The sequence below is a fragment of the Diabrotica virgifera genome, chromosome 5 (assembly GCF_917563875.1).
Source record: "Diabrotica virgifera virgifera chromosome 5, PGI_DIABVI_V3a".
NCBI lineage: Eukaryota > Metazoa > Arthropoda > Insecta > Coleoptera > Chrysomelidae > Diabrotica > Diabrotica virgifera.
The window spans coordinates 81,784,135-82,072,492 of record NC_065447.1 but is presented as its reverse complement, the minus strand read 5'-3'; the positions used below and the strand labels follow the sequence as shown (position 1 = coordinate 82,072,492).

At 33.6% G+C, this 288,358-nt stretch overlaps 3 protein-coding genes, 4 long non-coding RNA genes and 1 other non-coding gene across 9 annotated transcripts; 3 read left to right on the top strand and 5 right to left on the bottom strand.

The window, feature by feature from the left end:
• Positions 1-64,245: 64,245 nt before the first annotated feature.
• LOC126884263 (uncharacterized) lies at positions 64,246-67,157 on the bottom strand. Its single transcript, XM_050650194.1, has one exon. It carries the CDS (start codon positions 67,075-67,077, stop codon positions 66,364-66,366), a length of 714 nt encoding a protein of 237 aa, XP_050506151.1. The 5' UTR covers positions 67,078-67,157; the 3' UTR covers positions 64,246-66,363.
• Positions 67,158-67,702: 545 nt separating this feature from the next.
• LOC126884265 (uncharacterized) lies at positions 67,703-72,371 on the bottom strand. The gene is made up of 2 exons (XR_007697914.1): positions 69,440-72,371; positions 67,703-68,878 (listed from the first exon to the last, which is right to left on the bottom strand). It is a non-coding gene; the product is annotated as an uncharacterized LOC126884265 (long non-coding RNA).
• An 8-nt stretch (positions 72,372-72,379) lies between these two features.
• On the top strand, positions 72,380-72,452 carry Trnak-cuu (transfer RNA lysine (anticodon CUU)). Its single transcript has one exon. It is a non-coding gene; the product is annotated as a tRNA-Lys (tRNA).
• Positions 72,453-73,061: 609 nt separating this feature from the next.
• On the bottom strand, positions 73,062-229,728 carry LOC126885387 (ankyrin repeat and KH domain-containing protein mask-like). The gene is made up of 5 exons (XM_050651950.1): positions 229,588-229,728; positions 172,193-174,280; positions 167,068-167,271; positions 135,239-135,293; positions 73,062-76,234 (listed from the first exon to the last, which is right to left on the bottom strand). Exons 2-5 carry the CDS (start codon positions 174,254-174,256, stop codon positions 75,210-75,212), a joined length of 3,348 nt encoding a protein of 1,115 aa, XP_050507907.1. The 5' UTR covers positions 174,257-174,280; positions 229,588-229,728; the 3' UTR covers positions 73,062-75,209.
• Positions 101,566-103,779, top strand: LOC114324203 (uncharacterized). Its single transcript, XR_003651505.2, has 2 exons — positions 101,566-101,968; positions 102,601-103,779. It is a non-coding gene; the product is annotated as an uncharacterized LOC114324203 (long non-coding RNA).
• LOC126884264 (uncharacterized) lies at positions 130,796-132,036 on the bottom strand. The gene is made up of 2 exons (XR_007697913.1): positions 131,685-132,036; positions 130,796-131,051 (listed from the first exon to the last, which is right to left on the bottom strand). It is a non-coding gene; the product is annotated as an uncharacterized LOC126884264 (long non-coding RNA).
• Positions 229,729-232,537: 2,809 nt separating the features above from the next.
• Positions 232,538-234,355, bottom strand: LOC126884262 (uncharacterized). Its single transcript, XR_007697912.1, has 3 exons — positions 233,895-234,355; positions 233,643-233,834; positions 232,538-233,580 (listed from the first exon to the last, which is right to left on the bottom strand). It is a non-coding gene; the product is annotated as an uncharacterized LOC126884262 (long non-coding RNA).
• A 7,674-nt stretch (positions 234,356-242,029) lies between these two features.
• Positions 242,030-287,310, top strand: LOC126884251 (zinc finger protein 235-like). 2 transcript variants are annotated; one of them, XM_050650184.1, is made up of 2 exons: positions 242,030-242,656; positions 286,899-287,310. In XM_050650184.1, exons 1-2 carry the CDS (start codon positions 242,131-242,133, stop codon positions 287,213-287,215), a joined length of 843 nt encoding a protein of 280 aa, XP_050506141.1. In that variant the 5' UTR covers positions 242,030-242,130; the 3' UTR covers positions 287,216-287,310. The 2 variants fall into 2 exon arrangements, with proteins under 2 accessions (XP_050506141.1, XP_050506140.1); XM_050650183.1 differs by lacking the exon at positions 286,899-287,310 and adding an exon at positions 271,897-273,100.
• The last annotated feature ends 1,048 nt before the right edge of the window (positions 287,311-288,358 follow it).

The window sequence follows — 288,358 nt, the reverse complement described above, 5'->3', positions numbered from 1 at the left end:
ACGGAAACATTTCTTTTTCGTTAAAGCATAAAAGTCACGAATGCCCACAATAAAATACTACGAAAAAAATACAGTAGGATTACGACACTAATAGATACTGCCCTCAAGGACGTTTTTTTAAATAATTATTTATTTAAAATATCAGAAATGCGCGAGGGATTAAATTTTATACCCTTCGTTGTTAACGATTACAATGTTATATCAGACTGAAACTATAATCAATAAAAATTAATTACATTAAAAAATAAAAAAATAATATTCACAATTTTGCAGTTTTCGAATCAGGTCGGTTATAGTCCAAATGCTGACTCATCGGGTTGAGGTTATTGTCGCATGGAGGTCAACGACTTTAAATCGCACAACCAATTAAAAAGAAAATCATAAATTTCTTCACTTTGGTGTAATCAGGTAAAGCAAACTGAGTGCTTGCATTTATTATCAAAAAGTCACGATATTGTATCTTCGTTGCTATTGGTCCGATTTTAACTTAGAAGAAAACCACTGACGTAGACGATACACATTTCATCGGTACATGAAAATAGTTCAATGGCATGACAGGCACTTGTAGCAGGATCAACGTTACCCGCAGTAAAAGGCGTACCATCAAACTTACAAACCATCAAAAATAAAGGGAAAAAACTCAAAAAATGTGACATTTTGTGCTTAAAATTTTTGCTTTTTTATTTTCCTCTAACGTAGATGTAGACATGATAAACAAGTATACTTAAAAAAATACAGGGCGCAAATGGAAACTGCTAGAAGAGAAAAATCATTTAAATTTAAGAGTAAATTATACTTAAAAACAAAAAGCTGAACTCTCAAAGATGTGCCACGAGACTAAACGAGTCCTTACGAATTGGTTAAATTTATCTACCAATACAGTTATCTACACTAATTGATTATTTCACGCATGCGGCATTAACACGGTCAAAGTTCAAAATCTTGTTGTCTAGACTTGCAACTAACCAAGCTAATACAAAAATTTCGACCTTCTACTTACAAGATACGGTAAATATTGATACAACAAACAAGAATTGACAGACCGCAAAGAAGAAGAAATTGACGTGACAAACGAAAAGAAGAATTGACAATAGCTCAAAACAATGAAGAAGAATTGACAAACCGTAAAGAAGAAGAAGAAGTTGACGTTACAAACGAAAAGAAGAAGAATTGACAGCAACATGACAAACGAAAGGAAGAAGAAGTGACAATGGCTCAACACAATGAAGAAGTGACAAACCGGAAAGAAGAAGAAGAATTGACAGAAACATGACAAACGAAAAGAAGAAGAAGAATTGACAGCAGCATGACAAACAAAAAGAAGAAGTGACAGTGGCTAAACACAATGAAGAAGAATTGATAAATCGAAAAGAAAAAGAGGAAGAAGAATTGACAGCAACAAGACAAACGAAAAGAAGAACAATTGACACACGAAAAGAAGAAGTGACAATGACTCAACACAATGAAGAAGAATTGACAGCAACATTACAAACGTAAAGAAGAAGAAGAAGAATTGATAGACCAAAAAGAAGAAGAATTGACAGATGGCTCGACACAAAGAAGAAGACATTAAATACGATTTCATTATTCATAAAAAGCTACATTTCACATCTAATACTGGTATTAAATACAATAATTTCATTAGTCACACAAAACGAATGTGTCAGCAAAGCAAGGCACATTCTTCATCTAATATTACACCTGTAACATGATATTGCAATAGTAAGAATATAGGGCAATGACCGCAAAAAAGCAACGATTATATTTTTAGCAACATCGACAAAAACACCTTACAAATTTTACGTGACTCGTTAAAACGGAAATTTAAACTGCAACTTCTAGAAATAATATTCACATGTCGTTTAATATTGCATTTTAACCTGATATTGCAATAATAAGAATGTAGGGCAATAACCGCAAAAAAAGCATCGATTTTATTTTTTAGTATACGATTTCATTATTATGACACAACACATTCCACAATACATGTTAATAACGGAAATTAAAACCAAAAGTTCTAGAAATAATATGCACATGCCGTTTCAATGAATCCTGCAAGTACATGTAAATTATAATGCGTCATCTAATTAACCTACTATATAAATAGAAATCGGAGGATAGTCAGTTCAGTGATTTTCTGACAAGCATAAAATAATAATTGTGTATAACCAATTATGTCCGAGCTATAGTTAGCATCTGAACGTTTCGCTAGTAAGTTCGCAGTGCAGTGATAAATATTGAATCAAGGTAAGCGACTTTTGTTGTTCATTTGTTAAACATTCTTTATATGTATTTATTGTGTACTGGTGTTTCATATTTTAAATATTTTTGAAATAAGTTCTTGTGTTATGTACTTGTGGTTGTTTTATGTATTTTTAAAATAATTACGTGCAAAAAAATTCACGTCTACTCTGCTTTAATAATTTTGACTTCTATTTCTCTCTCCCCATTTTTTTGTGCAGGCCTTCTATGTACTTGTGTTTGTCGTCTGTATGTCTCTGTGGTCGTCTGTGCCTTCTGTTAGCGTGTCTCTGATGACGTATGTATGTCTCCGTGGTCGTCTGTGCCTTCTGTTAGCGTATCTCTGATGACGTCTGTATGTCTCTGTGGTCGTCTATGCCTTCTGTTAGCGTGTCTCTGATTACGTCTGTATGTCTCTGTGGTCGTCTATGCCTTCTGTTAGCGTGTCTCTGATGACGTCTGTATGTCTCTGTGGTCGTCTGTACCTTCTGTTAGCGTATCTCTGATGACGTCTGTATGTCTCTGTGGTCGTATGTGCCTTCTGCTAGCGTGTCTCTGATGACGTCTGTACGTCTCTGTGGTCGTCTGTGCCTTCTGTTAGCGTGTCTCTGATGACGTCTGTATGTCTCTGTGGTCGTCTGTACCTTCTGTTAGCGTGTCTCTGATGGCGTCTGTACGTCTCTGCTACCCTCTGGTACCCTCTGCTATCCTCTGTTAGCCTCTGCTATCCTCTGCTAGCGTGTCTCTGATGACGTCTGTACGTCTCTGTGGTCGTCTGTGCCTTCTGTTAGTGTGTCTCTGATGACGTTTGTATGTCTCTGTGGTCGTCTGTACCTTCTGTTAGCGTGTCTCTGATGGCGTCTGTACGTCTCTGTTACCCTCTGCTATCCTCTGTTAGCCTCTGCTAGCGTGTCTCTGATGACGTCTGTATGTCTCTGTAGTCATCTGTACCTTCTGTTAGCGTGTCTCTGATGACGTTTGTATGTCTCTGTGGTCGTCTGTGCCTTCTGCTAGCGTGTCTCTGATGACGTCTGTACGTCTCTGTGGTCGTCTGTGCCTTCTGTTAGCGTGTCTCTGATGGTGTCTGTACGTCTCTGCTAGCGTAGATGCTTGATATCTCACACGTAGTAACTGTGGTCATCTGTGCCTTCTGTAAGCGTGTCTCTGATGACGTCTGTACGTCTCTGGTAGCCTCTGTGGTCGTATCTGCCTTCTCTTGGCGTATCTGTGATGACGTCTGTACGTCTCAGATACCCCTTTGTGGTCGTTTCTGCCTGCTGTTAGCATGCCTCTGATGGCGTCTGTACGTCTGAGGTACCCCCTCTGTACTTACGAAGTTCAGCAATTAGTAATGAAAGTGGTGTGGGGTATTCCAGATTTTTAGATGTTTATATCTAATAATGCGCGCATTTTTAGATATAAACATCTAAAAATCTGGAATACTCCACACGACTTTCATTACTAATTGCTGAACCTCGTAAGTACAGAGGGGGTACCTCAGACGTACAGACGCCATCAGAGACACGCTAACAGAAGGTACAGACGACCACAGAGACATACAGACGTCATCAGAGACACGCTAACAGAAGGCACAGACGACCACAGAGACGTACAGACGTCATCAGAGACACGCTAGCAGAAGGCACATACGACCACAGAGACATACAGACGTCATCAGAGATACGCTAACAGAAGGTACAGACGACCACAGAGACATACAGACGTCATCAGAGACACGCTAACAGAAGGCATAGACGACCACAGAGACATACAGACGTAATCAGAGACACGCTAACAGAAGGCATAGACGACCACAGAGACATACAGACGTCATCAGAGATACGCTAACAGAAGGCACAGACGACCACGGAGACATACATACGTCATCAGAGACACGCTAACAGAAGGCACAGACGACCACAGAGACATACAGACGACAAACACAAGTACATAGAAGGCCTGCACAAAAAAATTGGGAGAGAGAAATAGAAGTCAAAATTATTAAAGCAGAGTAGACGTGAATTTTTTTGCACGTAATTATTTTAAAAATACATAAAACAACCACAAGTACATAACACAAGAACTTATTTCAAAAATATTTAAAATATGAAACACCAATACACAATAAATACATATAAAGAATGTTTAACAAATGAACAACAAAAGTCGCTTACCTTGATTCAATATTTATCACTACACTGCGAACTTACTAGCGAAACGTTCAGATGCTAACTATAGCTCGGACATAATTGGTTATACACAATTATTATTTTATGCTTGTCAGAAAATCACTGAACTGACTATCCTCCGATTTCTATTTATATAGTAGGTTAATTAGATGACGCATTATAATTTACATGTACTTGCAGGATTTATTGAAACGGCATGTGCATATTATTTCTAGAACTTTTGGTTTTAATTTCCGTTATTAACATGTCTTGTGTTGTGTTGTGTTGTGTCATAATAATGAAATCGTATACTAAAAAATAAAATCGATGCTTTTTTTGCGGTCATTGCCCTACATTCTTATTATTGCAATATCAGGTTAAAATGCAATATTAAACGACATGTGAATATTATTTCTAGAAGTTGCAGTTTTAATTTCCGTTTTAACGAGTCACGTAAAATTTGTAAGGTGTTTTTGTCGATGTTGCTAAAAATATAATCGTTGCTTTTTTGCGGTCATTGCCCTATATTCTTACTATTGCAGTATCATGTTACAGGTGTAATATTAGATGAAGAATGTGCCTTGCTTTCCTGACACATTCGTTTTGTGTGACTAATGAAATTATTGTATTTAATACCAGTATTAGATGTGAAATGTAGCTTTTTATGAATAATGAAATCGTATTTAATGTCTTCTTCTTTGTGTCGAGCCATCTGTCAATTCTTCTTCTTTTTGGTCTATCAATTCTTCTTCTTCTTCTTTACGTTTGTAATGTTGCTGTCAATTCTTCTTCATTGTGTTGAGCCATTGTCACTTCTTCTTTTCGTGTGTCAATTGTTCTTCTTTTCGTTTGTCTTGTTGCTGTCCATTCTTCTTCCTCTTCTTCTTTTCGATTTATCAATTCTTCTTCATTGTGTTTAGCCACTGTCACTTCTTCTTTTTGTTTGTCATGCTGCTGTCAATTCTTCTTCTTCTTTTCGTTTGTCATGTTTCTGTCAATTCTTCTTCTTCTTTCCGATTTGTCACTTCTTCATTGTGTTGAGCCATTGTCACTTCTTCCTTTCGTTTGTCATGTTGCTGTAAATTCTTCTTCTTTTCGTTTGTAACGTCAACTTCTTCTTCTTCTTTACGGTTTGTCAATTCTTCTTCATTGTTTTGAGCTATTGTCAATTCTTCTTTTCGTTTGTCACGTCAATTTCTTCTTCTTTGCGGTCTGTCAATTCTTGTTTGTTGTATCAATATTTACCGTATCTTGTAAGTAGAAGGTCGAAATTTTTGTATTAGCTTGGTTAGTTGCAAGTCTAGACAACAAGATTTTGAACTTTGACCGTGTTAATGCCGCATGCGTGAAATAATCAATTAGTGTAGATAACTGTATTGGTAGATAAATTTAACCAATTCGTAAGGACTCGTTTAGTCTCGTGGCACATCTTTGAGAGTTCAGCTTTTTGTTTTTAAGTATAATTTACTCTTAAATTTAAATGATTTTTCTCTTCTAGCAGTTTCCATTTGCGCCCTGTATTTTTTTAAGTATACTTGTTTATCATGTCTACATCTACGTTAGAGGAAAATAAAAAAGCAAAATTTTTAAGCACAAAATGTCACATTTTTTGAGTTTTTTCCCTTTATTTTTGATGGTTTGTAAGTTTGATGGTACGCCTTTTACTGCGGGTAACGTTGATCCTGCTACAAATGCCTGTCATGCCATTGAACTATTTTCATGTACCGATGAAATGTGTATCGTCTACGTCAGTGGTTTTCTTCTAAGTTAAAATCGGGCCAATAGCAACGAAGATACAATATCGTGACTTTTTGATAATAAATGCAAGCACTCAGTTTGCTTTACCTGATTACACCAAAGTGAAGAAATTTATGATTTTCTTTTTAATTGGTTGTGCGATTTAAAGTCGTTGACCTCCATGCGACAATAACCTCAACCCGATGAGTCAGCATTTGGACTATAACCGACCTGATTCGAAAACTGCAAAATTGTGAATATTATTTTTTTATTTTTTAATGTAATTAATTTTTATTGATTATACTTTCAGTCTGATATAACATTGTAATCGTTAACAACGAAGGGTATAAAATTTAATCCCTCGCGCATTTCTGATATTTTAAATAAATAATTATTTAAAAAAACGTCCTTGAGGGCAGTATCTATTAGTGTCGTAGTCCTACTGTATTTTTTTCGTAGTATTTTATTGTGGGCATTCGTGACTTTTATGCTTTAACGAAAAAGAAATGTTTCCGTTTTCCATTGTTTCGAACTGTCGGCGATTTTGGAATGTTAGTGTAGTTAATTGTTTATTATTAAGGTAAGTTTTTAAGTTTTTTTTTTGGTTAAAAAGCTTACTTTTTTAAAATGTGAGTGATATAATGCTTTTTACTTAAGTATCTTTGGTACACCATCAACAATATTTTTTCTTATTTCCGGTGGAAACGTCTCCTAAAATATGCTGTCGTCGATTTGCTTTTCTTAAATCATGATAAATATCCAAAATTTTTATGTCTTCACCGCTTTTCGGTGTCCGATATTCTTTCTTTCTTTCATCATCGTAAATTTATGCTTGGTAGCACATTTCACCTATTTTAATTGAAATGTATTAAAAATATTACTACTTGTATATACGAGGTTGATCAAAAATTAATCGTGAAATAAACATTATAAAATAATAGAATTTTAGAAGTATAGATTAGAGTTTTCGTGTGAATTATTGTAATGTATAAAAATATTAGTGATTGTACAGATATACGGGGTTGATCAAAAATTACTTATAGACGAAAGAATGAAAGATCTTTGTAGAAAAGTGGACATTTGACTGGTTTATTTGAAAGAAAAATAATGGGTAGCCACATGTCGAGCAGTGGACGGTGGGTTTGTGTATTTGGCGCCTTTTACGTCTAAATCGAACCGATAATAGCGAAGATCCGATGTAATAGCCTTTTGGCTATCACAGTAGAGTGTAACAGCAATGTTTGATATACTGTTATTTCGTAATCTGTTGAGCATATAGTCTCAGTATGTGGCCTGGGTAGAAGAAGAATTAATATCAACATGACAAACGAAAAAGAAGAAGAAGAAGGCTCGACACAATGAAGAAGAATTGACGGCTGCGAAATGCGAAAATATTTATTCAGCAATTTTCATAAAAATGATATGCATATTCAGAATAATAGTGCAGACTGAAGGAGTGTTTTTTTACGGTGACAGATAGGTGCTGGATGGATTGGACATAGTTAAAGAATATAATGTGTGTTTGCTTTGATGGTCGGTTTTTTAGATGTACCTGATGGCGTTCGATCGTCATGAAAAGGTTGTAGCCGGCAAGGGATATGAGAAGGCGATTTGATCTAATTGTTAGATGGAGAAGTGTGTGCGCTTGTGTGTGTGAGCGCGCGCGTGTGTGTGTGCATGTAAACGAATTCGAATGTTTGTTTTGTTGCAATACCGTTGCAATGTATTTGATAAAATTCATGAGAGAGGGATGGTTTGGACATATCAAAAGAATGATTCTATTATGTCGTGTACGTTATCAGCGATCAGTCGTGCGTCTCTCTACGTTAAGTCGTTGAGTCGTTACATACCTAATGTCCCCTTGACATTGCATCCATGTTTGAAGTGACAGATAACATTTTGGCAGATAAGAACGAATTGTGAACGCCGATTTAACAAACAACTAGAATAACCACTGTGACAGCTGAGAAGAAGAAGAATTGGTTTGACTTTCTGACTACACCCTGTACAATTTGCGATAGACGGAAAGAAGAAGAAGAATTGATAGTTAATATTGAACGTTGACAGAAGAAGAATTGACAGTTGGCTTCTGTGTCGCCACCGCTTTCATTTGACACCCCATACGTCAAAATCGGACCAATAGCAACGAAGAATGCCGTTTTGGCAATGCCGCCATCTTTGTTTTTTGTGTTAACGTATTTGCTACCCCCTCCGCTTTCCAACGAGCCTTATTACGTCACGATCCTACGAGCCTTCGCGCCTCCACCACAAAAAGCGTCAAAAATGACCAGAATGGACCTTAGCGATTTCTTATGGGATTTTACATGGAGAAATGGCCAGAACTGTTGCTGCCCCTTTACTATTTTCTCCTGTTGCACATCTCCGGAGCCTGATTACAGGTTTTTAACATACCTGTGAGCAGTTAAAGTTGACTGGATGAAAATTAAAGGAGTATTTTTACGGATCATAATTCCTCTCCAGAACATTACACTTCTCCTTGTATATTTGTGAACAGATCTGACAGTTTTCGTTTTTGCTTGTCTTCCTCGACCTCTAAGTATACGATTTCATGGGTCATCTGATTTTACACAAATTCTGACTTTTTTTGAAAATAGCACATTTTGTTAATTCCCAATGTTCCAGTTTTGGTGGTGAAGACACCAATTTTGGCGATTAATCTTGTGCTGCCTGGATAACTCGGAAACCCATAACTGTCTCCTGCTGTATACTTCTTGGTACGAACTCTTCTTCTTATCGTTTCAACTGAAACAGTTAGGTACACCTGTAGCTTCCAAAAGCTGCCTTTGGAGCAGCAGGTGAGAAATGGTTGGGTGTCTTCCAGCTGACTGGACACTTAAACGATCTTGGAGAGCCGTTATTACTTTTGGCGATTTTCCCATGCTTTATTTTTGATCTTTCCTAGTTCCTGTTATCTAGCATAGGTCTTGGACAGAACGCCCTGTATTACGCCTAGCTCTACAGCTATGTCCCTCTGAGAACATTACTTTCTCCACAAGACCAATAATCTTTCCTCGTTGTAAGTTCTATAACCCCACATCAGACATATTTTCGTTTTTGGACGCAAAAGTTAGTTTATTTATTTTCGTTCAATTTGCAACTCAAGCAAATAACTTATACCGTACCGAGCTGTATTTACTATCCGATTGTCTTATATATTTGTTTATTTTCAATAAAAACCTTTATTCTTCGCAACAATAACAAGTTTTTTCAAAAGAAATAAATATTATGTACTTTGAAATACGTGGTGATTCCATATAAGTTTGGGTGTGTCAGGGCCGCCGTAACCGGGCGTGCAACGCGTGCGGCGCACGCGGGCGTAACCCCAAAGGGGCGCCAAACCGAAGGTTTGGTAAATAAGAAATATTTATTTTAAATGAGATAATCATTTTTTATATACAATTTTAATTATTTCATGAACAGCTAGAGAAATCTCAAAAATCAAACATTGTGTTATTACTGAAAAAATAATTATTCCCCTCCTGAAATGTTGAACTTACTCCGTCAAAAATATATTACATTTTGTTGTTCCTTGCTAATTTTTTTTCTTTGAAGTAGATTGAATTATGCTTGGCATACCATCCAATCGATTTTATGTTGTAAACTAAAGGGACACTCAAAATCAAAATAGTGAAATAAACATAAAATCACACTCCTTGACGAGTAGAAACATAAATTAACACCCATAAAACGCAACTTAGCAGTTTTACTCCGACAAAAACACAACTTGCTGGCTTGCTGGATCAAGCAGTTTTACTCTTATAAAGTGAATCTTACTCGAAATTATGATAATTACCCTTAAGTAAACAAATACTCTATGAATTATTTGCATTTATTTTGCACAATTTACAATTTATTTTGAAAAAATAAGAAAATAATTAAGACATGTGTCTGCGTAACTTGGAACCATATGGGAAATTTTTTATTATCAATTTTACAGAAAAAATTTATTCTTCATAAAATGCTTTGCACAGTCTAAAAACTAAAATGCAACCAAATATAAAATTGAGTCAATCTTATGAGTATCAAAAATAGTCCAGGAACCGAAGCTTTTCACCTCGCAATTTTTACAGAATGGATCGATTTGCTTGAAAATTTGGGAATAAGTAGCGAATAGTCCAACGATCAAAATCTATATGATGCCGAAAGGCGCTTTTACCATAGGGGTGGTTGCCACCCCATCTCGAGGGTGGAAATTTTTTATTATATTTTATTATAAGCAAAAAATGTTCTATACATTCTTTGATAAAATTAACAGTTTTCGATTTATTCGTTGTTGAAAATGTTAGTTCTATATCGAAAAAATCATTGTTTTTTGATATTATTCTCATTTATGATTCACTCAATTTTTGACGTAGAAAATTTTTTTTCAAACCAAGTTCTTGGGAATTAAATAACCTACAATTTCATATTTAAACATTTTTTAGTATCTCTGATGCTAATCTTTCTATTCTGAAGAAAATGGCATTTTTTACCAAACTACAAAAATTCGTTATTCGCTTAACTTCAGCTTTATTTAAAAACTAATTATTCTTAGCCAGTCAAACTGCTGAAATCTATTAATAATACATAAAAAAAGAAGAATGAATAAGGCCAATGACTAAAAACATCGCTAACTTACATTACTATGCTTTCAATTGGATATCTCCTTTTTTTTTTCAAAAAAATATATTGATTTTTTAACCGTAACTTTTTTATTTTTTATTTAAGAAAGTTTCGTATAAATTTTGTAGGCTTTTATAATATCTATAGGGCTATTAATATTAAATCCTTTTAAAATTCACAGTTGCAAAAAGAGGTGACTTTGAAAGGGTTGGTAAAGGTGGTTTTTGCGTGTTATTACAAGTTTTAATTGTCAATAGCTCACCCAAATTTTGCTATAGAATAAAATTTTTGCAAACCATATTCTTGGGAATTCAATAAGCTACAATTTTATATTTAAATATTTTTTCGTATTTCTGATGCTAATCGTTCTATTCTGAAGAAAAGGTCATTTTTTACCAAACTACAATAATTCGTTATTCGCTTTTAACTACATTTTTTTAAAAACTAATAATTCTAAGCCGGTCAAACTTCTAGAACCTATTAATAATATACAAATAAAGAAGACTGAATAAGATCAATTACTAATTTTAATTAGGGTGGTGAGTAGGGTAGGGTAGAGTAAAGTTTCCGGTCACCTTTTCGCTGAAAAAATAGAAACTGACATTCTTTTTATTATACGTCACTACTATCGGTCTTTAAGAAAATAAAAAAAAACGGTTCTGTTTATTTTTTTACAAGGTACATTTTTGTTAAGCAAAGTTGTTTTGATAAAACGAAAACTTTTTGAGTTATTAGCTTAAAACTTATTAAAAACATTGATTTTTTCGATATAAAACTAACACTTTCAATAGCCAATAAGTCGAGAACTATTAATTTTATCAAAAAAATGTATAGAACGTTTTTTGCTTAGAATGAATGTTTTTACCAACTTTTGCGGTCAAAATAAAATAAAAAATTTTCACCCCCGAGATGGGGTGGCAACCACTCCCATGGTAAAAGCGCCTTTCGGCCTCTTATAGATTTTGATCCTTGGACTATCCACTACTTATTCCCAAATTTTCAAGCAAATCTATCCATTCTGTAAAAATTGCGAGGTTTTGTCCTATTTTAAGATTCATTACTTGGACTAAAATATGAATTTCGATCAAGAGTACCTTATACTTCACAATATCGAAAATTATTATTAGGAAAAGTTATTTGGAATTAATTAAAACCTATGTTTTAATATGCAATTAGATCCTTTTAATTGAATTTTTTCTCAAATTACAGATACCCAACGCCCTTTTCATTTATTACGAATAATGCGACAACTCTGTTATTGTTATTGATTAATTAATTAATAATAATAACAAAAGAGTTACCACATTATTTGTAATAACTGAAAAGGGATAATCATTAATAATAAAAGACTTATCACATTATTTCTAATAAATGAAAAGGGCGTTGTTGAAAAGTACAATTAATGTACGATAAAAAGTTCTTTCTAAAAAGCTTTGCATGGTCTAAAATCTAAGATGCAACCATCAAATCCTATCAATTTTTTTATCAATTTTTTTATATAAGATATATTTAAAAAAATATGAGTTTCGATTAAAAGTAAAGTGCCTTTCTAGATCACTATATATTTCAATTAGAAGGATGTAATTGCAAGTTAAGAAACCAGAACTGCTAAATCACCAATAATAAAAGGACAGCGTCAGCAAGCTTCACCTCGACCACACCTCGGCGTCACCGAGCTTATAAATAAACTTTTGCATTGTATAGCGTCACTCTTATTTTGCATTTAAGGTGGTATGACACAATGTTAAAATTTATATAGTTTTTAGGTACAGTTACCGTCACTATTTCAAAACCAATCTTCAACTTAGGGGTATGTACGTGAACTGTAGACTTTCTATTTTAATAGTATCTAGTTAAAATTTCCAAAGAAAGCAGTATATTTTTTATAACTGTACATAAAGGAGTCCATGTCATAACTTACTTAGTAACTTGCTATAAAAATTCGTTTTGCATAATAATTTTTGAACTTGGGTGGAAAATAACTACCAGAAACGATTAACTATGCAAAAAGCTTTATTTTAAACAAAATTTCATTGTCCATACTGCCATAATTTTTAAATTAACTGTACCTAAAAGTAAAAATTTTAGTTAAAAGCTGCAATCTGGGGATTTTGTTGAAATTACAGCAATAAGTTGGCATTTTTCTAGTGATAAATTAGTTCCGCTGTCACTTAATAGATGAGAAGATGAGTTCACGTGTCATTTAGTAGATGGCAGCAGTGATGTATTAAATGGAGACAGATGCGCGTTTGCCGGATTTTAAGAAAATCTACAAACAATTGAAAACGAGTTTTGTAACCATGGAAATACGATGAATCACGCGGTTTTGTTTAGAAAAGTGGCCCCACCCCCTCCCAGTACGCATTTTGGACCTTGTTTGACTTTCACTTTCAATCATGATTGTATAACGTCACAGTGTCTTAACAATACAAATATACATTTTTTATGCTTGAAACCGTGACGTTATACGAATGGTTGAAAGTTTTTTTTTTTTTTTTTTTTTTTTTTTTTTCGTGGAATTTATGGCTTTGGTGAGGACCAATTAGCCAGACTATGTTAGATTGTATAAATAGTTTGTGTAAATTGTTTCATAGTATCAAACTTGAGCATGATGTATTCATTTGTTTTGTTAGTAATATGTAGCATTAGTAAGGTGTAAGGTGTTTAATTTTTTTTTTTCCTTCCGCGCTAGAGCATCAACCCGGTTCAACGCCGCGGAGGTTTTAGCCCTCTTTGTGTGTGTTTTTATTTTTTTTGTTTTCTTTTTTTTGTTTTCTTTTTTTTTGTTTTTTTTTTTTGTTTTTTTTTGTTTTTTTTTGTTTTTTTTTGTTTTTTTTTGTTTTTTTTTGGTTTTTTTTTTAATTGGTTCATTTTTTTTACTTGGTTTATTTTTTTTATTATTTTTTTTTTATTTTTTTTTTTTGTATTCACCTTTTTTTTCCTTTAATGCTTTACATTTAGTTTGTTTTGCAGAATTGCTTACAAAATTGGTTAGTAATTTTACAATTTTAGTTTACAGTTTATGATGTGTTGATGAAGTACATAAAGTATATTATTATTTCCTGAAAAAATAATACAATTTAGGTCTATTGGAAGGTTTATCTTGTAGTGAATTAAGTTTTTATATAGATTATTAATGTTTACAATATTTATTGGACATTCAAGTAAAACATGTACCAATGTACCCATTTTACCACAACTACACAGTGGATCGTCTGTAATTTTTATTTTGTGCTTATAATAAGGTGTTAGTGCATGGTTTGCACGTATTCGATTTATTGTGGCGACAAAGTTTCTGTTTGGTATTTTGTGAAACCATGGTTTTCTGGGGATCCTTGGCTGGTGTTTACAAAAGTTTGTTCCAGTTGTTGATGCACTGTATAGGTTTTGCCACATCTCATTTATTTTGTTCCTTTGATTTAAGAATAAATCGGACGGGGGTAGTTTAAGATTTAGTTCTTCTCCTGATGTTGGAGCTGTTTTTGCTAAGGCATCCACCATTTCATTACCTGTTATGCCTGCGTGTCCCTTTACCCATAGATATATGACGACTTTATTCTTGATGTGTATCTCATTATGTAAATACAGGATTTTTGCTTCAATATGATTAACTGATCTATTTATTTTAACATTTTTAAGTTTATCTACTGCACTTTTGCTGTCCGTACATATTATAAATTTGTCGTGGTTAGAGCCGAGTACGTATTTCATAGCTTGCACTATTGCTGTTAGTTCTGCAGTGTATATGGAAGCTTCCTTTGGTAAAATAAATTTTTTGTCAGTATTTTCCTCAAAATGGTAAAAGGCACAACTGGTATATTCTTTTGACTTTGATCCATCAGTGAATATAGAATCATAGTTTGGCCAGTATTTGTTTTTTGTTTCGTTGAACTTTGTTTGATTGATACTTGCTACTTCTTTACTTTCAAAATAGTAGGTTCTAATTTCACGTGAAAAAATTTGTTCAGGTGAGTAAATTAAAACTGGAGGGAGTTGGTTGGAATAGAGTATATCTGTAATGTCAGCTATTTCTGAGAAAGATTCTACTATGAGGGGGGTTTTCTTGAAGTGCCAGTATCTATGGGTCAAAACTTGAACTGTTAGTGACTGTACACTATTGAGGTAAGAAGTTTTTTTTGAAATGGTTTTTATTATGAATTTTCTGCTCAATAGTTGTCTTCTTAGTTTAAGAGGAGGTTCCACGGCTTCAGCTTGTATAATGTTTATGGGCGTTGACTTAAGATATCCCAGGCAAACTCTTAAGCATTTATTTTGTTGTATCTCGATTTTATTTAGATGTGTATCTGCTGCTGTTCCATAGAGTTGACTTCCATAATCCATTATTGATCGTACCATTGTTTTGTAGAATAGTAAAGCCGTATTTGGGTCTGCTCCCCACTTTGCTCTACAAAACGCTCTTAGGATATTTATAGAATTACTTTTTTTTTGATAATTTGGTGGATACAGTCCTTCCATAATAGTTTTCTATCTAGATGCAGACCAAGATATTTTACAGAGTTACTAATACAGAGTTTATATTTTCCTATTGTTAATTGTCTTTGATAGTTGTTTCTGTTTCTAGAGAAAATACATATATTGGTTTTGGACTCGGATATGGAAAGTCCCATGTTGTCTAGGTATTTTTGGATTTTTATAAATTCAGTGTTGATATTTTCTATACATTTGTCCTCTGATTTGCTACTAGTGTAAATAACAACATCATCAGCGTATTGAATGATTTTAGACTTTTGTGATATAACATTTTCTATATCCATTGTGTACAGGCTGTAGAGGATTGGGCTCAGGATACTACCTTGTGGTAATCCAGATCTACATATTCTTGATTCCGAAATTTCTTGATTTATCTTTAAGGAAACTGATCGATTAGAGTAAGCTGATTTTATGAAGTTGGCAAAGGAGGTTGGTAGACCAATATTGATGAGCTTCTCTTCTAGTATATTTATTTGAACATTATCATATGCTGAAGTTATATCCAAAAATGTGGCCAAAGTGCTGTATTTGTGTGTGAATCCTAGATAGATGTCATTTACTAGTATCGTTAGGGGTTCCAAGGAAGATCTTCCCTTTCTAAAAGCATATTGTGAGTCAGGTAATATTTTTTCATTTTCTAGCCAATATTCAAGCCTGTTCTTTATCATTCTTTCCATGGTTTTAAATATACACGATGATAAAGCTATGGGTCTATATGAATCTGCATTTCCATTCTGTTTTCCAGGTTTTTTGATAGGTACTATGATGTATTCTTTCCACATCGGTGGAAAAGGAATCCTATTTATCCAAATCGAATTGAACAATTCCAACAGGGCTTTCTTATGGTCTAAGGGTATTTTATGCAACATATTATATGAAATGTTATCCGCCCCGGGAGATTTATTATTTGTTGATTTAATGCAATGATCGAGTTCCCATAATTGAAATAACGATTGTAGGAAAGAAGTGTTCCTATTTACAGTAGCTATTTGTTGAGTAATGTTGTTTTCGACCCATGGAGGTGAGATTTTTGTGTGGAATTCGCTTATCCAGTCTTCTTTGGGGTCCATTAGGGGTTTATTCGCTTGTTTTCGGTTTTTATATCGGTTTACTTTGTTCCACACTTCTTTAATTGGTGTATTTTGATTTAGATTTTGGCAGTAATTTATCCAACTTTTTTTCTTAGTTTCTTTAAAAGTTTTTTTAGCTACTGCATCAAGTCTTTTATATTCTGTTAGATTATTAAGATTTGGAGCCTGTGTGTAGGTTAAGAAAGCTTGTTTTCTTGCTTTAGCAGCTATGTTACAGGTTTCGTTCCACCAGTCCTTTGAGCAATGATTTCTATTTTGTGCGTTTGATTTTCGTAACGGAATTGCTTTGTCGGCAGCTTTGTTAATATTGTCGATAATGCCCATTAGTGATGATTTTGGTTCTGTTGCTTCAAGGGTAGCGGTGTATACATCCCAATTAGCAGCCTTGAGTCTCCATATATTATGTTTTGTCTGTTTAATTTGCGCAGGTGGGATACTCCTTCCAAATTGTATGTGTATTGGTAAGTGATTAGAGCCATAAGGTTCTTCTAAAGTACACCACGTAATTAGTTGTGTCAGATCCTGTGTACAGAGGGTCAAGTCTACAGCTGACTTCTTATTGTTTGCTAATGTAGGTGATCCGTCGTTTATAATTACTAGGTTGCATTGTTCGATAGCTTCCAAAATAATCTTGCCATAGATATCGTCATATCCATCGTTCCATGCCAAACTATGTGCGTTAAAGTCGCCCCCAATTATGAATGGTTTTGGAATTTGTTCCAAAAAGTTAATCCACTGTTGTAATGATATTCTAGTTCTCGGTTTAATGTATACTGAAACAAAGTAAATTTTTTTATGTATATATGGAAAATTTACCGAGATACAAGTATGCTCAAAGTTGATTGTAGTTGGAATTGAGACTTCTTGGTACATTAAGTCTGATTTTAATAAAATGGCAGAGCCGCCGTACCCGTCGTCCCGGTCACAGCGAATATTGTTGAAGCCTTTAAAATTATAGTATTTTTCTACTTTAAACCATGTTTCCGATAGAAGTGCAACGGAGTAGTTGCCCCTATCTAGTAGATATTCTAAGTTATTTTTATTAGAAACTGCCGAACGGCAGTTCCATTGAAGGATATTTATTGCATGGTTGAGGTCTGAGAATGTGATGACGTGTTTCCATTTATAGTTAATTTGACTAAGTTTTCGAGTTCTTCCTTATTTATGTTTATACTTTTTGTTACTAAAACTTTTGTGACAATTTCTATAACTAATTCTAATATTGAATTTATCATGCTCAAGTCTGAAGGAGATGCAACTGGATTATTATTAATATTTCCCTTATAGTTAATGCTGTCTAATATTCCTCCCGTAGGTAATTGAGATCTAGGGGAAGATATAATTTCATTATGCAAAATTAATGTTGGATCTGGACTATTTGGTCTCTGTCTTTTGAATGTTCGAGAATTTGTACTATTTGAATTATTATTGTAGAATATATTATTAGTTGACATTTTGTTAATTGGATTTGATGGGAATTGGGTGGGTGTATAATTATTGGGATTTAATGGAGGGAAAGTTTTGAGGCAGGAGAGGTTTGTAGTTTGTTCCGTATTTATGGATGTTACTTTTGCATAGGAGTTTCTGGGGAACTGTTTGTTTGCGTCTTGATAACTAATATTATTGGAAGACATAGCGTCTTTAATAAGTTTTTGACGCTGAAATTCTTGACACGCGCTTAAATTTGTAGTAAAATGATCCCCCGAACAGTTAAAACATTTTGGAGTGAGATCGGTCTTTTTACAATCTTTTGAGTTGTGGGATTCTTGACATTTATCGCACCTAGCCTTGCTCTTACACTGCCCACCTGTATGTCCAAATCGAAGACAATTAAAGCATAATAGCACCTTTTGTTTGTATGGTTCGACTTCCTTTAGTACCTTGTTGATTGTTATATATTTTGGTAGCACTTGTGACTTAACTAACTACGCATGTTTTTGTTGGAATGTATTGAGTACCGTTTTCATCTACTTGTCTTCGATTTAATCTTGTGACTTGAAGGACTTCAAATTTACAGTGTAAATCGTACATTTTTATTCTGTTTTTAACATACTCTACTGAAAATTCTGTGGAAATATCTTTTATTACGCCGTGTCTAACTAAAAGAAACTTAGGAATGTATATGTCTAGATTATTTTTTATAAATATTGCTTCATTTTTTTTAGATATGATATAGTTAGCCGATTTATAATCTTTAAATTTTATACGTATTTTATTTCTTCCTACTGCGTCAATGCTTACAATTTTTTCATCAATTTCTTTAAAATTTGTGATAATAATGTCACCTATCCTTAACGCGTTTAATCTGCCTTTAAAATCGGGTGAATTATTTTCTAAATACGCGTAAAAAGGTCCTAGGTCGTTTTGTCGGTAAAGAAATTCCTCCCTTTTTGTTACTACTTCTTTGTTAATGTTATTTGTTATTGAAGTGTGTACATTAGCAAAGTCATTATCGATAATGGGTTTATTATTAACAAGTTTTGTGGTACTTATCTGTGTAACTGGAACAAGATTTTGGAATCCTAATAGCTCCTCCTTTGAAGATGTTGCATGTTCTGTATCCATTTGGGTTTCTAAAACATTTTTATCGGGGGCGTCGCCCCCGCTAACTGCACTCATAACTTTTTAATGTTTTTATTCCGATTTCGCTTTTTATTTGGTGTAATTAATTTACTTTTAAAATTCACAAAATATTTATTTAAATATCTAATTTATAGACACCGGTTTTAAAAAACAAGCTTCTTTCCTACGCACGTCTGACTACCACGACGAATGGAAGCTAAGTGTGGTTGAAAGTTAAACGAGGTTCAAAATGACTCAAAGTGTTTACTGGGGGATTATACTAGTTTTGACATAATACATAAATAACATAAGTAAGCTCTAGTATGTTATGTGGGGCGGATCTAAAAACAATTTCAGTTTTATTCACTTTCTGGCAAATTTAATTTTTATAGGGCCGCAAATAATGCATTGTTCGGATACAATTAGCGTCTCTTTGTAAAGACGATGACGTCGACATTTTTACACATATTACACATGCCAATGGCCATTAGTATTTGTTGAGGCATTATCCTAATAAAAAAATTGTAGACAAAACAATATTGTATAATCATTGATTAATTTATGTCAAATATTTCCGTAAGTGAAAAAAAATATTGAAATTTACTGGAGTAATAATTAGATAAACCGATATGCAGACGATACAGTTGTGGTTGCTAGCAGTATCGACACGCCTGTCATACCCGGGTACCTACAAAGAGCGAGTGAAAAAAGAGATTTTAACCATCAACATAAATAAAACAAAAATGGACACTGGTGAGCAAAACTCAAAAACCTGCCAGACAATTGAAAATAAAAAACCAATTCAACACGTAGAAGTATATGTATACCTTGGAACAGTCGTCAACTAGAAATGGGATCAAACAACCGAAATACGATGTAGAATTGAAAAGGCCAGAGCTACATTTAACATGAGAAATATATTCAATCATTGCGACATATCTGTCCCACTAAAAATACGGCTGCTAAAATGCTATGTATTTCCAGTCTTGTTGTATGGAGCAGAGACCTGGACAATAACGGAAACATTATCGAAAAGGTTAGAGGTATTCGAAATGTGGGTGTACCGACTTATCCTCAAAATGTCCTGGACGACTCACACTACCAACGTAGAGGTATTGCGCTGAGGAGAAAACAAAAAAGAGAAATCTGTTTCACAATAGAAACGGAAACCTGAATACCTCGATCATATTATGAGACATGATAAATATCGTATACTGCCACTGACAATACAGAGTAAAATAGAGAGCAAACGTGGACCCAGAAGAAGAAGACACTCATGACTTCAAAACTTACGCCAATGGTTTGGACTAACGTGCCAATGTCCGCAACGGACGAGGCACATGAAGAAGAAGAAGAAGAATTTAAAATGAGATATTCTTCTTCTCACGGTGCTTATTCGTTCTGAATGTTGGCGATCAGCATGGCTATCCTAACTTTGCATGCTGCTATTCGGAATAGTCTGTTTGTCGATGTAGGTATTGAACCAGTTTCTCAGATATATTCTTCTTCTCCCTGGTCCTCTCTTCCCAATACCTTGCCCTGAAGAATGAGTAGCGGCAATCTCTATTCATTCCTCATAACATGGCCAAGATATTCTACTTTGCGCTCTTTGATAATAATGTGTGTTAATAATCTCGCATTCCTTGCCCATTCTACGTAAGACCTCAACATTAGTCACACGACCCATCCACGAAATTCTTAAAATGCGACTGTAATACCACATCTTGAATGCCTTGAGTTTTCTTAAAGAAGTTTCGGAAAGAGTCCAGGCTTCTACTCAGTATAATAATCTAGAAAATACATAGGATCTGATAATAGAAATTTTGTTAACAAGTGGTAAATGTGACTTCTGAAACGAGACTTCACCATTATGAACGCTGATCTCGCTTTTCCTATGCGTTGTTTTATTTCACTAGAGTGGTCTCATTGACTGTTTATGTAGGTACCAAGGTATGTGTAGCTGTCCACTCTGTCAATTGGTTGTTGGTTAACCAAAAGCCGTGTATGTAATATATTTCGCTCTTAATGACTACCATTACTTTCTTTTTTTTTTCGTATTGAAATTCCATGTTCACTACTTATGTCTTATATGCGCGACATTATTCTTTGCAAATCATCTAGGCTATCTGCAAAAACTACTGCGTCGTCGGCATATCTAATGTTGTTTAGATCTATCATCTAATCCAGTTTCCTCCAAGATAATTTATGAGTATGTGCAGCTTATCATGTTGTACTCTATCAAATGCCTTTTTGTAGTCGATAAAACAAATATATAGCACTTAGACAGTCAATAGAGCCTCTCGGGTGCCTAAGGGCAAGGCATTGCGGAATCAAATCTTTGTCCGTGATACTTGTTCTTCGCATTTTTTATATAGGTATTCTGCAGTATATTACTTTTAAAAATGTTTTAAGTAAGTGGTTCATTAGGCTAATTATTATTCTGCCTCGCATGTTGAAATGAGAAATGAAATGAAAATGTGAAATTTTCCGAGGAAAAAACTTTCCCTGTTGAAAAAACATTCAATATGAAAAAAGTTATTGAAGTGACTCTGTTTTTCAATTGACTTACGTATTTTACATTTATTAAAAATACTAATTTTATACTCGATCTTCATTCTGAGAATTAGCATAATTCTTTTTTGGTCATTTAGATAGGCACTTACTTGTATTTCAAATAATTGCAAATTTCTTTAGTTTGAAATAAATCCTTTTGAGCAGGTAAAGAATTACGAATTGCCGTATAATACAATATTAAATAATAAACTATATCCAAATGAATGAACGTTTAGTATCTATTAATGAGAATTTACCCTAGGCAGGTAAAGAAAGGATTAACAACTGTCGTCTGTAAATACAAAGTACGATTAAGATCGAGATGTGCCGAGCCTAAGTTGCAATACATGGCATCAATGCGGTGTCGTTCAGAGAACTAAATTTAATAATAAAATATATGTACGTGCTGCCATCTATTCAAAGAACTGTTAAACGTTAGTTTAAAAATTGGCCACCTATTTTGACCATAGCGTACTAATACCCCCTTAACTGTAGTGTATAGTCCCTTGTCAATAAAGTTCTTTTTAAAAACGTTGTTCTTGGACTTAGAAACTTCACTGGCGCAGTCAGTAGGATTTTTCGGGAATTACGTCGCAAAATTACGTTACAAAAATCGAACGATTTCGCGAGTAGTTTTTCGTTTTAACGATTTACCGGAAAACCGAACTTTTTGTGAAAGTGTCCAAGATCAGCTTTAGACAAGGTATCACCAAGACCTGGGGAGAGAACAAGAATCGTCGAACCCTAGAGGCAGTAGATTTAAGCAGTAGTTCAACGAGACCTGGGAGAAGAACAAAATCGTCGAATCCTATAGGCAGAAATGTTGAAATTCTACATTTTAATGTAAGTGTTTCCTATTTTTTCCATTTTATTATTCCATTTTATATTTTCCTATACATATTTGAGAATACTTATAGTCAGAGAGCTAACGACAGTAAATGATTTTTTTAAGATTTTATGATTTTACAAGATTTTATTTGAAATAAGAAAAATATTATTATTGCTATATTATATTATTATATTTTTGAAAATATTTGATTATATTGAAGTTTGATTATATTTAATATTTTATTATAACCTGATATATTATTTGAATAAAAAGAATAAATATTTAATGAGTGAAACTGATAGTAAATTAGATTTAAGTAGCCTTGTAGCAGAATTAAATTCAATTTTAGAACCAAATAGTAATAAAGATAACGAAATGGCTCAAACAAACTACCAACTGTTAAAATTATACTTAGATTCTATCCCAGCATATGATGGTAATCCACATACTTTAACCATATTTATTGAAAATTGTGAAAATTTAATAACTAATTTTGCTAGCCAAACAGATGGCACTTTGAATACATTTTTACTTCGAGCTATATTAGGTAAATTAAATGGAAGAGCTCAAATGTTAATAGGCTCTAGGACAGAATTAAATACATGGCAACTTGTAAAGAATGCCCTAAATCTTAGTTTTGGAGATCAGAGAGATCTCGATTGCCTTATCCAAGACCTGATAACGTTGAGGCCTTTCAAAAATGAAACCCCTTATAATTTCGGCATGCGATGCCAAGAAACACGTAGTTTAGTAGCACAAAAATTAAATACCCTTAATATTAAAGCACCAGAAAAATTAATTAGAATACAAAGTTACGATGACTTATGTTTAAAAACTTACATTAGAGGCTTACCCTTATCGTTACAAACAAATATTAGATTGAGAAACCCAGACAGTTTAGAGAAAGCTATGTGCTTCGTTATCGAAGAAGAGAATTTTCTATATTCGTTACAACGCGGAAATAATTTAAACTCACAAAATTCTTTTAGACCCTCATCGAGACATACTCCTACGAGAAACAATAATTCTAATCAAACTTTTATTCCTAGAAATAATTTTCAACAAAATCGCCCTAATATGAGATTTCCACCTTACCAATATCAAAATATCAGACCGCAATACCAAAATAATAATTTTAATCCTAACAATACTTTTCAACCACACCAAAATCATTTCCGAAATTTCAATAATAATTATAATTCTAACTTTAATCCAAGAAATTTCGACAATAATAATTCTAATTTCCGACCAAGGAACTTCCATAATAATAATCCTAATTTTCAACAAAGATATGTTAATAATCGACCCCAAAATCAAAATCAATACCAGCCAGAACCGATGGATACAAATTCACGAAATACTTCTTTAAGATCTAAACCACATTTTACCTCCACGCAATTATTTAATCAACAAATTAATAACGATCAAATACAATTCGAAAATCCCTTTGAAAATAATAATATTCCCACTGATTACGAACACCCGACTCAAAGTTCATTACCCTATTCATTACCGCCTTACGAGAACAATTATGAAACTCAATCCAGTCCTTATCAAACTCAAGACAACACAAATGAAAGATCATATCACAGTCCAACTCAAAATGTTGAAAACGTAAATTTTTGCATGACCCAAGAAAATTACAATCCGACATAATATACTTAAATACAACGATAGCAGATTTACCACATATTATTATACCAGAACTCAATGCCAGATTTTTATTAGATACAGGGTCTTCCAAAAGTTTAATCTCTCCACAGTTAGCGCATAAATATTATAAAAATTTTATTTCTTATGAAAATTTTAATATACAGACGGCTCACGGAATTTCCATGCACAATGAAATAATTAATATTCCAGCTTTTAACATTTTTAAAGTAAACCAATATAATAAGTTTTATGTTTTTAAATTTAGCGAAAATTTTGATGGATTAATTGGTATAGATTTATTACAAAAATTAAAAGCTTCAATTAATGTCAACACGAGACAAATGAAAACGCCTTATGTAACTATACCCATAATTTTTGAACCCAGTAAAAAGAATATATTATATCCCAAAGCAACTTTTAATCATACAATAATTATTCCCCCTAGAACTAAGCAAATAGTCAAAATACCGGTAAAATTAAATGAAGGATTAGGCATACTAGAATATAAAAATTTCGGTAAAGGAATCGAAATGCCTAAAGCAGTAGTTAACGTAAAAAATAATTTTGCTATAACCACTATTACGAATATGAGCGAATATAAGACAACGTTAAGTAATATTGAACCCTTAGATATAGAACCATTAGATATAGTAAATACTAATTTTATAAGAAAGATGGAAACTGACGAAGAAACGTCTATTAATGATGATAATATGTTAAAAAGGAATTTAAAAAATATAAGGATAAATCATTGCAACAAAGAAGAAAAAGAATTACTAAGAAATCTTTGTTTCCAATATAGAGACATATTTTATTGTGAAGGCATACCCTTAAGTTTTACTAATAGTATTAAACATAAAATTAAAGTTACTGATGATTCTGCAATATATACAAAATCATATCGTTTCCCGGAAGTTCACCGAGAAGAAGTTAAATCCCAAATAAATAAGATGTTAGCAGAAGGTATAATAGAAGATAGCAATTCAGCGTTTTCGAGTCCCATTTGGGTGGTCCCGAAAAAACAAGATGCTACAGGAAAAAGAAAATGGCGTCTAGTAATAGATTACAGAAAGTTAAACGAGAGAACCGTAGATGATAAATACCCATTACCAAACATAACAGAAATTTTAGATAAATTAGGAAGAGCAAATTATTTTTCGACACTAGATCTTGCACGTGGCTTCCACCAAATAGAAGTAGACCCACAAGATGTTGAAAAAACAGCCTTTAGTACCCCACAAGGTCACTTTCAATTTAAAAGAATGCCTTTTGGTTTGAAAAATGCACCCTCAACTTTTCAGAGAGTAATAGACAATGTTTTAAGAGGACTAACAGACGAAACATGTATAGTATATTTAGACGATATTTTAATTTATAGCACATCTTTACAAGAGCACCTTGAAAAATTAAAAATAGTTTTCGAAAGACTTAGAAAAAGTAATTTAAAGGTACAATTAGACAAGTCAGAATTTTTACAAAAAACAGTTATGTATTTAGGACATGTAATTACCCCTCAAGGCGTAAAACCAAACCCTGATAAAATCGCAGCTATAAAAAGATTTCCCATTCCAAAAACCCAAACTGAAATAAAAAGCTTTTTAGGATTACTAGGTTACTATAGACGATTTATAAAAGATTTTGCAAAAATTACTAAACCAATGACCAAATGTTTGAAAAAAGGTTCTAAAGTAAACCACGATAAAGATTTTATTGACTGTTTTGAAACTTGTAAACAAATATTAACAAATGATCCTATTTTACAATACCCAAATTTTAGCGAACCATTTATATTAACGACAGATGCTAGCAATTATGCAATTGGAGCCGTATTATCACAAGGAAATGTACCAAATGATCGACCCATCGCATACGCCTCAAGAACACTAAATAAATCAGAGACAAATTATTCAACTATAGAAAAGGAGCTATTAGCAATTGTATGGGCCTGTAAACATTTTAGACCATACCTTTACGGAAGAAAATTTTTCATTTACACGGATCACAAACCATTATCTTGGCTTTTTAGTCTAAGGGAGCCAAACTCAAAATTAATACGTTGGCGTCTAAAACTAGAAGAATACGATTATAAAATTATTTATAAAAAAGGAAAACATAATACAAACGCAGACTGTTTATCTCGAATTACAATTAACGCATTAGAAGATGAATCAATAGTAAATAATCCTGGAGACGTAGACGAAGATATTTTAAAGTACCTCCAAAATTTTGCAGAGAATCCATTAGACCAACAACCTTCAACAAGTAACAATAACGACTCAAGAAAAATTAACATTATTTCTGATATAAGAATACCTCCAGACAAAATAAATACACAAGACGAAAGCTCAGACGAATCTACACAACATACAACCGCAAACGAAACAACGAATCAAGGAATACCCATTTTAGACGAAATAATAAATAACAAAGTTCACCAAATCTTAGTATACCCTAACGTTTACCCAAAAACCGATATAACTCATGAAACTTATCAAAACCATAAAATAATTAAAGTAAAAATCCCTGAAACTGAAATGAAAAAGATATTTTTGAATTTCTTATGGCATACACAGACCTTAACACTAAATTTTATTTGTACTTCAGTAAAGACAACCTGTATAATGATTTTAATAGATATTACCTAAAACATTTTTCTGAAAATGGTCCGAAACTAATTAAATGCACTAGATTAATTAATACAGTAGCAAACGAAGAGGAACAAATAATTTTATTAAAAAACTACCACGAAGGAAAAACTAACCATAGAGGAATTAACGAAACATTTGAAAAATTACGTCAAAATTATTACTGGAAAAATATGAAGACAACTATTACTAATTACATTAACGAATGTTCTATTTGCCAAAAAAATAAATATGGTAGACACACCCCTTATGTCCCACTAATGCTTACGGAAACCGCCAGCAAACCTTTTCAAATTATTCATATAGATATTTTTACATATGACGGTAACAAATATTTGACCCTCACAGACGCATTTACTAAATTTGCTCAAGCTTATTCTATTCCAGGTAAAAACGCAATTCACATTACGAAATCCTTAATAAAATACTTCACTTCTTTCGGCATTCCCCAATTAATAGTAGCAGACAAAGGTAGAGAATTTAATAATGAAGTAATAAAAGATTTATTAGCAATTCACAAAATCAAAGTTCATTTTACTACTCCTGGCCACCATGAATCGAATTCAATAGCTGAACGAATACACTCTACACTAATCGAACATTTAAGACTTCTAAAACAAACGTATCCTAACGAAGATGACCTAATGGACTATGCTCTTATAGCTTACAATAATTCTATTCATAGTTCCACAAAATTTACCCCATTTGAACTAACTTTCGGACATACAGACTCTAGAAACCCCAACGAACTATTTCTTTCTCAAAATTTCTATTCAGAATATATAAATAATCATAAAGATAAATTAAAACACGTTTACCAAAATGTACATGAAAATCTAACACAAAATAAAACTAAAGTAATTGATAAACGAAACGATCAAGGAGAAATAAATTCAGAATTTAAAATTGGACAAGTAGTTTATAAAGTTAATACCCAGAAACGTAACAAAAAACATCAACCATACTTAGGTCCCTACAAAATAACCAAAATTCTTGACAGAAACCGAGTAGAACTTGTACGACAAAGACTTAAATATAAAAAAGACATTAACCAGACAGAAATTATACATATTAAAGAACTAAAGAAATCTCCCGTTGCAGGTTCACCCTCTGGACAACAAACGTCGACGCAAGACGAGACACATCCAAATTCCATAACTTAAACGACAATCCCGGACTTTTACCCCTTCATTTAGGCACAGCCCGAATTCAGACAGATGTTTGGACTTTTATACATATCTATGACATTACAAACATTACTACAAATTTCCTTACTCTATAAAATCAATATAATTCCATGATAAATACCCTTTCAAATACTTCTCAAATTCTAAGCTTTAATAAAGAATTTCAAGACTCCTATCATTTAATCCAAATTTTAGAAAACAAAATTTATCTCGAATTAAGACAATTAAATCCCTTTTGGAATACCAGATCTAAAAGATCTCTATTTGATGGTGTAGGTTCCGCAATAAAATTTATAACCGGAAACCTAGACCAAAACGATGCAAAACGCTACGACGACGCTATATCAACTTTAACAAATAATCAGAATAATATTAAAACTATAGTTAAAAACCAAATCACCTTATTAAGATCTTCAATAAAGAATTTTGAAAATAATACAAAAATCTTAGCCCATAACCAGTTAATTTTAAGTTCACGAATAACAGAAGTTCAAAACTTAATTAAAGATATAAAGATAGAAAAAGTTGAGACATTTCATTATTTTGCACTAGAAAGACTTGTATCGCAATTTTACACTAGTTTCCAAATTATTTATGATCTTCTAGAAAAAATCGAAGTTGCTATCAGCTTTTCAAAACTAAATACATTTCATAATTCGATAGCCGACCCAGATGAACTATTTCTCGAAATTTTAAACGTTAGTAAATTCCTTAAAAATAACAAATTCCCTTTTGAATTATCTTTGCAAAATATTTTGTTGTTCGAAAAAATAATAAAGATAAAAAGTTATAGTAAAGCAAATAAAATAATTTTTGTACTTGAATTACCCATTGTTGAGATCAATGACTATGATTATTATCATCTTTATTCCTTTCCGACCCGATACCAAACTCATTTTAGAATAATTATTCCAAAATCCAAGTTTTTACTTTCCAATCGATACCAATATGCACTTGCCAACGTTCAATGTCAAAAATTGTTGGAAGAAGAATATTTATGCCACGATGTCCAGTCCATTGAAGTAACACCAACAGCCCCTTGCGAAGTTCAACTAATACAGTACTCAAAATTTGTAAATCAATGTCAATCAGTGCCAACAGAAATTAACAATATAAAAATTCAAAAACTTGAAAACAATAAGTGGATCGTAATAACTCTAAACAAAGTGATTAGTATTCAAAAATGCGACAAAAATTCGGACAATATTCCATTAAACGGTAGTTATTTAATCGAACTCAATAGTGCGTGCGAAATTTATATAGACAATTACGTTTTAAAATCATTTGAACTAAAAACTCCAAACTTTGTTAAAATGGAACTGCCAAATTTAGAAGTGTTACTAAAAACCCCGGTCAGTGATCTAAACTTTAAAACAATAAAAATAGACTCAATAAAATTAGACGAATTAAATAATGTTCAAAGTGCTTTAGCAGATCAAGAAAACAAAATAGACAATCTAGACACAGTTCCCATTCATTTTCAACATGTCAGTTTTTATACCATAATTTTATATGTCATACCAATCATCTTCCTTGTCTACACCATTTGGCAAATATACAGAAAAAATACGAATCCAGAATCACCAAAGGAATCCACAGAACAAGAAAAGAAGGTACCAGAAAATTTTCCATTTCTTCGAACTATGCTACCCCATAGTTCTCATCTAGCCCCGGAGGAGTTAAGAAACCAGAACTGCTAAATCACCAATAATAAAAGGACAGCGTCAGCAAGCTTCACCTCGACCACACCTCGGCGTCACCGAGCTTATAAATAAACTTTTGCATTGTATAGCGTCACTCTTATTTTGCATTTAACTGTAGTAAGTAGTCCCTTGTCAATAAAGTTCTTTTTAAAAACGTTGTTCTTGGACTTAGAAACTTCACTTGCATATAGAAACATAGTTTTTAATGCTGTACAACTTTTCATAATAACTTTTCAATATTGTGAAAACTAATGGTACTTTGCTCTAGACCGAAATTCATATTTTTTGGCATATCTCGTATAAGATTCATAAAATTTGATATTTGATGGTTGCATTCTGAGTTCTAGACAATGCAGAACTTTTTATGAAGAATAACTTTTTCTCGTAAAATTAATAATAAAATAGTTTCCCACATGGTTCCAGTTACGTAGACACCCTGCATAAAATTTGTTTGAAAACTTTGAAATGACAAAATATTATTGTTTATTTACTTAAATGTATATTTTTAATTTAATATGCAGGGCTTCATTAATGTTGCAAAAAATTTAAGGGGAAAGGCGCAAAATGTCGCCCGTCAAAATTTTCAATGTGTTTTAAATTTAATAATTTTTTTCGAATCCTGAGAAAACTAATAAGTATTTTTAAAAAATAATTTAAACAGAATGGACGATAACGTTATTGCCGAGGGCCGACAGTCCCTTAAAATAAATAAAAAGTTTCTTTTGAATTAAATGTTTGCAATTATTAAAAATCGCACTAAATTTTCTCTTTTATTTTCACCCCTGTAACTTATTAAAATAAACATAGAAGTTTTCAAGAACTTTCGGATTCAGTAATAATGTAGTCTTTCATTCTGGGTTTAAAATTTTCAAAAATATTTATTAGTTTTATGCAGGGTGAGTGGGGAGGAACGCACCAAACTGTATAATATACGCAAAAATAATCAAAAATAACTCATGTTGTTATTCGCGCCAACATATGAGTTACGCGCGCCAATGGTGAATATAAAATTCTTAATTGTGTGTCAAAACATGTGCACCAACTATGTCTTAAAGCCCACCAAATCACCAAATTTCATTTCCACACCTCAACCGTTTTTAGAGCAATAAATAAATCGTTAGTTTGTAAAAAAAATTTTAACACCCTGTGTCTCGGAAACAACTGAAAATCGAATAACAACATAGTTATTTTTAATTATTTTTACGTATATTATACAGTCTTAAAGTTTGGTGTGTTCCTCCCCATTCACCCTGTATAGTAAATTTAAAGGGCGCTATAATATGTCCCGCACGCGGGCGCCAATCAGCCTTGCGGGGGCAAGGTGTGTGTGTATAATATATACTTGTACAATCCCAGCCTTGGAAATATGTGTGTTCTAATAAAACATTGGGACCCACATGTCTGAAGATCAAACTGGTCGTACTCCGTAATAGAGTGATATCTATCTGACCCCCCAAGCTATACAACCACTCCTCCCCATCACAGTACATAACGAGTGAGGAGGCTTTGTACTAAACGTTAACTTGGATCAGTGGCGGATCCAGAAATTTTGTTTGGGGGGGTCATGGGTCTTGAGGGTGATTTAATTACCTATCTCTGATGCAAGGTCACTTAGTCTTACCAACCCTAGGATACGTGGGTTTACAATTATGGGGGGGTCATGACCCCCCGTGACACCCCCCTGGATCCGCCAGTGACTTGGATACCCTGGATAATTGGACATCCTTTGTGTTACTTTACGTGGTTAAGCCACCTGATTTTAGGGATAGCTAGAACTTCTTTTCTCCCTATTAATGACTTGACTTTGGACTTGTGTCCTAAAAATGTGCGTTTCAGACTGTGTGTGTCTCGATGTCTGGACTGTGTGTGCTCGGTCACTCAACCGTCGAATTTCCAAAATAAATTTTGTTCTCCTCGACGGCTGAGCGCCCTAAATGGTGACCATCGAGCTCACGTCTATCGGTACGTCACCTTGATGCTCAACTTCTGCGAGTATGGTCCATTTGACCTACCTGAAGGGTATTTAGTGTCTAAAGGGCGACTTATCTTAGGGTGTTTACATCACCCTTTAGTGCCTAAAGGGTGATATAAATGGTTTAAAAAATTATTCTTCTTGTTTTAATCATCATCATTGGGCAAAACAACATCACTTTAACTTTTTTCAGAAATTGGCTAAGAGAACCAGATTGCTTTTTTGCAAGTTCTTTTTCGGCTTTTGTTTTTATATTTTGCTCCCCAGATAACTTTTTTTATTCCATTTTTATTTAGGTAACGAAATAAAAAAATTATTTAATTATTTTAAATTATTAAAAAAATATAAAAATAATTTCTCAAAATTACGCACCTGCAGTAATAATAGTATTGAGTACTTACCAAAAATAATTTTATAGATATTAACTGAATGCCAATGCAACATCAATTGAATGCCTGATCATGCTCATTTTACTGCACAGTAAATTGACAAACTATTATGTATTTCTGTTCACGTATAATACCTAATGTGAGGTCCACACTCTCGCCAAAGTTATATAATGGTATCCCTGAATCAACGAAAAAACTACCTATTAACTCATTCAAAAGAAAAATGAAATTACATCTTCTTGAGTCAACCCATAATACCCTATAAACATACTTTTCATGTCCTATCACCTGTATTGTTTCTTTTTTATTTTATTTCTATTATTTAAATTTAATTAACTGTAATATAACTGTTATATATTTGATTTATATATGCCAGCAGAAAATGTTATTTAATTGTTAAAAAGGGCCAGAGCTTTGATCAGCAGGCACAGCATTCGTGTTGTGCCATGTTGTTCTCTTGTCCCTTTTACAGAGATTTTTTTTTCCTATATTGTTATATTTGGTACTTGTACTTCTTTATTTTGTCTCTGTAATAAAGAGTTTATTATTATTATTATTAAAAGTCGATCGAGGTTCAACAAGTACGAGAGTGTAGACGGCCACCTTGTGCAACTTTGCCTCACTTCGTTCTACTTCCATTCTCTGTCGGTCTTGCGCGTCTGAGTCAAAGGTATCTTTGTCGGTATCGCACCGCTTGAATTTGTTCCTCGAGAAGTAGAACGAGTGTGTAGAGAGATATTTCGGACTTCGGTCGGCTTTGGCGAAGTAACTTCTAGTGATGTTGATTATAGTTACTTTCGAGTATTCGTTACAAATCGTTACTTTTATATAAAGTAATCATTTAAAGTATTCGTTACTTTGATTACTTTTGTATTTGAGTACCGGTAATCATATCGAGAATCGTATTTCTCAGTACATATTTTGTATTAGTATTAGTAGGATACTTTGATTACTATAATTACTCTTGTATTTAAGTATCGGTAATCATATCGAGAATCGCATTTCTCAGTATTTCGTATAAGTATAAGATCCGATATAACGACCTTCACCGATCTATTTAATGGATAGAAATTAAATGATATGTAATTGTTCTGTCATTGCTGCTTCACAATATCAGTAATCTCGAGTAATCTGTCTGCATCAATTAGGTGCCAAAGACAATCCCTCGAAACTCTAGATGACGTAACTTAGCAGTAACCCTGGTCACCCAGGTGCTTCGGAGGTCGGTTCTGATTGCAAATTCGTGTTCAGTGATCCCAAATACCCCGAAATAAGAAAATCTGGCCCTTAACATACTGATTTTAACATGTTTATGCATTTTTCGATGCGTTTTATACACTTTAAAATGTAATAATGCATTTCCACCTATTTTTTTATTGTAGACTTTTTCCAGACGTCGGCGTCGTCCGAATCCTAAATACAATGCAGAAACTTGCAAATCTCTATGTACCTACTATATTTAAAAATAGATTTATTCCTGTGTTTTTAGTGTTAATGCCCTGGTCTAATAAAAACAATGCCATACCTACATGTAAAATTAAAGTTGATGATCATAGTCTAGAAATATTATCATTTCTACATATTCTCCGGTCAATCTAAGCTATTTTTTTCTAGACCTGATAAGAACATTGTGTATTTATTATTAAAATCTAATGTGTTGCATTTTTATTTTCAATAGAACTAACATCTTGAAATTCTGTGAATTATCTCCTCGACAAATCGTATAGACATCTGTTTCTGGGTGCATGCTTTGTTAAATGATATACCTCCCTGTTTCAGCTATATATTAAATAATACATACCCTATTCCACGAACGTACGACTGTGTTAAATTATCTCGACAACGAATATTTTATTGTGCAAAATATGAAGAACGAAAGTAAATTGCAAATTACATTGTAGTTTATTGGAATAATTATTAGAGCCGTTTACTTTCGTACTTCTTATGTTGCACAGTAAAATATTCGTTGTGGCGATAATCCAAAACAGTCGTATATTCGTGGAATGAACGATACCTCCCTGTTTCAGCTACTTCTCAGCGTCCTGTAATCCTATAAAACTCTTCATAGCTTTCGCCCTTCATAGATAAAATTTTAGTTAACTGTACTGATACCGAACACTTGTGGTATACCAGTCCGACTCCGATATCAACCGAGTAGATACAATACTCAAAATCAAAATGGGTACTCGCTCTGATACGATTGGTACGAAGTAATCAGGGTAATTAAAGTAACGACTTACTTCTCTGTATAGTAATTAGACAAAATGGCGGGTTCGAAGGGAAAAATATTCCCATGAGATTTTTTTGCATAATCACATTCGTGAGATATCCCAGAATAAGGTTCAAGAAGTGGCCCCCGTGAAAAGTGGGCCAATTTTTTTAACATTTTTTTTTAATCAAATTGCAAGAATCAATATTTCTGGCCCGAACAATTTTTTCTTAATTTTTTGGACCATTCTGGACAAAAAAGGTCTCTTATAATTTTTCTCTAAAGTTAATCGTTTTCGACTTATAAGCAATTTAAAATTGAAAAAAAAACGAAAAATGGCGATTTTCAAGGCTTAATAACTCGGTTAAAAGTTATTATTATGAAAGTCAATAATGACTAAATCAAAGTTTAAAGCCCCCCCTACGAGATCCTGAAGAAATTTTTGTCATTATTTTATTACTAAGCTGTTATTTTTAAGTAATTATAACAAGCGCCATGCACGTGTGCGGCCGCTGTAAATTCTGAGAGAATTGCCTATAGAGGTTGCCTATATTTAAGGGGTCAAATTTTGATATAAATTTGAACTAGATTTTCTCAAAAATGGCTCCAAGGAATTTTTTTATTTTTTGATATATTTTTGATATCCTATCAGTAAATTGAATGACATTAGTCATATATCTTAACTCCCCTCCTATGGCGATAATTTTTATAAAAAAATATTCGAGTGCCCGTAACTTCCTTCTTAATAGAAACTAAAATTTGAAATTTTGCAGACATATATGGTACTTTATTATCTATTATCACAATAAATTTTACCAAAAATATGGCTTCCGGTTGAACCGGAAATGAATAAAAAATCTTAATTTTTTTAGATACGCCCTATATATTTTAACATATTTTGAAAGAATGCAAAATTACCTTTCTAATGACATAAAATGCATTGCTGTAGCTCAAAAACTCGAAAAGTTACGGTAAATAGAAATTTTGCTATAATCTTATGGTGCGTCCGCATTGGTAAATTTTTCGTGCGTACCAGCTGTTCGTCGCAAATATTTGCGTGCTCGAAGTGAATTGTGCTAGTGTGGACGTGTTCGTCGCATAAAACGAACGCAAGAACTTTCGACGCACACAACGCACACGATCCATCGGTTCTCAGTATTCGAGCGAAATCAAATGATTTGCGTCGCATTCGTTTTCCAGTGTGGACGCCGTTCTTGGTACAGTGTGTGTTTTTGTTTGTTTGTTTGTTTACAACATCGATTGAGTTAGTCATGTGGGCTTATTATACACGAGGGTATTTAGCACAAAATAAATAGATTTTTAAATACAGCACCTAGAGACTTGCAGTTTTTTGCATTATGTTCATAATGACGTCAGGAAAAAAGTCTACTATTCAAAAATGGGTGGAAATCCATAATTGCACTGTAATGTGCATAACATGCATCCAAAATTGCATAGGTAAATATAAAAATAAAAGTCAAAATCAGTATACTAAGGAACAAAATTTATTATTTGGGAGGTTTTTATGCAAATGGATTATTCACGGGTCTTAAGGGTCGCTAAATACGAATAGTTAATAGTTAAACACGAATATGCCATCAGAACAGACCTCTGGATAACCTGGTGCCCAAGGTCATTGCAAGGGACGTCATCTTCTGGGCCTTCGGTATTAAATAGGTGCAAACGGATTACTCGGGGGGTTTTTGGGGTCGCCAAACACGAATATGCCATCAGAATAGACCACCGGATTACCTGGTGCCCAAGGTCACTGCAAGAGACGTCATCTTCTGAAGTTCTGAGGGATTTCGGCATTAAATTGATGGAAACGGATTACTCGCGCGTTTTTAAAGTCGTTAAACAAGAACATGCGATCAAAACAGACCATCGTAGCACATGGTGCCCGCGAGGGCATCAGTGACGTCACTGCAAGGGGCGTCATCCTCTGGGCGAGGTTTTTCGGTACTATATTGACGCAAACCGATTACTTATAGGTTTTAGAGGTAGCGGAATAAGAATATGCCATCAGAACAGACCACCGGATTACCTGGTGTCCAAGGTCATTGCAAGGGACGTCATCTTCTGGACTTTCGAGGGCTTTCGGTATTAAATTGGTGCAAACGGATTACTCGGGGGCTTTTGAGGTCGCCAAACACGAATATGCCATTAGAATAGAATAAACAATAGGTATAATTTAATTTAATCCTAATATTAAAAATGGAAATACGAGTAGAACCATATACAGGGTGACCTCAGGAACAAAATGAGTAATAATGATAATGGAATACAACCAAACCAAATGGTTTACTATGATCAAAATGGACAAATGATAACAAACCAAGCCATGATGCCGCAACAGCAACAGCTTATGCCCACAAATATTTCACCAAACACAATGATAATGCCTGATCAACAACAAACAAATATCGTGCTACCAATGGATCAAACTACATCCCAAATCAATCCGTATCCTTCAATATCATCATCCGCAAGTGGATCCCAACAACAGTCTCATATAAACTACGAATGGCAAACAGTCAGCAGAAAAAGGTTATGCAGCCCTGAAGAAAACCCAAGAGTTAAAAGACAAACCTCTATTAAAGACTACTGGCTGAGCTCGAATAGAAAAGATGGAAATATATTTAATAATCTCGAAAACGAAGATGATGCCCCTCCCACAGAAGGTAATTTAGAAAAAACAAATGAGCCCAAGCCTCCTCCAATATTCATAGATAAGGTAGAAGATATCAATCCATTAACCGATCTATTAACAAAATTATGTCCCAATCAGTATGCATTAAAAGCCTTGGGAGAAAAACAAATAAAACTACAACCTAATACAGGAGAAGTGTATAGTAAAATCACAAAAGCACTACAAGAGAAGAAAACAGAATTTCATACATACAAACCAAAACAGGACAAAAGTTTTAGAGTGGTATTAAAGAACCTCCACCATTCAACAAACATTGAGCATATTAAAAACAACGTAGAAGACCTCGGCCATGAAGTTGTCCAGATATGGAATGTGAAACAAAACAAGACAAGAAAACCACTACCAATGTTCTTCGTCGACTTAAAGGTCAAAGAAAATAACAAAGATATATACAACACCAAACTGTTCATGAATACAAGCGTAATATTCGAACCGCCAATCTCTAGAAGAACAATACCACAATGTATGCGATGTCGAAGGTACGGACATACAAAAAACTTCTGTCAAAGAGAATACAGATGCGTCAAATGTACAGAATTTCACCAAACATCTGAATGTCCTAGAAATATAAAAGACAACACAGTCAAATGCGTAAACTGCCTGGAGAACCATCCAGCAAACTATAGAGGATGCATAATACACAAAGAATTACAACAAAAGTTATACCCCAGACTGCGACAGAAAAACACAGCGACCACAACTAATAGTGCACGCACAGTAACCGCTGATAATACATATGCACAAGTTGTTACAATGCAAAACGTAACAAATAATCCTAACGGAGCAACCAATATCCAACAATCACAATCAAATGATCTCACGGAACTAAAAAATATGATGAGAGATCTAATAACCCAAATGGGAACGATCATGAATCTAATCACAACGCTTGTTTCAAAACTTTCTTAATGGATACTCAATTGTTAAAGATAGTACAGTGGAACGCCAATGATCTGAGTCTACATGCTCATGAAATTAAAGCTTACATCATCGGCAATAACATTGATGTATTTCTAGTCTCAGAAACACATTTTACCAATAAAAACTATTTCAAAATACCTAAATATAACATCTACCACACAAACCATCCAGATAATACAGCTCATGGAGGAACAGCAGTTATAATTCGTAGCAGTATACAACATTATGAATTAGAAAGTTATCAAAAAGAATACCTACAAGCAACCAGTGTAGCAATAGAAAGTAGCACTGGTACTCTGGTTCTATCAGCAGCATATTGCCCACCTAAACACAACAACAAAAAAGAACAATATACTAACTACATAGGAACACTCGGAAACAAATTTATAAGTGGAGGTGATTACAATGCCAAGAATACACATTGGGGATCTCGACTTACAAACACTAAGGGCAGAGAATTATTGACCACAATCACAGGTAACAATTTAAGCATCAAAGCAACAGGAGAGCCCACCTACTGGCCGTCCGATCCTGCGAAAATACCAGACGCTATCGACTTCTTCATCGTAAAAGGTATTAACCCAAACTACCTAAAAATTGAAAGCAGCTATGATCTTTCATCAGATCATTCTCCTATAATATTGACGTTACATGCAAAAGTAATAAGAAAATACCAAGAACCTCAATTATGCAACCTAAAGACCAACTGGGAGCTATTCCGACAAAAACTTGATGAGAACATTGAACTAAACGTTCCACTCAAGACACCACAGAACATTGATGAAGCCGTTGCAAATCTAACAAAAGGAATTCAAACAGCAGCCTGGCACGCAACTCCCAATGTTGCCGATAATAAATCCAAAGGTGATAATCCAATTATTGTAAAAGAAAAAATCATAGAAAAACGAAGACTTCGTAAAAAGTGGCAAAACAATAGAACTGAAATCAATAAAAGGAATTATAACAGAGCAGCATCTGAATTAAAAAGACTACTACACACAATAAGGAATCAGAACGTACAAGAGTACCTCGAAAAACTAACACCTACGGAAGCAACAGATTATTCTCTATGGCGTGCTACACGAAAAATGAAAAGACCAATACAACAAATACCTCCGCTTAGAGACTCTGCGGGAACATGGGCCAGAAGTAATAATGAAAAAGCAAAGGCCTTTGCTGAACACCTAAGCAACGTCTTTAAACCTTACAACATGGACCAAAACGACGAAGATAATAATGAAATCTTAAATTTTCTTGATATACCTTTTCAAATGGATCTCCCAATAAAAAAATTTAAACCTAAAGAAATCCGAATGGTAATTATGGATGAAATTGATCCAAAAAAGGCTCCTGGATATGACCTCGTCACTGGAAAAATCCTGCAAAACGTAACTAAGAAAACAATCATGGCAATAACACATATATTTAATGCAATACTTACGTATGCACATTTTCCCAATCAGTGGAAAGTAGCAGAGATCATAATGTTACAAAAACCAGGAAAAGACCCCAAAGAACTGAACTCATATAGACCCATTAGTCTCTTACCAATATTATCTAAGCTATTTGAAAAAATGTTTCTACGTCGATTAGAACCAATAATAGAAGAAACAAGATTAATTCCAAAACACCAATTTGGTTTTCGTAGCAAACATGGAACAATAGAGCAAACACATCGTATAGTCAAACAAATCAGCAATGATCTAGAAAACAAGAGGTACTGTAGTGCAGCTTTTCTAGATATCAGCCAAGCATTCGACAAAGTGTGGCATACAGGACTCCTCCATAAGCTGAAGAAAAATCTTCCGTATCAATATTATTTAATTATAAAATCGTATCTGACAGATCGCTTTTCATTAGTAAAACAACAAGATGCTCGCTCAGAACTATTTAAAATAAAATCCGGCGTCCCACAAGGTAGTGTACTTGGTCCCTTACTATACCTGTTATTTACTGCTGACCTACCTACAACTAGATTGACAACAGTCGCAACATTCGCGGATGACACAGGTATTATCGCATCTCACACAGACCCCCAAAGAGCTTCGCATAACTTACAAGCCCACTTAAATAAAATAGAAAAATGGTTAAAAAAATGGAAACTAAGAGCTAATGAAACAAAATCGACCCACATGACATTTACCATGCGAAGAGAGAGCTGTCCACCAGTATACATAAACAACAAACAATTATTACAAGTAGATACAACCAAATACCTGGGCATACATCTAGATAAAAAACTAACATGGAGAAAACACATATTCACCAAAAGAAAGCAACTTGGACTCAAACTTCAACAAATGTACTGGATTCTGGGTAGACATTCAAGACTGTCAATTGAAAATAAATTAGTGGTATACAAAGCCATACTTAAACCCATATGGACCTATGGCATACAGCTATGGGGCTCAGCCAGTAACTCTAACTTGGAAATTATACAACGTTTTCAAAATAAGGCATTAAGAACCATAGTAAACGCTCCATGGTACGTCCCCAACGCAATAATAGAGAGAGACCTGAAAGTTCCCAGCATCAAAGAAGAAATCAGCAAATACAGTGAAAAGTATGAAGAAAGACTTAGTGCGCATCCAAATGATTTCGCGAGTGAATTATTAAACACGGAGGGTGAAGTTCGCAGACTTAAGCGTTATAAACCAACTGACTTACCAAATAGATTTTAGATAAATTAGAACTATTTTAAGTTTTACTTTATTTTACTAGTAGTACTATCTATACATTTGTTGATAATTTAGAAAGGAAAGTTTTCATTGGAATTCTTACCTACATGTCATAGCCTAAGAAAGTCATAACTTTAACTGATTGTTCCTAACGGAACAGATTGTTAAATAAATTGGAGTAATAAAAAAAAAAAAAAAAAAAGAATAGACCACCGGATTACCTGGTGTCCAAGGTCATTGCAAGGGACGTCATCTTCTGGACTTTCGAGGGCTTTCGGTATTAAATTGGTGCAAACGGCTTACTCGGGGGCTTTTGAGGTCGCCAAACACGAATATGCCATTAGAATAGACCACCGGATTACCTGGTGCCCAAGGTCACTGCAAGAGAAGTCATCTACTGAAGTTTTGAGGGATTTCGGCATTAAATTGATGGAAACGGATTACTCGGGCGTTTTTAAAGTCGTTAAACAAGAACGTGCGATCAATACAGACCATCGTAGCACATGGTGCCCGCGAGGGCGTCAGTGACGTCACTGCAAGGGGCGTCATCCTCTGGGCGAGGTTTTTCGGTACTATGTTGACGCAAACCGATTACTTATAGGTTTTTGAGGTAGCGGAATACGAATATGCCATCAGAACAGACCACCGGATTACCTGGTGCTCAAGGTCATGGCAAGGGACGTCATCTTCTGAACTTTCGAGGGCTTTCGGTATTAAATTGGTGCAAACGGATTACTCGGGGGTTTTTGAGGTCGCCAAACACGAATATGCTATTAGAATAGACCACTGGATTACCTGGTGCCCAAGGTCACTGCAAGGGATGTCATCTTCTGGACTTTCGAGGGCTTTCGGTATTAAATTGGTGGAAATGGATTACTCGGGGGTTTTTGGGGTCGCCAAACAGGAATATGCCATCAGAATAGACCACCAGATTACCTGGTGCCCAAGGTCACTCCAAGGGACGTCATCTTCTGGAGTTTCGAGTGCTTTCGGTATTAAATTGGTGCAAACGGATTACTCGGGGGTTTTTGGGGTCGCCAAACACGAATATGCCATCAGAATAGACCACTGGAATACCTGGTGCCCAAGGTCACTTCAAGGGACGTCATCTTCTGGAGTCTCGAGTGCTTTCGGTATTAAATTGATGCAAACGGATTACTTACAGATTTTTGGGGTCTCTAAACACGAATATGCCATCAGAATTGAAGTCCGGAGTACCTGGTGCCCAGGGTCACTATTAGGGCACGTCATCTTTTGGGGTTTTGAGGGTTTTCGGCATTTAATTGAGTCCAATGGATTATTGGAGGGTCTTTGAGGTCTCTAAACACGAATCGGCCATCAGACACGATCCGCTCTGCACCTGGAGCCCAAGGTAACTGCAATGGACGTCCTCTTCTAGAGTTTTGAGGGATTTCGGTACTAAATTGATAAAAATGAATTACTCGGGGGTTTTTGAGGTCGATAAACACGAATATACCATCAGAACAGACCACGAGATCACCTGGTGTCCAAGGTCACTGCAAGGGACGGCACCGTCTGGAGTGTCGAGGGCATTCGGTATTAAATTGATGCAAACGGATTACTTACGGGTTTTTGGGGTCGCTGAACACGAATATGCCATCAGAATTGAATTCCGGAGTACCTGGTGTCCAGGACCGCTACTAAGGCACGTTATCTTCTGGAGTTTTGAGTGTCTTCGGCATTAAATTGATGCAAATGTATTACTCAAGGGCTTAAAGTCGCTAAACATGAATACGCAATCAGAACCGAGCTCCAGAACACCTGGTGACTAAGATCACAGCAAGGGGCGTCTTTTTCTGGAGTTACGAACATATTTGGCATTTAAATAATACAAATGGATTACTGGAAGGTTTTTGAGGTCGCTAAATACGAATATGTCATCAGAACCGACTCCTGGTGCACCCTGTGCCAAGGGTCACTACAAGGGGCGTCATCTTCTGGAATTTTGAGTGTCTTAATACTACATTGATGCAAATGGCTTACTCATAGATTTTTGGGGTTGCTGAATACGAATACTCCATCACAACAGACACCGGTGTACAAGGTGCCAATGGCACGCCTTATCTGGAATTTATAGAGTTCTGGTACTAAATTGATGCAAACGGATTACTCTTATGTTTTTGGAGTTGATGATAACGAATATGACTTAGATAAAAGACTTTGGAGTATCTAGTGACCACGAGGGATCACACTATAAAAATAAAATATAGTAAATCGGTTTTGAAATAAATGAAGGAAATATGCTGTCAGATATATATTGAGTTTATATTTATAAACAATTAAAAAATTGTATAGCACAACGTAGTTATTTTAATAAACGGTCTAAGTAAAATAGCAAAAAAAAAGTTACCAATTTGAATGATTTCTTTGAACAGCAACTCAGAAAACCTCCGAATACTCGGTGTGTACCAATTTAGTGTCAGAATGCCTCAAAATTCTAAAACATGATGTGCATAGCAGCCACTCTGGCCACTAGGAACGCAGGGGGTCGGTTCTCATTTCATATTCGTGTTCAGCAAACCCAAAAACCTATAAGCAATTTGTTTGCATCAAAATTCTCGAAATTCTATAAGATAATATGCTTTAGCCACCAGGTGCTCTGGTGTCTGTTCTGATGGTGTATTCGTATTCAGCAACCCCAAAAACCCATTAGTACTTCGTTTGTATTAATTTAGTATTGTAAACTCTCGAAAATCCAGAAGATAACGTGCCTTAGGCTTAGGTGCTTCGATGTCTCTTCTGATGGCGTATTTGTGTTTAGCAATCCCAAGAACCCGTTAGTAACCCGTTTGCATCAACTTAGTACCAAAAACTCTCGAAACTTCAGAAGAAGACATGACCTAGGCGCCAAGCCCCTGGTGTCTGTTCTGATGGTGCATTCGTGTTTAACAACTCCAAAAACCCATGAGTAATCCGTTTGCATCAATTTAATTCCGACACCCCCCGAAACTCCAGAAGATGAGCCGCCTTAGACACTACGTACTCCGTGGGTCAGATCTGATGGCGCATTCGCGTTCAGTCATTCCAAAAACACTCCAGTAATCCATTTGCAACAATTTAATGCCGAAAACCCTCGAAACTCCAGAAGATGACGTCCCTTGCAGTGACCATGGTCACCAGATGCTCTGTGGGTCTACTCTAATGGTATATTCGTGTTTGGAGACCTCAAAAACCCCCCGAGTAATCCATTTGTATCTATTTTTATACCGAAAACCCTCGAAACTCCAGCAGATGACGTGCCATAGTAGCGATCCTGGGCAACAAGTGCTCCGTAATTAAATTATGATGAGATATTCGTGATTAGCGATCTCAAAAACCCGTAAGTGATCCGTTTGCATCAATCTGATACCGAAAGCCCTCGAAACTTTAGAAGATGACGTCCCTTACAGTGGCCTTGGGCACCAGGTGATCCTAAGGTCTGTATTGATGGCATCTTCGGGTTTAACCACCTGAAAAACCCCAGAGTAGTTCAATTACATCAATTTAGTGCCGAAATCCCTCGAAACTCCAGATGATGACGTGCCTTTGTAGCCACCCTGGGCACCAGGTAATCCGGAGGTCAATTCTGATGGCATATTCGTATTTAGCGACCTCAAAAATCCGCAAGTAATCCCTTTGCATCAATTTGTTACCGGAAGCCCTCGAAACTCCAGAAGATGACGTCTCTTGAAGTGACCCTGGGCACCAGGTGAACCAGAGGTCTATTATGATGACATATTCGTGTTTAACTCCTCAAAACCCCCCGAATCCAGTAACATCAATTTAGTGCCGAAATCCCTCGAAACTCCAGATGATGACGTGCCTTAGTAGCGACCCTGGGCACCAAGTACTCCGGAGGTCAATTCTGATGTCATATTCGTATTTAGCGACCCCTAAGACCCGTGAGTAATCCGTTAGCATCGATTTATTCTCGAAAACCATCGAAACTCCTGAAGATGACGTATCTTGCCGTGACCTTGGGCACCAGGTGATCCGGGGGTCAGTTCTGATGGCGTAATCGTATTCAGTGACCCCAAAATCCCCCAAATAATAAATTTTGTTCCTTAGTTTACTGATTTTGACTTTATTTTTATATTTATGTAATTATTGGATTCATTTTATGCACTTTACAGTGCAGGTATGCATTTCCACCCATTTTTGAATGGTAGACTTTTTTCCTGACATCATTCTAAACATAATGCAAAAAACTGTAAGTCTCTAGGTGCTGTATTTAAAAATCTATTTATTCGGGTGTTTTTAGTGCTAAATGCCCTGGTCTATTAATCATGAGTAACGATTTAATAATGAAAAGAAAAAGTGTGCAGTGTTTATGTGCGGCTTACTTATAGAGTCGAGGTTCGATCAGAAAAAAGGAAAATAAAAAGATACGGCTGTACCGGATCAAATATTTACATCAACAAAGAACTTTGGAAGATAGTTCCCCGATACTAAATAGGTAGATGTGTTGTCGGTTGATGAAAGCACCGGTTATTTCAAGAACTTGCTAAAAATGTCTCCGCAAAACTTTAAAATTTTGTTAAATAAAATTGGACGTAACATTCAAAAATAGGATACAAACTTAAGAAAAGCTATCTCTGCCAAGGAAAGGTTGGTTATAACTTTACGCTTCCTGGTAACCGGTGATTCCTATCCCAGTCTACAATATCTGTTCCAAGGTATCCAAACAGAAAATATCAGAAATAATTCCAGAAGTAGCTATGCAGTGCTTTAAGATGTATCCTCAGAATTCTTCGATTCTCTAGGTCTGTCCTTGTCACTAAGAAAAGCAATGCTTTTGAATGTAAGTATACCATTCTGATTTGTATACACTTCCTTAGCCCAATACAAATAAAGAATCATTAATAAGAATCCTCTTAAACTTAAGATAATATACACGAAATATTTCATGAAAACCATGTTATATATTTTATTTTCTATACAAAAATTCTTTACATCTCCCTGTTCCAACTGTTTCCTTGCCTTTGGCTTTTTCCCTTCTGTAAGAGCCTAATAAATTTAATATTTTTTGTTTTCCTTGTACACCCTCAACATCAAAAACTCTTCCAATTTCTTCCTAAGAATCAGCTGTTTTATTTTTGTTATAATGAAATTTATTCTTTGGATCCCATAGATTAGGATGCTTACTATATTCCTGGATTAATAGTAAAACATCTTCCCTGGATAAATCCACAATAATATTTTCTATCCGTCTACTTATTTAAACCGAAAACCAATTCTATGATTTACTCCACACAACCTGAGCAGGTACGCACAACGAACGATAAATAAATTTTCGCTGGTAGACCACCGCGTCCTCACTGGTAAAAATTTGCGACGCAAATTCTTGCGACGAGAATTCTTGCGACGAACCATTAGTTCAAAACGCACGAAAAATGTACCAATGCGGACGCGCCATTTGTGTGTCCTCTCTCACGCGTTCATAGCAGAGCATTATTGTAGGGCAGTCAATGAGGGTATTTGGCTCCTAATTCCATCCTACTACATTGATGTACTTAATATTTTCACAGTAAGTAGGGAATAGCTCAAGAAACAAAATCTACCCTATATACTATGGCGCTTTTTATCTTAGGGCGGTTCCCACTTCTTCAAGGGGCTGGAAAATTTGTTGGTCAAAATAAGCACGGAAGAGGCTAAAGAACGTATTTCTAAGCAAAAACTGGTCTATACTTTTTTTTGAGAACTCAATACTTTTTGAGTTATGCGTAGTTGAAAATTTGCCATTTTCATTGAAAAATGACACCTTTTCGGACGGATTTTTTGTGAATACCTTAAAAACTATGCATCGAACTAAAAACACTATATTATAAAACATTTTTTAGATTATAAACAATAAAGAGATTCGTTCCTTCGTAAATGTTCTATTTATAATACAAAAAGAGATATGGTAGGTGAAAATAGTTTGTTTTTTGGTGCATGCTCAAATTGGTGTATTCAACTTGAAATAACAGAGGAACGGTAGGTTTTAGGTGTATAATGCTACCAACACCTTTTGTAGTGTTTGAAAAGGCCTTTAAACCGAGCACCGTTAAATGTCGGTTACTTACAAACTAAGCGAGATATGGCGCAAAAAATATATGACTAATGTACTTTAAGGAAAAATGAAAAGTATATACATTTAACTCCCCATCCACCATAATTTAAATGCACTGTTTTCCTTCTACAATACCTTTTAATATATACAGTGTTACTTCTACTTTCAAAAAGTTGAACGGGTTTAAAATGAATGGTTTTTGTAAAAAATGTGATCAAATTATAGAATGAATTTTTAAATTTTCTTAAAAATCTTCCTTTTTCTCCATGTAATTCGAAAATAAAAATATTTCACCCCTGAGAAGTGGTGGTAACTTCCCCCATGATAAAAGCGCCATAGTATATAGGATAGACTTTGAATTAGGAGATTGGGCTACTCCCAAAATTTCATTAAAATCCATGCAGTAGGATAGAATTTGGAGATAATATCTTGTTCTTAATCTCGCGCATTGACTGGCGTAATCGAAATAGAATGAAATGCAAATATTGTAAACTATTAATTTCTCAGAAAAATGAACTAGTTTGAAATGAAATTATGACTATAATATTCTATTGATTTATGCACATCTATCGTGTGTCCCCGAAATATGGCATCGAACATTTTCTCAAATGCAGGAATTAATGATGCGTAGAACCATAAAATACTTTTAAGTACAGTAGGTGTTTCTAAAATATCAAAATAACGAGTAACTTTGTTATTTTTATAGAATGCCAGTATCTAGTACCATAACGAGAATAGATCGGTACGATAAAGTTCTCGGGCGGCCCTTCCGTCCAGTGTTTTTGTTAATAGGTTTGTAAAGACACTAAAACTTTTTTCGACAACAGTTGTCTCGCAATTTCCCGCAGCCCAGGATATTTTTCAAGTATTTCTGCCTGCAGCCAAAATGTTTAATACCCTTTTTTTAAATTACACCTTCAGCTCTTCATTGGTGCTGAGCTCGAGTAGTTCCTCTTGTAATACCACATCCGCCATTTGCGATTCAACAAATGGATTTATCATCCATGGTGGTATTTCCATCATCAAAATATCTTCAAATCTGTTTTTGAAGTCATCATGAAGCGCATTTAAATGTTGAACGTATGTCTTAATATCTTCATCAAGACATGCTGTATGTGACAAGTTTGAAAGCGGTAAGAATTCGCCCCGACTAATATTTTGCTTCATAAATTTAATTTTTTTAAGAAAAGCCGAAATTACACTGTTTGTTTTTATTAAATTTGGGCTATCCCCTTGTAACTGCAAGTAAATGTCATTAAATTTTTTCAAATTGAATATTTCAGGTAGTACGTATGCGGTAAAGGCGCGAGCATAAGACCTGATTGGTTTGATAGCAGTGGATTTTGTTCCATATCTCCGCCATTTTCAACTTTTCGACAAAAATAGTAGGAACTGAAACTGTTCCTAATAAATCGTGTTTACAATAATTATTAGAATTTCTTTTAACCATTTTTTTCGTACGGTTGATATTTTCCGAGTTAATTGTACTTACAGTAGACGCCTATATTTTTGACTACAATATTATTCCACGTATTTTTTGTATTGCAAACTACACAAATTCTTTCAACCACTTAATGTCCTGTGTTTTGGCTATCTGTTGGCAAACTTTCAGTCAAATCGAAGTATTTTGGGAATGAAGGAAAATGCAAAAACGGTATTTTAATGTATTTTACACTAACATTTGACCAAAAACTTGTTTTAATCAAAATAACTTGTTATAATGCATTATAATGACAAAATGCAAATTTGTTTAAATAAATACCAAATAAAAAATTTTCGTGGATCCCCACTTCCAACTTGTGAACCGCTATTTTATTTCACGCCAACGTAGACCCCTGTTGAGTCCCTCGTGGACCCCTGGTGGTCCACCTGGACCACTTAGGGAATCAGTGGTGTACACAGTCATTATTTGATGAATTTTTGGGGTTGCTGATCACGAGTATCATGAAGGCAGTGGTCTCAGAGTCACTTGGTGATCAGGACAGGCTATGTCTCCGGAGTTTTGTAAAAATGATATCTAAACAAAATCTGCTAACTCGTTACTCGGAGGTTTTTGGGATCTCTAAATACGAATATTATGTTGTCAACATCTCCGAGATACTTGGTGCTCTACAGGGGAGTCGTCTACACTAGTTTTATGCAAATTCCAAATCAGTGGGTCCTTCGCATCAGGTGGGTCGAAGACCATCACCGACATAATATTCGTGTTCAGCGATCCGAAAAACCTACGAGAAACGAGTGTGCACTGATTTTATATCGACTTTCTACAAAACTACAGAAGACGAGGCCTGTTCTTGTCACCAGGTGCGTCTGAGTCCATTGCCGTCATGATATCAGGGCCTATTTTATCACTAGGCCTGTGATGCACATGCCTCGGGCCCGCATTTATTAGGGCCCGGAAAATTCCCAAAATTTTTTTATTGCATCATCATCATCATCCAGCCTCAAAAGTCTACTGCTGAAACATAGGCCTCCTCCCCTCGTTTCCAACTCCATCTATCCTGCGCCGCTCTCATCCAGTTTTTATTTACCTTTCTTAAATCGTCAGTCCATCTTGTAGGCGATCGACCGATGCTTCTCTTGTCTTCTCTTGGCCTCCATTCCAATAACCTCTTCGTCCATCGCCCATCTGTCATTCTGGCTATGTGTCCTGCCCATCTCCACTTCAACCTGGCTATCCTCTCGATGACGTCAGTCACCTTTGTTCTTCTTCTGATTTCTTAATAATAATAATAATAATAAAGACTTTTTATTCATTTGGTATGTAAAACAAATAAGCATATACTTACAGCACATTGAAGAATATAGAACAAACGCAAAAAAGTTAAACCCTATTGGGATAACATCTGGCGAAGTCTAGCTAAAGCTACTCTTACTTAACCAAATGTTAATCCCCGACGCTTCTAATTAATCTAAAAATAAACCTAAACTAACTAATTAAAAAGGAACCTAACTTACAAAAAAAGGTGGGGAAAAAAACTAAATATTAACCAAGTACTCAAAAAAATATTTTTTTTTCAAACTCATCATTGGGAAAAAAATTCTTTCAAAACAGCCCAACCAAAAATATGTCCATGAAGCTCAATGCACAACACAATTGTTAAGCAATGTTATTGTTTATCAAAAAGATATAAACGAAATTTATACTTGAATTGATTAATTGAATATAGTCAGTGGTGTCATGGTGTGGGAACGCGTGGGAACGCCGTTCCCACACTGGTTAAGAAAAGAAAAAAAATAATAGAGAATTTAGGTTTTGTAAACGAAAATTAGCAATGCGTTCCGGCACTGCGTTCCCGCACTGCTAATTTTGCCATGACACCACTGAATATAGTTTAATATTATGAGGAATTGAATTATACAGCTTTACTGCGTTGTAGGTAAAACTCCTTTGGAACCAGGCTGATCTGTGTTGTGGCATTGTGAAAGTGTCTTTCAATCTCACGTCTCGCATATGGATTTCCTTTCTTCGGACGAGCTTTTGTTTAAGGATAGTGGAGGTGTTTGGCATCAGAAGTAACTTGTGAATAAAGTTACCCAGATGATATGTGCTTCTATTTTTCATATTAAGCCAACCGCATTCTTTTATTTTATGTGAAATGTGGTCATATTTTCTAATCCCGTAAATCAGTCTACAACAGGAGTTTTGCATTTTCTGTATCCTATTCTTCTCCGCCTCCAGTAGACATGGCATAAAAATAAAATCACCATAAGAGTAATGAGACAGGACAAGGCTCTCACAAAGAAGCTTTTTTAAGTCTTTACTTAAAATGTGACGATTCATAAAAATGAGTTTCAATGATGAAAAAGCTTTTTTGTTAATGTTTTTGACATGTTCCTGAAATCTTAGATTTTCGTCAAATATAATTCCAAGGTTTCTAGCTGAGGCTGTGAATGGTAAACTAACATGATCGATTTTTATGCTTGAATTGTTTTTTACAAGTTGACGTTGGACTTCATTTGCGATACATAATAGTTTTGATTTGGTGGAATTAAGTTTTAAGTTGTGTTCGTCAGAGAGTTCTTTTATTATTTCAAGATCAGAATTAATTTTATCCAAAGCATTAAATAAATCTTCTTTATCGAAACTAAGGTACAATTGAGTGTCGTCAGCGTAAGCAACTATGCTGCAGTATTGTAAAGAGTTAATAATATCAGTAGTGTAAATTAAAAACAATAATGGAGAAATAATTGACCCTTGGGGTACACCTGAAAGAATATTTATTGGGGTAGATTGTTTGTTATCTACAGATATTTTTTGTGTTCTATTTAATAAAAAAGATTGTATTAGGTTTACAGACTCTGCCTCAAACCCATAGTATCGCAATTTTGAACATAACAACTCATGGTCTACGGTATCGAACGCTTTGGAGAAATCTAAAAGAACGAGCAGACTTATTTGACCTTTATCAGATGCTCTTAGGATCTCATCCATAACCGTTACCAAAGCAGTAGCTGTGCTATAGTTTTTCCGGAATCCACATTGTTTATCAGACAGTATTTTATTGTTTGTAAAGTAAAGATATATTTGATCATATAGAATCCTTTCCAATACCTTGGAAAGGGCGGGAAGTATACTTATAATTCGTAAATCAGAGAAAGTCTGAGGATTGTTGTTTTTGCCTAATGGTTTACCAATAGCCATTTTCCATAAATAGGGAAAATATGTTTTTTCTATACAAGAGTTTACTATATATTATGGAGAATATAAATATCTATGAAGGGGCTACAAAGTTGAAGCATTTTCGCTGATATGTTATCTACTCCGCAAGAATTTGTTTTAATGGAATGCAATGCCAAGTTGATGCTATTCAGTGAGGTGAGCGAAAAAGCGAAATTTAGATTATTATTAAATTTGTTACTATTGTAAAATTGTACTTTATTTTTACCCTTATTAGAAACATTGGACAAATATTGTTCAAAATACTTATTAATAGCTTCGGGGTCAGCTAATTTAGGAGGAAGATCGTAGTTTTTATTAGTTCTAACATTTAAATTTTTTATTGCATTCCAAGTTTTATTTGAATTTTTTTCATAACATATATTTTCTAAGTAGTTCTTTTTGGCAGTTCTAGTTAAGTTTACAACTCTATTTCTTAGTAGTTTATAATTATTTCTATCTTCCTGATCCTTACTTTTTTTAAATTTTTGCAACGCCTTTGATCTCTGCTTCTGCAAAAGTCTAATATCATCCGTCAACCAAGGTGCTTTATTTTTTGTTACTCGACATCTTTTATAAGGGGCATGAACATCAAAAAGTTCAATTAATAGTGTGTTAAAGTATTCGATCTTTTTGTCAATATTTGATATTCTAAAAATGTTATTCCAGTTAAGTTCGATTAAATCATTATAAAATTGTTGATAATTAAGATTTTTGAAGCAGCGATATTCTATAAATTTAGGTGGTGGTTTATGTGATTTAAGATTAAGCGTTAGATACACAAGATTGTGATCAGAAATATTATCTGTAGGAAGAGTACCTTTGTTAACAACAACGTCCGGACAATTTACAAAAACAGGATCAATAAGTGTGCTCGTTGTCCTTGTTATGCGGGTGGGCTCATTAAGAATTTGCAGTAGACCATAAGACTCAAAACAGTTTAAAATAGGAGAGTTTAAATTGAAAAAATTTATGTTTAAATCTCCCAGAATAACGATTTGATCAAAGATAGGACAAATATATGAAAAAATATTATCAATATCAGATATAAAAGAGTTAGGATTTGAGTTAGGCGGTCTATAGAACGCACCAACCACAATTTGTTTCATATTAAGTGAAATTTGAAGAAACAAGTACTCCAAAATTGTGTGTGTGTGTGTGTGTGTGTGTGTGTGTGTGTGTGTGTGTGTGTGTGTGTGTGTGTGTGTGTGTGTGTGTGTGTGTGTGTGTGTGTGTGTGTGTGTGTGTGTGTGTGTGTGTGTGTGTGTGTGTGTGTGTGTGTGTGTGTGTGTGTGTGTGTGTGTGTGTGTGTGTGTGTGTGTGTGTGTGTGTGTGTGTGTGTGTGTGTGTGTGTGTGTGTGTGTGTGTGTGTGTGTGTGTGTGTGTGTGTGTGTGTGTGTGTGTGTGTGTGTGTGTGTGTGTGTGTGTGTGTGTGTGTGTGTGTGTGTGTGTGTGTGTGTGTGTGTGTGTGTGTGTGTGTGTGTGTGTGTGTGTGTGTGTGTGTGTGTGTGTGTGTGTGTGTGTGTGTGTGTGTGTGTGTGTGTGTGTGTGTGTGTGTGTGTGTGTGTGTGTGTGTGTGTGTGTGTGTGTGTGTGTGTGTGTGTGTGTGTGTGTGTGTGTGTGTGTGTGTGTGTGTGTGTGTGTGTGTGTGTGTGTGTGTGTGTGTGTGTGTGTGTGTGTGTGTGTGTGTGTGTGTGTGTGTGTGTGTGTGTGTGTGTGTGTGTGTGTGTGTGTGTGTGTGTGTGTGTGTGTGTGTGTGTGTGTGTGTGTGTGTGTGTGTGTGTGTGTGTGTGTGTGTGTGTGTGTGTGTGTGTGTGTGTGTGTGTGTGTGTGTGTGTGTGTGTGTGTGTGTGTGTGTGTGTGTGTGTGTGTGTGTGTGTGTGTGTGTGTGTGTGTGTGTGTGTGTGTGTGTGTGTGTGTGTGTGTGTGTGTGTGTGTGTGTGTGTGTGTGTGTGTGTGTGTGTGTGTGTGTGTGTGTGTGTGTGTGTGTGTGTGTGTGTGTGTGTGTGTGTGTGTGTGTGTGTGTGTGTGTGTGTGTGTGTGTGTGTGTGTGTGTGTGTGTGTGTGTGTGTGTGTGTGTGTGTGTGTGTGTGTGTGTGTGTGTGTGTGTGTGTGTGTGTGTGTGTGTGTGTGTGTGTGTGTGTGTGTGTGTGTGTGTGTGTGTGTGTGTGTGTGTGTGTGTGTGTGTGTGTGTGTGTGTGTGTGTGTGTGTGTGTGTGTGTGTGTGTGTGTGTGTGTGTGTGTGTGTGTGTGTGTGTGTGTGTGTGTGTGTGTGTGTGTGTGTGTGTGTGTGTGTGTGTGTGTGTGTGTGTGTGTGTGTGTGTGTGTGTGTGTGTGTGTGTGTGTGTGTGTGTGTGTGTGTGTGTGTGTGTGTGTGTGTGTGTGTGTGTGTGTGTGTGTGTGTGTGTGTGTGTGTGTGTGTGTGTGTGTGTGTGTGTGTGTGTGTGTGTGTGTGTGTGTGTGTGTGTGTGTGTGTGTGTGTGTGTGTGTGTGTGTGTGTGTGTGTGTGTGTGTGTGTGTGTGTGTGTGTGTGTGTGTGTGTGTGTGTGTGTGTGTGTGTGTGTGTGTGTGTGTGTGTGTGTGTGTGTGTGTGTGTGTGTGTGTGTGTGTGTGTGTGTGTGTGTGTGTGTGTGTGTGTGTGTGTGTGTGTGTGTGTGTGTGTGTGTGTGTGTGTGTGTGTGTGTGTGTGTGTGTGTGTGTGTGTGTGTGTGTGTGTGTGTGTGTGTGTGTGTGTGTGTGTGTGTGTGTGTGTGTGTGTGTGTGTGTGTGTGTGTGTGTGTGTGTGTGTGTGTGTGTGTGTGTGTGTGTGTGTGTGTGTGTGTGTGTGTGTGTGTGTGTGTGTGTGTGTGTGTGTGTGTGTGTGTGTGTGTGTGTGTGTGTGTGTGTGTGTGTGTGTGTGTGTGTGTGTGTGTGTGTGTGTGTGTGTGTGTGTGTGTGTGTGTGTGTGTGTGTGTGTGTGTGTGTGTGTGTGTGTGTGTGTGTGTGTGTGTGTGTGTGTGTGTGTGTGTGTGTGTGTGTGTGTGTGTGTGTGTGTGTGTGTGTGTGTGTGTGTGTGTGTGTGTGTGTGTGTGTGTGTGTGTGTGTGTGTGTGTGTGTGTGTGTGTGTGTGTGTGTGTGTGTGTGTGTGTGTGTGTGTGTGTGTGTGTGTGTGTGTGTGTGTGTGTGTGTGTGTGTGTGTGTGTGTGTGTGTGTGTGTGTGTGTGTGTGTGTGTGTGTGTGTGTGTGTGTGTGTGTGTGTGTGTGTGTGTGTGTGTGTGTGTGTGTGTGTGTGTGTGTGTGTGTGTGTGTGTGTGTGTGTGTGTGTGTGTGTGTGTGTGTGTGTGTGTGTGTGTGTGTGTGTGTGTGTGTGTGTGTGTGTGTGTGTGTGTGTGTGTGTGTGTGTGTGTGTGTGTGTGTGTGTGTGTGTGTGTGTGTGTGTGTGTGTGTGTGTGTGTGTGTGTGTGTGTGTGTGTGTGTGTGTGTGTGTGTGTGTGTGTGTGTGTGTGTGTGTGTGTGTGTGTGTGTGTGTGTGTGTGTGTGTGTGTGTGTGTGTGTGTGTGTGTGTGTGTGTGTGTGTGTGTGTGTGTGTGTGTGTGTGTGTGTGTGTGTGTGTGTGTGTGTGTGTGTGTGTGTGTGTGTGTGTGTGTGTGTGTGTGTGTGTGTGTGTGTGTGTGTGTGTGTGTGTGTGTGTGTGTGTGTGTGTGTGTGTGTGTGTGTGTGTGTGTGTGTGTGTGTGTGTGTGTGTGTGTGTGTGTGTGTGTGTGTGTGTGTGTGTGTGTGTGTGTGTGTGTGTGTGTGTGTGTGTGTGTGTGTGTGTGTGTGTGTGTGTGTGTGTGTGTGTGTGTGTGTGTGTGTGTGTGTGTGTGTGTGTGTGTGTGTGTGTGTGTGTGTGTGTGTGTGTGTGTGTGTGTGTGTGTGTGTGTGTGTGTGTGTGTGTGTGTGTGTGTGTGTGTGTGTGTGTGTGTGTGTGTGTGTGTGTGTGTGTGTGTGTGTGTGTGTGTGTGTGTGTGTGTGTGTGTGTGTGTGTGTGTGTGTGTGTGTGTGTGTGTGTGTGTGTGTGTGTGTGTGTGTGTGTGTGTGTGTGTGTGTGTGTGTGTGTGTGTGTGTGTGTGTGTGTGTGTGTGTGTGTGTGTGTGTGTGTGTGTGTGTGTGTGTGTGTGTGTGTGTGTGTGTAACACAAAATGGAAATAGATGATAATGGGAATATACCATAAGATCGGGGAAGGAAAGAAAGTCAGTATGAAAATATTAATAATAAAAATCAAAAAGGCAATAACAAGGTAAGCGAAATATCTATTGAAAAAAAATATTATACAATCATTATTCGTCAATATTGTTCTATTTCGCCGCTACGGACGCTGGTATAGTTTCGTGTATCCCCACCATGGTCTCGCACGGACCGAGTACGAGGGATGTCAAAAAATATGAATTTCTTTTAAGGATGAAGTACCAAATAACTACCTTTACATTTCACAATATTGAAAATTGATGTTATGAAAACTTATTTGGAATTAAAATAGACCTATTGGGTTGTAAAGAGTAGGTCCTAAAATCAAAAAAGTTTAGTTAAGTTTTCCATAAAGTAAGGAACTTTCCATATTTTAATTTAATTTTACATTTCCAACAATCGTTTTTTCCGATTATAGCGCCATCTATCTATAACTCGAAAAATTGTCGAATAAAAGTTACTTATTTTTACATAAGGAATCCAAATCTGAAATAAAAAATGGGGGCTCCTTTTTAAAATTTTAAACTAACTCCCCACCACACCTCCGTGGATAGGTCGTGTTTGGTGACATTCGACAGATTTTTCAAAAATATTGAATACACGTGTTTTTCAGTTTTTAGATCTGATGTTCATTTCGCGAAATATCGCGGGGTTCGTATTTAAAATTTTAAACTTACCCCTTTCTCTTAGTGAGGGGTCGTGTTTGGTATCATTCGATAGATTTTTACAAAGTATTGAGTACGTATTTTTTAGTTTTTCGATCTGACATTCACTTCGCGAAATATTCGCTTTAGTTCTGTGAAATGTTGTGACTCACCCATTTCCTTACGCCCCGCTCAAATCGTCAGATTTTTGAAATATACACTGTTTTGCATGTACTTAACTTACCTTATCTTAATCCGACGATTTCGAGTTTTTCTGAGGATATATTGTTTTTTCGGACCCCCTTAACGAACTCCCCTGTATTAAGAACCAATATATGGTAGAGATACATTTACAGGGTACAAGGTTTCTTCTCATGTGATAATCTGACGCGGTCGAGAAACTGCAAAAATCCCCGCTGGGCTCCCCGACCATAATGTTCTAAAACTTTTTTTGTTACCTAGTTTAGTAAAAATTTTCACTCACCGGTTTAGCCGCAAATCGTTTTTTAATTGTTTACAATTAAATCTGTTTTGTATAAATACTTTTAAAAATATCGGTGAATTCATAATTCACAACCCGAATCTAACATTACAATTTGAAAATTCAAAACAATTTTTTTTGAGCACTTATACTCCTGTCGCCAGGGGGGGTACAACGGCCTCCTTAATTCAGATGGACTTACCCAAGTTTTTTTTATTTATTTTGATCCGTAGAATACGAATTTTTTGGGTAACAGTTGATCCGGATGTCGATAAGATTGTTATAGGCAAAGAACTTGAGGAATTACATAACAGTGATTTCTCGCAAAACAAAACATCTTTTTGTATTTTTTGGGTCATTCTAGGCAAAAAATGCTGACAAGTTTTTTCGTAGGATGCATAGTTTTCGACATAACCGCGGTTGAACTTTCAAAAAATCGAAAAATTGCAATTTTTGAACACCAATAACTTTTGATTAAAAAATAAAGTAGCAATTCTCCTTACCGCATTTGAAAGTTTAAGTCAAATTATATCGGTTTTGATTATTTGCATTGCTAAAAATTTATTATTTTATTGGTAAACAAAGCTATAAACACCTAGTGCGTGGGTGATGTTTTCAACGATTTCTCATTTAAAATCTAACGAGTAGGTAGAGTAGCTACAAGTGCAAGCGGGGCAATTTCTACGTAGCATGCGTTAAAACGCATGTATTAGGCACGGGAAACACTATGTGTGTATAGCTTTGTTCAGCAGTAAAAAAATTAATTTTTAGCAATGCAAATAATCAAAACCGATATAATTTGACTTAAGCTTTCAAATGCGGTAAGCAGAATTGCTACTTTATTTTTTAATCAAAAGTTACTCGGGTTCAAAAATTGCAATTTTTCGATTTTTTGAAAGTTCAACCGCGGTTATCTCGAAAACTATGCATTCTACGAAAAAACTTGCAGGAATATTTTTTGCTTAAAATGATCCAAAAATACAAAAATATGTTTTGTTTTGCGAGAAATCGCTGTTATGTAATTCCTCAAGTTCTTTGTCTATAACAATCTTATCGACATCCGGATCAACTGTTACCCAAAAAATTCGTATTCTACGGGTCAAAATATATAAAAAAAACTTGGGTAAGTCCATCTGAATTAAGGAGGCCGTTGTACCCCCCCTGGCGACAGGACTATTAGGTATACACACTAAGGTCTGGCGTAACTTCTAACAATATATGAAACTTTTTTATTATCAATTTTACGAAAAAAAGTTATTCTTCATAAAATGCTCTGCATGGTCTAAAATCTAAGATACAGCCGTCCTATCCGATATCAAATTTTATTAATTTTGCTTAAGAGTAAAATACTTTTATATTTCACAATATCGCAAATTGTTATTATTAATACCTGTTTGGAATTAAAAAATATATTTTAATATGCAATTACATCCTTCTAATAAAAAAAAATTTTTTTGCAAACTTTTTCTCAAATTACGGATACCTAACATAATTTATACAAATGATGATAACTATTTTATTATTAATTTTACGTTACAAAAAACTAACTATAGACATATTATACACTGCTCTTCAGATAAAACTATCCACCAGCCTTTGAACCACTGATTTTTAGAAAAAACGCAAAAACACGTTAAATAATGCTTGAAGGGGGAGACATTATGCCATATTTATAGTCCAAGTAATGAAGCTTAAAATAGGACAAAACCTCGCAATTTTTACAGAATGGATCGATTTGCTTGAAAATTTGAGAATAAGTAGTGGATAGTCCAAGGATCAAAATCTATATGAGGCCGAAAGGCGCTTTTACCATAGGGGTGGTTGCCACCCCATCTCGGGGGTGGAAATTTTTTATTTTATTTTGACAGCAAAAGTTGGTAAACACATTAATTCTAAGCAAAAAACGTTCTATACATTTTTTTGATAAAAGTAACAGTTTTCGATTTATTCGCTATCGAAAGTGTTGATTAAAATCGAAAAAATCATTGTTTTTAATCAGTTTTCTGCTAACAACTCAAAAAGTTTTCGTTCTATCAAAACAAGTTTGCTTAACAAAAATGTACCTTTTGAAAAAATTAACAAAATCGTTTTTATAATTTGCTTTAAAACCAATAGTAATCGAGCTATACTTTATTATATGTTAGCTCTTCTTCGTAAAATGCTAAATATTGTAGTTTCAAAGTCAAAAGACGGGAAAACTATGCATTTTTCGAGGATAACTTGTTCAAGCTAATTTAAAGTATTTAAAAATATCTATCTCCAGAAATCAAAAAAATAGTCCCTAGCTCAAAAATTAAGTGACTTATAGTAAAAAGAATGTCAGTCCCTATTTCTTTTTCAGCGAAAAACTGATCGTAAACTTCCCCCTACTCTCCACCCTAATTAAAATTGGTCATCAACCTTATTTGGTCTTCTTAATTTATGTATTGTTAATAGGTTCCAGAGGTTTGACCGGCTTAGAATGATTAGTTTAAAAAAAAATGAGTTAAAAGCGAATAACGAATTTTTGTAGTTTGGTAAAAAATGCCCATTTCTTCAGAATAGAAAGATTAGCATCAGAGATACGAAAAAATATTTAAATATAAAATTGTAGCTTATTTAATTCCCAAGAACCTGGTTTACAAAAATTTTTTCTACGGCAAAAATTGAGTGAGCTATTGACAATTAAAACTTGTAATAACATGCAAAAACCATCTTTACCAACCCTTTCAAAGTCACCTCTTTTTGCGAATGAGGATTTTAAAATGATATAATATTAATAGCCCTGTAGGTCCTGTAAAAACCTACAAAATTCTTTTTTAACAAACTTTCTAGGATAAAAAATAAAAAAGTTACGGTTAAAAAATCAATATATTTTTTTGAAAAAAAAAAGGAGATATCCAATTGGAAGCATAATAATGTAAGTTAGCGGTGTTCTTAGTCATCGGCCTTATTCATTCTTCTTTATTTATGTATTATTCATAGATTCCAAAAGTTTGACTGGCTTAGAATGATTAGTTTTTTAAAAAATGTAGTTAAAAGCGAATAACGAATTTTTGTAGTTTGGTAAAAAATGCCTTTTGCTTCAGAATAGAAAGAGTAGCATCAGAGATACGAAAAAATATTTAAATATAAAATTGTAGCTTATTTAATTCCCAAGAAATTGGATTGCAAAACTTTTTTCTACGGCAAAAATTGAGTGAATAGTAAATGAGTATAATACCGAAAAACATTGATTTTTTCGATATAAAACTAACACTTTCGATAGCGAATAAATCGAACACTATTAATTTTATCAAAAAAATGTATATAGAATTTTTGCTTAAAATGAATGTTTTTATCAAGTTTTGCAGTTAAAATTATAATAAAAAATTTCCACCCCGAGATGGGGTGGCAACCACCCCCATGGTAAAAGCGCCTTTCGGCATTATATAGATTTTGATCCTTGGACTATCCACTACTTATTCTCAAATTTTCAAGCAAATCGATCCATTCTGTAAAAATTGCGAGGTGAAAAGCTATGGTTCCTGGACTATTAAGCTTGACGGAAAAGGCTCCCTCTCACCCCCGTATCATCCCTTAATTTTTTTAATTACTACCCCCTTTTTATTTTAGATTTGGATTCTCATCTTTGTACTGATTTGAAAAATATATATTATAACACTTGATGCTTAAAGTGATTAGTTTATGAGAAAAATAAATACAAAAGCAAGAAAGACAGAGCGTCATGTTCAGCGAAGTGGCGACACCATCAGTGGCGTAGCGATAAATCCGGGGGCCCTGGGGCAAGTCCACTCACGGGGCCCCTACTACAAAAAAAATTTCAGCTTGCTTTTGGGTGAATACAAATTTTTTAATTGATTTTTTTTTATTATTTTAAAATATCTAACTATTTTGCAGTTCTAGCTCTTTAATCTACTTTTAAATAAGCTAATCATGCTTAGCCTCAAAATGATTTTTTTATATAAACTTAACTTGAACTCTGCATATTCAGTTAAATATATTTTTTTTATATTTTTTATTAAATCTTTAGGAAATATAGATTAAAACTAAAACACCAGTTTAAAATATCATATCATTTAATAATTTGTTGAATATGTACAATGTTGACATGTCAGGTTGTATTTATTTAAAAAAGTCTTTCTTTCTAACTTTTGCTGAAGCAAAATCATCTGTAACACTATCAATGTCAATTTGTTTGGCACGATCATTTTCAATTGAAAGTATCGCCAGATTTGCGAGTCTTTCCTGGCCCATAGTACTTCTCAAATAGTTCTTCAACTTTGAGAATGAGCGCTCCGCTTTAGCGACGGTGACCGGGACTGTCAAGTACATGACGCACGCTGTACACACATCAGGATAAGTTGAAGACAAAGAGCTATGGTCAATGAGCAATAAATCTGCAAGCTCTTTGACAGTGGACATGGTTTTAAGCTCTGTTTTGAAAGTTTCTTTTACGGAGCAAATTTGTGATGGGAATGAAGGAGAGATGTCAATAGGAAACCTTTTCACAAATTCAACAGCACAGTTATGAATTTCACTTTCACTTGCTTTTGACAGGAATTCAGGAAAACTATCTAAAACAGATTTCATTCCTAGAAAACGTGCTCCCCACCCACTACCTGCCAGGTAGCCACTCGCCACAAATTAAAAATTCTGCAAGTTCTTATAAACAAAAAATAGTTTACAATTTCGCCGGTAAAGCTTTTTTACGACACAATCGACGATTAAAAATAAGATTTTTGCCGTTTTGTGCCATGTTTTTACGTTCTAAGCAGGCAAACAGTCACACTAATTGCGTACTTAATTACGTATTTGCGACGAAGTTGATGGGATCCTTGAAGGGCAATGGAAAAATCCCAGAAAATTTAGTAAGTAATACCGGGAAAATAGTAATAGATATTTTGTTTAAAAGAACATTCTGAACACGTACATATATTTAGTTTTTCAAAATTCGAGAAGTACATAAACTAGACAATGACCCTCCTTTTTTCCCAGGAGTCTCGCGGGGGCCCTTACCTCGGGGGGCCCCGGGGCACTGCCCCGGTGGCCCCGGTGGATTCCTACGCCACTGGACACCATCTTTTTGTTTTGGCTCAGTGCTGTTTCACTTTTGCGCATAGTAAAGCTGCGACAGTAGTCCTTCCCTTCCGTGCCCATACCTCCACTTAGTTTCATCTTAATTTCTCGATACAATGTGCTAGAAAGAGATACCGCCAACCTGTCCAAGAGACCATATCGTCAGGAAGCGCGGAGGGTAGGCTCAGACTATGTAGTCATACCATATACTATATGATGTGAGATTGATATTTGGAGAAGGCGATATATAATTTCGAATTGTCGAGTATTACCAGAGAACGGCAGTTCTCGCCAGTGGCGCACACCTACACGCGACACTATATTATATACACGAAATTTTCGAGTTTATAAATCTGACTGAATTGAAAATTGGGCTAACTTCCATCTTAAAGTTCAGGAAAAGACTCACCCATATGTCAACCATCCATTTTGGTCCAAGGGTGTGGATTTTACGGCCCTTCCTATTTAGGGTCTGTTTTTCGTTCTCGTCCCCAAAACTCCCAAAAACTTCGAACATTTAACTCCGACCTTTGCGGCATCTAATAGATGCGATCATTACCTTTCCAACGCATGTCTAATTTTGAAAATCGGTTATATCGTTCACAAGTTACCGAGCTCAGAAATATGAGTAAATTTTTATTTAAAAAAGGGAAAATGTTTGTCGATATGTATGTATGTATGTATGTATGTATGCATGTATGTATGTATGTATGTATGTATGTATGTATGTATGTGTATATGTATGTATGTGTGTGGAAAAGTTGAACCGATCTGAATTTTTTTTCTGTGTTTGAAGAGGGAGTGAGGGCCGATTCAGAACCGGTGTAGTTTGTGAGTTTTGACTACCCATAAGCCAGCTATAGGACTTGGTAGGTACAAAACGGCATATTTTTTGGCGGTATATATATCTTCGGTTCAAAAAGAGACAGGAAATACACCAAATCAATAGCGTTGAGTTAAGCTTTCAAATGGTGTCAGGATCAGACATACACACGGCTCAGTATAGCAGAAAAACTGAAAAACTAAACTTTGAAAATTTTGGTTTTTCGACAATTAGGTACTCAAAATTTCAACCTACGAATTACGCCAATAACTGAGCGTTTGTAGAAGTACTCTAGACGAATCTAACGGTGTAGGTATACCTTACATCCGGGAAAATTCGAATTTTTAAGTTATAGGCTTCATAAGTATGATCAAATCTATTTCGTATGGGAAAAACAGTTTTTCAAGCTCAATAATTCCTGTAATAGCTTCAGTTATCATACTTGACCTTAGATGCATAAGATACTACTTGTCAATACGTTTCAAACTCATGTTTAGTGAACAAAATCGGTTAAGCCGTTTAGAAGTTATTAAGCTACAAAAGTATAATCCAATTAACGATTATTCCCTAAATGGTTTATGTAGTTGTAGTGGTTACGACGCTAATTTGATCTGGCAGCAGGCAATCCGATTTCATTAACCGGCCATCCCAATATTTTTTCAATCTATTTCGAATAGAAAAAAATCTAGTGTACATTCGATGGACACTAGATCATTTGGGAGATAATGCGACAAAGGCGACCATTTATAAAGCTTAACATGTAATCGAGAAACATTGCATTCAACTTTATACATTTAATTTATAAATAACTTTGAAAAACTCCTGATACAAGAATAAAAAAAACCGCTAAACGCCGTAAAAATAAGTGGCGCATACAATATTCCAGTTACAAAAGATCTGATATGAATATTACGTGGCGCGAAAATGTATTTTCATTTTGATGCAAAATAAAATTTTAGTTTTATTTTAAAAGATTTTTTCATAATATTTGCTAAATTTGAAGTAAACGCGCCATAAAAGAGTTTCAAAATTCAAACTGTATCAAAGTTACTCTTTTGTGGCGCGTTTTACTTCAAATTGGGCAAATATTATGAAAAAATCTTTTAAAATAAAACTAGAATTTTGTTTTGCATAAAAATGAAAATACATTTTCGCGCCACGTAATATTCATATCAGATTTTTTGTAGCTGGAATATTGTATGCGCCACTCATTTTTACGGCGTTTAGCGGTTTTTTATTCTTGTAAAACATAGTAAAGATTGAGATGTAATATCTTTCATCAAAATGGGTAGTCTTAGATAGGTTGGACAAAATGAAAATTACCCACCAAAACGAACCCTATTAGTGGTACCAGTAGGAGATAGGATTAGAGGTAGACCAAGACTTTGATATAGGGACGCGGACGGTGTGAACGAGGAAGACCAGTATCCTTTTTGGTTGTTGGTAGCGGTTGGCGATGGACAGAAAAGACTGGCAAAATAGACTGAGGAATGATGATTTATGTTGTTATATTTACTCTTATTCTTACCCTTTTGTCGTTTTTCCATCACACTCAAAATTTCCTCAGTTATTGGTTCCTTTTTCTTCATTATTTGAGTAGGTACTTAAATATTTGCCGTGTATTTTGTATCTTATTCTGTATGGATCAACGTTTCTTCTTTTTTTCAAATATTTTTGTACCAACTTTTTCTTTTATTGTTAGATCTTCACTTTTTGTCTGAGAATGATGTGACAAGGAATTATCGTCAATTAGAAGAAAATCTCTGATTTGTTAAGAAAATGGCACAATAATGAGTAGAATAAACAAGTCCCCCCCAAATATAACAGTAATCCGCAACTTTAATTGTATATTCATTTTCATTATCATCATCATTCAACACAATAAGGACAACAAGGAAAAATTTATTAAAATATCAAGTCTTTAATACAAAATTTTATTATTGCTTATTAGTATAAAAACATTTTATAAAACATTTGAGCTTGATATAGTAATAGTAATTCAACAGTATTTGTATTTTTTTCGACATAACTAACGTATATTAAATTTTAAACCTTTAAGTAAAGAATTTGGTTTGCTGATCACTATCATATTATACCTAAAACTAGATCAGTTCTTTCCAGAATATATCCGATACGATATTCTTTTAAATATTATGTTTTTATCAGACTAAGCCACAATTATTAATTTATTGTAAGAAAAATTCATTTTCAACTAAATAACATTTGAAGTCTCGATTTCCACACCGGAAATTGTTCTCAATAAAAGCTTATTTTAAAAAATTCTGCGAAAACGTATAACCAGCCTTATTATTAGGTCATGTCTTTTGAAAATTGATATACTTAGCCTTAGCCTCGGTCTTATAGGCACTAGCATGCGCACAGTTAAAAAATCTGAGGCTGGTTTACCCTGGAAATATCAAATTTTGACTGTTTTGTATAATCTGTATCGTAGTTGTGATAGTTGTGATAGTTGTGTGTAAAATAGATTTCTATTTGTATATTGTGTGTTGTATATGTATTGTTGTTAGTCCGCTATTGTTGGTATATTATTGTTATTGACTTCTTCTTTTAGTATTGGCAACCAAAGCCTGCTGCATTGTGCTGATGGGTTTACTACACTTTTCCTTACTTAAGAAAGATGAGAGCTACTTCTTTGACTTTTTTCCCTTTCATGTCTGTTTTTTATTATTATTGATGCATATTTCCATTGTATTCTGTGCTGGTTCTCCCAAGCATGTTTGCATAGCTGGAATGTCTCGACGTCTCTGTTCTTGACGTATGTTTACTCTTGTTTATCCTGACATGTGGTTTTACAGTTTCTCCCACATAGAAATTGTTGCACTCACATGGTATTTTATAAATGCAGTTTTTTATCTTTGTTGTGTGTTGTTGGGTTTGGTTTTGGACAGAATAGATCTCAGTGTGTTGGTTGTTTTGAATGTTGTTGTGATGTTGTACTTGTTTCCTATCATTTTCAATTTTTCTGATAAGTCCTTTACATTATGGTATTGTCATCCTGGACTCATCCCTTCTTATATGAGTGTTTCTGGATTGCATGTGGTATTTTGTTGGTTCCTTTCTTCAATCTTGTGGAATTCCTTGTTTATAAATGACAATAGGTAGACATTTTTAGTTAAAACCTTTGTTTAATCCTGAAATGCATTTTCATTAAAGAGCAGGTGCTTGGGGCTCTATCATAATAAAATGATTTGATAATTCCTTTTTTGATATTTGAGTTGCGGTTAGGGTGGTATTATAAATATCTGTTGGTGTGGGTTGGTTTTCTGTAGACTTTGGTTGCATATCCGATGTCTTCTTTTGTGATTAGCCCATTCAGGAAAGGGAGTGAATTATTTTACTCAACGAAGAAAAATGTGTAGCAAACTTATCAGCAAAATGTGGTAAGCTTTGGTTGCTAATACAGTAAAAAGAAGTTAATAACAAGAATATACCAGCAATACGGGAGTAAGCAGCAAGTCGGAGAGTTACTATTCCTTGCACTTACAATATGCACAATCCATATGAAACACACAATGTAGAAATCTATGTAACAACAAAAACTACAAAATAGTTAGAATTTGATCTTATTATGCATATGCATGTTGTTGACTATAAGACCGAGGCAATGTATATGACTTATAAAAAGATTTAACCTTATAAATTTCCTCGATAAGTCGGATTAATCGGGACCGCGGCTGATCCGGGTTATCGAAAATCGGGCTTAGCCAGAGAATACGGTAAAAATTAATAAAATACAGTATACTTACAGATAAACTCCATTATAATTTAAAAACCTGATATACATATGCACAGTACATCTAAATTACGTGCAGTTGTATACAGTGTTGTTAATTTCTTGGTAAAAAAATCAGTCAAACTGAAAAAAATGTTTGTTTTGTCTGATGAAAATCTGTCCGGGTTAACTGGACTTTCGAGTTATCGGAGGCCGACTTATCGGGGTTCCACTGTAATATTTTTTGAGAATGATTTCCAGAGTGGACATTCGTAACTTAAAAATGTAATTTTTATTACAAGCAATAATTGTGGCTTAATCCCATACAAACATAATATTTAAATTAGACATGCTGGTCCCAACCAGTTAAATTTTCTAAGTCATCATTAGACAAATATTTATATATTATTCTCCGAACTTCTATTGGCAAAAACGGACTGATATGATTCATAACTTTATCAGCTTTGTAATACAGGCGTAGTGTAATCTCTCCTTCGATTATTTTTTCACTAATGTACTGATTGTATATAGGAAATTTGTTCTTATAATCTAGTGTGTCTAATTCACGAACTATGTTCTCATTGCAGCAGTAAGCTGCTAATTTACTTTTATTTCTTTCAAGCATTAATCGTCGGTAAGATAGACTGCTTTTGGCTATTTTACACATCTCCATTAGTTCTAATTCTGATTTGCACGAATCCCAGAATTTCAAAAAATCCACACTGTTGCGACGCTCGGGTTTAGAAGTGTTGATATTTGAGTACAAAGTAAGTTTGATTAATAATTTTAAGATATCATAGCGAAAAAACCACCCCGTAAAAACTAAATCTAAAACATCATATCCATCTGCATTTCTACTATTCACAGACGCTCCATTTTTATGTAATAATTCTATAAGCTTGATGTTATGGTGTTTAACACATAGATGTAATACTGTGTTTCTTGAGTTATCGGTGATGGTGACATCCGCCCCTCGATCTAATAATAATTTCAGAACATGGTAATGATCATAACAAGTAGCATAGTACAAAGGCGTACAGCCTGTTTCATTTTGCATATTGATATTTGCACCTGCATTGTAACAACTAGCTGATGATTTTCTGTTGGAGTGAATGAAAAGGGAGTGGTAAACTCCAACAGAAGTAGTAAAAAGAAGAAGATCTACTTAATGTAGCCAAAGGACAAAAATGTGTGGCTTCTCCGTTGAAGAAGCTGGAGTAACTAAAATACAACTTTGTAGTAGTATTTGTATGGAAGGATGCCAAGACAAAGAATATCGAATTGATACAGGACTAGAGATGAGAAATCATTAATAGATAGATATAACTTGAATGGCTAGCTAAATATGTATGAGAAGGGCCACTTGACACTCAAGGAAGGATTCGGCCAATTTGCACGGCTATTTTTGGCCAGACAATAGATTAAAGGAAGTGACAATGATGGCTCGAAAAGAAGATATGAAGATAATGTTCAGAAAATAGATAGAGTAAATATAATAATATACTGAAAATAGAATGAATTTTTGGGCGCCAGAAGAAGGATAACTAGGTTAACGCTCTTCCAGGTATTCTACGCTGCTATAGAGTATGTTAAATTTGTAGTACAAGTATGTGAAAAGTTATTAAAGATTATTAAATTATAAAATATACTACTAAAAATAAAGGAGTAATAAGAAAAAAAAATCACAATAAATGTATATTTATTGAATGTAACTACTAGATCTTTTTAACAATCTCTGAGTTAGGACAAGTAACTAGTGTGTAACTCTAACATGACAGGAAAAAGTGATACTAGTGAAAGTCAATTACAAAATCATCATACAACTATGATCTAAGAATACTCTTTATAAGGTTAGAAAAACTGACTACGGGTACCTCTAATACAGGAAGTACAACTTACAACTAGGTTAGTAGAACCCTCACCAAATAATAATTGTACGTTTATAATACGTACACCTTAATTAAATACTACCTGATACTATATATAACATATAAATACCTCACTGTGAGTGGGACAGGCACAAGCCTTATTGAATAAATAAACCTACGAGTGGATACACAGATCCTTTTCCTAACTCGTGGTTTATAATAGTAATAATAACAAGTGAAACCAAAAACTAATCTGAGGGATTAGAATCCAGAAGTTCATATGAATTTAATAAATTAAAGTTAAAGTTAAATAAAGTTAATAAGTTAAAGTTAAGTAAAGTTAATAAGTTCAAGTTAAATAAAGTTAATAATTACAATTTTGACTAATATGTGAAGTTAATTTTTAAAAATTTAATTAAACATATACTAAAATAATGGAATGAGTTTAAATAATTATACAAAAGTGGAACACAGCCTAAAAATAATCAAGATAAGAGTACCGACTACTATTATCAGGGAAAATATCTGAGCTCAGAAATTTATACCTTTATAGATTGCAGAGTGTTGGGGAACGCTATCAATTAAATATTATGTTGTAAAGAAAAAAAAACCTATAAAAAATATAAAGCAGGAAAAATGTGTGTGCAATTGAACTATAAAAAAAAATGTACTAAATATCACAAAACCAGTCTGTCTTTAATAAGAGCACAGTAAATGTTCCCAAACAAACCACTCTTTCCTAATCTTGAAGTTGATGTAATGAGCACCCAAGGGTGCTAACTCTCGCTAGCAGCTGTCCTGCTGGAGGTACAGGAGAGGAAGACTGGTAGAAAGCAGCTGAAGGTACTCAAAACTGTTGGAAAGCAGCTGGAGGTACTCAAAAAAAGAAAATGTGGAAATAATCCAGGCTGGTCGCCTATTGATTGTTTCTCTCTGTGTGGTCTGGCCTTGGTGTTGTTGTAGGGTGGCTTTAAGATTTCATGGTAGGTGCTAAAAAAAACACAGTGTGGTGTTACTACCAATCTACCAATGTCAAAAAAAAGAAGCAAGAGATACGAGGAGGTGTTTTTATTCCTATGGGAATAAGAAGAAATAGGTCATTAAGTCCAAAAACTTGAATGACTAGACAGCTTGACCTTTTATCAGGTTGCTATCAGATGACCTTGGTCAAATAACACAAGTAATTTCCAATTGAAATACAAAATATAATTACTGTGAAAGAATATTTTATTATAATATATACACCGGTATATAGATATATTATACAAGGATGAAATATAGTAAGACTAAGCGATGGATACTTATTTGATCATCGTTCAAAAGATAGGAGTTCTGTAGACTTGAAAGGAATATAAAAAATGGAGTTTAAATTAGCTCTATTTTCCAACTGGAAGCACAAATTAACAACGAATATTGAATTATCTCTAGATGAGTTTGATCCATGAAAATAAAACATAAAAACCATGAAAATAGACTATGTGAAACTTAGTTAGCAAATGTCAAGGACTTCCAAAATGGCTGAATAAAATACTTAATAAAATGTGTATTTACCGGGGTAGAACTCATTGGATATAGTATGCTCTAAAATTCTTCAAATCCACTGCTGCTGGATAACTTCACTATACTTTTATTGTAATATTTAATCAATTTGGAACTGAGAATTAGAGGTGAATAATTGAGTCTAATGACCCCGCACACTACGATTCAGACCGAACACTCGAGAAACAATCGCAATCCAAGGCTCACGTTCACAGCTGAATCCTTCGTACCCCTCTACTAAGCATTGGCTGTCAAAGTGGGGAAACCAATGTTGCCACGTTTTAAATGTGACGTCATCAAGCATTTAAAAATTCTGAGATGGGTTTAAGTTCTATTTGAATAAACATTGAAAGAAAATAATTCTGAAAATAATTAAATAATATTTTGGATAGTTAAATAATATCTTCCCATCAATAATCGATTCTATAAGGGGCGGAACGTCACATTCCCTTTCAACCACCAGAAAAAAAAATTTTATTTAAAAAAAATTTTTTTTTTTTTTTTTCAAAATATTAAACTAGAGTAGTAGTGCTTAGTGTATCATTCCCCGTTGATTCGCAAGATTACAAATAATCACCACTAATAATCAAGGGAAAGTAGGATGGTCACTGCAGCAAATAACGGAAATTGCAAAATATGACCCGAAGTCCTAGTAAAAGTGCTAAAGATGAGACATAATTTATAATGACAAATAAGTGTCGAATTGGCAGTAAATCCAAAGTTGAACTATCCATGGACATCAGATTTATAAGGAGTATATCCAAGGACGAACAACCAGGCAAAGGTGAGAGCCAATTCATACCATAACGCAAGTACATATACTAAAGTCACCAATGAAATCAATAACTATAATAAGTGAAGAATCAAACACTCAATCCTAAATTGGACTAGCAATGGACACCAGATTCGTAATAGCATATCCAGAGAAGAACAACTAGGAATATTTATAGAATAATTTTCACCAATACCAACTAATATAAATAGTGAACATACCAAAGGAATGCAAACACATTAACCAAAATAAATGTGGAATCAGACACTCAATCCAAAGTCAGACTATCAATGGACAACAGATTCACAAAAGCATATCCAATGAAGAACGACCAGGAAGATTTATGGACCAATTCACATCCATACTAAATCATATAAATAAATTAGGTCTACGTACACCCACATCCGGTAATACGAACCTATACAACCAAATAAACAAAATAAGTGAAGAATCGGACACTTAATCCAAAATCGGACTAGCAATGGACACCAGATTTATAGGAGCATATCCAAAGAAGAACGATCAGGAAGATTTATGGACCAATTCTCACTAATACTAAATAACTAACTAAATTAGCTCTAGATCTACCCTCATCCGGTAATATGAGCCTATCGAAACTAAATAGTAAAAATAAAGGATGAACTTATAAGTTCTATGACTCCATGGTAAATACAAAATATGACGGGAACGAGCTCCCAATCTTTCATAAGACTGTATATTCATGTGAACATACATAGGATTATCCAGGAGATATTCCTGAATCTAAGCAACAATTAATGCCTAAGGAAAGAAGAGGGAATCTACTAAAAAGAAAATCAATAATTTGTCCCAGTGGGTTAATCACTAACATTACGACTCTACGTCTATGGAAAGTCAAGCATCTATATACTATGAACTAAGAGACATAAAATAAGCAAACTAGACTTCCCTATTATCGTGTGAAAATGTGCCTGGAATATTTGGAACAATTGCACAAGAATGGTTAGGAAGTGTTGTACACCATTTCCCAACCAGAAATATTATCATGGATAAACATCTGCCTACTCTGACAAGAAAGACATGGATTACGAAATCGGATAGCAGTGATCAGTTGCTGAACTTCGAACCCACGTATTCACCAACTTTGAGCATTAACAGACTAGTTCATAAGAAGAAATATGAAGGACTCAAGAATTCATTTATAAATCAAAATTCCAAATTCATTCCAGAATCATCCTGTGGAGGAAGTAAGAATCCGAATTAATATAAAGTATTTAAGGTACCTGTGACAAATATCAATAAAGTAACCCAATAACAAATTAACAACCACAACTTCTTTCCAATATGGCAAATCCAATGACATGATATAAAAACAATAAAAAAAAATAATAGGTATGTAATCAAATATCCAAGATATAACACATAATCTAAGATATGGTAGTGTAACATAGCTCCATCTATATTAAGCAAGAATACTTGTATGAGCCCACACATCCAAATATCTTAATATATAATAATCAACAGCCCTTTTATTCTGAGAGGTTGAGTACAAAACTAAGAGTACAAGTGGAGGTTATTAACTTGGTAATACTACTGGCTGGATTAGTATTTGAGAATATTTGTCGATAATGACTCAAATGCAATCTATAATACAAAAAAATAATAATAAACTCATACAAGCGGTATTACACAAGAATTCGGTACCTAATAACTAATACGTGAGAAATCATCAAGCCATGCCGAAGGATAAAAATTGCTATGGTCAGGCATTATCTGGTGATTAACAATTTAAACTAAAATACTATACCATAATAAAACTAATTAAAGGCAAACACAGGAAGATATTAGCTTAAACAACCCTGTTAAGCTAATCTTCTTCCGATGAAGTTGAAGAATCCACATCGTCCATGGTGTTGTCAGGCAGTAAATCCTTTACATGAAATTGACCAATTCGCTTATTAGTCGAATTGTCCTTTAATTCATAAATCAAAGGAGATATTACCCTTGAGACAGTACATGGGACATATTTCTGGCAAAACTTTGCAGAAATGGCATCACCCTTATTGGATTTGACAAAATTGCGCTTTAAGACTCGATCACCAACAAAGAATCGCAGATCTCGTTTCCTCAAATTATAGTGCTGCTGGTTCCTTAGGTAAGAAGTTTTTAACTTCTTCCTAATGTCTGCGAAAATATAAGGAGCCCGGCTAGCTCAGTCGGTAGAGCATGAGACTCTTAATCTCAGGGTCGTGGGTTCGAGCCCCACGTTGGGCGCCAATGTAACAACTAGCTGATGATTTTCTGTTGGAGTGAATGAAAAGGGAGTGGTAAACTCCAACAGAAGTAGTAAAAAGAAGAAGATCTACTTAATGTAGCCAAAGGACAAAAATGTGTGGCTTCTCCGTTGAAGAAGCTGGAGTAACTAAAATACAACTTTGTAGTAGTATTTGTATGGAAGGATGCCAAGACAAAGAATATCGAATTGATACAGGACTAGAGATGAGAAATCATTAATAGATAGATATAACTTGAATGGCTAGCTAAATATGTATGAGAAGGGCCACTTGACACTCAAGGAAGGATTCGGCCAATTTGCACGGCTATTTTTGGCCAGACAATAGATTAAAGGAAGTGACAATGATGGCTCGAAAAGAAGATATGAAGATAATGTTCAGAAAATAGATAGAGTAAATATAATAATATACTGAAAATAGAATGAATTTTTGGGCGCCAGAAGAAGGATAACTAGGTTAACGCTCTTCCAGGTATTCTACGCTGCTATAGAGTATGTTAAATTTGTAGTACAAGTATGTGAAAAGTTATTAAAGATTATTAAATTATAAAATATACTACTAAAAATAAAGGAGTAATAAGAAAAAAAAATCACAATAAATGTATATTTATTGAATGTAACTACTAGATCTTTTTAACAATCTCTGAGTTAGGACAAGTAACTAGTGTGTAACTCTAACATGACAGGAAAAAGTGATACTAGTGAAAGTCAATTACAAAATCATCATACAACTATGATCTAAGAATACTCTTTATAAGGTTAGAAAAACTGACTACGGGTACCTCTAATACAGGAAGTACAACTTACAACTAGGTTAGTAGAACCCTCACCAAATAATAATTGTACGTTTATAATACGTACACCTTAATTAAATACTACCTGATACTATATATAACATATAAATACCTCACTGTGAGTGGGACAGGCACAAGCCTTATTGAATAAATAAACCTACGAGTGGATACACAGATCCTTTTCCTAACTCGTGGTTTATAATAGTAATAATAACAAGTGAAACCAAAAACTAATCTGAGGGATTAGAATCCAGAAGTTCATATGAATTTAATAAATTAAAGTTAAAGTTAAATAAAGTTAATAAGTTAAAGTTAAGTAAAGTTAATAAGTTCAAGTTAAATAAAGTTAATAATTACAATTTTGACTAATATGTGAAGTTAATTTTTAAAAATTTAATTAAACATATACTAAAATAATGGAATGAGTTTAAATAATTATACAAAAGTGGAACACAGCCTAAAAATAATCAAGATAAGAGTACCGACTACTATTATCAGGGAAAATATCTGAGCTCAGAAATTTATACCTTTATAGATTGCAGAGTGTTGGGGAACGCTATCAATTAAATATTATGTTGTAAAGAAAAAAAAACCTATAAAAAATATAAAGCAGGAAAAATGTGTGTGCAATTGAACTATAAAAAAAAATGTACTAAATATCACAAAACCAGTCTGTCTTTAATAAGAGCACAGTAAATGTTCCCAAACAAACCACTCTTTCCTAATCTTGAAGTTGATGTAATGAGCACCCAAGGGTGCTAACTCTCGCTAGCAGCTGTCCTGCTGGAGGTACAGGAGAGGAAGACTGGTAGAAAGCAGCTGAAGGTACTCAAAACTGTTGGAAAGCAGCTGGAGGTACTCAAAAAAAGAAAATGTGGAAATAATCCAGGCTGGTCGCCTATTGATTGTTTCTCTCTGTGTGGTCTGGCCTTGGTGTTGTTGTAGGGTGGCTTTAAGATTTCATGGTAGGTGCTAAAAAAAACACAGTGTGGTGTTACTACCAATCTACCAATGTCAAAAAAAAGAAGCAAGAGATACGAGGAGGTGTTTTTATTCCTATGGGAATAAGAAGAAATAGGTCATTAAGTCCAAAAACTTGAATGACTAGACAGCTTGACCTTTTATCAGGTTGCTATCAGATGACCTTGGTCAAATAACACAAGTAATTTCCAATTGAAATACAAAATATAATTACTGTGAAAGAATATTTTATTATAATATATACACCGGTATATAGATATATTATACAAGGATGAAATATAGTAAGACTAAGCGATGGATACTTATTTGATCATCGTTCAAAAGATAGGAGTTCTGTAGACTTGAAAGGAATATAAAAAATGGAGTTTAAATTAGCTCTATTTTCCAACTGGAAGCACAAATTAACAACGAATATTGAATTATCTCTAGATGAGTTTGATCCATGAAAATAAAACATAAAAACCATGAAAATAGACTATGTGAAACTTAGTTAGCAAATGTCAAGGACTTCCAAAATGGCTGAATAAAATACTTAATAAAATGTGTATTTACCGGGGTAGAACTCATTGGATATAGTATGCTCTAAAATTCTTCAAATCCACTGCTGCTGGATAACTTCACTATACTTTTATTGTAATATTTAATCAATTTGGAACTGAGAATTAGAGGTGAATAATTGAGTCTAATGACCCCGCACACTACGATTCAGACCGAACACTCGAGAAACAATCGCAATCCAAGGCTCACGTTCACAGCTGAATCCTTCGTACCCCTCTACTAAGCATTGGCTGTCAAAGTGGGGAAACCAATGTTGCCACGTTTTAAATGTGACGTCATCAAGCATTTAAAAATTCTGAGATGGGTTTAAGTTCTATTTGAATAAACATTGAAAGAAAATAATTCTGAAAATAATTAAATAATATTTTGGATAGTTAAATAATATCTTCCCATCAATAATCGATTCTATAAGGGGCGGAACGTCACAGCATCTGCATATAATAACAGTTTCACAGTACTCAAACAGCCTGTTTGACAAGCCAGATGAAGAGCAGTATTTTCATTATTATCCCGTGCATTTAGGTTTGCTCCTGCTTCTACCAAAATATTGACAATATTTTTATAGTTGTGTTTAACTGCAATTAGTAATGGCGTCTCTCCACTGTCGTTTCTTATTTCTTTGTCAGCTCCATTCTTAATTAATAGTAAAGTCATTTCTTTGGAATTATTTCTTACCGCTAGATGTAAACTAGTATCATGAAAATCGTCTGTTACTGAAGTATCTGCTCCCGCTTCTATCAAAATATCGACAATATCTTTATAGTTAGATTCAACTGCAATTAGTAATGGTGTCAATCCATCTAAATCTTCCATATCTTTGTTAACTCCATTGTTTACTAATAATAAACTTATTTCCTTGGAATTATTTCTGACAGCTAAATGTAAAAGAGTCTCTCGAAAATAATTTTTTACTGAAGTATCTGCTCCCGCTTCTATCAAAATATCGACAATATCTTTATAGTCAAAATGAACTGCAGTTACTAATGGAGTCACTCCACTGTCATCTCTTATTTCTTTGTTAGCTCCTTTGTTTAATAATTGTAAAGTTAATTCTTTTAAATTGTTTCCCACAGCTCGATGTAAAAGAGTCTGTGGAAAATTATTTAATAGTCCATTATATCCATTTATAGAATTAACATTTACCCCATGTTTTAATAGTAACTCAGCAACAGTAGTATGCCTATGCTCTATAGCTATATGTAACGAAGTGTTTAAGTCTTCCTTTTCTATTAATTTCTCATTTTTTAGTAATAAGTGGACAATAGAAACTTTACCATAATATGCAGCACAATTCAGGACAGACCAGTAATTTCCACATTGTTTAATATTAATTGCATTTACAAAAGCCAAGTCTACTTCATCAACGATTTCATTTCTAATTGCTAATAGCAAGGATTCAGCCTCTGCTCCGCTTACATTCATTGTCGCAGCTGTGTTTAATCAATCCTAGAACAAAATTAAATGATGTATAGAAGTAGTCTTGGCAGATTATCGGAGAATAGGCCATTTTTGGGAAAAGTTATTTACCAGCAATTTTATTGCTGGAATCGAATCTTATGATTCTATATATTAATAATATAGGTATGTAAAGTCCGCAGATAGTGTGCTACTTTTTTTTTAAACAAAATGGCGCCCGAAAATCGTTTTTTTTTTCAATTTTTGCTCTATAACACCAAATATTTTAACTTTACACCAAAAACACCCAAATAAAAATTCACCGTAATTAAATTCTGCATCGAGACATGTTTTCCCGATTCTCTTCGACGAAAAGTTTCCTGGAAAAATCCGGGTTTTTCCAACAAAATAATAGCTTGGTAATATAAAAGCTTTTTTCGTATAGATAGACTATAATTCCAGAAATCGATGGAAATTGAATGAACAGTTTAGCAACAATTAAATTGTTAATTGAAAATTTACGGACGCTATAATAACCACAATAATTATGATGCATAACTATGATATTTGTATAAAAAAGCACTACATCTATCTAATGTACTTTACAGAATTAAAATTGGAGTTAACCTTCCGCAACTAACATAGGTTTTCTGGACATTAAAGCTAACATCGGTGTCAGAGACCGACATAAAAAAATGTTTCCATTGACACACTTTCAAGCGTAAGGTTGTGTTTACTGCTTGAAGGAGTGAAATTAAACAACAATGATACCTATTTTTAATTTATAAGTCTCATAAACCGTATAACCGTAAAAACTCTAAGTGGTCCGTCTCACAGACCGAATGTTAGTCACGGAAGGTTAAGCAGCCTCAGAAATATTTTAAAATTATAAACAATTTTTTAGCTTATAAACAAATAATAGAATATCTCGAGAAATATTAAATTAAATTAAATCATGAAAACGGTATCTATTGGAAAGAATGCGGCAAGACGCTTCTTATAAAAAAAAACGTTTAATTGTGATAAGTGGTTCCTGAGATACAACCGGTCATAGTTGACCGGCATGTACGACAAAGTTATAAACAATAGGATCATAATTTTCGAACCATCGCCTTTTTATTTCGGTCCTCTTTCTCCACAGCAATTTTCATATCTTTAAAAAACCCATAACATATATTATAATAAAAACAATCGATATTACGAGTGAAAAATGCCAAAAATAGCAAAATTACAATCAAAAATTAGGTTGGAGAAAATGGAATCACAAAGTTCAAAATCGGTACACGTTAAAAAATGCATTTTCTCGGCTTCCCATGGAGCAATTTTCTTCATTTTTTTGTTCCCAAGTAACTCTAGCAGAGCCATCTAGCTAATGCATTATTAAATGTCAAAGTTGCATGAAGAAAATTGCTCCATGGGAAGCCGAGAAAATGCATTTTGTTAACGTGTACCGATTTTGAACTTTGAGATTCCATTTTCTCCAACCTAATTTTTGATCGGAATTTTGCTATTTTTGGCATTTTTCAGTCGTAATATCGATAGTTTTTATTATTATAATATATGTTATAAATATTTTAAAGATATAAAAATAATTATTTGTCTTGGTACTAATTGAGTAGTACCGTCGTTGTTGGTTATTTTTCTTTGCATTCTTTGAACATTCACCACCTGTTTCTCGGAAATTATGGCGTCTTTCAATAATTTCAACCATCCAAACTACGCTCTTTCTATGTGTATAAAATTTTGGAATATAAACTATTAGATCGTTTTTAATTATCAATTCATGATTTTTTTTTATTTAGCTAATGCCTCGACAACTAACGGCCATTGGCATGGTAGGTACGGTGAATTTTTGCAGTTAGTCACCTAGTGTCATGTGTAGTGTGTGTTGAGTAAGTGTCTTGTTACTTTGAAAAGTCGACGTCATTGTCTTTGCAAAGAGACACTAATTGTATCCGAACGTCTGTCTGCGGTCCCTCCGGTGAGTACCGATCCCACAAGGACAGAAACAATTTTCATTTATTAATTTATAATAAACGAAAAATTTCTGACCTTGGTGAGATTCGAACTCACGACCATTCGGACCTTTCGATCCAAAGGTAGGCGCTCTTACCACTGAGCCACAGAGGGGGTAATTCATGATTAATTAATTTATTTGCTGTAGATTTTTAACGATTTTTAAAAGTGCGAAAATAAAAATTTTAAACGTTTCTCTTTTGCCAGCCTTAGTAACCACCCCTCTATTTACCTATAGGGACTGTTCAAGAATTACGTGAGCATTATAGGAGAGGTCCAGTAAGTAAAACAAACAGTTGATGACTTGGTTTTGGATGATGGAGGACATTTTCTTAATGTAATATCAACAGATACCATTACAAATGATACCTCCACAGCAAAACTTATATGTATAGTACAATCATTCAAGTTTAAAATGGATCCAAACCTTGCAATTCTAATTGCCTTCATCGATCTTCTTTAAAATTTGGAATTAAGTTCATTTTACCCTCCTCTTCAAACCTGACTTGGTCGCAAAGTATGCTTATTATTTTTAAGGGGTGAAAACTACCCCTTACTTCAATAAATTGAAAGCTAATGAATTAAAGCGGTAAAGGGCTATAATTACATATGTTCAAATATGTTAAATGTTGATTGATTCGAGTCATGACTGACCTTAATATTTTAATATTTTACAGCTCACAACCCTTAAAAACAACCCCTCATACAAAGTTTATTTAAAAAATATGGCCAAGAAACATGAAATTTTTTTATTTTGGATCGTAATAGGAGAATTTCTTTCCTTCAAGTACAAGAAATCTGACACTTAATTTTTTTAATAATGCAACCACCAAAAACCACCTCTAAGAATGAAACTTAGGAAAGAATTGAAAATTAATAAATGGAAGCAGTTATACAGAATGCTTGGTAAAGAATGGACCATAGCTTAACTTTAGATTCCTGAGCTTAGAATAGGTCGATTTAAGCTAACTTATACTTCGTCTAATTTACTTACCGTTGCACGTGATCCGCGTAATAGCCTGTGACGTCACATGATACCAACACGAAATATTTAGGCGGTAACAGTGTTCTTTTTTAAAATCATTTTGCCTAGTACACTGGAATTACAGCCACTAGAGATATTTTATTATATACGCGTAAAAATAAAATTTGAAGATTTCTATTAATGTTAACCTAAAGAAATACACAATAATATGTTTCATTTAATTTATATAAATGGATTATAAAGCGTTTTTATGAAGCACATTTGCTCGGAACACACTGTAACTGTAATCGAACGAAGGTGGCATTTTAGAATAAATTGGTAACATTTATTTGACAGTTGCGGTGATGACACTTCATATTTGTTATATTCTTTACTGTAAGTATTTGTTTTATTATATTTACTGTTTTTATTATTTACTTTAACGTAAGATGATAACTAAATTCTTGTTTTCTATTTCTAAAGTTTTTATTTATCTACATTGAATATTAATTTGTTTTGTTGTATGATAGTATAATCCATGTTTACAATAATTATGTGATCTATTTGATTTAAAATGGATTTAGGATTTTTTTTATACTTTGGCAACTATGTTAACTTAGATCTCTGGCCTAGATAATGACGTGCAACGGTAAGTAAATTAGACGGACTGTACCTTAGTACAAAAGTTGATATTAACCGAAATACAGGGTGTCATAGTTAAACTTTTATTTCATTTATTCTTGAATGTTTCCTGACAGGCTTGGGATAACAACGCGAAATTTGGTAGGTGGGAGTTTTTTGGGACGAGAAATCAAAATTTGCCAAAAAAAATGATGTATTACCCAGAGGGCGCCACATACGTCTTTCAGCGCTCATTTAATACGTTCAATTTTTTTATCCCCCACTATGTATGCATTTTAAATCAAAAGTTTTATTCTATTAATATTTTTACTTAAAAAAGGTATTCGCGGTGTGCAAGTACTTGGAAGGGAATTGAGAAACGATTGTGAGCTAATAGCGGAGAAATATTGCAACTTTCTTAAATAATTCATATTGTCAATTGAAATTGTCAAATTGACGTACATTTCATATCTACTGTCATTGAAGAAGAAAAATTATATGTTGCTCCACAATATTGATATGATATGCAATTATTATATAAAAGTAAATTTAATTAATTGTATTTTGCTCGCAGTACTGCATTTTAATAACTAATTTTATTTACTACATACAATTGTTTACGTTTTAATAACATAACCTGAATCTTATTTTTTCTTCTTATTATTTTTTTGGACTATCGCCTTGACAATTATCCAGTAACGAGGACTAATATAATTGGCCAATATAATTAAAAGTGCGAATAAAGTTGCAGAGCGTAGAAATAGGTGTCGCTTTGCCTAACTTGCACGGTCCCAATACTACATTCATCTCGCTAAACTCAACTGTTTTCGAGATAAACGCATTTTAATTCTGCGGTGCAACATATTTTTTGCATAATATCATTATAGTTATACCCGAAAAATAAAGTTGAAACCATCATAATAATTGTGCAAGCTATCGTATTTATGTCATTGCATCGCAAATCCCATTTAAAGAAATTTGCGATACATTTTTGAAAATTATTGTAGTTTTAAGTTTATTTTTCGGGTGTGACTACAATGATATTATGCAAAAAGTTATGTTGCATCGCAGTTTAAACTGCGTTTATCTCGAAAACGGTTAAGTTTATTAACATGAATGTAGTATACCTTTTTTAAGTAAAAATATTAAGAGAATAAAAGTTTCGATTCAAAAAGTACGTAGAGTGGGGGATAAAAAAAATGAACGTATTAAATGAGCGCTGAAAGACGTAGGTGGCGCCCTCTGGGTAATACATAATTTTTGGTGGCGATGTGACCAGTTTAAATTAAATAAATACTGTAAATTTTCTTCTTTCATAAACTATCCAAAATATTACTGTAACTTCATCATTTTCTGACTTACAGTGTTGCAAAAAAAATTAATTTTGGATAAACAAATTAAATAACTTTTAAACTATTTGACCAATTGCTTTTAAATTTAGGGTATGATTTAAGCACCATAAGTCTCAGCATTCCGTCTAATAAGAAAGTTCTAAGTTAATTTTTACATAAGTTATGAATATTTATAAAAACTCAAAGTTTATGATTTATTTGGCAATTTTATAAGTAACCCATAAGGATAGACATATTCAGCGAACGCCATATTCAAGCTTTTTATACGGTTTATGAGTTTATTACTCTCAAATTTGTTTAAAATGCCCAATTTTTTAGTAATAGACGAAAAAAGCGAAAATTTACCATTTTTTGATCTTCATTTGTTTATAACTATGTATATCATCAAAATCGGCTGCAGGAAACATATAGGTTATTATTATAGATGACAATATTACTCGAAAAATTTGGTTTCGGCCTGGAGGGGGTTGTGTCACCAACACGATATTTTTTTTCCTTATTTCTCTGAACTATTACATGTGAAGATAGGTTTTGCACTTAATAAATGGTAATTAACATAACTAAAAAGTTAAAAATATTTCCTAAAAAATATTTTTACGCTCTTTTTAATGGCCGTATTAACTATTTGAAACATTAATACATACAGGGTGAAATAATTGAAAAAAAACAACATATTTTTACAAAAAAAAACAGGAAAAACACAACTTCTGGTAAACTGATTCTTCCGGTTCACGACCTCGATCTTATACATAAAAAAAAGAACTTATATACCAAATTTTGTTGAAATCTGGAAGTCTCGTTCAAAAGTTATCGTGCTATTAGTTGTTGAGATGTATAAAAAATAAGTATTTTAATACATGTAGCGCCATCGGCTGATAACCAATGTAAACATATTGTATTGTATTGTAAGTTGCCGGTGTGACATATTGAAATAAAATAGTCGTTAATATTGAACAGAACATGGCGTTTTGTCATTTTCAAGTACCCCAGAAAATCCTTCCTTCCACATTAATTTCAAGAGGTTTTGGGCCCAGTTAACGAGTGTTAAGGAAGTTTTAACCTAAAGGAATAAGTTGAAGGTTTTTCTGGTAACGTTGTCACGTCGGGTCAAGTGAAAAGTGAGTTAGCAGTTTGTTCGTTGTTCGTAGACAGAAAATGGCGGCGGCTAATTATTTAGCAAGTGCTCCAAAGTTAGTGGGTCGTGAGAATTACGATGACTGGTAGTTTGCAATCGAAAACGTGTTTGTGCTCGATGGACTATGTGATTGCCTGGTACAGGGCGGGGAAAAAGATGAAGACAAGCAAAAGAAAGCGAGAGCAAAACTTTGTTTGTGCATCGATCAATCCATTTATTTACATATTCGCGATGAAAAAACAGCGTTGGATGTGTGGACAGCACTAAAAAAACTGTATGGTGAGAAAACTTTTACGCGAAAGAATGATTTACTTAGGACTCTTATAAACATACGACTGGATAATTGTGATAGTATGGAACAGTATATAGGGCAGATGATTGAAACAGCCCAGAAATTAACTCGGAGTAGATTCGAAATTATTAGTGAATGGGTCGGTTCGTTGTTACTCGCGGGATTGCCGAATAAATTCACTCTAATGACAATGGCTTTGGAACCCAGCGGCATTAAAATAACAGCAGATTCAATAAAATCCAAGTTAATCGATATGCAGAAAGATTGTAACGGTAGGAACGCAGACAGTGAAAAATCTACTGGTAGTGCTTTCTTCTTCTTCTTGTAGTTTCATGGCCTCCACCTCTTAGGTACTTGGCCAGTCCTCGTATTTAGACTAACTGGAAGGGAATCCTCTTTTCAAAGGGTCTGGATTTTTCCATATTCCCTTCTTTAAATTCATTGTGATATGATTTTCAAATAACTATTTTTATTTTATATTTTAATTTGAAATATTGTTAAAAATTGATTGATCTTTCTTAAGGTTTGGTCATTAATATTATGTAAGAGATTTTGTATTGAAATAGGGGTTGGACTTCCTATATTAACTAGTTCCTGATACAGGTCAAATTGATTTGTTTTGTTAATTGGGCATTCAAGTAACATATGAGTTATACTTCCTATCTGTCCACATTCACAAAAAGGAGTATCACTACAATTAATTTTAAACAAATGGTCTGGTGTGTGACAATGGCCCGTTCGCATTCTAATAATAGATGTTAAGTGCCTTCGATCCACAAATGTGAATTTGTGGAACCAAGGGTTCATAGAAAAATCACTTTGGCATTGTTGATACCATTTCCCTTTAGTTTTAAACTGCTTTGTCCATTCAACTTTAAACTCGTTTACAATTTTTTGTTTAATAAAAGGCAAAAAGTCAAATTTATCTATTTTAATGTCTGCAGGAACATTTAAAGTCTTGCCTATATTTGCCAATTTATCAGCCTCTGTATTCCCCTTTACTCCAGTATGGCCTGGAATCCAAGCTAAGATTATATTAAATCCTGCTTCCATTGACTCAATAATAAGTCTTTTAGTTAGGTTTACAATATGGTTGTTTGTCCCCCAGGTGGTGTTATGTAATTTTTGGATAGCACTTTTAGCATCTGAAAAAATTATTGCTTCTTTAATATTTTTTTCAATACAAACAGATACTGCCTTGTTAATTGCAATAATTTCTGCAGTGCATATTTGAGTGTGCTCATGTAATCTGGATGCATAGTTATAATTGATTGAAGGTATGTGTACCCCAAAACCTACTGTCCTCGACTCGGGATCTAAAGAACCATCTGTAAATACCCATGTATAATTTCCATATGAAGCTGAAAATTCATTAAGAAATTCCTGATGAGTATAGATTTCCATTTTTTTGTGGGTTGAGAAAATTGTCTGAAATGTTCCCGTAAGATAATTCAGTTCGATCTGAAAGCAGGATTTAATATTCTCTTTATATAGATTAATGAGGTATTTGTCAAAATTATTTTTGATTTCAATCAAATATGGTGGCTCTTGTGATTTCCAAAATCCTATTTTATAATTTACTTTGGTTCCCAACTCTGACAGGATTTCGTTCAGTGGATTTTTCAGATCAGCTAGGATTTTCAGATAGAACTTAGCGCACAGTATTTTCCTTCTTGCATCTAATGAAATTTCTCCACTTTCTGCTAGCAAAGCATTAGTGGGGGTAGATCTCATACAGCCCGTGATGATTCGTAAAGCTTTAAACTGAATTTTATCTAATATTAAGAGTGGGGACTTACTACAGGGTTTTAATATTGCACATGAATAATCCAAATGGGGTCTTACGATTCCTTTATAAATTAATGAGACTGTATGGGGGTTTGCTCCCCACCAGGTTCCACATATTTCCCTCATTATATTCAAACCTTTTTGAGCTTGTGTTTCGATACGTTTAATATTTTCAATCCAGTTAAGTCGATTATTGAATATTGTCCCTAAATATTTAATTGATTCTCTAATAGGAATTATCTCTCCCTCTATTTTTAACGGAATATTATTGGTGATGTTTTTCTTTTTGTTAAAGATTACTGCAGAGGATTTACCATGGGACAAGGGTAGTTTATTTTCTGTTAATCATTGAGTTCTGTGAGTAAGACATATATTAGTTAATCTTATAAGATTATTTATATCTTCACCAACTGTTATGAGGGCTAGATCATCTGCATATTGAATTAGCCTGAAATTAGATGGAATAATGTCATGTAGCGCTTTGGTATATATGTTGAATAGTAGTGGGCTCAGGGGCGATCCCTGAGCCAGCCCTTTATCAGTGATGTTGGGTCCAATTATTTGGTATTCCCTATCTCGGATATAAATATTTCTGTTATTTAAGAATTCAAAAATTAGGTTATTATATGTATATGGTATTTTTAAATCCGCCATTTTTCTATATAAAAGGTAGATATCTATATTATCATAAGCAGCTTTTAGATCAAGGAAGACCGTTAAAACCGCTTTTCTCTCAGTAAAAGCATTAAGTACTATGTGGGAAAGCGCTACATGCGCATTACTACATCCACTTTCTTTGCGAAAGCCCAGCTGATAGCTGGGCAAAATACTATTATGCTCTACGAACCATTCTATTCTATTTTTAATTATGTTTTCTAGAATTTTACCTACACATGACGTTAAGGCGATTGGTCGGTAACTTTCTGGACTGTTTGGACATTTAGTAGGTTTTAGGAAAGGTAATATTAGTGTTTGTTTCCACTGCCATGGTATCTTACTTGTTTTTAATATATTATTGAAAATTTTTATCAAATGGGATTCTGCTATTGTGGGTATGTTTTTTAACATCGAATATGATACCTTATCCATACCAGTGGCCTTATCTTTTTTTGAGTATATTATATTAGTGTACTCAGTGTAGGTTATTTCCTCAACAGTTTCATTGCTAGGGCTCAGAAGTTTAAACCAGGGATCTACATTGCATGAAGTTAAATTATTTAGAATTTTTATCGAGGTTTCGTTATTGGGAAAAGTTACATGGCTATTAGAAAAATGAGTTTTAAATTTTTTAATTGTGCTCCAAATTTTTTTAACTGGAGTTTCCCTCGTAAGTGATCCACAAAATCGTCTAAAACTAGATTTTTTTTTAATTTGTAATTGTTTTTTAACGAAAGCTTTAATTCTATTACAGTTTATGTAATTTTCCACGGTTTGGTTATCTACATAGGTTTTGATTGCTTTTCGTCTATTCCCACATAACAATGATGTTCGCATCATGTTCTAAGCATATCCTGCCAACATTCGTCGAAGTATATCCTTTTTAGTATATGCGTAGTACAAGCATAGCATGTACCATAAAAAACATTCTAAATTTCATGTTCTTTGCATGTGCTTCGAAGAATATTCTTGCACCGAATATACTGAGCACATTCGTGTACGTAGTATCTCGGAATATTCGTAAAAGTTTATTCTTAGAATATACCTTAATCGAATATTCTTAGTATATGCGTAAGTATATGCAAAAGTATATGCTTAACACATACTTGTATATACTTTTAAAATATCTTAAAAAGAATATACTGTATGTACCTATAGGAAGAAGAATAATGTTAGCCTATAGATTATCAACTTCGCGTTAAGAATAATTAATCAAATTTAGGTATTTTGGTAGGTACTACTGAACTATCTAATTCATCATTTTTTTTAAACCGTTTTAATTGTATGGTAAAAAAGTTTAAAACTTAATTCTATTGAAGAAAAATGAGAAATTCTCGTTTCGTTTTCAATTGAAATGAATACACCATTTTGATTTGAGTTTATACCATAAAAATATTTTTACCTATAATTTTCGGGAATCCGGAAACGGCCATTCATTGTTATTCTGACCCTTGCATTGCATATTTTATACCTGCACAAGGGAAGGGGGTAGGTAACAAAAAGGCAAAATATGAAAATAGTTTCCAGTACAGTTAAGGCATTTATGTCTACGCTGTGAGGAAGAAGCGACTGTATTTCTAGCTACAAGGACTAAAACATTTTAAGAACATAAAAAGCAGCTTGAAAATAATAAATTCATATTGGTACTTCAATATTTCCTAAATACCTAGTAAGTAAAAGTATGTATAATGTATATACATAGATACCTATAAATTTTAGTAATTTACATACATATTATATTATATATTTGGCTATTATATAATTATATAAGCAGCATTTTTATTTTGATGTGCACATAATAACTAAATATATTACTTATATTTTATATATAGGCTACTTACTCATATAATATTTATTATACATAGGTACCTATATAACTAACTAAAGTTTATACATTTTATACTTACTTTTTACGTAATATTGTAGAATGCAATAACTATACATTCTCATATGCAATTAGAATATGTAAATATAATATATTAGTAGAACCTAGGATGAGATTGGGTGATGTTGAAAACATACTTCTGAGAAATATAGCACATCCTTGGAATATTCTTCCCATATACTAAAAATATGTGCGATAGTACATTCTAAGTATATACATAGAAGGTATATAGCACTACCTTGGAATATTCTTCCCATATACTAAAAATATGTGCCCTAGTACATTCTAAGTATGTAACTAGAAGGTATATAGCACTTCCTTGGAATATTCTTCCCATATACTAAAAATATGTGCGATAGTACATTCTAAGTATATAAATAGAAGGTTTATAGCACCTCCTTAGAATCTTCTAAAAAGTATGTTCTTGGTATATACTGAAAAGAAGTGCGGTAGTACATTCTAAGTATATACATAGAACGTTTAAGTACTGTAATGTAGTATATACTCAGTATATGCTCTGCACATTCGCAATGGTAATTACGCATATTCTAAGTATATACTTTTTCTGAAAAGTATGTTCTATGAATCTACTAAGAACATGAAATTGTTATGTGGGTTGTTTATTAACTCATCGCATTCGTTGTCCCACCATGGTGCCCCCTTAGTTTTATCTCTAACTGTTATGTAAGGGATATTATCTTCTGCACTAGAATTGACAATATTATGCCATTCATTATAATCCACGTCATGTCGATCAGACAGCTTAGTTTCTATAGTGCCCATGTATTTTGGCCAATTTGCTTTTTTGAAATTTCTTCTGGTACCTAATATGCTGCCTCCATTTGAGGATTGTGTTTGGATAATTTCACATATAGTTGGGAAATGGTCACTTTGTCCACTATCTGGGTGTACCCACCAATGACACTTAGATGCTAAATCTTGAGTTACTATGGTAAGATCAACTGCTGATGGATTCTGCCCTGGTTGTACCATTCTGGTGGAGGTACCATCATTCATTATAACTAATTGTTCTTCATCAACGAATTCCATTATTATTTTCCCATTATGGTTGTTACCAGCACATCCCCATACCTGATCATGTGCATTTAAGTCTCCCATGATTATATAAGGTTTGTGAAAATCTTTTTTAATATTATTCCATGTCGATTGTTTTATTTGCTGACCTGAAGGGTTGTAGATATTAATTATATTTAGGTCAAATTTTGGTAAGTTTATACCTATCACCTGCATATTTGATGTTCTGTCAGAGTTGCTCACTCGTATACTAGTGTGTTCAAAACTATCTTTAATTAGGATCATAATGCCACCATATCCATCATATCTATCTTCCCTGTATATGAAATAGTTTTTTATATTTAATATATACGTGTTATTTGTCCATGTTTCATTTAATAAGATTACATCTGGTTTAAGTTCTTTAATGAAGATTTTTAAATTATCATAATTTGGTTTAATACTTCTAATGTTCCACTGCATGAGAGTGAAACAGCCTTGCATTTGGATTTGTTTTTATTTTGATCCATAAAATGATGGGGGTGATGAGTTAATATCTAAATAGCCTGTGTCAAACGTAGGTGAGCCTATGCTTTTAAAATTACAAATTTGTGCAATAAAATTGAGAACATGTTCTCTGTCTGAATTATTTAATTTACTAGCCATATTCATAATATCTTGAAGGGACTGAGAGCTTTCTCTGAAAACGTTTTCAGAGGTTTGTTTATTGGTTTTATTAAAATTTGGTGAATTTGGGGTACTATATGCCATGGAGGAAGTGGATGGCAACCTACCATTGGGGTTTAATATATTCTCGTTGTGTAGATCTTTATCGTATGTCCCATTATCTTGTGCTCGCCTTTTATTTCCTTTAAGTGTGACACTATAAGTGCTGGATTTTTGTTGATTACTGACGTGTGTCGTTCGTCTAGAGTTTAATGGGATACTTTGTGGTTCCAGGTTTTTAGTGCCTTGAAAGGCAGGGAAATCACTCGGATGGTTAATGAAATTATTATTTTTTGTTTTTGGAATTTTTTCAGAAGCCTCAAAAAAAGATAGATTTTCTAAAGACATCATCTCTCTAATTTTTTTTTGTCTCATAAATTCGGGGCATTGATGGCTTGTGCTATTATGCTCAATACTGTTACAGTGAACACATTTCATAACACACGTTTCATTTGGTTCATGTATTTTAGTACAATTAATGCATTTACTATTTTTTGTTTTGCACAGATTTTTGGTGTGCCCGTAATTTAAGCAGTTATAACACTGTATCACTGGCATTATATATGGCAAGACTCTATGTTCTATACCGCAGATCAATACTCCCCTCGGTAAAGTAGTCCCTGTAAAGGTATAACAAACAGTTCCAGTTGGGAGAAGTGTAACCACCTCCTCACTTTGGCTGCCCTGTTGAGATATCTCATCCATTTTTTGCTTAATTCTTCTATTAAAACGTTTGACATGAATAATTTTACAATTTTTTGTATTGGGTTCTGAGTATTTCAACAGGGTATCCTCTGTGAAGTCTCTATTTATAAATTTTACAATACCTTTACAGGTTACATTCTTATTAGGGATGAACAAGTCATATCCTTTATCTTTTAACGTATTTGAATCCAAAAAATCATTTGCCGCTTTTCTGTTTTTAAATTCCACACTAATTCTATTTATCCCCTTTTTATGAGTTTTAAAGATTTCGTTTAATTTTAGATCATAGATTTCTCTAGCTATGGCCAAATAGTTATATTTCCCGATATTCAAATTTTCATTATTGGATTCTATATAGACTTCAAACGGACCTTTATCATAAATATCATATCTAGATGGGATGTTATTTAAATTTATACTTTCTTTTTTATCAGTAACAATTATTTGTTTTTTGTTATTTCTTAAATTATTATTATTACTTAGATTGCCTATATAACTCGTATTTGTAGTCATTGGAACATCAAAGTTATCATTTTTTTCGACTAAATTTAAATCTGAGGGCTTATCACCCCCAGACGTGTCCCCCATTTTTAAAACTAGTTTGCTTTATTTATTTAATTTTTTTTTTAATTATTCTATTAAAGTGTTTTAATTTAGGCTATTAGAATTATAATTTATAAAAGATTTTATTAAAATACCTGACTTTCAAAAGCCGACAGCAATTCAAATTTTGACACCACTACCTTGTCAAAAAATCAATCAAACTTTAAATTCCAAATTATTAGCTATTTTTATCCAAATTTTCTCAGAATTAACTTCGGAATATAGTTCTTGCAGCTACGTGACAAAAATTATTGCAGTATTACTTTTTCTGTCTCAACTAAACGGCTTTTTCAGAGAACTCTGATATAAGTATATCATTCAACTTTGACAGTTTCTATTATCCACAATTTCTTTTCATTCTCCTGGTAGTGCTTTTGTAAGTCAAAGTCAAGGCAAGTTCCGAAAACATCCCAAAGAGGTCGGTGGTAGTTCCAAAAACAATGACAGAAATGACAATCGGTCATTACAAAAACAAGTGCAAAATTTTGAAACGGGAGTTTGAGAATTTTCGAAAACAGCAGAGAAAACCGGAAGATAAAAGTGCCTTTAGAGCGGTCTTTTTAAATGGTGGATTTAATAATAGTGATTGGTACATTGACTCTGGAGCAAGTGTGCATCTAACGTCAAGAAATGACTGGATAAAGAATGCATCCCAGGATATGGAGCTCAAAGAAATTTTAGTAGCCAACAATGAAAATATGTCTGTGTTGTGTACCGAAAAAGTAGAGTTAACTACAGTAAGTAGCAACAAAAACTATGACATTGTATTTAAAAACGCTCATTGTGTACCAAATATTACAACCAATTTACTGTCAGTTAGCCAGTTGATTTTAAATGGTAACAAGGTTGTTTTTAACCAGAAAGGTTGTGAGATTTTTAATAGTAAAGGTACAAGTGTGGCTACAGCTGATTTAATAAATCAAGTTAATAGACTTCATTTTGTCAAGTCTCAGCCAGTGGCGTTCTCTACGTATGCTCAAGATGGTTGTGATTTTTGGCATAGACGTTTCGGTCATATCAACTTTAGAGACTTGGGTATAATAAGGGACGGGGCAGTTGCAGGCTTGGACTATAAAGGGCGGACAAGTTTGCATAATCTGTGTCAGGTGTGCTGTGAGGGAAAGCAGACTCGGTTACCGTTCAAGAGTAGTAGAAATAGTGCTACAGAACTACTCGAAGTTGTGCATGGTGATTTGTGTGGTCCCATGGAGGTGATGTCCATCGGAGGATCCAGATATTTTTTGGTTCTTGAAGATGACCTGAGTAAGATGGTTTTTGTTTATTTTTTAAAACACAAAAGTGAAGCTCTAGATAGGTTTAAGGAATTTAAATTGCTAGTTGAGAACCAAAAAGGGCACAAAATCAAATATTTTAGTCTGAACACGGAGGAGAATTTAGTAGTGCTGACTTTGAATCTTTTTTAAGTAAGAATGGTATAACACATCAAAGAACAAATCTTTACACCCCAGAGCAGAATGGTACTTAGGAGAGAATGAACCGTACGCTGGTGGAGAAGGCGAAGTGCTTGTTGTTCGATGCAGATTTTCCTAAACAGTTTTGGGCTGAAGCCATCAATACGGCTGCTTACTTAAGAAATAAGTCTGTGGGCAGAGGTCTTAAGGGTAGAACACCATATGAACTATTCTATAATAAAAAGCCAGATGTGAGTCATGTTAGAACCTTTGGTAGTGAGACAATAGTGCACGTACCCAAAGAAAAAAGACAGAAGTTTGACAAAAAGGCAGAGAAGATGTTTTTGGTTGGTTATGGTCAAAATATGAAGGGCTATAGGCTGTATGATCCCATTAGGATGAGTTTAATTACCAGTAGAGATGTGGTCATTAATGAAAAACCAAAGCTGTTTAAAAACTTTGATTTTTTAGAATCACCAAGCAATGAGATTGCGTTGATAGAGGTATTACCTCAAGTGGGGGATCCAGACCAAGGTAAATTTCCAGAGACTCTCAGATGACGAAGAAAACCATAATATTTTGGATGATGACCTCAGAGATGACTCAAATGACCCAGAGTATGTTCCAGATAAAGTGATCACACCAGAAATACCAAGTATCTCAAGACGATCAGATAGAACGAAGAAGCCCAAGGTCTTCAAGGACTATGTGACATTTCAATGTCATAAATAGCAGGAAGTAGATCTAGAAGATATTCCATCCAGTGTGTCAGAAGCTCTATCCAGACCAGATTCGGACAGATGGAAGAGGGCCATGGATGAAGAGATGCAGTCTTTTGCAGAAAGTGATGCATGGGAGTTGATCGAGACTCCAAAAAGTGGAACATTAGTTGTAGTATGGTATAGTTAGACCCAAACCCAGACATCCAAAGTGAAAGTTATCCTCCAACACCAAATTGTTCTATATGGTCCACATAATGTTCAGAAAAAAGTCACACCATTTGAGCGTCGGGTTTGGGGGGGGAGAGGGGGAGAAATCTGCAAATTCGTAGTTTTTTACGTTTTTCGTCAATATTTCTAAAACTAAGCGGTTTAGCACGAACAACCTTCTACACAAAATTGTTCTACATTAAATTTGAAATAAAAAAGGCCCTATGCACAACCCTTCTAAAATGAACGGTTCCAAAGTTACGGAGGTAGTATAGTATAATTGGTCCAAAAAAAGGCCTAACCCAGACATCCAAAGTAAAAGTTTTCCTTCAACACCAAATTGTTCTATATGGTCCACATATTGTTCAGTAAAAAGTTACACCATTTTGAGCGTCTCCGGTTTGGGGGGGAGATGGGGGAGAAGTCGGTAAATTAGTAGTTTTTTTTAAGTTTTTCGTCAATATTTTTAAAATTATGTTTAGCGTAAGGAATGTTCTATAGAAAAATGTTCTACATAAAATTTAAAACAACAAAGGTTCTATACATAATTGTAACAAAATTAACGGTACCAGAGTTACGGAGGGTGAAAAGTGGAGGTTTTCGACACTTTTTATATTTACCGAATTCTCCCCCCTCTCCCCCAAACCCGACGCTGAAAATGGTGTGACTTTTTTCTGAACATTATTTGGACCATATAGAACAATTTGTTGTTGGATGATAACTTTCACTTTGGATGACTGGTTTTTTGGTATAGTTATATCATAAATATTGCCCAAAAAATATAAAAAGTATCGAAAACCTCGAATTTTCACCCTTCGTAACTCTGGAACCGTTGATTTTATAACAATTATGTATAGAACATTTTTTGTTTTAAATTTCATGTAGAACATTTCTGTATATAACATGGTTTATGCTAAAGCATAGTTTTATAAATATTGACGAAAAACTTAAAAAAAAACTACTAATTTACCGGCTTCTCTCCCATCTCCCTCCCAAACCGGACGCTCAAAATGGTGTAACTTTATACTGAACAATATGTGTACCATATAGAATATAGAACATTTACGTGTTGGAGGAAAACTTTTACTTTGGATGTTTGGGTTAGGCCTTTTTTTGGACCAGTTATACTATACTACCTCCGTTACTTTGGAACCATTCATTTTAGAAATATTATGCATAGGGCCTTTTTTATTTCAAATTTAATGTAGAACAATTTTGTATAGAAGGTTCTTCAGGCTAAACCGCGTAGTTTTAGAAATATTGGCGAAAAACTTAAAAAACTACGAATTTACCGATTTCTCCCCCTCTCCCCCCAAACCAGACGCTCAAAATGGTGTGACTTTTTTCTGGACATTGTGTGGACCATATAGAACAATTTGGTGTTGAAGGATAACTTTCACTTTGGATGTCTGGGTCATGCCATCTTTTGGACCAACTATACTATACTATTGAGTGTAAGTGGGTTTTTAAAACCAAAGTTGATTGTGATGATCGGGTGTGTTATCGGGCTCGCTTAGTGGCTAAGGGGTACACTCAACGTGAAGGTGTGGATTATGAGGAGACGTTTTCTCATGTAATATGTAATAAGGTATTCAAGTTTACGATTGTTATTAGCCTTATCTGTAAAGTTAGATTTAGATATTATTCACTTGGATGTGAAGACAGCTTTTTTAAATGGTGACTTGCAAGAAACAGTATTCATGCGCTTAAAGCAGTCTTCTCGAGCCTGGTATCAAAAAGTGAATGAAATTTTGATTGGCCTAGCATTTAATATATCAGATTATGAATCATGTGTCTATATTAAGAAAATTGATGAGTTTAGTTGTAGTGGCTCTATATGTGGATGATTTTATTATTTTTAGTAATGGTAGGGTCCAAACTGATTTATTAAAGGCAGAATTATGTTAAAAATTTAAAATTAAAGACTTAGGTCAGTAAAAATTGTGTCTTGGTATGAAAATTCATAGGGATAAAGATACTATTAGATTAGACCAGAGTGCTTATATTGCAAACTTATTAAGAAAGTTTAATATGGACCAGTGCAATGTTGTGAGCTCACCGATAGATAGTTTTGATTTTGGAGAAAGTAGTTGCAAAGGAAAAATTGAAAATCCTTTATATCAAAAGTTAATAGGGATGTTCACAAAAAACTAAAAAGTCATTTCAAACATGTAAAACGATTAAGAAACACCCTAGGAATAATTGTCCAAAATTTCAACAAAATTGAAAAAACCCTTTCTATAAAAATCTTTATTAGAAATCTAGCATTATTTTAAATTTCAAGAACGCTTCTCTATTGGCCTGACGTCACTAGTTGCATACCCCAAGCGCGCGCCATTCTCATAGTGTTACTGTTTACCTGTTTGACGTTTCAGGTCATTTTATTTTGTTCTCTTCTTGTTTTATCAGGGTTAAAGTGGAGTTTTATAGTGAATTTGTTTAGTTTAAAGTGGATAGACTGTTTGTAAGGACATATTTTGGGTTTTACAAAAATAAACAAATAAAATGGAAGAAGGTTTTCAGAAAGCCGATTCGTATAAACTACCGACTGTAGTGTAGATGTAACAATGGTGTATGATTTATTGGCATCTTGTAAAAAAATAAATCTACCACAGCTTTACTGAGTGTATATTCCATATAATTTTCCATGTCTTCTTTAAGCTAAAAAAATAAATGCTTAATACTCCACAAAAAAAATAGAGAAAGTTGTATGCATGCATTGTACGCATGCATATTGTATACATACATTGGCTAGTTATTACTTTACCTTGGTTAGGTGTATTAAAAATATTGTTATTCTTTTTCATGTGCCTTGTCCGTTGTGGACGTTGGCTATCATCACGGCAATTTTAATTTCATTTGAGGCGTTTCTGAATAACTCGATCGATTTTTGTCCAAATCATTGGCGTAAGTTTTTAAGTCATGAGTGTCTTTTCTTCCGGGTCCGCGTTTGCTCTCTATTTTACCTTGCGTTATCAGTTGGAGTATACGATATTTATCATGCCTCATGATATGACCGAAATATTTAATATTTCGTTTCTTAATTGTAAAAGAGATTTCTTTTTGTTTTCCCATTCGACGCAATACCTGTACGTTGGTGTGGGTCGCCCAGGATATTTTGAGGATACGTGGGTACACCCACATCTCGAATGCCTCTAGCTTTTTCATTAATGTTTCCATTATTGTCCAGGCATCTGCGCCATATAGCAAGACCGGAAATAATAACATTTTAGCAGCCGCATTTTTAGTGGGAGAGATATTATGTCGCAATGGGTGAAAATATTTCTCATGCATGTTGTTAAATGTTGCTATGTCCTTTTCAACTCTAGATCTTATTTCGGTTGTTTCGTATTTCGAGTTGACAACTGTTTCAAGGTAAAAATATATTTTTTAACTTGGGTATTATACATTTTTATTTCAACCAATCTTTTCACTAAATTATTAATGATTTTAATATATATAAAGTCATACCTATATCCACATGTAGTTATTTCAAGGTTTACTTTTACTGTATGTATTATTAGAATCCCGTTTTTAGGAATATCCCAGTTTAAGAAATACAAATTTGAGGTCCCGAAGCTTTTTCATTTACTCTTTAAGGGGGTAGGTGCAAAATCTTGGTCCAATGCTATTTAAATTCATTCATTTTTTTCGAATCCTGAGAAAACTAATAAGTATTTTTGAAAAATGTAAATGCAGAAGGAACAATTACATTATTACCAAGGGCCGAAAGTCTCTGGAAAACTTCTATAATGTTTATTTTATTAAGTTAGTTCTTTAAGTTAGTTATTTTAAGTTCTAGCTGCAACAAACCATTTCTTTTTCTGTTTTAAATTGGCTGGAACGGTAATAAAAATCTTGTCAGAACTGTTTTTTTATGTATTTACACACCTAGGAACAAAACACCACTTATTTGGCTTTATTTTTAATAATTAAATACGTAAAAAACTGCGCACATTCAAATACACTGAGTAAATAAGTTTACAAAACTAGTCGTCGATCAAAGACGTTAAGACTGCTGACGTCACAGACCGTAGCCTCGCTGCAGGGTACCGTTTTTCTAGCCTCCAAGAAAATCAACATTATGAACTCATTTATCTTAAAAAATATACATTTTTAAACAGTTTTATGATTGTTACGTTTTTATATACCTTGTAATCTATTGAATTTAACTATATTTAAAAATTAGTGAAAATCCCTATTGGTAGTTTAATGTTTTTAGCAGTTTTGACAAGGCCAGACATTGCATATAGTGTAAGTTTTCTAAGTCAATTTAATAAAAGTCATAATGAGTATCATTGGAAATGTGCTAAAAAGATATTGAGGTACTTAAAGGGGACTAAAGATATTTGTTTGACATATAAAAGGGGTGATTTAGATTTAACAGGGTTTGTTGATGCTGATTGGGCCTCAAATAAATTAGATAGAATATCTTACACAGGTTTTGCTTTTAAACTTTCGTGTCGTGCAATTTCTTGGAAGAGTGTTAAACAGAAGTCAGTGGCTCTTTCTAGTACTGAAGCAGAGTATGTAGCTTTAGGGGAGACTCCTAAGGAAGCCATTTAATTGAGAAATTTGTTGTCGGAAATTCAGGGAACACTATGGAATCAGTTGTTTTGTATAATGACAATAAAGGGGCTCAGAAGTTATGTATGAATCCGGTATTCCACGAAAAAACAAAACATATTGACATCCGTCACCATTTTATCAGAGAGGCTGTTCAAAATAATGTTGTTGAATTAAAGTATTTATGTACTGATGAAATGTTGGCTGACATCCTTACTAAAGGGTTGAAGAATGTTAAAAAATTCTAAATTTAGACTAGGTTTGGGTTTGAAGGTTTAGATTTTTTGATTAGTGGGGTGTTGAGATGTATCAAAAAATAAGTATTTTAATACATGTAGCGCCATCGGTTGATAACCAATGTAAACCAGGGCCGGACTGGCACATAAAAAAGGCGCCAACCCAAATCCTAACAAAGGCGCCCGACCCCCTCCCCTCTTATTTACATCAAACATTTTTCAAATCCTAACGCATGTATTTTCAAGTAACGCTATAAATATTACAGAGGAATATATACAGAGGAATCTACTGGTTCAAAAACAATTAACAAAAATCATGATTGGTGTTCAATATAAGTCACTTTCTAAATTTTTTCAAATTTTTAGAGCGCTCTAACATTCCATATAATAGAAGAGTAAACCTAGATAAAATATCCGCAACCACACGGTGTCAGGCGATCCGTGCCTGAGTGGTGAATGACCTAGATCAGACAGCCGCAAACGGAGCCCTCGGAGAACTGACGAAACCCTTTGAAATTTGAAATTCAAGCCTTAACGTGGGGCTATCAGGACCAGGTCGATATATTTAATATAGACAGTGATGCCAAAAAGGAAGAAATCCTGAGACAGGTTCGCAGGTATACCGGCAGCAGAAAATCTAACACATCAAACTCGTCTCTATAAGGGAAAATAGAGAAGGCAACACAAACGTCACAGTCAGACTCACGCGCATCGCAGCCAAAAAAGCACTGGAAAAAGAACATATTGGCTATAACTCGTGCAAGATACGAAAGAGAGACTGCATGTCCAGCGATGCTTCAGATGCCTACAGTTCGGTCATGGTAAAACCGACTGCAAGGGAGAAAGCGGAGCGACCCCTGCTACAGATGTGGCCAGGGAGGCCATCAGGCATGAGAGTCTAGTAGTGAGGCGACTTTTTGCCTCACTTCAGTGCCCGGAGTATAAATGGGATGTAAATGATTAATGGCCATTAATGTTCCAATATCGGCAAGCTCTTATTTTTAAAAGATGCATATCGAATTTCTTAAACATTTATACCAAACATTAAAATGGCCACTTTTTGCGCATTCTGACAAAGTTGCGTTTCTACGACGCCCACGGGCTTCATTATGTAGGATTCTAGGCCCCAACAATCCTACATGTATAATGTAGTTATGGAGCACAGAAGAATGCACTCATATATTTTAGGCCGATTGTGAGATGTAACACTCTTATATTATAATAGAAAGAGCGGATATTGATACCTACGAAAGGTGCCTGAATCGTAAAATTGGTCTTTGAGGGCGCCGCGCGTCGTATCTGAGCCATTTGATTATCTAATACCTGATACAAGTTAAAAATTTGTATTTTGTTGTACCCAATGGCTTCATTATTTAGGATTCTGGGGCGCAACAATCTAATACCTGATAAAAGTTGACAAGTTGTATTTTGTTGTACCCAATGACTTCATTATTTAGGATTCAGGGGCGCAACAATCCTATATGTATAATGTAGTTATGGAGAGCAGAAAACTACACCTGTCTATTATAGGCCAATTGTGGGATGTAACACTGTTTGTATCAAGTATCAGATAATTAAATGGCTTAGCTGCAACGCGCAGCTTACTCGAAGACCATTTTTATAATAGAAACAGCGGAAATTGATACCCACGAAAGGCGCCCGAATCGTAAAAATTATCTTCGAGGGCGTCGCGCATCGTATCTAAGCTATTTACCTATTATAATAGAAACAGCGGATAATGATACTTACAAAAGGCGCCAAAATCTAAAAATGATCTTCGAGGGCGCCGCGCTTCGTGTCTAAGCTATTTATTATAATATAGACTAATATAAACAGCGGATATTGATACCTACAAAAGACAAAGGAATCTAAAAATGGTCTTCGAGGGCGCCGCGAGTCCTATCTAAGCTATTTAATTATAACAGAAACAGCGGAAACTGATACACACGAAAGGCGCCCGAATCGTAAAAATTATCTTTGAGGGCGCCGCACGTCGTATCTAAACTAATTATTATAATAGAGACAGCGGATATTGATACCTACAAAAGGCAAAGGGATCTAAAAATGGTCGTCAAGGGCGCCGCGAGTCCTATCTAAGCTATTTATTATAACAGAAATAGCGAAAATTATTGATACCTACGAAAGGCGCCCGAAACGTAAAAATTATCTTCGAGGGCGCTGCGCGTCGTATCTAAGCTATTTATTATAATAGATACAGCGGATATTGATACCTACAAAAGGCAAAGGAATCTAAAAATGGTCTTCATGTGCGCCGCGAGTCGTATCTAAGCTATTTATTATAACAGAAACAGCGAAAATTATTGATACCTACGAAAGGCGCCCGAATCGTAAAAATTGTCTTCGAGGGCGCCGCTCATGGAATCTAAGCTACCTATGTATTATAAAGTGTGACCAACTCCAAGTCACTCGAATCCGGGACAAGGCTGAAAAAAATACCTGAAATCCGGGACTTTTCAATAAAAATCGGGCCATTTTTTAAGAACACGATAATTAAAATACAAAAACGAAAAAAATCCACCATTTTAGCTTTTATAGAACTATCTTCTTCTTCTTGACGTGCCTATCCGTGACGAATAGTGGCAATCATCATGGCAATCTTCACTTTATCTGCAGCAACGCGAATAAGCTGCACATATGTTGTGTTAACCAGGTTCTGAGATTCTTTATCCAGGATGTTCTTCTTCATGGACCTCGCTTCTGAGATTCTTTATCCAGGATGTTCTTCTTCTTCATGGACCTCGCCTTCCAAATATTTTTCCTTGCAGAATGGCTTGTAGAAGGGCATATCTGGATTCATTTCGCATAATGTGTCCAAAGTATTCCAAATTTCGAGATCTGATGGTGGTTAGTACTTCTCGGTTCTTCCCCATTCTTCTAAGGACCTCCCTATTTGTGACCCGATCAGTCCTATATAGAACTATAGGAGTTCTATAGGATATCCTATAGTCCGCAGAACTATAATCTATAATACCTACCACGATATAAAATGCTTGGACGTGGTGTTAGTATAGTATTACACTCTAGAAATTGTCGACTTTTTTTCGTCCCACGAATTCAATTTGATGTGAATTCTTAGAAGAATAACGTATTCAAAATTTCAAAATATAATTTTACCAAAACTCTGAAAATTCGGATGGCCCGGAAGCCTTGTCCGGGACGCCGGGACACGACTTCGTAATTCGGGCCATGTCCCGGATTTTTCGGGCTAGTTGGTCACACTAAATAGAAACACCGGATATTGATACCTACGAAAGGCGCCCGAATCGTAAAAATTGTCTTCGAGGGCGCCGCGCGTCGTATCTGTGCTATTTGACTATTATCTGATACCTGGTAAAAGTTATACTTTGTTGTACCAACTGGCTTCATTATATAGGTTTCTATAGCAGTTTCTGTTTCTTCATTAAGTAAAAACAGTTTTTACGGGAATGGTTGCCACCTAGTCTTTGTGTAAAGGTTAAAAAAATTTTTTTCAACGTTTAATTTTTTTAATGGATATATACTAACGAAGTCAAAAGGCGCACCGGCCCGATGGCCGGTGGGCCGGCGGCCCAGTCCGGGCCTGATGTAAACATATTGTATTGTATTGTAAGTGGCCGGTGTGACATATTGAAATAAAATAGTCGTTAATATTGAACAGAACATGGCGTTTGTCATTTTCAAGTATCCCAGAAAATCCTTCCTTCCACATTAATTTCAAGATTAGTCACATATGTATAGTCGCCATTTTGAATCCCCGCCATTTTTGTAAAAGGCAAAATCTGAGATGGCCTCATATCCAAATTTGAACCTTTATATGTGTAGTATATGTGGTCCAAATTATATGATTCTATCATTAAATGCACAATTCTTATAATATTTGCACGAATCTGCCGCACTACAGGAAATCTAAACTAACCATTCAAAACAAAATACTTGTATATGTTACAGTTCAAGTTGATTCTCAGTTAGAGTTGACTCCAACTAGTTGGAGTCAACTCCAACTGAAACGAGCAGTAAAAGTTGATTTTAAAAATTTAAATCAACTTTTACTAGTTGGAGTTGACTCTTCCTGGATCGATTCAGTAAATGTTGATTATACGAGAATCTCAAGTGCATTTTTGATGAGTGTGTGTTTCTTTGTTTTGACCGTTTCAATTACTTATTAGTATAGTCTGTAACGTCGCCCCCGTAGGTAAATTATTCTGATTCGATTTTTTGCACAAACTTACTCAAAGAAATACATCCGTATAACAAATACACAGGGTGTCACGCGGTACCGCGGTCGAAAAATTGTTTAACCAATTTTTGTCAACCAAATTCACAAAAATAATTTTTATCTACTCTATCTCATATTATGTAAAGTGTAAAGGTTTTATTGTGTGAAAATTGTAAATATAGATAGCAGTACATGAAGGGTTTAAAGTGTGTGTGAAGTAACAATCTATTTTGTATTATAACAGTCCGTTAACTTTAATTATCTTTATAGTTATTTTATTTAAATTTTAATAACGGTTTGTCATTAAATTATACTTAAAAATAATAAGATCTAACTAAAATAAATCTTTGACTGACGTCATACTTAACTATTAGTTGGCACAAGTACTTCAGTTGGTATTAGACACCATTCGCTGTCATGTGAGTTTCGTTCTGTGGGGCTTCTCGTCTAACGACAGGAAATATTGGACACTTCGCTTGGTACGCTAGAACGGAAAAGTGGCGGATGGCTGATTGAAAAGGACGGAAATTTTAATACAATAGTTTCAAGCTTTTATAAGTGATATTTAGTGGCAAATTATTGGTGGTGTTTTGGAGAAGCTAGGAGACTAAGTTTTGGGAGATCCCGGAGGAATTGGAAGTCATGTCATCCGGTAAATTTTTTTACTCTTAAAAAAAGTTTGAGAAAAAGGAACGAATATGGCCGCTCTCATGTCATATTAAATTCCTATTGAATTTATTTCTGTAAATGTATGAATCGAAGTTGTTCTTTGAATTTAGTATCTTTAATTATATCCATAGTTCGAAAATATACACTCAGATGAAGATTATCTTGTCACATATCCTGTAAATTATATCATTTGATTTGTGTGGTTATGTCAACCTCATAATATTGAATTCAAATTTTACAGATTACATTCATTATTCTCTATTCTATTAGATTGTGTGTATTCTAGCCACCTTAAATTCGTTCCAAAAGCCAGTATTTTTCTTAAAATTTACAACACATTACATTATCCCATACCATTTTTAATAATAAAAAAAATACCCTTTATAGACATATTTTTCAGATAAAAATCATATTCTGTATTAAATATTGAATTTAAAGTTAAATCCCAAATTAATGTGTGTAATGTGAATCAAGGTCAAATCCATCATTGTTTTTGCTAATGATCTTTTTGTTGTTCATTCTGAAAAAAAAGATATCTCATTTCTTTTCCTTTGGCTCTTTGACCTTTCCTTAGATTCTGACATTGAAACTAAAACGGGACATGTTTGTTTTTAGCCACTTGGGGGAAATATTAAACTGTAACCAGTCCGTCAGCTCCCCTCACAACTGGGAGCAACCGTTCTACGCCAAGCCAGGTCATTTGGAGACCAGCCTGGAGAACCTCCCCCATACCTACTTTGTATCCTGCCCTCTGCACCCCAGAAGGGCATCGGTATATTAATTGGTACAAGCTAGCACCATCCCTGTGCTAATTCGCCTACCAGGGATTTTGGAATCCGTAGCAAGGACACTCTCGGGGACCATATAGGGTTTGTTTTGGGACACTTGGTATCTGCTAGTGATTGTCACTTCCACTATTACACCACATTCATTTTTTTGTATAAGACTCGGGACATTTATTTTGATGATTAAGTTTTATAGTTTATCGCACATATTTCGTTTCAATATTTAAGTTGCATATTGTTTTTATATATCTATAATAGTTGATAGTGTTCCCCAAACCAGTAAACTCTCTGGTCAAAGAGGTTTGAGCTCAGATCATCTTTTCCCCATATGAGATTCTCTTTACCTTTATATATTACCTGAAATTTACTTGTATCATTTATTTACTTAATTAACTTTATATTTTTAGTACTAACCTTGCTTGTCTCCACTTATCAATTTAAATTTATATACTTTTTCCTCTTAATTTGCTTAATTTATTAACTTATTCATATAACTTTAACGTACTTTAGCCAATCATTCTAATTAATTAAACTTATTTGCTTAACTTTTTACTTAACTTCATTTATTTAACTTTTTAATTATATCCCTGGACGCTATTCCCTTTGAATAGCTATCCATTTTACTTGTGATAAATTTTTAGTGACTACGCGTCGAAGCAACTGATTTTTATATATCAAGTAGACCGTAGATTCACATTAAGGAGGCTGGTGCCTATTTAACTCTTTGAGAGTTTATATTAATGTTCATTGGTTTGTAGTTTAGCGTTGCTGTACGTATTTTAATCGTACAATATTTGGTGAAGGTTGTTATTTAACCTAGTATATGTAAGTTGGGGGTATGCTTCCTAGAAAAGCTACTCCAATACTAATTTAATAGGTAATTATATTTATACTTAGATAGGTAATTATTTCCCATTGTCATTTTATAGTTACATAATTTGTATTTTCTAACTCAGAGGTTGTCAAAAATCTAAGTAGTTATATTTAATAAATATTTATTTGTTTTGTATACCAATTATTTTTTTTCCCATTTTTGAATTTAATAATTTAATATATTTAATATTTAACAGCAGTGTAAGATACCTGGAAGTTTGGTCTATCCAAACTTCTGGCGCCCATAATTCAGTCTATTGTATTTATCTCTTATATTCTTCTACTTTTATTATATTATTATATTTATTTAATCTATTTTCTGAGCATATATTCTTATCTTAATATTTCCCTTCTTAGTTATCATCACTCTCTACTTTGATCTACTGTTCTTCGACAGGCATGCAAACGAGCCGTATCCATCCTTGAGTGTCAAGTTGCTCTCTTGCATCTATAGCTAGCCAACTCTATTCAGTTTGCCTCTGTCTCTCCATACTTCCATTATCAGTTCATCACCCTTCCTTCATTCATTTCATCTTATCATTTTAGTTCAACAAATACTACTGCAAAGTAGTATTTTTGTTACATTGGCGCCCAACGTGGGCGCCACGTTGTGCGCCATAATAATTAATTTTTTTTTCCAATATTTAGGTACTATATTTACTTGATTATACCTTATTTACTTTATTTATTTGATACATATATTTTGCTGGCCATTTTTGATTTTGTTGGTGTGTTGCTAATATTTTCTCCGTACTTATATATTTTGCGTACAAACTTAAGTATATTTCATATTTCTGACCTTTGGATTGCTTGTCAATAATTTTTGCTTTCATCATGTGTGCTTTTAAAGTTGAACATCTTCTGGTGGACGAATTGGACTATGAGTTGAAAATTAGGGACGTAGTACCAGAGGAGTCGGCAACTGTCGATAGGAAACGCAATCTTCTGCGGGGTGCTTTGAAGCAAGAAGAAGGCAATAGGAGTTTCACCCAACTTTCGGCTGTACATATCCCTTTTGAGGACCAACGGAAAGGAATATCCGAAACGTTGGATAGCTTGTCGAAGAAAATAGAGAAGTTTAGGGGAACTGTACAGGACAATGAATATGTTAGATTAATATCTCGTCTAGCTCATATTTCTGGCCGAGTACACTTGTTACAGTGTACTACAGAAGAGCAGGAACCTTTTAAAAAGTCTGTTTCTCTTAAAATCCTTACCTTGGAGGGTGAGCTTGATTCTAAGGTTAACCCCATAGCCACATCTACTCCTAATGCTCCAGTCAGTGTCGTTCCTAGTTTCACATACTCCAAACCTGTGCAAGTACACAAATGGGGTGTTTCATTTTCCGGTGAAAAACAGCACAATGATGTGATTACATTTTTAGAAAAGGTCGAATGTCTTCGTGTATCTAGAGGTGTCTCTGAAGAAAATTTGTTTGCTGCTTCAGCTGAATTGTTTACCGGTCCTGCTTTTACCTGGTTCATGAATAATAGAGGAAATTTATCTTGTTGGTCTGATCTGGTTCGCAAGTTGAAGTCAGATTTTCTTCCTTACTCATACCAGGATGATCTCTTGGATGAAATCAAAAACCATAAGCAGAAACCAGGGGAGTCTGTCACTATGTTCATTAACACTATTTTAGGCATGTGTAGCCGTTTAGACACTCCTTTATCTGATTTGTCCAAAATAAAAATCATCTTAAAATGTTTACTGCCCTTTTATCATCAGCAGTTAGCTCTTATGGACATCCAGAGTATTGATGACCTCACTGTAAAGTGCAAACGTTTGGAGGAAACGTTATCCTGGTCTTCTCAGCCTCCATCCACATCTCGACCCTCTTCTAATTCTTCTTCTCAGCCAACTTCCTTTAGACAACGTTCTTGGCAAAATAAGGGCCCTGAACGTAATGTTTCTGTTTTTAGTTCCGTTGTTTGCTGGAATTGTCATCAGTCTAATCATAAGTTCAATAATTGTGGTATCCCACAAACTCGTATTTTCTGCCACGGTTGTGGTAGGGAAAATACCCTCAAAAGAAATTGTGTCAAGTGTTCGGGAAACGAAATGTCGGAGGTCCGTCCCCTGAGCGTTTCTCCGTCCAACACCCAATCAGGGAATCAAACCCCATCAGAAAACGAGACAGCTGGCCCAAGCACACCAAGCAACTCAAACCCATCTTCCAATCGGAAAGGGAAGAAGGCATCGTTCAGGAAACAAGCACACACCACAAATCAAAATCAGTCCAGAAATTAAGTTTTAGTCATGATACGTTGAACGCACATGATTCACAGGGTTGCAAAGCCACAAATTCTTCTTTAATTGGTAGTGTTAAGTATAATAATAATTTTGATGGTGAAGTAGTTCCATATAATGGTGGTATCCAACCAAATATTTTAGATTTAGGTATTAACTCTTTATTAGTTAGGAAACAAAATGATAATAGGCCATATCTACCTATTCAAATTTTAGGACAATCGTGTTTAGCTTTATTAGATAGTGGCTCTAATATTTCATTGATAGGAGCACATTCATTAAATTTATTGAAAAATGCTAATATTCCCATTATGCCCATTTCATCTTTGCAAGTATCTACTGCAGATGGTACAGTCCAATCTATTACAGGCAAACTCCAAATTGAAATCACAGTGGCAAATTTATGTAGGAAAATTACATTTTATGTTATTCCTTCTGTACAGAATTCTATAATTTTAGGTATGGACTTCTTCAATGCTTTTAATAGCACCTTAAGTTGTTCTGATTTTTCTTTTTCCATATCTGAATTTAATCTGTCTACCCTTAGTGCTATTCATGATTTTTCCAGTTTATCTAGTTCTGAACAAAGGCAATTGGAGAATATGATCTCTCAGTTTACTACTATTTCTTCAAATGACAAACTAGGTCGTACTTCATTAATATCTCACACTATTGAGGTGGGAAATCCTACTCCTTTCAGATTATATCAGTATCCCATACCTCAAGCCTGGCAGGCAGATTTAGAAAAAGAAGTAGATTCGATGCTTGCTTTAAATATCATAGAACATTCAACGTCGTCCTATTGTTCCCCACTCTGGTTAACAAAGAAGAAGGATGGATCCTTCAGGATCTGCTTTGATGGTCGAAAACTAAACAGTATCACCACTAACAGGGATGCTTATCCAATTCCCCGAATCGACGTGATTTTGAGCAAACTTCAGAATGCCAAATACATCTCTTCGATTGATTTGTCTAAGGCCTTTTTACAGATCCCACTGAGTGAAGAGAGCAAGAAATATACTGCTTTTGCTGTCAGTGGTAAAGGATTATTCCAGTTTGTCACCATGCCTTTCGGTCTTGTTTCTGCTCCTCAGACAATGTGTCGTCTGATGGATTTAGTCATTGGTCCACAGTTAGAGCCCTATGTTTTCTATTATTTGGACGATATTTTAGTAGTCACCCCTGATTTTTCCCTTCATATGGAAATTTTAGATAAATTGTTTTTACGTCTTAAGGAAGCTAATCTAACAATTAATCTGGATAAGTGTCAGTTTTGTCGTCCTAGTCTTAAGTTTTTGGGTTATGTTGTTGATAATCAGGGTCTAAGGACTGATCCTGAGAAAATAGTTGCTATTAAGAATTTTCCTATACCTAAGACCACCACCCAAGTCCGTAGGATATTGGGAATGTGTGGATATTATCGCCGGTTTGTACCTTCATACTCTACCTTGTTGTCACCTCTTACGGATCTTTTGAAGAACAGGAAAAAGGGGCAGACCATTACCTGGACTCCTGAGGCTGATGAAGCTTTTAGGCGCGTTAAAGAGGCTTTAACTAGCGCACCAGTCATGATGTCACCTAATTTTAATGAGCATTTTTATTTGATGACTGATTGCTCTAATACTGCTTCTGGTGGCGTATTGTTCCAGTTGAAAGATGGCTCGGAACATCCCATAGCTTACACGAGTAAGAAATTGAATAAGGCCCAGAAAAACTATTCCACCACTGAGAAAGAACTCTTAGCTATCATACATGGGTTGGAAGCATTTCGTTATTATTTAGAGGGCCGTAATTTCACCATAATTACGGACCACAGTTCCTTGGTATGGCTTCATAGTATGAAAAACCCATCTCAGAGACTTTCCCGATGGATATGCAAACTGGCTGCCTATTCATATAAGATTGTTCATCGAAAGGCCAACGGTGTAGTGGTTGCTGATGCTCTTTCCCGTGTCCATGATCTTAATGTCTTAGATTTGTCCACCTTAACTCCTGACGAGTGGTATCAGAATATGATTGATAGGGTTACTCAAGACCCACAAAATTATCCTGATTTTAAGGTAGAGAACAATATACTGTACAAACATATCTTAAGTCCTATAGAGGCCTTATCCAATATGTCAGATTGGAAAATAGTTGTACCTACGCCAAATAGGGAGAACATATTACGTATGTTTCATGATGAAGTTACTGCTGGACATTTTGGTTTTTATAAAACTTTTCATCGTATTGCCGAATTATATTATTGGCCTGGCATGCGCAAGTCTATCAAAAAGTATATTTCTAAGTGTTTAGTTTGTGCGACTTGTAAACCCAGTAATTTACCACAAGCTGGACTCATGGGTTCCTTTAGGAACATTAATTTTCCTTGGCAGATGATCTCGTTGGATCTCATTGGACCCTATCCTCGTAGTTATAAGGGTAATACTTACTGCTTGGTAGTTGTGGATTATTTCACCAAATTTCCTGTAGTTTGTCCTCTTCGTCAGGCCACAACTCCAGCCATTCTGAAATATTTAGAGGAACAAGTCTTTTTGTTGTTTGGTGTTCCCCAAATTGTGTCATGTGACAATGGTCCTCAGTTTGTGTCGAAGGCTTTTAAAGACCTTTTAGCTAAATATAAGGTCCAGAAGACCTTTTATAATGCTGCCTACCATCCTCAAGCCAATCATACTGAGAGAGTGAATCGCAGTATCGTCACCGCCCTAAGGTCCTATACATTCCCAGATCACAGAGCTTGGGATCAATATATCCATTCCATAGCTCAAGCCATAAGGACCTCTGTCCATGAGGTTACCCAATGTTCTCCTGCATATCTCAATTTTGGTAGAAATGTTGCTTTATCTGGTGACTATTTTGGTACAATTTCCGACACTTCCACAAATCTCCCTCAGATATCCGATAACCTTCATCGCTTAGAAGATCTCCAGACTCTACCTCAAATTTTTTCTGACATTCGGAAGAAGTTAAAAACTTCCTATCTAAGGAACCAGCAGCAGTATAACTTGAGGAAAAGAGATCTGCGATTCTTCGTTGGAGATAGAGTGTTGAAGCGAAACTTTGTAAAGTCTAAAAAGGGTGATGCTATTTCGGCAAAATTTTGCCAGAAATATATTCCCTGTACGGTTGTGAAGGTAATATCTCCTTTAGTGTATGAATTGAAGGACAATTCGACTAACAAACGAATTGGACAATTTCACATAAAGGATTTACTGCCTGATAACACCATGGATGAGGTTGATTCATCATCTTCGGAAGAAGATTAACTTTATAGGGTTGTTTGAGCTAACTTCTTCCTCTATTTGTCTTTAGCTCGATCCTTATTAAGATTCAGTATTTTAGTTTAATATTTTATACACCAGATAGAGCAGGTACATATCTCCATTTTTATCTTTTGGCATGGTTGTTAGATGACTTCCAATTTATGAATCATTAGGTTAATTATTTTTTTAGTACGCTTATGTATGAGCTTATCATTTTTTTTTCATTATTAATGTTGCACTTTAATTATTATGCATCAACATTATTAATTATTAATACTGTTAGTAGGATTACCCAGTTAATAAGAACCTACTTGTAATTTTTAGATTGTGCACCTACCCCCTTAGCATAGAAGGGTTGTGGATTATTGTATATTTATATATTTGAATATGTAAGCTCATGCAAGTACGTTGGTTTAATATTGATATTTGGTGTGGAACTATGGAACTAAGAATATTATACACTACTTATCTCAGGTTGTGTGTTGTATTTTTGATATTTGACTACATACTTTTTTTTTATATGTATCTTTTATTATCTTGTTATTAGATTTGCCATATTGGAAAGATGGGGTGGTTCTTACTTTGATATTGGTTTACTTTATCAACATTTGTCACAGATATCTTAAATACTTATTAATAATTCATATCCTTATGCCCTGAGTATGATTCTGGAATTAGTTTGGAATTCTGATGTATGTATGGATTTCTTCTTAAGAACTAGTCTGCCAATGCTCTGTAATTTGGGTTCCTAGGTAACCTAGTGAATGCGTGGGTTCGAAATTCAGCAACTGATCACTGCTATCTGATTTCGTAACCTATGTTTTCATAGCAGAGTACGCAGATGTTTATTCATCAAAATATTTCTGGTCAGGAAATGTTGGCCCCATGTCCTGACCATCCTTGTGTAATTATTCCAATCATTCCAGTTACATTTTTTAGCATTTGATAGGGAATATTTAGTTTACATTATGTCCCATACTTCATCGGTAGTAGGTTCCTTTTAGTATTTGAGGTGTTTGGACAAATGAATTGCTTATTTTAGTAGATTTCCTCTTCTTTCCTGAGGCATTAGTTTGTTGTTGAGATTCAGGAATATTTCCTGGATAATTCTATGTATGCGAGAACGTATGAATCTACAGTTTTATTCCAAATTGGTTGCTCGTTCTTGTCATATTTTTTTTCTATCATTTATCATGGTGTCATAGACCTTGTCAGTTCACCTTTTAGATTTTTTTTTATTACAATTGGTACGTTATCAGCTATAGCTATAGCTAGTGAACAACAGCACGGACCAATTTTAGTTAGTCAACGACTTACTTGAGTCGATGGACCTAATTTAGTTTATTTAGTATTAGTGAGAATTGGTACACAAATCTTCCTGATCGTTCTTCTTTGGATATGCTCCTATAAATCTGGTGTCCATTGATAGTCCGATTTTGGATAAAGCGTCCGAGTCCTCACTTATTTTGTTTATTTGGTTGTATAGGCTCGTATTACCGGTTGTGGTTGTACATAGGCCTAATTAATTTATGTGATTTAGTATTGGTGTGAATTGGTCCATAAATCTTCCTGGTCGTCCTTCTGTGGATATGCTTTATGAATCTGGTGTCCATTGATAGTCCGACTTTGGATTAAGTGTCCGATTCCACATTTATTCTGATTAATGAGTTTTTGGATAACTTTGATATGCTTACTATTTGTATTATTTGGCACTGGTGAGAATTGTTCCATAAATATTCCTGATTGTTCTTCTCTGGATATGCTATTACGAATCTGGTGTCCATTGGTAGTTCAATTTTGGATGAAGTGTTCGATTCTTCACTTATTTCAGTTGTTGATTTCTTTTGTCTTACTTTAGTATATTTACTTGTTTTATGGTGCGAATTGGCTCATACCTTTGCCTGGTTGTTCGTCCTTGGATATACTCTTTATAAATTTGATGTCCATGGATTGTTCAATTTTGCATTTAGTGCCAATTCGACATTTATTTGTCATTATGAACTTTAGTACATTATTTAGCTTATGTTTTGGTTTGCAGACAAAATGTCGATGACATTTTAATATGACTTCGAGTCATCTTTTCCGATTCATAGTTTTGGTGTAGTGATCATCCTTCTTTCCCTGATCCTTAATTTGTGGTTACTTGTAATCTTGCGGGTCAACGTAGAATGATAGATTATTACCACTTGGTTATTAATATTTTGAATTAAAAAAAAAATTTTTGCTTAAAATTTTTTTTTTCTCCGAGTAGAAGGGGAATATAACAGTCCGTTAACTTTAATTATCTTTATAGTTATTTTATTTAAATTTTAATAACGGTTTGTCATTAAATTATACTTAAAAATAATAAGATCTAACTAAAATAAATCTTTGACTGACGTCATACTTAACTATTAGTTGGCACAAGTACTTCAGTTGGTATTAGACACCATTCGCTGTCATGTGAGTTTCGTTCTGTGGGGCTTCTCGTCTAACGACAGGAAATATTGGACACTTCGCTTGGTACGCTAGAACGGAAAAGTGGCGGATGGCTGATTGAAAAGGACGGAAATTTTAATACAATAGTTTCAAGCTTTTATAAGTGATATTTAGTGGCAAATTATTGGTGGTGTTTTGGAGAAGCTAGGAGACTAAGTTTTGGGAGATCCCGGAGGAATTGGAAGTCATGTCATCCGGTAAATTTTTTTACTCTTAAAAAAAGTTTGAGAAAAAGGAACGAATATGGCCGCTCTCATGTCATATTAAATTCCTATTGAATTTATTTCTGTAAATGTATGAATCGAAGTTGTTCTTTGAATTTAGTATCTTTAATTATATCCATAGTTCGAAAATATACACTCAGATGAAGATTATCTTGTCACATATCCTGTAAATTATATCATTTGATTTGTGTGGTTATGTCAACCTCATAATATTGAATTCAAATTTTACAGATTACATTCATTATTCTCTATTCTATTAGATTGTGTGTATTCTAGCCACCTTAAATTCGTTCCAAAAGCCAGTATTTTTCTTAAAATTTACAACACATTACATTATCCCATACCATTTTTAATAATAAAAAAAATACCCTTTATAGACATATTTTTCAGATAAAAATCATATTCTGTATTAAATATTGAATTTAAAGTTAAATCCCAAATTAATGTGTGTAATGTGAATCAAGGTCAAATCCATCATTGTTTTTGCTAATGATCTTTTTGTTGTTCATTCTGAAAAAAAAGATATCTCATTTCTTTTCCTTTGGCTCTTTGACCTTTCCTTAGATTCTGACATTGAAACTAAAACGGGACATGTTTGTTTTTAGCCACTTGGGGGAAATATTAAACTGTAACCAGTCCGTCAGCTCCCCTCACAACTGGGAGCAACCGTTCTACGCCAAGCCAGGTCATTTGGAGACCAGCCTGGAGAACCTCCCCCATACCTACTTTGTATCCTGCCCTCTGCACCCCAGAAGGGCATCGGTATATTAATTGGTACAAGCTAGCACCATCCCTGTGCTAATTCGCCTACCAGGGATTTTGGAATCCGTAGCAAGGACACTCTCGGGGACCATATAGGGTTTGTTTTGGGACACTTGGTATCTGCTAGTGATTGTCACTTCCACTATTACACCACATTCATTTTTTTGTATAAGACTCGGGACATTTATTTTGATGATTAAGTTTTATAGTTTATCGCACATATTTCGTTTCAATATTTAAGTTGCATATTGTTTTTATATATCTATAATAGTTGATAGTGTTCCCCAAACCAGTAAACTCTCTGGTCAAAGAGGTTTGAGCTCAGATCATCTTTTCCCCATATGAGATTCTCTTTACCTTTATATATTACCTGAAATTTACTTGTATCATTTATTTACTTAATTAACTTTATATTTTTAGTACTAACCTTGCTTGTCTCCACTTATCAATTTAAATTTATATACTTTTTCCTCTTAATTTGCTTAATTTATTAACTTATTCATATAACTTTAACGTACTTTAGCCAATCATTCTAATTAATTAAACTTATTTGCTTAACTTTTTACTTAACTTCATTTATTTAACTTTTTAATTATATCCCTGGACGCTATTCCCTTTGAATAGCTATCCATTTTACTTGTGATAAATTTTTAGTGACTACGCGTCGAAGCAACTGATTTTTATATATCAAGTAGACCGTAGATTCACATTAAGGAGGCTGGTGCCTATTTAACTCTTTGAGAGTTTATATTAATGTTCATTGGTTTGTAGTTTAGCGTTGCTGTACGTATTTTAATCGTACAATATTTGGTGAAGGTTGTTATTTAACCTAGTATATGTAAGTTGGGGGTATGCTTCCTAGAAAAGCTACTCCAATACTAATTTAATAGGTAATTATATTTATACTTAGATAGGTAATTATTTCCCATTGTCATTTTATAGTTACATAATTTGTATTTTCTAACTCAGAGGTTGTCAAAAATCTAAGTAGTTATATTTAATAAATATTTATTTGTTTTGTATACCAATTATTTTTTTTCCCATTTTTGAATTTAATAATTTAATATATTTAATATTTAACAGCAGTGTAAGATACCTGGAAGTTTGGTCTATCCAAACTTCTGGCGCCCATAATTCAGTCTATTGTATTTATCTCTTATATTCTTCTACTTTTATTATATTATTATATTTATTTAATCTATTTTCTGAGCATATATTCTTATCTTAATATTTCCCTTCTTAGTTATCATCACTCTCTACTTTGATCTACTGTTCTTCGACAGGCATGCAAACGAGCCGTATCCATCCTTGAGTGTCAAGTTGCTCTCTTGCATCTATAGCTAGCCAACTCTATTCAGTTTGCCTCTGTCTCTCCATACTTCCATTATCAGTTCATCACCCTTCCTTCATTCATTTCATCTTATCATTTTAGTTCAACAAATACTACTGCAAAGTAGTATTTTTGTTACAGTATGAATATAATTGCGAAACACTACAGAATTTTACTTTTTGACATAAATTTTATTAATAATAAGATAAATTTTGTTCAATATTTTTAATAATTAAAGTAAATAAATTTTAATTTCACTCAAATAAATAATCGATTGCTGCCATTGACCACTTACATTCAATCTCGGTTAATTTGATTAATAATCGCGGCAGGTAAAGTAACATTCTTCTTTCAATACAACAAAGTGTTACTTTACTGCCGAAAATGAGGGCAAATGAGTACAATAATGAATGATTTTAGTGAAGTCATAAACTAAAAAAAAAATCAAAGATTAAAGCTACCTCTATAAGATCCTGAAGAAATTTTTGTCATTACTTCATTATTAAGATATTATTTTTAATTATCAACAATGAGCGCTAAGCGTGTATTGAGGCGGCCGTCAATGTGAGTGCGAGTGAGATTTACCATTGGACGGCCGGAATGGTGCATCTCTTTAGCACTCACCATTGACGGCCGCCTAATACGCACTTAGCGCTCATTGTTAATAATTATAGATAAAGCTTAGTAATAAAATAGTGACAAAAAAATTTCTGCTGGATCTTGTAGAGGGGGCTATAAACTTTGATTTGGTCACTCTCTGACTTTCATAATAATGGATTTTAACCGAGTTATTAAGCCTTGAAAATGGCTATTTTCGCATTTTTCAAATTTTAAATCGCGTATAACTCGACAACAATCAATTTTAGAGAAAAATCACAAAATACCTTTTTTTGCTCAGAATAACCCAAATGATCTAAAAAAATTACTCAAAGTGAAAAAATTATTTTTGTGAATTTGTCTAAAAAAAATTGTTTAAACAATTTATCGATCAAGGTACTGCCTGGCACCCAGTAGATTTGTTATAAGGACCTCTTTTTTAGTAAGTTTGTGCAAAAAATTCGAATCGGAGTAATTCACCAAACGGGGGCGACGATACAGCCTAGACTAATTTGAACATATTCAGTAACATTTAATTTCTAGAATCGGCTGTTTGTGTGAATCAGAATCAACTTTTACTAAATGGCATTGGGAAGAGTATACTTTTCCTAGTTGGAGTCTACTTTTACTAGTAAATGTTGAATATAAATCCTCATTTTATATTATAATCAACTTTTACTGAAACCAGCCGTTAGAGCTGACTCCAACTAGTTGGAGTCAACTCCAACTGGATAATCAACTTGAACTGTAACATATATACATCAATTCTAAAACCAATCTGGACATATGGAATCCAGCTATGGGACACAGCGCCACATTCAAACTTAGAAATACTTCAAAGGTTCCAAAATAAGGTTTTAAGAATAATAGTCAATGCCCCCTGATACGTGCCAAATACAGTAATAGAAAAAGAAGTCCCCGCCATCAAAAGTGAAATAAAACGACACAGTGAAAAATATCGGGATAGAGTGAATACGCATGTGAACCCCCTCGCGAGTGAGTGATCTATTTTTAACACCATAGGTGAAATGCGCCACTTAAAAAAATTTAAACCAACGGACCTGATAAGCAGGTTTAACTAAATGTACTCGGAATAACAAGCAAATAACGGTTTTAGATAAATAGGTTAATTATGTGTGTGTGTATACACCGTTCTTAGGCGGTCAACGCCCTTCGGTAGGGATCTATGGAGGAGTATCACCAAGCCGGAAGCCCTTATCCCTTCCCGTACCGCTCCTCCATAGGCCGATCAGACGCCAGTTTATTCCAGACCAAGCCGTAGACTCTATTGAGTTTTATACTACGGCGTTGGCCTTTTATAAATTTCATGACCTAGCTGAGGCTCGAACCAGCGACCGCAAATCGCAAATCCACTAAACTTGTCGATCGACTGAGCCCCAGCTAACTGGACCGTCAAGACCGATTATGTAAAGGAACTAATTCACTGATAATATTTCCTACATGTCCAATATAAATATCCGATCATTTACTTATTGTCCTTTAAGAGGAAACAGTAGCGATCAACAGGTAGCGAAAACGCGTTCCAAGATTGCGGCTGTAATTTTGAATATTTTTTCGAGATATTTGGCACACGTATTCGTAATATAATAAAGAATGGCGGTACAGAGCCCAATTTGAAAAATATATTAATATGTGGAAATTACTCTGTAATTAAATACAATATTAAAAAAACGAGCCTGTACCGCCATTAAGAAGAACAAAAAATACACTTTCTTCAAATAAACTTTTTTATCCGATGCCTAGATTTTGTGTCATTTTGGAACTACTAATGAAATAAAAAATTTTAGTAGTTCCAAAATGACACAAAATCTATACATCGGATAAAAAAGTTTATTTGAAGAAAGTGTATTTTTTGTTCTTCTTAATGGCGGTACAGGCTCGTTTTTTAATATTGTATTTAATTACAGAGTAATTTCCACATACTAATATATTTTTCAAATTGGGCTCTGTACCGCCATTCTTTATTATACTACGAATACGTGTGCCAAATATCTCGAAAAAATATTAAAAATTACAGCCGCAATCTTGGAACGCGTTTTTGCTACCTGTTGATCGCTACTGTATCACCTTAATATTATATATGATATGTGACAGATTGTAAATATACTGGTTAGTATATGGTTAGTAGAGTTAATAAAAAAACTTTAAGAGATTTGGGTATAATGAGGGACGGAGCAGTTTGGCTTGGACTATAAAGGGCAAGCAAGTTTGCATAATCTGTTCCAAGTGTGATGTGAATGAAAGCAGACTCTTTTTGCCATTCAAGAGTAGTGGAAATAGTGCTGAAGAATTGTTCGAGGTTGTGCATGGTGATTTGTGTGGTCCCATGAAGGTACTGTCCATAGGAGGATCCAGATATTTTTCGGTTCTTGAAGATGACCTGAGTAAGATGTTTTTTTTTTAATTAAAAAAAAACAAAAGTGAAGCTCTAGATAGGTTTAAGGACTTTAAATTGCTAGTTAAGAACCAAAAAGGGCACAAAATCAAATGTTTTAGGTCTGAGAAGGGAGGAGAATTTTGTAGTGCTGACTTTGAATATTTTTTAAGTAGGAATGGTATCCTTATATCCCACAGCAGAATGGTACTTCAGAGAGAATGAACCGTGCCCTGGTGGAGAAGGCGAGGTGTTTACTGTTCGATGCAGATTTTCCTAAGCAGTTTTGGGCCGAAGCCATCAATACTGCTGCCTACTTAAGAAACCGATCTGTGGTCAGAGGTCTTGAGGGTAGAACACCATATGAACTCTACTACTTTTACTACTACTACTATCGGCTTACAGCGTTCTCCGTCACCCTCCGACTCCTAACTACCATTCTTCTCTGTTTAACCATAGACCTGGAGGGATTTCTCTTTCTTCTAGTTCTTTTTCAATTCCCTTCCTCCAGCTTCTTCTCGGCCTTCCTCTTTTCCTTCTCCCTTGTGGTGTCCGCACCAAAATCTGTTTAGGGATCCTGTCATCTGGCATTCTCTGTATGAACCCATATAAACTCTTCTACAGTAAAAAGCCAGATGTGAGTCATGTTCGAGTCTTTGGTAGTGAGGCAATGGCTCACATACCCAAACAAAAAAGGCAGAAGTTTGAAAAATAGACAGAGGAGATGTTCTTGGTTGGTTATGATAAAAATGTGAAGGGCTATATGCTCTGTCATACCATTAAAAAGAGTGTAATTACCAGTAGAAATGTGGTCATTAATGAAAAACCAAAGCTGCTTAAAAAATTTGATTTTCTAAGATCACCAAGCAATGAGATTGCGTTGAAAGAGGTATTAACTCAAGTGGAGCATCCAGACCAAGGTAAATTCCTAGATAGAATGTCAGATGAAGAAGAATACCATGATGGTTTGGATGATGACCTCGGAGATGACTCAAGTGACTCAGAGTATGTTCCAGATAAAGTGATTACACCAGAAATACCAAGTACACTTCTCCAAGAAATTAACGCATCACCACCTTAAAAATGGGTAATTTTTGATGTCTCGGATTTCCTAAACCTTTTGTCCGATTTAAGTGATGATGTTATAGCCTTATATTCTTTAACAATATCATTGAAATAATATTGTTGCTAGATAGGTACCTAAATTGTGATTGTATATTGTATACCGGGTGTACCAAATACCAATAAAACTGTGTTTTTTTCTTAAAGTTCGCATCACACTGTGAAATATTCTAGCATTTATAAAACACTGAAATTAAAACCGAACTATAGCCCAATGTTTTCTTAATATTCTGTTTTTTAATTCATTCGCTTATGTTGGATAATAAAAAAGTTAGGTACTTTAACAACTAGCCATGTTTTTCATCAATACAGTGTGTTTTTAAATAAGTATGGAAAACGTTAAGGGGGTAATCCTGCACGAAAAACTAATGACATTTTGCTTCATAAACGTATATCCGCAAATATTTAGTTTCCGAGATAAGGGGTGTTGAAATTTTTCTTACACACTGACGATTTATTTATTTCTCTAAAACCGATTATGATATGCAAATGAAATTTGGTGGGTTTTAAGAGGTAGTTATTACGCATTTTTTGACATACAATTAAGAATTTTATATTCGTCATTGGCGTGCATACGGGTCATATTACCTGTATGCGCGTCAATGGAGAATATTAAATCCTTAATTGCATGTCAAAAAATGCGACATAACTACCTCTTATAACCCACCAAATTTTATTTGCGATTTTAGAATAATAAATAAATCGTCAATTTATACTAAAAATTTCAACACCCCTACCTCGGAAACGAAGCATTTGCGGAGATACGTTTATGAAGCAAATTGTCATTATTTTTTCATGCAGAATTACCCCTTAAAGTTTTCCATACTTATTTAAAAACACCCGGTATTGATGAAAAACATGGCTAGTTGTTAAAGTACCTAACCTTTTTATTATCCAACATAAGCGAATGAATTAAAAAACAGAATATTTGAGACTCAGGTCAGTTAAAATTGTGTTTTGGTATGAAGATTCATAGGGATTAAATAAAGATACTATTAGATTTAACCAGAGGAGTGCTTATATTCATCAGTTATTAAGAACGTTAATTTTGTGGTAATTTTTGTAAGTTTTCTAAGTCAATTTAATAAGGGCCATAATGAGTATCACTGGAAACAGGTCCGGATCTAGGAACCGCGAGCCCCGCAATGCAGGGGGCCGGCGACCTGCAGGGGCCCGGACGCAAGAAACAATTTTTTTTATTATAGATTATTCACTACATGCAATCAATAAACAAAAAAATTATAAGCATGTTAGTTGTTTGTTCAAAGGGGTGTAAGTATAAATTTGGATTTGTTATCCAATGATAACAAAGACTCCACTAGCCTCTTAAATTATTGAACTGTGCCCTGAAAGGGTAAGTAGTTCACTGCACTGCACTGCACGACACTTCACTTCACTGCTGCTTAGAACCTATGTGGTAGCTCCAGTGGTTTGTGCCTCCTCAGTCTGCGAGTCTGCTCACTATTATCCAGCAGGTTTAGTGCAAGATTATTAGGGTGGTTTTCTAATTTTACCAAATAGCGGCTGCTGTATTCACTCACTGTCTCCTTTACTGTGGCTACTTGAAGATCGTCTCTGATTTCTCTGTTAGGTATAAACCAAGGTGCATTTGTTATGGTCCGTAGTACCTTCGACTGAAAGCGTTCCAATATCTCCATGTTTGAGTTTGCAGCCGTACCCCATAGTTGTACACCATATGTCCATATTGGTTTTAAGGCTACTTTATACACCAATAATTTGTTTTTTAAACTAAGCTTTGACTGTCTTCCCAATAGCCAGTAGTATTTACTGAGTTTTAAGCCAAGTTGTTTTAGTTTGTTAAAAATGTGCTTTCTCCAGGTCAGTCCTTTATCCAAGTGCATCCCTAAATACTTAACGCTGTCAGATTGAGGCAGATCTTGTCCATTTAGTGTAACAGGTGGCACTGTACCTCTGCATTTGGTAAATGTAACCTGCACTGATTTTACTTCATTGACTTTGATTCTCCAGTTTCTTGTCCAGTCCTGTATTTTCACTAGATGTTGTTGGAGAATTCTTGCGGCTATGACTGGGTCTTTGTGTTTGACCATTATCGCTTTATCATCTGCAAAGGAAGCTGTGATGGTTTGGTTGCTTACTGGAAGATCAGCTGTGTACATAAAATAGAGAAGTGGACCAAGAACACTGCCCTGTGGTACCCCTGTCTTTATCAAAAAGAAACAAATGGGAACCAAAAAGCTATATTCATTTGGAAGGCTGATAGAAAATTTGTTAGCAATTGAGATTTTGTTTTATGGTTTATATTGATAATGATAAGCCTGCGCTGGCGTTCTTATCCTACCCGACTGGGGCCAGTGTTTTGTGCGGCCGTGGCCGGTGGTCTGTGAGACACTGAGTCACGTCACAAATGTCACGATGGTGTAGACGTACATAGGTAATATGTCTGTAGGTTGTCTGTCATACAGACAACCGAGAGGCTACCCGACTGTGTGTAACGTGCCTAAGATAAACAACATAATACTCCTACCTTACATTTACTCATTTAGTTTAGAGTACTGGTGTATAATGGAGGAAGGAAGTGGTGCGACCAAAAGGCATAAACGTATCTAAGCCACATCAAAATCACAGTTTTGTTCTTTGATTGTCGATTCTACACAAGATCTGTCAAAAAAATATTAAATACGTTTCGTTGTGCGTTTTATCAATTTGGCAGAAGACTCAAGTCTGATAAATGATAATTGTCCAAAATTATTATCAAAAATCGAAGAAGCTTTTCTTGTATTTTTTCATGTTCATGATGCAGATGTCCAAGGTATTTCTACTTCAATTGTACAAATATTACAGAATGTTGACCTAAATATAAATAGGTGCAGAGGCCAAGGATATTATGGGGCCTCTGTGACGGACTGGGACGTTTCGCCGTCGCCGTTTCGCCGTCGCCATTTCGCCGTCGCCGTTTTGCCGTCGAGCCACTTCGCCGTCGGCCGTTTCGCCGTCGAGCCAGTTCGCCGTCGGCCGTTTCGCCGTCGCCATCTCGGCATTGGTTAAGTTTACAAGAACGTGATAACATACTAACTTTTTTTATACTAAATGTCAGTGTAAATAAAATGCTGATGTTGGTAGTTAAACCAAGTTATATTTTCGTATTCAACTATACATTGTTTTCGTCTGAAAAATAAAATATTTACAGTATTAAAAATATGACTATTATCAGATTCCCGGAAATAAACAATATTGAGAAAAGGGATTTCAATTTCAATTGTTTTTACTGTATCAAAAATAAAAAACCTCATTATGCAAAAGTGTTTGAAATATAATTGTTCGAAAACCATTCAAAACTTATATACAAGTAATGGCGACGGCGAAATGGCTCGACGGCGAAACGGTGACGGCGAAACGGCGACGGCGAAATGGCGACGGCGAAACGGCGACGGCGAAACGGCGACGGCGAAATGTCCTAGACCCCTCTGTGATGTTGGGAGTATACTCAGGCATACAGATCAGACCTTGGGAAATTGAATAGCACGCTATATACATACACTGTGCAGCTCATAACTTAAATTTAGTTATAAATGATGTAGTTGGCAGTGTAACGGATGTAGCGAACTACTTCGCTCTCCTTCAAAGTATATGTATATATTTTCTTTGGCCACAGTATCAATATATGGGACGTATTGTCTTCATTGACAGGAGAATCCGTTGTGACTTTGAAGAAGTTAAATCCAAAAAGATGGGCTTCAAGACATGAATCTATTTTGGCAATAAAACTTGATTTCCAGATATTTTGAAAGCACTAAGAAGGATTTTGCTTGAAAGCAAAAACCGGACGAAGTTGCAGAAGCAAACAAAATTACAAAAGCAATGGACTGTTTTAAATTCGTTATTAAGACTGTTCTATCTAAGATATTCATTCAGTTGTATATCTCTTCTAACATACTTCAAGTTAAAGGAACAGATCTGGAAAAAGCTGTACAGACTAAAAACGAGTAAAGACCATTTAAAAAACATTCTAAAATACTACTTAGCTATAAGAAAATAAGCTACTAATTTTAAATTACTTTTAACGGGATCCCCCGTTCTCCTTGGGGTATTCCAGATCCCCCAGACCCCCCGGTAGGCACCGAAAATGCCCAGAACCGCTCATGGGGGGCCCTTCATGTGGTTTGCAGAGGGCCCAAAATTTGTAGATCCGGACCTGACTGGGGAACAAGGGATGATTTTGATTTAACAGAGTTTGTTGATGCCGACTGGGTCTCAAATAAGTTAGATACAGTAGACTCCCTCTATAACGAGAACTGAAATGACGGACTAATTACCTCGTTATAAGCAAATCTCGTTATATTAGACAACAATAATATTGTGCATACCACCACCACTGAAATGTTTTGATGCCTCTTACGTAGTTTATTAGGTGGTGGATGAAATTTGGCCATCTTAAATTGTAATTTTCCTACAATGTTCAATATCGGTCGATAGATAAACAAGAAGGAAGAAGTTTATTACCGGCGGTGGAATTTATTACAACACTGGTCTCAATAAGCACACAGATGTTGGGCATTCCTGTATACAGGCAGTTATGTTATTTATTTATGGCCATCACCACGCCAAAAACAGGTAAAGAAACATATTCTCTGATTTCATTTTTCCTCGTTATAACCAAATATGCCTCGTTATAGAGGTGTTATAGTTCAATAGGAATTTCATGGGACATCTAGTGTACCTCGTTATAAGCGAAACCTCGTAATACCCGTGTTCGTTATAGAGAGAGTCTACTGTATAATATTTTACACAGGTTTTGTTTTTAAACTTTCGGGTGGTGCGATTTCTTGGAAGAGTGTTAAACAGAAATCGGTGTCTCTTTCTAGCACTAATACTCCAGGCTATGGGTGAAAAATAGGTCGATTTCAAGATATAATTCAGGAATTTTTGATTTTAACTATTTATAATGGGAAATAAGCCACAATATTATTAAAAAATGATTTTTATTAACGTTTCGACGCCCAAATCGGGTGCCGTTGTCAAAATACAAAATACTACTGATTATTATAAATAGTTAAAATTGTAAAAATGCCACAAGAAAATAGCTTCATAACAACATTAGGAATTTTTGAAACCTATCAGGTGTTGTAAAGGACGATGCCAGGAATAACTTCTACTAAAATGTGACCAAAAATATTGTGAGCTTTTTTTTTATTGCGATTTTAATTTGTTAAATTTGCAATTTTTAAAGATTTTTAATTTTGCATCTTAGGATATTGATTCTACAGAAAAACTTTTTAATAGAAAGTTGTAGTAAATTAAAAAACCTACAATTTGAGCTATGGTAAGTTTAATTTCGTTTATTGGTTATTGCAAAACAGCCTGTGAAAGGTCCAAAATGGCCGTTTTTTACAATTGCGTTATTTGTTGTACAAATATTTTTTTTATTTTTTAAAGCTTTAAAATGAAGATCTTTCAATTCCAAACATAAAAAAAATTGTATGGCCGGATTAACGAATTTGTTGCTTAGATATTATAAATTGTTTATCCCAAGAGGTCAAATGTCGAAGGCTATAACTTCTTGAAAAAAAATCGTAGAGAGTTGGTGAAACATCCAATGTCCTTCTAAAGAGTTATATTTTCATGTTCTGATGTTAATAAATGCGTAAAACATTTTTAAACCTCTAATTTTTGGGTTTGAAAATAAGGAGGAAATTTCGTTATAAACATTTAGAGCTGAAGCGGCCCTGTACATCCTATGAGTTTCTAACTCACAGATTATTGTTGCTGAAGACGAAATAAAGATTTATAAAAAAATAAAAAATTTTTACAACCAACTGAAGCCGAGATAATTGTTTCTTTTTTCTTACATCGTAGTGCCTTTATTTATAACAATTAAGAAATTATTTTACAGTCATTGACTAAAGAAAGGCTTATATTATCTTAAAATAAAAATTATTATAAAATATAGTTACATTTAATTATTAAAAATTATTTTTAAAATCGGTTGTTTTGCGAGCGGCCGAATTTTGCAAATCGCCCGGAATTTGTTGTGTCCATTTTTCAGATGTAAAAATATCTAATAAAAGCAATATTGATTAAATAAAAATAAAAAAAGTAAAGTTGGTATGGGATTCGAACCACGATTATCCACGTCCGAAGACCAAAGACCATTTCCCGTCACCACCCGCTCCAACTGTCAACACATATTACTCGATAAAGTGGGATATTCACGTCGTCCATATTCCCCTTAAATTAAAAAGAGACTACCGACCAAATAGGCTCATTTATCTCTGTCGCAACCGTCACCCATTTTAAGATCGCAGGGCGCAATCTAGAGTATTATATATCACTATGACCAAATCTAACCTAACCCTAACCCACAATATTTATTGACTTAAAATATTTTAATAAATCACTCATCTGGGAATCCCACAATGTTTATTTCATATTTTCCTTGATATTTTATTATTAAAATGTAAAACAATATTATTAGGTAAACCTAATCTAACTTAATGTAACCTGACCCTGGTAACAAAGCAGTAATTTTCTGTTAAAAATAGGTAATAATAAAATGTAACTTAGGTATTTAAAAATCGAAAGATTTTATTTTTCATAAGAAAACACATTTTATGGTAACTATGGCGACACTGTTAGAATTTTTCCGTTCCTGAGCTTATTGATAAATAGATGTTGTTGTTGTTATGTTGTCATTTCTGATTTCTTGTTTCATGATGGTATATAATGGCGGATAATAGCGGTGGATTTTAAGAATAAGACATATTTTAAATGGCAATTACATGAAAAGGAACGCTTGGCCCCAATAAAAAACCATTGTATTATACAATCATCTGTAAGTGAAACAGCATTCATTGATTAAATTGCATATCCGTAAGCAACAGTCTACTCTTTTACGGAACTAGAACCATAATTACTTTTTTATAGTGTAATTAATAAATACCCAGACAAAATTAAAGGGTTTATGTCAAAAATAACCAATGTCAGTTTTATGAAGTGTTTAACGATTGACACTACTTGGCAAATTAACATTATTTACATTTTTGTCAAAAACTTATGGTGACAAAAACGCCATGGTGCTAAAATTATACCGTCAATATAATATTTATTAATGAATTAATTACCTGTATATGGAAACAAAATATAAAACTGTTTTCATTTAATTATTTTGAACTTTTCTAATGCATACGTCTTACTCTTAACCGTCTTCTTCTTCTTCTTTTTGTTTTAATGGCTTCCACGTCGTGGTGATACGCCAGCTCAATTTGGTGGTGATTACGAACACACGATACGAATCGTATCCGCGATGTTTTACCATAAGGCGCTATGGTAAAACATGGCGGATACGATTCGTATCGAGTATTCGTAATCCCACTGCTTTCTAACCATTGACATATTAAGCGTAGACTCGGCATACTCACCAAAAAAGCGTAACGCGGAAACAGCATGGAAACAGTCGATCGGTGGTCTATCTATATCTTTTAACCAAACGATCCCGCGCATGTGACTGACAAAGATGGCTAGACCATTCAATCCTATGTCGACGTTACACCCCGTTGCATTGAGTGGCATATCCCTAGCCAAGTCTATCCTTTTACATGTCTCTGGTTCTAACTCGGTTCTAAATCCTAGCCCACAACTTTGTGCCATGTAATTTGGGTTGCCTATATGATCGGGCATGAATGAATCAAATATGTAATACCCTTTTTGTAGATGTATTTAAAAATGAAATTGAAAAGTTATTACTATAAAGAGTGATATGTAGGTACCTATAAACGTGGCTATGCTTGACGAATAAAACAATTAGATATAAAAAATCACAAATTTTAGTAAATTTGGGAAAGTATCATAAATACAAATACCAATGTTGAAACGTATTTAAATACCAAGTATTTAAATACTAAAAATGTACCCAACTTCTTGGGTAAATTTTTGAAGTTATACTTTTTTAGGCGCGATTGAGTGTAAAATTTCCTAATTCTGCGCACACACAGTATGGCGTTTAGTTGCTGAATCTTTCAAGTTATGTATAAATATATCAGTGCAAGAAAAGGCGTGAAAAGAATATATTAGTGTTTTTAGTAAATGTATTATTTATTATAATTTTTGTGTCTTTGGATTTGTCTTCCCCGGGAATAAGATATTTTATAATAATAGTAAGTATATTATTTAAAGTATTTTTGTATTTAATTAGAGGGGAGCACGGAAGCTCCACGCAAGTGATATTATAAGAACAAAATGTCACTAGCGCTCCCTGGAAACGCCCGTCGGACGGCCAATCCTTCCACCACTGGATCCGAACAAACAAACGAGAATCAACGGCTCTTCTCAGAGCCTACATTGACAATGAGGGTATTACTTGTAATAAACAGGAAATTTTGTCTGAACTGTGTCAAATCCACAGATGTGATATATTATGCATACAAGAGACTCACCGTGACATATCAGCACATAGACCTAGCGTTGAGGGAATGCAGCTTATCATTGAACATCCAAGTGCAAAGCACGGAAGCGCCATCTTCGTGAAAAGAGATATTCATGTAACATCAGCTACAATGATATTGAAATTCTGACCGTCGAAATAGGAGCCTGCACAGTTACATCTGTGTATAAACCGCCCTGGAGAGACTTTGTTTCCTCCCATCCAAAAAATTTCGATTCTCAAAAAACCAGAGTCATTCTCGGGGATTTTAATAGTCATAATGTTCATTGGGGCTACGCTTCAACTGATAAAAATGGAGATCTTGTGGAATCGTGGGCTGAACAAAACAACCTGGCACTGCTGCATGACCCAAAACTGCCATATTCATTCCAAAGCAAAATATGTAAGAAAGGTTACAACCCTGATCTCACCTTCATCAGCATGTCTTTAGAGGACCGTTGCGTCAGAAAGATATATAAACCTATACCAAAGACACAACATAGGCCCGTGGGAATATCCGTATGCAGCGCTATAAAAGCTCCCAAAATCCCTTTCAAACGAAGGTTTAATTTCAAAAAGGCGAACTGGGAAAAATATGCTGATGAATTGGAAACATAAGTGAAAAATATAGTCCCTACCCCCAAAAACTATGATGCGTTCATCAAACTTGTAAAACGAACCTCATGTAAACACATACCCAGAGGATGTCAACAACATTACATATCTGGTCTGAACGATGAAGCAAAAGACATTATGACAAAGTACACCGAAGAATATAGTAAAGACCCATTTAGCGAAGTTACGGCAGAGATAGGGGAGAGACTGCAGCAAATACTAAGCGCCTCCAGACAAGAACGGTGGAGCGAGACTTTAAGTAAAATGCATATGACACACAGTAGTAAGCAGGCTTGGAATATGATCAAAAAACTGAATGGTGATCCCACAGAGGTGAAAGAGCCATGTGCAATAACGCCAAATCAGATAGCCCACCAACTGCTTCTGAATGGCAAAAGAAACAATCGTTGCAAACGCCAAAGATTATAAGAACTCAAGACCAAGAAACAACTCTCTTGCGAAACCCATTTACCATCGAAGAGCTTAAAAATGGTATTGACTGTATGAAAAATGGAAAATCCCCTGGGGTGGACGAAATCCTAACAGAGCAGATAAAACACTTCGGGCAAAAAGCGAGGCAATGGGTGCTCGATCTATTTAACATCTCTCGCTCTACCTACCAGATTCCTCAAATGTGGCGTAAATCAAAAGTAGTAGCCCTTCTGAAACCTGGTAAAGACCCTGAACTACCGAGTAGCTACCGTCCGATATCTCTTCTATGTCATTTATATAAATTGTATGAACGCCTCATTTTGAACCGCATCCAGGAAACATTAGATGCAAAACTAATCCCACAACAAGCAGGCTTCAGACCAGGTAAATCATGCACAGGCCAAGTGCTGAACCTAACAGAGCACATAGAGGAGGGATTTGAGCAGAGGGAGATAGTGGGAGTAGCCTTGATAGACCTCACAGCGGCCTACGATACGATAAACCACAGAACCTTGCTAACTAAGATCTATAACACTGTGTTTGACTATGATCTGGTAAATATCATTAGATCACTGTTGTGTAATCGACGCTTCTACGTTGTGCTAAATGGAAAGAAGAGTAGATAGAGAACCCAAAAAAATGGCCTACCTCAAGGAAGCGTTCTGGCGCCGTCCCTATTTAACATCTACACCAATGACCAACCAATGCACCCTCGGACTGAGAGTTTTGTGTACGCTGACGACCTTGGTATCGCCGTAAAGGGGAAACACTCACACAAGTAGAGTCGATAATGGAAGAGGCTTTAAACATGATGTCAGCTTATTACAAACAAAACTCATTAAAGCCAAACCCTACTAAAACCCAAGTATGTGCATTCCACCTCAACAACCATCTGCGCATGTAAAACTGAATGTTTCTTGGGAGGGACAACGCTTGGAACATACTGATAGGCCCAAATATCTTGGAGTGATACTAGACCGGTCACTAACGTATAAATTCCACTGCCAGAGCACAAGAAAAAAGGTTTCAACGAGAAACAACCTTCTCCGGAAACTTGTAGGGAGCAAGTGGGGTGCAAACCCCCAGGTCTTAAAGTCAACAGCTGAGGCCTTATGTTTCTCAACAGGAGAATATGCTTGTCCCGTCTGGGGTAGATCTAGACACGCCCAACAAGTCACCACGGCGTTAAATGAAACATGTAGAATAATTACCGGTTGTATGAAGCCTACCCCTCTACCATTACTGTACCGGGCAGCTGGATTCGCATCACCAGACGACCGTAGATGCGCCTCACAATATGTGGAGAAGTTCAGGCAAACTTTCGATGAAAGGCACCAATTATACGGGTTTGAGGAACCGCCAGGAATCAGCCGACTTAAATCAAGGAAAAGGTTTATGAGAAATGTCAGCGTCGAACCACCCGAACTGTTCCCCCTACATCCAGAACAACCTAATGGAATGAACCTGGACTGGAGAACCTGGCGGACACTCAACCGAATACGCACAGGTGTTGCCCCTGTAAAACAGAACCTTATTAAATGGGGCATCAAGACAGATAACGACGCACTTTGTGAATGTGGGGAAATACAGGGCGTGGAGCATCTGGGAGTATGCAGACTTTGCCCATCACAGTGCACCCTCGATGATTTATGGCTCGCAAATACAACGGGTGTAGACGTAGCCCGATATTGGGCAGAAAAACTGTAGTCGGATTCAGACACGAAAAAGTAAAGTAAGTGTATTTAATTTGTCAGTGTGTATGAGAAATCTTGTAACCTGTCAAAGCAAAAGGGAGAGAGCGCAGTGGTAGAGCGTGTGACCGGAGATCAAGAGGTCCCGGGTTCAAATCCCGGACGATTCATATTTTTTTTATATTTTTGGTATCGTTTTAAAAAAAAATTTAAAAGTGTGTAACAAAAATACTACTTTGCAGTAGTATTTGTAGAACGAAAATGATAAGAATGAAATGAGTGAAGGAAGGGTGATGAACTGATAATAGAAGTATGGAAAGACAGAGGCAAACTAAATAGAATTGGCTCGCAAGAGAACAACTTGACACTCAAGTATGGGTACGGCTCGTTTTCATGCCTGTCGAAGAACAGTAGCTCAAACTAAAGAGGGATGATGACTAGAAAAAGAAATATGAATATGAAAAGAGATGCTTATAACATAGATCGAATAAATATAATAATATAATAAAAATAGAAGAATATAGGAGATAAATACAATAGACTGAATTATGGGCGCCAGAAGTTGGGATGGACCAAACTTCCAGGTATCTTACACTGCTATTAAATATTAAATATATTAAATTCAAAAATGGGAAAAAATAATTGATATACAAAAACAAATAAATATTTATTAAATATAACTTTTGACAACCTCTGAGTTAGAAAAATACAAACTATGTAACTCTAAAATGACAATGGGAAATAATTACCTATAGTAATATAAATATAATCTATAGTTACATTAGTAATGGAGTAGCTCTTATATGGAGCGTACCCCCAACTTACATATACTAGGTTAAATAACAACCTTCACCAAATAATTGTGCGATTGCAATACGTACAGCAACGTTAAACCCTATAGAACTAATGAACCAGAATATAATTAAGGGAGGATTATTCACAATGAATAATTTCCGTAACTCTCAAAGAGTTAAATAGGCACTAGCCTCATTAAGGTGAACCTACGGTCTACTTGATATATAAAAATCAGTTGCTTCGACACGTAGTCACTAAAAAATATAACAAGTAAAATGGATAGCGATTCAAAGGGAATAGCGTCCAAAGATATAATTAAAAATTGATTAAATGAATTTAAGTAAAGTTAAGCAAATAAGTTAAATAATTATGATTGACTAAAGAAAGATAAAAGTTATATGAATAAGTTAATAAATTAAGCAAATTAAGAGGAAAAAGTATATAAATTTAAATTGATAAGTGGAGACAAGCAAGGTTAGTACTAAAATATAAAGTTAATTAAGTAAATAAATGGTACAAGTAAATTTCAGGAAATTTATAAAGGTAAAGAGAGTCTCATATGGGGAAAAGATGATCTGAGCTCAAACCTCTTTGACCAGAGAGTTTACTGGTTTGGGGAACACTATCAACTATTATAGATATATAAAAACAATATGCAACTTAAATATTGAAACAAAATATGTGCGATAAACTATAAAACTTAATCATCAAAATAAATGTCCCGAGTCTTATACAAAAAATGAATGTGCTGTAATAGTGGAAGTAACAATCACTAGCAGATACCAAGTGTCCCAAAACAAACCCTATATGGTCCCCGAGAGTGTCCTTGCTACGGATTCCAAAATCCCTGGTAGGCGAATTAGCACAGGGATGGTGCTAGCTTGTACCAATTAATATACCGATGCCCTTCTGGGGTGCAGAGGGCAGGATACAAAGTAGGTATGTGGGAGGTTCTCCAGGCTGGTCTCCAAATGACCTGGCTTGGCGTAGAACGGTTGCTCCCAGTTGTGAGGGGAGCTGACGGACTGGTTACAGTTTAAGATTTCCCCCAAGTGGCTAAAAACAAACATGTCCCGTTTTAGTTTCAATGTCAGAATCTAAGAAAAGGTCAAAGAGCCAAAGGAAAAGAAATGAGATATCTTTTTTTCAGAATGAACAACAAAAAGAAGATCATTAGCAAAAACAATGATGGATTTGACCTTGATTCACATTACACACATTAATTTGGGATTTAACTTTAAATTCAATATTTAATACAGAATATGATTTTTATCTGAAAAAAATGTCTATAAAGAGTATTTTTTTTATTATTAAAAATGGTATGGGATAATGTAATGTGTTGTAAATTTTAAAAAAATACTGGCTTTTGGAACGAATTTAAGGTGGCTAGAATACACACAATCTAATAGAATAGAGAATAATGAATGTAATCTGTAAAATTTGAATTCAATATTATGAGGTTGACATAACCCCACAAATCAAATGATATAATTTACAGGATATGTGACAAGATAATCTTCATCTGAGTGTATATTTTCGAACTATGGATATAATTAAAGATACTAAATTCAAAGAACAACTTCGATTCATACATTTACAGAAATAAATTCAATAGGAATTTAATATGACATGATAGCGGCCATATTCGTTCCTTTTTCTCAAACTTTTTAAGAGTAAAAAAAAATTTACCGGATGACATGACTTCCAATTCCTCCGGGATCTCCCAAAACTTAGTCTCCTAGCTTCTCCAAAACACCACCAATAATTTGCCACTAAATATCACTTATAAAAGCTTGAAACTATTGTATTAAAATTTCCGTCCTTTTCAATCAGTCATCCGCCACTTTTCCGTTCTAGCGTACCAAGCGAAGTGTCCAATATTTCCCGTCGTTAGACGAGAAGCCCCACAGAACGAAACTTACATGACAGCGAATGGTGTCTAATACCAACTGAAGTACTTGTGCCAACTAATAGTTAAGTATGACGTCAGTCAAAGATTTATTTTAATTAGATCTTATTATTTTTAAGTATAATTTAATGACAAACCGATATTAAAATTTAAATAAAATAACTATAAAGATAATTAAAGTTAACGGACTGTTATAAGTGGTAGGTAAAGAAATTATTTTAATATTTAAATAAAATACAAATAACCTGTTAAGTATATTAATTTCGTTGAAATCATACAATAGAAGTGGAACTTCTTACGTGGGTACAAAGTACACAAACATTCTTTTTTTTTCTTAATCATTCACCCTTTTTGTACATTTCTTATTTTTAACTTGGTATCGGAGCTAATGAACCGTATTTCAAAATTTAAATGCTTATTTCTAGGTATTTAAATACTTTAGACTTTAGAGCATTTAAATACCAAGTAGGTACTTATTTACAATTATAGAGTATTGAGCCAAAATTAAATTGAAAAAATAATTTTATTAACGTTTCGAAGCCCAAATCGGGTTTCGTTGTCAAAATACAAAATACTACTAAAATAAACAAAAATGTTGTTGCTAAGTAAAAAAAATTCTTCTAATAATTTATTTAATCTGACTTATTTATATTGGAAATTCAGACGTATATGAAGGGCTAAAACCAAAAGGGTCTAAGTGACATTTTTTTAAAAAAATGAGTAGGCGCATATATCGAAAGTTAAAACTAAACATTACTTACTGGCAAAATGATCCAATTGATTTTTAAACGTTCTGCGCCATCTCTTGGTAAGGGAAAAAATGAGGTATACAGATGTTATATTTTCAGTAGTACCAAAGTGATCAATGGGCGCTTAGACCGTTATGCCGCTGATTACTGTCAGTTTTTGTTGATTCTTATCCACATTGTTTTTGCAAGTTTAGTGTAGTTTTCGTATCTTATTAGTGGAATATCCTTTATGTATGTATGTAATGAGACCATTGGCCAACGAGGATCGCAAGAAATTGGATCATGTCTTATTAAGGTAAAGCTACACCTTACTTAGTCATTGTTTATTATTAATTTTTTTTTTCAGTACATAAAAGATTTGCCATTAACTGGCGAAGAACTAATTTGTTACAGTGATCAATGTGATGAGAAAAATAAAAATAAGAACATTGCTAAATTGTTTATGTTTTTGGTTCAAAGTACTATATTGAAAATAATGCATCATACATTTTTTAGCCAGGACATTCCTATATGGAATGCGACCGTTCTTTTGCTAGAATCGAAAAAAGAAGACAGCTATCCTTATACATTTTTATGCCAGAACATTGGACAGATTTAATAATGAAATCTTCCAAAAAGTTTCAAGTATATTCCATGGAAAAAAATGATTTTCTCGACTTTGATTACCTTCATAGGCTCATGTGAGATCCAAAAAAGGACATGGAAAAGCGACCAATAAAATGGCGAGAAATCGTGTGGTTTGAGTACAGACATGAAAACTTTTTATTTCTTGTGTTCGAGGCAACGAGGCATCCAAATAATTGCCTTGCTTTCCAAGCTGAAAAGTGTTCATTACTTAACGTAGGTAAACCAAATTTGAACTTTATCTATTGAAAATTTAAACCAACCCCTAAATAGAGCCGATTTGGAAATTCCATTATGCTAAGTGGGAAAATCTTATTTAGCTGTTGCCTTTTATTTCCTCAGTTCATCATACTTTTTACCAAAATATGGCCCATCAACATCAACTCAAAAAGAAAAAAAAATGCAACAGAAAGTAAGCCAACGACGTCGACGGAAACTAAAATGGAGGAATATGTCCAAGAAGAAAATAATGATCTTGACATTTACTCTGACTATGATAATTAATATTTTTTTTATAATGTTTACTATAGGGCTTTTCATTCACAGTCATTTGTTTCGAGCTTCTGTCATGTGTCACATAATATTAATATATCTACGTCATACGTTATTGGTATATACGATGATACAAACCAAAGACGTATGGCGTAGATATATTAATATTATGTGACACATGACAGAAGCTCGAAACAAATGACAGTCGATGAAAAGCCCTATTACCGTTGATTGACAAATATACGGATAAATATACGCCTATATTTACCAACCAACGCTACTACAATAAAGATTTCTTATTGGGAAATCATCGTTTAAAAAAAACTAAAGAAAAATAGAACCAAAGAGGTCTAATTCCCGGTTGCACCAACAGATCTTAAGCTTAAGTCGAGAATATCATAAGAATTAATATAATATAATTATTATAATATATAACAATAAGAATACCATAATATAATAATAGATATAATTGATAATAAGGTAAGAATCTAAAATTATGATCCAACGTAAGTGATACTCAAGGAGGCCCTATCTATAAGTAGAGCTTAGCTACGCTGGAGCTTAAGATCTGTTGGTGCAACCAGGCATTAATGACTTTTAAACAAACAAAAATGTAACAACATTATGTGAAACGTAATTAAACACTTAAATATATTATGCGTTTTTTTCCTTAAAAACCCCATATGAAATATCTTTACACATTTTACAATAAGCAATTAACTTTAACATTGAATATCTCCAAACGAACATAACGGCACTTAGATCCTTTTGGTTTTTACCCTTCATATTATACATTTTAAAGTAGAAGACTTTAAAGTAGAAGTCTTCTACTTTAAACTGATATCGCCAATATTTATGAGTTGCGTTCCTGGGATGACTTTACTAAAAGATAGTTCATTCGATTACATGAAATCAATCCCGACTCAAGAATATCCGTCACAAAAAAATCATAACATGTGATCTTTCTTTAAAAAGACAACCAAATGCAGGGCCGGATTTAAGGGAGGGCAGGCTGGGCAGCTGCCCGGGGCCCCCACAAAATCCCAAACATAAAAAAGTCAGCACATTATTCACATAAAATAATTTTTGTTTTAGGCGAACATAATTATGTATATCAAAAATAATTTTTTATTTATCGTTATATTGACTTGGCACTACGCCACTGAGTATAATAACATTGATCAAAACATTGCTTACTCCACATTTACAAAGTGTGAACTTTTTGAGCCAAACTTGCCTCCTACGCCTACAATAATTTATTTGCCTTTTAAGTCAGATTCTACATTCTACATCATGCATATTTTTTAAATACCCTTTTTGCATGGATTGCAAAATACTCAGAACATAATCAAGTGGAATTCAGTCTTTTTTGTTGAGTCATAATTTGGTTACTAGTTTGACCTTAAATTATCCTGTTGACAAAAATTGTGGCATAAGCCAATCTGAAAATCTGGCACTAAACCACTCACCACTCATTTGTTTGGTGACTTTGTTGCTACTTGCAGAAAGAATAATAATTGTCAGCTGTAATACAATTTACGATAATCTAGTAAAACAGCAATATTACTTACCTGTTTGTATTATTTCGTACTGTTACCCCTATTGAAAAAGGTAAGTTTTTACTTTATTTTTGTGATAGCCTAGAAGTTTTCTATCTGGTATTTGGAGGGTAGGTGACTTTTAAAATATAAAAATTTAAATAAAGTCATGCTACTCATAAAAACATGGTCAGGCCAGGCCGGAAAATATTTAAGTTGTACATTGGATTTTTAACTGTTAAATAATTGGGATACAAGTTTAAATGCTAATTTCTAAAATCATTCAAAAGGTGCGTATTAAAAAAAATTGTGCTGTGTGCTCTCATTGCTACTATTACCTATAATAGTCCATTGACTCACGGTTTTTTCTGAAACTTTTAAAGAACATCAGCATCATTTGCAAATGCCAATATTTGTACACTTTTTGTTACTATTGTTCCTCTGGTGTTAACTTTTGAGTCTCTAATTATTTTCTCTAACGTGATGTTGAATAGAATACAGGATAGGGCCTATCGTAGGCCCGTTCTAACATGGATTGAATCTGTTAGTGCGTTTTGAATTCGAATTTGAATGTGTACCTTAAGTGTGTCTTTTACTATATCAATGAGTTGAGTTCGAAGATTAAACTCTTTCAGGGCATGGATCAGAAATTCTGGATGGATGCTATCATAGGCACTATCAAAATCAATGAAGAGATGATGTGTGTCTATATTAAATTCACTATCCTTTTCCAAGATTTGCCTCAAGGCTCAAGACGAAGATCTGATCTATTATGGACTTCTGCCTGCAGAAATCACATTGATATCCCCAACTATTTTTCTCCTCATATGGTGTCGATCGCTCATACACAATATTTGACAGGATTTTTATTGTTCATATTGCGACAGTCAGTAGCGTTATTGTCCGGTAGTTTTTACATTGAAGCTGATCTCCCTTTCTATGTAGTGGAATAATTACTCCGGTATTCCAGTCTTGTGTCAGTGGTTTATTATTCCATATTTATGTTCACTATTAGTTTGTGTATCGCTTTCAATAGGGAGTATCCGCCTTCTTTGATTAATTCTGCGCTAATATTGTCTAATCCAGGTGATTTGTTGTTTTTCACTCTGGTAACTGCTTCTTGCATTTCAGCTATTGAAGGGGGTTGTTTCTCTGGTATCCGTTTGATTCAGTATAATTGCATCAAATAGTGGATCTCCGTTTTTTAAACTTTTCTTTGAAGAAGTCTGTTATTACTTTAGTTATTTGCAGTAAATTTCCGAGTAAATATGTTCATTTTTCAACAAAAAAAAAACGTTTTTAGACGGTTTTTTGCAAATGACTAAAAAAGTAAGTATTTTATCGAAAAAACATTGTTATCAAAAATATAAGTGTAGCTTATGAATAAGTGAAAAAAATGGTGTATGTATGAATTCTAGAGAGCAAGTCCAGCCTTGCTGTCTCTAACTACATTGGAGAGTGATCATTCTCAAAACTAAAGTTAATTAAAAATCGCCTTCGGTCTATGATGGACCAAGAGCGTTTCATATCTCTATAATGAGCATTAAACACGATGTCTTAAAGGAACTAAATAGATATGTCAGACATAATTAAGAAATTTTCAATTCAAAAATCTAAAAAATACATAGACTTTAACCATACATTTTACAATATTTATTTTTAATATTTTACGGTAACAAGTTACACCTCTTGTATTTTTTATTATTTAAAAATATATTTATAAATGTAGATCAACAATTTTTTTTTAATTTTTAAGAGGGAAAACTCTATACTTGGCTATACACCATAGTTATAACAACAATTTTTTAATGGTAGGAGGTAGGGTCCCACATCAATTTTGTCCAGGGGCCCCCACACCAATTCTGCCCAGGGGCCCCCACTGCCTTAAATCCGGCTCTGACCAAATGCAACGATGACAGTAAAATTCTCGCGTTAGAAATTCCATAGTAAAGCACGAGGGAAAACCAGGAAAAAACCTCGTGATACCATCCCGACGTCGTAAGTATTTGGTCTTACATTTAATTTACTTTCAAAAAATTCATTCCAAATTCTGACTTTAATATGTTTAAATTATAAATAATATTAATAATACATAGATATACAATAAGTAATACTAAAATATAAAATATGAACTCGATATGTTATTGACTTACTAATCGTGGTATTTTCTTTCTATTGACTTCCTCTTTCAGTATGGGTAACCACATCCTACTGCATTCTACCGAGGAATTTGCGACACAATTGCTTTCATTTAGCATAATTAAAGCTGCTTCTTTGATTTTTCTCTTTTTACTATCTGATTCTTTCAGGACTATACTTGAATCTCTCCACTGAACTCTATGTTTATTATCCCATGCGTGTTGACATATTTGAGATCTATCAAATTCTCTATTTTTAATATCAGTCTATATCAGTTTATATCAGTTTATAACATCAGTCTTATATAAGACTGATGTTCACTTATTTTAACGTTTAATCGTCTTGATGTTTCACCTAAATAAAATTGTTAGCATTCACAAGGTATTTTATAAATGCAATTCTTTGTTCCTTCTTGTTCATTTTAAAGTCTTCTACTTTAAAATGTATAATATACGTCTTAATTGCCAATATAAATGAGTCAGATTAAATAAATTATTAGAAGAATTTTTTTTTACTTAGCAACAACATTTTTGTTTATTTTAGTAGTATTTTTGTATTTTGACAACGAAACCTGATTTGGGCTTCGAAACGTCAATAAAATTATTTTTTCAATTTAATTGTGGCTTATTTTCCATCTAAATAGTTAGGTAATCATAAAAATGCCACAAGGAAATAGCTTCAGAACAACATTAAGGAACCGGTATGGGCCTTTCGTGTGTCAAAATTTTAGGAAATTGGAAACCTTGTACGATGTACTGGCACACTGTCAAAATTCAATAAAATTTTTAAGATGATGTAGAAATAACAACATAATACCAAAGGGCTTGAGGTTACGGCCAGCATACTCGAGCAGAAGACTCCAAAATATATTACATGGGGCTTTTCATTCACAGTCATTTGTTTCGAGCTTGTGTCATGTGTCACATAATATTAGTATATCTACGCATATACCAATGATACAAACCAAAGACGTATGACGTAGATATATTAATATTATGTGACACATGACAGAAGCTCGAAACAAATGACAATCGATGAAAAGCCCTATAGAGCCAGTTTGTCGATAATCCGGGAAATGTTACAATTGCACAGGTCAAATTTATTTTTTATCGAACAAGATGGAACAAGATATCGTAAGTATTTCAGATTTACTTTTCGGAATCATATCAAATTCTGATTTTGATCGAATTATTTTTAGTTTACACATAATTTATGAAAATTCATATCGAAAACAAAGAAATATACATTTAACTAAATTTAATATTCTTTTAGAACAAAATAGTCTAAATACTTTTGATAACCTAAATAGAAATAATGACATATTAGCGACAGTTGTCAATCTATCAAATAGACATTTAAACGCAACGGAAAATTTGGTTTTGTCAAAAGGTTTAAACTATGCTGTTAGTCATCCATCTATTCCAAAATTAGACATAATTAGCTCAGTGAAGAAAATATCCCAGTGTCTACTGTCTACTGGTCTACTAGAAAAGTCTAATCAAATTGAACAGAACATCAGCAAAGAGGAAATGAAAGCTTTAAAAACTTTAAGAAATGATGACTCCATAACAATACTACCAGCGGATAAAGGCAATGCAACTGTAATAATGAATAAAATACAATATGAGGACAAAATTACAGATCTAATTACAAATGTACCTTATATACCAAATTAACGAAGGATCCAACGAAGACACTGGAAAACAAAATATATAGAACTTTATTCAAATTTAAAAATGATCTAACATACTATCAAAGAAAATTAATGACACCTCACTACAGTAAGACAACACATTTTTATGGAGTGCCGAAAATTCATAAAGCGAACATACGAAAACTCTATACTTGGCTATACACCATAGTTATAACAACAATTTTTTAATGGTAGGAGGTAGGGTCCCACATCAATTTTATCCAGGGGCCCCCACATCAATTCTGCCCAGGGCACTGCCTTAAATCCGGCTCTGACCAAATGCAACGATGACAGTAAAATTCTCGCGTTAGAAATTCCATAGTAAAGCACGAGGGAAAACCAGAAAAAAACCTCGTGATACTATCCCGACATCGTAAGTATTTGGTCTTACATTTAATTTACTTTCAAAAAATTCATTCCAAATTCTGACTTTAATCTGTTTAAATTATAAATAATATTAATAATACATAGATATACAATAAGTAATACTAAAATATAAAATATGAACTCGATATGTTATTGACTTACTAATCGTGGTATTTTCTTTCTATTGACTTCCTCTTTCAGTATGGGTAACCACATCCTACTGCATTCTACCGAGGAATTTGCTACACAATTGCTTTCATTTAGCATAATTAAAGCCGCTTCTTTGATTTTTCTCTTTTTACTATCTGATTCTTTCAGGACTATACTTGAATCTCTCCACTGAACTCTATGTTTATTATCCCATGCGTGTTGACATATTTGAGATCTATCAAATTCTCTATTTTTAATATAAGACTGATGTTCACTTATGCTAACGTTTAATGGTCTTGATGTTTCACCTAAATAAAATTGTTCGCATTCACAAGGTATTTTATAAATGCAATTCTTTGTTCTTTCTCGTTCATTGTTAGGTTTAGTTTTAGATAGAATAGATCTCAACGTGTTTGTTGTTTTGAATGTTGTTGAAATGTTGAAATTATTTCCTATTTTTTAAGTTTTTCGGATAGTCCTTTTATATATGGTATTGATATTTTCCTCGTATTATTTCTTGTGAATGTTGTAGGATCCCGTTCTAAGTTGTTCTGTTCCTTTCGATCCAATCTTGACAATTCCTTATTTATAAACGATAAAGGATAATCATTTTTTAATGAAACAGATGTTAACAATTGTTTTTCTTTTAAAAATGAATTTTCGTTAGAACAAGTAATTTTGGCTCTACCATATAAGGATTTAATGATTCCCTTTTTAACGTTGATGTTGTGATTTGATTTGTAATTGAGATATCTGTTGGTGTGTGTTGGTTTTCTATACACTTGAGTCTCATATCCAGTATTCTTCTTTGAGACTAAAACATCGAGGAAAGGCAAAGTGTTATTGTACTCCTTTTCCATTGTAAATTTTATTGTCTCTTCTTGATCGTTTATAGTATTCAGGAATGTATCCAACAATTCTAATCTATGAGGCCATATTGAAAACACATCATCTACATATCTCCACCATACTGTGGGTTTTAAATTTTGTTTAGAAATGATATTAGTTTCGAAATCCTCCATAAATATATTAGCCAATAATGGAGATAAAGAAGAGCCCATTGCTAGACCAAAATTTTGTTTATAGAATTCATTATTTAGTTGAAAATAGGTATTATTAGTACATAATCAGGCCCGCCGAGAGGGGGTACAGCCGGTACATTTTGCGCCGACCAGACTAAAAACGTGATTTTTCATGTCTTTTTTTGTTCTTCACTTTATGTGCATAATGAGTTTAAGTATAACGCTGCTATATTTAATATGACATTTACCTCTATTTTGAAATATATTTTATTGTTTTATTCTAAAATAGGCGCAAGAAGCCCGCGAGATTTTTGATGATTTGCATGGGCCTAATAGTGGCGCAACTGATAATTTTGACCCCGACGAAATATTTCGCTGTGAAATATGTAATAATGTCATATGTATAATAAGCAATTTAACCAGAAGAGTTAATGCGACAAATAAAAATCATTAGCTATTTAACATTTTATGGACATTCCGAGATGAAGATGACGACAATATTAAGAAAAAAATTGATACATTGCGCGAGTTTCCTAAAGAAGACATCAGTGAAGAATTTATAGATCAAATTTTTCATTTAAGACAGATATACAAGGATAATATTGGTGAATCTCAATTTTTTCCGATAAAACTTAATAACATTAAACATTCCATATTGAAATAATTATTTCCTAATATCGTCGTTATTGAATTAAGAATATTTTGCACATTACCGGTGACAGTCGTTGAAAAGGAAAGATCCTTAGGCTACGGCTCCACGGGCGAGAAATTGACGCTAGCAGTAGCAGTAAAATGAACTTAAGGTTCCGCGGAACGGAATGGGAATAGCCGAACTGTACCGACTACAGGACTTGTGCGTAGTCGGTTCAGTTCGGCTACTCCCATTCCGTTCCGCGGAACCTTAAGTTCATTTTACTGCTACTGCTAGCGTCAATTTCTCGCCCGTGGAGCCTTAGCCTAAAGTTTTCTTTCTCGCATATGTTATGAGATCTACAATGAAACTACTACTGGTGCGGGAGCACGCCAAATAGAATTCTATTTTGCTGACGTCATAAAATCGAATTTCACAATGGGAGAATCGACGGTTGCTAGGCAACGTGACGTCACTAAAATAGAATTCTATTTGGCGTGCTCCCACAGCTGGCCTAGCAACTTAGCTAAAACTCGGAAAGCATAATATAAAAATTTTCACTATGATAAAATCAAAATTTAATAAAATGTAGATTTGAAATGTTTCTTATTATTTATTATTGATAATTTTATTTCTATAAAAATTAAGAACATTTTTTTTCGCTCTTTACTTTTTGCCGGAGTCCCGCTTTTCACTCCTTACCGGGGCCCGCTCATCCCTATCGGCGGCCCTGTACATAATGTCAATAACTCCATTATAGCTGATACATTTAGTCTTGTCCTAGTTTTCAATGTATTATCAATTATCATTCTCTAATTTCGTTTTGATTATGTTTAAAGTTTTATCTAATGGCACATTTGTAAATAAACTGTTTATGTCAAAACTTACTAATATATTATTTGGATTAAATTCAATAGTTGATAATTTGTTTAAAAAATGTTTTGTATTTTTTATAAATGTGTCATCATTATTATCAAATGGTTTTATAATGTTTAATAAAAATTTTGATAGTTCACTACAAGGAGAATTGATGGTACTACAAATGGGTCTAAGTGGTATGTTCGCTTTATGAATTTTCGGCACTCCATAAAAATGTGTTGTCTTACTGTAGTGAGGTGTCATTAATTTTCTTTGATAGTATGTTAGATCATTTTTAAATTTGAATAAAGTTCTATATATTTTGTTTTCCAGTGTCTTCGTTGGATCCTTCGTTAATTTGGTATATAAGGTACATTTGTAATTAGATCTGTAATTTTGTCCTCATATTGTATTTTATTCATTATTACAGTTGCATTGCCTTTATCCGCTGGTAGGATTGTTATGGAGTCATCATTTCTTAAAGTTTTTAAAGCTTTCATTTCCTCTTTGCTGATGTTCTGTTCAATTTGATTAGACTTTTCTAGTAGACCAGTAGACAGTAGACACTGGGATATTTTCTTCACTGAGCTAATTATGTCTAATTTTGGAATAGATGGATGACTAACAGCATAGTTTAAACCTTTTGACAATACCAAATTTTCCGTTGCGTTTAAATGTCTATTTGATAGATTGACAACTGTCGCTAATATGTAATTATTTCTATTTAGGTTATCAAAAGTATTTAGACTATTTTGTTCTAAAAGAATATTAAATTTAGTTAAATGTATATTTCTTTGTTTTCGATATGAATTTTCATAAATTATGTGTAAACTAAAAATAATTCGATCAAAATCAGAATTTGATATGATTCCGAAAAGTAAATCTGAAATACTTACGATATCTTGTTCCATCTTGTTCGATAAAAAATAAATTTGACCTGTGAAATTGTAACATTTCCCGGATTATCGACAAACTGGCTCTATAGGGTTTTTCATCGATTGTCATTTGTTTCGAGCTTCTGTCATGAGTCACATAATATTAATATATCTACGTCATACGTCTTTGGTTTGTATCATTGGTATATGCGTAGATATACTAATATTATGTGACACATGACACAAGCTCGAAACAAATGACTGTGAATGAAAAGCCCCATGTAATATATTTTGGAGTCTTCTGCTCGAGTATGCTGGCCGTAACCTCAAGCCCTTTGGTATTGTGTTGTTATTTCTACATCATCTTAAAAATTTTATTGAATTTTGACAGTGTGCCAGTATATCGTACAAGGTTTCCAATTTCCTAAAATTTTGACACACGAAAGGCCCATACCGGTTCCTTAATGTTGTTCTGAAGCTATTTCCTTGTGGCATTTTTATGATTACCTAACTATTTAGATGGAAAATAAGCCACAATTAAATTGAAAAAATAATTATATTGACGTTTCGAAGCCCAAATCAGGTTTCGTTGTCAAAATACAAAAATACTACTAAAATAAACAAAAATGTTGTTGCTAAGTAAAAAAACTCTTCTGATAATTTATTTAATCTGACTCATTTATATTGGCAATTAAGACGTATATTATACATTTTAAAGTAGAAGACTTTAAAATGAACAAGAAGGAACAAAGAATTGCATTTATAAAATACCTTGTGAATGCGAACAATTTTATTTAGGTGAAACATCAAGACCATTAAACGTTAGAATAAGTGAACATCAGTCTTATATAAGACTGATGTTATAAACTAATATAGACTGATATTAAAAATAGAGAATTTGATAGATCTCAAATATGTCAACACGCATGGGATAATGAACATAGAGTTCAGTGGAGAGATTCAAGTATAGTCCTGAAAGAATCAGATAGTAAAAAGAGAAAAATCAAAGAAGCGGCTTTAATTATTATGCTAAATGAAACCAATTGTGTCGCAAATTCGTCGGTAGAATGCAGTAGGATGTTTACCCATACTGAAAGAGGAAGTCAATAGAAAGAAAATACCACGATTAGTAAGTCAATAACATAGCGAGTTCTTCTTCTTCTTCTTAAGGTGCCTATCCGTTCCGGATGTTGGCGACCAGCATGGCTATCCTAACTTTGCTTGCTGCTATTCTGAATAGTCCGGTTGTCGATGTATTAAACCACTTTCTCAGGTTTTGAAGCCAAGATATTCTTCTTCTCCCTGGTCCTCTCTTTCCAAATACCTTGCCTTGAAGAATGAGTTGCAACAAGCCATATCTCTGTTCATTCCTCATAACATGGCCAAGATATTCTAGTTTGCGCTCTTTGATTATGTTAATAATCTCGCATTCCTTGCCTATTCTACGTAGAACCTCAATATTAGTCACACGATCCACCCACGAAATTCTCAAAATGCGCCTGTAACACCACATCTCAAATGCCTCGAGTTTTCTCAAAGAAGCCTCGGAAAGTGTCCAGGCCTCTACTCCGTATAATAACGTAGAAAATACATAGCATCTGATGATAGAGATTTTGGTAGCAAGAGGTAAATCGTGGCTTCTGAAAAGAGACTTCATCATTATGAACGCTGATCTCGCTTTTCCTATGCGTTGTTTTATTTCACTTGAGTGGTCCCACTGGCTGTTTATGTTGGTACCAAGGTATGCGTAGCTGTCGACCCTGTCAATTAGTTGTTGGTTAACCAAAAGCTGTGTATTTAATATTTCGCGCTTACTGACTACCATATACTTTGTTTTTTTCGTATTGAGATCAAGTCCGTATTCTCTACTTATATCTGATATGCGCGACATTATTCTTTGCAAACCATCTAGACTGTCTGCAAAAACTACAGCGTCGTCGGCATATCTAATGTTGTTCAGACGCACTCCGTTGACTAATACGCCTTCCTGTAGTTCTCCCAGCGCTTGCTCGAAGATACATTCAGAGTATATATTAAACAGCACCGGGGACAGGATGCATCCTTGCCTCACTCCTCTATCTATGGAGACTGCCTCTGTTAATTGGTCTTCCACTTTAATATTGGCAGTTTGGTTGTAATACAAATTATATATGATTCTCAAGTCTCTATCATCTACTCCCGCTTCTTTCAAGATGTTTATGAGTTTAACATGTTTTACTCTATCAAACGCCTTTTTGTAGTCGATAAAACAAATATACACTTCACAGTCAACATCCCTGCATCTTTGCATAAGCACTTGGACAGCGAATAGAGCCTCTCGGGTGCCTAAGGCATCGCGGAATCCAAACTGCGTCCATGATATCTGTTGTTCGCATTTTTTATATATTCTGCCATGTATCACCTTCAGAAACGTTTTGAGTAAGTGGCTCATTAGGCTAATTGTTCTGTAGTCTTCACATGTTTTGGCATTTACTTTTTTGGGTAGAGTTACGAAGGTCGACTTTAACCAGCTTTGGGGTATTTTTCCAGTTACGTATATTTTGTTGAATACGGTTGTTATCCATTTTATTCCTTGTTCATCCATAAGTTTTAGGAATTCTACATAAAACTGGTCAGGCCCTACAGCTTTACCATCTTTAGTTGTTTTAATAGCTGACGTGACTTCTTCAATGGTAATCGGGGGTCCTGTTTGGCATTCAATGTCTTCAATGGTATTCTGCCTTTCATCTGCAAAAGTTACTTCCACATATTTCTTCCACGTGTCTAGTTTTTCTTCCACACTTAACAGTGGTTTGCCTTGGTTATCTGCCAAACACCCAACTCTTCTAGGTTTGTATAAGCCTGCAGCTTCTTTAACTTTTTTGTGCATATTGAATGAATCGTGTTTATGTTGCAATTGCTGGATTTCCGCACACTGTTCTCTTAGTCGTGTATCCTTAGCTATTCTAATTGCTTTTTTGATATCTTTATCTATTCTTTTGTATAATGACATGTCCTGATCTTTGGACTTTCGCCTCTCTTCCATCATATCTAAAATCTCGTTTGTCATCCACGATTTCTTCTTTATTTTTGGTGGTTTGAGGAATTTCTCACGTATGTCTTGTGAAACTGTATGCAACTTTTCTATCTCCTGGTCCATTACATCCGATTGAATAACGGTATTCAAGTTGTTCTGTATATACCGTTTTACACTCTGTTCTGTGTTTTGGTCTTTTAATAGCCTTATGTCGAATTTTGGATTGACACTACGTCTAACCTTCTTTAGCCTGAGCTTAATTTTGCCAATCAGTGGGTTATGGTCTGACTTGATATCAGCTCCTGGGTATGTCTTGACTGATGTTATGCTGTTACGGAATCTTTTATTAATCATGATGTAATCTATTTGATTTCTCACTATGCGGCCTGGAGTGTCTTGAGGTGATTTCCATGTATATAATCTTCTGTAAGGGAGTTTGAAGTAAGTGTTAGTAATCACAAACTCTTCTTCTGCCACAAATTCACCCAGTCGGTCTCCTCGCTCATTTCTTTCTCCAAGTCCAAATTGCCCTATGAATTCTCCCGATTGTCCCCTACCAATCTTAGCATTTAGATCACCCATAATCAAAGTTAAATCCTTTTTGGGGAGGCATTTTAAGGTGTTGGATAGTTCATTATAAAATGCTTCAATTATCTCGTCCGGTTTGTCAGCTGTAGGGGCATATACCTGGATAATGTTAGTTGTAATTGGGTAGGTATTAAGTTGAAGGAGGAGTATTCTTTCCGATATAGGTACAAAATTTTTAACATGTCTGGCAGTTTCTTGATTTAAGATTATACCTACCCCATTTTCGTGTCTTCCATTAGGGTTACCTGAATAATATATGTGATGATCATTAATTTTACATTGCCCAGAGTTCGTCCATCTCATTTCACTTATTCCCATTATGTCTACTGATAGTCTATCCAACAAGAATCTACAGGTCGAGCAAGTCTCGTAAATTTCACGATTGCGAGCCACGCTTCACGCAACCGTGTTTGCGTACTTGTGTTTCAAGTTGCGTGGTCGTACGGAGTTATATTTACCAAATTTAAATATAATCGTTTTCAAAATTAAATCAATATGTCAATATGGCTACTGGGTGTAAAAGATAAATCTTATTCTATCTGTTCTTAATGAGTTTTAGATAATTTTAGTTGTATTTCTTTGTAATTTTGTGTTGTACAAAGATTAATTTAACATTTTCTCTGGAAGTATTAATTTAGAAAGATAATATGCTTCATTGGTGTTGTGTTTTGAAGTGTGAAATGTGATAAAGTCAAGATAAAGTTCACTTTTAAACTGAACTAAATAAGGTATCTGAGAGACAACAATGGTTAAATGCAATACAATGTACAGGTTTTACTAGCGAAATGAAAATTTTCCTGTCCTGTCTGCTGTAATCATTTTATATCTGGTAAGTTACAATTACAACAGTAACGATTTTTGAAGATGTTAACATTTTAATCTTATAGGAAAACCAGCCGACTTAATAGATAATAACAATCTCCAGATTGGGTTCCTTCAATAAATATGGTCTATAAACACAATGAAATAAGTTCCCCAAAATCTAAAATGGAGTGGTATCAAAGGAGAATTAAAGGGAAAAATATTCATATTGAAATTATTTATAAGGCACTGGACTGTCTTAAATTCTACAATAATACTAGGTGGGTAAATGATTTTAGACATTTTTCATTAAGATTAAGTAGATTTTCATTCAGTAGATTTAAGACTTGTTTACACGGGTAGAGTAATGATGCAAGTACTTGATAAGAGTAGAGTAACTCTACCTGTAAAAATGCTCAGCACAGTAGAATAGCTGGTAGAGTGTATTCGCGGAGTGCAAGTACTTGGAAGGGGAAACGAGAAACGACCCTGCGCGAGTCGCGGAGAAATATTGCAACTATCTTAAATAATTCATATTGTCAATTGAAATTGTCAAATTGACGTATATTTCATACCTTCTGTCAATGAAGCAGAAAAATTATATATTGCTCCACAATATTGATATGATATGCAATTATTATATAAAGGTAAATTTAATTAATTTTATTTTGCTTGCAGTACTGCATTTTAACAACTAATTTTATTTACTACATACAATTGTTGACGTTTTCATAACATAACCTGAATCTTATTTTTTCTTCTTATTATTTTTTTTGGACTATGGCCTTGACAATTATCCAGTAACCAGGACTAATATAATTGGCCAATATAATTAAAAGTGCGAATTTTAGTATAGAGCGTAGAAATAGGGGTCGCTTTGCCGAACTTGCACGGTCCCAATAGTTGGAGTTAAAGTAGAGTGACTAGCAACCTATGGCAAAGTAACTACTCTATGACCACCACTACTGCCAAAATGTCTACTCGGCTGCACACTCTACCCATGGAACACGCTCAATTATGGCAGAATAGAGTAGGTAGGAGAGTACATGGGGGCGCTGTCATTCTGGCTGGAATTGTGTTTTGTGTAAATAGTGAAAATGAAGTTCACCGAAGATGAAACTTTAAAACTTGTAGAGCTATAATACGGCGAATACCAGTGTTTATGGAATTTAGGTAGTGTATACTACAGAAATAAAAGTTTGCAGCAAGCTGCGGAGGATGAAATCGTCGAAAGAATGGCAAAGGGGGCTTTGGAGTAAACAAGCTTAAGCAAAAAATTAAGAATTTAAGGTGCACTTATAATCAAGAGTGTTTAAAAATACAAAAATCGGTTTCACTATACTAGCATCAGTACTATACTTGTACTGTCCTCACGTGAATGGTATCAAGCCATTTTTGGTAGAGTACTACCACTACTCTACTCTCCTCAAAACTCTACCCATGTAAACAAGTCTTTAGAAACAGTGGAAAATGAGGTAGCTAGTAGAGTAGTAGTAGAGTAAAATATACTGGTTTAGCAAATTGCAATGTTTTAAGGTAATACAGTAGCGATAAACAGGTAGCCAAAACGTGTTCCAAGATTGTCACTGTAATTTTGAATATTTTTTCGAGGCATTTGGCACACGTATTCGTAAAATAATAAAGAATGGCGGTACAGAGCCCAATTTGAAAAATATATTAATATGTGGAAATTACTCTGTAATTATACAATATTTAAAAAATGAGCCTGTACCGCCATTAAGAAGAACAAAAAAATACACTTTCTTCAAATAAACTTTTTTATCCGATGCCTAGATTTTGTGTAATTTTGGAACTACTAATGAAATAACAAATTTTAGTAGTTCCAAAATAACACAAAATCGGATAAAAAGTTGTATTTGAAAAAAGTGTATTTTTTTGTTCTTCTTAATGGCGGTACAAGCTCGTTTTTTTTATATTGTATTTAATTACAGAGTAATTTCCACATATTAATATATTTTTCAAATTGGGCTCTGTACCGCCATTCTTTATTATATTACGAATATGTGTGCCAAATATCTTGAAAAAATATTCAAAATTACAGCCGCAATCTTGGAACACATTTTCGCTACCTGTTGATCTATACTGTTTCCTCTTAAGATAGTTTTAATAGTTATTTATGATATAAGTATTAAATTTTAAGACGCGCATGTGAAAGTTAACTTGAAAAAATAATTTTATTAATGTTTTGACTTCCACATCAGATGTCATTGTCAAAATACAAAATATTCATTATTATTAGGTTTGTTCTAGCAAACGGTCAAACTAGTCAAAAACCATCAGCAAACAGTTGGTCAGTAAAAGAACATAATACAGTCACCAGTGCGATCCCCTCTACTCGCGCTGGTCCACTATTCGCTGATGGTTTCAAACTGATGCTAGAACAAACCTATTATTATTATACATATCATTATCTGTAAATAATATTTCTTCTGATTGTTAATTGTAAAGGATAGAAAAATTACCATTTATTTTATTTTTTTTAGAATCAGCTGAGAGAAGTGGTCTACAAAAAAACCAGGAAGGAAACGGAATATGTGGCTACGAAAGGCAAAAGAAAGGTTTACAAAGCAAATGTGACACATTTTTTTGAAATATTTAGGAATATCAGTAAATTGCATTAAAAAAATGTATGAAAAGATTTTGTTCAATAAAAATGTTTATATTTATCAAGGATGTATTATTTGGTATGGCCACATATCGTCAGTGATGTAATAATACATCCTATCTGTTTTTTCATGAGTTTTGTAAGAGAGACTAAAAACTTGTCTTAGGGTCACCTCCTGTTTTCATATGATATTTTTTGACTTGTTTTGTAGTAAATTAAACTATCTATGAACTACAAAACAAGTCAAAACTTACATATGAACACAGGAGGTGACCTTAAAACATGTTTTTCCATCTCTCATACAAAACTCATGAAAAAACAGATAGGAGGTATTGTCACATCAGCAAGGATGTACAGTGATGAGTGCCCTAATAACCGGCAAAATATTTAGTTGTGAGATAAAAAGAAATGAAACTAGTCGAGCTGGGAAATTTAGCGAAATTAACCTTTAAATTTACGTTATATTGATCCCACCTTTACACATATCGGAGGAGTATGTCAACTAAAACTGTCACTGTGACAGTGGTAGTTTCCAAACTCGTCTGATACGTCTGAAGGTGGTACACAATCAATACAATCTAAATGTATAAGTTAGTATCGCTAAATGTCCCAGCTCGACTAGTTTCATGTCTTTTTATCTCACTACTTAATACATCTTTTGTAGGTTACATATTTTGCCGGTTATTAGAGCGCTCATCACTGTATTTCTGGTATATCCAGGGAATGTCTACAAAATATATTTTGAATGTCCAGAGAACATTCGTGGACATTCATGGAATGTTCCAATAAGACATTCAGGTAATGTTTAAAATGCTGACACAGGATTTTCCTGGGATGTTCTCAGGGAACATGTTTTCGGGGATATTCCAGGAATTTTTCAATGTCTGTGTACCTTCTATGGACCTATATGGAATATTTTGGTGTTATTACCGCCGCACTCCACTTGCGATTTGTAATCAGGAAGATTGAACACATTGTTTCAAATACAAGTCAATCCATTTGTGACTAAATAATCATGGATTGACTTCTATTTGAAAGAATGTGTTCAATCTTCACAACTACAAATCGCAAGTGGAGTCCGGCGCTTAGGGCTACTTCCTCTTCGGTATTATGTATTATACTACAGAAATCAGGAACTTTCCTTCTAAATATATGTATGCATCTTGGCCATCAAACATATTCTTCCAAACATTTTTTTAAGGGGTCTTGTGGGTAAAAAAAGTGACTTTTTAAAAAAATTATATCTCGAAAACTAAAATTTATTTTTATTTATAATTGGAACATGTAAAAGTATAGTACTTAAGGTAGTCTCAAAAAAAGTTTCAGCCAAAAATATTCATTTTTGTAGAGTTTAAGTTTTTTTGCGTTGGCAGCATAACTAAGTCCAGTCTCATCTGAAATCAAAAAGTTTCTTGTAGTTTATACCTCTGGCTAGAATATGAACGAAGGAATTAAAAAAAAAATGAAATTTGAAGATTTTACATAAGTTTAAACACATTTTTGACCCCAATTTTTCTCATTTTTAAAGTAGTTTTTTTTATAAAACAAAAATGACCTCATCTAATAAAAAATCCTTTGTTGATTCACTAGCCAGAGGTATAAACTACAAGAAACTTTGATTTCAGATGAGACTGGACTTGTTATGCTGCTCACGGCAAAAAAGGGCTGTTGTCGAAAAATTGCAGTCAACTCTACAAAAATGAATATTTTTGGCTGAAATTTTTTTGAGAGTACTATACTTTTACATGTTTCAATTATAAATAAAAATAATTTTTAGTTTCCAAGATATAATTTTTTAAAAAGTCACTTTTTTTACCTGCAAGCATTGATTATAAATATTCCTCTGCAAGACAACAACTTAACAAATTGTTGATTTCAAATTGTAACAGTTGTTTTGCAAAGTATGCTGCCCTCTTGTATTTTCTGTGTTATCTTCATCATACAATTACTTCATCTAAAAACTTTTTGCGATATATTCGCAACAACAAAAACAAACAAAACAAAAAAAAATAAAACAAAAGTTTAACCACCTTCACACCACAGAATCAAGCAATCAAGTTACACAAATTTTCAAACACCTCACCTGACAGAGCGTCTCAAGTACGATTGCGCGAATTGGTAAATATAACTCTGCACGACCACGCAACTCGAAACACAAGTACGCAAACACGGTTGCGTGAAGCGTGGCTCGCAATCGTGAAATTTACGAGACTTGCTCGACCTGTAGATTCTTGTGTCTATCCATCTCCTTGATTGCATTATGAGTCTTACCTGCCTCGTATAATGTTTTAACGTTCCATGTGCAGATCGTGAGGTTTATCTTTACACTATATTGGCAAGGATTTCTTCTGCTGGCGACCGAGAAGGCCTTGCCGTCTTGTGATTGTCCTTCTCTGCCGGATCTTGGTATCCGAGTTCCATGATCAGTAATATCGTTTCTATGTCGAGTTAGTACATATTTTATATTTTAGTATTACTTATTGTATATCTATGTATTATTAATATTATTTATAATTTAAACATATTAAAGTCAGAATTTGGTATTAGTTTTTTGAAAGTAAATTAAATGTAAGACCAATTACTTACGATGTCGGGATAGTATCACGAGGTTTTTTCCTGGTTTTCCCTCCTGATTTACTATGGAATCTCTAACGCGAGAATTTTACTGTCATCGTTGCATTTGGTTGTCTTTTTAAAGACAGATCACATGCTATGATTTTTTTGTGACGGATATTCTTGAGTTGGGATTGATTTCATGTAATCGAATGAACTATCTTTTAGTAAAGTCGTCCCAGGAACGCAACTCATAAATATTGGCGATATCATTTTAAAGTCTTCTACTTTAAAATGTATAATATACGTCTGAAATGCCAATATAAATGAGTCAGATTAAATAAATTATTAGAAGAATTTTTTTACTTAGCAACAACATTTTTGTTTATTTTAGTAATATTTTGTATTTTGACAACGAAGCCCGATTTGGGCTTCGAAACGTTAATAAAATTACTTACGCCCGGTTTCATAATCAACTTAAAGTGAACATTAACTAAAGTTCACTTTAACGTTGACATTTACCCATATGAATTGCATTGGTAAAGGTACCAACTTAAAATTTAAAGTCCACTTTAACTGATTATGAAACCGAGCGTTATAGTAATAACTTTTCAGTTTCATTTTTAAATACATCTACAAAAAAGGTACTACATACATATATTATTTGATTCATTCAAGCCTTACAATGTGAATTTTTAAAGTGGTTAAATCTGGGTTAAATGCAGCAAAACTTTATTATTTATATGCCCATTTCGCCGATTTAAGTTCATATAGGCAACCCAAATTACACGGCACAAAGTAGTGGGCTAGGATTTAGACAGAATTCTGGTTCTAAACCAACTCGCAGCCACTTACTTGTGTCAACCCATGTCGGGCACGCCAGGTTTCCCCAACACGACTCTACCTTATCGGCAGAGTCTACGAGAAGTTTACGGTAAATTGAAGCTGTAATTACAAAAAAAGAAATATGTATGTCTTTGTACTCACTTTATAACGCTCAAAAAATTACGGGATTCAAAATAGCGCGGTGTAAATAGCGCAACGTGGCTGTGTTAAATTTGCAATATCTCTCTTGTCGCATTCAGGAGACTAAAAAGCGGTTCCGCAACTGTTGGGAATTCGTTCTCTGAATGTGGCGCACCCAGGGAGGGTTTTAGGGGTTAAAACCCCTACCAAGGCATATAAAAATATATAAAGAATATAAGAAGTATACAGTATACACAATGTATATACACATCGACATACGTTTCACTTTATGTTTTGACTCAATTTGTTTGAAAATGAATCGTGGCGCATGGGCAAAGATAAAATGAAACAACAATATGTAACCTCACATATAACACAAAGTGACAGGCTGTCAATAATTTAAAGAGCGGAGCATTCACAAGACGAAACATACTGTTAAAGAAAATTAACATGAAGTAAAACTCCCTAGTGTAGTTGGTATATTTAATAAAAATTCTAAAAAAATTTTAAAAATCCAAACGGATTACGTTCAAAGCGTTTTCGGACTTATCAGTCCATCATCAGTGAACTCTCTGTCCTTGCTAAATAGCCACAATTCCAAACACTGGTCAAGATGTATGTTCTAACTACATGGTGAATTATTTTAAACAATTTGGCTTACATTGGATGCCAACGGATTAGTACTAGGTACATGATGCTCTACTCCATTAATTAAGAGATTTTTTTATTATTAGCTATAGAAAGAATTCACCATGTAGTTAGAACATACATCTTGACCAGTGTTTGGCATTGTGGCTATTTAGCAAGGACAGAGAGTTCACTGATGATGGACTGATAAGTCCGAAAACGTTTTGAACGTAATCCGTTTGGATTTTTAAAATTTTTTTAGAATTTTTATTAAATATACCAACTACACTAGGGAGTTTTACTTCATGTTAATTTTATTTAACTAGATGGTATACAGTCAACCTTCGGGTATTATCCCGTTTTATTTTTTAATACTGTTAAAGCTCCATCGGGAATTGCTCCCTCACTTTTTCGTCTTTTGAATGCGACCATTATGTCCCTCATAGTTGGAATCATATGGAAAACTGTTTGGTTTATAATATAATAAATGATGGTTTTGCTTGTTTTCGATTCAGAGGGTTGCACACCCGCTAGACAGGCTGTTTCTACCATTTCATGCGTCCTCAGTAGCTTTTGTTAGCGTGCACACCTCTGAATCGAAAAATAGCTCCACCATCATTTTAAAGGGAATCTGAAAAATAATTCAAATTTCCCATTAGACGCGATACAGCGACATCTCATAACAAATTGAAGAGTCTCAGATGCAGAATCCACCAATTTAATAAAAATTAAAATGGTAAATAGTGATTTAAACCTGAGACTTTTAGCGTTGAAAGTTCTTACTGGTACATCCTTAATCTGCGACTTTTTCAATTAATAGGACAGCAGACGACGAATATAGAAAACGAAAGGGAAACGATCACATTCCGAATTCATTCGTCTAGGAAAAGGACAGCAGAGGAACTTTCATTACTCACACCCTCTGAATCGAAAACAAGCAAAACCATCATTTATTATTACACATGTCGCATTAATAATTTTTTAAAGAGGGCCTCATTTCCAATTCTGCGGGGGGGGGGGGAGGCCCGACAAAGTTTGTTACGACACTGCCTACACATTTTTGAAATCAGGACAAAGAGTAGAATCCAAATATGAAATAAAAAAGGGGTAGTAATTTAAACAAAATTAAGGGATGATACGGGGGCTGAGAGGGAGCCTTTCCCGGCAAGCTTAAATATGGCATAATATCTCCCCCTTCAATTATTATTTGACGTGTTTTTGCGTTTTTTCTAAAAATCAGTGATTCAGAAGTTATTTAAGGTGGATAGTTTTATCTGAAGAGCACTGTTTACATATTAACATAGACAGAGCGTCATGTTCAGCGAAGTGGCGACACCATCTTTTTGTTTTGGCTGAGTGCTGTTTCACTTTTGCGCATAGTAAAGCTGCGTCAGTAGTCCTCCCCTTCCGTGCCCATACCTCCACTTAGTTTCATCTTAATTTCTCGATATAATGTAGATACAGACTATGTAGTTATACCATACTATATGATGTGAGATTGATATTTGGAAGAAGGCGATATAGTTTCGAATTGTCGAGAAGTATTACCAGAGAACGGCAGTTCTCGCCAGTGGCGCACACCTATACCCCCTACACGCGACACTATATTATATACACGAAATTTTCGATTTTCTAAATCTGACTGAATTGAAAATTGGGCTAACTTCCATCTTAAGGTTCAGGAAAAGACTCACCCATATGTCAACCATCCATTTTGGTCCAAAGGTGTGGATTTTACGGCCCTTCCTATTTAGGGTCTGTTTTTCGTTTTCGTCCCCAAAACTCCCGAAAACTTCGAACATTTAACTCCGACCTTTGCGGCTTCTAATAGATGCGATCATTACCTTTCCAACACATGTCTAATTTTGAAAATCGGTTATACCATTCAAAAGTGACCGAGCTCAGAAATATGAGTCAATTTTTATTTAAAAAAGGGAAAATGTCGATATGTATGTATGTATGTATGTATGTATGTATGTACAATGTATATATGTATGTATGTGTGTGGAAAAGTTGAACCGATCTGAATTTTTTTTCTGTGTTTGAAGAGGGGGTGAGGGCCGATTCAGAACCGGTGTAGTTTGTGAGTTTTGACTACCCATAAGCCAGCTATAGGACTTGGTAGGTACAAAACGGCATATTTTTGGCGGTATATATCTTCGGTTCAAGAAGAGACAGGAGAATACACCAAATTAATAGCGTTGAGTTAAGCTTTCAAATGGTGTCTAAGCTGTCAGGATCAGACATACACACGGCTCAGTATAGCCGAAAAACTGACAACCTAAACTTTGAAAATTTTGGTTTTTCGACAATTACACAAAATTTCAACCTACGAATTACGCCAATAACTGAGCGTTTATAGAAGTACTCTAGAAGAATCTAACGGTGTATACCTTACATCCGGGAAAATTCGAATTTTTAAGTTATAGGCTTCATAAGTATGATCAAATCTATTTCTTATGGGAAAACGGTTTTTCAAGCTACAAAAGTATAATCCAATTAACGATTATTCCCTAAACGGTTTATGTAGTTGTAGGGGTTACGACGCTAATTTGATCTGGCAGCGGGCAATCCGAGTTCATTTACCGGCCATCCCAATATTTGTTCACTCTATTTCGGATAGAAAAAAAATCTAGTGTACATTCAATGGACACTAGATCATTTGGGATGTAATGCGACAAAGGCAACCATTTATAAAGCTTAACATGTAATCGAGAAACATTGCATTCAACTTTATACATTTAATTTATAAATAACTTTGAAAAAAGATACAAGAATACAAGAATATTTGATACAAGAATAATCATTCATATCACATTTTTTGTAGCTGGAATATTGTAAGCGCCACTCATATTTACGGCGTTTAGCGGTTTTTTATTCTTGTAAAACATAGTAAAGATAGAGATGTAATATCTTTCATCAAAATGGGTAGTCTTAGATAGGTTGGACAAAATGAAAATTACCCACCAAAACGAACCCTATTAGTGGTACCAGTAGGAGATAGGATTAGAGGTAGACCAAGACTTTGATATAGGGACGCGGACGGTGTGAACGAGGAAGACCAGTATCCTTTTTGGTTGTTGGTAGCGGTTGGCGATGGACAGAAAAGACTGGCAAAATAGACTGAGGAATGATGATGTATGTTGTTATATTTACTCTTATTCTTACCCTTTTGTCGTTTTTCCATCACACTCAAAATTTCCTCAGTTATTGGTTCCTTTTTCTTCATTATTTGAGTAGGTACTTAAATATTTGCCGTGTATTTTGTATCTTATTCTGTATGGATCAACGTTTCTTCTTTTTTTCAAATATTTTTGTACCAACTTGTTCTTTTATTGTTAGATCTTCACTTTTTGTTTGAGAACGATGTGACAAGGAATTATCGTCCATTAGAAGAAAATCTCTGATTTGTTAAGAAAATGGCACAATAATGAGTAGAATAAACAAGTCTCCCACCCCCCCCCCCCCAAAGTATAACAGTAATCCGCAACTTTATTTGTATATTCACTGTCGATCTGACTCAAATTTCATTATCATCATCATTCAACAATATAAGGACAACAAGGAAAAATTTATTAAAATATCAAGTCTTTAATACAAAATTTTATTATTGCTTATTAACATAAAAACATTTTATAAAACATTTGACCTTGATATAGTAATAGTAATTCAACAGTATTTTGTATTTTTTTCGACATAACTAACGTATATTAAATTTTAAACCTAAACGTAAAGAATTTGGTTTGCTGATCACTATCATATTATTATACCTAAAACTAGATCAGTTCTTTCCAGAATATATCCGATACGATATTTTTTTAAATAGTATGTTTTTATCAGATTAAGCCACAATAAATTATTTATTGTAAGAAAAATTACATTTTCAACTAAATAACATTTGAAGTTTCGATTTCCACACCGGAAACTGTTCTCAATAAAAGTTTATTTTAAAAAATTCTGCGAAAACGTATAACCAGCCTTGTTATTAGGTTATGTTTTTTTAAAATTGATATACTACTTATAGACCAGGACTAATCTGTAAAAAAAAACGTCTATTTTTGGATATGAGAGGTGGGATTCGGATTTTTGCAGATAAAGTTAGGTGACACCTTCAGTAATAGGTAATAATTGACTTATGCTCCTTCTCAAATATGCCCGGAACATTAATAAAAAAATTAAAATATTTAAAAATTTCGAAAAACATCGATTTTTTTCTGCTTTCTTTGCTTATAATTTTAAAACGATTCGTTTTGGAACAAAGTCGTAGAGAAATAAAATAAAGATAATTGAATTTTGTATGATATACGACTGGTCCAAAATGTCTTAAGGTATTTAGTCCAAGCTGTGGGTGAAAAATAGGTCGATTTCAGTTCAGGATATAATTCAGGAATTTTTGAAACCTATCAGGTGTTGTAAAGGACGATGCCAGGAATAACTTATACTAAAATGTAACCAACAATTTTGTGCGGTTTATTATTTATGACGATTTTCATTTGTTAAATTTGCAATTTTTAAAGATTTTTAATTTTGCAGCTTAGGATATTCATTTTAGAGAAAAAGTTTTAAATAGAAAATTGTAGTAAATTAAAAAACCTACAATTTGAGCTATTGCAAGTTTAATTTCGTTTATACGTTATTGCAAAACAGCCTGCGAAAAGTCCAAAATGGCCGTTTTTTGCAATTGCGTTATTTATTGTAAAAATAACTTTTATGTATTTTTAACGATTTAAAATGAAGATCTTTCAATATTAAACATAAAAAAAATTGTAATGCCCGATTTGTGAACTTGTTGCTTAGATATTATAATTTGTTTATCCCAAGAGGTCAAATGTCCAAGGCTATAACTTTTTGAAAAAAAATCGTACAGAGTTAATCCAAGATCCACTCTCCTTCTAAAGACTTATATTTTCATATTCTGATGTAAATAAATGCGTATAACATTTTTCAACGTCTTATTTCGGGTTTGAAAATAAGGCGGGAAATTTCGTTATAAACATTTAGAACTGAAGCCGCCTCTGTACATCCTATGAGTTTCTAACTTGCAGATTATTGTTGCTGAAGCCAAAATAAAGATTCAAAACCAAATAAAAATATTCTACGACCAACTGAAGCCGAGATAATTGTTTTTGTTTCCTTAAATCGTAGTGACTTTATTTATAAAAATTAAGAAATTATTTCACAGTCATTGACTAAAGAAAGACTGATATTATCTTAAAACAAAAATTATTTTGACCGAAAGTTACATTTATTTATTAAAAATGATTTTTAAAGTGTAGTGGAGATTTATTTTTCGTTTCGACTGTGATTTATTGTGTCGGTTGCCCTTAGCAACGGCTAACAACTTATAATACATTGAATCACGGTTTTCGCTTTAAATTTTAAAGCACCGCTTGGATTGACATGAAATTTGGCAAACACATAGATAATATGTTAAAGAATAAAAATGATATTGGGCCTCTGTGTGCTTTTGTCCTAGGGGTGAGTTTCACCCCTTATAAGGGGTGAAAAAATATATGTTCAAAATAAGTTCGGAAATGGATAAAACGTCTAATTCTAAGCACCTTTTGTTCTATAGCATTTTTTCACCAAGTTAATACCTTTCGAGTTATTTTCGAGTAAATACCTTCATTTTTCAACAACAAAGAAACACGTTTTTAGGCGGTTTTTGACAAATAACTCAAAAAGTAAGTATTTTATTAAAAAAAACGAGTTTTAACAAAAATATAACAAATTAAAAATTGAAAAAAATGGTGTACGCGTGAAATCTCTAGACCCAGTAGAAACAAAGTTCTAGCTAATGAAAAAGACGTTCATATCGGTCAAATTTCAAAGTGAATTATTTTAACGTTAAATAACCGAAAAATCATGCACTTTTTGGAGAAAAATCATTACAACTTTTTTAAAGTGTTTAAAAAAATATGTATATCTGTTTTAAAAAAAAGTTTATATCATCAAAAGTAAGCAAGTTACGCTGAAAATAAAGTTGATCTCTTTTTTTTTGGTCAAAAAACTCGGGAAAGTCACCCCCTAATTAGCATCAAAAATGAAATTAATCAATTTTATTCAATGTTGTTTTACTCGTGTATGTGTCGTTTATGTCTGTAAGTTTCATCGGTTCAAAGTGCTTATTTTTGAAGGGGCAGTAGTTAAAAGGACTTGAACTAGTCAATAACCACGAGTGTATGCAAATTTAGAACAGCCATATCTTAACAAATTTTTGCCTTCCAAAAAAAGCGAAAAATCCAAAATATTCATAACAGCAAAAACTAAATTTTTTTACTGTTTGTGATTTTTGGTCACATTAATAAATTTTAAGTTATTTAGAAAAAAACTTTTTTTTAAATTAAAAATTAAAACAGATTTACTTTAAAAGCATTTTTTTTAAATAAGCCCTTTGAACCGATGATACTTACAGATTATATAAATAATACATGAGCAAAGTAACTTGTGAAGCGGTAATGATTAATTTGATTTAAGATGCTAATTGGGGGTTGACTTTCGAGTTTTTTGACCAAAAAAAAAGAGATCAACTTTATTTTCAGAGTAACTTGCTTACTTTTGATGCTATAAACATTTTTTAAAAACAGATATACATATTTTTTTAAATACTTTAAAAAATGATTTTTCTCCAAGAAGTGCATGATTTTTTTATTATTTCACGTTGAAATAATTCACTTTGAAATTTGACGGATATGAACCTATTTTTCATTAGCTAGAACTTTGTTTATACTGGGTCTAGAGATTTCATGCATACATCATTTTTAATTTGCTATATAAATACATCATTTTTTTCAATTTTTAATTTGCTATATTTTTGTTAAAACCCATTTTTTCAATAAAACACTTATTTTTTGAGTTATTTGTCAAAAACCGCCTTAAAACGTGTTTTTTTGTTGTTGAAAAATTAAGGTATTTACTCGAAAATAACTCGAAAGGTATTAACTTGGTGAAAAACTGCTATAGCACGAAAAGAGCTTAGAATTACACGTTTTATCCATTTCCGAACTTATTTTGAACATATATTTTTTCAACCCTCATAAGGGGTGAAACTCACCCCCAGGACAAAAGCACACAGAGGCCCAATATCATTTTTATTCTTTAACATGTTATCTCTGTGTTTGCCAAATTTCATGTCAATCCAAGCGGTGCTTTAAAATTTAAAGCAAAAACCGTGATGTATTATAAGTATTATAATGTATTATAAGTTGCTAGCCGTTGCTAAGGGCAACCGACACAATAAATCATAGTCGTAACGAAAAATAAATCTCCATTACACTTTAAAAATTATTTTTAATAATTAAATGTAATTTTCGGTTAAAATAATTTTTATTTTAAGATAATATAAGTCTTTCTTTAGCGAATGACTGTGAAATAATTTCTTAATTGTTATAAATAAAGTCACTACGATTTAAGAAAACAAAAACAATTATCTCGGATTCAGTTGGTCGTAGAAAATTTTTATTCAGTTTTAAATCTTTATTTTGTCTTCAGCAAGAATAACCTTCAAGTTAAAAACTCATAGGATGTACAGAGGCGGCTTCAGTTCTAAATGTTTTTAACGAAATTTGCCCCCTTATTTTCAAACCCGAAATAATAGGTTGAAAAATGTTATACGCATTTATTTACATCAGAATATGAAAACATAAGTCTTTCGAAGGAGAGTGGATCTTGGATTTACTCTGTACGATTTTTTTTCAAAAAGTTATAGCCTTGGACATTTGACCTCTTGGGATAAACAAATTATAATATCTAAACAACAAGTTCACCAAACGGGGACTACAAATTTTTTTTATGTTTAGTATTGAAAGATCTTCATTTTTTTTTTTTTTTTTTTTTTTTTTTTTTTTTGGCTTTAAGGTAAAACCCACACAGCCAGATACAAATTTTGTAAAAGAGATTGCAAGGATTTGACACAAGGATTACACTCTTCTCGCCCAGGGGCCGATCAGGGCATTTTATAAACGATCAAAGGTAGGCCTCGGATAGATAAGGTATAAATACATTAAGGAAAGACATAAGGTAGCAGCAAAAGGTATTATTAAATTTGTATTTTTGTTATTCTGACGAAATATAACAGACAATCGTAAATTTCTTTTCTGTCTAAAGCAAGAAGATGCATTATGTTATATGGGCTTTCAATGTTCAATTTTAGAAGTTTTCTGAACAGCTCATTGGATTGAGCCCTATATTTTTGGCAATCAAAAAATATGTGGTCCAGGTCACCGATTTTATTACAAAATTCACAAAGATCACTCTCAAGTATTTTGATTTTATGTAAGTGTGCTGGATAACACGCATGACCAAACTTCATTCTACTAATAGTGGTTATGCTTTTGCGATTGTAATCGAACTTATTGTACCAAGGTTTTTTCCTCAATTTGGTTTCTATTCTGGTGTAACGTGTTGGATTTGTAAATGTGTATTCTTGCCAGAAGTAGGACCATTTTCTCATCATTTTATGTTTTGATATGCTTATTTGTTCATCCGTAGTTAATTGGCAATTTATCTGTTCCCCCATTTCTATGCTTTCTTTGGCAATTTTGTCTGCAATTTCATTGTTTGTTATTCCTACGTGTGCTTTAACCCAGAAGAATTTTATAAATTTATTTTGATCTTGCAATTTTTTAATAATTGTTTGAATGTTAAAGATAATATCATTTGTTGTGTTTGAGTTGGATTTTAGAATTTTAAGAACTGAAAGTGAATCGGAGAAGATAATGGCATTCTGTTCCTCTTCCTGTTGTACATATTCTAGTGCTTTTAGAATTGCTATTGCCTCGGCTGTGTAGATAGATGTATTTTTATGTAGCTTATAGTGTTTTTGTATACGTTTAGGTATTACGAAGGCACAACCTGTGCCGTCAGTGTTTTTTGATCCATCAGTGTATATTGTGACATAGTTTGGATGTTGGTCTAAAATTTGATTAATAACTATGTTATTAGATGATGCTAATTCAGAGTAATGGGGTATATTCACATCACATACAACAAAGTGAACAAAGTAATCGATCTCTACCTTTGTTTGTGGTTGTAGGGTCACGTTTCTTAATGCTTCACAAATAGGAGGAGAGTTCTTATGTATCCAAAAAGGCTTAGTTAAGTCGTATTCGTTTAACTTGTATATGCTACTAATGAATGGTGAATTTTTCTTTAGTGATTTAATAATCATTTTTTCAGCTAAAAATGATCTTCTCAGTTCTAATGGAGGTTCGATTGCTTCAGCTCTTAATGGTTCAACTGGTGTAGATTTCATTGCTCCCAGACATATTCTAAGTGCTTTGTTTTGTATTATGTCCAGCTTACGTAAATTGGTTTTATTGGCCGTGCCATAAAGTGTACAACCATAATCAATTATTGATCTTATGTAAGCTCTATAGAAAATTAGTGCTGTTTGAGGTTCTGCTCCCCACCAAGTTCGCATGATGGATTTTAGGAAGTTTAGTCCTTTATTACATTTTATCTCTATTTGTTCAATGTGTGGTTTCCAGGTCAGTTTTCTGTCTAATATAACTCCTAAGTATTTGGCATTGGTATCCACTGGAAATTCTATTTTATTTATTTTAATTTTCTGCATTGGTTTCACATTATGCCTGGTGAAGATAACGACTTTGGATTTTTCAGCGGAGATTTGTAGTCCTAAATCATTTATGGATCTTAAAAAGAGTTCTGTGCTGGAGTTTAAACGATTGATGCATTCATCGAGGTGTTTGCTACGTGTATAAACAACAAAATCATCGGCATATTGTATCATAGTTGATGTAGATATGGAGGAGTGTAAATTAGTGGTATATATATTGAAGAGTAGTGGTGCAAGAACAGATCCTTGTAGCAACCCTAAATTTGCAGTTTGGTATTTCACTTGACAGCCATCACATCCTCTGAGTCCTACTTGCCTGTTTATATACAATTTGCATATGGTGTTAGCAACTTCTTGAGGTATTTGTAATTGTATCATTTTTTCCCGTAGAATGAACCAGTTGACATTGTCATATGCACCTTTAACATCTAGAAACATCGTGCCATTGTAATCATTTTCAGTTAAACATATTTGTATGTCTGTAACTAAGTGTGTCACCGCATCAATGGTGCCAAACCCTTTTTTAAAACCGTATTGTGTGGTTGGCAGAGAGCCAGTTGTATTTAACCACCATTCCAGTCGGTTTTTAATTATTCTTTCAAAAATCTTGAGTATACATGGCATAAGTGCAATAGGTCTATATGAATCGCATAAGTGGGGGTTTTTGTTTGGTTTGTGTATGGGTATTACAATAGTCTTTTTCCATTCTTCTATACATTCCCCATTAATCCAGATGTCATTTAGGATTTTGATTAGAAACATCTTGGCATTGTTTGGTAGTTGGTATATCATAGGATATCTAATATCATCATAACCAGGTGATGTATTCTTTCTATTTTTTATGTTATAGTTTAATTCTGGCAGACTGATAGGTTCACAGAAGATTTTATGATTGGTATTATTTTGTTCTTGTTTTGTGAAAATGTGTGATGTATCATTCAAGGCATTAGCTGGCGAAATTTTATCTAGAAATTGTTCTTGCCATTCATAATTCCCCGATGTATTAACTTCCCCAGATCTTCTATTCATTTTTCTGGCCTGTGTCCATATAGTTGTCAATGGTGTATTTTTATTTAAGTTTTCACACCAGTGCTGCCAATATAATTTGGCTTTATATTTTAAAAACTTCTTGGTTTTTGAATTTTCGTTTTTACATTTCATATAGTTTTCCATGGTGCTTTGTTGCTTATATGTTTTGAGCATTTGTTTTCTTTTTTTAATAGCATCTTCGCAGCTTTGATCCCACCATGGTGGAAGAGAGGTTTTTTTGCTCATTTTAAAAGGTTGGTAGATGGGTATGGAGGCATTGGCTGCCTTATTTATCCCTTCAACTAATAAGTTGTACTTATGTTCTACGCTGTTGTTATTTTTAATGTGTTGTGAGAAGTATGTATCCGCGATTTCTTGATATAAGCTCCAATCTGCTTTATTTAGGTTCCATTTTGTTTTAGGTTGTATTATGATGTCTCTACTTTCCATTCCTTTATTAATTTCTATAATAATTGGAAAATGGTCTGAGCCCAGTACATCAGGAAAGGTTTCCCATGCACAATTAATTGCTATGTCTGGAGTTGCAAAAGTTAAATCCACGACTGAATTATTCCCATTATTTGTGAACCTTGTGGGGTCTCCGGTATTTAAAAGTACTAATTCTGTGTTGTCTGCAGCGGTTATTATTTGCGTGCCTTTGCTGTTATTTTTGTAAGATCCCCATGTTTGATGATGTGCATTGAAATCTCCTCCAAAAATGCTATTAGACTTGGTACAGTTAAGAATTGCCTCCCAGTCTGCAACTGTTGTTCGTATATCTGGTGGGCAATATATCGAGAAACATGTTAGTGTTATTTCACTGTTGTCCAATATCTGTATTCCACACATCAAAATATTTTTGTTAAAATTTTTTGTAATTGAAATTTCTTTAAAACGAAATACATTTCTGACAAGGATTGCGACACCAGCATAACCATCATGGCGATCTTTACGTATAATTTTATAGCCTTTGAAATTATATTGTTTATTTGGCTTAAACCATGTCTCTGAAATTAAGGCAATATCGATGATATTTTCATTTAAACATTTAACTAAACTCAATTTATTAGCTACAGCCGATTGCGCATTCCATTGTAAAATCTTTATCTTATTTTTTATTTTATTATCCATTATTTAAGTTTGTTATATTTAATAATTTTATCATATATGTAAGCTCTATCTAATCTTTCTAAATCGTTAAAAGAATCAAACTCTTTGAGTACACTTTTTAAAAAATTGAAAAACATATTAATAAATTCATCTGTGTTAGGATCAGAATCGGAACTGTGTAAAACATTTGGTGGCAGAGGGTTTTTTGGTCCAAACTGAAAAGGGAACATTTCTTCAGCTAAAGGAGATTGGGCTTTCCTCTTTTTATATTGAGAAGAAGTTTCAGGTTGACTTGGTATTACTTTTTGTGTTTGTTGTTGGATACTGGATGTGGATGGTTTAAAAATATTATGTCTGACATTGTTTTGCCTTGGAAGGGGTGGAAAACTTTCATTATTTATCGTACCTAATGCTTCAAATCTATTCGTTGTAGTAACAGCAGATGTATATGATCTTTTAAGACTGTCCTTTGCTTCCAAAAAAGTTAAATTGTTTTCTGCCATGTGTCTTTTAATTTCGTATTGTTCTTTAAATTTTGGACACTGTTTGGATATGGATTTGTGCTCGAAGTTTTTACAGTGTATACAATAACTGTCTTGCGGGTCTCTACAGTTATGATCATCGTTTTTCTCTTGTGAGCAGTTAATACATCTCGTTTTTGTACTATTGCAATTACGAAAAATGTGTCCGTGATGCAAGCACCGGTAACATTGAACAACTCTATGCACATACGGTTCTACAGAACAGGCCACGCTGTTTATATATACATATCTAGGTAAAATATTGCCTTCAAAAGTAAGTAATACCATTTGTCTAGGTATATATGCTTTTTCTCCGTTTATGTCAACTTTCCTTTTGAGTCGAGTAACTTGTGTTACTGATATATTGGATATTATATTTTCGAAAAGATATTCCTCACTGAAAGCAGTATCTACGTTTCTTATAATTGCTTTTCTTTGTAGCAGGTTATTTGGAATGTATGCTTTTAGTTGTTCCTCTTTTAAATTCTCATTCTTAACTAGATAATTTGCATCTTTGGGGCTTTTAAGTTGTACTCTTACCCTATTTTTTCCTACTCGGTCGATGCTAAGAATGTTTTTAATTCCTAATTTTTTATGAAAAAGGTGACCTACCTGCATAGGGTGAATTTTTCCAATCTGCTCCTCATTTATTTTCTCAATGAATACATATACCTTATCTGTATAGAGATATCCTTTTTGTAGATTGAACAGCTTGATTTCTTTTTCTGGATCTTTGGTCTTTTCGCGTTCTTCCTCCTGGTCCATGATTTGGGTTCCCCCTTTATCAGGGGGAGAGTTTTCATCCATTATTGTAAACTCCCACCATAAAAACACAAAACAAAAACAACAATAAACACTTCACAACACTGGGTTTTTTATTAATTTAGCCCGGTATGAAATTAGTTTATTATTAATTGTCACAAAAAACTTGTCTTAATCACTACTTAAGCACCTGTAATTATACGTGTACTCGATATGAATGATCGTACGAGACTGCGAAGATCTTCATTTTAAAGCCTTAAAAAATAGATAAAAGTTATTTTTACAATAAATAAGGCAATTGCAAAAACGGCCATTTTGGACCTTTCGCAGGCTGTTTTGCAATAACGTATTAACGAAATTTAACTTGTCATAGCTCAAATTGTAGGTTTTTTAATTTACTACAATTTTCTATTTAAAAGTTTTTCTCTAAAATGAATATCCTAAGCTGCAAGATTAAAAATCTTTAAAAATTGTAAATTTAACAAATGAAAATCGTCATAAATAAAAAACCGCACAAAATTTTTGGTTACATTTTAGTATAAGTTATTCCTGGCATCGTCCTTTACAACACCTGATAGGTTTCAAAAATTCCTGAATTATATCACGTTTTTTCACCCACAGCCTGGGGTAATTACCTTTTCTGCTATATAGCAATAAATACAAAATAAGGGGGCAAAATACGCCTGTTGTTATTCAATGTTTCTTAACCACTTTAGTGACACTTAGAACCTTAGTAATTCGCTTAGAAAATTCCTATAACTTACTTAAATCGTCTACCAAATTTCATTAAAATCGACCTAATAGATTTTGCATAATAAATTTGCAATCTAAATGTATTTAAAAAAGTTCAAATTTTTTAAAATATTTCTGAACAAAAAGTAGACCATTTAGAAGTTGGCTAATTTTTTTACATATAAAGAGGTGCTCTACCTAGCTAATACACTTTACAGAATTAAAATCGGATTATTTAAGGGGCCTCAGCAATGTTTTAAAATTATAAACAATTTTTGACTTATAAACAAATAGCTTTGTTTAATAATAAAAAAAAGAATGTGTGTGTACTTTGTACGCACGTAAGAAGATATTCTTCTGTTATGTAATAGGTAATTTAAACGAAGTAAATATACTGAAAAGGTTATTTGTACTTATTTTATTTAAAAATCAAACTAACTTTCTTATCTACCACTTTCAAAAAAGAAGAATATCTTCAAAAATTATATAATAATATACTTACAATCATAAAATCTATAAAAAAAAATAAAAAAATAACTTGCTTGGGGCTTGAACCCACTTCACGTCTACCGCGCCGTACGAAAGTTGACGCCATTTCAAACTGCACCAAACTCTCGTATACGTCATGTGGGAATATATACAAACTAAACGTTTACACCATAAATTTATATGAATTTAATAAAATTATTAGTTTGATTTTTGTCGAAATAAAATACAACAAAATATAGAGTAAGAAAACGATATATGAGATGAAGATTTGTAGAAAGTTTGTTCGTAATCAGATTATGTAAATTAAAACATTGCCTACTAATAGGTAACTACATTATTTTGTTTACATTTTCCAAATAGATAGGTATTGAAACTATTAGGTATTTCCAACTGAAACATTTAGAATTACGTACCTGCGGCTTTTCAAAACTATTTAAAAATTCACTATAATTATAAATTTGATTTTATTTCTGTCCACACATCAATAAAAACTAATATTATACAATATTTTTGTTTACCGATAACCTCCATATTGAACAATTATTGACAGATCATTTCAAAATTTCAACACCCAATCAGAACCCGTATAACAACTAATACCATACTGTCGGTGTGCGCATGCGCGCGGATCAATCAAATTTTACCCTCAATCGATTCGCTGCTAAAGAAGAATATCTTCAAAAATAAATTTTTAGCAATTCAAATAATTAAAACCGGTATAGTTTGACTTAAACTTTAAATTTTAACTATTTATAATGGGAAATAAGCCACAATATTATTAAAAAATGATTTTTATTAACGTTTCGACGCCCAAATCGGGTGCCGTTGTCAAAATACAAAATACTACTAACCTAAACAAAAATGTTGTTGACAACGGCACCCCATTTGGGCGTCGAAACGTTAATAAAAATCATTTTTTAATAATATTGTGGCTTATTTCCCATTATAAATAGTTAAAATTGTAAAAATGCCACAAGAAAATAGCTTCAGAACAACATTAAACTTTCAAATGCTGTCAGCAGAATTGCTATTTTATTTTTTAATCAAAAGTTATTCGCGTTCAAAAATTGCAATTTTTCGATTTTTTGAAAGTTCCATCGCGTTTATCTCGAAAACTATGAATCCTACGGAAAAACTTGTATGAACATCTTTTGCTTAGAATTAACCAAGAAATGCAAAAAAATGACTTCCACCTACCTCTACCGAAAGTATACTTTTCCGGACCTGATTGTAGGGAGCAAAGTTGTATTTTTCCTCCCCAGGGAGGAAAAGTAAAAGTGACGTCAAGGTATTTCATTCATGAAATATAACTTATTGACGCCTTGTACAATATCTATTTTCTATTACGTAAGTATCTATACATTTTAACGTTTATTTATAAAACACCCTGTATTTTGCAGAATGGTAAAAAACAGTAAATTGATATTTTGATTTAACAATGTTTACATTAATAATTTGACTTAATTTGACAGTTGACAGTTATATTGTACCTACTTGTTATTTTTAGTATTAATAAATTTTGTTGGTTAGTTACATAAATAAATTAAGTAAAAGTAAGTAAAAATTAAAAAATGACTTGTTATTTGAGGAAGGTGGAAAAACCATATGTATAACATGGGAGTAAAGTGCCTTTTCCTCCCTTGCATGAAACTTCATTCTCGGGAGGAAAAGCAGCACTTTTCTCCCTTGTTATACAAATAGCTATTTATTTTGCGAAAAATCGATGTTATGTAATTCCTCAAGTTCTTTGTTTATAACAATCTTATCGACATCCGGATCAACTGTTACCCAAAAAATTCGTGTTCTACGGGTCAAAATACATAAAAAAACTTGGGTAAGTCCATCTAAATAAAGGAGCCCGTAGCACCCCCTCCTGGCCACAGCACTAATTTTTTTATAAGCCAAAAAATTGTTTAAAACTTTAAAACATTGCTGAGGCTGCTTAAATAATCCGATTTCAATTCTGTGAAGTGCATTAGATAGGTGCAGTGCTTCTTTATATGTAAAAAAATTGACAAATATTTGTATGTTCTAGTTTTTGTTGTGCAAGATTTTAAAATTTTTTTTTAAGTTTAGATTGCAAAGTTATTATGCAAAATCTAGTAAGTCAATTTTAATGAAATTTGGTGGACGGTTTTAGCACACTACAAAAATTTGTTAAGCGAATTAGGAAGGTTCCAAGTGTAACCTAAGTGATGGAAAAACATTGAATAAGGACAGGCTTAAAAAAAGTAGAAAAAAACGAAATTTTTTGAAAATTTTAAATATTTTGTTTTTTTTTATTAATGTTCCGGGCATATTTGAGAAGTCAATTATTATTAACGAAGTTATCACCTAACTTTATCCGCAAAAATCCGAATGCCACCTCTCACATCCACCTAAAAACAGATCCTTCCTGTTTTGACTGTTTTGTGTAATCTGTATCGTAGTTGTGATTGTGTAACATAGATTTATATTTGTATATTGTGTGTTGTATATGCATTGTTGTTAGTCCGCTATTGTTGCTATATTATTGTTATTGACTTCTTCTTTTAGTATTGGCAACCAAAGCCTGCTGCATTGTGCTGATGGGTTTGCTACACTTTTCCTTCGTTAAGTAAGATGAGAGCTGCTTCTTTGACTTTTCTCCCTTTCATGTCTGTTCTTTTATTATTATTGATGCATATTTCCATTGTATTCTATGCTGGTTGTCCCAAGCATGATTGCATAGCTGGAATGTCTCGAAGTCTCTGTTCTTGACGTATGTTTACTCTTGTTTATCCGGACATGTGGTCTTACAGTTTCTCCCACATAGAAATTGTTGCACTCACATGGTATTTTATAGATGCAGTTTTTTTACCATTGTTGTGTGTTGTTGGGTTTGGTTTTGGACAGGATAGATCTCGTGTGTTGGTTGTTTTGAATGTTGTTGTGATGTACTTGTTTCCTATCATTTTCAATTTTTCTGATAAGTCCTTTACATTATGGTATTGTCATCCTGGAGTCCCTTTTTATATGAGTGTTTCTGGATTGCTTGAGGTGTTTTTTTGCCTTTCTTCAATCTTGTGGAATTCCTTGTTTATAAATGGCAATGGGTAGACATTTTTAGTTAAAACCTTTATTTAATCCTGAAATGCATTTTCATTAGAGCAGGTGCTTGGGACTCTATCATAATAAGAGGATTTGATAATTCCTTTTTTGATATTTAAGCTGTGATTAGGGTGGTAATGTAAATATCTGTTGGTGTGGGTTGGTTTTCTGTAGACTTTGGTTGCATATCCGGTGTCTTCATTTGTGATTAGCCCATTCAGGAAAGGGAGTGAATTATTCTACTCGACGAAGAAAAATGTGTAGCAAACCCATCAGGAAAATTTGGCAGGCTTTCGTTGCTAATGCAGTAAAAAGAAGTTAATAACAAGAATATACCAGTAATATGGGAGTAGGCAGCAAGTCGGAGACCATATGAAACACACAAATAGAAATCTATGTAACACCAAAAAATACAGACATGCAAAATAGTTAGAATTTGATCTTATTAAGGTAAAAATACACCCCCAGATTTTTTGCAACCATATGCACGTTGTTGTCTATAAGACCGAGGCAATGTATATGAATTTTGAAAATTTTGTAACCGTATAAATTTTTGCCCAGTTTTTTAAAATAAAATTTTTTGAGAATGATTTCCAGAGTGGACATTAGTAACTTAATAGTGTAATTTTTATTATACGCAATAATTGTGGCTTAATCCCATACAAACATAATATTTAAATTAGACATGCTGATCCCAACCAGTTAAATTTTCTAAATCATCATTAGACAAATATTTGTATATTATTCTCCGAACTGTTATTGGCAAAAACGAACTGATATGATTCATAACTTTATTAGCTTTGTAATACAGGCGTAGTCTAATCTCTCCTTCGATTATTTTTTCATTAATGTACTGATTGTATATAGGAAATTTGTTCTTATAATCTAGTGTGTCTAATTCACGAACTATGTTCTCATTGCAGCAATAAGCTGCTAATTTACTTTTATTTCTTTCAAGCATTAATCGCCGGTAAGATAGACTGCTTTTATCTATCTTACACATCTCCATTAGTTCTAATTCTGATTTGCACGAATCCCAGAATTTCAAAAAGTCCACATTGTTGTGATGCTCGGGTTTAGGAGTGTTGATATTTGAGTACAAAATAAGTTTGATTACGAACTTTAATAAATCATCTCCTCCTCTAAAAGCTAAATCAAAAACATCATCTCCATCTGCATTTCTATTATACACATATGTTCTATTTTTAAGTAATAATTGTATAATATCCAAATCTACATTATAAGTAGCAATGAGCAAAGGAGTCCAGCCTCTTGCATTTTGTATATTGATATTTACACCTGCATCTAACAATAGTTCCACAATACTCGATAAGCCTCTTTGACAAGCCATATCGAGAGAACTAGTGTCAAAATCATTCCGTGCATTTACGTTTGCTCCCGCTTCTATTAAAATTTTGACAATATCTTCATAGTTATAATCAACTGCCATTAGTAATGGCGTCGCTCCATCCTTATTTCTTATTTCTTTGTTAGCTCCATTGTTTATTAATAGTAAAGTTACTTCTTTGGAATTCTTTATTACAGCTAGATGTAAAAGAGTCTCTGGAAAATTATTTTCTACTACATTATATGCATTTATAGAATAAACATTTGTTTTATGTTTCAATAATAATTCTACAACAGTAGTATGGCCATTACATTTCACAGCTGGATATAAAGGGATTTCCATTCGAAAAACATTTGTTACTAAAATATCTGCTCCCGCTTCTATCAAAATATTGGCAATATCTTTATAGTTAGATTCAACTGCAATTAGTAATGGTGTCGCTCCAATGCCGTTTCTTGATTCTTTGTTAGCTCCATTTTTTATTAATAGTAAAGTTATTTCTTTGGAATTATTTATTACAGCGAGATGTAAAAGAGTATTTTGAAAATTATCTGTTACTGAAGTATCTGCGCCCGCTTCTATCAAAATATTGACAATATCTTTATACTTACATATAACTGCAATTAATAATGGTGTCAATCCATCGTTGTTCCTTATTTCTTTGTTAGCTCCATTGTTTATTAATAGTAAAGTCATTTCTTTGAAATTCTTTTTTACAGCTATATGTAAAGGAGTATCTTTAATAATATTTACTACGGAAGTATCTGCTCCCGCTTCTACCAAAATATTGACAATATCTTTATAGTTAAATCGAACTGCAATTGGCAATGGTGTCTCTTCAAAATTATTTCTTACTGATGTAGATGCTCCCACTTCTATCAAAATTTTGACAATAAGTTTATGACCAAATTTAACTGCCTTTAATAATGGCGTCATTCCATGGAAGTCTAGTATTTCTTTGTTAGCTCCATTATTTATTAATAGTAAAGTTATTTCTTTGGAATTCTTTCTTACAGCTCGATGTAAAAGATGCTCCCTAAAATAAAATTTTGGTACTGGTTGGTAAGCATTTTTAGCATCAATATTTGCCCCATGTTTTAATAATAGTTCTACAACAGTATTATGATCATTTTCTACAGCTATATGCAAAGAAGTATTTAAATCTTCCTTTTCTATTAATTTCTCATTTTTTAGCAATAACTGGAGAATAGAAACTTTACCATAATATGCAGCACAATTCAGGACAGACCAGTCATGTTCACAAGGCCCATTCGTAAAAAACCAGCAATTTCCACATTGTTTAATCTTAATTGCATTTACGAAAGCCAAGTCTGTTTCATCAACGATTTCATTTCTAATTGCTGAGAGCAAGGATGCAGCCTTTGCTTCGCTTACATTCATTATCTCAGTTGTGTTTAATCAATTCTAGAAAAAAAAATAAATGATATACTTTCAAAAGTTCCAAGGAATCTTGTTAAATGTTAAAACAAAAAAAATAATAATGTTTATTTGATTGATATATTTTTATTTTAGCTTGGTTTTTTAAACAATACTTTATATGTTCCATAACGTTTATTAATTATCTTTTTGAAATACAAACAACTAACTTTTTTTATTTTCTTACTCATTAGTAGGTATAAGTAACATAAGTTATATCATTGTTTAAAAAATAATGTCTTTTTTAATCAATGGTATTATTTATAGATAAGACTTCTCTTTATTGTATGAAGATTTGTTTTCGGGAGTAGAGGACCCCCTATTTACAGTCTAAGAACTTTTAATCAATACATTTAGCCCATTAAAATGTTACATTTAGGTTGCATTTCTTATTATTTATTTATTTAACCTGCTCTACAGGCCTTGGAGGCCTAGGGCTGTACAACTTAACAATAACAATTTTACATAATACAAATGACAATATGTACTAATGTCTTATATTTGTTATATAATTTGATTTAATGTCTATGTAAAAATTGTTGCACTATGTTTCTCCACTGTATCCTGTTTTTCGCTTTCTCTTTCCAGTCTGTAATTTCCATCGATCCTATATATCTTCTTGAAACTTTTCGTGCCATCTTTTTCTTGGTCTACCTCTTCTCCTTGTCCCAACTGGTCTTCTTAGTAGTATCTTCTTTGGCATTCTTGACCTATCCATCCTCTCGACATGACCTGCCCACCTGATTCTTTGTGCCTTTGTGTATCTTGTTATAGTTGGTTCCTTGTAAAGCATTCTCAATTCTTGATTAGTCCTTCTTTGCCAACCATCTGCCGTATTTTTTCCCCCGAAAATAGTCCTCAGTACCTTGCGTTCCCATCTCTCTATCATTTCTTCTTCTGTTTTGTTTAGTACCCATGTTTCACATCCGTAGGTGACTGTTGCTCTTATTACAGTTTGGTATATTCTAATTTTCGTCTTTCTTGATACGTAATTTGACTTTAATAATTTTTTTAAACTGCCGACCTTTCGGTTACCTTTAGCTATCCTGTGCTTTAGTTCGTTTTGCTCGTGTCCTTTTTCATCTATAATGGCACCTAGATATGTAAAGTGATTTACTCGTTTAAATTTATATTCTTTTCCATCGAACGCTGTTAACTTTAGCATATCTACAGGTTCTCTTTTGCCTATGTTGCCTAGCACCCGTTTCCCTGTGTTGCCTAGCACCATATACTTCGTCTTTTCTTCATTTATTTCCAGGCCGAATTTTTTTGCCTCTCTGACTAATCTTCTCATGATTTTCTTTAATTCGGTATTAGTTTTTGCTGGCAGTGCAAGGTCGTCGGCGTAGGCCATGCATTGATGTTCGTTACGGTAGATCGTTTCTTGTGTTTCTATTCTGCTGTTCCTTACAATTGTTTCCAAAACTAGGTCAAATAACACAGTTGATAGAGGGTCACCTTGTCTAAGTCCTTTTTTGACTATAAACTCTTCCGATTTGTGACTGTTCCACACTATTTCGTTAGATGTCATATTTAAGGTAATTCTTATTAACTTGATTAGTTTTTCTGGTATTTCCATTTGCCGTAGGGCTTCATACATTTTTTTTCTATTAATTTTGTCATAGGCCTGCTTAAAATCTATGAATAGTGCATATAAAACCATTTTATGTTCGTAGCAGCTTGTTTGGATTTCTTTTATGTTAAATATTTGCTCTGTCGTCGATCTATTGTTTCTAAATCCTGCTTGGTATTCTCCTATTAGTTTCTCTGCGTATACCTCTAATCTTTCTCTTACAATCCTAGCAAATATTTTATAGCACACGTCCAGCAAAGTAATACCCCTGTAATTTTGCACCATCGTTGCATCCCCTTTTTTATGTAATGGGATTATCCAGGCTCTGGCCCACTCTTCAGGCATCTTTTCTTCTTTCCATGTAAGTTTTATCAGTTCATACACCTTTTCTAGTAGTTTTCTTCCCCCTGCTTTCAGCATTTCTGCACTTATTTCATTTGGACCTGGACTTTTATTGTTTTTCAATTTGCTTACAACTCTTTGCACTTCGTCTTTGGTTGGTTCGGCTATTCTTATATCTGCACCCTCTGTTCTGTCTTCGTCCTCTCCCTGATCTTCATCATCACTGTTTAGTAACGTTTCGAAATACATTTTCCATTCTTTCATAACTTTTCCCGGCTCACTTACTAGCTCTCCTTCTATGGTCTTTACGTAGCTTGTTTTGCTTTGGTAACCTTTTTCTACTTTTTTTACCTCTTGATAAAATGATCTTATTTCATTATTTTTAAATTTTTCTTCTATCTCCTGCAACTTTTTTTCATTGAATTCTCTCTTTTTCCTCCTGCAACTTTTCTTTAACTGTTTTCGTACGTGGTTATACTCTTCTCTGTTTTTGTCATTAGGGTTGGTCAACATACGTATTCTTAACTTTTTCTTCTCTTCTGACAGCTCTACACACTCCCTATCAAACCACTCCTTAGTTCTTGTCTGTTTTTTAATTCTGGGTATCAATTTTCTGCTTACTTCTTTTGTAATGTGTTTTATTTGTTCCCATCTTTCTTCTACATTTGTGGCTTCATTCTTTGTTTCCAAAAACAATTTTTCTATTTCTTCTTGATACTTTTGCCTGGTTGTTTCTTTTTTCAGTTCAGCTACTTCGTATGATTTTGTTCTTTTTGCATCCTTTTTTACAACTATTTTTTCTTCTACTTCACTTTTACATTCAATTTTTACTAAAAAATGGTCTGAACTGCAGTCTGCTCCTCTCATACTTCTGACATTTGTAATAAATTCCGCGTGTCGTTTTTCTATTACATGATCAATTTGGTTAACGGTTTTTCCGTCCGGAGATGTCCACGTACCCTTATGTATCTCTTTCCGCTGTAGCTGTGTACTTCTTACCACCATATTTTTTTCCATTGCGAAACTTATCAGTCTCTGTCCGTTGTCATTTGACACGTCATGTTTGCTATGCTTTCCCTTTTGTATTTCTGTAGATTGCCTCTTTCCCCACTTTTGCATTTACGTCTCCCATTATAATTTTGACGTCATGTTTCGGTATCCTTTCATATTCCATCTCCATTTTTTCATAGTATATGTCTTTTATCTCTTCATCTTTTTCTTCGGTAGGAGCGTGTACAAATGCTTATATTTCTTTTTTTCCCTTTTAGTCGTATATAACACATCCTCTCCGATATGGGATTAAAACTCATAATCTTTTCTTTTAGACCTTTTCTTATAATAAAACCTGTTCCCAACATCCTCTCAGCATTTCTTAGAGGAGTCAATTTTATTTTTTTAGTGTGTAGGGGGGTTCAGTAGAAGCTTAAGTGCAAGTTTTTGGGGTCGCCACCCTTGTCCCCCGGCCGCCATATTGGAAAAAGGGATGCAAAGGGCTTTCGAGCTATATCTTCTAAACTAGCAATCCTACAGAAAATTTATTTACACATAAAGTATTAGCAAATTAAATTGTCGACAATTTTGTATTTATTACTTTTTATCGTCAATTGACCAACAAAAAAGTTATAAATAAAAATATGAGAAAATTTTGTAAGAAGTTTCCTTTTGGAGGTTATAACTTTTTTTCCGTTCATTTCACAATAAAATAACATCATAGCGATTTTGTAGAGGATTTTTCAATGGACAATTTTCGCTATAAAGTTGTTTAATTTTATTTATTATCTAGGTTTTACAACGCTCCAAACTTGACCAGATTCTCGAATTCTCATAGGAATACAATAAAAACAAATACTTTTCTATCTATATATTAGTCGAGCGGCAGCAATCGTTATGCCGACTACGAAAATCAAATTTAAGGTGAATGACCAATTTTGGTCTATTTTTATGTTTTCGAGGTCGCTGAATCCGAATATGAAGTTTATTTTTATCTAGATTTGGTGGAACATGTTCAAAAATCAAAATTTATAATAAAATGCCGAAAATCAATTTTGATGGTTTTTCAAATTTACCTAGCTGTATCTTTGGACACTGTAAATTTTTCCTTTTGAAAATTTTACTGTGTAATCTTTGAAGTATGTAGATAACAATGGAATTTGTCCTAAACATTTAAACACATTAAAAAAGTTGTTACTTTTTAAAAATTTTAAACATGTTTACTTAAAAAAGGTGAGTGACAAACTTTTTTTAGTTTATAATTTTAACCAACACAACAATAAAACATAATTCATGAGGAAGTTTTTTGGAAAATTTTAAGTCAAAATATACAATAGGAAAAAAGTTATGTTACTTCATAAACAAGCGGCACACCCCAAAAAACGCTTATATCTCGAGATCCTGACCACGGTGTGGTGAATGGCTAATTTTTATCATACTTTATGATTTTGATATCAAAAATTCGTTTTTTGCTCTTCTTAAGAATTTTGCAATATGCGGATGCGTCATTCTTCTTCTGAACCGGCGAATTTGTCCTCAAACAACTTCTTGGGCCGTTTCTATATATGCTTAGTTTTATAAGTTTTATAGTGGGGAGAAAGGTCAAAAACAGATTAATAATACCATAGGAATGTTAAAATCATAATAAATTGTATAAATAAAAAAAATATATATAGATAGAAAAGTAAGCCTAACTTTTGTTTTTATTATATCCCTATGAGCATTCGAGAATCTGGTCAAGTTTGGAGCGCTGTAAAACCTATATAAATAAATAGAATTAAACAAAGTTATAGTGGAAACTGTTCGCTGAAAACCCCTCTACAAAACTGCTATAATGTTATTGTATTTTAAGATGAACTGAAAAAAAGTTATAACCTCCAAAAGGAAACATGTTAAAATTTTTTTACATATTTTTGTTTATATCTTTTTTGTTGGTCACTTGATGATAAAAAGTAATAGAAATAAAATTGTAGAAAATTTAATTTGCCACATTTTATGTTAAATTAGATTTTCCATAGGGTTGGTAGTTTATGAGATATAGCGCGAAACCCCTTTGCACACCATTTCCAAGATGGCGGCCGGGGGACAAGGGTGGCGACCAAAAAAACTTGAACTTAAGCTTTTACTGATCCCCCTACACATTAAAGAAATAAAATTGACTCCTCTAACAAATGCAAGGTATGGCTTAAAACATGTAACATGTTAATGGAGTAATTGAGTATAGAACAATATAATAATTATGTATTGCAATTTTTTTTATATAAAAAGGTTTCGTTTAATAATTTTAGTCAATATTTTATGTAATATTCACATCATATCGTCGTTGTAAAGATAAAACTCATTAAACGATTTTGACTTTTATCTTTCGTTATTATTTTATGCTATATATATGAAATAAACGAAAAGATTTCTCTCGTATACAAAAGAAATCTTCTCCGGTAGCGGACGTGACAATGTATTCGCTACACATTCGTCGATACGGACAAACCGTGAAATGGTAGAGTCGGCGATTGCGTTTTATTACACTCTGAACACCTCCGATATCCTACACGTGTTTCACCCCATAGCAGGGATCATCAGGGACATCCTGACATACTGTAATTGAGGTTATCAGTCAAGGAGAAATAAAAATGAAAAAACGATTTCAATCTTTTAATAGAAGACGTTTCGTGCAGTCTTCCTGCACTTCATCAGTTCTACTGATTGTGAAGTTACATATAAGATGTACACAACATGTCATCACAATGGGTTGTGTTATTAAAAACTTAATAGCTAAAAAATACATAAAATTTCTTAAGCTAAAAATACAAAAACGCAAAAAATGTCACAAAGGTCCTTAGTGGTAAAAATCCTAAGGTTATCAAATAGTTACATATAATTTATTTTGAAACATGAGGCCAGGAGAAGAAATAGTTTGTTAGAGTCAAAAGAATTCTTTTAAATCCATTTCTTATTCCAACCAAAAAAGCGCACAAAAAACCCAAGCAAAAAACAACTGTTAGGTGTCCGTCATTAAATGGATTTGAAAAAGAGATGTGAAAATCTGAACCAAATTAATGTAAATTACTGTAAACCTAGATTTTCATCCAAAAACCTCCCTGTGACACACAAAAGATAAACAGAATTAAAATATACGATCGCCGTGAAAACGGCAGCAAAGTATAATGTCACAAAAAAGCTTTCAAATGAAAACCCGGTTCACAGGTTGACGATGCACCCTGAATTATATCAAATTTTATTTAATCGAAAAAATGCCATAGATTTAATGGTTGTTAATAATATGATTGAAATCCAGGAACCTAGAAATAGGCGTGGATTAGTTAAATATTAATTACAAAAGACTGATTTACTTGCCTCATAATTATTGTTGGAAAAAAGCCACTAAACCTGGCGTGTTAAGCCATGTTATAAGACAGGAGCTGGGTGGAAATGTGATTTTAAAACTTTTATGTTGCTACCAAGCATTGGTGGTTTGTAGGTTGGAAACTTTTTTGATGAAGGTAAAAACAAATGAAATTAGGCCATGTGTTGATCGGATTTGTGTGGAAAATAAATTTGAAATTTGACAACTGAAAGAATTTAAGGATTGTTTAAAAGCAAGGAGTGATATATGATGCTAAGATTGTCTATATCAGTACGTTTGTTCATAGAGTTTTGTTCCCTTAGGATGTGGGCCATTTCTTGGAAAGATCTTTTGTAGAAATTAGGTTCTGTGACTAAGGTTTTGATGTTATCAAAATCAATTTGATCATTAAGTGTGATGGAATGTGTGCTGAGGGCACAAGAATGCTTGTTGCATCTGATATCGCTTCTGTGGGAAACTACCCTTCCTTTAAGGGTTCTTTTTGTTTGTCCAACATATTTCAAATGGCAGTCTTTGCATGGAATGTTTAAACTACATTAGATTTCTCCCAAATATCTATTGGTGTTTTAGTACGAGAAAAAAGATTTCTGACTGTTTTAAAATTCTTGATGCCTATTTTGGCGGATACCGGTTTGAACAATTTCGTAAGTTTACTAGTTAAATGTGGGAAATAAGGTAAGGAACAGTATCTCTGAGGGGACCCAGATGTGGAAACCTCTTCTCTTTGAATTTCATTATTTATTTGGGAGGAATCGTGAATTCCTCCCAAATTGGAATGGTTCTGGTCAAGTAGTACTCGAGAAGTTGAAAATAAATATTATTATATAATATTTATATATTATATAAAACACCGGTTTTTGGAATAACCGGTTTTTTGACCGGTTATAACCGCCAGGTTAAACCGTAGGTAAAAAAAAAACGGTATAACCGAAAACCGGTGTTTTATCAACAACCGCCATCCCTATTCTGTAGTTCAAAGTTATATCTAAGTACGCCTCCATATTCCGTTCTCAAAGACCGCTCCCAATATCTTGCGTAGCACCTTTCTTTCGAAATCGATAGAGCGGATTCATCTGTTTTAGTTAGCGTCCATGCCTCTGATCCATATGTGAGAACGTATACTATCAACGTTCTATACAGCCTTATACGAGCTTTTTTAAGACAGACGTTTGTTACCTAAGTATTTTCATAGACGATAACACCTGTTTGCAATTATTATTCGCCTTTTTATTTCTCCTGACGTGTTATTATTGTGGTTAACCAATGTCCCTAGATATATGAACTCTTTGACCGCTTCGAAGTTTTGGTCACTGATGATTAGATCTGCGTCAACATTTCCAGCTCTTATGTTTGTATTAGTCGCCATGAATTTGGTTTTATTTTGATTTATATGTAACCCCATTCGTTCTGCTGCTGCTACTATAGTGCAGTCACTGAAGGTTTTCACCTCCGATTTCGTTGAACCTCGATCGATTTTCACGAAAATTGGTGAACAGTTAGAGGATACCTCAAGGAACAAAGGTGACATGACGTCAACTTGCGCTTATACCCTGGGGATGAATGCCACCCCGTTTCGGGATTGAAAATTATTTTATTAAAAATAATACCACAAATCGATAGAGGGAAAAATTCTAAGCAAAATTTGTTATATAAAGTTATTAACATAAATCAATACTTTTTGAGTTATTAAAGATAAAAGATTTTATTTTTTCGTAAATAATGCATGTTTTAACGCTGTTTTTCATGTATAACTCAAAAACTGTGAGTTTTTACAAAATAGTTATTATTACCAAAATTAAAGGCAATTAAAAAATTGAATACACTCTTCACTTAAACAACTAAACTAATGTTAATTCAAAGTGAGTTATGGGTAATTGAATGTATATTTTTTTCGACGAGTACTCAAATCTAAGTATTTAAGCTTAAATAAGGGGAAAACGATGCATTTTATAAAATATTGGGACCGTGCAAGTTCGGCAAAGCGACACCTATTTCTACGTTCTGCAACTTTATTCGCACTTTTAATTATATTGGCCAATTATATTAGTCCTGGTTACTGGATAATTGTCAAGGCCATAGTCCAAAAAAATAATAAGAAGAAAAAATAAGACTCAGGTTATGTTATTAAAATGTAAACAATTGTATGTAGTAAATAAAATTAGTTATTAAAATGCAGTACTGCAAGCAAAATACAATTGATTAAATTTACCTGTATATAATAATTGTATATGTATATCATATCAATATTGTGGAGCAACATATAATTTTTCTTCTTCAATGACAGTAGATATGAAATGTACGTCAATTTGACCATTTCAATTGACAATATGAATTATTTAAGAAAGTTGCAATATTTCTCCGCTATTCGCGCACGATCGTTTCTCAATTCCCTTCCAAGTACTTTCACACCGCGAATACCTGCTAAACACTTGTCAAAGTACTTCAGAATACCTATCAAATGAGCTCCAGAAGAAAATAATAGTATCAAAATTAAGCAAGTTATGATGAAAATAAAAGAACCTTTTCGATTTTTTTAGGAAAAAGTGAATTTCCACAAAAATTAAAATTTATAGTACCTAATCCAGTGGTGCTCAAAGAGTCGATCGCGATCGACCGGTCGATCGCCAAAGTTTTTGAAGTCGATCGCGATTCACGGAAAAATACAAATGGAAAAGATATTATGTCTGCTATCAAAGAAGTCCCGTTGTAACGTCCAACGGTTACTATCATGAGGCTATCTCAGCAATGTTCAATACTTAACGTGAAACGCTCTACAGACGTATCTAAATCATGGGAAAGATTTGGAAAGCAAAGTTAAAAGTGATACTATGAAGTGAACTTTTCTTTGCAATTTGACGACTCAACCGATATTAATGATACCGCCCAGTTGTGTATTTTTATTCGGATGGTATTTTCTGATATGTTTGCTAAAGAAGAATTGTTAACAACGCCTCTGAAAGAAAAAAATGGCGGAGAAGATATATACAACGTTTTGTTTTTTAATTTTGTAAAATAATAGGAGCTACCGATTTACAAACTAGTGCGTATTACAACAGATGGTGCACCATCCATGACTCTCGTTAACAATTAATGTGTTGCACTGTGTCGAGCTAACGATGACTTTCCATCGTTTTTTCATTTCATTGCATCATTCACCAGCAAGTTTTGTGTTCCAAAATTTTAAATATGAAAGACGTCATGAAGATGACAACAAAAATTGTGAATTCAATCAGGGCGCGAAGCTTGCAACGACGTTTTTTTAAAGCGCAATTGACAGCTAATAGCGACTCTGCGGAACACACTGATTTACTTTTGTATACAGATGTGGAGGTGGTTGAGACATGGAAAATTTTTAGATGGGTTCCAGGAGTTACTTTTCGAAATATGTAATTTGTTTTCTAGAAGAACGAGGGAACGATACTCATCTACTTCAAAACCAAAAAATGGCTGAGTGATCTGGCTGTAGTATCAGATTTAGCAAATCATTTGAACCTCTTTAATTTGGAACTACAGGACAGGATAAAAATAAAACAATTATTATCGATGTGATGAGCACAGTACCTATATTCTTTTATCGACAAATTGAAATTATTGATTAATCAAATAAACAGAAAGGATTTAAACAACTTTCCATCGTTGAAAAAAAGAGTAACCCTCATTTGAATTATGTTTATTATTAGGAGACTGATCTGCAAGCAGTTCGTAGTGAGTTTCATAGACGCTTCGCTGATTTTACAAAAACACATATATTGTAATATTTATGTCTAATCAATTTTCTTGTTAACAGAACAACACAATAAAAGTAAAAGTGGAAGATGAACTAACTGACCCAATTGAAGTCGGCAATGGGATAAGACAGAGGGATTCCTTGAGTCCTTTATTGTTCAACCTGATCATGGACGAAATAATAGAAAAAGTAAGAACTAAAAAAGGATACCAAATGGGAGAAAAACAACTTAAAGTAATCTGCTATGCGGACGATGCAATACTAATCTCTCAAACTGAAGATGATTTACAACGTATGCTGCACCAATTCAACATAACTGCCAGAAAATTTAACATGTTAATTTCCTCAAAAAAGACAAAATGCATGGTTATAACAGCAGATCCAATAAGATGTAAATTGGAGCTGGAAGGTCAGATAATAGAACAAGTGATGGAGTTTAAACACCTAGGCATCACACTATCTAGCTACGGAAGACTCGAAACACAAGTGGAAGATAAAGTGAATAGAGCAATCAGAGCCGCAGGTTGCCTGAATGACACAATATGGAGAAATAAAAATATCGGAAAAGAAATGAAAGGCAGAATTTACAAAACAGTCATCAGACCAATAATGACATACGCGGCAGAAACACGACCCGACACAGAGGGGACAAAAAGATTACTCGAAACAGAGGAGATGAAAACCCTTCGAAAAATCGATGGTAAGACTCTATGGGACAGAGCTAGAAGTACAGATATACGACGGAGATGCAAGGTGGATAACATTAATAACTGGATAAGAAACAGAAGAATAGAATGGAATGACCACATAAGCCGAACGACAACAAATAGGGTAGTCAGGACAGCGAGAGACGGTTCCCCAATAGGAATACGATCAGTGGGAAGACCACGAAAACGATGGAACGACAACTTACTAGACGCACATTGAAAAACAGACAGAGTCATGTTTATACCAAAAGAAGAAGAAGAAGAATAAGAAGAAGAAGAAGAAGAAGAAGAAGAAGAAGAAGAAGAAGAAGAAGAAGAAGAAGAAGAAGAAGAAGAAGAAGAAGAAGAAGAAGAAGAAGAAGAAGAAGAAGAAGAAGAAGAAGAAGAAGAAGAAGAAGAAGAAGAAGAAGAAGAAGAAGAAGAAGAAGAAGAAGAAGAAGAAGAAGAAGAAGAAGAAGAAGAAGAAGAAGAAGAAGAAGAAGAAGAAGAAGAAGAAGAAGAAGAAGAAGAAGAAGAAAAGAAGAAGAAGAAGATGAAGAAGAAGAAGAAGAAGAAGAAGAAGAAGAAGAAGAAGAAGAAGAAGAAGAAGAAGAAGAAGAAGAAGAAGAAGAAGAAGAAGAAAGAAGAAGAAGAAGAAGAAGAAGAAGAAGAAGAAGAAGAAGAAGAAGAAGAAGAAGAAGAAGAAGAAGAAGAAGAAGAAGAAGAAGAAGAAGAAGAAGAAGAAGAAGAAGAAGAAGAAGAAGAAGAAGAAGAAGAAGAAGAAGAAGAAGAAGAAGAAGAAGAAGAAGACCTTGGTGATCTGCTCTCCACCGTGCATAAATAACTCTGCTGGGATGCCATCATTGCCTGGGGATTTCTTTGTGATCATATTAAAAGAAAAGACGAAAGTAACAGAGAGAAAGAAGTGAAAGAAATTAAATTCTTTCAGACAATTACTTATGATTTACACAGTGTCCTTTAACTACTTACCTACTTCAAATATAGGGCAACTGTACTATACGCTGTGAGCTCGTACGTAGAGGGGATATTTACAAATTCGTGAGCGCCAGTAGTGGCAAGTCTGTAAACGTTTACCGGAAATTTGACATAAATGTCAAAGTGATTAATTTAAAATTAAAAGTAAAAACATTAATTATAAAAAATATTAGTTGGTCAAAGCTGTGGTATATATTTTTACCTTAAATATACTTACGATTTAAATACTGAATTTAAGTTTTTTTAATGTTCCGTTATATGTAATTATAAATTATTCTTAGCGCCATCTACACGATAATTGTGAAAGTATCCGAAGTAAGAAATTCATATTTTATCAATAGAACGTCAAAATGATTAGCAAAATCTTAAAAAAATCGATTACAATTTAATTAATTTTTTGCGTTGTAAATATTAAGTGATTACAATTAAATAATAAATTTAAAAATTACCGGTGAAAGTTAAATTAGTAATCCGCCAGGAGCGCCACCAGCGAAGCTCAGAGCGTATACGCTGTGAGCTCGTACGTAGAGGGGATATTTACAAATTCGCGAACGCCAGTAGTGACAAGTTTGTAAACGTTTACCGGAAATTTGACATAAATGTCAAAGTGATTAATTTAAAATTAAAATTAAAAACATTAATTATAAACAATATTAGTTGGTCAAAGCTGTGGTATATATTTTTACCTTAAATATACTTACGTTTTAAATACTGAATTTAAATTTTTTTAATGTTCCGTATTATCTAATTATAAATAATCTATTATAATCTTAGCGCCATCTACACGATTATTGTCAAAGTATCCGAAGTAAGAAATTGATATTTTATCAATAGAACGTCAAAATGATTAGAAAAATCTTAAAAAAATCGATTACAATTTAATTACTTTTTTGCGTTGTAAATATTATGCGAAAACAATTAAATAATAAATTTAAAAATTACCAGTAAAAGTTGAACTAGTAACCGCTAGGAGCGACACCAGCGAAGCTCACAGCGTATAGGCAGCAGAAAATAAGAATGCAGGCCAAAGTGAGCTATCAATTTAATATTGACATTGGTCATTACTGGTCACTGCAGTTTTGCACGAGTTTTGTATTTGTTGAATGTTGAAATAATTTTTAATAGTAATAATTCGTTGGTAATAAGTTTAATAGGTTAATGTCCGACTGGTATATTAATTGACAAATAATGACATGATTTCGAAGTCAGTTAAGTATGATATAATGCCCTAGGGCGTTATTTTGAAAAATAACGCCCTAGAGTATTAAATTTAAATAACTAGTTAAATACTGTCAAGTTGACAAATAAAAACCAAAAAAGTACAACAACTATGGTTACCACAATTACGTTATGACTATTGCTGGTAAATGAACTTATTTGAAAACTAATTAATTAAGAATTAATTAAAATTTCTTGCATAAAGAATAATTTAGTCGGACATTAAACGTTGAAGGTACCACGGGTATTATAGATAATAACGCTTTCGGTCAACGTATATCCCTCGGGCCAAAGGCCCTCGGTATATACACCATTGACCTCAAGCGTTATTATCCTTATAATATCATTGGTACCTTAATAACTATAATAAGTTTAATAGTCATAAATTTCTAATAGTAATAAGATTTAATACCAAATACCTAGTATTGTTTGTGTTATATTAAATAATAAATTTATTTTGTAATATTAAGACTTTTATCGTGAACAAGTAGTGTATTATTGTGTACCTATTTATTTTATATCTTAGAAAGAATATATTTTTTCTCAATTCAGTGTAACCCTGTTAAAACAATTTGAGGTAAGGCTAGACTCTTAAATTAAAAATAATCACCATCAGTAAACTACAGTGAACATACCTTCATATTTTTTTAAATTGGTTTACGAATTTTCAGTTTGAATTTCCAAGCTTCCTGTTAATTCATTAATACTTTACTTCCCAATTGTCCTTCTATCCGTACAGGATATTTGTGATAATTGGGGAAAGCATGGAAAGTAACATTTGAATTTTTCTTTATACAGGAGGAACATTGAGGAACTGAACAATACAGATTTAAACGACTCATACTTATCAAATTACTTTTAATTAAGACGTAAATATTTTTATAAAAACACACAAATTCAAAGTAAAATGGAAGAACTATGTCAACATCTTTAGTTACTCCTATGCTCCCCAGGTAGCGTACCGCTTATTTTGATTTGCTTACAGCTGGGTATAAATTATGGGTATACAATCTCAAAATATACAAAGGAAGTATGGATAAAATGAAATATACAAACAAAGGATTTTGTTTCTGCTGAAATGAAATAAACGTACAGAGAGGTGCAAATGAAATAGGAACCATTGATCTTGTGTGTGTGTGTGTGGAAAGAGATGGCATTAGACCTAACCATTGATCTTAAATATTTAGACAGCTCTATAATGCATGTGACTATGTTTCCTATGTTTTCTAAGATCTAAGATCAGAATAGCCATGATGATGGCCAACCTCTGTCGCAGAGATGGCATGTAAAGAAGAAGATGTTTTTCAATACATGTGGTGGCTAAAACCGCATTGAGCATTAGGGTGGAGCGAAAAATCTCGAATTTTCAAAAATTTACTTTAGCAGTTAGCACTATATGTCAAAAGTTGCCTATACAGTAGTAGATGTTAACCGATTTTTTTCAAAATTTTTTGACCTTGAAATTATGCCCCGCCGTGACCTTAAAAAAAAATTTTTCACATTTTTTATACAAGATTGCACTCAGCTAATCTATTTTTAGGCACTAGTAGATCATTCATTTTGACCACTCCTTCATTCCCCGCATTAACTTAAGAATATTTAATTTTTTTAGTTTTAGACCAATATGCAGCTCTCAGCTAGTTTTATAAACTACCCAGAACACACCACGTGGAGGTGGCTGCATTTCGTGTTCCACCACCCCTACTCGCCCTCCAACCACCCTATTTTAATTATTATTTTTAATTTTCTACTTTATAAAAACTCGTTATTCCGCCTTATAATGCCGTTTGGTTTCAAATATTGGCATTATATTGCGATCTTTTAAACGTGATCTTATAAAACCATCTCGAGCACTAGCGCCACAAACACTTAAAGATGCTTCTGACACAACCTTAACACATCTCTCAACGGCTTGAGTGTGACAAGGTAAATCAAAAGTTAATTGAGAGATAAGTGAGTTTTTATCGATTGCATTTTTCAGCTCTTCGTCACTTAAATGTTGGGTTAATGTTGACTCACTAATAACTTGCTCTTGCCAAAAAATAAGGTCAACATAGTCCGTCGCCAAAAAGTTTATTTTAGGGACCTGAAACTTTCTTATTTTAATTTCTTCCCCCGCTGCAGACTTCTTTGCTCTAATGGATAATATTCGGAGCATAGCTAGCTCTCGAATATGTCGCCTTTCATCAGTTATCATTGCAACCAATAAACTTTCAGGGTGGGCGAAAAATGCATTTCTTTGTATAGTTGTATCAACAATTTCTCTTAAATCTTTCTTTAAATATCGGCTCAAATATATACTTTTCCATAAATTGAACGGCGCATCTTTTATTTTTGGTTTGGATTTAATAGTAAACCACATTGGGGCATATACCTTATTAATAAAAGTTGCGATTTCTATTAGGTTTTCTGATGGATTCAATGTGCTTACATAGAGCCTTAAAATTCTGTTGGCAGTGGTAAGCCATCTCGCATGAGATAATTTACCAGGATTCTTGGAAGCAAGACTGGCAGGAAATTCACCTGTACTTACAGCGGTGCTTATATCGAAGAGGAACTTTTGATCGGTACTTAGTTGTTCTCTATCTACTTCGGGCAGTTCACTTTTAATAGGTTTATAATTTATTACTGGTAACTGGTCGCAAATTGCTAAGCTCTTTCCGATGGGTCCCGAGAATCCCCTAGGACCAGACGTGGTTCCATCTAACTTTTCAATTAAATGCCTCAGAGGAAGTTCGTTAGAATGTAATTGGCAGACAATCCAATGCAAATGTCTACCGAATTCTTTTTCCAAAAGACACATGACACCACCGAGGTTACCTGTATTTATTACAGTTCCATCGCAACCTATTGCTAGTATATCGGATCTATTAATATTAAACTCTGTTAAAAACATACATATCGCATTCTTAATGTTTTCAGCTGACCCACTTAATGGCGAAACGTGTCCTAAATAACCTGATCCCGGTTCGTAAATAATTGAAACATGTTCTTCTGTAACCATTGTTCGTTTACTAATACCACCGTCTGCTTGAACCATTGTCATCGTCTTATCCTTTCTACCGTCGAAGTAAAGGCCCTTAATAGTTAAATCCCTAACATTTTCCATTTCCTGTAAATCTAGTCGCATCTTTTTCCTTTCCCTCCTTACTTTGCTTCTATCGATAATTATCGCCGCCTCCGTAGTACACTTTATTTCTTCCTTGACCTCTTTATTTATATTTACATCATGCAATAATGCAGAAGCAATTGCTGCGGCTGGCCGGTCTGCGATTCCATACGTATCACAAGCTCTTGCAAAAGTCGGCAGGTTAATTCTTGTTTGCGATGTTGACGGCGTGGGTTGAATATCTTCCTCCAAATTTTTAAGAACTGCTTCTTTTTCTTTAGGCATCTCTTTTGGAATTTTTTTTTCAAACTCAACTTGTTTCTCTCGCATAGATTCCTTAGATTTTCTTAACATTTTCTTATTAAGCTTGTCAGTTGTTAATCGGTCTAGGGATCCTATAGCCATGACTCGTGTAGTTCGCTGGTCCAAAAGAAATGGCCTTTCTAATAGCGGTACTTTGTGTGATATGTCGCAGACACATTTTTCAAACGATTTGCATTTGCAATATGCTATGTCAAACAAATAAGAAGCATTTTGCCTAAAAGATGCCACTTTATTTTTAAAACTTTCGGTTTCTTTGCGAGCGTGTGAATAAGACTTAAGGATATTGTTTAGCTTTTCGTGCTCTCTTTTTATTTGATTGGTAATTGTGACATGATGAACTGTAGGAATAGAGGCTTTTTTCCATATTTCCTCCAACGTCGTCGCAATTTCGTCATAGATTTCACCAACCTTTGGTTTGTATTGTCCTTCACTTTGTTTCTTTTGTCTTATAAAATTATAATATTGAAGCACTTGTTCCCGAGAGGGCAACATTGTTCCTCCCGAATTTAAATCAATCGAAGGCCCAATTATAGGACAATTTGTTTTACTTCGCGTCGTCATTATTTACTACGAAGTAAATCCACGACCACTATTATTTGGGTAACTTAATTTAAAGCATTCTTTATTCTCGTACAAAAACACAACACGCACTACGTAGCAGAACTTACTTAAGCAACAAATAACCAAGAACTGAACTTGAACTTGAACTGTGGTTGATTGAGATCGACTAGACCGAGAGCCGAGACCGCGCCGAGAGTCTGCGCTCTCAACCGACGTGACGCGATAATATGCGATGCTGACAAAAGTAGCAATGGGTTAAAAAAACGAGCTGAAGGTCAAATCGATGTTTTATTTACTGACAATTATGCATTTTTTTTAAACAAATTTTTTTCTAGTAAATATAGAGAATTGGATTTATCTAATGTTAAGAAGCCATAAAATGACCAATGTTTTAACAAGTTTTCGTAACTTTTTTTAGGATCATGGCGGGGAATGAAAAAATGTTATAATATATATTTTTTTTAATTGTAGATTATCTACAGAAGTAAAAGCAACTTTTAGTAGTTAATGCTATTTATAAAAAAAAAATTATTTTTAATTTTTTGGGCCTGCGGCGGGGAATGAAGAAATTTTTTTTAATTTTTAAAAAATTTACAGGTCATCTACTACATAAAAGGCAACTTTTGCCAAATAGTGCTAATCAAATTTCAAAAAAAATTTTTTTCACTGCACCCTATTGAGCATGTAGCTGCAGCCCGTGCTAAAATGAACAGATTTCTCTTTCTCATGAATGATTGGAAAGAAGTGTTCAAAAGGGCAAGATCTAACATGTTACTGCCAAAAAGGATTCTTATGAAGTAATGGAATTAAAATATGACAATTTTTTATCTTCATGATCTATCAAAGGAGATAATAAAGAACAGAAATGTAGGCAAAGCTGGTAGCACAGTAAACTAGTTTAAAGTAAAATGTTTTTCCACCTACCTCTACCAAAAGTGTACTTTTCCTGACCTGATTGTAGGGAGAAAAGTCATACTTTTCCTCCCTAGGAAGTAAAAGTGACGTCATGGTATGTCATTGATGAAATAACTTATTTACGCCCTATAGCAGGGGTCACCAATTAGTTTTCCTGAAGGTCCGTTTCGAAAACCTATGACACTTCCGGGGTCCGGATTTATGCTGCCTGTGTCTGACTGTTCTGATTCGGTTTCTTTGTGGATTCTTGCTAAAAAATATCCCGTATAAATAAATCAGAAGGGTGCCGGGCGAAATTTTTAGGCAGAAATTGTTTAATATTTTTTTTAACAAATTCAAAACATCACCTTTTTTGCCCGCGAAAATGTTTTTAGCATTTTTGGGTCATCTTAAATAAAAAAGATCTGTAATTTTATTAAAACCAGAGTTTTCAAGCATCGCAAATGCATATTTTCACATTTTTCAGATTTTAAATAGCTTTTACCTCGAAAACTATCAACTTTTCAGAAATATGACAAGAGACCTTTATTGTTTATAATTACCCAAGAAACCTAAAAATGCATTTTTGGAGGCAAAAAAGTAATTTCGAATTTGATTAAAAACTTGTTTCACCCGGCACCCTTCTGATTTGTTTAAAGGGGACATTTTTTAACAGGAATCCACAAATAAATCGAATCAGAAGTATTTTTCATACGAAAGTGGCCTCACACATGGACTAATATGGAAAGGAAAACTAATAATATCTGATTGTTTTTTGGTTACTGTATACTTTTCTGTAAGTTTTCCTGGTGCAATAAATAAAATATAAATTCATTGTGTATTGTTTTGAAGTTATTATCAGTATATTTTGAAAACAGCAGTATTGTAAAGTGTTACTGAGAATATTTTAGTTAGGAATTTATATCTTGAATGCTAATGAAGTTTTTAGACATCTTCAATTTTGTAGAAAGGAAACTGATGAATTTAAAATAAATAATCATAGTACAAAATGCTAATTAACATGTTCTACATTAGTTTCAATGCAAGGTGTTTGTTGCAAACTTATTAAATCTGAAAATTATTTTAATTAAATGCACATCTGAAAAGTACTCCTACTTAACATATAGTAGAGAGGAAATGAATATAAAAAGTGCACATGACAATTTTATATTACAGCTTACTTAATTTCAAAATTAATGATTAGTAAGTATAACAATAAGGGGGAAAACTCTTTACAAAATTAAATTATCAGAGAGAAAAATGACATTTTTTTATGTACAACCTGTCTGAAGTTTGGAGTGAGTTTAGTGCAACTGAGTCTCATTAGGGAGTTGAGATATTCATTTGTTAAGTGAGATCTCTACCGATTTTTAATAAAGTTTATTCTTGATAAAGCGGCTTCGCACACATAAGTTGAGCCAAACATAGTAAACAATTCATGGCCAAACATTTTCAAAATTGCCAAACACTAGGTATATTCTGAATTTATTGACGGTCCGCACAAAACTAGCTCACGGTCCGGATGAGGACCGCGGTCCGCTAATTGGTGACACCTGCCCTATAGAATATTCTATTATCTACTACGTAAGTATCTATACATTTTAACGTTTATTTGTATAACACCCTGTATTTTGCAGAATAGTAAAAAACGGTAAATTATGATTTTGGTTTAACAATGTTTACATTAATAACACTAGTCAACAAAAAAGAAAAAAAAAGTTGCGACTGATGTTAAAATAGCTGTATCGGGAAGTTTAAAGCATCCTGATTACGAATTCAAACACCAAAATTTTCCATCACGTATATATTTTGAGTTATAGAAATATCAATATTTATTATAAAAATACTTATATAGTATATATACAATTTTAGAACTAGAATAAAAAACTATGGTAAGTCTTTGGTACACTAATTTTTTGCAAACGCTGATTTCCTTTTATATTCTGTATCAGTTTCTCTCATGAGGAACCAACAGTAATCTCCCATCATTGCTGAATCCCATCTTCCCTGGTAGCGTTGCTCCATTGTGAGAATATCCTGGTGGAACCTTTCTCCTTGCTCGTCGCTGACCGCACCCAAATTTTCCGGGAAAAAATTTCAATGGGAGTGCAAAAAGTGTATTTTCAGAGACATACGACAGCCCATTTTGCAGTAGTTTTTAAGTAGTTCTTCTACAACATTTTAGCAATCTTCTACTTTTTTGTTTCCCAAAAACTCGGAAACAATTCTTTTGAAAGATCTCCACGCAGCTAACTCAATATCACTTAATTTTTCATCAAACTGTTGATCTCTTAGTAGTTTTCTGATTTGTGGTCCAACAAATACCCCTTCTTTCAGCTTCGCGTCACTTATGTAATTTAGGAAAAATTTATTTAAGGTGTTTAAACGCATGTCCTTCTTTATCTAATGCTTTAACGAAATTTTTAATCAATCCCAGTTTAATATGTAACGGAGGTAACAGAAAGTTTGGGGGTCAACGAGAGGTATATTCTTAATGTTAGCTTGACCTGGAATATATTGATCTCTTGGAGACCATTCTGTAACTTGGTAATGGCTCTGTGTTGCTCTACTGTCCCAAGGACAAAGAAAACAGGAAAATTTTGTAAATCCTCTCTGAAGACCTAGTAATAATCCGATGACTTTTAGGTCACCACATATTTGCCACTTGTATGTAGCATAGCTTATTGCATTTAGGATAAGCGACATACTCTCGTGTGTTTCTTTCATGTCAACTGCATGTGCAAGAGGAATAGATGGTCTTCTGTTGCCATTATGGAGCAGAACTGCTTTTAGACTTGATTTAAGCGTCGTTTAAACACAACGATAAGTCACAGCAACTAGTTGTGATGACAAGTTGAATCGCTGTTTAGACGCTGCGATTCAATGCGATACCACGTTCAACCCAACTCCAACTTTGATAAGTTGTGCGATGCACCGTTTACACACAATGATAAGTTGCAACAACTCGATTGACCTTGATAAGTTGTTTGATTTATCGCTGTGTTTAAACGACCCTTAATAGAAGAATCTATAAACAAACGCCATTCTTCTGGGTTATGTGCAAATCCTAATTTTTCCATAACCCCATTTGGATTAACACAAACACACATTTTATCCTGCATAGTGAAAAACGAGGATAGCTCCTGGTTACGGTTCCTAAATGTTGTAACTTTGGTTCCACTGGCTAGTAAATTCCATTGTTTCAATCTAGAACCTAAGAGTTCAGCATGTTCTTTGGACAAGTGAAGACCTCGAACTAAATCATTTAATTCAGCTTGTTGGATGAAATGAGGTTCTTTCACTTTTCGATATAACACCACTATGCGCACTAAACCAATACTGAGAAGTGATTTACCAACGAGTTGCCTTTATAGCCGTTCCATACTTTTAGCATTTTCTGGAAAACCCAAAGGTCAACAAACCACGGTGAAATTCTCGTACATGGGGGCTCGTATAAAAATAGATGCGGCTCAGAGGAATAAAGACATTTGGAAATAGGTTTAAATGGGTAGGTTTGCCGATTAAGGATTGCCTTTGGTTTATTTTTTATTTAACGTGTTATTCGTAAACAGTACACATCCCAGTGTTGCCAAATTATGCACAGTTTTTAGAAAAAACGTGAATTTGATAATGACTGTTTAAAAAAAAATTTATCAAAATACTGATCTTTTTTTAATCATAACTCAAAAATTTTACGTGTTAGGAGGTTTTTACCATCATATTCGTGTTCAGAGAGCCAAAATTAACCAAAAACAGCATGTGGCATTCCAGTCGCATTTTGAGTGTAAACTAGTGTAATTTGATGTATATTTGACAGTTATTTTGTTAATTTTGTTAGTTAGTTACATAGATAATTTATTTAAAATGAAAAAATGACTTATTTGAGGAAGGTGGAAAAATCATATGTATAACATGGGAGTAAAGTGCCTTTTCCTCCCTTGTTATACAAATAGCTATTGAGCATGAGAAGAAAAACCTCACTTCCTTTTCTATAAATATAGTCCATCAAGCAGATTTAAAAAAAAATATGTAAAACATAAGAGTAGACATCATAACACACTATTATTATAAAACAAACTTATACAAGTAGACTTCTTATTAGCAAATTGAAAAAACTAGATCTTTTAAAACTATGTGATACGGGTATAATCCCTGAAGAATTACAAGGCTGGTACCTAAATCCTCCTTCCATAACTTCTGTACAGGAAGAAAGAACTCTAAAGCCGACTCTGTATGAATTTCTATGTCAATTTTTACATTGTTTTGGTTTTTATTTCTCTTTTAAATAAAATGTTAGTACTGTCTCTTATTATTGAATTTCTCCATATATAATGGTGATAACTCTAGGTACCTACATGAGGGGTAAAACTCAGTAAGTGTGATAAACTTTTTTTGCTGATCATAAGGTAATATTTATAGTCTATCACTTAGATAAATCTACCATTCAAAGCAACAGTTTAAGTTACTATGAACTATTTTGGACAGACGGGCAGGCAGATGCAGGTGTTCATAAATAAAGGCCTAAGGAAGATTCTTAACATTTACTGGCCCAACCGCATATCAAACCAAGAGTTATTGACAGGAACTAACTATATAGAAACCTATATCTTAAGACAATAAGCAAAAGGAAATGGAGTTGAATGGGGCACACACTAAGGAGACCTGACACAGACATAGCGAGGCAAGCCCTAGAATACACACTACAAGGAAAGAGAAGACCAGGTAAACCCGTAGAAACATGGAAAAAAAGTGTTGAGAAACAAATTAATGCTATTGGGAAAACCTGGGCGGAAATAAAAGATCAGTACAAAAGATAGGATACAATAGCAAGACTGCTGAAGAAACCGACACATTATTGGATGAAACCAGAAAAACAAATCGTTACCCCACTAGAGCAGCATCTTCAAAAAATTAACTTTTTTTACTGTATATTGTACTTATAGTTTTTTTTTCAACTTTTTTTGTTTTCTAGAATAGTTTTAATTTAATAATCAGTAATACTGGTGCGCTATATTAATTATTGTAACATGAATTCGTTTCTGGAATATATTAATTACACTCCTATTGATACAAAAGTAGTTGACTCCATAAACGAATATAATTTGTGTTCCAATAAGAACTACTCTTTTCGTATTTTGCACCAAAATATTAGGTCGATAATTAAAAATTTTGATGAGTTTAATATTTACACACAACAAATAGAAAATGATACTGATTGTTTTGTATTAACTGAGACCAGACAAGTGGCATGTACAGATATTTTTAAATTGGATGGATATAATATCCATTATAACGAGGGTAATTTCAATCAAAATGACGGTGTGATAATATTCATAAAAAATAACCTTGACTACGAGGTGGAAATAGTAGAGCTTAACATTTTTAAATTCTTAAAATTAAAAATTAAACTCAATAACATAATGATACTTATTACAGCAATATGCCGTTCGCCTGCAACCTCAGAAAGTGCGTTTATTGTAGCCTTAGAAAATTCTTTAAATATAATAAAAGCAGAACCAATCACATATAACATTATTGTTGGCGATATTAATATTGACATACTTGCAGACGATGAAATCGCTAATATATATATATATATATATCCACAGAGAACGACAGTTCTCACAAGTGGCGCACAACACCCCTACAAGCGACACTATATATACACGAAAGTTTCGATTTTCTAAACCTGACTGAATTGAAAATTGGGCCAAATCCCATCTTAAAGTTTAGGAAAAGACTCGTCCATCCATATGTTACCTCTCCATTTTGGTCCAAGGGTGTGGATTTTACGGCCCTTCCCATTTAAAGCCTGTTTTTCGTTCTCGTCCCCAAAACTCCCAAAAATTTCAAAAATTTAAGCCCGATCTTTGCGGCTTCTGATAGCACAGATCATTTCCTTTCCAACGCATGTTTAATTTTGAAAATCGGTTAATCCATTCAAAAGTTATCGAGCTCAGAAATATGACTTAATTTTTATTTAAAAAATGGAAAATGTTTGTGGATATGTATGTATGTATGTATGTATGTATGTGTGTGGAAAAGTTAAACCGATCTGAATTTTTTTTTCTGTGTTTCAAGAAGGTGTGAGGGCCGATTCAGAACCGGTCTAATTTTTGACTTCTGACTACCCGTAAGCCAGCTAGAGGACTAGGTAGATACAAAATAGCATATTTTTTGGGCGTATATATCTTAGGTTCAAGGAAAGACAGGAAAACCGCAAATACACCAAATCAATAGGGTTGAGTTAAGCTTTCAAGTGGCGCCTAAGCGATCAAGCTGAGACATACACACTGCTCACCAGAGCCAAAAAACTGAAAAATTAAACTTTGAAAATTTTGGCTTTTCGACAATTACTCAAAATTTCAACCTACGAATTGCGCCAATAACTGAGCGTTCATAGAAGAACTCAGGACGCGTCTAACGGTGTATACCTCATATCTGGGAAAATTCGAATTTTTAAGTTATAGGCTTCATAAGTATAATCAAATATATTTCTTATGGGAAAAACGGTTTTTCAAGCTCAATAATTCCTGTAATACGTTCAGTTATCATACTCGATCTTGGATGCGTCAGATACTACTTGTCAATACGTTTCAAATTCATGTTTAGTGATCAACATCAGGTAAACCGTTCAGAAGTTATAGAGCTCCAAAAGTATAATTAGTCCAGGAACTGAAATTTTTCACTTCGCAATTTTTACAGAATGGATAGATTTGCTTGAAAATTTGACAACAAGTAGTGGATAGTCCAAGGATCAAAATCTATATGATGCCGAAAGACGCTTTTACCATGGGGTGGTTGCCACCTCATCTCGAGGGTGGAAATTTTTTATTATATGTTGACCGCAAATGATGGTAAAAATATTAATTATAAGCAAAAAATGTTCATTATACACTTTTTTGATAAAATTAATAGTTTTCGATTTATTGGTTATCGAAGCTGTTAGTTTTATATCGAAAAAATTACCAGAGAACGGCAGTTCTCGCCAGTGGCGCAGAAATACACCCCCCTACACGCGACACTATTATATACACGAAATTTTCAATTTTCTAAATCTGACTGAATTGAAAATTGTGCCAACTCCCATCTTCAAGTTCAGAAAAAGACTCACCTATTCATATGTCAACCATCCATTTTGGTCCAAGGGTGTCGATTTTACGGCCCTTCCTATTTAGGGTCTGTTTTTCGTTCTGGTCCCCAAAACTCCCAAAAACTTCGAAAATTTAAGTCCGACCTTTGCGGCTTCTAACAGTACTGATCATTACCTTTCCAACGCATGTCTAATTTTGAACATTACCAGAGAACGGCAGTTCTCGCCAGTAGCGCACACCCACACCCCCTACACGTAACACTATATATACACGAAATTTTCGATTTTCTAAATCGACTGAATTGAAAATTGGGCCAACTCCCATCTTAAAGTTCAGAAAAAAAAGTCACCCATTTATATGTCAACCATCGATTTTGGTCAAAGAGTGTAGATTTTACGGCCCTTCCTATTTAGGGTCTGTTTTTCGTTCTCGTCCCCACAACTCCCAAAAACTTTAAAAATTTAAATCCAACCTTTGCTGCTTCTAATAAAACTGATCATTACCTTTCCAACGCATGTCTAATTTTGAAAATCGGTTATACCATTCAAAAGTTATAGAGCTTAGAAATGTGACTTAATTTTTATTTAAAAAAGGGAAAATGTTTGTGGATATATATGTGTGTGTTTGAAAGTTAAACCGATTTGATATTTTCCTCTGTGTTTGAAGAGGGGGTCAGGACCGATTTAGAACCGGTGTAGTTTGTGACTTTTGACCACCCATAAGCCAGCTATAGGACTTAGTAGGTACAAAACGGCATATGTTTTGGGGGTATATATATTCGGATCAAGAAGAGCCAGGAGAACCGCAAATACATCAAATTAATAGTGTTGACTTAAGCTTTCAAATGGTGTTTAAGCCGTCAGGATCAGACATACACACGGCTCAGTATAGCTGAAAAACTGAAAAACTAAACTTTGAAAATTTTGGTTTTTCGACAATTACTCAACATTTCAACCTACGAATTGCGCCAATAACTTAGCGTTTGTAGAAGGACTCAAGACGAATTTAACGGTGTATACCTCATATCCCGGAAAATTTGAAATTTTTAGGTTATAGGCTTCATAAGTATGATAAAATCTATTTCCTGTGGGAAAAACGGTTTCTCAAGCTCAATAATTCCTGTAATAGCTTCAGTTATCATACTTGACCTTAGATCCATCAGATATTACTGGTCAATACGTTTCAAACTCATGTTTACTAATCAAAATCGGTTAAGCCGCTTAGAAGTTATTAAGCTACAAAAGCATAATCCAATTAACGATTATTCCCGAAATGGTTTATGTAGTTGTAGTGGTTACGACGCTAAATTTGATCTGGCAACGGGCAGTCCGACTTCATTTACCGGCCATCTCAATATTTTTTTTCAATCTATTTCGAATAAAAAAAATCTAGTGTACATTCGATGGACACTAGATCATTTGGGAGATAATGCAACAAAGGTGACCATTTATAAAGCTTGACGTGTAATAGAGGAACATTGTATTCAACTTCATACATTTAATTTATAAATAACTTTGAAAAACTCCTGATACAAGAATAAAAAACCGCTAAACGCCGTAAAAATGAGTGGCGCATAAAATATTCCAGCTACAAAAGATCTGATATGAATATTACGTGGCGCGAAAATGGATTTTCATTTGATGCAAAACAAAATTCTAGTTTTATTTTAAAAGATTTTTCCATAATATTTGCTAAATTTGAAGTAAACGCGCCACAAAAGAGTTTCAAAATTCAAACTGTATCAAAGTTACTCTTTTGTGGCGCGTTTACTTCAAATTTAGCAAATATTATGGAAAAATCTTTTAAAATAAAACTAGAATTTTGTTTTGCATCAAATGAAAATCCATTTTCGCGCCACGTAATATTCATATCAGATCTTTTGTAGCTGGAATATTTTATGCGCCACTCATTTTTACGGCGTTTAGCGGTTTTTTATTCTTGTATATATATACAAGCTGTACGCTCCCGAGGAAGCTGAAGCTGTTTTCACTTGAAGATCCTTTTTGTGGGGGATCATCCCATTCTGACTTTGGTTTTGCAATTGCTGGTGTGACTTCGCTGTTTCCACTACCTTTCTCCATTCTTCTCTCTCTCTCTGATTTTGCTTCCTATATTTCTAATTTCCATACTTCTTAAGTCTTCTTCCACTTGTTGTCTCCATCTGAGTTTAGGCCTGCCTCTGGTTCTTGTACCTGGTGGTATCCATGCGGTTATAACTCTTAACGGATTGTTCTTCTCTCTTCTCATTATGTGTCCATACCATCTAATTCTCTGTGCTTTTGTTGCTCTTACTATGTTCTCTTGACCCATCCATTCTTGTATTTCGTGGTTCATCCATTGCCTTGCATCCTCTTCGTTTTCCCTCTTTGGTCCCAGAATTTTTCTCATAATTTTTCTCTCAAAAACTTTCAGCTGCTCTTCTTCTCTTGCTGTTAATGTGAATGTCTCCAAAGCATATAGCACTATTGGTCTTATGGTCGTTTTGTAGATTTTCATTTTTGTATTTCGGCTTATCTTCTTATCTTTGAAAATTTTTTTATTTCTGTAGAATGCTTTGTTTCCTGCTTGAATTCTTCTTTTCATATCTACACTTTCATTTCTTCTGTTGACTAATACTCCCAAATATTTGAATGTTTCAACCTCTTCGAAGCTGTGTGCGTCTATTGTCATTTCTGTCAGTTGCGTCTTCTTTTTTTTACTTACATTCATGTATTTTGTTTTATTTTCATTTATTTCCAGTCCTCTTAGTTTGGATTCGTTTTCTATTTCTTGAAAGGTTTTCTTTAATGCCTTTTTATCTGTTGCTACTATGGTTATATCGTCCGCATATCCAATTATTTGTACTGTATTATTATTTATAGTTCCTGCGTTTGACAACTTTTTTATTATCTTATCTAATGATAGAATAAATAGTACAGTTGAGAGCGCATCTCCTTGTCTTACTCCATTTTTAATTTTTATTATTTCTGTTCTCTCTCTTCCGGTGTCTATTGTTGCTTGGGAATCTCGCATTGTCATTTCTATCATTCTTATAATTTTATTTGGTATTTTGCTCTCTTGTAAGTCTTGGATCATTTTTCTTCTACTTAGTTTGTCAAAAGCCTGTTTAAAGTCTAGAAAAAGTATATGTGCTTCTCCGTCGTACTCGTATGTTTTAGTGTATGGATAGCATCTATCGTGGATCTTCCTTTTCTGAAACCGTACTGGTAGTCTCATGCTTTGTTCTGTGTATATTGTTAGTCTGTCTCTAATTATACCAGTCAGTACTTTATATGTTACATTCAGTAAATTAATTGCTCGGTAGTTTTTACATATCCTGTGGTCTCCTTGTTTTGGGATTGTCACAATAATTCCTTTCTTCCATTCTTCGGGCATTGTTTCCTTATTCCATATATTCTGTATTAGTTCATAAATCTTTCTGTATAGTGCTTCACCCCCGTATTTTATAAGTTCTGCACATATTCCGTCGTCTCCCGCTGTTTTCCCGTTTTTCAGTTTGCATATTGTATCTTTTACTTCTGTATAGGTCAATTCTTCTTCTTCACCTTGTTCCGGGTTCATTATTGTTTCTCTTTCTTCTTCTACATCCGTTTCTTGATACATTTCTTCGAAATACTTCTGCCATGTTTCTGCTTCTATGGCTACATTAGCTGTCCGTTTTCTACTACCTAGCTTTACGTATTGGTACAGTGGTTTTGAATTGTGTCTCTTATTTTCTGTTTCGATCTCGTTCATAATTTCGTCTACTTTTTTATTTTTCTTTGATTTAAACAATTTCTTTGTCTTTTTCCTTTGATCTTGGTATTTTTCTCGTTCCTCTTCTTTACCTGTGCTTGGCCATTTCAATCTTGTTTTATTCTTTTCGTCCACTGCTAGTTTGCACTCTTCGTCAAACCAATTGTTTCTTCTTTCTTTTTGCATTTTTCCAACTACTTTCTCTGCTGCAGTGTTTATTCCTTGTTTGATTTTTTTCCACTGCTCCTCCATTTCTTGTTCCTCCTTGAACTGCATCTCTACATTTACTTCTTTTACAAATCTTCTTTTTACTCCTTTATCTTTCAATTTATCTACGTCCCATCTTCCCTGTGCTTTTCGTCTTTCATTCTTTGTTGTTTTTATTTTACATTTTGCAATCACTAGCATATGGTCCGAATCGATGTTTGCCCCTCTGTGAGATCTCACGTCATTTATCGACTGTTTGTGTGACTTTTTAATAAGTACATGGTCTATTTGATTCCCCTCCAGACTGCCTGGTCTCATCCATGTTATCTTGTGTATGTTTTTGTGTTTATATCTCGTGCTACTTATGTCCATGTTTAATGCCGCTGCTAAATTACATAATCTTTCTCCATTATTGTTTGTTGTGCTATGTAATGAGTTTTCCCCTGCAACCTCCCTAAAGCATTTTTCTTTACCTATTTGTGCGTTGAAATCGCCTATAATAATTAATATATCTTCTCCCGGGATTTTTTCGGCATTTTCTTCTAGTGTTTCATAGAACTGTTGTTTTATTAAGTCATCACTGTTTTCTGTGGGTGCATAGACATTTATTATGGACAACTTGTTCGGTTTGCTGTTTACTCTTATGTATGATAATCTTTGACTTATGGGTTTAAATTCCATAACTTTATGCCTCATTTCCCCTAACACAATAAAAGCAGTTCCTCCATATCCTTGTTTTTCTTCTCCAGCATACCATACTGTATAATTTTCTTTTTCGATTTTTCCATGTCCCCCCCACCTGGTTTCTTGAATTCCTGCAATATCTATATTGTATTGTTTCAACTGTGTCGCTAGCTCTTCCATTTTTCCTTCTTCTAGCAGTGTCCTGACGTTCCATGTTCCAATTTTTTTTGTCATTTTTTTTAATTCTCTTCCTTTTTTTTTGTATTTTTCTTATTATTTTGAATATACCGTGACTCATTTACCTCTTCGTTTGCATTGTCTGTTTCCTTTTCATCCATCCGTTCTCTTTTGTCTAGTTTTTTGGGACATTTTCAATTTCTATAAGTTTATTTTCTCTTGCATTCCATTTTAGCACTTTGTCATTTATTTCTAATTTCTGGTATCTGATTTTTACTTTTGCTCCTTTGATTCTCTGTTGTTTTGCTATGTCTCTGATTTCTTTTTGTATCTTTGCTTCCTTGAACGTCAGCGCTGCATCTATGTATATTTCTCTACAGTCTCTTGTGTATTTGAGTTTACCTTTTTCTTGCAGTATTTTCTGTTTGTCTTCCCAGCTCTTCGTTTCTATTATACATTTCTTGTATCCTATCTTAAACGCACTTTTAACTTCTATTTTCAGTTGCAGCTCTGTTTCCATCATTTTTTGTATGTTTTCTCTTAGTCTAACTTCATCTTCCAGATCTACCTGAATTCCTGTTATGATTAATTTATTGCGTATTTTTTCTTTATCGATCTTCTCTAATCTATTCTCCATGAGTGTTAACGCTTTTTTGAGTTCTTCGTTTTCTTTCTCCCATTTTTGTTCTTTTTTTTCTACTTCTCTTTTTAAATTTTCTGTTTCTGCTTTGTTTTGCTTAAGCTTCTGCTTAATATCTTCCAGTTCGTTTTTCATATCCTTGATTTCATCTTTAATCTCTGTTTTGCTTTCCAGGATATCTTTTTTAATTTCTTGCCTCATCTGGCTCAGCAATATCTAAATCTCCTCCATGTCCGTTAATATTGTACTTACTTTTTTTATGCGCGTGTCTGGAGCTTTTTTGCTTTTATGTTGCTCTTCTTTGTCTTCTTCAATCGAGCTGTCGTGCTCCGGTTTGTGTCTTTTTCCTTCTGTTTTATTTTCTTCGTTGTTCATCTATTAAAAATCGCTAATACTTATTTAAATTTACTGTCCGAATATAATTTTCATTCATTAATAAACAAAATAACGAGACCAAATAAATCGGGAGGTAGCTGTATAGATCATATGTTTGTTAAATCCACTAAAGAGTCTATTGAAGATATTTGTTCTCCTTTCATTATTACATCTTTAACTACCGATCACTTCTGTACAATAGGAGAACTAAACATTAACATGAACATTATTTGTAAAAAAAATATTAATAAATTTAAAAATAGTTACATTAATTATAACAAATTAAGAGAAATACTAATAGGTCTGGATCCCGCGTATGAAAAAAAAGTTGATTAATAGCAAGCTGAAAATTTGTTAATAGCTTAAGGGTGTCTAGTCGGATAAACTTTGATATATGAGAACACTGGAACAGGGGAAGTTTTTATTGTGGAAGAGGTTAAAAATTTGAAACGGTCAGACCACGAAAACGGCACATGTATTTTGTCCGACAGAACAGACTTAAACTCTCCGAACAGAGATTAAACTCTCATGCAAAAATCAGACTGCTATATATCACCAAATTGGCGTTTTAATGAGTGGAACATGTAGAATATGTCAAATGACAGGAATTATGACAGGTGATAAATAGCAGTCTGATTTTTGCATGAGAGTTTAGTCTCTGTTCGGAGAGTTTAAGTCTGTTCTGTCGGACAAAATAAATGTGCCGTTTTCATGGTCTGACCGTTCCAAATTTTTAACCTGTTCCACAATTAAAACTGCCCCTGTTCCAGTGTTCTCATATATCAAAGTTTATCCGACTAGACACCCTTAAGCTATTAACAAATTTTCAGCTTGCTATTAATCAACTTTTTTTTCATACGCGGGATCCAGACCTATAAGAAAGTATGATTGGAGCGAAATTTTCCTTTTAAGTGACGTACAAGATATTGCAACTAAAATTGTAACAACTCTTCAAAAGAAAATAAAAGAATCTACTTATGTAAAAAAAATAAAACGGAACGAAGTTAAACGGAAAAAATGGATAACGTCTGGCATAATAAAATCAATAGACACAAAAAATAAATTATATAAAAAAATGATACAAAATCCACATAATGAAATTCTTAAACAAGAATACAAAAATTACAAAAAATTTTTGACAAATTTAATAAAAAATACTAAGGCAGAATATTTCAAAAACGTAATTACTAATAAACCCGATAGTAGAAATACGTGGAAGGTTATTCGTGAACTGACCCAAACTGAGGTAAATTCTGTTGGCGTTAAACAGTTAGTAGAGGGTGACCGGATTATGAACTCTGATTTGGATATCGCTAATACCTTCAATAATTATTTTTCAACTATTGGTGAACAACTGGCTAACAATATAAAAAAAACCGCCATCCAATAATCCGAATAGAATCTCAGTCGCTCAAAGTGCTTTTTTTTGATCCAATAAGTGAAAGTGAGGTTATAGCGATTATTCAAGTTGAATAAAGCTCCTGGACCTGATTTATTAAAGGCAGAAATATTAAAAGAAGTTTCTGAAGAAATTGTATCCCCTTTAACATATTTATTAAACAAGAATAAAAAACCGCTAAACGCCGTAAAAATGAGTGGCGCATAAAATATTCCAGCTACAAAAGATCTGATATGAATATTACGTGGCGCGAAAATGGATTTTCATTTGATGCAAAACAAAATTCTAGTTTTATTTTAAAAGATTTTTCCATAATATTTGCTAAATTTGAAGTAAACGCGCCACAAAAGAGTAACTTTGATACAGTTTGAATTTTGAAACTCTTTTGTGGCGCGTTTACTTCAAATTTAGCAAATATTATGGAAAAATCTTTTAAAATAAAACTAGAATTTTGTTTTGCATCAAATGAAAATCCATTTTCGCGCCACGTAATATTCATATCAGATCTTTTGTAGCTGGAATATTTTATGCGCCACTCATTTTTACGGCGTTTAGCGGTTTTTTATTCTTGTATCAGGAGTTTTTCAAAGTTATTTATAAATTAAATGTATGAAGTTGAATACAATGTTCCTCTATTACACGTCAAGCTTTATAAATGGTCACCTTTGTTGCATTATCTCCCAAATGATCTAGTGTCCATCGAATGTACACTAGATTTTTTTTATTCGAAATAGATTGAAAAAAAAATATTGAGATGGCCGGTAAATGAAGTCGGACTGCCCGTTGCCAGATCAAATTTAGCGTCGTAACCACTACAACTACATAAACCATTTCGGGAATAATCGTTAATTGGATTATGCTTTTGTAGCTTAATAACTTCTAAACGGCTTAACCGATTTTGATTAGTAAACATGAGTTTGAAACGTATTGACCAGTAATATCTGATGGATCTAAGGTCAAGTATGATAACTGAAGCTATTACAGGAATTATTGAGCTTGAGAAACCGTTTTTCCCACAGGAAATAGATTTTATCATACTTATGAAGCCTATAACCTAAAAATTTCAAATTTTCCGGGATATGAGGTATACACCGTTAAATTCGTCTTGAGTCCTTCTACAAACGCTAAGTTATTGGCGCAATTCGTAGGTTGAAATGTTGAGTAATTGTCGAAAAACCAAAATTTTCAAAGTTTAGTTTTTCAGTTTTTCAGCTATACTGAGCCGTGTGTATGTCTGATCCTGACGGCTTAAACACCATTTGAAAGCTTAAGTCAACACTATTAATTTGATGTATTTGCGGTTCTCCTGGCTCTTCTTGATCCGAATATATATACCCCCAAAACATATGCCGTTTTGTACCTACTAAGTCCTATAGCTGGCTTATGGGTGGTCAAAAGTCACAAACTACACCGGTTCTAAATCGGTCCTGACCCCCTCTTCAAACACAGAGGAAAAATATCAAATCGGTTTAACTTTCAAACACACACATATATATCCACAAACATTTTCCCTTTTTTAAATAAAAATTAAGTCACATTTCTAAGCTCTATAACTTTTGAATGGTATAACCGATTTTCAAAATTAGACATGCGTTGGAAAGGTAATGATAAGTTTTATTAGAAGCCGCAAAGGTTGGATTTAAATTTTTAAAGTTTTTGGGAGTAGTGGGGACGAGAACGAAAAACAGACCCTAAATAGGAAGGGCCGTAAAATCTACACTCTTTGACCAAAATCGATGGTTGACATATAAATGGGTGACTTTTTTTTCTGAACTTTAAGATGGGAGTTGGCCCAATTTTCAATTCAGTCAGATTTAGAAAATCGAAAATTTCGTGTATATATAGTGTTACGTGTAGGGGGTGTGGGTGTGCGCTACTGGCGAGAACTGCCGTTCTCTGGTAATGTTCAAAATTAGACATGCGTTGGAAAGGTAATGATCAGTACTGTTAGAAGCCGCAAAGGTCGGACTTAAATTTTCGAAGTTTTTGGGAGTTTTGGGGACCAGAACGAAAAACAGACCCTAAATAGGAAGGGCCGTAAAATCGACACCCTTGGACCAAAATGGATGGTTGACATATGAATAGGTGAGTCTTTTTCTGAACTTGAAGATGGGAGTTGGCACAATTTTCAATTCAGTCAGATTTAGAAAATTGAAAATTTCGTGTATATAATAGTGTCGCGTGTAGGGGGGTGTATTTCTGCGCCACTGGCGAGAACTGCCGTTCTCTGGTAATTTTTTCGATATAAAACTAACAGCTTCGATAACCAATAAATCGAAAACTATTAATTTTATCAAAAAAGTGTATAATGAACATTTTTTGCTTATAATTAATATTTTTACCAGCATTTGCGGTCAAAATATAATAAAAAATTTCCACCCTCGAGATGAGGTGGCAACCACCCCATGGTAAAAGCGTCTTTCGGCATCATATAGATTTTGATCCTTGGACTATCCACTACTTGTTGTCAAATTTTCAAGCAAATCTATCCATTCTGTAAAAATTGCGAAGTGAAAAATTTCAGTTCCTGGACTAATTATACTTTTGGAGCTCTATAACTTCTGAACGGTTTACCTGATGTTGATCACTAAACATGAATTTGAAACGTATTGACAAGTAGTATCTGACGCATCCAAGATCGAGTATGATAACTGAACGTATTACAGGAATTATTGAGCTTGAAAAACCGTTTTTCCCATAAGAAATAGATTTGATTATACTTATGAAGCCTATAACTTAAAAATTCGAATTTTCCCAGATATGAGGTATACACCGTTAGACGCGTCCTGAGTTCTTCTATGAACGCTCAGTTATTGGCGCAATTCGTAGGTTGAAATTTTGAGTAATTGTCGAAAAGCCAAAATTTTCAAAGTTTAATTTTTCAGTTTTTTGGCTCTGGTGAGCAGTGTGTATGTCTCAGCTTGATCGATTAGGCGCCATTTGAAAGCTTAACTCAACCCTATTGATTTGGTGTATTTGTGGTTTTCCTGTCTTTCCTTGAACCTAAGATATATACGCCCAAAAAATATGCTATTTTGTATCTACCTAGTCCTCTAGCTGGCTTACGGGTAGTCAGAAGTCAAAAATTAGACCGGTTCTGAATCGGCCCTCACACCTTCTTGAAACACAGAAAAAAAATTCAGATCGGTTTAACTTTTCCACACACATACATACATACATACATACATACATACATATCCACAAACATTTTCCATTTTTTAAATAAAAATTAAGTCATATTTCTGAGCTCGATAACTTTTGAATGGATTAACCGATTTTCAAAATTAAACATGCGTTGGAAAGGAAATGATCTGTGCTATCAGAAGCCGCAAAGATCGGGCTTAAATTTTTGAAATTTTTGGGAGTTTTGGGGACGAGAACGAAAAACAGGCTTTAAATGGGAAGGGCCGTAAAATCCACACCCTTGGACCAAAATGGAGAGGTAACATATGGATGGACGAGTCTTTTCCTAAACTTTAAAATGGGATTTGGCCCAATTTTCAATTCAGTCAGGTTTAGAAAATCGAAACTTTCGTGTATATATAGTGTCGCTTGTAGGGGTGTTGTGCGCCACTGGTGAGAACTGTCGTTCTCTGTGGATAAAATTATAGAAAATGGAAAATGTCCAACCGAATTTAAGGACGCAATTATCAAACCTGTATATAAATCAGGAAATAAGGATTTAAGCCAAAATTACCGCCCAATTTCACTAATCTCTAGCCTTGCAAAAATTATGGAAAAAGCGATTAAAACTGGGATGCTAAAATTTTTAGACCTACATAAAATCATATCTAATAATCAATTTGGCTTTGTTGAAGGCAGAGGTACAGATGATGCAATTGCTTCACTAATGAGTTGCATTTATGATTCAGTTGATAGAGGTAAGCCCACATTATGTGTATTTTTAGACTTGGCTAAAGCTTTCGACACAGTAAGCCATAAGCAACTCTTGGAAACTTTGGCTGATGTAGGTTTCAGAGGCAACGTATTAAGATTTTTTGAAAGTTATCTAGATAATAGGGTACAAAGGGTAAAAATAAATGAAAGTGTGAGTGAGAGAAATGTGGTGAAGTACGGTGTTCCGCAAGGAACGATTCTTGGTCCATTGTTGTTTATAATTTATGTTAATAATTTATTGTCAATGAACTTAAAAGGTAAAATTATTAGTTATGCAGATGACACAGCTGTACTGTATACTGCTGATAATTGGGAGAATCTAAAATTATTGGCTGAAGAAGATTTAAAAAATTGTTTTGATTGGTTTGCACACAAACAACTAACTGTTAACTTCACAAAAACTTTCTTTTTGCCTTTTGGATCTTACAAAACAAGTCTGCCTAACTACGAAACACTAATAATATCCAATGAAGGACATAAGGATCAACATATTCTGTCTGCTCATTCTGTAAAGTATTTGGGAATTACAATTGATAGTCATTTAAAATGGAACCTACATATTGCGAATGTGACAAAAAACCTTTGAAGTTTACTCTATAAATTTAAATACTTAAGCAATATTTTAGAACAGCGCCTTTTAAAAACTATGTACTTTGCCTTAGTAGAATCTAGATTATGCTATGGGATTCTTGGGTGGGGCATGGCAATCATTTGGAACAACTAAATGTCGTCCAAAGAAAAATTTTAAAATCAATTTATCGCAAGCCCAAGCTTTACTCCACTGAATTATTATACAAGGAAACTAATATTTTTGATATTAGGCAGCTTTATTTTAAAGCGGTTAGTGTATATCAATATAAAAATAAACAAACACTACAGTTTCCCTTGCATGAATACTCCACCAGAAACAGGAATAAAGCGATACCCCCGAAAAGTGAAAAAACAATTGGACAGCGTTGTTTCACTTACCTAGGACCTAGGTCCTTTAACGTTTTACCCATAAATGTTCAGAATGTCAAGAATATAAAACAATTTAAGAATAAATTAAAGAAATATATTATAGATACGCCTCTTTCAGTAATACATGATTTAATTGAAGTTAGAAAATAAAACAAGTGTTTAAATATTGGACTCATAGTTGTTGTACCTAATTGTGTTTTTTTTTCTCATTTGTTGCTGTAGGGATGCTGTATTTTTAAATTTTTTTGTCCAGATTTTGAAATAGAATTATTTTCTTTAATTATTTAATTAATCAAAAAACAATGTAATGCTCTTTGCTTTTTCTTTGTTCTCTTATTATTAAGTAATAGATATTATACTATTGTATTGCCTGTGAAAAGATAGTGTGTACCTACTCAGGATATTTTTGTTACATTACAATGAACCAAATTAACCACTGCACAAGCATTCTGCTTCAAGTGGTATTTTTGTGTTTATTTATAGGGAATTCTAATGATTTTAATGTATTACCATTGTATGTATTGTATCTTTTCTCTGAATAAACATTATTTATAATATCGGCAGACAGTTGACATCCTATGCTCTGCACATGGAGTGAAGAGGAATAACTAGTGATGTGAGTCGAGAATATTTCCAAGCGAATATTCGCGAACATTGGAAAGTTTTCGAGAATATTCGCATATAAAAATGGAAATATTCTCCTGACCGCAAATATTCCCGGAAACTTTCAATGGAAAATTCTCAAGAATATTTCCGAGAACTTTCAAGAATGTTTCCATAATATTTCAAAGAATTTATGAGAATATATCCAAGAGCCTTTTGGACATAAGAGTCATTGACATAATTTGAATTGACACGGAAGTAGCGCTATTTAATTCACACGGCCCGCGAACCTATATATATATATATATAATATATATATATATATATATATATATATATATATATATATATATATATATTATTGTGTTTTCAATTTATCAATCAAAAGCAAAATGAAAATTAAATTAAATTTTTTTTTAATAATGCGGGCACATAAATTTGATACACCCTGTATATTGAGCTGTTTTAAAATTTATTAGAATTTAGTGAAGGTAAATAGATTTCTCTTTTAACGAGCTTTCCGAGGAACCATTAAAGACTTTTGTGAATAATTAAAGTGAAAAGAACTATGTATTTAGATTTAAAATGGAAAAACATTGTTTACTGGATAGGTGATTATCAATTTCTCGAAATTGATAATTGAAAAGAAAGTTGGAATTTTAATATCTTCATTTCAATACGAGTAGATGTGGGAGAGTTTCTCCGAAAGTAATTAGGATTGTCGGAACAAATTTGAGGGTGACTGTTGTTTGTCAAATGGAAAAGTCAATGTTCTGATTCTTGGAATGTGGAAGGGGAAAAGATGGATTGGATGATTGAGAGAGAGAGTGAAAAATATTTCATTATGTTGTTGGCAGCGAGAAAGAGCGGTCTCGACGTGTTAAGTGCAGAGATAGTTAGCATATATCAGTGGCTGGTTGATAGTGGAGAATAGTGTTGAAAAGTGGAACGAGAGACAGATCAAATCGAGACGAAATACCTCTTTGATTCTGTATTATTGTGAGAAGGAGAGCAGAGAATTTTTGGAGTTTTGTTTGAATCGAGAACGTGTCAAAGAGACACGGTTTGTTGGAGAATAGTGCTGGTATGCTGATAGTTTTGAAGCTGGACAACGGAGAGAGGCTTTGATGAGTAGCCTTTAACATAATCAACGAGGGAGAGCTGTTTGGGGTCACGAGAAGACATCCGAGTGAGGGAAGCAAAAGGTCAGTCAATCTATGTGAAAGAGATTTTTATGTTCGGGAAATAAATTTTTGAGTAAAAAGCATATGAATTAAAATTCCAATATTTCAAAATATAAATAGTAAATATAGGTAATCTTGCGAAGACATAAATTTGTTTGGTTTAGTTTGTTTTACCAAAATCATCGGGAACAAACCGATAAATTGTTTTTTTGTAACGATAATAAATTTAAGTGGTATAAATTTCATTCGGACATCTGTGTCCACAGGTTTTTAGATTCGATAGATTTCAGAGTATTAATTTGATAAATAAAAGACAATTCCGTATTTTTATTTTAATATTTTGCTTTATTTCTTTTCCCTATTTTATCCCGATTAGGATCAACTCAGAGATACTGAACCCACGAGAGAAGATAAGTATAACGTGAGATAATTTGGATTTTTTTTAATAGTATAAAAAAAGGACCCTGAGATTTTTTATTCAATTTTGATGTATGATTTGCGACAATTAAATAATTAATCAAATAAATAATAATTAATATCCAATTAATAAGAAGCAGATCACAACAACATGGCGAGCCAACGTTAGGGCATTAAAGTATCTCTGGTTGTGAATTTGAAGGGAATAGGAAACGGAAAAACAGGTGAAGGAAAATTTATTTGCCCGTCGGAAAAAGTTGATATATTTAAAATTTTTGAAATATTTGTTTGACTTAATTTTTTTATCTAGGTACAATTTTACATATTTATTTTATTTTTGATTGATTTGAATTTTGAAATATTTAAAAATTTGTGGGATAAATTGATTATATTTGGGGATAGAAAAATTTTCGTCTCGACAGCATACAAGGTATTTTCGAATTTCATATTAGGCGGGGATAAATTTTAAATACATGTCGATAACAACCAGAAGCAAAAGCAAAGAAAACAAAAAACAAGAAGAACATTTGGAACAAGAAGAACTTATAGAACAAGAAGACATTTTCGAAACAACAGTCATGGCATCAGAAAATCAGGAATTATCAGGAATAGATAAATTATTACAACTGATGCAACTCCAGTCACAAAGAATGGAACAGAAAATGGATGAAACACAACAAAAACTGGATGACAATCAAAGAGAAACAAAACAAGCAATGGATGAAGCAAAAAGGACAATGGATAAAAATCAGGAGGAAACAAAACAAGCAATGGATGAAGCAAAAAGGGCAATGGATAAAATGCAAGAAAATCAGGAAGAAACATCAAAGAAAATGGATGAAACACAACAAAAAATGGATCAAAAAATGGATGAAACAAAAAGAATAATGCAAGAAAATCAGAAGGAAACAAAACAAGCCATAGAAGAGAACAACAAGAAAATGGAGGAACGCATAGAAAAGTATGAAATGAGAATGAAGGATCACATGAAAGAACAAGAAATGAAAATTCAAGATAAAATAAAGGAGTTAACGGATGGCCAGAAAAAGGAACTAGAAAATTTGGAAAATAAGTTGGAAAACGCATTACAAGAGGACAGACGAGAAATAGAAAGACAAATGGAGGAAATTAAGAATCAACAGAATTTCGGAGAAAGAAGAGAAACGATTATCCATAGTACAGAGGATGTGAAAATAAGATTTGGCGGGGATGTAAAAAAATTACACCCAGTAATTTTCATAAACAATTTAAAAAAGAAAATACGACACATCGGTAACTTCGAGACAGCCAAAGAAACGATAAGGAACCATCTTAAAGATGAGGCGAGTTTATGGTTCGATAGCAAAGAAGAAGAATTGGACAATTGGCATAAATTTGAACAAAAGTTCCTGAGTTATTTCTGGGGAAAAATACAACAACTAGAAATAAACAAGGAATTGCAAAATGGGAGGTACCATGATAGGATGGGTATTTCAGAGAAAACATATGCACTACAATTATATAATAATGCGAAACATCTACAGTACAATTATTCATCCGAACAGCTAGTAGAACTGATAGCCAGACATTTTGAAGGTACCTTAGAAGATCACATAACTCTACAAAACTACAAAGATATCGACAGTTTGTGCCAATTTTTACAAATACGAAAAGCAAAAATGAGGGAAAGAGAAATAAGAAGATCGCAAGAAGACTATAGACAACGCGAAAATCAAGACTATAGAGATAGAAGACCAAACTTTCGGAGAGACTATACAAGAAGAGAATTTATTCCGAGGAGTGAAAACGAAAATAGAGACAATGGAAGAGGAAACTATGAACAAAGAAATCGGCAATGTAACGAAGACAGATACCGGGAAAACCAGAATAGAAATAATACACGCACAAATCAAGGAGACAGAAATGATAATAGAAGGAATGAACAGGAAAATCGTGGAAACCGATACGGGTCCAACAGACCGAGAGAAAATAGCAGAGCGGTAAATAATACGCAAATAGGCGAATATGAGGATGAGAGACAAAGCGATGAAAGAAGAAGCGAAGAAGAACAGCAATCGTTTTTTCACGAAGGCGCTCACTAAAAACAAAAGAACAAACAGGAATTTTTTGTCACCCGAAGGAATTTATTAAATTAGCAGGAAATAATGATAAAGGAAGTGGATATAATTTAAAATTTGTAGATGGTTTTATAAATGAGAAACCGATTAAAATTATGATTGATACTGGTTCAGAAATTACTTTGATTAACAGGAAATTAATAGAAGAGGTTGATTTGACGAATTTAATTTACAAAATTCCTAGGGTAACTTTAGTGGGCGCAAATAAACGGACTTTGGCGACAATAAATGAAGGAATACGAATAAAGGTTCGATTGGGGAAGAAATTCTATGCACTACAATGTGTTATAATGCCAAACATGATGCATGATATGATCGTAGGAGTGGATGAATTGTCAGAAAAGCATGTGGTGATAGATTTCAAAAATAACACGATGAAAATCACAGATGGAAAAGAAGAAGAACCTAACATTCTGGAAATGGACAAGGAACATGAGAAACGGAAAAAGGATAATGCAGACAAAAAACAAACGGTGGAAATGAATTTGGCAATGAAGCAGGGACAGAGAAGAAAGAGGAGAAAGCAACAGAAGATAAATAAAAACAATGAAGCCTGGGATTCCTCAAAAAAGGAGATGAGCCCAGAAGAAGAAAAAGAAGAAAAAAGAGTGACAAAGGAAATTGACGATTGGAATTCCTCGAAAAAAGAGATGAGCCCAGAAGAAGAAAAAGAAGAAAGAAGATGGATAAAAGAAAATGAAGATTGGGATTCCTCGAAAAAAGAGATGAGCCCAGAAGAAGAAAAAGAAGAAAAAAGATTGACCCAGGAAAATGAAGCTTGGGATTCCTCAAAAGATGAGATGAGCCCAGAAGAAGAAGAGATCAGAATAGAAAAAGAAGGCGGAAAAGATACAATTGAAACTGCGGTATTTAAAGAGGAAGTATGCAAAATGGAGAAGACAGAATACACAATAAACATGTGTAGAGAATTGAGGGAATGTGAAAATTTAATAAATGAAGAAAAGAGAGTAGCCAAAAAGCATGGAAATTCATTTGAAACTAAAGACTTAGGAAATTTTCGATCGAAAACTTACCCTATCCCATCTAAGTACAGACACTGGGAAAAAGAAAGCAATTGTTTTTCAGGTGGGACTCAATATTTTGACACAATAGAAAAGTGTTGTTGTCGAGAGAAAATCATATTTTTGTTGCACTTATTAATACTGATTTTATCTCAAAACAAGGCGGGGATGTTATTGTGTTTTCAATTTATCAATCAAAAGCAAAATGAAAATTAAATTAAATTTTTTTTAATAACGCGGGCACATAAATTTCATACACCCTGTATATTGAGCTGTTTTAAAATTTATTAGAATTTAGTGAAGGTAAATAGATCTCTCTTTTAACGAGCTTTCCGAGGAACCATTAAAGACTTTTGTGAATAATTAAAGTGAAAAGAACTATGTATTTAGATTTAAAATGGAAAAAAATTGTTTACTGGATAGGTGATTATTAATTTCTCGAAATTGATAATTGAAAAGAAAGTTGTAATTTTAATATCTTCATTTCAATACGAGTATATGTGGGAGAGTTTCTCCGAAAGTAATTAGGATTGTCGGAACAAATTTGAGGGTGACTGTTGTTTGTCAAATGGAAAAGTCAATGTTCTGATTCTTGGAATGTGGAAGGGGAAAAGATGGATTGGATGATTGAGAGAGAGGGAAAAATATTTCATTATGTTGTTGGCAGCGAGAAAGAGCGGTCTCGACGTGTTAAGTGCAGAGATAGTTAGCATATATCAGTGGATGGTTGATAGTGGAGAATAGTGTTGAAAAGTGGAACGAGAGACAGATCAAATCGAGACGAAATACCTCTTTGATTCTGTATTATTGTGAGAAGGAGAGCAGAGAATTTTTGGAGTTTTGTTTGAATCGAGAACGTGTCAAAGAGACACGGTTTGTTGGAGAATAGTGCTGGTATGCTGATAGTTTTGAAGCTGGACAACGGAGAGAGGCTTTGATGAGTAGCCTTTAACATAATCAACGAGGGAGAGCTGTTTGGGGTCACGAGAAGACATCCGAGTGAGGGAAGCAAAAGGTCAGTCAATCTATGTGAAAGAGATTTTTATGTTCGGGAAATAAATTTTTGAGTAAAAAGCATATGAATTAAAATTCCAATATTTCAAAATATAAATAGTAAATATAGGTAATCTTGCGAAGACATAAATTTGTTTGGTTTAGTTTGTTTTACCAAAATCATCGGGAACAAACCGACAAATTGTTTTTTTGTAACGATAATAAATTTAAGTGGTATAAATTTCATTCGGACATCTGTGTCCACAGGTTTTTAGATTCGATAGATTTCAGAGTATTAATTTGATAAATAAAAGACAATTCTGTATTTTTATTTTAATATTTTGCTTTATTTCTTTTCCCTATTTTATCCCGATTAGGATCAACTCAGAGATACTGAACCCACGAGAGAAGATAAGTATAACGTGAGATAATTTGGATTTTTTTTTAATAGTATAAAAAAAGGACCCTGAGATTTTTTATTCAATTTTGATGTATGATTTGCGACAATTAAATAATTAATCAAATAAATAATAATTAATATCCAATTAATAAGAAGCAGATCACAACAATATATATATATATATATATATATATATATATATATATATATATATATATATATATATATATATATATATAGTTTGAGTTTAATTCTTGAACCTTGATATATTTTTTTACCAATGTTTCTTGGGTTTAGGTTCATAAAAAAAGCTTGTCTATGATGTTATGACCATATTTATTGATATATTATCCGACGTTTCGGCAGGAAATCCATGCCTTTTTCAAGGATTGACTAAAACAACATTTATTGAAAGCTACAATACAATTTAAAAGAAAATCGACTTACCATGCAATCGTAAATTTAGTTTTGAAACAAGTACACAAATAGACGTCACAATTAAAACAATGTTAAAATGTTAAAGCATAGGAACGGACCCACTAAGTCATTGCGTTAAGAGAGTAATGAACTGTGTCAAAAATTATTATGGTGTTTATTGATGTTTGATTTTATGTTAAGTCAAAATAGTTGTCTTCGTCTCATAGGCGTGCTGAAATATTATATAGTTAATTTTAGATTAAGTTGAAATATACCCTATTAAGGTTTTTGACATCCCGTTTATCATTGACAGCTTTGTTATTTTTTTAAATTTCTATGGACTCTAGCAGTTCCCTCTTCTTTTTGTTGGGTTCACTTTTTAGGATTTTAGTTTTTTCGAAATCAAATTTGTGTTTCTTTTCGTTTTCATGTTTTGTGAGGGCTGTAGTGTTATTTTTGTCATATTTGTGAGACCGAATTCTAGAGTTTAGTAGCTGGCTGGTTTGTCCGATATATACCCCATCGCAATTTGAACAAGGAATTTCATATACAACATGTGATTTTTTTGATTGCGGGGTTTTAGTTTTAAGTTTAGTAAAATTCCTTTTCAAGAGATTATATCCTTTGTGAGCAACTGTAATGTTATGCTTGGCTAGGAGATTCGAAAGTTGTTCAGATAACCCTTGTATGTAAGGCAAAGACATATATTTCTTCTTTTCCTTATTATTTTTGTTGTTGTTTTTGTTGTTGTAAAATGTATGTAGTCGTGACTTGAAGGTGTTTTCAATGAGGTGATGTGGGTATGACAGAGCCATCAGATTGTCTGATCCCATCAATAGACCTCATGCTATAAAAAAAGCAAAAACAGCACTAACACTTAATTCATACCCACATCACCTCATTGAAAACACCTTCAAGTCACGACTACATACATTTTACAACAACAAAAACAACAACAAAAATAATAAGGAAAAGAAGAAATATATGTCTTTGCCTTACATACAAGGGTTATCTGAACAACTTTCGAATCTCCTAGCCAAGCATAACATTACAGTTGCTCACAAAGGATATAATCTCTTGAAAAGGAATTTTACTAAACTTAAAACTAAAACCCCGCAATCAAAAAAATCACATGTTGTATATGAAATTCCTTGTTCAAATTGCGATGGGGTATATATCGGACAAACCAGCCAGCTACTAAACTCTAGAATTCGGTCTCACAAATATGACAAAAATAACACTACAGCCCTCACAAAACATGAAAACGAAAAGAAACACAAATTTGATTTCGAAAAAACTAAAATCCTAAAAAGTGAACCCAACAAAAAGAAGAGGGAACTGCTAGAGTCCATAGAAATTTAAAAAAATAACAAAGCTGTCAATGATAAACGGGATGTCAAAAACCTTAATAGGGTATATTTCAACTTAATCTAAAATTAACTATATAATATTTCAGCACGCCTATGAGACGAAGACAACTATTTTGACTTAACATAAAATCAAACATCAATAAACACCATAATAATTTTTGACACAGTTCATTACTCTCTTAACGCAATGACTTAGTGGGCCCGTTCCTATGCTTTAACATTTTAACATTGTTTTAATTGTGACGTCTATTTGTGTACTTGTTTCAAAACTAAATTTACGATTGCATGGTAAGTCGATTTTCTTTTAAATTGTATTGTAGCTTTCAATAAATGTTGTTTTAGTCAATCCTTGAAAAAGGCATGGATTTCCTGCCGAAACGTCGGATAATATATCAATAAATATGGTCATAACATCATAGACAAGCTTTTTTTATGAACCTAAACCCAAGAAACATTGGTATATATATATATATATATATATATATATATATATATATATATATATATATATATATATATATATATATATATATATGGACCGTTCACTCTTGTTAGAGTATAGGTCGCTCAAATACTATGAGCTCTTTTAATCCATTTCACGCGGTGGATTAGTCCGCAGTTTCCTTTAGGTCATCGTTCATAGGTTGTGATGTTTTTTTTGCCTTCTCTACTATCTTCCTCCACTTACTCCGGTCCTGAATCTTTTCTCTCCAGTTTGCAATTTTCATCTTTGATATATCGTCTAGCAGTTGACCTTCCCATCTTATTTTTGGTCTTCCTCTTGGTCTATTTGTTACTGGTCTCCAGTTCACTATCTTCCTGATCAGTTCTTCTACCCCTCTTCTTTGTGTGTGTCCAAACCATCTGAGTATTTGTGCTTTAATGAATTTTACTATATCTTCTCCTTCAGTTATATTTATTATTTCATGGTTCATCAGCCTTCTATATTCCCCTGTTTCTGTCATCACTGGGCCATGTATTCTTCTCAAAAATTTTTCTCTCAATTATTCTTAACTTTTCTTCGTCTTTTTTCTTAAGGCACATTACTTCTGCTCCATAGGCTATCACTGGTCTAATTGCTGCTGTATATATTTTTGATTCTGTTCTTTTGCTCAGGTTTTTGTCCTTGAGTAGTCGGTGGTATTTCCAATATACTCTATTACCTGCTTTAATTCTTTCGTTTATCTCTATACTCCTTCTGTTTTTGCTGTCCACCATCACCCCCAGGTATTTGAAGCAATCTACTCTCTGGAATGTATTTTCACCTATCTTTATTTCTGTTATTCTGTTTACATTGTCTCTTGTGCTTATAAGGTATTTTGTTTTATTCTGATTGATTATTAATCCTCTCGTCTTTGCTTCTCTTACAAGGGTTAAAAGTGCCTCTTCTAGTCTTTTTTTATCTCGTGCTATCAGTCCTAGGTCATCCGCATATCCTATGATCTGTGTTGAGCTTTGAATAATTGTCTTTTTCAGGCCTGTGTCCCTAATTACTCCTTCTAGAGCGATATTGAATAGTGTCGTTGACAGACTGTCTCCTTGTCTTACCCCAAGTTCTATTTTGATGTCGTTTGTATCTCCCTCATTTGTTTTAACTTTTGCTGTTGAGTCTTTCATTGTCATTCTAGTTAGTGTTATTAATTTTGCCGGTATCTCCATTTTTTTTCATTTCTTTTAATAATTGTTGTCTGTGTATGCTGTCGAAGGCCTGTTGGAAATCGATGAATAGTATGTGTAATTCTATGTATCATGTTCATAGCTTTTTTCAATTGTTTGTGTTAGGACGTGTATTGCATCTATTGTTGATCTTCCTTTTCTAAAGCCCTGTTGGTATGGTCCTATAATTTTTTCTGTGTATTGATTTAGTCGGTTTCTTATAATTGTGGTCAATATCTTATACGTTGTAATACCACCGAACCTATACCACCTCCAAATACAAAAGGAACATTGTTTTAAACATTACCTTCATTATTTTTATACTAAAAATGGCTAAAGCTATACTAAAATCACAGTAAAGATGTACAATAAATAAACAAACCAAGACATGTTGAATGTTACGAGGAGTACTCCCGAATCATGAATTACAATGTATAAACTTTGCAAATCATGATTTTGGATTTACAATGTATAAACATTGTAAATCATGATTTGGGAGTGCTCCTCGAACATTCAATGTGTCTTGATTTGTTTATTTCTAGTGCATCTTTATTATGTTTGTAGTATAGGTATAGTGCATGGGAATATTTCAAAAATAAATAATAAATAAAAAGAAAAAAATCAAAACTACAATAAAGTTATAACACTAAAACTTCCTGTAAATAATAGGTGGGGTTCAATCCTTAATTGTATAAATACCCTTATTGCGTCTAAAAGTGCTTTAACGATGCTTATGGTCATAGAGGGAGAAAATTTAAAATGTTCACGGAATGTTAAACAGAACTGTCTGGATGATGGAATATTTTGAATAAAGTTGCAAAAAGTAGCAGTTGTTATTCTAACACCAATTGTGTGTGGATTACACGGTTCCCGGGAAGGGGGGTTATCGTGGAAGGTCTTGTCACTGGGAATTTTTCGGCGTCTACTTATTTCTTAATGATTCTTTAGTCAAAATTCACCGAGAGCGAAATCGCAGCACGTTCTTTTTTTAACTGAGCGCGAAATGATTTTTTTCTGCACAAAGCTCTACTATTCCGTAAGTATTTTACATCGTTTGAAATTCACATTGTATTACCAATATTTTTTTCTTTCAAAAACTATCAAAAATAGTTTTGGGGGCATTAATACATTAGCCAAAATTTTTTCAGATTTTTCTGACTACTCTAAGACCACTTTTTGAGGCTTTGAAAATGATTTTTTCACTATTTTTACCCTTTTAAACGCTTTTGAGATAGTGCTTTTTTTCCGGGTGTAAGTATATAAATATACTTTATTCAATTTAATGATATTATTAGTATATATATAAACACAAAATACAAGCTTAAATTAGGCGCCAACTTGAAAAATATACTAATATACACTCACGGACAAAAATATTCCATATTTTGAAATTAGCGTGTGAAATAAAAAAAATTTGTGCTGCCCCCCAGTGTCATAGCTATTTCAGAATCCGATGTTTTAATGTTTCATATAAATGGTATAATCGGATTTAAATTTAATGTGGGCTATATGGTGGCCAATATAATTTTTTTTTAAATTCAATCTTATCAACGTAAGTATTCACTATTCTACCGACATTAAGACCTGAATCATGGTACACGAATTTGTTATCCAATATGGCTGGTAAATGGCAAAACATGATCTTCTAAAATGTTTTTAATGTGCATATCAGCTGTCATTCACCCAATCACCTCCACAAGTTCAGTATCTTCTTACCAAGAAATACCACTCCATAGCACTGTGCCGCCACCACTAAAATTAACCCTCTTTATGAGGTTACATCTGGCATACCGGTCACCATATGGAAACAAGATTTACAAGACTTCGTCTACAGAAGAGTTGGTGAACAGTATGTCAATAATTGTAACATGCAGAGCGTTAGTTTTGGTGGTGGCGACATAGTGCTACGGAGCGGTACTGCTTTGAAAGGACATACCGAACACGTGAAGGTGATTAGGCGAATGCCAACTGATATGTACATTGAAAACATTTTAGAAGATAATGTTTTGCCATTTGAAAGCCATATTGGATATGGATATGCACTTCTTCTTGTCGCTAGCATAGTGAATACTTATCTTGATGAGATTCAATTTAAAAATTACACTGGCCAGTATATAGCCCAGATCAGATTTAAATCCGAATATAGCATTTATGTGATACTTTAAAAAATGACATTCGGAAAAAAATCCTACTCCTATGATACAGGGGGGCTAAGGATAGCAGCACAAAAAATTTCATTCCACATGCATATGCAATATTTTGTCCGAGAATATATAAGTGACATACGTATTTTTGCATTATAGATGTTATAGGTAGAAATTCGATAACATACATAATTATAATATATTATTTATTTATTATATAAATAAATATGCAGATATATGTTGACCGCAAAATATTTAAAAATTAGAGATATTAGATGTATAATAAATTGGCAAAGTGTTACAACATTTTTTGTACTAAAAAAGAAAAGAATTTTTTTTAATAATAATATTATTATGATATTATAATGCCATTTTAAATATGCGTTCATGGCATTTTAAACATGGTTATTGAATTTCTACCTGTAACACCTGTAATGCAAAAATATGTCTCTCTTATATCTATGGAGGGCGGTACAATGGTCACAAGTCACAAAATGACTGTATTGCTTATAACATACAGAACACTTCGAAATTTTTTTTTCTACTGATTGGTATAAAAGACATAAGTCAATGTACTTGCATAATAATTTTATAGCAATGGTTAAAAGGTACTAACTGAGAAATAATTGAATAGAGGGCGGTAACAAAGTATTAAGTCTGACTTATGACTTTTATACCGTTCGATTTATGAATGGTTTAGTTCATTGTCATTGGGTTTAACCGGTACAAATGACATGAGTCAGCGACTGGGTTTAAAAATATTAGGTATTACAAGAAGATATTACAGGGAACTCGGGTTTCGTCCATTTCATTCTTAGTCGCTTGACATTGCCATGCTTGGTGTGTAATTATATATATCTATTGTGCAGTTAGATACGAAAAAAATGATTAATTAAAGCTTTTAATTATTTATTATTTTATCATAAAATAAATTTTAATAAAGAAATGAGATTTGTTTTATTGTTGAAGGTCAAACTGCTAACCAATAATAGTTCATCGCCACTCGCAATGTATTGAGCATGCAATTTTTTAATATCCCACAGAAAGTTTGGGAACTTGTGTAAGTGAACAAGTCCAGTTATGGGAAGCAGAGGTAAAAAGTTGATAGACATGGTGTTGAGGGATACGAGTCAATCGCGTGATTTTTATAATTACTTATCTCAACTATATGCAGGTACCCAGTGGCGCACCCAGGAGGGTTTTGGGGGTTAAAACCCCTCCCAGGCCATGTCTATTAAGCCAGATCATCCATTTCATAAGTCCATATTTGGAATAGTTTCATATTTTTTTGCTAATTTTTTGCTAATTTATTACCACAAAAACAAATTTTTTGCTCCAACCCTAATCGAGAAACAATGGTTGATGTAGCTTAATATTATGTCACATCATCGATAGCCATATCTCGCGAACCTAAAGAGCTAGAAAATCGTACGACGCGGCATATTTTTTTGCTAATTTATTGCTGTCGATCTGCATATGCAACATACCCCAAAACCACCCCTGCTTCCCTTACAGCTAAACAAAACCCCCAAAAAACAACGAACAATCTTGAAAAATGATTTTTGTGATATAGTTGACGGTTGATATTTAATTGCTAATTTTTTGCTGTCATTAGCCGTAAAAAACAAATTTTTTGCTCCACCCCTAACCGAGAAACAATGGTTGATGTAGCTTAATATTATGTCACATCATCGATAGCCATATCTCGCGAACCTAAAGAGCTAGAAAATCGTACGACGCGGCATATTTTTTTGCTAATTTATTGCTGTCGATCTGCATATGCAACATACCCCAAAACCACCCCTGCTTCCCTTACAGCTAAACAACACCCCCAAAAAACAACGAAAAATCTTGAAAAATGATTTTTGTGATATAGTTGACGGTTGATATTTAATTGCTAATTTGTTGCTGTCATTAGCCGTAAAAAACAAATTTTTTGCTCCACCCCTCACCGAGAAACAATGGTTGATGTAGCTTAATATTATGTCACATCATCGATAGCCATATCTCGCGAACCTAAAGAGCTAGAAAATCGTACGACGCTGCATATCGTTATGCGAATGTATTGCTGTCGATCTGCATAGGCAACATACCCCAAAACGTCCCCTGCTACCCTTACATCTGAAGAGCACTTTTAATAAATAATTAAAAATCCTAAATTTTTGCCGTCTTAAATCGTTTGCATTTTTCGTTTCTGTAAACTTCGTTTTTCTTGGATCAAAATACGGCTGTGGACTTAATCTTATAAATCGATGAAGTATTAGTTTTTTTTTAATTCTTATTTATGACTATTTATATACTCAATCATACTAATGTACACTCAAAATGTCATTTAACCAAGAAAACTAAAATTTGGTAAACCCCCAATTTGTTGTGCTATGGAAGCTCACTCTTGTTTAGATAATACAGCCCAACAGCATTTTAATAAATTCATTTGGCTGCTGGAGATAAACGATTTTGTAATAATAAATCAAATTGAATGCATATAACTATTCTCTATTCAGGTGTTATATCCAACTTCAGTTGACTTATATTAAGCATTCATTTTTTATTATATATATCTACATTTTTTAAACATTATTTCAACTTATTGTTATAACAGAATAATCTATGCAACTGTAAAAATTTAGGTGGAAGAGCAGAAAAACATTTTCAGTGTACTCTCTTAAGAAATTATAAAATATACAAATGAATATATACGAGTAATAGAATATTAAAACTTGAGATTATTATTTGATTTCATATCACTTATTTTGAAATTATAATTTACGTTCATCATATTGAATGGTGAAATAATAAATTTATCATATCAGTACGTTGATAAATTTATGAACCTGAAGCTATTGTCGGATGTTGAAATACGTACTGAAAAAAAAAGTGGTGGTTTTGAGCTAAGTCGGATTTAGTTGAGACTGCTAAATGAGATTTAGCTGAGTCAACTGAATAAATTTATCTGAGCTAATCATTTTTTAGGATTTTTCGTTGTTTTTTGGGGGTTTTGTTTAGCTGTAAGGGAAGCAGGGGTGGTTTTGGGGTATGTTGCATATGCAGATCGACAGCAATAAATTAGCAAAAAAATATGCCGCGTCGTACGATTTTCTAGCTCTTTAGGTTCGCGAGATATGGCTATCGATGATGTGACATAATATTAAGCTACATCAACCATTGTTTCTCGGTTAGGGGTGGAGCAAAAAATTTGTTTTTTATGGCTAATGACAGCAAAAAATTAGCAAATAAATATCAACCGTCAACTATATCACAAAAATCATTTTTCAAGATTTTCCGTTGTTTTTTGGGGGTGTTGTTTAGCTGTAAGGGAAGCAGGGGTGGTTTTGGGGTATGTTGCATATGCAGATCGACAGCAATAAATTTGCAAAAAAATATGCCGCGTCGTACGATTTTCTAGCTCTTTAGGTTCGCGAGATATGGCTATCGATGATGTGACATAATATTAAGCTACATCAACCATTGTTTCTCGGTTATGGGTGGAGCAAAAAATTTGTTTTTGTGGTAATAAATTAGCAAAAAATTAGCAAAAAAATATGAAACTATTCCAAATATGGACTTATGAAATGGATGATCTGGCTTAATAGACATTCCCAGGCCATATAAAGAAGAGTAGGAAAACGTAACTGGTCTTTAACAAACCATACAAAAAAATTTCTGTGTCCAAGTAAACCCCTCCCCCAGAGGAAAATTCTAGGTGTAAAACCCCCCTAGAGGAAAATTATAGGTGCGCCACTGCAGGTACCTATAAATTTCAAATTTTTTTAATGTTTTGCTTCTAAATGGTTTTTAATAAATGTGTATTTGTTGACTTAGTGTTTTATTGCCAAGCTATACAATACAACTTTGACCGGTAGAAAAGTCACAAGTCACAAAAATACTTAAAATATTAAAATTTATCGAGGTTACATACTAAAGTTTCACAAACATACATAAATTAATAACATTATGCATCGTTTGAAGATCATAGACAAAAAACTCGATTTAGGAAAAAATAAATAAACTTTAAAGGTCTTTCCTGTAAAAGTTGCATTTTGGACATGTGTCTATTGTACCGCCCTCCATAGATATATTAGTTAATTTTTTATATTGGCGCATAATTTAAACTTGTATTTTGTCTTTATAATACTAACAATATCATTAAGCTTAATAAGGGATATTTATATACTCACACCCGGAAAAAGAGCACTATCTGAAAGCGTTTAAAAGTGTCAAAAAAGTGAAAAAATCATTTTCAAAGCCTCAAAAAGTGGCCTTAGAGTAGTCATAAAAATCTGAAAAAATTCAGGTTAATGTATTAAAGTGCTCAAAACTACTTCAGATAGTTTTTGAAAGAAAAAATATTGATAATACAATGTGAATTTAAAACGATGTAAAATACTTACGGAATAGTAGAGTTTTGTACAGAAAAAAATCATTTCGCGATCAGATAAAAAAAGAACGTGCTGCGTTTTCGCTCTCAGTGAATTTTGACTAAAGAATCATTAAGAAATAAGTAGATGCTGGAAAATTCCCAGTGACAAGACCTCCCACGATAATCCCCCTTCCCGGGAACCGTGATTAGGTACTTGATTGGAAGGCAATATGTTTAAAATATCCCAGGTTGTCGAGACATTTAAGGATACAAAAAATATTTTTACCGAGAATATTCCATTACTTCCAATCAGTAAGTCTGAGGAAAAGAAATGCTTGTCTAATTAGAAAAAAGAAAAAAATGGCAGTGAAGCCTGTGCACTATGCTGCAAACTTCCTTGATTCTTCTTAAACAGGACAAAGCCTCACTGGTGAAGAGCATACATTAGCTATGCAGTGTATAGACAATATATTAATCAATCGTCCCAAGTTTATTGACAAAAAAGAAAAAAAAATTTACAAAACTAACAAAGTTTTGTGCAAAAGCAGACCTTTGGTGAATGGATTTTACTTAGCTACAGCACGGTCAATACATTGTATAAGCTGGTGACAAGGAATGTGCACCAAAACATTTTTTTGGGAATTACAATACTGGGGTTACCAGGTTACTATGCTGAAACAGAGCATAGTTATAGCACATACTCTGCCATACATAATAAAAGAAGAAATAGACTGACTATAGATAGGTATCAGTAAGAGATCATAAACATGGAAAAATGGAATGTGATGAGAGTCTTTCTATAACTCATCTGTTGGAACCAGAAACACTCTAAATCCATATCAGAAAATGAAAGATTAAGCAAGACGGAGAGAGACTCTTCATTATATTCTCTTCATAATACAGAGTCCACCTTGTGTGAAGAAAATGTCTTTGACTCACAAAAATAGACTCTTACTTATTTACATATTTTAAAATTATGATTCCTAAGAATTTTGTAGTTTCTTTTGTTATTATTAGTTAAGAAAAAGTTTCTGCTTTAATACCCTAGCTAGAGGAATAGGTACAGATTACCTGAAGTAAGTTCCTATAATATAATCAATTTTGGTTTGTTTACTGTATGTTTTAATATTTTTTTAAATAAAATAACTTTTTCAGTTTTAATTTTAATGACTAATAACAAATATTCAGAGTATTTTTTTTAATTAAGTTAAATAAATTTTAAAAGTATTTTTGGACATTTAATTTTAAACAGATTTTTTTCTGTAGTCGTAATACCACAACAATAAATAAAGCTAACTAGTGATTTGTATAATTTATTATAACAATTTTAATAAAAATGCAATATTTCCATAAGTTTCCAATATTACCGGAAAGTTTCCTGAAACTTTCCGGCGTTCGAACCTTCCCGGAAATTTTACATCACTAGGAATAACTAAGTAAGAAATCTTTAAAATACATAAAATGTTCCTGTTTGTTATAAAATAAACATAAATTTAAATGCTCAATATCTCAAAACTACCAAATGTCACATAGTGAGTTTTACCTTTACAGCCACCATAATATTATTGCTGTTGATAATAATTAACATTTATTATGATAAATATTAATGGAGAACATGTAAATGATGTCAATATAATTTAATAATGCATGAATTAATTACCTGTATATGTAAACCAATATAAAAGTGTTTTCCTTCAATTATTAAAAAAATAAATGATAAATAAATTATACGCTGTTTATTTATCTGTGAAATCTGAAACTTTCAACATAAATAACGTTTCAAAATTAAATTCTTCTCTTACCTCTTCTTCTCTTACTTAAAAGATAGGATACAAATTGACAAATACAAGAGAGGCAGACAGTTGACATCCGGCTGTCATGTCGGTGTCGAAATGACGCTTAAAGGAGCGTCATAAAGTTAGCGAAACGGTTTTTTCAAAATCGTTATTTTGACTTCTACCATAGCTCAAAAAATTGCACCTCGTTTGCGGATAATTGCACCATTAAAAATTTCATTTGCGGAGTTTCCGTTTTCGAGATATAAGCAAATCAAAAGTGGAGATTTCGGCGCAGCGCTAAAAATAAATGTCGATTTTCAGGGTATAAAATGCCGTAAAGTCACTAAATAACCATATCAAAAAATTGCACCTCGTTTGCGGATTATGAATAAACTGGTTTTAATTGAAAATTGTGAAAATTGAAAATGTTATAAAGGAAAAACGATTTTAATGTTGGTTGCCTATACTGTAGGGGCAAAGGAATGCCAGAATAATTTTCACTTTTGGTAAACCTAAACTGTAAGGCTAAGCCCCGTATTTATAGTCAGTACTCAAGACTGATCTCGAGACCGGTCTCAGCCAAGACGATCTTACGGCAACGTCGAGCTCAAGACCACGTTCTGTTTTATAAACGAGTCTTCGGCTGATCTCGGCCAAGATTGATCTCGAGGCTGGAAAATTATGGATTTTAAGCAATTTTGACATAGAACACCAACTAAAAACTGTCAATCGTCAAGTTAAATATCTTTGAAATGTTTTTATATTTATTTTGTTTTTTGAAAATGGATTATTAAAATGTTTTCAGTTAAATAAAGTTTATTTTATTAGTGGATAGTTTACATTTTTATTTTTTCTAAATCTTACATGCTATTTGTTCAAAGGTTAATGACCTCTCATTTCTTTCCATTATGAGGTAAAGGATTTCTTTTCTTTGTGGTAAAGGATTGCATATTAAAGGAAAGTATAAATATATTCTTTGATATTACCCCAGTATATAACAGAATACTGTGATATTACTTTATTCTTCGTTGGAGATATCCTTTATTTCTTCTGAGAGAAAGCAAATAAAACTATGGTACTTCCTAGTATTAGGTACCTGCCTTTTTATTAATGGTGTAAGCTTTCTTGTATGTTTATATTCTTCATCTGACTTAAAACAAAGAAGAAACCATGACAGGTGGAACTTATATAAAATGCAATTACTATTTTCATGGGAATAAGCTGCAATTTAAGTTTGAAATTAAATTTATTTAATGTTTAAATTCTTAAAGACAGGTCACATGCTATAAATTTTGTGACGGATATTATTGAGTTAAAGTTGATTTTATGTAATCGAATTAACTATATTTTAATAAAATCGTCCCAGGAACGCAACTCATAAATATTGGCTATATTGCTTTAAAGTCATCTACTCCAAAATGTATAAATATATGTCTGAATTGTCAATATGAATGAGTCAGATAAAATTAAATTATTAGAAGAATTTTTATCAAGCAACAACAATATTGATATAAAATATTAACAATCTTACCCAAATAACAGCACAAAAGTAAATATAGCCTATCCATTTCTACTGGACATTAACGCTCCTCCTCCAATTCTACACTTCTATATCATCCAAATCTCCTTACTGCTTCTAACAACTCTTTTCATGGTCTTTCTCTTTTTTTTTCCTCCAAAAATAATCTGTTACATGTCGCTCTTACATTCAAGTAATGTTGACCTAGCCACCTGACTTTCCATATCTATTATTTTTTGCCAGTCCTAACTCAGAACTGCCAGCCCCTACCAGTACTATGTCTATTTTCATTTCATCTTTCTTATTAATTGTTTCAAGTGCCACAAGCATACAATGCCACTTAAATAACTGCTTCATAATACATTTTTGCATTATAGTTGTCCTACATACGTTTTTGACTTCAATCATATACCATCGATCTGCTTACTAGCTTACTCTTAGTAGTATCTTTTCTATTTCTTTTTCTTCTTCCCATTTATCAATTATTGCCACTCCTAAATACTTGAATTGGTTGATATTTTCAATTTTGTATGCCTTTGTTCCTGTTTTTAGTGTGAAAAATTTATTCTACTTCATCTCTCCATACATTTCAATACACTTAATATTTTATTTTTGTTTCATTTATAGACATGCAATTTTCTTGCTTCACCTCTCAAGTTTCTAAACAACTTCAGCTTTTTTTCTTGTTAAGAGGACTATGTCATCTGCATAAATAATGGTATACAGTGATGAGCGTGCTATTAACTGGCAAAATGACACAAAAGATGGAAACATATAGTACGTTGTGAAATAAAAGGAGATGAAACTAGTAGAGGTGTACAATTATCAACCTACAAATTTACATTACATTACATAATTTCCCACCTTTAGACCTCTGCGACAGTTGTCATACTCCTCCCACACATCTAAAGGTGACAAACTATGTCATGTAAATTTATAGGTTTCTATAGATAATTTTACATCTCTTTTTATTTCACAACATATGTTTTCCATTTTTTGCGCTATTTTGCTGGTTATTAGAGTGCTGTTTACACGCCTGGACCTCGGAGGTAATCTACACTATGTCGACATGGTGTTTTTTTATTAGTTGGATTATACACATTGGTTATATATTATCATTAAAATATAGTCATATTGTCTTTTAACTAATTATGGGATACATCAGATTTTTATTAACATCCTAAGTGCTCTAAACTTTGTTGCAAACAAACGCTAAACACAGTTGCTCGAAATGACATAGTGTAGTTTACCTCTGAGGTCCAGATGTGTAATTAATTTTATATTTGGTAAGGAAAGGTTTGTCAAATAAATACTTATTTAAGAAGAGGGAAACTCATACTCATTTATTTTAAAATAAAATATAAAAAATACATATTAAGAAATAAAATAAAAAATAATATATCTAACATAATACAGATTCAATAATGTATTCTCAGAATAAATAAACAAATTCCAGTTGAACAAGAGAAAGACAGAAGGTATATTTATATTCCAAAAATATATGGTGAAAGTACAATAGTAGAGTAGCAGTAGACAGGTAGGTAAAATAAATGATGATAAATTGATAAAGCACTGGAAACAACGATAAAGCACTAGAATCAGGCTAAATAGCATCTAAAATATGAAGACCAGAGAAGATATAATTTTGAACTATACAGGGCATACCACGATTCATATACATTCATCAAAATAGGACCACGTTCTAAGAGGAAAGATGGAAGCATATGAAATATAATTTTGAACTATACAGGGCATACCACGATCCATATGCATTCATCAAAATAGGACCACGTTCTAAGAGGAAGGATGGAAGCATATGAAATACTTTCCAAAATAAACACACAAATGTCAGCTGGACATATAACGAGAGAAAGACTATAGATTAGATATAAGGAACAAACAGAATAAGACATTGATATTTTAAAAATAAAAAATTGCAAGAACAAATCCTGAAATAGATTGGAATGGAGCTGTATTCCTCAAGAGACCAAAACTCAAACAAAAAGGGCTGTCGAGCAATGATCATGATATTTTGAGAAATAATAGACAAAAAAATCAAACACAATAAGAGTAGGTATTCAATAATGTATTCTCATGCAAAATATTGTTGAAAAAAATGTCACCAAAAATTTAGAAATTGTTCCACATCATTAACATGTCTATTTACCACCAGATCATTATTTACCTAGATTGTAAGGTACTGCTGTAGCACATATTATTGCAAGACATGTATATAATTTGGTTTGTAGACCTTGTTGAAGACAAGGAAACTCTTTTCCAGGTTCCAAATAGCTTTTCTACATTTCTTGTTCTCACATGAGTACTATGGTAAAAATCTTATTTTCTTGATCATTACCTAAAAAGATATTTATGTCTGTTAAATAACCTACTATTTATTTAGCAATTATCAATAAATACCTGGGTGTAATACTGGGGTAAGTAGATAGTGTCTGCATGCATACCCACTACTGTCATCTATTCCTATTAATAATCCTGGAATTTCACTTCTTTCCATTTCACAATTTCACTCTTAATGCTCTTAGATCAAATATTGAATGACTTGATAACCTTGTTGTTGAACAATAATACACATAATTTCTCTTCTAGTACCTACAAATTCATTTACATAAGAGCCTGAATAACATAATATATTGTATGTCTTTACAGTACCTGTACATTTTTGGAAAGCGGGGTCCTCATAAAAACTGGTTATATTCCTATAAGTAGCATAAAACCTTTATTGTTTAAGTTAATGCGCTGATTCGCTGATGAACTTCAATATTGTAATACTCCATTGTATTTTAGATTATATTTTTATCTTGAATATATCGCTTTTGTATACTTCCCGGGCGATTTTTTCTCCAATATTATCAATAAACTCTAAAAATGCTTTTACTTCTTCATACATTTTTGTTGTAATTAGAAAAACAAAAAATATATGTTGGAACTGAATTTAAAATATTCAAAATTCAAACAATAACAAACAAAGTTAGGTTAGAATCGCGGTCTTGAGGAAGGTCGATCGATGACTTGAGATTCGCCTGTCATTTTACACTTCCCAAGACAACGTCGTGTCTCGAGATCGGTTTATAAAACACAAAGTTGGTTCAAGGTCGGTCTTGAGCATCGACGCTGTCTTGAGACTCTACTATAAATACGGGCCTAAAAGTAGTATGTACCATAGTCAAAATAACTCCTCCTGACTTAAAGGTAATCCCTCCTTTGAAATTTCATTTGCGGATATTCCATTTTTAAGTTATATCAAAATGAAATTGATCGGGACAGCGCCAAAGTATATATTTCCATTATCGGGATATTTATTAAAAGCTGTAAAAATAACAATAACTATATCATTTAATTTCTTCTGGTTTGAGGATTACGAATAGACCTGGTTTAAACTAAAAATCATAAAGCTTAAAAATTTTCCGAAGAAAAAAATTTTCCATTTTGGTGGTCCTAAACTGTATTTGCAAAAGTATTATCTGTATTGTAATGTATATCTAAAATGACTGTTTCTGACCTAAGAAAATCCCTCCATTCGAAATTTCATTTGCGGATTTTCCGTTTTCGAGATATAACCAAATAAAAAGTTGAGATTTCGAATAAATTTTCATTTTCTGGGTATAATCACCTAATTGCTCCTCGTTTGCGCATTATAAATAAACTGGCTTTAATTGAAAATAATAAAAATTTAAAATTTTATAAAGAAAAACGATATTAATGTCGGTTGTGGTTGCCTACACTGTAGGGGCAAAGGCAAAGGAATAGTAGTGATGTTGATTATAGTTACTTTCGAGGATTCGTCACAAATCGTTACTTTTGTATAAAGTAATCATTTACAAAATAAAAATGTGTACCATTTTTATTCAGTTACAATGCGAAGGCAAAACAATCTTACTTTTTAATTAGAATACGGAGTGCAATCCAGCTCTCTGAATCGAGATTTTCGATTCTTATAGGAATCTCATCGGAGAGAGCTTAGGCTGGTTCTTCATATCCTAACTGACCAGCACCGAGAGCTTTTCCAACACATTGCAACTGAAACAAATAGGGTAGGTGACTAGCGTCATCTGGCAATTGAAAGATGAAGTTTTTCAATCCTAATAGCAACATTAATAATATTGAAAAACATTAAAAATATTACTAAAAGATTTTTAAATTGAAAACTTATTGGTCCACTTCCCTGGTGACACCTCCAAGGCTTCTACAATATGCAAGCCAAATGTATGCTGCAGTGAAGACAAAGGGAAGGAATTCTACACTATGCAATTCACATCCCCGTCTGCAGCTTGGTAAAGTTCCAACGGAAAATGCACCTAGTTACTCTACGGAGTAATACGACTATAAAGTAAAAATGTATACCATTTTCATTCAGTTGCAATGCGAAGGCAAAACAATCTTACTTTTCAATTAGAATACGGAGTGCAATCCAGCTCTCTGAATTGCGATTTTCGATTCTTATTGGAATCTCATCGGAGAGAGCGTAGGCTTGTTCTCCATATCCTAACTGACCAGCACCGAGAGCTTTTCCCACACATTGCAACTGAAACAAATAGGGTAGGTGACTAGCGTCATCTGGCAATTGAAAGATAAAGTTTTTCAATCCTAATAGCAACATTAATAATATTGAAAATATTAAAAATATTACTAAAAGATTTTTAAATTGAAAAACTTATTGGTACATTTTCCTGGTGACACCTCCATCCATCCATCCATCCAATGGCACTACAGCCCAAATTGAGCCTTGGCCTCCTTCAACAAGCTTCTCCAATCATTTCGATTTACCGCTGTTCTTTTCCATGAACGCGTTCCCAGGAAGTTCCTGGCATCCTCATCGACTTCGTCTTCCCATCTCTTTTTAGGTCTTCCAACAGTTCTTTTCCCTGCATTCTTGCATTTAGCAATTTTCTGGGGATTCAATTCTCATGCATGCGGACCACGTGCCCTGTCCACCGTAATCTCTGCAGTTTAGTGTATTGTGCTAGAGTTGGTTCGCTATATTGCTCGTATATTTCTCTATTATACCTAATTCGCAAGTTGTTATTTTCACTTATTGGGCCCAGTATCCTACGGTATATTTTTCTTTCAAACACATCTAATGCATTGGCAGATTTCTGTGTCACCACCCATGTTTCGCAGCCATAACTTACTATGGGCCTGATTATTGTTTTATATACCCGGAGTTTTGTTTTCCGGTGTACGTCTCGCGATTTGAATATGTGGCCCATCGCGAAATAGGCTTTATTTGCCAGCACAAGCCTTCTATTTATTTCCGGTTCTTCATTGCATGCAACCAGATCCATTCCTAGGTACGTGAATCTATTCATATGTTGTATATCGTCAATAAAGTGTTGTTGCGCCGGTCTATTTGATCTGGTTTGTATGAGTAGTTTTGTTTTATTTGTATTTATTGCTAGCCCTACTGCTTCTGCACTCTGTTTCAACTCAACGTAGGTTTCTTCCGCTACATTTATTGTTCTGCTCATTATGTTTATATCATCTGCGTATGCTGCTAATTGAGTAGATTTGTTTGTAAGTATGTTATTTCCTCTCACCGTCAACCGTCTAATTACATATTCAAGAACAAGATTAAAAAGCGTTGGAGCCAGTCCGTCGCCTTGTTTCAGTCCTTGCGTTATCGTAAACGCATCAGTGATCTGTCCTTGAATACATACCTGTGCTTCTGTTTCTGTCATTGTCATTTGCACTAGTCGTATTAATTTTGATGGTATGCTAAATTCTTCCAATATATTAGGTAGAATTGTTCTATCTATTGAATCATAGGCTTCTTTAAAATCTACAAAGAGATTGGGTGCGTTCGGACGACCACAGCGGCTGGACAGCTGAGCTAGCAATAGTTGTCAGACGTCACCGCTGGAAGTCAGCCGCTGAGAGATTTACTAAGCTTTCCCTATCACGGCTGGATACAACCACTCAGCCGATTTCTGCTGACAGTCAGCCGCTATGGTCGTCCGAACGCACCCATTGTAAACGTCCATGTCATATTCCCATGTTTTGGCTAGTATTTGTTTAACTGTAAATAGTTGGTCAATGGTAGAACTATTTTGCCTAAACCCTGCTTGATATTCCCCGATGATTTTTTCCGTGAGAGGTTGAAGTCTTCGATTAAGGATGTTTGTGAATATTTTGTATCCCGAACAAAGTAAAGAGATGCCTCTATAATTCTGACACAACAGTTTGTCTCCTTTTTTATGAATAGGGCAGATTATACTTTTCTTCCATTGTTGGGGATTTCTTCTTCTATCCATATCTCTCGTATTAGCTGGTACATCTGTTGTGTCAAATTCCTTCCTCCTTGCTTGAGTAGTTCTGCCGGTATTTTATCTATTCCCGGTGCTTTATGGCTTTTTTGTATGTGGATTGCCGTTTGGACCTCCTCTAGCTTTGGGGGTCTAGTTAATTCATTTTATTCTCCATCTTCCCCAGTTCTTGTTGTTGTACCTCCTGCCATGTCTGCTGCTGCCTCTGTTGTTGTAATGGTGGTTGTGCCCCTTTGTTTAATACTTCCTTAAAATATGTCATCCAGGTTATCTTAATTTCGTCCATATCGCTAATGATTTCACCCTTCTTATTTTTGCAGAGGCTAGTCTTCGGTTTGTATCCCTGTCTTAAATGTTTGATAAGTTGGTATGAACTAAGTGTTTATCGTTTCCTTAAACTCCCTTTCTATATTTAGTATCCGTTGGTTTTCGTACTTTCTCTTTTTCTGCCTGCACAGTTTATCTGCTCTTCGTCTTTTGTTCTCAAATTCTGTTTTTCTCTCTCTAGTACGTCTGAGTATGTAATTCTTATGTGCTTTATTTCTTTCCTGTATAGCTTGTTTGCATTCTTCATCGAACCATGTTTCTTCTCTCCGTTGTGTCTTTGTTCCTAGGATTTCTTTCGCTGTGTTTAGTATGATACTGCTTATGGTGTTCCATTGATTTTCTATTGTGGAGTCTGCTCTGTTTTCTTCTAGTAATTTTTCATCCACTGTTCTCTCAAATCTTTCTTGTATTTCAGGGACTTTTAGGTTATCTAAGGTTAGTTTTTCTTGTTTTGGATATTTTTCCTTTACCTTTCGACTGATTTTGCATCTAAACCGTGTCTGCACTAGTAGATGGTCTGAGTCACAGCTTGCGCCACGTCTGCTTTTTACATCTAATATACTCGTCGCCATTCTTTTTTCAGTCAGTATATGGTCTATTTGATTTATTGTGTTTCCCTATGTTTCCCTATTACCCCTATGTACTCTTCTTCTTTTCCGATCTTGGCGTTTGTGTCGCCTATCACCATTTTAATGTCGTTTCTTAGTATTGAGTCATAGATTCGTTCTAGATCTTGATAAAAGGCTACCTTAGTGTATTCTTCCTGTTCATTTGTGGGACAGTGCACATTTATAAGGGTTATGTTAAAGAAATGCGTTTTTATCCTAAGCTTGCAGATTCTTTCATTGATGGCTTGAAAATCTGTTATCAGGTGCTTCATTTTATTATCTACGATAAAGGCTACTTCAAATTCTTTATTTCCTTCATCTTTACCGCTATACAGTATAGTGTGTGTTTTAGTGTCCCGGCTACGTTTTCCCAACCATTTAGTTTCTTGTACTGCAGTGATTCCTATTTTATATCTTTTCAGTTCGTGTAGAAGGATCCTCTGTGCTCCTGGTCTATTTATCGTTCTGACATTCCATGTTCCCAGCATAAATTCCATATTCCGTTGCCAAAGTCGTCGTCTTGATATCCGTCCATTCCGAGGCCTATCTGAAGGTTTCGTAGTAGTACTTTTTTACAAGAATATGTTACTGGCCTATTGCCCAACCCCCTTTTCGGAGGACCATTTCTCCCTTCCTCGTCAGCCCTTACCCTACTTTCCACTGGGGTTGGATACCCAATCTCCGGTAAGGTTGCTCAGGTTCTCCAGGGTTCACCCGTCCGGTGACACCTCCAAGGCTTCTACAATTTGCAAGCCAAATGGATGCTGCAGTGAAGACAAAGGGAAGAAATTCTACACTATGCAATTCACATCCCCGTCTGCAGCTTGGTAAAGTTCCAACGGAAAATGCACCTAGTTACTCTACGGAGTAATACGACTATAAAATAAAAATGTATACCATTTTTATTTAGTTGCAATGCGAAGGCAAAACAATCTTACTTTTCTTACTTCATCTTTTAATTGCCAGATGACGCTAGTCACCTACCCTATTTGTTTCAGTTGCAATGTATGGGAAAGCTCTCGGTGCTGGTCAGTTAGGATATGGATAACAAGCCTACGCTCTCTCCGATGATATTCCAATAAGAATCGAAAATCGCGATTCAGAGAGCTGGATTGCACTCCGTATTCTAATTGAAAAGTAAGATTGTTTTGCCTTCGCATTGCAACTGAAAATGGTATACATTTTTATTTAATACGCTCTGAGCTTCGCTGGTGTCGCTCCTAGCGGATTACTAATGCAACTTTTACCGGTAATTTTTAAATTTATTATTTAATTGTTATCGCTTAATTCTTACAACACAAAAAAGTAATTAAATTATAATCGATTTTTTAAAGATTTTGCTAACCATTTTAACGTTCTATTAATGAAATATTAATTTTTTACTTCGGATACTTTCACAATTATCGTGTAGATGGCGCTCAGATTAATTTATAATTACATATTACAAAATATTAAAAAAACTTAAAATTCAGTATTTAAAACGTAAGTGTATTTAAGGTAAAAATATACACCAGAGCTTTGACCAACTAATATTATTTCCTATTAATGTTTTTAATTTCAATGTTTTAAATTAATCACTTTGACATTTATGTCAAATTTCCGGTAAAGGTTTACATACTTGTCACTACTGGCGCTCGCGACTTTTTAATTATCCCCTCTACCTACGAGCTCACAGCGTATAGTCGTATTACTCCGTAGAGTAACTAGGTGCATTTTCCGTTGGAACTTTATACCAAGCTGCAGACGGGGATGTGAATTGCATAGTGTAGAATTCCTTCCCTTTGTCTTCACTGCAGCATCCATTTGGCTTGCAAATTGTAGAAGTCTTGGAGGTGTCACCAGGAAAATGTACCAATAAGTTTTTCAATTTAAAAATCTTTTAGTAATATTTTTAATATTTTCAATATTATTAATGTTGCTATTAGGATTGAAAAACTTCATCTTTCAATTGCCAGAAGTCCCCTACCCTATTTGTTTCAGTTGCAATGTGTGGGAAAAGCTCTCGGTAGCTGGATTGCACTCCGTATTCTAATTGAAAAGTAAGATTGTTTTGCCTTCGCATTGTAACTGAATAAAAATGGTATACATTTTTATTTTGTAAATGATTATTTTATACAAAAGTAACGATTTGTAACGAATCCTCGAAAGTAACTATAATCAACATCACTACTATTCCTTTGCCTGTGCCCCTACAGTGTAGGCAACCACAACCGACATTAATATCGTTTTTCTTTATAAAATTTTCAATTTTTATTATTTTCAATTAAAGCCAGTTTATTTATAATCCGCAAACGAGGAGCAATTAGGTGATATGTTCATTTAGCAATTTTACGGCTTTTTATACCCAGAAAATGAAAATTTATTTGAAATCTTTTATTTAGTTATATCTCGAAAACGGAAAATCCGCAAATGAAATTTCGAATGGAGGGATTATCCTCAAATCAGGAGGAATTATTTTAGATATGGTGGATAATACTTTTGCTAATACAGTTTAGGCCCACCAAAATGGAAATATTTTTTCTTCGGAAAATTCTTAATTTTTATGATTTTTAGTTAAAAGTTAAAAATTTTAGTTTAGTAAAAAGGTATACTCATAATCCTCAAACGAGGAGGAATTAAAAGATATGATTATTTAGTGCTTTTATAGCTTTTGATATTTACAAAAAGGAAATAAACACTTTGGTGCGGCGCCGAAAATTTTTATTTTTTATAACTCTAAAACGGAAAATCCGCAAATGAAATTTCGAATGGAGGGATTTTCTTACGTCAGAAGCAATTATTTTAGATATACATTACAATACAGATAATACTTTTGCAAATACAGTTTAGGACCACCAAAATGGAAAATTTTTTTCTTCGGAAAATTTTTAAGCTTTATGATTTTTGGTTTAAACCAGGTCTATTCGTAATCCTCAAACCAGAAGAAATTAAATGATATAGTTATTGTTATTTTTACAGCTTTTGATAAATATCCCGATAATGGAAATATATACTTTGGCGCTGTCCCGAGAAATTTCATTTTGATATAACTTAAAAATGGAATATCCGCAAATGAAATTTCAGAGGAGGGATTACCTTTAAGTCAGGAGGAGTTATTTTGACTATGGTACATACTACTTTTAGCCTTACAGTTTAGGTTTACCAAAAGTGAAAATTATTCTGGCATTCCTTTGCCCCTACAGTATAGGCAACCAACATTAAAATCGTTTTTCCTTTATAACATTTTCAATTTTCACAATTTTCAATTAAAACCAGTTTATTCATAATCCGCAAACGAGGTGCAATTTTTTGATATGGTTATTTAGTGACTTTACGGCATTTTATACCCTGAAAATTGATATTTATTTTTAGCGCTGCGCCGAAATCTCCACTTTTGATTTGCTTATATCTCGAAAACGGAAACTCCGCAAATGAAATTTTGAATGGTGCAATTATCCGCAAACGAGGTGCAATTTTTTGAGTTATGGTAGAAGTCAAAATAACGACTTTGAAAAAACCGTTTCGCTAACTTTATGACGCTCAGTAAAGGACACTGTGCTCCCAGAGTGTCAAATGTCACTCACCTCCATGTCAATTGATGTCACTAGTCACTACTGTTTGTTTTTGTTTTTAATTTTTAAGATAATAAATAAATAAACTGGTAACATAAGTTATTATAAATTAATATTAATCGTTGATAGGTTTAATCAAATGGAAATAAAACAGGAATATAGCGAAACGTGTAAAGTAGAAAGAGAGTATGACGACTTGGATGATCCTCTTCTGGATGGCTTTAAATGTAAAATTAAGGAGGAATCTAATCCAGAAAGTACAAATCATACCTTTGATTGTTCAACCCTAAAAGAATTTCCAATAGAGACTGTTTTGTGTAAAGTAGAAAGAGAGTGTAAAGACTTAGATGTTCATATTCTGGATGGCTTTCAATGTAAAATTAAGAAGGAATCTAATCCAGAAAGTGCAAATTATACCTTTGATTGTTCAGTCTTAAAAGAATTTCCAATAAAGACTGAAACGTGTAAAGTTGAAAGAAAGTATAACGACTTTGATAATCCTGTTCTGGATGGCTTCTCATGTAAAATTAACGAAGAATCTAATGCAGAAAGTACAAATTATACCTTTGATTGTTCAGCCTTAAAAGAATTTCCAATAGAGACTGAAATAGAACAAGATGGAAACAAACCTACCTGTTCCAAAGCAAAACCAAAAACCAAACAAGGTAAGTAGTAGGAATATTATTAAAGACTTACATTTTGGCGTTTTCCACATTTTTCTAAATAATATCATTACATTTATGAGGCCATGCCTGCAACAAGGGGGAACTCAATTTTGGACGATTTTTTTTCTTTTCTATGTTCGTCCCTTCACATGACACAGCTGGTTCATTAATTCATAATCATAATTATTGTTTTGATTGTTTCAATTATTGAATTAATTAATCAAATTTGCTGAGTTTTACCTCACTCAACAACTTTAAAATTTTTTTTTTCTCAACTGTCAAGTTCACCCTTGTTGCATGCATAGCCACACACGGTAGTGTCGAAAAAATCTAATCCCACATGAAAACCACCTGCAACATTTTTCCAGAATATCAAAAGTCAGTGTATCAGTAATCATCTCTGATGAAAATCAAAATCGTATCTTAGTAACTTTTTGAGAAAACTGTGATTTTATATAATTCGTACATATTTATGTATAATTTCACGTTAGACCTTTTAATATCTACCTATAATAAAAATACTGCAGTAACAATATAATCAATGATTAATTATTTATAGGTATGGGAAATAAGCCACAATTAAATATAATCAATAATAATAACTCATTTACAGCACGCAAAAATCTTTTTTTGTAAAAAAAGTTTTTTTTTTTTTTTTTTTTATTTATTTACGGGCCTTACCCATTATTACAGAATAATTTAAGAGCTAAAATATACATTAAACGTCAAAATAAATTATAAAAATATGTAAATATACTTAATTACAATCACAAAATGGTAACATTACACAGACATTATCACAGGTAATAAATTGACAAATATTATTTGGACACTTAACACTAAATCACCTAGCTACCTATAAATATACTTATAAATTTATAAATTAGTGTTCTTCCCCAAGCGTTAAATCCTTAATAAAGCACACAAAGCGACTTTGACTTATACTGAAATCAATGTTCGGAGATAAGTTATTGGCTGTCCTTACAGACCTTGAACTAAAACTATTAAACTTTACATTAGTTCTACATAAAGGTTGTTGAAACATGAGGTGAAATCTAGTATTCCTTGACGGCACTGCCAAACCAATACAGTACAGTAGATCTGGGCAATCAGCAATACCATTAAAAACTTTGTATAAATTCTGTAAGTCCCTACATTGCCTGCGAATCTGGAGAGGAGGGAGAGAAAATCTCGTGTGAAGTGAATCATAGTTGTAATGGTAGTTGTCAGGGTGATCCACACCAGCCTTAAAGGCCAAATACCGCAAAAATCTTCTTTGCACTTGTTCTAATTTATGTACATGGCATGTATAGAGGGGATTCCAGACTGAAGAAGCATACTCCAATAGGGGTCTGACCAATGAACAATACAATAGGCGGATTGCCGAGAGATTTGTGAAATCTCTTGTAGATCTCTTGACAAAGCCAACCATTTTAAGGGCTCTAGAAACAATATCTGCGATATGAAATCTGAAGGATAGAGCATTGTCAAATAAGACTCCAAGATCCTTAGTAGCTAACATATTGATCAAGATGGTGTTAGAAATTTCATAGGGAAAAGCCAAGGGGATACGCCTTTTAGAGAAATACATAGTGAGGCATTTTTTTGGGTTTAAATCCATGCAATTTCTTTCACACCAGTCCACAAGTCTGGACAAATCTGACTGCAAGTTGATACAATCAGTGGTAGAAGAGACAGTTTTGAAGCATTTTAGGTCATCAGCAAAACATAGAAATTCGGAATATTGAAAGCAACTCTGGATGTCATTTATAAAGATGTTAAATAACAAGGGTCCCAAATGAGACCCTTGAGGCACACCAGAAGGTACTTTTATCTCCAGAAGTTAATGAAAAATCCTTTATAAAAGATGTATTTATTTAAAAAATCCTCAAATGCCACATATATCACGGAATGTTTTCGATCTAAGTAGATCATCATCAGTGCTCTTACCTAAAATAAGCACAGTAGAGCGTCAATTATCCGAACGTCGATCAACCGAACGTCTACTTATCCAAACTCCCGACTTGTGTTAAAACTCGATTGAAAATGCCTAAACGTAAGCGTATTGTCCTTTCTATGAAAAATAAACACGAGGTTAACAAACGGTTAGAGGGAGGTGAATCTGCAGCCAATTTATCCAATGAATACAAAGTTGGTAGGCTGGTAAGACGGATAAAAACAAAAGACGGACATAAGTAACTTTATGTTCCGGCTTAATTCTTCTGACGGATCCACAAATCGTAATATGATAAAACTTGCCTTAAACACGGATTTAGATGATACTGTATATAAGCGGTTTATTCAAAAAAGATCCCGGGGAAAACCTATTTCTCCTCCCTAAATCCCAGGGAGTTTTAGCTTTGTTACATATAGTTTGTGCTGCTAAACTGACACCAAAAATCAAATTTCATATTTTTTAATCCATTCTGAAATAGGTACTTTGCTAGGCACATGATTAAAAAACATGTTACCCAGCCGCTCGTAAACAGGTAGAATTGCTTCGGCAAAAGAAAATTGAAGATTTTTAATGCTTAAAAAATATTCATTGTGTTGCAAATACAGCACTTTTTTATTTATTTATTTTACTGGCAAGCCCAATTCTGTAAAAATACATTTCATTTTTTAATTGAACATAAAGTGTTACATAAATACATAGTGTACAGATAAAAACAATAACATAATATAATATAAAAAACAGACATACAGAAATATAAATATAATATAGAAGTAAATATGCAATAGGAAATAATATAAAAACAAGTTAACAAATTACAGACGTTTCACTCAAATATTGATCCCATGTAAATTTCTTTTAAAACGACTGATGGAGTTGTTGAACAGTTGTAAATTGTAAAGGGAGTTTGCTAAATTCAAGACTCTGGGTACGAACGAAAAAAGTGAATAATTAAACCTATGGAATGGTACATAAAATGTTCGCACTTGTCTAGTGGTGCGAGGTGGTACAAACAGTGCAATCTTATTAAGTACTTGAGAACAACTACATATACCATTTAAAATCTTGAATAATAGCAAAAGGTCCCTTTGTTTTCTCCGGCTTGCAAGAGAGGGGACCTGCAGTTGATGCTGCCATACAGTGTAATCTTGATAGGTATGAAACTTAAAAGCAGTGTAACGGAAGAAACTATTTTGGACTTGTTTAAGTTTTGTAATGTAGACCAAGTAGTGAGGGGACCACACTGAAGAACAATACTCGAGGTGAGACCTGACCAAGGAGAAATAAAGAACTCTAATACTGGATATGTTTGTAAAATCACGAGTTGTTCTTTTTACAAAACCCAGCATTTTCATAGATGTTTGAATGGCATTGATGATGTGAGTATTGAAACAAAGAGAATTTTCCAGTGTAATCCCCAAGTCCTTGATTTTATTTACAGTGTTGAGCAATTGGCCATCAATGTAATAGTTTGACAATATTGAGTGGTGAGTACGGTTAAAGTTAATTACATGACATTTGCTGGAATTAAGGTTCATACCATTAAGTGAACACCATGCAGAGAGGTTAGTCCGTTCTAATTGCAATATGGCAGCATCATAATGATTTTTTATAACTTTAAAGCACTTCAAGTCATCAGCAAATAGCAAGGCGTTACAATCATGAAAACAGTTGGTAATGTCATTAATAAATATATTAAAGAGTAATGGACCCAAATGGGACCCCTGTGGTACACCTGACTTAACTGAAAAAGTTTGTGAGTAAAAGTGGTTCACTCGAACCTGTTGAAATCTTTCATTTAAATAACTCTGTAACCACTGCAACAGAGGTCCACTTATGCCATAGGAGCTAAGCTTTCGAATCAGGAGTTCATGATTTACTCTGTCAAAGGCCTTGGAAAAGTCAGTATAAATTGAATCAACTTGAAGTCCGTCTTCCAACGCTTCAGACAGAAAATCAACATAGGTCAACAAACTCAGTTCAGCAGACTTACCTGTAGTAAAACCAAATTGCTGAGAGTTTAGGATCCCGGAGCTATCGAAGGTGAGGAAATCAGTTATAATACTTTCAAAAACCTTTGGTATAACACTAAGAATAGATATAGGGCGGTAATTACTAATATTAGATTTATTGCCAGATTTATATATTGGTGTAACAAAGAAAGTTTCCAAAAGTCTGGAAACTGACCTACATCCAAAGATTTATTAAATATATGAAACAAAGGTCGCGATAGTATAAAACTGAATTCCCTAAGAAAATTAGGTGGTATTATACCATCAGGCCCAGGACCCTTGTTGACACTAAATGATGAAAGCTTTTCGTAAATTTTGGAAATCTGGATACGATATGATGAGATATTGAGTTTAGACTGAATATGGTCAACATTGCAATTTAAAGTAATATCACTATAAACTGATGAAAAGTGATCTGCAAATAAGTTGGCAATATCATTGCCACATGAAGCTACAGAGTCATTCAGGGTCATTCAGTTCATTTTTGTTTAATTTCTATCATATTTGTCACTAAATATATACATGAATGTATGTAAAGATGTATGTAAATAAGGCTTTCATTCGCCTATGGATAAATAGTACTAATATATCAATACAGTTCGTTTATCCGAAAAAATCGATTTTCTGAATACTCTTGTCCCCCAATTAGTTCGGATAATCGACACTCTACTGTATAACCATTTTAGTGAATACAAATATGTTAAAAAATTTAAATGTTTACCAAGGCACAGATTAACCCAACACAGATGCGAAAGCTATGTCATAGCTATGCTATAATGCCAGTACAAAAATTGGTAACCTTGAAACTAAGGAGCACAGTTGTTGTGCCGGTGTTTGCACCAATACAATTGATAACTTACAAAATAATTCATTTGGTCTATAATACTTACTTTTACACCTGATTTGATATTTACTATATTTACACTAAAAATTAAGACAAACAAAACTTAACAAAACATTGGTTATTTAATAAATTTCTGTGTTAAACAAAAAAGGAAATAAAAATACAATAGGTAATTTGGGAATTCTAGTTATGTCCTTAACAAAACAAGAGAAATTTAACTAACTGTTAGAAAAGTGAGAATCGTTAAAGATTTATATATAAATGGTCATTTATTAAATTTCTGTGTATATTGAAAAATAATAAAAAGTTGCTTGAAAGTGAATACGATATAAATATAATAGGGTAATTTGCGAATTCTAGATAGGTACAAAACAAGAGAAAGTAAACTAGCTACAAAACAAAACAAAACAAAGTTTTATTCTTAACAAAACAAGAGAAAGTAAACTAGGTATTATAAAAGTGACAGTCGTCTGGTGACAGTAAGTTGGGAAATTCTGGTATGGCCTTCCAGAGCAAAACCAGATAAAGTGTAGTTAATATGCCTCTTGAAAAACCTTATTGCAAAGAGTGCAATCATGCATTGTAGAGCTTTTTTGATCAAATATCCACATACATAAGTAAAGGCATTTTCTGCTTTACCTATATTTTCGTACCGGTAGTTGGAATCAGGATATAGCGGTATTTATATTTTTGGTAAGATTTTTAGGTTCAAAAATATTGTGTTTGATATTATTTAAGCTTGTTAATATATTCAATAAGTCATCTACACAATTCATATGTTCTAGGTGTAAAAAATTAAGGCAGAATAATTTTCTAAATGCTCTTTCACATTGAATTGGAGTAGGGTTTACGGAGTTTCCTCCTTGTTGTCTAAAATTTCCGAAAAAAATTTCTAAACTATCTTGGTTTATTCGTCTGCCTTTTAAGTAAAGAAACCCTGCCCTTTCCACTCGCTGCCAAAGAACTTTTAGACCTTTTATTGTCACCATCCAACCGGTACGAAATTTAGATTTTGATGTTACATCTTTATTGTCTTCATATATTTTCAAATTATCCAAAAATGTCCACATGTCGTCAATATAATTGAGCTGGTAGTCTAAACCTTTAAAAACATTTTTAAATTTATTTGGGTGACATATATTGGTAGAATTGAATATATCGAATAATTTATCAAACTTATTTATTACTTCAATAGTACCTGCAGCATCAAGGGGTAGGGCTCCTAATGTCATGTAAGTCTGCATACCGCTTGCAACTGTTCCACTTAAAACTTCAGTCGCTAACTTCACTTTCATTTTTTTAAAGTTTGTTGGTCGAATATGCGCGTCGGTAAGTTTAGGTGCACATCTATAAGGCTGTTTTTATCTTCCCTATAAAAATGCTCGACAAACACCCAAGAAGTTTTTTTATTATCAAAATGGAACGAATTGTTAATTAAATTGTTTCTAGTTGCTTTTTGTAAATGTGGAGGATCAAAAAAATAAATAAGCTTATGACCTCCCAACTCAAATTCAGGGTTTTCGACAGTGACATTTAAGTTTCTGGAAAGTTTTATAAAGTTTGACCCTAAATCAGTTAGAAGACCTTGAACATGTAACCCAGATTCTGATAATTTGATAACACATTCAGTGAGAACTTCAGTTAAGTCATTGGCATCAAAGGTCGTATTTAAAAAAAAGCAATTGGCTGTTTCCAATTCTGAAACAGCCCTCTTGCCATAATAACCGCAACGTTTTTTGCAACTAAAGATTTATTTTTTTCTTTCCCTATATCTTGAAATCCAACAATTTCATCACGACCCAAATGAAAATAAAGATTTGACTTTAAGCGCAGCTTCATCAATGCATATAATACAATTTTTATCCAATTCTGATATAGTCTTAACTTTTAACTGGACCGCATTAAATATAGAAGTCTGAGACAATCCAGATTTACAAACAATTTTTCCAGTCATTTCTTCCAAACAACATTTAGTTGGTAAATAAAAATTTTTTTTCAAAAAGTGATAAGTTTTGGGTCCAAAAAGTATAATGTGAGAGCGAATTGTTTGTATTCCTGAGAATATCTTCTGGCCTTTGAGACTTTTTTCTGCAACAGTACCTGAGTTTTTACAATTTCGGCCAATAATTTAATAAGAAATTTGTCACATAATTTTTTAAACTGAACTCTTGTTTTGTACCGTTTTGTTTTTTATATATTTTTCTATTTAAAAGGTTTCTTTTTAAAAACCTGATTTTACATTTCAGTTTAGATTCACGTGGCAAGTTATACGTAAAAGATGCTGGTGTTTGTAATGATACTGAAGGTGATAACTGGGAAACATATTTTGTAATTCTTGTAGAAATGTGTTCATCTTTTTCCTTACTGGGGCTGATAGAAACTTGTTTAGAGGATATTACCTGTAAATTTTCCGCCGCAGGCGTTATTCTATTATCTGAAAAATCATATCTTTTTATTATTGAAATTATTGATATTTACCTAATTTTTTACCTGACAATATTTGAACTTTTTTCGGCGACTCCTCAGACGTATTCGCGCAGATATCTTTAGATTCGGAAAAAATTGACGGCAAAGCATTGTCATACAAGAGTTTTCGTCGTGAAGATGTGCATAAAAATTTATTTTCAAAATACTTTTCGCAAATTCTGTATCTAGTTAAATCCTCCTCTAACAAATCTTGTCTTTTAGTAGTTTTTAACCATAGCTCACTCCTATAACATAAGATGTTTTTAATAAAAATTTAATGTCTTGTTAACATCTCTTTTATTTTTTAAGATTATTTTGACTCTCTTCAATAACGGCGTTATTCATTCTTACTAGTAACTAAAATTTACTGTTTTCAAGACAGGATTTTTTTCAAAATATTTCTTGAAAAAATACTATTGGAACTATTGCTAACACACATAGCTTGAGTAACCATTTTATGCAAGTTTCGAGATTAATATAATTAATATAAGTAATATGCCGCTTAATCAGTATTTAGAAAGTAAATCAATTTATTAATGACACTACATACCTTACTTCACTCTTTGGCAATCTAAAAAATTATATTCCTTGACCCGTCTTAGATGAACACCCTTTACAAATACACGTATATCCAACCATTTTTAAAAATATAACAAAACTATTTAAACACACTTGATAAAGAAAACGGGAGAAATACCTAAGGAATGGCTTCTGTCAACTTTTGTAACTATTCCAAAGAAAACAAACGCAAAACTGTGCACCGACCATCGCACAATAAGCTTAATGGGACACACACTAAAAGTATTTCTTAAAGTAATACATACAAGAATTCACAAAAAACTAGACGCTGACATCAGTGATACTCAGTTCGGGTTTCGAAACGGGCTTGGAACAAGGGAAGCACTATGTGCACTTAATATCATGTGCCAAAGATGCCTCTATGTTAACCAGGATATATATGTGCTTTATTGACTACAACAAGGCGTTCGATAAAGTTCGCCACGAACACCTGATGAGACTGTTGGTAGAGAAAAACTTGGATAAAAGGGACCTCAGAATTATCTTCAATATTTACTATAACCAGAAGGCGAATATTAGAGTAGAACGGGAAACAACCGAGGAACTCGAGATCAAAAAAGGCGTAAGGCAGGGATGCATACTTTCACCAACCTTGTTTAACTTATATTCAGAAGATATTATAAACAGAGCCCTTGCTGACCAAGATATAGGAGTTAAAATAAATGGCACTTTAATAAACAATTTGAGATACGCTGATGACACAGTATTAATAGCAGAAACCCCGGAAGATCTCTAAACACTGATAAACAGAATAGTAGAGTGTAGCGAAAAGTTCGGTTTATCACTTAACATCAAAAAAACAAAAATAATGATGGTGTCGAAATCTCCACAAAATTTTTCTGACATAACCGTACATGATAAAGAATTGAGCGTGTTAGAAAATATAATTACCTGGGAACTGTTATTAATGAAAACAACGACAACTCTGAAGAAATCAAGATCAGAATAGAAAAAGCTAGAGCTACTTTTACCAAAATGAAAACAGTTTTATGCGGAAGAGAGCTAAGTTTAAATCTTAAAATTCGCCTCATGAGATGTTACGTGCTGTCAGTTCTTTTCTATGGAATGGAAGCTTGGACACTGAAAAAGATCGATACAAGGAAAATAGAAGCATTCGAGATGTGGATGTACCGCAGGATACTGAGAATATCGTGGACAGAGAGAGTGACAAACATGGAAGTGTTGCGAAGAATGCAGAAAGAAAAAGAACTTGCGCTTACTATTAAAAAGCGCAAACTGCAATACTTGGGACATATAATGAGGGGACAAAAGTACCAGCTACTACAATTGATTATTCAGGGAAAAATAATAGGTAAAAGATCCATTGGCAGAAGAAAACATTCATGGTTGAAGAATTTAAGAGATTGGTACAAGTGCAGCAGCTGCCAATTATTTAGATCTACGGTATCAAAAATACGCATAGCCAAACTTCGGAACGAGGACGGCACCTGAAGAAGAAGAAGATAAAGAAAAAATTCCCAATAATCAGCCCGTCAATTTAACACTACAATAAGCGCATGTACTGTCGAGGTTATTCAGGAACTGACAATAAGCTTACTTACGCGGAACTTAAGGTTCCGCGGAACGGAATAGGAATAGCCGAACTGAACCGACTACGCACAAGTCCTGTAGTCGGTACAGTTCGGCTATTCCTATTCCGTTCCGCGGAACCTTAAGTTCGTTTTATGGCTACTGCTAGCGTCAATTTCTCGCCCGTGGAGCCGTAGCCTAAGCCTACATACTAAGCGAGCTACTAAGCGACTACCCTTTTGGTAACTCAAAGTGGGAGGAGTTTACCAAAACTCAGTACCAGAGTTATCGCCAGGGTTTCGCATCTGTGTTGGGTTAATCTGTGACCAAGGTAAAAACCAAAGTTTGGTTGTGCTTACAGGAAAATTACATGCTGAGCCACCAAAAATATGTGGGTAAAACCCTTTAAATGTTAATGAAACGTGTTACAATGACATTATTATTGAAAAATCCAGGTGATGCAAAAAATCTGTAAGGATGTGCCCTTTGCCTTCCTATGACACCCCACAAGGCACGTGGCACAGTGTTCAAAATTGAAGAAAACGTGATCGAAAGTCCAAAAAAAAATAAATCTGAGAATGCCGAAATTAAGGGGTTTGTTTGTACTACTCATGATGCAACTTTTCAGCAAAAATTGATTTTTTAAGTTTGTTAGGGCCAGATGTATTAATGATCAAAAGTACAAAATTCAATATAATTTTATACATCAAATTTAAATCCTCAGAATATGCCTTTTACTTTGATTATTACTTTATTTATGTGGATAGCTAATGTAAAAGTAATTATTGGAGATAAAATACATACTTTAAAGATTAAAATGATATAGTTAGCTTCACGGAAAGTTGATTATAATTTTGATATAATCGGCTGTCTAAAACCTATACAATTTTTGATAAAATTAATGTTTAACAGCGTATTACGTTTATTGTGCCATCTTGTGCCACGTTAAATCTTTCACTAGATGAAAGATTACAATGTAAGGAATAAAAAAATATTTAACACAAACTGCGCAACTGAGTACATGGCGCATTGCATCGAGCGCTGCGCGCGTTTAGTCTGAATTAATTGCATTCGTACGTATTGTTTACATGTAGTATTTATGTCAAACACATGATACTTGTTGGGGTTGCGAAAAGAGATTTTAGTTTTGATGAAGTAGTGTTTTTGCTTAATAGAGAATATTATTGTACATTAGTTTTATAAATAGCTATATTAACAATTTATTGAAGTTATATTTCTTTAGGCGCGATTGATAAAAATGTTGGGATTTGGGGTAAATGTAAATGTGCGCGAATTCATCAAAAATTGTTAGCTCTACGCGCAGATACGTTATAGGGTTTTTCAACGCTTCTCATTTGTTTCGAGCTTCCGTCATAATCTGTCGCATAATCCGTGTATATTAATACACTAAGCAGCAAAATTAACGCACTACCTGTAAAGTGGGACATTTTTGATGTCTCGAATTTCCTAAACCTCTTGTTCGATTTAAGTTATTTAATATGTTATAGCCTTATTCTTTAACAATATCTCCGTAATAATATTGTTGCTAGACGGGTAAGATGTCATTGTATACCGGGTGTACCAATAATACTGTGTTTTTTTTTTTCTAAAAGTGTTGAGTATTTCTTACCACTCATAACACTGTTAAAAATATATATATACAGGGTGTTTCATTAAGAATGTCCAATGTCTGAGTTGTAGATTCTAGACCTCGAAATATTAAGATTTAACCAGAATCACTTAAATAAAATATGGCTCCTTACAGAGTTACAGAGTGTGTTATTTAAAAACTATGCTCAGTATTTTAACACTTTTCTACGTATCCTTCTCATACTTGACAGACAGTGTAGGTACTATACACCCTATGAAATTATGTTGAATATCCGTTTCTAGTTAGTACCAGAGGCGTAGGAGATAGGGGACAGTGAGGGGTTGACCCTTTCCAATTCCTACTCCACTGGCGGAATTTCCATTTTAGCGCAATTTTTCGATTCTCCAATACTCGCTATGTAATTAACATACTCCTCACACCTAACGATAAAATTATTCGTTTTCGAGATATTTGAACTTAAACAAGTAACGGCACAGATATTTTGAATAATGTATTGTGTCGCTTAATTTTAAAATACCTCGAAAACTTATGATTTTATCATTATAATGAATAATATACTCTTCAGTCTTAATGATAAAATCATTGGTAATAGAGATATTTGAAGTTTAAAATTAAGCGGCACAATACATTAATTAAATATCTGTGCCGTTACATGTTTAACTTCAAATATCTCGAAAACTGATGACTTTATCGTTGCGAATGAAGTGTATGTTATTTGCATAGATAGTATTGTAGAATCGAAAAATTGTGCTAAAATGGCATTTCCGCCAGTAGCGTAGAATTTGGGAAGGCTCAACAATTCACTGTCCCCTGTCGTACGTATAGGGTGTACAGTACCCACACTTTTTGCCAAGTATGAAAAGGATACGTCAAATAGTTTTAAACCAATGAGCAAAAATCTTTTTTAAATTTTTAAATAAAACACCCTGTAACTCTGTAGCGAGCCACATTTTATTTAAGTGATTTGGATTAAATCCTAATATTTTGAGATCTAGAATCTACAAATCAAATTGGACATTCTTAATGAAACACCCTGTATAACGATATTTTTTAAGTAATTCACCCCCTAATGAAGGGATGAAAACTAAAAAAAAACGACCCCTGTTATAATTTACTCGTTAAGCAAGAAACCCATTATGAACGCCCGGCACGGCACAGCCCGGCACGGCACAGCACAGGCCGGCCCGTCCAAAAACCCATTTGTAACGGCCGGCACGGCACGGCACCGGAAAAATGATCATTTATTTTAAAAACTATCGTAAAATAAAAGTTTTTAAAAGACATAAACTACACAATTTTAATGAATATGCATCATGTTAAAAAAACGAATTCATGGTTAAAAGATAATGTACGTACCTGTCCATTGATCAAAATTTTCGGATATTTGTACCCATGTATTTTCCTTTTTCTTACTATCATGATAACTTGAGTCCGATGCATCATACAAAAATGGGTATTCTCTGACACTCTCAATGAAAAGTTCTTCCATATTATTTTATTTCAAAAGAAACAACGCGCTTTCAATTAAAAAATCAACAATATATCTGCTTATCACCAACAATTATGAGGCACTGGCGCCGACTGGCCGTTCAGGCCGTTCGACTTCAACGGATTTTATTCTCCTCGGAGAATTTTGGCCGTTCCGTTTGCGTGCTGGCCTGTGCCGGGCCGAGCCGGCCGCTCATAATGGGTTACGTTGCATTTAAAACTATACAAATGAATTTGGACTGTCCTGTGCCGGGCCGGGCTGTGCCGTACCGGCCGTTCATATTGGGTTTCTTGCTTTATACGGTATGATACCTCAACTATTCCAAGTTTTCAGCCGGATCACTTTTACAGTTTAAACAAATTTAGTTTCGATCACGTTTTGACCAATTTTGAACACTGTGCGTGGGTGGCTTAATTGACAATATGTTTTCACATTAAAGACGGTGAGTATCAACTGGATCGAGTGTTCAGAGCATTTTCTACTGATGTCAGAACGAGACTGTCAATGTAGCGTAAGGTTTTGTGAATTGATCTAATGTTACACTAGCCATCAATTTGGATGGTTTTTGTGGTTAGTGGTTCAAATTGATGGCTAGTGTAACATTAGATCAATTCACAAAACCTTACGCTACATTGACAGTCTCGTTCTGACATCAATCAGAAATTGTCATCAAATTGTCAATTTAACAAGCCATTTGTGAGGGGGGGATTATAGAAAGCCAAAGACCATACGGATTTTTATGCATCACTTGGATTTTTCAATAATAATGTCATTGTAATGCATTTTGTTAACATTTAAAGGGTTTTTTACCCATGCAGGGCCGCCGAGAGGGCGGTACAGCCGGTACATTTTAACGGGGCCCGGCGATGTAAGGGGCCCGGCGTCGACCAGATTAAAGATGTAATTTTTCCCGTTTTTTTGCTCTTCACTTTATGCCCATAATGCGTTTAATTATTAATACTCGGTTATACTTAATATTATGACCTTTAATCGATGTGGTTTAAAATTTTAACAGCAACAAATCACAGGAGTCAAGTACTTCAGTGCAGTCAGATAAAACTATGGTATGGATATGGAAATTAAAAATATATCAGGGCTTCTAGAAGATTTACAAAAAATCAAATATACATCAAATAAAGAAAAAAGCCTGTGAGATTTTTGATGATTTGTCTGGGCCTAGTTACTACTGTAGTGATGCGACTGATAATTTTGAGCCCGACGCAATATTTCGCTGGGAAATATTTAATATTGTCATATAATAAGCAATTTAACCAGCAAATTTAATGCTGAAAATAAAATTCATTCGCTATTTAAAATTTTATGGATATTCCGAGATGAAGATGAAGACAATATTAAAAAAAATTAATAGGAATATGTATTGGGCGAATTTTATTAAGAAGTTTATACCTCAGTGAAGAATTGATAGATGAAATTTTTTATTTGAGAGCGATATTCACGGATAATATTGGTGACTCTCAACTTTCTCCAATAGATTTGCTTAATAAAATTAAACATCTCAAATTTGAATCGTTATTGTGTTAAGAATATTTTGCACATTACCGGTGACCGTCGCGGAAGCAGAAAAATCCTTTAGTTTTCTTTTTCGCATAAAAAATGTTATGAGGTAATAGCTTCAATGAAACAGGATTGGTTAGCTGCCTATCAACTTTGTGAATTGAGAATGATTTGGGAAAATCATGCCATTTTTCGAAAATTTCAGACATTTTTGCCGATCAGAAAACTCAACAAACACCTGTATTATAAATATTTTCACTATTATAAATATAATCAAAATTTAATAAAATTTATATTTGAAATGTTTCTTATTTATTAAAATTATTAAAATTAAACACTTTTTTTCGCTCTTCACTTTTTGTCGGGGGCCCTCCCTTCACTTTTTGTCGGGGCCTGCCCTTCACTTTTTGCTGGGGGCCCGCCCTTCACTTTTTACCGGGGCCCGCTCATCGCTCTCGGCGGCCCTGTACCCATGTACTTTTGGTGGCTCAGCATGTGATTTGCTGTAAGTATAATCAAACTTTGCTTTGTACCTTGATTAACATTTCAATTTTTTAACATTCGTATTCACTAAAATGGTTATACTTATTTTAGGTAACAGCACTGATGATGATCTACTTAGATCGAAAACCTTCTGTGATATATGTGGCCCTTAGAGGGGTTTTTAAATAAATATACCTTTTATAAAGGATTCTTCATTAATTTTTTACCAAAAAAAAGTTTTTGCGTTCTGTAAATGAGTAACAGTTCTTGGCATACTTATTTAACATTTGAAATATTTATTATAATTAACACATTGACGGACAGAACGTCTATAGACGTCGAATTTCCATTGATGTAATGTGACACAACGTCTATAGACGACAATTTTAAAATAATGAGTTGTGACAAAAAATCGGTAGATTACATCTACAGATGTATATGAAATGTAACATGACATCCATGGTCGTCGTCCACTTGTTTACAAAGAATGTTAAAAAACTTATTGTTTCCATAAACTTTACTATTTATAGGCTCTAAAAGAAATTCAGCAATTTCCCTATTCTACTTTGCAAAATTCATATAGTGTCACAACACTTGCTTATACATTTAACGCACTGTCCGTCAATGTGTTAAAATAATTAAAATTTTTAAAATCCTTTCTGTTAAAAATGAAATTTATTAAAATAAAAGTAATTATTATTATTGATTATATTGTTATTGCAGTGTTTTTATTGTAGGCAGGTATTAAAAGACCTAAGGGAAATTATTATACCGGGTGTCCACTTATATTTTCCCCCATTTTAACTGCCTATAACTTCTAAACGGTTCAAGATAGAAATATGCGGTTTTCGCTGAAATGTTTTATTTTAGTAAAAGTTTTGTCTGAATGGATTGAATTTTTTATATCGCTTTCAAATACGAAATAAAAAATGGCGGATTTTTGAAAAAAACGTTGTTGACTTTTTTTTAATGGAACACCCAGTATATTTTTTTTGTAAATTGAAAGAAAGGTCATTCACCTATCCAGTGATATAAAGTTTTTTAAAATCGGTTGTCGAATCACTGAGTAATTAATTTTTAAAATGAGGGGTGAAACGTGGATATCACATACCTAAATAACATAACTGAGCAAAATTATATTATGTTATATGATTTCCACATTGCATCTCTCATTTTAAAAATTAATTGCTCAGTCATTTGGCAACCGATTTTCAAAATTTTTATATCGCTGGATAGGTAAATGACCGTTTTTTCAAGACACAAAAAATATACTGGGAGTTTTAATAAAAAAAGTCAACAACGTTTTTTTTTCAAAAATCCGCCATTTTTTATTTAAAAGCGATATAAAAAATGGTTATTTACCTAAAAACTTGAAAAAACGGTCATTTATCTATCCAGCGCTATAAAAATTTTTAAAATCGGTTGTCAAATGACTGAGCAATTAATTTTTAAAATGAGAGATGCATTGTGGAAATCACATAACTTGCTTAGTTATTTTATTTAGGTATGTGATATCCACGTTGCACCTCTCATTTTATAAATTAATTACTCAGTGATTTGACAACCGATTTTGAAAAACTTTATATCGCTAGATAGGTGAATGACCTTTCTTTCAATTTACAAAAGAATATACTGGGTGTTCCATTAAAAAAAAGTCAACAAAGTTTTTTTCAAAAATCCGCCATTTTTTATTTTGTATTTGAAAGCGATATAAAAAATTCAATCCATTCAGACAAAACTTTTACTACAATAAAACATTTCAGTGAAAACCGCATATTTCTATCTTGAGCCGTTTAGAAGTTATAGGCAGTTAAAATGGGGGAAAATATAAGTGGACACCCAGTACATAAATATATACAATATGTACAAATATGTACAAATTATATAAAATCACAGTTTTCTCCAAAAGTTGCCAAGATATGTTTTGATCAGAAATGATTACTGAAACACCCACTTTTGATATGCTGGAAAAATGTTGCTGGTGTTTTTCGTGTGGGATTAAATTTTTTTCTACACTACCGTGCTCATATATTTTTACTCTGTAGTATAATTTTGATCTTAAATTTAATTTTAATTTCGCATAGTTTACATTAGAGACAATTAAAAATTAAAAAAATTCCTATAGTTAAATCCCTATAGTTCCTATGTATAAATTGCTATAGTTAAATATAGTTAATTCCTATAGTTAAATATCACTCCATTTTGGGAACCGTAAAGTACACACCATGTTTGACAACAGTATTTTTCCAAAACAAGAAAGTTAAAAGAAAACCTAGTCTCTCCTAACTAGAAAGACTAGTTAAAACATACCTCAGGAAATAAAAATGATTTGGTGCCAACTTGCACTTTTACCCTGGGGGTGGATACCACCCCTTCTCGGGGGTGAAAACGATTTTATTAAAAATAACCCCACAAATCGATAGAGGGACAAATTATAAGTAAAATTTGTTATATCATGTTATTAAAATAAATCAATACTTTTTGAGTTATTAAAGATCAAAGATTTGTCTGTTTAAGAGCACATGCGTGAAGTTACGGATGATAATAAGAACATATTAATTAATTGTATGTTACTAAAATATTATTTTTATATTATTTCGATATTATAAATTTAGCAAAAGTGTATTCGAATATGTCAAATGTACCCATTATTGAACACCCCAAGTTTCTGAACATATTCAGTTTATAATGAAAAAAAAATTCAATTAAATATCGAAATAATATAAAAATAATATTTTACTAACATACAATTAATTAACATGTTCTTTTTATCATCCGTAACTTCACGCATATGCTCTTAAATAGACAAATCTTTGATCTTTAATAACTCAAAAAGTATTATCTATTTTAATAACATGATATTACAAATTTTACTTAAAATTTGTCCCTCTATCGATTTGTGGGGATATTTTTAATAAAATAGTTTTCACCCGCGGGAAGGGGTGGTATTCACCACCAGGGTAAAAGTGCAAGTGGCACCAAATCAGTTTTGTTTCTTGAGGTATGCTCTAACTAGTCACCAATTTTCATGCAAATCGATGGAGGTTTAACAAAATAGGAGGTGAAAACCTTTAACGACTGCACTAACTTTCCCCTTTCATCCCTTATTGCTACTTCCTGTATCCACTGAGGTGTCAGCCTGAAAGGGGTCATAATTGTCAATATACAATGGACACATTTCACAGGAAAAACTCCATATTACTTATGACGATGATTTTTCGGCTCTAGCTCTCCGTCTATATTCTTTCATTTTTCCTACTGTATAAAGCTGTAAAATCATTTGACTCTGTACGGCAACTTTTTTTAACATGATATTGTAAAATACAATTGTTATATAGTATTGCCGTTCAAAAGAAACTGTTCTAAAAAATTTTAGAAAAATACAAAAACATAATTTTTTTTAAATGATTGCAAAAGGTTAAATATTCATAGATTAATAAAATATAGCAATTTTCTACATTTTTTCCTTGTTTTAAATAGTATTAGGATAAATAAATTAGGAAAAAATGATGCCGTACATATATTAATGATAAACGTCGTAACAGAACGTCGCTCCGTAAGCGATATAGAGTATGGTGCAAATGAAAGGAATAAATTCCTTATTTCGTAAACCGGCGACTTTAAGAAAAAATCCCAAAACAGATCGATTTTTTTTTAAATTATGATATTTGGCATATATATCAAACTAGTGACGTCATCCATCTGGACGTGATGACGTAATCGATGATTTTTTTAAATGAGAATAGGGGTCGTGTGCTAGCTCATTTGAAAGGTCATTCAATTCTCTATTCAGTAATATAAACATTTACATAATTAGCAAGCGGCAGTTAGAGTTGTCACCATAACGACGTCATTACTTTGTACTATTAATTTGTATATTTATTAGCAACTGCTGTTCGGTAGAACGTTGCAGTTGCTAAGAAATATACAAATTAATAGTGCAAAGTAATGATGTTGTCCAGGCGACAACTGCAACTGCCGCCCTGCAGTTGCCGTCTGCTGCCTGCCGTCGATGTCGAAATCGTGCCTTGAAATGTATTTTGAATTATATAAATTACATACATTCTTCTTTTTTTTGTCAAACAATTTAATTTAAAAATTTTTTTTGGACACCCTGTATAAATAAGTATGTAAATGTTTACATTACTGAATAGAGAATTGAATGACCTTTCAAATGACACGACCCCTATTCTTATTTAAAAAAAAATCATCGATTACGTCATCACGCCCAGATGGATGACGCCACTTGTATGATATATATGCCAAAATATCATACTTAATTTAAAAATAAAAATCGACCTGTTTCGGGATTTTTTTCTTATAGTCGCTGGTTTACGAAATAATGAATTTATTTCTTTTATTTGCACCATACGTATATGTAAATTATATTTATTTAATATTTTTATTACTTTTTTATCAATATGACCTTTCAGATTTGTACGGCATTAACTTTTTATAAATTATTACATTAGGTACAAATAAGCTATCTAAATGCCGTATAAAAAAATTTGGTCATGAATTTACATTTCGTTCTGTGGATTTTTCCTTGAGTTTTTCCCCTACAAACCTTTGGACCAACGAAAATGTAGGGCATGTAAAAAAATATTATCTATGCATAAAAATTTTATGTTGTTTCAAATCACCCCCGGGCCACGGAAAGAGAGGGGATTGCAACCCTCAATTTTTCCCCTCGTCGCATGATTTTTGTACGGCGTTGCGGAATAATGGATTAGAAGCTGTATCGAAACAGTATGAAACTGATGCCGTACAGAATGGAAATGACCAAATTTACCCTGGAAATTCTCAGAAAATCAAAAAAAGTTACCAACTTTGTGGCGCACAATTTTTTTGCGGCACTGCGCGCTTTCTTATTATTTTTCATGGATCTATCGATGGTAAGAATGCCGTACAAAAACATATGACCAAAATGTACTCACTCTACCTGCGCTTTTGAATTCCCACCAGCACTCAATTGGACAGCTTACAAGTGATGGCATAGTGCTAAACCTTATTACTTTATGCTCTTACATCGTCCTTTATACGTCACCTGGTGGTTCATATGACCCATCCATTTTTTTACATGGGCCTGTAGTCTATAAGGTTATCTTGTTACTTCCGTGGTTATTTCGACCAACAAATTTTCCACCCCCCTCCCCACTTTGAATTAGGAGATAAGTAGAGGCTATTCCCAAATTGTCATTAAAATCCATGCAGTGGGAGAGCATTCGGAGGTAATATCCTGTTTTTGCTCCTATTGACTGGCTTACAAAAAATTATTGCGATTAAATTATAATAATATTTACATAAATACAACAATTCCTATATTTACTCTTTGATATTTTTCGTATCATGAATACTTGTTATAATGGGCATGTTTCCAAAATTGTTAGAAAACATTTTTTAAACTATCAAACTGGTCAAGCACTTCAAACCGGTCAAACTAACAGATCATATAAACAATACACATACATATAATGTAAATGGTAAAGTGGTAACGATTAAGTTTATTTAGGGTGCTAAATAGAGGGATATTTTTACGATTTTTTTTGCCAAAAAAGGGACCAACTTTATTTTGAGCCTTTAGTTTTGTTGCTATGAACTTTTATAAAAAAATTAAAATAAAACTTGCTTTAAACACTTTAAAAATTTTTTAAGTTTTTTCCGAAAATTGTTAAATATTTTGATTGTTTCACGTTAAAATATTCGATTTGGAATTTGACGAATACAAACGTATTTTTCATGAGCTACAACTTTGTTTTTACTGGGTTTATCGACTTCATGAATACACGTTTTTTTCGGTTTTTTATAAGCTACATTTTTGCTAGGAATGTTGTTTTCGATAACCGCCTGAAAACGTGGTTTTTTGTCGAAAAATAAACATTTTGAATCAGAAATAACTCGAAACGTATTGACTTACTTAAAAAACTCTATAGAACAAAAGCTGCTTAGAATTAGTCAATTTATCCGTCTCCGGATTTATTTTAAATGCGCGTTTTTTCACCCCCGAGAAGGGGTGGCTGTCACCCCCCAAGTAAAAGCAACCAACCGCACAATTTCAACTTTGAAGCAGAGGGTAAGTAGAACCTAAATCCAAATTTTCATGCAATTCGGAGTTGACCCTGAAAATTACAGTCCAAAACGAGTAAATATTTATTTGATAAATAAATAAAATAAATCTTAAAACTAAGTTTTCAATCTAATAGCACATAAAACAACATCCAAAAATGTTACTCTACATCCTACCAGACTGAAAAACAATGGGAACCTTCTCTGGTAACACCTCCGAGGCTTCTTCAATTTGCAAGCGAATGAAACGACATAGCGACAATTTTGCGACATCAATTTGCCACATTGAAAATGTTGTTCTGAAGCTATTTTCTTGTGGCATTTTTTGCCATTAACTAGTTTTGATGGGAACTAACACAATTTTACTAAAAAAATGATTTTATTAACGTTTCGACGCCCAAATCGGGTGTCGTTGTCAAAATACAAAAAATATTAATGAATTAAACAAAAATGTTGTTGCTTAGTAAAAAAATTCTTCTAATAATTTATTTAATCTGACTCATTTATATCGACAATTCAGACATATATTATACATTTTAAAGTAGAAGACTTTAAAATGATATTGCCAATATTTTTGTGAGTTGCGTTTCTGGGATGACTTTATTGAAAGATAGTTCATTCGACTACATGAAATCAACCCCAACTCAAGAATATTGTATTTTTAAAGCCAGATCACATCTTATGATTTTTTGTGACGGATATTCTTGAGTTGGGGTTGATTTAGTGTAATCGAATGAAGTATATTTCAATAAAGTCGTCCCAGGAACGCAACTCATAAATATTGGCAATATCATTTTAAAGTATAATATATGTCTGAATTGCCGATATAAATGAGTCAGATTAAATAAATTATTAGAACAATTTTTTTACTAAGCAACAACATTTTTGTTTAATTCATTAATATTTTTTGTATTTTGACAACGACACCCGATTTGGGGGTCAAAATCAAAGTCCTAATAAAACAAAAACTATCTCAACCATCTCATCTGTTGGTCAACAATCACATAGTCAATTCCCCAGATGGGAAAGCTGAAGCATTCAGAAATTCGCTTCAAAACAACTTTCAAACTCCAGACAACCCGAACTTTGATCGCTTATTTAAACTCCACACAGAATGCATAGTAAATGTTACTCTCAACTACCACGTTCCAGTCTATGATCCTATCATGGACCCCCTCACAAACAGGGAAACGGAGAGCTTTTGCCAAATAGGTAAAAACAGCGCTCCCGGACCTGATGGCGTCAACCGAAGGTGCCTCAAAAAACTTCCAGAGAGTATCATCCCTCTTCTAACTAAAATATTCAATGCATATCTCAAAAACAGCCACTTCCCTACTCCTTGGAAAGTGGCCAATACCATCATGCTTTTGAAAAAAGGCAAACCCCCAACCGACGTGGAATCCTACAGACCAATCTCTTTAATCAACACTCTGGGTAAAGTTCTTGAGCTAATCCTAAAAGAGAGGCTCAATAACTTTCTCGAAAACCACAACATCATACCAAAATTCCAATACGGATTCCAGTCAGGTAAATCTACTCAACATGCATTAATAGATTTCACAACTAAAGTTACTCAAACCATCAATGATGGTTCATTCGCCATAGCCACATTCCTGGATGTTCAGAAGGCTTTCGATCAGGTCTGGCACGACGGACTTGTTCGGAAGCTTCTGGACATCGGGCTACCATTACAATTTACCAAAATTGTACACTCATACCTCCACAACCGAACTGTCAGAGTAAAAGTAAGCGATCAAAAGTCTACCCCCTTCACTCCACAAGCTGGAGTTCCCCAGGGTTCAGTCCTAGCACCACTGTTGTACATCATCTACAACAGCGATATCACAAACCAAAATATCCCAGGTACTCGGCTGTTTCTCTATGCAGACGACACGGCTCTACTCACAACAGCCTCTCGATACAACCCACAACTCATCCACAGAAGAGCCCAGGCTCTGTTGGACGGGGTCGGGGACTGGTGTTGTAAGTGGAGAGTCACGCTGAACGCGAACAAAACAACAACAATTGTGTTTCGCGCCCCTTCTGTGTCACAAAGAATCATAAAAAATGAAGACGACCAATATCCACTGAGATTGTTGGGAGAAAGGCTTGTTGTTAGCCCGACTGCGACCTATTTGGGAGTACTGTTCACCAGGACTCTTAACTGGGACGCAGATCTAAAGGCAACTTTAGATAGGGTAAGGAACAGGGCCAGACTTCTCAACCCTCTCTCTGGACGAATTGGCAAGACACACAAGAAGACTCTCATACACACTTACAAGACCTTTATTCGACCCGTTATTGAGTACAAATCATGCCTCTACTCTCTTTGCGCTAGAGCAAAAAAAGAGAGGTTGTTGCGAGTGGAACGTAGAATCTTGCGTAGATGCAACTACTAGCACTGGAGATATCCCTCAAACGAAATCCATAACATCTCAAACATCCCCAAAATCAGTGAGAGAATAAACTCTCTGAACAGGAACTTCACAATCAAAGTAATCAACGGTCCCCCCTCCGACACACAAGAATCTCTCAAATGTTCCTGTTCATCTTCCGGCCACGTATTCTACCGAAAGCCCAAACGCAAAAAGATTCATCTACCGTCTGCTCTAATGCAAACATGCATTGACGAACTCCCAGTAGAATACGAAAACATCCTCGAGGCTACCCCGTTAGCTTTCCGCACCCACCTATAACACATCCTCATCCCTACCCCGAACAGGGAGAAGTTGGTTTTTTGCGGTTTCCCAACTTCATTGCACAATTATACCTGTTCGTCCCAAGAAAATAGCCGCAACTATTTTCATCCCTCGAACGCTCACTGTCCACGCTGCGCTCAAAAGCCACCTCCTGACCGCCCACGAGGGCCGCTGGTTCTACCAGTTGGCGTACAATGGTTTCTAGGGAGACTGGTCGAGAGTAAAGCACGGACAGTACACGTAAATGTCTATGGAACCAACAACAACTCCATCAAACTTTCTTCTCTGTTGCCTTTTTAGCCTTCTGGACACCACCGTCCGGCATAACCCAGGAAACCAGAAACACCAGGACACGACACTTGCCCCAGTGTGTTTTTCGGACTGTTTGCTTTTGCGGCCACATTTTACATTCACTACAAACCCTAAAGAGGACTAAATCCTAAACGGGGACACTTATTGATAGCATTTCTACATAGCAATTTATTCTATACACGCAAATCAAACAATGAGAAGAAGGGGTCAAAATGTTAATAAAATAATTTTTTTAGTAAAATTGTGGCTTATTTCCTATCAAAACTAGTTAATTACATTGAAAATGGTTATTCATTTTTTAAAATAAATCTTGTTTGATGTTTTTGAAACAGAATTGTCAGTTTTATTGGTCGAATAACTTTATTCATCGAATAAACTACTATTCTTCGTTGGTGAAACCGGCTATTAGAATGTTTTTGAACCGAAAAATGCAATTCTGTCCATGACACAAAGGACACCGCACACATGTTAGGGAAAATATAATGTCACTCAAATCCAATAAAATTTACGTAAATAGATTCGTCTCAAATTAACGGTCATTCCATATCATTGCGCCAACTCTTAATTACGATTAATTACGGCGCAAATTGCATTAAAGTTTATCGAAATCATATTTTTGAAGTTGATAAAAATGTCATTTACAATCACTATTACTCTGGTTGCTATTCAAAACAGCTTAAACCCCGCGGGACCTAAGCGGATTAGTGAAACTATTATATTTTCAACCTTCTCACCAAATTATATTTACTTTTAACATATGCGTTCGTGAAAAATTATCAAGAGTGAGTGCTTCGTCTGTTTAAGTGTTGTGGAATACTAAACATTTGTGTTATTTATGTATGATAGGTATACATAAAATCTGTTAATACTAATTCCGATTAAATAATGCATTCATTTTCACATCACCTTTGAGGTAGAATGCAAGGCGCGTTTTTTCTGCATGGTTTCCCCATTATGCTTAATCCATGTTGTCATTAATTATTAAAAATATACTATATAAAAAAATTAAAAATCAAGTTGTGGTATTCAAAAGGTCAACAATTACTAATTCAAATGCAGGTCTCTATTAGGAGCGTCTAAGACAGAATGTAATAACTGTGTTGATGTATACCTTACATTTGCGTCATGCCTTGCATATCCTAGATATCATAATACACTTGCGACATGAACACAGCATCCAACATTTCGTGCACCAATTTTGCAAGTGCAGTAGTACTCGTCTATCCATTATCCATAATTGATGTTTAGTCGCCTAATGTAAAATGTTCAATGTTTTCTCTCTGTAATTTATCTTGAATGTAACTGGGTGCAAGTTTTACTTGGTACCTACATTCCAGTAGTCAAATCTCTAATCTGTTGTAACGACAAAATGGGAAATTCTGGTAAAATAAGTTCATCTAAATTTACCCATGCATCGTCTTGAATACGAACATACCATCATGATGTATGTAATCACTGCAACATAAAGCACCCTTTCGTACAGTTGAGTCCACTAGTCTTTACCCGTGCGTCATTAATACCTGGCGAGATAAAACACACTTTTTATCTAGCATCATTCTCTTCCACGCACGAAACTAATGACAAACCAGCTGCCGCCTGTTATTAAGTGAAAACCCATGTTATTTTTATGAACGATCTAGACTCAGTGAATTGAAAAGAGATAGGTACAAAGAAAGATATTGGGGATGTTTTCACATATTTTAAGTATGTACAATTTCTGACGTTTTGGTTTGTTTACTATGTGGCTGTCAGTTTGTTGAATGTTTTGCTGTTATTTTGTCGAATTTTTGCATTTTGAAGTTTTTTATAGTATACAAACAGTTGTTTTCACAACTAATTTTATATTGGAGTTAGAAATTTTATGATAAGTTTATGTTATTTTACGATAAATTTTGACAACGTACAAAGCTAACCTCATTGTTAACACAGTTCAGGAGTGCTTGTGTTTAATGTTCCGTCAAAGTGAATAAAATAACAAAAAGAAAATATGTTATTGAATTTTTTATAAATTGTTTATTTATTTATTTATTAATCAATGATAATAAGGGAATTTATTAAGCTCCTCCAAATGTAGCTGTAATTGTGCACCAAAATTTTAAAGCAAAACTTAAATTTGACATTCTATTTATTTGATAACGTCAAATTGTATACTATAACCCGTGATCGGAATAATACCCACTTTCTGTCACTTGCTGTTGCGTTTAGTAAATTTCCGACTTATTTCGTATGCTTTAAATGATGACGCACGGGTAAAGACTCGTGGACTCAACTGTACAAAAATCTCTAGTTTCATGTAAATATTTACTCTAGCTTCTAATGATAAACGTTCAAGATTTCTAGCTCTCTCACATACAAGACATACATTATTTCTTTGTAATACACACTTGAATCTACAAGCATTCACATTATCATCATTACCTTGTTCAATTTCTTCAATGATGTATCTGTAGCAGTTTATGTGAATCACAATCCCAATATCAAAATTGGCTTCTGGTGGATTATTGTTCATGCGGCGGTCCAATGCAATCTCCTGAAATCTTGGTGGAAGGTTATCTAAGTTCTCAACTTGACGAAGTCCTCTAGCACGAACTCGAACGTCACAAATATAACAATGTGTTGATTAAATAAAATCCTGTTAAATCCTCCAGGGTTGTTTCGTTTTAAACATTTTGTTTTAATCAACTGTTTTAAACATGTTTTAAACAATTGTTTATGTTTAAAACAGTTTTTCTTTAAAACAGTTTAAAACATGTTTAAAACACTTAAATTAAACAAAAGTGTTTTTAGTCCTGTCGCCAGGGGGTACAACGGCCTCCTTAATTCAGATGGACTTACCCAAGTTTTTTTTTATGTATTTTGACCCGTAGAACACGAATTTTTGGGTAACAGTTGATCCGGCTGTCGATAAGATTGTTATCAACAAAGAACTTGAGGAATTACATAGCAGCGATTTTTCGGAAAACAAAACATTTTTTTGTATTTTTTGGGTGATTTTCAGCAAAAAATGGTCTTACAATTTTTTTCGTAGGATGCATAGTTTTCGAGATAAACGCGGTTCAAAAAATCGAATAAGTGCAATTTTTTAACCGGAATAACTTTTGATTAAAAAATAAAATAGCTGCTTACTGCATTTGAAAGTTCAAGTCAAATTCTATCGGCTTAGATTATTTTCATTGCTAAAAATTAAGTTTTTATTTGTCAAACAAAGCTATAAACACATAGTGTTTCCCGTGCCAAATGCATGCGTTTTAATGTACGTAATATACGTAGAAATTCTGTATGCGCGCCTACTCGTTCGATTTCAAATTAGAAATGCATTGAAAACATCATTCAATAACTATGTGTTTATAGCTTTATTTAACAATAAAAAAAAATATTTTTTAGCAATGAAAATAATCAAAGCCGATAGAATTTGACTTGAACTTTCAAATGCGGTAAGCAGAATTGCTATTTTATTTTTCAATCAAAAGTTGTTCGGGTTCAAAAATTGCAATTTTTCGATTTTTTGAAAGTTTAACCGCGTTTATGTCGAAAACTATGCATCCTACGAAAAAACTTGTAAAAATATTTTTTGCTTAGAATGACTCAAAATATAGAAAAAAATGTTTTGTTTTGCGAAAAATCGCTGTTATGTGATTCCTCAAGTTCTTTGTTTATAACAATCTTCTCGATATCCAGATCGACTGTTACCCAAAAAATTCGTGTTCTACGGGTCAAAATACATAAAGAAAACTTGGGTAAGTCCATCTGAATTAAGGAGGCCGTTGTACCCCTACTGGCGACAGGACTATTTCTTTTTTCATTTTCATTTTATTAATATGTATAATGAACATCAAAAAAATTATTAAATACATTATATAAACTTTTTAACATACATATTATTTATTTATTAATAATCGGAACACAGAAAAAAAATTGGAAAACTTAAAATATTTTGCATACAAGAGTTAATCAATTTCTCAAAACTGTTTCAGTCTCATAGTAATCTTGTGATCTAAATCATCAATCTGATCAGTCACGTCATCACTAAATGGAATTTAGTTTTTTAAAAATTGAAACCAACTTAGAAGCTTTGACATTGCCTAGTGGGCCTAGCCGATTATGTAGTTTGGAGTGGTAAATCGTATGATGAGAAGAGTCTTTCTATGTTGGCTGACGATGCAATAGCTCTGTGAAGCTGTTGAGCAAGTTTCAATGCTGTAGTATTTATATTTTTCTTAGAACGCCACCATGCCAATGGTTTTACATTCTCAATTAGATGTTTAGAAAACATATGGTTTAAAGGGTACACTTTGCCTGGTAATAATAATAATAATTGAAAATGCTTCTGGAGGATAATTTATAATGGATGGATGATAAGTTTATTTCCACTAAAGCGATGATCAAGCAAATTTGCCAATAAATGGAGCTGGGGTCACCACAAACTAACTGACAGTATTAGACGTTATTGCAATAGCTAACTTGCAATGCGAATTTATACATAGTAAATAGTCTGGGGTTCCCCAGGCAATTTCTTATCTATTATTTAGTAGAATAATAGATCAAACACCTTCAATTAATGTTATGTTTAGGAAAATATAATTTAAACAATGTTTTCTTCTAAGATTTATTTGTTTAAAATATTAAATTTAAAAACAAAAAAACAGTTTAAAGCAAAAGAAAATGGTTTAAAACAAAAAAAAACATGTGTTTTAAACAAGTTTTATTTGTTTAAAACATACAATTTAAAAACAAAAAAAACATGTTTACAACATAAAAACGTTTAAAACAAATAAAAAACATGTGTTTTGTTTAAAATTAAAAACATGTTTTTTTGCACCCTGAAATCCTCATTAGTGAGTTAAATACACTTGTTTTACGGTGCGCCACTGAAAGTGCGTTGTCATTTATGATTTACAAGATAAGAGGGGAACAGAGCAAAATGCAAAATTTTGACGCATGTCAAAATTTTCAATGTGTTTTAAATGTATTCATTTTTTTTCGAATCTTGAGAAAACTAATAAATATTTCTGAAAAATTTAAACGCAGAATGAAAGATTACATTGTTACCGAGGGCCGAAAACTCCCTGAAAACTTCTATAATGTTTATTTTAATAAGTTACAGGGGTGAAAATAAAAGAGAAAATAGTGTGATTTTTAATTGCAAATATTTCATTCAAAAGAAACTTTTTATTTATTCTAAGGACTTTCTGCCCTCGGTAATAAAGTAGTCTTTCATTCTGCGTTTACATTTTTCGAAAATACTTATTAGTTTTCTCAGGATTCGAAAAAAATGAATATGTACATTTAAAACACATTGAAAATTTTGACATGCGTCAAAATTTTGCATTTTGTTCCTTAATAGCCGGAGAAGATTTATGGACTACCGATAATTTGGGTATTTTGATATTTTTTCTCTCTCTCTAACTTACGTATGTACGTACCCATTTGATTTCAGATTTATTTATATCAATTTACGCTATTATTGAAAATTCGGAGTTGGCGCAATGATATGAAATGACTGTTAATTCGAGACGAATATATTTATGTAAATTTTATTGAATTTGGGTGACACTATATTTTCCATAAGATGTGTGCGATGTCCTTTCCATCAAAATGTCAAAAATGAAAAAAACAATGTTTTTGTTTTTCTACGTTTTTTTTCTTGTAGTAAATGTTTATAGTTGTTTTGTATTTTAGGTATTACTCGGGGGGAAGTTCAGACTAGACAGGGACCTTACAATTGTGAAAATTGTTTTAAGACGTTTTCTCACCCATCTACATTGAAAAGGCATTTGATGGTACACACTGGGGAGAAACCTTACAAGTGTGAAATTTGTTTTAAGCAGTTTAGTGAAGCAGGAACTTTGAAAGCACATTTTAGAGTGCACACTGGGGAAAAACCTTATAAGTGTAAAATTTGTTTTAAGCAGTTTAGTGAATCGAGTACTTTAAGAACACATTTGAGAGTGCACACTGGGGAAAAACCTTACAAGTGTGAAATTTGTTTCAAGCAGTTTTCTCAAACAAGTATTTTGAAAAAACATTTGACACTGCACACCGGAGAAAAAGCTCACAAGTGTGAAATTTGTGTTAAGCAGTTTAGAGATGCTAGTGCTTTAAAATCACATCTGAAAATGCACACTGGGGAAAAACCTCACAAGTGTGAAATTTGTTTTAAGCAGTTTACAGAAGTATTTTACTTGAAAAGGCATTTGAAAATGCACATTGGAGAAAAATCTTACAAGTGTGAAATTTGTTTGAAAAGTTTTATTGAAAGCGGGAATTTGAAAAAACATTTGAGAACACATACAGGAGGAAAAGCTTACAATTGTGAAGTTTGTTTTAAGCAGTTTACTACAGCAAGTAATTTGAAAAGACATTTAAGATTCCACACTGAGGAAAAACATTACAAGTGTGAAATTTGTTTCAAGCAGTTTAGCCAAGCGGTTCATTTGAAAACACATTTAAAAGTGCATTCTGGGGAAAAACCTTATAAGTGTGAAATTTGTTTCAAACAGTTTAACCAAGCGGTTAATTTAAGAAGACATTTTAATGTTCACACTGGCGAAAAACCTTATAAGTGTGAAGTTTGTTTCAAGCAGTTTACTACAGCAAGTAATTGGAAAACACATTTAATAGTACACACTGAAGAAAAACCTTACAAGTGTGAAATTTGTTTTAAGCAGTTTAGTCAAGCCATTAATTTGAAAAGACATTTAAAAGTGCACCTTGGGAAAAAAACTTAACAAGTGTAAAATTTGTTCTAAGCAGGTTAGAGAAGTATATTAGGTTTACTTAATATTAAGTAATTTTATTCTCTCATTTAATGACACTGACCAATCAAAAAACTAGTCTAACTGTAGTATTATTATCTTAAATAATACACTCGATGTCTTTAGAACTTGTTTATTAACTTAACCTTTACATGGACATAACCTCTAAGCCCCGTGCTAACCAACAACTGTTAATCCCCTGCTATCCTGGTTGCATACATTATGCCTGATAGCACATCTCCCTTTTTTTATTAAACATTACAAAGAAGGTTATCCTACCCTTAACTCATAACACCTAATACTAATCCTAACTTAAATACTAAACACTAAATACTACTAAATACATTAATCAGTGTAATCTGCTAGATAAGCAGGTTTCTTGGCCTACTACGTGTCACCGAACCTGGAATACTTAATTTCTGTTCCGAACCAGGACCAAAATTCTCGTTTTAACACTCACTTCATTTCGAATCGCGGTTTCACTTGTTTCTTCTAAAGTGTCAATATTCTCATTTTGCCGCGGAACATTATTATTAACCGGTACACTATCTAAACTAGTATTATTATCAATAGTCAATATTGGTAACTCAGCAGGCTCGCTTGGAAAGTAGTAGGGAGCATAAATTAAATGCCAACGATTCCAGCGATATTGGCCACAATTGGTTTCCACTACATAGGAACGCGGTTCCTCACAAATCTCTACTACTTTCCCATACTTCCTTATGTCAACAATCCATACGGAGTCCCAACATTTAAGGTGTCCATGTCCCTAGCATTATGACATTTATTATAATTTCGCTCAGATTTATCTTTGACATATTTCCCTCTATTTAGAAAATCCGACTTTGTATTTAAAGTTTCTTCCAGTTTACTTGGTAACACTGGAAGTGTGGATCGTAATTTTCTATTCATAAGTAACTCACTAGGAGAATAACCATGTTCTAATGGACTGGTTTTATAAGCTAACAATGCTAGAAACATGTCTTCATTTTTATTCTTTTTTATAAGTTGCTTAGCCGTTTGCACCGCCCTCTCTACCCCTCCATTACTTTGAGAAAATTTCGGACTAGATGTAACATGGACAAAGTCATAAGTTTGTGCAAACTCTTTAAATTTTCGAGAAAATTGCGTCCCATTATCGGACCTCACTACCTCAGGAATCCCGAATCTAGAAAAGAGATCTTTAATTTTGAGAATTATAGATTCTTCTGTTAGACTACTTAATTCGAAAATTTCAAAATATCGAGAAAAATAATCGACAATTATCATAAACCATTACTCATGTTTGAAAAAATCTATGGCAATTTTTTCCCATGGCCTGCGAACCGTCTTATCCCTGTAAAAAGATTCTTTAATATTTTGCCGGTGTTCAACATACTTCGGGCAATTTTTTACAAGATTCTCGATCTGTGTTGACAATCCTAGCCACCACACACTCATTTTTACCATTTCACGGCATATGCCCTGTGTGAATAAAATCAAGAACTTTTAACTGCAAATTTAATAAATAATATTTTAATATTTTAAATTTTAATAATAATAAATTCTCAGAATATGATATATCATATTGATGCTGATAATAAGGAAACAACTCGACCGGCATTTTAGATTTTTCTGGCCAAGATAAAATACAGAATTTTAATTTCTTGCAAATAAAGTCTTTTTCTTGCTCCTCTTTAATAAGTTTTAAAAAATAGGACTTTATAGGTAAATTTTTTATTACTGCTTTCACAAAAGTATCTACTTCGACCTCTAACTCTTCACCTAAATTTTTAGTTTGAATAGGGCCGCAACTCAAAGTATCCGGAATAACTAATTTTTTTCCTGGAGTATAAATAATCGTGTATTTATATCTCATTAAACGCATTCTGGACCTCTGTAATCGAGAAGTCAACGAATCTAAGTTTTTCGTTTGTAAAATCTGTAAAGTGGACTTTACATCAACAATAAATTGAACAATAAATTGACCAAGTTATTCAAGGCCAAATTTGACGTGTTCTCAAAGCACAATTTGACATCCATATTTGTTCGTTATTAACTTGACGTCAATAAATTCGTGAATTTCTTGAAAGCAAAATTTTCTTGTCCTCAAAAAAATTGAAGGAACTTGGAATAAATGTTGTAAAAATGTCAATATTTTCAGTAGTACCAATGCAATGATTTTTTTATTAGAAGCTTTTGAATGTCGTTTGTTTCTTTGTTTGAGTAAAGTGTTTGATTTGAAACAGAATAGAATAGAACAGATTAATAAAATAAATAAAATAGGGAGATAGATTAGAATAGATATATAGTATAGTATAAACTTGAAATAGAATAGAGTAGAATATAATAGAATAGATGTAATATATATGTAGATATAATACTTACTAATAAAGTATTTGATTTAAAACAGAATAAAGTAGAATGTAACAGATTAAATGAAATATATAGATAGATTAGAATAGATATATAGTATAGAATAAAGTAAAATATAATATAATAGGTGAAATGATTGTGAAAAGCAATAGTTTTAAGTACCTAGGATCGGTATTACAGAGTAATGGAGAAATAGATGGAGACGCATGCAGTAGAATTAGGGCTGGATGGATGAAGTGGAAAGAAGCGAGTGGTGTGTTGTGTGACAGAAAAATTCCAATGAAGCTGAAGGGAAAATTCTATAAAACAGCCATAAGACCGGCTATGATGCACGGAACTGAATGTTGGGCAGTGAAAAAGAAAGCGGAACAACGAATGCATGTGGCGGAAATGAGAATGCTTAGATGGATGAGTGGAGTGACAAAGAAGGATAAAATTAGAAATGAGTATATTAGAGGAAGTCTAGGTGTGGCACCAATTGATGCCAAAATGAGAGAGCATAGGTTAAGATGGTTTGGTCATGTTCAACGTCGAGACGTTAATCACCCAATACGAAGAATAGCTGAAGTGCAGATTCCTGGAAGGAGTAGGAGAGGAAGACCAAAGAAGACCTGGGGGGAGACGATAAGGCAGGACATGTTGGTAAAGGGGATTAACATTGATATGACCCAAGATAGAATTGTGTGGAGAAATGCAATTAGGGAAGCCGACACTGCATAGGGATAAGGCAAAGAGAATGATGATGATGATAATAGGTGTAATGTGTAGATACTTATATAGAATAGGTTTGAAATAGAGTAGAATATAATAGAATAAAGAGACTCTATACCTACATAGATACATCCCTAATAGCACAAGGATGTCCTTCACAGACTTTAGGGAGGTTAGTTTTCGTCCAAGGAACATCCTATTTTGGTCCAAATGTCGCGCTACCGAATGTCCGTTGGACGTCCACTTAAGGTCCGAAGGGACGTACATTGGACCTTAATCGGACGTCCTAGGGGACGTAAATTGGACCTTAACAGGACGTCCTATTTTGGTCCAAATGCCACGTTGCCAAACGTCCAATGGACGTCCACCTAACGTCCGAGGGGACGTTCAGTGAACGTCAATTGGACCTTCATAGGACGTCCCAGTTTGGTCCAATGTCTTGCTGCCGAACGTCCATCTAACGTCCTGAGAGGACCTCCGGTGGACGTCTAGCATCGATATTTAGACCTGTGGAGAATGTATGGTGGGAAATAAAAAATATATTTTTAAGGAACTTATATTACATCTTATATTAAATTACAATTATTTAATATTACATTATTTACATTAAATTACAATACACTTCTCCAAGAAATTAACGCACCACCTTAAAAATAGGGCATTTTTGATGTCTCGAATTTTCTAAACCTGTTGTCCCATCTGAGTGATTTTTTTATAATATAGCCTAGGCTATAGGTTACATCCTTAAGCTTGTCATGCACTGGGAGCTATACTGTAATATATGTATATTATATCATATCACTCTCTATAGTAATGAGTGAGCCTGCAGACAGGGAACTAATGGTTCCGTATGTGCAGGCTCACTCATTACTATAGAGAGCGATGTGATATAATATATATTACAGTATAGCTCCCCGTGCATGACAAGCATAAGGAAGTAACCTATAACCTTAGAACTAACAAAAAAATTAAATAAATACTCTATTTAAATTATTGTTAAACATATTCAGAGATATATCAAAAATTTCAATGTGTTTGTCATTTATAAGCTTACAGTAACGATCTATAGGTGAATTTTGGCCATAACTTGTGCGATGGAAAGGAATATAAAATGTTATAAAATCACCTCTTCAATTTCTAGTTTGTATATCAACATTAATACACTGTAATAGATCACAGCAATCTAAATTTCCATTTATTAAATTATACAAAAATACTAATCCTACTTGATTACCTCTATTTTTCAGTGTATTAAGTTTTAAACTGTTTTCTATTAATGAATAATCGTGATCTACAATAGTTTGACCTAATTTAAATGCACAGAACCTCAAAAATTTGTGTTGAATTTTTTCAACAGTCATATTATGAACTGCATGTTATGGAGACCATACTATAGAGCCATATTCAAGTTTAGATCGCACCAAAGAACAATAAACTCCTCTTACAGTGTCAACTGAAAAATTACTACAGTGTCTCAAAATAAATCCTAACATTTTTGAAGACTGAACTGTTATGTAATTAATGTGTTCAACAAAACTCAAACTCTCGTCAAAAATCACTCCTAAATCTTTAACTTTTGAAACATATTTCAGATCTTCATTATTTATTTTATATGAAGTATTGATCTTCCTATTACCTTTGAAAAAACTAATGTAAAAATGATAGAGGCATTCAATCAAATAGAACGAGCTGCACAAAATAGTGGCCTTAAAATCAACCAGAACAAAACAAAATATATGCAGGTAAGTAAAAACACAGAAATAAGGCAGCCACAAAATATAACAATAGGAGAATACAACATTGAGGGGGTAAAAAACTTTACATACTTGGGATCCCTAGTCACATCTGATAATAACGTAGCAGAGGAAGTGAAGAGGCGAATATTTATTGCCAATAAAAGTTACCATGGCTTAATTCGGCTACTAAGATCAGACAACGTCGCAAGGAAAACAAAATGCCAAATATACAAAACCCTAATAAGACCGGTACTCACATACGGCTCAGAAACCTGGACACTCACTAAAAGAGAGGAAACATTGCTAGCCACCTTTAAAAGAAAAATCTTGCGACACATATATAAGGGCACAAAAGAAAATGGAATTTGGCGAAGAAGGTACAACTTTGAACTATATGAAATATACCAGGATCCGGATATCATAACATTCATTAAAATAGGACGGCTGCGTTGGATGGGACATTTAGAAAGAATGGAAGAAGGCGAAATACCAAACAAAATATTCAAACAGATGCCAGTAGGAAAAAGAACAAGAGGAAGACCGAAGCTGAGATATTTAGAACAAATAGAAAATGATATAAAAACCTTAAAAATAAAAAACTGGAGAAAAAAAGCACGAAACAGATCAGAGTGGAGAAGAATCCTGGAACAGGCCAAAACCCAGAAAGGGCTGTCGAGCCAGTGATGATGATGATGATAAAAATTTTATGGGGGTTTTGTTCCCTTTAACCCCCCCAAACTTTTGGGTACGTTCCAATTAAATTATTTCTGCGGTACCATTAGTTAAACACTGTGTTTTTAAAACTTTTTTACCTCTTTCTATTTTTTCGATAAAGCTCTTTTTATCAAGATATGGCTTCTTTTTAAAATGGTTCAAAATATACCTAAAAATGTAAATCATAAATAAATTTTCATATTATTAGTCTCTACAATCGTACTTAACCATATACAAATATGTGGTGGATTGGACAAATATTCAAAATATCACGATAAAAACTGACTTCAAAAAAGTACTAAGAGGCAAAAAAGTTTTAAAAACATTGTGTTTAATAGTACCACAATAATAATTCAATTGTAACTTACACAAAAGTTTGGGGGGGTTTAAACGAACAAAACCCCCATAAAATTTGTATGGGGTGTCGGGTGTCCAAATTTCACTATACAGTAGAACCTCGATTATCTGTCTCTCTATTAACTGTCACCTCTGTTCACCGTTTTGTAAGAGAGACTAAAAACTTTTTTTACAGTCACCTCCTGTTTTCATATGATATTTTTTGACATGTTTTGTAGTAAATTCAATCATCTATTTACCACAAAACATGTCAAAATTTACATGTGAAAACAGAGATGACCCTAAAAATGGTTTTTCGTCTCCTACAAAATTCATGAAAAAGCAGATAGGAGGTATTATCACATCACCGACGATATACCAGAAGTATATGTGGCCATACCAAATAATACATCCTTGATAAATATAAACATTTTTATTGCACAAAATCTTGTCATATATTTTTTTCCATAATCATCACTAGGATGATGATTCATTTGTATTGAATTGTACATTGCAATTCTCTGATGTTTGGGAAAAAGGGCTTAAGTCAGAATTGCACATCGATAATGTTTTGATGATTTCTGGACCAGAAAAATCGGCTCCTTTTATTGGTACATACAGTGTAAGTCTGCAACACTTTTTTTATGGTCCAGAAATCATCAAAACATTATTGATGTGCAATTCTGACTTAAGCCCTTTTTGCCAAACATCAGAGAATTACAATCTGGTCATAACTGACCAATGAGCAAATTTAATTTAACCTAAATTACTACTGTTCCTTAAAATGAAGAGCTTACCCCATAGCGTCTCTTATCTAATCTAACAAGATCGTGCACTATTCTAACATACACAAGCACACAAGCACTACGCTCTGCTTTTCACTATCACCTATCACTCAAACTAGTTCAACAATCTTCTAGTTTGTCCAGTAGTAGATATCGAGGAGTGTGGATTTCCTCAATATTCTCATACTTATGAAGTTGTTGTTGCTCATGACTTCCTGCTATCTTCTTGATGACTATATTATCCAGGTTCCATTCCTAGGTCTTGATATTTGTTTATAAAGTAATATCTTATTATGCATTGACAATGTGGAGTTTCTTCCAACTAGTCAATACACTTTTTATAGGTATCTTTCTTTTGCCTTTCATAGCCACAACAAGGCTATAATACGTTTCCTTCCTGGTTTTTTTGTAGACCACTTTCAGCTGATTCTAAAAAATTAAAATGAATGGTAATTTTCTATTCTTTACAATTAAAAATCAAATGAAATAGGTACTACTATTTACAGGTAATAATATGCATAAATAATTCGTTTCCTAAAGAATACAGAAAATTGAAAACGTTTTTATAATACTTACATAATTGTTTAAACAAAAGAGACCCAGCCAGAGCAAAACGCAAAACTAACAGACAGAACTGCAAAAAAAGCCACTAATTTCCATTTTCCCACCCCCTTATCTTATATGCATTTTCCAATCAAAATTTTTAGGTTGTCATGAACATGAAAGACTCAACCTCAACAAATAATAATAAACAAAAAGCTCTACTTCTACTTCCCGCCAAATGGACACAGGTTGGTGACACTGAATTCACGCCAAATAAATGAAAAAATAGAACAATTTCCTTTTTCTTCACGTGAAGTTTATAACGAACAAACTTAGATGTCAAAGTGTGCTTTAACACGTCAAATTTGGCCTTGAATAACTTTGTCAATTTATTGTTCAATTTATTGTTGATGTAAAGTGGACTTAATAAGGGTTTATAATCCGTTTCAAACCTTGGCCGTTTCAAATCCGTTTCGACCCCTGAAATATAGTCCGAGAAATATTCTGCTGCCCATGTCAATGAAAGAGCCTCTTTCTCTATCTGTTCGTAGCGTGTTTCTGCCTGACTCAAGAGCCTCGATCCAAAAAGCAACAATTTCCCGAGATCCACCTTTATTTTCCTGCATAAGACAACAACCCAACCCAAAGCAACTAGCGTCTGCGCTAACAATAATCGGTTTATTCACATCGAAAAAAGCCAAACTGGGAGGCTTTTCTAAAATCAATTTTAATGAGTTAAATGCCTTGTCCTGCGAAGGTCCCCACAAAAATTAGCAATCTTTTTTCAATAAAGAACTTAACGGTTCTAAAAGATCCGATTTGTTATTGATATATTTAGTCGTAAAATTGATCATGCCTAGTAAGCGCATTAAATCTCACTTATTCTTGGGGACAGGAAACTCGCGTATTGCTCTCACATGGTCAGGGTCCACGGAAATACCTTTATCAGAAATTACATGACCTAGGTATTTAACTGCTTTAACCCCTATAACACACTTTTTCGGATTCAAAGTAATATCTTCAGCATGAATTTTTGTCAACACCCTGGATAAAATCTCATCATGTTTCTCCCTGCTTGGAGCATGTATTAATAATCAATATGACAGACTACCCCCTCTAACCCATTTAAAATTTTAGAGAAATTTAAAGCAAAATACTCTGGGGCACATGAAATGCCGAAGGGGAGCCTTTTAAAGAAAAACTTACCATACGGTGTAATAAACGTAGTCAAAAGTTGACTTGCTTTGTCCAATTTTATCTGGTAGAACCCACTTGTGGTGTCTAATTTCGAAAATTGAGTTGACCCACTTAACTGTAGTGTATGACCAATTTTCGGTAATGGAAAATGAGAACGTAGGACAGAAATATTTAGTTTTGTGAAGTCACAACATAAACGTACTGTATCTCCTTTATCTACACAAACTATAGGACTCACCCACACAGTTGGAGACTCAATTGGTTCTATAATACCAAGTTTAAGCAATCTATCCAGCTCTATTTTTAATTTAGGAAGTAGTGCTAATGGCACTGTTCGAGGTACAGATTGTACAAACGGCTTAGCATCTGGCTTAACCTTTATGGACATTTCATTTTTAAATTCCCCTATATCACTAAAGATACCCTCAAACTGCTTAGCAATTACATCTGTAACGGGTGCAAAGTGCATTAACGTTTTCGAATTCCTGATACTGGTGCTTCACCCTGTAAGGTAAATCCGTTTCAGAAATTGTATTTGTTTATTGCGTGGAAATGTGTGATTTCTTTTTCATTTCTCATGAATCTGTAGTATTGCGTAATTCGTCCTCGATTCATATGAATATTTTTTAAATTTCTTGTTCCGGAGAACGCAGGTTTTAAAAGTATCATGTTTTGTTAGCCCTTATTCTGTCGTGAAATGGGTTGTCGGTTTTTTTTATCAAGGGAATTACAATCGTAAATTCTTCTATAATTGTGACTGCATAATCTTCACTGATGATGCATAAGGATGCTGAAATAGTTGCTATATGGAGATGGTAGTCCAACTCTGAATCGAATATAAACAAAACCTGCCTTGAACCCTTTTTAATCTTTTTCATTTTACTCAGTTTTTGAGTATTTAGAAACTGTCTTTCGGTCCTTTTCCTAGACGAAGAGAAGGTAAATGCGTGGCCTAAGTGTCCTCTATTTGCTTTCTCCTATTTTCGTCGTCTCTACGTGATTATATATTGTAAAATCCGGAGATATGGGATGCAGCCAGAAAGCAGTTTATTAACGAAAAGTCTTAGATTTAAAATATTGTTTATTATATTTTTATTTCAATTATTCTAATTGTTTAAAAAGTAGTAAACTTTGTATCTGGGGCTTTTCGTTGTTTTCCTCGTAATACGAGAGATGTCGCTGATTTGCGTCTCAAAAGGTGGGTTCATTGCATCGCGATGTTTTGCCTTAAAAGAGGCAGAATGTTTATATTCCCTTCAGAGTTGTGACTGCATAATCTTCACTGATGATGCATAAGGATGCTGAAATAGTTGCTATATGGAGATGGTAGTCCAACTCTGAATCGAATATAAACAAAACCTGCCTTGAACCCTTTTTAATCCTCTTCTATAATTGATTTCTGGCGACAAAATATGACGCTTTGCAGTTGGTTTGTTTACAGAGTGCATACCGTTGTGAGATACGAGGCTCTTAGTGTGTTTATATAATATACTTATGGGTATCTATTGGGCCAGCTGTGCGAAAACCTGGATCAGTGAAAAAGCATGGGAGAGTTTTGAATTGACACATCATCAGAATTTCACGAGTCAATCCTATTTGACGGAGAATGAGTTATTGCATTTGAAGGCGTGGTTGAAGTTTGCTTAAATTTTTTCTATTTGTTCTGAAATGAAGAGTGGAAATTGGCGAATTTTTTTTTGATTGGTAAAACCGGTAGTAGGATAGAAGAATGGGGAGATGGAGTGAGTTTTGAGTGTTAGAGGAGTTGGAAGTATAATCGTGATCAGTTCTAAGTAGTCGAGAAGAGCGATCAGTTCTAGAGAGCTAGAATAAGAAGTTTGTGCCTTTCCGTCAGCAGGCCTTGCCTTGCTGACGGAGAAAATTGTTGGAAATAGTTCAATGGAGCAAATTAGTTGTTTGTATTTAGGACAGTTTCTTTGAGTTTTTGTTCCAGAGCCGAAGTAGGCTTAAGTGGATGCTGTGGTCGTAAGGAATGTAAATTCTCGACCGTATTTTGTGTTTTTAGTGATGGATTAAACAATCCATTACTTTTCTTTTGTCGAAAAGTTCTTCGTTTTTTTTAAGTTTAATTAATAATAATAATAATAATAGTATCCAAGTTTGCATACAATAAACGAACAATGGAATTTCATCTCTAATATAATTAATACCTGTACTTTGTAAAATTGAGTGTCGTTATGTGCGTGACAACAAATGTGCCGTAACATCAGGACAATGTTTAACGCCGTTACTGCCGCATGGATGGACTATGGATAAAGAACACATCAAGGTACTTGCGCTATTTTTTTATTGTTGAACTCTTACGTTTTCTCGCGAATCGATGATTTATTTTTTTGTTGATAACAACTTTGCTAAATTTTTATTTGTTTCAATAAAGTAAGAAAGTAAGAATTATGTTTAATTATTAGATTTTCTTTACCAATCTCTATCGTCCTTATAAAAGTAATCACACATGAAAGTAGCCTACGGTAAGTACAGATATTTCAAATAACCGGCATTCTTAGTTTTATATTTTTTATAAGTAAACATATAATATTTTTCTTGATATTTTCTTTTTTTAATTATGGCGCCCCCCGAGCAATTGAGTTTCAATTTTATTTAACATCTATTAAGAATCCACACCCCTAGGTCTCTGAAGACTTAGCAGCTACTGAGGTATATCAAAAAGTTAAGTAGCACCAAGTATATTTTTATATTTTGTTAAATTTGTCATGTTACATATATTTTTGCCTTTGTTATCCATAGGCATGCTAAATTAAAATGGCGCGACAACTTGGGCCTTCTGTCCTTTTTGCTTTTTTTGTTATTCAATACATAAAACATAGAATAGTTTTTTAACTTTGTCAGTTGCCTTTTTACGGGTCATATATGAAAGTGACGCCGGTAACTTATTGATTTTCTTTGTTTTTTGTTAGTTTATAACTAATGTTTTTTATTGTTACGCGGTATTGTTACTCTACTATTTTATTTATTTATATCTTTAGGCACTACGTTTAATTTAAATAAAGGAAGACTTACTTATATTATTTTATTTACATCACTTATTTATTTTAATAATTACAAATAACACCAACTAACACGTCTAATTTATTTACAAACTCAAATTTATGATTTAATTAACTAAACATAATAATTACGATAACTAATAAATACATTTCACTAAATCCGATTCGAATACAATTATATCACGCGTCGCGGCTCGTTCATTTACTGACTGGCCTGTGCTCGAATTCTTGTTCTTAAATACTCTGACAGCGGTCGTCTCGAATCGCCGTGGAAGGTCTGGCCTTTACTCGTAACGCCGAGAAGATTCAAGAATAACTAGGCCGGGTTGTGAGGCGTCACATTATGAATAATTCCCGGCAATTTAATAACTTGACCGTGGCTGCTTTTTGTTGTAAGTGGTAAGAGATTGGAGATTGTATTTTAAAACTATGAATATTAAAGAGAAATTCCATATAATCCGTTAACGAGAATAATAATTTTTTCTTGGTATTTTTAAATCCAGATTTAAAATAAAAATGAATCTGCTAACAAATTGAATTTTAAGTAGGTCATATTGAATGTTTTGTTTAGTTAACAATCATCTGTGTCTGACAATTGATGAGTTTAATAACCTTAACCGTAATAGTACAGGAGATTAAATAATTTTTATTTTTTTTTTAAATATTTTCAGATTTAATTATTTTCTTTTACGGTCCCAATGTATTTTTTTAGCTTTTTATTGATAGGGAATCTGAATGATAACGCTGTTTTTTTTTTGAAAGTTGCAAATGTGCCGACTAATTAGAGCAGCGTGTGTTATGGATTTTCCTGCAAGTTTAATTTTGTTTTTTGTGGTCGAATTTAGTAGTACGCGTACTTATTTTATTTTTAATTTTAAATTGTGTATTTGTCTGTCAACTCACCGTATTTTTAAAACTTGGATCTACAGACCGAGCGCGTCTGGTAAATTGCACGGCTTCGCGCAATAGTACTTGAGACACTGTGTCAGGTGAGGTGTTTGAAAATTTGAGTAACTTGATTCTGTGGTGTGAATTTCTAAAACTTTTAAGTGTGGTTCTTGACCGTTGTGAGAAATTATTTATTTAGTGTTGTGTTTATAATTTAAACTTTTGTTTTATTTTCAAAGTGTTCAAGTACATGGTTGTGCAATGGTTGCTAAAATTACAGATTAATTTTATTGATAGAATTTTTGGGAATTAACAAATTTTTATAAGTAGACTGACCTAAACACAGTGTTGTATAATTCTAAAAAAATTTATGCTCCTAAAATTATTATTTTTTTTTAAATCAGGTATAGGTGCCTACAGCAGTTATCTGAAGTTTCCGATACAAAAAGTATGTAATGTCGAAGCGAAGATCGGTGGGATATGTGCATTTTATCAATGAAATGCGATATTTTTAAGATATTCCAGAAGCCGCTACAGATAAAATGTTTTAACAACATATTAGTCATTCAGAATTACTCGACGGATATTAGTACAGTTAAAATAATTAAGACGATAACCGGACAATAATGATTTAATGAGTAAAATTTAGTTTTTTTTACTTTAATGACAACAAAAAGCAAGCCCATTAGCAGAACCCAATTAAAAATTATTTTGCACATCATATTTGAAACATTATTTGGTAGAAAAATCTCATTTTTGTTGGCAAAAAAAATATATTAATTTGTTTGGACTAAATTACAGTTGTGCTTATCTTAAAAAGGATATGATACTATCAACGTTCACACAGTGTTGCCAAACTGAATTTTGTTATTTTGGGTGTAAATTTTTTCCACGGATCTCCGAGGGTATTGTCGAAGCGAAGATCGGTGGAATATGCGCATTTTATCAATGAAATTCGATATTTTTAAGATATTCCAGAAGCCGCTATAGATAAAATGTTTTAACGACCTATTACTCATTCAGAATTACTCAACGGATATTAGTACAGTTAAAATAATTAAGACTATAACCGGACAACATTGATTTAATGAGTAAAATTTAGTTTTTTTTTTACTTTAATGACAAAAAAAGCAAGCCCATTAGCAGAACCCAATTAAAAATTATTTTGCACATCATATTTGAAACATTATTTGGCTGAAAAATCTCATTTTTGTTGACAAAAAAAATATATTAATTTGTTTGGACTAAATTACAGTTGTGCTTATCTTAAAAAGGATATGTTACTATCAACATTCGCACAGTGTTGCCAAACTGAATTTTGTTATTTTGGGTGTAAATTTTTTCCATGGATCTCCGAGGGTACTATACTTTACCCCTTAATGTAGATAATTTTCCTAGCTTGGGCGGCTTGGTCTATATGAAAAACTTTTAAATCTTTTCCTTTGGTAGTTATGTTAGATCTATATATTATATTGATAAATATAATGGGTGGCAGTAATTAGTTCGATATATATAAGATATCATTTTGATTGTGTTTTAATAATGATTTAATTTGCCTCTATTTCAGGCTGCGTAGAACTTATTTATAAACGAAATAAATTATTTACCTGATATACCTATATTACTTTTATTTAGGTGATGCTGACAACCTGGTGATTGAATGCGATGACGAGAAAAGGGCTTTAATAGGTGCGGTTAGCAAAATAAGAAGAGATGAGGAAAGTTCTCTGAAAGAAGCTAAGGAAAAATTAATTTTACAGCTAACAGGGCAAATAAATGATTTAGTTTCTTTCGAAGAATTAAAGGCTGTACAAAAAATTGTAGTCCCGATAAAACCCACCATAGATGCTATAAGAAATCAAAAAGATATCAATTTGGGTTTTCCATCCACATCCAGAATACCCTCCAATAAAAAAAATATACCCCAAAGGAATTTTTTTCCAACAAAATAAATTAAAAAGGGAAAGAAAAGTTCAAAATTGCAAAAGCCGTCCTCAGAAGAAGCCAATATGCTAGCTGCAAAAGTTTTAATTCAAAAATAACTTATTTTATGTGTCAGTATAATATAATATATGTTTTAAAATAAGTTTTGTTTTATTTTTTGAGAAAAAATAAAAAGTACAGCATACTTACTTTATAAAATTTCTTACGCTCGATTTTATATTAATAAAGTTAAAGTGGACTTTAAATTTAAAGTTTTCTTTAACTGTAACAATTGCATTTTTTAAGGTAACACACACTTTAACTTTATTATGAAATCGAGCGTTAGTCAAAATTCTAAATGCTCAGTAAATAATAACAACAATTAGGTACTTGTATTGAAAACAACATATTTTGTAATTTGAAAAAAAAAACAACATATTTGCAACATAGATAACAAAACAACATGCTTTGTTACGTATTTTAAAAAACTCTCCATCATGCATGCTCCATGAGAAAAGAAAATATAAAACTGATTTCATCCTTATCGTGTCTCAGATGGCGTAGCTACTTTTGCTATAACTACTCAACGCTTTGCTACTCTACCTACCTACATACAATTTGTATTATTTTATCAAAAATCGAGCATTTACATACTCTGAAAATTGTATATTTTGCTTTGCATTTTCATATGAAAAAACCGCGGTATTGAACTTTTTTGAACAAGGTGCAATGCTTAGGTAATAAATATTATTATTAATAAAACAAAGTATATTAAAATACAATGTTAAAAACTTTAATAATATTAGCAATATTTAAAAACTTTAATATATTATAGTATACATATTATGAATCAGTAGAAACGATTATATTTAAATTTGGTAAATTATAACTCCACTCGACCAGAGCACGACCACACAACTCGAAACACAAGTACGCAAATACGGTTGCGTGAAGCGTGGCTCGAAGCCGTGCAATTTACGAGACTCGCTCGGTCTGTAGATCCTTGTTTGATCGCGCTGTACGTCGCGTCTAATATTATTAAAGTTTTTAACATTGTATTTTAATATACTTTGTTTTATTAATAATAATATTACCTAAGTAGTATTGCACCTTGTTCAAAAAAAGTTCAAGATAAATACCGCGGTTTTTTCATATGAAAATGCAAAGCAAAA

Coding starts and splice junctions, on each gene's coding strand:
- LOC126885387 (XM_050651950.1), bottom strand. CDS start 174,256: ATGAATGTAAGCGAAGCAAAGGCTGCATCCTTGCTCTCAGCAATTAGA. Junction 167,272..172,192: donor TAACTGGTTGGGATCAGCAT/GTCTAATTTAAA, acceptor TTATGGTGGGAG/TTTACAATAATGGATGAAAA. Junction 135,294..167,067: donor GAAAAATTCACCCTATGCAG/GTAGGTCACCTT, acceptor ATTGTATTACAG/CTGACAATTATTATTCTTTC.
- LOC126884251 (XM_050650183.1), top strand. CDS start 242,131: ATGGAAATAAAACAGGAATATAGCGAAACGTGTAAAGTAGAAAGAGAG. Junction 242,657..271,896: donor AAAACCAAAAACCAAACAAG/GTAAGTAGTAGG, acceptor TTTGTATTTTAG/GTATTACTCGGGGGGAAGTT.
- LOC126884263 (XM_050650194.1), bottom strand. CDS start 67,077: ATGCAAAATGAAACAGGCTGTACGCCTTTGTACTATGCTACTTGTTAT.